Genomic DNA, 226,214 nt, shown 5'->3' with positions numbered 1-226,214 from the left:
GGGAGGGAAAACAGGACCCCAGCACATAGAAGCCTAAATCCTGCAGAATTAGGTAACGAGTTGCTGTCCCTTTCTAAGACTCTGTTAAAGGACTTTAAGAAATAGTTGTATCTACTTGGGAAAGGGAGATGATATTTTCTGAAGGAATTTGGTGGCATGAAATAAGAAGTTACCTCCTGGTGGGTTCCTAGGAATCTCAGGCTCTCTCCTGGTCTATGAGGAGTCCCAGAGGATCAGCTATTCTTCCTGTTGTGTTCTTTATTGGGTGCCTAGTTGAGACATCCAAGCTGTTTACCTCTGCCTCATTTACTTCCCTGTCCTGGGGAGGGGCTACTGATTTTACCCCATCCCATCCATTTTTGCACAGCGCTAGTCTCCTTGCCTTACATATCTCTCTTCTGATGTCTGGATTTGTGCTTTCTCCTGCACCAGTAACCCCCTCTTCCCTGTTTAAAGACCCTCGGGTTCTTTAGCTCCAGTGTTTAGCTACCTCTTTATCCATTATACAGTACAGCTATATAGAAGCTATAGAAGTTCGTGAGGACCAATAACCCAAAGTCTATTGGATTTGAATTTGGCTTCCTCTGGTACTGAGCTGTGTGCTTTTAAAGTTGTTACTCCTGTCCCAAATCTCAGTCTTCTAATTTGAAAATGGGGGATGGTCCTAGGAGACCATTTAGACATGTGAGGATTAAACTTGATAGTAGGCATCAAGCTGTTTAGGATACTTCCCGTAGGAGGCACTAGAAACTGCTCGTCTCAGCTGCTTCTGGAGAGAGGAAGTAGTTGGACTTTGAAACAGATCAAAGTGGGCTTTTCTATTAAGTCACTCCAATTAAATTTTTATTTATGAAAGAGGACTTCAACCACTTACCTCTACTTTAACCTCCAACTGTACCTTCTAATGTCTAAATTCTTCGTTCCAGCTTACTTTTTAACTCAGGCAAAAGACCTTGTGGGCAAAGTATCCCCTGACTCAACTGAAGCTACTCCCTCAAGCACTAAGGACTGCCCTGGTTTAGCAGGACCCACAGGACTGACTCCAAGGCAATGATCCACCTGACCTTTACCTCCCCCTTGCCCAAACCCACCGACCTTTGGCCCACATTTTCCATATTTAAGCCTGGAAATATTTTCCACTTTGGAGATGGCCTTTAAGATGATAGTCTGCTGTCTTCCTGGTGTTGGCCTCACTGAAATAAATTCTTTCACATTCACCACCATTCCTCTCTCTGCCTTTGGAATGTGTCAGCAGTGAGTGGCCAAACACCAGTGGTCTGTTTGAGACCCTTGGGGCCATGAGCTCTTGTACCCCTTAATCTCAGCTACATTTACTTGTTCAAAAAGAAATTAAAAGTTTTTTCTTAAAAAAATGCATTCTCATATAGTAAAACATTCAGCAAATTATAGCAAGACGAGAATGGGAGACTTGGAAAATAGGCTCTGGACTCCACACACCTGGGATTCACTGACCATTCCTATTGAAAGAGGAGTGTGGTTCTGGAATTGTAATTAGGATCCCACAGGTGGAAGGAAGCTCAAGAAAAAGTAATTTATCCTCTTAGAAATAGGGGCTAAAGAACCAACAGACCTGGTTGGTTTAGAAGTTCTGGAGCCAAGTACTACCCTTAGATAAGCCATGGAATATCATCTCCCCTGGAAATAGCTGGTTTTGCCAATTAGTCAACAGACACTTATTGACTGCTGCTTTCAGCTGGACACAAAGGTGACTGAAACAGATCTCTCCCAGTTTAGAGGTGAGATAGCTACTAACACAGAAGACGATTATGTTCATTTTAGATGCTGCTAAGGTTAGGTCACAGGTGAAATCATGTCAAACCTCTTCTCAGTACTCACCAACGAATTCCAGTTTCATGCCCAAGTGTTCACCACATTATCCAAGTTCCTGCATGGTCTTCACACAGGCTCCTGTCCTCTCTGGCTTGATGTTCTGTCCATTTACCGTGCCCTCCCAGACCCACTGGCACACCCTGCCTCAGTATTATTGCACCTGCTGTTTCTCCTCAGACCACTCTCTCCCAGGTATCTATAGATAACCCTCTCTCCTCCTTCAAATCTTTGCCAAAGATTTTTCTCACCTTCTCAGCGAAGCTAACCTTCACCACCTACTTCAAATGGCAATCTGTCTCTGAAGTGGTTCTCCCTCCCCCACCCTTATGCAGTATTACTTTTTCTGGAATACTCATCAATTTTTAACATATTATAAAATTTACTTATTCATTATTTCTTGCCTCTGTCTCCTCCCATTAGAATATAAAATGCACGAGGAAGGAGATCTTTGCCTGTTTTGGAAGTGATTTAGCTCGAGAACTTAGAACTGTTTCTAGCATACAGTAGGTACTCAGGAAGCATTACAGTGAATGAGTAATGGCTACAAAGAAAAACATAGACTGCAGGTGTATGAAAAAAAAACCCACACCCTGAGTGAGTCTGGGCTGCAGAAGAGGAGCCATGTCTAAGCTGGATTTAAGTTTGGACTAAACATTTTAATGCCTGAAAACGAGGCATGAGAAGGAATAAAGAGATAAGGGATCTGTCCAAGGGTATACAGTCCTTTAGGTGAAGAAGAGAGAGAGTGGACATAGTGGTCTGAATATCAGTGGCTTGTAGGAAAAAAACAGAAAGCTATTGTCAACTATAGGCCATGAATCCCAGCCTACTCAGCATCTCCATTATTTCTGCCACCAAATGGTTAAGTAGGGTAAACTGGGATCCCCAAAAAGATCCCTAAAATGGATGGCAGGGAAAGATTTGCAAGTGACTTAAAAGCTGAGCCTTAGTACCATTGAGACCTCAGGCCCACAAGGCAAAGTGGGTGAACAAAGGAAACACTTCCTTACCCTACACACAAAAATAAAATTAATTAAGACCTAAATGTGAAACCTGAAGCCATAAAAATCCTAGAAGAGGAAACAGGTAGTAACCTCTTTGATATCAGCTGTTGCAACTTTTTCTACATATATCACTGAAGGCAAGGGAAACAAAATCAAAAGTAACCTATTGGGATTACATCAAAATAAAAAGCTTCTGGACAGCAAAGGAAAAAATCAACGAAACTAAAAAAGAACCTACTGAATGGGAGAAGATATTTGCGAATGACATGCCAAAAAAGGGTTATTATAAAAAATATATAAAGGACTTTTAAAAATCAATACCTAAAATCAAATAATCCAATTGAAAATAGGCAGAAGACATGAGCAGATGTTTCTCCAAAGAAGACACCTAGTGGCCAACAGACACATGAAAAGATGCTCATCATCACTTACCATCAGGGAAAGACAAATCAAAACTACAATGAGATATCCCTCACACCTGTCAGAATGGCTAAAATCAACAACACAAGAAACAGCAGGTGTTGGCAAGGATGTGGAGAAAAAGGAAGCGGAACCCTCCTGCACTGTTGGTGGGAAAGCAAATTGGTGCAGCCACCACTATGGAAAACAGTATGAAGTTTCCTCAAAAAATTAAAAATAGGGGGCAGCTCCGGTGGTGCAGTGGTTTAGTGCCACCTGCAGCCGGGGCTGTGATCCTGGAGACCCGGGATCGAGTCCCACGTCGGGCTCCCTGCATAGAGCCTCCTTCTCCCCCTGCCTGTGTCTCTGACTCTCTCTCAGTCTCTGAATAAATAAATAAAATCTTTTAAAAGAAATAAAAAATAGGACTACCTTAGGAACAAACAGTTGCACTACTGGGTATTACCTAAAGAATAAAACAACACTAATTCAAAGGGATACATGCACCCCTATGTTTATAGCTTCATTATTTACAATAGCCAAGATGTGGAAGCAGCCCGAGTGTCCACAGCTAGATGAATGGATAAAGAAGATGTGGTGTGTGTGTGTGTGCGTGTATTACTCTTTTATATATACATACATATAAAAAGGATGAATTTTGCCATTTGCAATGACATAGATAGAGCCAGATGAAATGGTAAGTGAAATAAGTCAATCAGAGAAAGACCAATACCACATGATTTCACTTAGATGTGGAATTTAAGAAACAAGCCAAAGAAGTAAAGGAAAAAAGAGAGGGGTGGGAGAGAGAGAAACTGAGAAACACATTCTTTTTTATATGTATATTTTTATTTTTTTAGTTTATTTTTTTGTAATAATAAATTTATTTTTTATTGGTGTTCAATTTGCCAACATACAGAATAACACCCAGTGCTCATCCCGTCACGTGCCCCCCTCAGTGCCTGCCACCCAGTCACCCCCACCTCCCGCCCTCCTCCCCGTCCACCACCCCTAGTTCATTTCCCAGAGTTAGGAGTCTTCCATGTTCTGTCTCCCTTTCTGATGTTTCCTACCCATTTCTTCTCCCTTCCCCTCTATTCCCTTTCACTATTATTTATATTCCCCAAATAAATGAGACCATATAATGTTTGTCCTTCTCCGATTGACTTATTTCACTCAGCATAATACCCTCCGGTTCCATCCACGTCGAAGCAAATGGTGGGTATTTGTCATTTCTAATGGCTGAGTAATATTCCATTGTATACATAAACCACATCTTCCTTATCCATTCATCTTTTGATGGACACCGAGGCTCCCTCCACAGTTTGGCTATTGTGGACATTGCTTCTATAAACATTGGGGTGCTGGTGTCTCAGTTTTTCACTGCATCTGTATCTTTGGGGTAAATCGCCGGCAGGGCAATTGCTGCGTGGTAGGGCACGTCTATCTTTAACTCTTTGAGGAACCTCCACAGAGTTTTCCAGAGTGGCTGTACCTGTTCACATTCCCACCAACAGTGCAAGAAGGTTCCCTTTTCTCCGCATCCTCTCCAACACTTGTGGTTTCCTGCCTTGTAAATTTTCCCCTTTCTCACTGGTGTGAGGTGGTATCTCATTGTGGTTTGGATTTGTATTTCCCTGATGGCAAGTGATGCAGAGCATTTTCTCATGTGCTTGTTGGCCATGTCTATGTCTTCCTCTGTGAGATTTCTGTTCATGTCTTTTGCGCGTTTCATGATTGGATTGTTTGTTTCTTTGCTGTTGAGTTTAATAAGTTCTTTATAGATCTTGGAAACTAGCCCTTTATCTGATACGTCATTTGCAAATATCTTCTCCCATTCTGTAGGTTGTCTTTTAGCTTTGTTGACTGTATCCTTTGCTGTGCAAAAGCTTCTTATCTTGATGAAGTCCCAATAGTTCACTTTTGCTTTTGTTTCTTTCGCCTTCGTGGAAGTATCTTGCAAGTTACTGTGGCCGAGTTCAAAAAGGGTGTTGCCTGTGTTCTCCTCTAGGATTTTGATGGAATCTTGTCTCACATTTAAATTGGAATTCGATTTGCCAACATATAGTATAACACCCAGTGCTTACCCCGTCAAGGGCCCCCCTCCGTGCCCAAAACCCAGGCACCCCATCCCCCCGCCCATCTCCCCTTCCACACTACCCCTTGTTCATTTCCCAGAGTTGGGAGTCTGTCATGTTTTGTCACCCTCTCTGATTTTTCCCACTCATTTTTCTCTCCTTTCCCCTATAATCCCTTTCACTATTTGAAAAACACATTCCTAACTACAGAGAACAAACTGATGGTTGCCAGATGGGAGGTGGGGGTGGGGTGGGGATGAGTGAAGCTGGTGATGGGCATTAAGGAGTGCACTTGTGGTGATGAACACCGGGTGTCAGATGCAAGTGTTGAATCACTATATTGTACACCTAAAATGAATACAACACTAAAAAGGAAAAGGAATGGGGTAAAGAGTGTGAGAAGGAGGAAGAGGTGGGAATCTGAAGAAGATGGGCAGGGGTCTTGGAGAGGGATGGAGACCCAGGGAGGGACTGCTAGGCAAAATGTCCCCAGCTTCAGTCTTTCCATCTGTTAAATGGAGATTCTAATGCTTTCTTTTCAGGATTCGAGTGAAAAATTGATTGGATCCATTTTTCCCCAAAATGAGTTTTGCAAGGTGATTTTCATTGGACAGCATTCTCGTTCATGGTTCTTTTGGTGTGCATTAGGAAAAAAATGAACAGAACTCCAGACTCATCCTCTAATGCATATATATATATTGCTTAGGGTGAAGATGCTTTCTTTTAAAAGTGAGTTGATTTATAGCACAGATAGTATGTGGGAAGTGAGTGAAAGTGCAGAATAACGGAGTCAGAGGATCTAGGCAGAGCATGTAGCACAATGCCGGGTGTGGAATACAGTGTCAATAACGGGAAGGTAGCAGTTCTTGTCACTGCTAAGATTACTGATGACTTCTAGGGCTGGGGCTGCTGGTGGGGAAGTGTGGGGTGGTGGCACCTGGCTCCTGATGGTGCAGCTGGGATTTCTGTCTTTTTCCTTTCCGAGGTGAGCTGGGCTGAAGCAACGGTGGGAGAGCTGGCTGGGGTGAGGGTGTGTCAAATGCATCAGCAGGGTGAAAGGAGGAGTGGGAAGCGGGTAGGAAGAGGCTGTGGGGGGGGGTGAATGGGTGGGCCTTCCATGCCCCCACCCCCACCCTTCATCATCCTTGGCTTATGCCAACTGAAGACTGTACGGAGGCCACTGGGTGGGAAGCTCTTGATTACAGCTGGGAAAGAACAGACTGGGTCAGCCCAGGGGCTTAGAGGAGGAGAGTCTGGGGTCCATCTTCCCTGCATCTGAGTCTGAGTCTGAGAGAAAGCAGCAATGTAACCACAGTGACACAGTGATGTCAGGAGCCACTTCTCCTGGGGTGGCATTTCCATCCAAGCCCCTGGCTTTCAATGTCCTGACATTTTAGGGGGCTCATTAGGAATTCCAGCAGTGTCTGATGCACGACTCCAAACCCCAGCCCAAGAGCACTAATGAACTGGCAAAGTCAGACCTGTTGGGTCTGGGGTGAATCACCAAAGCCCTCTGAATTCCCACCTTTAACATAAAGCAAATTTACCCAGCCTAGGAATGCCAAAAAAACTAAAGACTTAGAGAACAAGTAAATCACTTTGATAAGTTTTTGTTTTTGTTTTCATTTGAAACTTCAAGAGGATCATTTCTTTGCCATAAACCTTCAGTGGCTCCCTTGTACTCTTTGAAGGCTAAAATTCTGAAACCCAGCTGTCCTGACCTGCAAATTGCTTAACCTCCTCATTCTCCCTATAAAATGAGAATGTTATCAGTACTTGTTCAATAAGAGAGTTGAGAATTAAATATTTAGAACTGTACCTGGACATAACTGGTGATGAGTGTGAGCTGTTCTTAGAAACTCCCCCTCAGGGCCTATGCACACACTATATCCTTTGTTCAGAATGTTGGGCCCCAATCTCTTTACTTAGTTTACTTCCACTTTTCTTTCAATTCCAGTTCACCAGGTACTTCCTTATGGAAGGCTGTCCTGGTACCCTGAGCCTCCCACAGTCTTGATCATTCCCCCCCATCTGTTTTCACTAAACTCTTCCTTCATGGCATTTATCATAATTGTGCATTGTCTTACTCTTTGACAAATAACATCAACCGCCCCACTCAACTTTAACTCCACAAGAGTAGTGTCATGGGCTGAATCATGTCCTTCCAAATTCATATGCTGAAGTCCTAATCCCCAGTACTGCAAAATATGGTTGTATTTGGAGATGGGGCCTTTAAAGAGGTGATTAAGTTACAAGGAGTTCATCGGGCTCTCATCCAGTCTGACTGGTGTTTTTATAAGATGAGATCAGGAATCAGGACACAGACACATATAGAAGGAAGACCATGTGAGGACACAGGAGAAGACCACCACCTACAAACCTAGGAGAAAAGCCTCAGAGTTAAACTAACCCCACTGACACCTCAATCTTGGACTTCCAGCCCCCAGAACCGAGGAAATAAATTTCTGTTGGTAAAGCCACCCAGTCTGTGGTACTTTGTCATGGCAGCACAAACAGACTAATACAGGTACTGACTGGGTTGGCTTTTGCTTATCATTGTATTCCCAGAGCTTGGCACTAAGTAGGTGCTCAATAAATACTGATTGGTGGGTGAATGGAGGTCCTGGAGTTGGGTGAGCAGCACTGAAGATGATGGTGAGTTTCCATCTGCTTCATCACCACGTGGCTGGTCTCAGAGGCCCAGAGTCACCTCTTCCTGTTTCTGCTCCTGGGGTGTAACTTCAGGTCCTAGTGTCTTTCGGGCACAACATAATACACTAATTTTTGAGGAATGATGTGTTGGAGGCAGAATGTGGTTTGGGGAGATTGTTTCTTTAAAATAATTTTTTCATTACAGTAGTTATACATGCTCACTGTGGAGGCTTGGAAAATAGAGAAATGTAGAAGAAAGGAGAAAATAAGCTTTTAACATATTGCTTTTAACAACTGTATTTCCTTTCAGGCTTTTCCCCATAGTTTTCCCTTTACCTTTCAAAGTTGTGGTTCTCCACTACACATATATTATTTTAACATATTGCTTTTAACATCTGTATTTCCTTTCAGGCTTTTCCCCATAGTTTTCCCTTTACCTTTCAAAGTTGTGGTTCTCCACTACACATATATTATTTTTATTTTGATTTAAAATGAATTTAGCTCAAGTTTGCCCCAAGACATATATATATTTTTTAAAGATTTTATTTATTTGTTTATGAGAGACACAGAGAGAGGTGGGGGGGGAGGCAGAGACACAGGCAGAGGGAGAAGCAGGCTCCATGCACAGAACCCGACGTGGGACTCAATCCCGGGTCTCCAGGATCACACTCTGGGTTGAAGGCAGCGCTAAACTGCTGAGCCACCCAGGGTGCCCCAAGACATATTTTTAAATGTCACATAATATGTTACTAAGTTAATTTACTACAATTTAGTTAATCACTGTCTTTGGACATTGGTCCCCCCTGCCTTTTTTTACACTTTTAAATAATGCTCCAGTAAATATCCTTGAATTCTTTTTTTTTTTTTTGTAGTGATTGGCAAAGATGGAATTTCTTTTTTTTTTTTAATTTATTTTTTATTGGTGTTCAATTTACTAACATACAGAATAACCCCCAGTGCCCGTCACCCATTCACTCCCACCCCCCGCCCTCCTCCCCTTCTACCACCCCTAGTTCGTTTCCCAGAGTTAGCAGTCTTTACGTTCTGTCTCCCTTTCTGATATTTCCCACACATTTCTTCTCTCTTCCCTTATATTCCCTTTCACTATTATTTATATTCCCCAAATGAATGAGAACATATAATGTTTGTCCTTCTCCGACTGACTTACTTCACTCAGCATAATACCCTCCAGTTCCATCCACGTTAAAGCAAATGGTGGGTATTTGTCATTTCTAATAGCTGAGTAATATTCCATTGTATACATAAACCACATCTTCTTTATCCATTCAAAAGATGGAATTTCTGAGCTAAAACGTAGAACCAATTTTTCATGGCCCTGGATATAATTACCAAATGGCTTTATCAAAAGGGTCAAGAGGTTACACCCCCACTGGCAGTGAATAAGAACACAGTGAATGAAATCATGTACTGACTTTATGGTGACCTGACCTTCAGGATGCCAGCTGGAGTAAGACCAGTGCAGTGGGCAGTTGCTGAAGATGCCTTCAGACAGGGGAGGGGGAAGTCAAGCCATGAAACATATGCTAGACTGGCAAGGACTGTGCACTCTGGGTTAGTGACATTCTTCTGCTCTCTTCCGGGGTCCTCCAATGATTCTGGAGATGTCCATTTGGAACTGAAAGCCTTTTGATGTCTGAAGGGTTGAAAGGATGATGCACCAAACAAGGACTAACCAGTGATCCGACCAGTTCCTCTTAGAAGCTTCAGAGGCTTATGGGGCTTTTTGGGGGGTGCCTCTCATCTCCCCCCACTCTTGTCTTCTCAATATATTCCTTTGGATCTTTCCAGAAGTTGTCTTGGGCAGTTCTGAAACAAAGGCCATCTAGTGACCATAAAACAAAAACATTTTGAAATCTCATTTCCTAGAAACACGTTTAACTTGAAAGTTATTACCCTCTACCACTTTATTGGAAAGCTTCCCAGATTTATAGTTTTCTCTATTTTTTTTTTAAAACTAATTTTTTTTTAATTTTTATTTATTTACTTATGATAGTTACAGAGAGAGAGAGAGGCAGAGACACAGGCAGAGGGAGAAGCAGGCTCCATGCACCGGGAGCCTGATATGGGATTCGATCCCGGGTCTCCAGGATCGCGCCCTGGGCCAAAGGCAGGCGCCAAACCGCTGCGCCACCCAGGGATCCCATTTTATAGTTTTCTCTAAATGGCAATGACCAAAACGGATAGAGCCTGGGGCACATGACCTTGGCCTATGTGATCCAGCACCACCCTGCCCCCCTCCAATCTGGTTTACATCAATTCTTAGAGTAGGAACAAAATGTGGTTTGGGGCAGGGCCAGTGAGGAAACGGAGAAAAGGCTGAAGGAGTAGCTCGGTTATTTGTGCCTTCATCCACCCCCCTCCCCCGGCACCATGTGCTTGGCTCTGAGTGAGAGCCCATGTAGTGTGTGCTCAGGTGATTTCTCAGTTCATCAAGTCCTAGAAGCCCTTCCTGGGGTGCTCACCTTCCTGGGGTATTTGTATGGAGCTGTCTCCCTTTTCACGTGCTCCTGGAGCTCCTGAGTTAGTTTCTTAGGATCTTGAGAGGAGTAAGCTGGAGAAAGGACTATAAATGCCTTTACAACCTACCAAAAGAAAACAAAAAACCCTCAAAACTTCTATAACAATATTTTTCTCCTTAACCTAGCCTTGTGAATAAGTGCTCACATTTGCCAGCCAAGCATGAAAGTCCTACCAGTGCCTTGGGCTCAGCCAGCAAAATGGGCAACACCAGATTTTTTCCTATTGCCTCCATTCCAGGACCAACTATTGGATGCACTGGCTTTTGTGGAATGATCCTAGGATCCTACCTATTTCCCAAACTGTTCCTCTTTCCTGAAATAACAGGGTGAGCAGCCAATGAGCTTCTCTTCTGACGCAAAAACTTTGGAGAAAGGATCCTCATAAATTCCTCAGGGTCCATTACTTCTAGTCTTTCTAGCCAGAAAGATAGCTGGCAGAGGCTTGGATAGGCAGGATTGGGAATAATGCAGACCACTTCCAAGGGGTGGTGAGTCTTTCTGAGTCTGCATTTGCAACCAGCAAACATTTTGCTCACCTCTTCCGTGCCAGATGTCCCAAGGGACATTCTGAACCTTGGTTGTTTCTGCCTTAGCCTTTCTTTGCAGGCTGCCTCCCACCAAGGAGGAGGAGTCTTGAACTCAGGCACAACAGAACATGGTTTCTGACAGGAATGGAAGAGTCCAAAGGCCAATAGGTTGCTTACTCACCCAAGCATATAGCTCTCTCAACAACATCCTGTTAGGTAGGGGTTCACCATCCTTGCATGCTTCCCAAAGGTGGGCATCTCACTACATTTCATGTTCAGACAGATCTGGTTATTATGAAAGGCTCTCTCTGTTAAAGCTACTAAACATTTATTGAGTACTTTCTATGTGCCAGGCTCTATTCTGAGTACTATACGCAGATTAACAGCACACACAGCCATCTGTCACAGCCCTAGCTAATTTGTCATATACAAAACTAGGTATTGTTTTCCAGGTATGATTTCTTTAGCACATACATGGGGCTCCCACCTCTCTTATTCTAAATCATTGGCCTCAAAGTTTAATGGGCATCAGAAACACTTAGACAAGGGCTTCTGGTCAAAATGAAGAAGGCTTGGTCTGCATCCTCAATCACTCTGATTCAGCAAGGCTAACCTGAGGTCTAGAAATATGTATTTTAAACAAGAATCCCAGTGATGCAGCCACCAGTAGTCCAGGGTCCAGACCTTGAGAACCACTCCACTGGCCCTTGTGCTTCTGAGAACACAGCTTGATGCTTTACTAACTTTCATAAGTTAACTACACTATACTGTAGGATTATGTTGGATTTATAGCCAGTGAAAAGCACATAGGTCTCCCTATGAGCTTAATTTTTCTGATTCTATCTATTCCTCTGGGACCCATGGGAAGGAATTTGCATTTCTCATGAGAAAGCTCAGCTTATTAAATTCAGCCCATCTTTCTGATATATCAGGGTCACTTTGGATACTTATCCTGTCATCCCTTAAGTTGGATATTCCTCCCAGTTTAGAACCATCAGCAGCCATGTCTGGTGTGCTTGCTATATATTCATCTGCAAATGGGAAAGGACTCTTTATTGGCCAGGATGGATAACAGAGCCTGCACCCACTGCCAAGATCTTCTGTCCAACAGTCCATCTCTTTTGGACTCAGTTCTGTGTCCACTTGACATGAAAGTGTTGGTATCTCCTCATTGTATTCCTCTCCAGAGTATGTCTCTAAAGACATGAGGGTAATGCTTAACCAAAAGGAATGTGTGCCTCATGGTGGTATTTCAGACTTTGTAGTACCTGGGTGGAGTGAAATATGGGATAATCTGGGTCTTTCAGCTTACTCTGCTTGGTGCTAACAGGTACAGAACCAGGAGGCAATGTTCTGGGCTGGACTAGTTACCTCCCCTCTGATGGGGTCTGGGCTGCTGACCACAGCAGCTTCCAGGACAGCAGGGTGTTCAGCAAGGGCATTTTCCACTTCAACAGGCCCAATCCGGTAGCTGGAAGAGAAAAACAAACTCTTCCAAGTGACCTCCCCTCCCCCAGGAGGCTTCAAAGGGAGAAGGACAGAGTAGACAACTTGACCTTGAAGAATTGATCACATCGTCATTTCTTCCTGTGAACCAAAAGTAGCCATCTTTGTCCTTGTGGGCTTGGTCTCCTGTGATGTAAAAGTCCCCTCGTTCTGTTGCCTTTGTCTTCTCAGGATTGTCCTGGAAGATAAAGTAAGCCCATGAAAGGCCATCCTGGCACATCAACTCAAGAAAGCTATGGTCTTCAAAGGCCCATACAGGAGGCTGGGGACCCCTAATTGGAAGTCCAGGAGTTCTCAAAGACCATCTGGGCCAGACTTTCTCACTGGACAAAGAGCTGTAAAGCTGTGCATTTTCTCTCTTTTAAATGGAAGGAAATGCCAGGGAATGATTAAGGACAGCCACTCACAACCATCCCTTGGAAGGGTCCAAGGAAGCATAGTTAATGTAGGAGAGTGGACAAAGGCCATTGGCTCTGTTTTTTTTTTTAGGATAAAAGAGCACACTGATACTCTGTGTGCTCAGGAATCACTGAAGGTAGAAAGTGAGCAGTTGGCCAAAAGGCAAGGGTAGAAGAAAGGGGAAAAATGAATCAAACTCTGATTCTCGCTTTCCTTCCACGTGATTGTTGAGAACTCTGAAGCAAACAAGTGGTGAATACAATTTGGAGAGGACTTGGGGGAGAATATGTAACGAATTTTCTCAACCTATAATAGCATCTGATTCAGCTGTAGAAATTGACAATGAAAGTGATAATTCTTCTGGCAGCAGCTTATTTAAGACTCAGTGTGTCCCTTACTCACCAAAACAGGGGCAAAGAAACCCTATTAGAAAGTTTGTTCATTCATCTGGAGATGTTGAAGCAAGGGATTCATCTAGTGACTCCTCTTTTGAACCAAGACCACTGACTTTAAAAGCTATTTTTGAAAGATTAAAAAAAAAAAAAAAGAAAGAAAGAAACGTAAAAAGAGGAAATATAAGCCAAAAGGAAGACTAAGGGGAAGACCAAAAGGAAGAAAAACCACTAGATGCTCCCAAATAAATAAGAAACAAGTTAGGGATCCCTGGGTGGTGCAGCGGTTTAGCGCCTGCCTTTGGCCCAGGGCGCGATCCTGGAGTCTCGGGATCGAATCCCACATCGGGCTCCTGGTGCATGGAGCCTGCTTCTCCCTCTGCCTATGTCTCTGCCTCTCTTTCTCTCTGTGTGTGACTATCATACATAAATAAAAATTTAAAAAAAAAAGAAACAAGTTAAAGACAAAGGATCTGGGTTCCCATTTTTAGAATCTGAGAATGTAAAAAAGCCATTACCATGGAGAAAGATTTTAACCTTTGAGCAAGCAGTGGCATGAGGATTTTTCAACTACCTTGAAAAATTGAAGTATTAATACTATCTCAAGGAATCCTTGAAACAAATGAATGTTGGTGAAGATTTAGAAGGGGAAGATTTTGACAGTCGTAGATACAAATACTTGGATGATGATGGATCTCTCTCTCCTATCGAAGAGTCAGAAACAGTGGAAGAGGCTGTAACAACTTTAACATGATGATGGATGTGATATCAAATTGGTGGACAATAATTATTTCATAGTAAGTTCTGAAATACCAAAGAAAATGAATCTGTATTTAGGACAAGAGGAATATCCTGAAGAAGCTGCTTCATCTAAAAAGAGAGCATCAAAATCCAAAAACATGGGACAGAGGATAGAATGGTCCGAAAAGGAAGATAGGAATATGAATATTAAGGCTTTTTCACTTGAAAACAGTGTCTGGACTTAAAGGATGTTTGAGAACCAGGGAGATCATTTATCTAATTAGACCCTAAATGGGGCTCTAAAGAAATTGGACCTCAAAGATTACAGGACAGTGACAGCTATGGATTGAACAAAAGTTTGTTTTAAAAGTGCTATTTTTAAGATCATCACTCTGGCTTTGGTGGAACTATGGTGATTGGCGGCAGACGGAATCACATGTCAAATATCTTAATTTTTTTTTTTTTTTTAATTTTTTTTTTTTTTTTATTTATTTATGATAGTCACAGAGAGAGAGAGAGAGAGAGAGGCAGAGACACAGGCAGAGGGAGAAGCAGGCTCCATGCACCGGGAGCCCGACGTGGGATTCGATCCTGGGTCTCCAGGATCACGCCCTGGGCCAAAGGCAGGCGCTAAACCGCTGCGCCACCCAGGGATCCCCAAATATCTTAAATAAAAATTTATTAACCTTGTCAAAAATCTTAAATAAAAATTTATTAACTTTAAAAAAAATTCTGTTTCTCAAAGCTTTCAAGAAGCTGCTACTCAACAAGAAGCAAATTACTGCACTGTGCAACTATCTCGGTGCATCTCAAAACCATTATGCTGAGTAAATGAAACCAGATGGGGAGTTAAGATGGCGGATAATTCGAGGAACCCTAAGCTTGTCTCATCCCTTCAATACAGCTAGTTATTAAATCATTCTGAACACCTGAGACATCAATATGAGCTCTGAGAGAACAAAAGCTGCAAGTCTACAAGTAGAAAAGTGACTACCTTTTGGAAGGTAGGAGGTGCAGAGACATGAATTTGGAGAGATATAGCTGCGGATAAAGCATTAGGGAGAGAGCCCGGGGGGTGGAGACTACAGCAAAGTATTATAAACAGCAGAGCACAGAATTGGAACTTTTAGAGGTCTGCTACCATAGGTATGTGCCTGGCTTAAAGGTGCTCAGGTGGTGAAACAGGTAAGAACCTAAGTGTGACACCATGGTCTCAGGATCCCCTGGGCCACAAAAGAATGGATGGTACCTAAATGCTGCATTGTTCCCAGGCATAGGAGGGTGGGAGGTAGTTGAGAACAGCCAGTCTAGGTGCTGGCTTTCTGCTCTTTTTTGCCATAAATTGTGAATCATTCCTAGGTCCAGTGACTGCTTTCCTGGGACAGGTCTGGCAAAGAGCAGAAGCTAGGGAGAACCCTCCCAACAACCTATGCCCCCAAACCTGGGAAGAACAGCACATTCTGACCACAAATTTTAGGACTTCCTAAAATTTGGAGTTTTGAAATTCAGTTGTGTGCCTGAGATAAAAATCTCAGACACAGGCAGGGTGAATACAGGGTTGTGATGGAAACTGGGGACAGAAGAATGATTGACTGCTCTTCTGTGAGGGCTTACTGAAGAGTGGGTGGCATGAACTTTCAACTGCGGGAGTTGGGGGGCTGCCATATTCACCTCCTGCCCCACCACCATCAGCACTGAAAGCCTTCAGGGAGCAGAACAGTACCACCTTAGTGGAGGCTGGAGCGGCTTACACCAAGCCCTGCCAACTGAGACCCATTTCCACTAAGCCAATTTCACCAATTCACCTGAGAATTAGTGCAACAGGCCCTTCCCCCAGAAAACCAGTACAAACAACTCACTCACACCGTCTACTGACATAGAGGGCTGCAAAGCTTCAGCTCTAGGGGAAAATAGCATCTAGCCTCCTTGGTACTTTTATTCTTTATTTTTATTTTTGTCATTTATTTTCTTATTTTTCTCAATTCTTTAAAAAAATTTATTAATTAAAAATTTTTTAGATATATTTTAAATTTTTTGGTGTACTTTCACTGTATTTTCTTTTTTAAAGATTTTATTTGTTTATTGATGAGAGACACACAGAGAGAGGCAAAGACACAGGCAGAGGGAGAAGCAGACTCCCTGTGGGGAGCCTGATGTGGGAATGGATCTCAGAACCCCAACATCACAACCTGAGCCAAAGGCAGATGCTCAACCACTGAGCCACCCAGGAGGCTATTTTTATTTTTATTTTTTCTGTTTTTGGGATCTAGATCCTTTTAATAAGCAGATTAAGATGCATCCAGGATCTAGTTTTTGTTTTGTTTTGTTGCTGTTGTTTTGGTTTTTTTCTTTCTTTTCTTTTCTGGACAAAATGATGAGATGGAGAAATTTCCCCCAAAAGAAAGAGTAGGAAGTAGAATTCATGGCCAGGGATTTAATCCATACAGAAATAAGTAAGATGTCTGAACTAGAATTTAAAACAATTAAAAGGGTACTAGCTGGGTATGAAAAAAGCATGCGAGACACTAGAGAATCTCTTACTGCAGAGACAAAAAAATTAAAATCTAGTCAGGCCAAAATTTTGAATGTTATAATTGAGATGCACTTCCAGATGGAGGCCATCAAAATGTGGATGGATGAATCAGAGGAGTGAATCAGTGATACTGAAGATAAAATTATGGAAAATAATGAAGTTAAAAAGAAGAGGGAAAGAAAGGTGATGAACCATGATGATAGAGTTAGAGAACTCAGCAACTTATTAAAACATAGTAACATTCATATCATGGGAGTCCCAGAAGATGAAGAGAGAGAAAAAGCGGCAGAATGTTTATTCAAATAAATTAGAGCTGAAAATTTCCCTAAGCTGGGGAAGGACACAGGCATTAAAATCCAAGAAGCACAGAAAACTCCCATTCAATTCAAAAAGTTGACCATTGCCAAGGCACTTCACAGTCAGATTCACAAAATATAAAGATGAGGAAAGAGTCCTGACAGCAGCAAGGGGAAAGGGATTCTTAACCTACAAGGGAAGACAGATCAGTTCGCAGCAGATCTGACCACCAAAACATGGCAGGCCAAAAGAAGTGGAAGGAAATATTCACTGTGCTGAATGGGAAAAACATGCAGCCAGCAATTCTTTATCCAACAAAGCTGTCATTCATAATAGAAGGTGAGATAGAGTATCCCAGACAAACAAAAACTAAAGGAGTTTGTGACCACTAAGCCAACCCTGCAAGAGATTTTGAGGAGGACTCTGCATAGAGAAAAAAAGACCAAAAGCAACAAAGACTAGAAAAAATCAGAACATCACCAGAAACACAACTCTACAAGTAACACAGTGGAACTAAGTTGATATCTTTTAATAATCACTCTGAATATAAATGGAGTAAATGTTCTAATCAAAAGACATAGGGTATCAGAAAGGCTTTAAAAACAAGATCTAGAGGGATCCCTGGTTGGCTCAGCAGTTTAGCGCTGCCTTCAGCCCAGGGCTGATTCTGGAGTCCCAGGATTGAGTCCGCAATGGGCTCCCTGCATGAAGCCTGCTTCTCCCTCTGCCTGTGTCTCTGCCTCTCTCTCTCTCTGTGTCTCTCATGAATAAATAATAAAATCTTAAAAAACAAAACAAAACAATATCCATCTGTATGCTGCCTATAAGAGATTCATTTTAGACCTAAGGACCTGCAGATTGAAAGTGAAGGAATAGAGAACTATTTATCATGCTAATGTATGCTAAAAGAAAGCCAGAGTAGCCATACTTCTATCAGACAAACTAGATTTTTAAAAAAGATTTTATTTATTTGAGAGAGAGAACACAAGCAAGGAGGAGAGACAGAGAGAGAAGCAGACTCCCCACTGAGCAGAGAGCCCAATGCAGGGCTTGATCCAAGGACCCTGGGATCATGACCTGAGCTGAAGGCAGCTGCTTAACTAAGACATCCAGGCACCCTAGCAAACTAGATTTTAAAGAAAGACTATAATAAGAGATAAATAAGGGCATTATATCATAATTGAGGGGTCTATCCCACAGGATGATTTAACAAATGTGAATATTTGTGTCCCCAACTTGGGAGAACCCAAATATATAAGTCAAATAATATCAAACATAAAAACGCTCATTAATAATAATACAGTAATAGCAGGGGACTTTAAACACCCCAATTACAGCAGTGGACAACAGATCATCAAAGCAGAAAACCAAAAAGGAAACAAAGGCTTTGAATTACACACTGGACCAAATGGACTTAACACATATATTCAGAACATCTCATCCTAAAGCAGCAGAATACACATTTTTTTGAGGGCACATGGGACATTCTCCAGAATAGATCATATACTATGTCACAAATCAGCCGTCAACAAATACAAAAAGACTGAGATAATACTATGCATATTTTCAGAGTATAATGCTTTGAAACTTGAAATCAACCACAAGAAAAAATTTGGAAAGACCACAAGTACATGAAGGTTAAAGAACATCGTACTAAAGAATGAATGCATTAACCAGGAAATTAAAGAAGAACTAAAAAAAGACATGGAAGCAATAAAACGAAAACATGATAATCCAAAATCTTTGGGATGCAGCAAAGGCAATCCAAGAGGGAAGCATATTACAACACAGGCCCACCTCAAGAAGCAAGAAAAGTCTCAAATACACAACCTAAACTTACACCTAAAAGAGCTAGAAAGGGAATAGTAAATAAAGCCTAAAACCAGCAGGAAAAGGGAAATAATAAAGATTAGAGCAGAAATAAGTGATATAGAAACAAACAAAAAACCCCAATAGAATGGATTAATAAAACTAAGCTGGTTTATCAAATAAATTAATAAAATTGATAAGCCCCTACCCAGGCTTATCAAAAAGAAAAGAGAAAGGACCCAAATAGATAAAACCACAAATAAAAGAGAAGAGATCACAACCAACACTACAGAAATACAAACAATTATATGTGAATACTATGAAAAATTATATGCCAACAAACTGGGCAACCCGAAAGAAATGTACAAATTCCTACAAACCTACAAACTATCAAAACTGAAACAGGAAGAAATAGAAAATTTGAATGGATCCATAACCAGCAAAGAAACTGAATCAATAATAAAAAATCTCAACAACCAAAAGTCTAGGGCCAGATGGCTTTCCTGGGAGAATTCTACCAGACACTTAAAGAAGAGTTAGTAAATATTCTCCTCAAACTGTTCCAAAAAAAAAAAAAAAGAGAAAGAAATGGAAAGAAAACGTTTGAATTCATTCTACAAAGCCAGCATTCCAAAACCAGACAAATACCTCACTCAAAAGGAGAATTACAGGCCAGTATCCCTGATGAACACGGATGCAAAAATTATCAATAAAATACTAGCAAATCAAATTCTACAGTACATTAAAATAACTATTCACCATGATCCAGTGGCATTTATTCCTGAGTTGCAGGGTGGTTCAATAATCACAAATCAATCAACATGATACACCACGTTAATAAAACAAAGAATAGAAGCCATATGATAATCTTGGTAGATGCAGAAAAAGCATTTGATCAAATACAGAATCTTTTCGTGATAAAAACCCTTAACAGGGATCCCTGGGTGGCGCAGCGGTTTGGCGCCTGCCTTTGGCCCAGGGCGCGATCCTGGAGACCCGGAATCGAATCCCACGTCGGGCTCCCGGTGCATGGAGCCTGCTTCTCCCTCTGCCTGTGTCTCTGCCTCTCTCTCTCTCTCTGTGACTATCATGAATAAATAAATAAAATCTTTAAAAAAAAAAAAAACCCTTAACAAAGTAGGGATAGATGGAATAGACCTCAGCATCATACAGGCCATAACTGAAATACCCACAAGCTAATATCATCCTCAGTGAAGAAAAATGGACAACCTTTCCCCTATGGTCAAGAACAAGACAAGGATGTCTACTCTCACCATTACTACTTAACATAGTACTGGAAGTCTTAGCCTCAGAAATCAGACAACAAAAAGATATAAAAAGCATCCAAATTAGCAAGGATAAAGTGAAACTTTCACTATTTGCAGATGACATGATACAATAAGTAGAAAACATGAAAGACTCCACCAAAAAAATTACTAGAACTCATACATGAATTCAGCAAAGTTGCAGGATATAAAATCAACGTCCAGAAAATTTGCATTTCTATATACCAATAATGCAGGAGCAGAAAAATAAATCAAGGAATCAACCCCATTTACAATTTTTTAAATTTTATTTATTTATTCATGAGAGAGAGAGAGAGAGAGAAAGGCAGAGACACAGGCAGAGGGAGAAGCAGGCTCCATGCAGGGAGTGGGATGTGGGACTCGATCCTGGATCTCCAGGATCATGCCCTGGGCTGAAGGCGGCGCTAAACTGCTGAGCTACCGGGGCTGCTCCCCATTTACAATTGTACCAAAAATAAGATACCTAGGAATAAACCTAACTAAAGGGGGGGGGGGGAGAAATCTGTACTCTGAAAATTCTAGGACACTTATGAAAGAAATTGAAGAGGACACACAGAAATGGAAACAGCATTCCATGCTCATGGATTAGAAGAACATTGTTAAAATGTCTATTTTATCCAAAGCAATCTACATACTTAATGCATACGCTATCAAAATACCAACAGTATTTGTCACAGAGCTAGAACAAACAATCCTAAAATTTGTATGAACCCACGAAACACTGTACATAGACAAAGTAACCTGAAAAAGAAAAAAAAAAAACTGGAGACATCATGATTCCAGATTAGAAGCTATACTAGAAAGCTGTAGTCATCAAGACAGTATGGTACTGGCACAAAAACAGACACATAGATCAATGGAACAGAATAGAGAGCCCAGAAATGGACCCTCCACCGTATGGTCAACCAATCTTTGACAAAGCAGGAACGAATTTCCAAAATGGATGAAAGACCTCAATGTGACACAGGAAACCATCAAAATCCTAGAAAAGAACATAAGCAGAAACCTCTTTGACTTGGCCATAACAACTTCTTATTAGACATGTCACCAGGAAGGGAAACAAAAGAAAAAATGAACTATTGGGACTTCATCAAGATAAAATGTTTCTGTACAACAAAGGAAACAATCAACAAAACTAAAAGCTAGCCTACAGAATGGGAGAAGGTAATGGCAAATGACATATCTGATAAAGGGTTAGTATCCAAAGTCTATAAAGAACTTACCAAACTCAACATCCCAAAAACAAATAATCCAGTTAAGAAATGGGCAGAAGACATGAACAGACACTTTTCCAAAGAAGCATTCAGTTGGGTAACAGACACATGAAAAGATGTTCAACATCACTTGTCATCAGGGAAATACAAATCAAAATCACAAGGAGATACCACACATCTGTCAGAATGGCCAAAATTAACAACACAGCACAGGTGTTGGTGAGAATGTGGAGAAAGGGGAATCTTCTTGCACTGTTGGTGGGAATGCAAACTGGTACAACCACCCTGGAGAACAATATGGAGATTCCTCAAAAAATTAAAAATAGAACTACCCTATGATCCAGCAATTGCACTACTAAGTATTTACCCAAAGGATCAAAAATACAGATTCAAAGGGTTACAAGTACCCTGTTGTTTATAGCAGCATTATCTACAATAGCCAAACTATGGTAAGAGCCCAAGTGTCTATCAACTGATGGATAGATAAAGAAGAAGTGATATAGATATAGAAAAATAAAAAGAATATTACTCAGACATCAAAAAATGAAATCTTGCCATTGACCATGATGTTGGTGGCACTAGTGTGTATTATGCTAAGTGAAGTAAGTCAGTCAGAGAAAGGCAAATAACATATGATCTCACTTAATTTAAGACAGAAACCAGATGGATATAAGGGAAGGGGGAAGGCAAAGGGAAAAAGGGAGAAAAGAAAAAAAGGAGAAAGGCAAACAAGCCATTTAAGTGACTTTTAAGGATACAGAACAAACTGAGGGTTGATGGAGGGAGGTGGGTGGGAGATGGGCTAGAGGGTGATAGGGATTAAGGAGGGCACTTGTTGCAATGAGCACTTAGTATTGAACAGAAGTGATGAATCACTGTATTCTACTCCAGAAACCAATGTTGCACTGTATGTTAACTAAGTAAAATTTAAGTAAAATAAGTGAATTTTTAAAAATCAGCCCATATAAATGAATACTTTATGATTCCATTTATATAAAGTTCTTTTAAAAAGGCAAAAGTATTCTATTAGTAACAACAAACAATTTAGTAATTGCTAATAGCTTGGGAATTGACTGCTAGCAGGCACAAGGGACTTTTTGGGGTGATAAGAATGCTCTAGATCTTGATTGTGGTAGTGGTCACACAAGTGTACACATGGGTCAAATGTCACTGACCTATATACATGTAACATAGGTATGCTTCTTGTATGTAACTTGTGCCCCAATTTAAAAACTGTATTCTAAGAAAAAAGAAAAAAGCTGTCAATACCTGAAAATAAATCTCACACAAAATATGAGAGAAATATAAAGAGAAAACTTAAATCTCCACAAAATGGTAGATATAAATAAATGGAAGGATAGAAAGGCTTACTGTCATAAATATGTTCATTCTCCCCAAATTGATCTATAGACTTAGGGACACTCATTAAAATACTAATAAACACTTCCCATGGAATTTGACAAGTTGATTCTAAAACGTACATGAGAGAATAGAGAGCTGATAGTAGCTAAAACATTTCTAAAGAAGTTGAGGAAGGAGAGGCTTGCTCTAGTAGATATTAAGACTTAGGAGAATGTTTTCCTGGATGAGGCTCTATGTTATCAGTACAGGGATAAAATAAATGACCAACTAAATAGAAGAAACTGCCGAAACTTAGCTACGTATGAATATATCAAACTTTTATTTCGGACCAAACTGACATGACAGATGGCTTTTATCTCACTGAGGTTTAATGGTTTTTTTTCTTAGTTAAAAATGACCCAAGAAAAAAACTAACAGCTAGTGCTAGAATGAAAAAGTTGAAACAAGTAAAGGTTCTTGTCCAGGAAATAACTCTACAAATTATTGGACTTGCCCATCGGAATGATCACAGACCCAGAAAGGTCCTGTATGTGAGCTCTGTGAGAACCAGGGTTTTGTCTTTTCTGCCCATTGCTGTAGACTTGTGGCATCAAGTAGCAACTCGATAAATAATGAATGAATACATTATTCAGAAAAGTCAAGGATTTGCTATTGCTTGCAAAAATGATTAGAAAGAAATGCATTAAAATTTTAAAATGATCTCTTCTTGGTGTATTACTATGTTGTTTGGTTTTGGTTTTTGTTTTTGGCTTTTTCTGGTAGGTAAGCTTTTGTGACTTTAAATGAAATATCATGAAAGACTGTCTCTCTTATAGTCACAGAGAAGCCACTAAAATACATATCCATCATTCTAAAAACAAATGGACTGATTTTTATCTGTTCCTTCCAGTGTTATAGCTGATTGATGGCATCATATGCACAACAGATGGAGTTCCTAATAAAGCCATGGTTCTCAACCTTGGCTGTACTTTTGAATCACCAGAGGAACTGATCCACATCATTAGGAAGGTTGATCTCATCAGGCAGAACTTTAGTATCCATCATATTTTGAAGCTTCCAAGGTATTTCTAATGTGCAACCAAAACCAGGTCAGTAGAGCTTTATAGAGAAGAGTCTGCCAAAAAGAAAGTCTACAGCAAACACCAGCCAAAGTGGGCCCAAGGGAGAGGTCATTACTGGATAATCACAGAAACTTAAGACTAGAATCCTTTGGACACAAGCCCTCCCAGCAGACCCCTCTCCACACAAGACTCAAGACAAAAAAGAATTCTGAAAACTAGACTCTGATACAAATTGCATTTGACTTTTGTGAAGTCCCTTCTCTTCTCTGAGCTGCATTTTTCCCATCATTAAAACGATGGGCTGACCCCTACATTATAAATTTGCACTCTCAGACATACCCATGCTTAAATCCATGTCCTGCACATACTACTTGCTTGACATTGGATAAGTCAATCTTTCTCACTTCCTTATCGATTATAGCACCTTATCAATAATAGTGCTGGGTCAGCATGACTGTGCAACTTTCTGCGTATCCCATTGGCCACTGGCCCCTATAAAGTTGCTAAGCCTCTTAGTCTCGGGGTCCAAGTCCCTGCTCCGCTGCGTCAGGTACACTTGGACCCAGGCTCGAACTTGTAAATAAACCCTTGTGTGTTTGCATCGGTGTAGGCCCCCTGGCGGTATCTCGGATTTGCGATCTTGGGCACAACAGTGCCAACCTAACTCATGCAGTAATTACAAGGGTTAAACAAAGAAGTATTTATAAATTGCAGAAGGCAAAGCTCATCACACAGAAATCACTGTGAAAATGGCCATTCCTTCCACTTACCAAATAGCAACTGAAGAAACAGAAGGGCTGGGTGGGCTTGACTCGGACAGCAATATTCCCTTGTTCTCCTGGAGGCAGGATGTTGCCCTCATCATCCACGACCTGGCAGGGAGATCATAGAGCCACGTCTGGATATCTACACAGCCAGACCACTCCACAAGTTGAGCCTGCTGTTGCTAACCTAGGACATGCACTTTGTTCTCCTCTTTAAACTGAGCCTCAATAGCAGTTGGGGCAGGCTGCCTACCTGCACATCATAAGGTGGGAATGCTTTCCCCATGGATCCAGCCTTGATTTTCATGCCTTTTAGATTGGCACAGATTAAAACCTGGAGAGAAAGCAGATCCGGTAAGGTGGAGATGTATCCCCATAGCCTCCTTCCTGGTGCCTGTCTTTTCTCTTACTCAGCCTTCTACCTCTCCATCCCTCTCTCCTCTCCTATCCTCTCTTGCTGTCTTCTTCCTTCTTTCCATAGTCAACAAACATTTATTGAATACCCTACTGGACACTGACACATAAAGAACCTAATGTGTTGCTAAGCCAAAAGACTTGGTTGACCACCAAATTTCTGCTGCCCAGATGGCTGTGGGGAATACTGTGTAAGATCTTGTGCTCTGACCAGAGACAGATACAGGCTGTTCTGGTGGAGATAAGCAGCACCCGTGGCCATAAGAGTTGGTTTGCTGGCTATGGTGTCTTAGTGAAATCACTTTATCTTTAAACCAAAAAAGAGAAAAGCTGATGGGTTTTTGTTATCAGTTTTCCCCAGGGGGCAGGGTAGTCCCTGACAGGTGTCACAGCTGGAAAGGCAAGAAGCTCTGTGGAACGGCCATCTCCACCAAGTGGCTGAGGGCTCAGGTGGAGGTGACCTGTGGCAGGGACCCGGGACCCAGTAGCACTCACTGTTTCAGACTGGCCATAGCCTTCATGCAGCTCCAGGCCCACCTGGCTCTTCCACTTCTCTCTCACATCAGGATTCAGTGCCTCTCCTCCTGTCACACAGTGTCTCAGGCTCTGAAATTGGTACCTTTCTCCATTGGAAGACAAGGTCACCTGGTCAGGATCTCTCCATCCCCCACCTCACCCTCCAGCACTGTTGCTCAGGTCTAAACATCTAAAGCCACTGGAGGCTAAAGTCCAGGTTCTATAATCTGTTCCAAGTGCCCTGTCCTCTGGCTTTGCAGGCATATTCCTCATGGGCAGATACATTTTTTAAAAAATCAATCCTATCTGATTTTGAAATAAAATCAGAACATCACAGAGTAGGTTTGGGCATAACGTAGTGAATTCCAGGTAAATTGGCCAAAATAACTTGGTTGAAAACAAACTCCTAATCAATTGGTTAGGACAGCTACCTGTTTAAAAAAGATAAATCGAGGGCAGCCCTGGTGGCTCAGTGGTTTAGCGCTGCCTTCAGTCCAGGGTGTGATCCTGAAGATCGAGTCCCATGTCAGGCTCCCTGCATGGAGCCTGCTTTTCCCTCTGCCTGTGTCTCTGCCTCTCTCCCCCTCTCTCTGTGTCTCTCATGAATAAATAAGCAAAATCTTAAAAAAAAAAAAAGATAAATTGATTACAAATTAAAATGTGAAAAGTAGCCCTCTAGAAATCTGACAATTCTGATGAATAGGCCAAAAATTCCTACAGATATTAAATATGTTGTAAAACTACTCCCCTATGCAACAAATTACTCAAAATGTAAAAAATGGGTGGTTGCAAATACATTTCAACCATTTTTTTCCCTTTGGATAAACTTGGTTTGACTATTAATTAGTGTTACCTAATGCCTTTTAGCCAAATTGTTTTTGAGCAAATTATTCAAAGTCTGCTTGCTGTTAAAATCATGAGTTCATTTTTGTGAGGCATCTGCAAAGGATATAGATGTATATGTGTATGGTTGAATATGTGTGAGGTATACACAACAGATCAATGAATGAGATAAATTCTTACACTAGAGAAGAATTCACCAGGAGAATCATGTAAGAACTCTCTCTTAGGTGCTTCATGGACAGATACATGGAATGAGAGGAGAGAATAGAATAGAATAGACAAAGATAAGAGTCAGGAAGTTACTGAAGGGTCACAGGTCTCCAAACACTCCAGCAACTAGACTTGTCCTGCTAGCAGATGTTGCTTTGGGTTCACCCTGGATGGGAGCCATGCACACACAGTGTCTTGTTGTCTTCTGTGGGATGCCCAATGGCATTCACTCAGCATGGCTGAATGGAGTTAGTCTTCAGATGAAGGATGGCACATCTATTGTGGTAGGCTTGCTAGTCCCACCAGACCTAAGGCTCTGACCACAAATCCCATTACAAAGGTGGCCAACAATTTCTCCAACCTCACAGAAGTAGCCGACACTGCTGAGAGAATGGCCTATGGGTAGACAGTCTACTTCAAGTGCTAAATTTCAGGCTATCTTAAATCTATCCAATTCCATCTGAATGGAAATTCCTGGGCAGGGGGTGGTGGTGCAGTTTATTTTTGTGAGGCATCTGCAAAGGAATAGGTGTATATGTGTATGGTTGAATGTGTGTGTGTGTGTGTGTGCGTGTGTGAGATAGAGAAACACAGATATATCTATATTCCAAATATGTATTCTATACATAAAGAATCACAGACGTGTGTGTATACACAGAGAGAGAGAGAGAGAGAGAGACTGAGACAGAGTTGATATGAGAGGGTGAGTGTCAATGTGTATATATACTGCTGTATATTTACATATTAGGTCCCCAAATCACCAACAGATGGGCTGTACCTGGTCAGATCCTCTTGTACCAGCAGCCGGAAGATGGCAGGAACACAACAGAAGGTGGTAATCGGGAACCTGGAGAGAGTCTAAACAAAAACAAAGGGTAGAAGATCTTCTTAGAGGTACTGGGGTGGGACTTTGTGAAGATGGAGCAGTGAACTGGGTCTTCATATTCTCATTAACAGAGAGTGGGTAAAAACTGTGTGTGGCATCCAGCCTCCAAGATGGCCCTGAATGATGTCATTTCCTGATATTTGCATTCTTGTGGGATCCATTCCCATATTGAACCAAGTTTGGTCTGTGTGACCAATAGCATACCTCAGAGGTGACAGATGCCACTTTCAAGATTATATAAAGTTTATATAAAGGTTATATAAAGACTAGAGCTTCTGTCTTCTGTTTTGTCCCTCTCTCTCCCTATCTTGAGTCACTTGCTCTGGGGAAAAGAGGCCACCATGATGTGAATATACTGGAATGTATATAGCAAAAAACTGAAACCCTTGGCCAATAGTCCGTGAGAAACTAAAGTCTTTTAAAAATCACATGAGTGGGTTTTTAAAATATTCTGTAGTCCCAGTCAAGCCTTAAGATAATTGTGATCCTGACAGGCATCTTTTTTTTTATTATTATGGTAAAACACACACCACATAGGGGTACCTGGGTGGCTCAGTGGTTGAGCATCAACTTTGGCTCAGGTCATGATTTCAGTGTCCTGGGATCAAGTCCTGCATCAGGCTCCCCACAGGAAGCCCACTTCTCCCTCTACCTATGTCTCTGCCTCTCTGTGTCTCTCATGAGTAAATAAATAAAATCCTACAAAAAATACACACCACATAAAATTTACCATTTTAACCATTTAAAAATTTACAGTCTAATGGTATTAAATACATTTACATTGTTGTGATCATTGAATGGTTACCATCACCACTATCCATCTCCAGAACTTTAAAAAAATCTTCCCAAAATGAAACTCTGTGCTCATTACATGCTGACACCCCATTTCCTCTTTCCCTCAGCTCCTGACCATTCTACTGTCTGTCTCTATTATTTTAACCTGTCTAGATACATCATATAAATGAACTATATACTATCTGCCCTTTTGTGGCTGTTTTGGTTCACTTAATGTAATGTCTTCAAGATTCATCCATGATATAGCATGTGCCATTTCTTCTTTTTAAAGGCTGAATAACATTCCATTGTATGTATGTATCATATTTTTTTAAAAAATTTTTATTTATTTATGATAGTCACACAGAGAGAGGGAGAGAGAGGCAGAGACACAGGCAGAGGGAGAAGCAGGCTCCACGCAGGGAGCCCGACGTGGGATTCGATCCTGAGTCTCCAGGATCGTGCCCTGGGCCAAAGGCAGGCGCCAAACCACTGTGCCACCCAGGGATCCCTGTATGTATCATATTTTGTTTATTTGTTTATCGCCCATAAGACTTGCATTGCTTCCACACCTTTGGGCCATTAGGCATAATGCTGCTCTAAACATGGACATACCGGGCTGAAATCTCATGATTCAGAACTAGCTGTTAGGCTTCTCCCAGACTCCTGACCACCAGAAACTGAGATTAAAAATGTTTGTTTTAAGCTGCTAAGTTTTGGGCTAACTCACTACAGTAGATAACTAACACTATGGAAGTAAGGGCTATGGGCAGTAGAGGGACAAGGCACACATTGGCTGGTCAAGCCCATAGTGAATAATGATGATGGTAAGCTTGATCGTGGCAATAATAATCAATATGTGCTGGGCCCTATGCCTAGTTTCATTCTCCATAGAACATAGAATTATCCCTTTCTTCCTACAGATGATGATGAGGAAATTGAGGCTCAGGGAAATTCAGTGACTTCCCCAAGGACACACAGCTAGCAAATGGAAGACGCAGGATCAGAAACCAGGTCTGAGTGATGGTACAGCCTATGCTATTAGCCACCAGGTGACAGCTTACCTCCATGCAAAGGGCACAGGCAGATGGTGCCTCAGATGTTTTAAGGAATGGCGATTAGAATGTGGAGGGCAGAAGAAAGGTGCCCCATGTCTTCACTGGGCTCAATAATTATGAGAAAATCCTGGGAGGTTGGAGTCCAGAGTCACCAGGACTCCAGTGTTGGATAAAACACACTAAGCCCCAGGGATGGTAGCACATGGAATTGAGAAGTAGACTATGATTTTTCTCAAAGTGTTGGAAAATAATTAGGGTTTTAACAGGAGCATAAAGAAGAAGGTGATGGAGGGAGAGCTACCTCATGCAGATAAAATAGAATATGCAAATGTTTAGAGACATGAAATGGTCTTATGACTAGGGATCTAGTTAGAGGATAGGCAATAATTGAAGATAGGCAAATGAGCAGAAATCAGATATGGAAGGAGGCCACCAAAGAAGCCTTACTGTCACTTATTCATGCCTTTTCTCCTGCAAATTCAAAACCTATATTCCACTCATTTACATGCAACTCATAAGTCATGTTTTTGTTCCTTACATTCAGAATAACCTTGACATCAACTCGGGGCAGCTCATGTACAAAAATACAAGATCCATTAGACCAGGCAGAGAAGAGGGTCCAAGCTGCCTTTACCCAGCCAGTGTCAGACGTGTTCCAGAAGATGTCCGATTTGGTCAAATCCACCCACTGCCTGCCAAAAATTAAAGAAAGTCAGAACTCTCAGCAATGATTCTACCTTTAAAAAGGATTATATTATCCATGTAACCTTATGTGGAGCCTTGCCCACAGTGGATACTCACTTATAGTTATCAAATCTGTACAAGAACCATAAAGTCAATCTTTGTCTCAACAAGCTTTTATTGAGTATATTCTATGTATTTATTCCCTAGGTGAAGGATATAGAATTAAAAAGACAGATCCCTGGGTGGCGCAGCGGTTTGGCGCCTGCCTTTGGCCCAGGGCGCGATCCTGGAGACCCGGGATCGAGTCCCACGTCGGGCTCTCGGTGCATGGAGCCTGCTTCTCCCTCTGCCTGTGTCTCTGCCTCTCTCTCTCTCCTCTCTGTGTATTCTCATGAATAAATAAATAAAATCTTAAAAAAAAAAAAGACAGATCCCATGTCTTTAAGAGCTCACTGTCTAGTGGAGTGATATATAAGGGAACACATAATCTCAGTACAATGTGATGAGGGCATTTTCTTTAACACTTACTCAGGACTTGGCATTAGCGTGTAGGAAAGAATGATTAGTCTTGCTTTGAGGGATGATAGGTCCCTCCGGGAGGCCCCTGTAGAGTGAGCTTTCATAGAGTTAAACACAGAGCCTTATGCAATTACAGAGAATGGGCACCCAACCCAGATAAAGGATGGAGATGGAATCTGAGAAATGTTTCCCCAAGAGGTGAGACCTGAGTGAGATGCAAATGATGCATAGGAGCTACACAGGGGAGTCAGAGAAGGAAGCACAACCAAGAAGGGAAAGCAGTGCCTGCGAGCAAAGAAAAGTGATCATGTTCAGCACTTGATTCTGGAATACATGGTCTCCTGGTCCTCAACCTACTCAATGGCTGCTCCTGATTTATTATTTATTTATTTATTTATTTATTTATTTATTTATTTATTTAATTTTAATAATAAATTTATTTTTTATTGGTGTTCAATTTGCCAACATACAGAATAACACCCAGTGCTCATCCCGTCAAGTGCCCCGCTCAGTGCCCACCAACCAGTCACCCCCACCCACTACCCTCCTCCCCTTCCACCACCCCTAGTTCGTTTCCCAGAGTTAGGAGTCTTCCATGTTCTGTCCCCCTTTCTGATATTTCCTACTCATTTCTTCTCCCTTCCCCTCTATTCCCTTTCACTATTATTTATATTCCCCAAATGAATGAGACCATATAATGTTTGTCCTTCTCCGATTGACTTATTTCACTCAGCATAATTCCCTCTAGTTCCAGCCACGTCGAAGCAAATGGTGGGTAGTTGTCATTTCTAATGGCTGAGTAATATTCCATTGTATACATAAACCACATCTTCTTTATCCATTCATCTTTCCATGGACACTGAGGCTCCTTCCACAGTTTGGCTATTGTAGACATTGCTGCTAGAAACACCGGGGTGCAGGTGTCCCGGCGTTTCATTGCATCTGTATCTTTGGGGTAAATCCCCAGCAGTGCAATTGCTGGGTCGTAGGGCAGATCTATTTTTAACTCTTTGAGGAACCTCCACAGAGTTTTCCAGAGTGGCTGCACCATTTCACATTCCCACCAACAGTGTAAGAGGGTTCCCTTTTCTCCGCATCCTCTCCAACATTTGTGGATTTCCTGCCTTGTTAATTTTCCTCATTCTCACTGGTGTGAGGTGGTATCTCATTGTGGTTTTGATTTGTATTTCCCTGATGGCAAGTGATCCTTCTTAGTCTCCTCTGAGTTTTCCTTGCTTATCCCTTCATTGTGGAAAGGCCTCAGACATTTGGTGCTCATTCACTGACAATGAACTGACATTCTCAGTGTTCATTACTCTTTGCTGATCTCATCCAATCTCAAGGCATTAAGTACCACTTTCTTGATAATTCCAGCATGAATCTTTCCTACTAACTCTACACATGTATCCTCAGTGTCTCCATCCTTAACTCAGGATATGGAGATGTCTACTAAGCATCTCAAACTTAGAATGCTGAAAACGGACTGCTCACGTTCTTCCCACCAGACAGCTCATCCTAGTCTTCCCACTATCAGTTAATGCTTCTGGTTGCTAGGCCATAAAACTTGGCATCATCCCTGACTCATCTCTCTCACTTCATGTCAAACCTGTCAAGTAATCTTATTAGGCTTATGCTCAAAATACATTCAGAATCTTAGTTCTTCTCACTCCCTCTGGAAAGCCTCTACTTTTGCCTCTTTATGCACTGGTCTCTGAAGTGGACCTCTGCTTCACCCCTTGTCCCTCTTATGGTTTATTCTCAACCCAAACTCCTGAGAGATCCTTTAAAAAAACAAATCAGATCCACATCACTCTTCTGCTCAGAATACTCCAATGTTCCTCAGAAAATTAAACATAGAATCACTATATCATTCAGCAATTCCACTTCTGGGTATAAACCCCAAGGAATTAAAGGCAGAGTTTTGAATAGATGCTATGTACCCATGTTAAAAGCAGCACTAGTCACAACAGCCAAAAAGTTGGGAAGCAACCTGTGTCCATCCATGGGTGACTGGATAAGCAACATTGGGATGTTATTTATATATATCGGAATATTATTGAGCCTTAATAAGGAAGGAAATTCTGACACATGCTACAACATGGATGAAACTTGAGGATGTTATGCCAAATGCAATGAGTCAGACATGAAAGGAAAAATACTGTATGATTACTTACAGGCAGTTTCCAGAGAAGTCAAATTCATAGAGATAGAAAGTAGAATGGTGGTTGTCAGAGCAGAGGGGAGAGGGAATAGGGAATTATTGTGTAACATGTCTTGTGTAATGTGAATTCAGATTTGCAGAATGGAGAAGTTCCAGAGATAGATGCTGGGATGATTGCACAACAATGTGAATGTCCTTAATGACACTGAAGTCTATACTTTAAAAAATGGTTAAAATGGTAAATTTTATGTTAAGTATCTTTTACCACAATTCAAAAATGAAAACAAAATCCTCTGATGGCTTCTCACTTTGCTCAAAGTTAAAGCAAGCCAAAAGCCTTCAGATTCTACCCAATTTGCCACTGTTAGCTCTCTTGTCACTATGCCTCTTACTCATATTCCTCCAGCTCACTCCCTACTTTCTGTTCCCAGGGCCCAGCAAATGAACTTTCCCTGGTACCTTCCACTGGCCACAAAGCCCAGTCCATAGCTAGCCTGGGAGTGCTCGACCATCTTGGGAGCTCCAGTAGTGCCACTTGTAAAGTAGATAGCCATAGGGTTTTGACTCTTGGTCCTCACACAGTTGTGCTCTGTCGATGCCTCACTGTAAAATATAAAAATCTTAGGTAATATTATAAGTAGTAAAAATTAGTCCTAACAACAGTAATATTTATAACAACAATATTGACCACCATTTTAATAAATGTTACATGAGGGGCACCTGGGTGGCCCAGTTGGTTAAGCATCTGCCTTCTGCTCAGGTCATGATCCTGGAATCCAGGGATGGAGCCCCCTGTCAGGCTCCCTGCTCAGTGGGGAGTATGCTTCTCCTTCTGCCTCTCATCCCGCTCCTGCACTTTCTCATACTCTCTCTCTCAAATAGATAAATAAAACCCTTAAAAATACATACTTTTATACTGTGCTGGAAGCTCCAGCTTGCATACCTGAGTCCTACAATGACCTCCTGGGGTAGGTACTATCATTAGAACCCTTTGTAAATAAGGAAATGGAGGTTCAAAAATGATGCTGTGACTCACTTAAACACAATGCTTATCACAAAACAGATGTTCCTTACACCTTTGGTGTATGAATGAAATGTAGGTAAATGCTTGCCTAGTATACACTAAGCACTCAATGCATGGTAGCTATTATTATATTGCTAATTGATCACCTACTATGTCCTAAATGCATCATATGGGTTATCTTGTTTACTCTGGTGAATAGCTCTGTAACCACTACCACCACTGCAGAAGCAAATGGCACCCAAAAAGGCTAATGACAATTCTAGTACTGCTTAAGCAAGTGACTTTGAAGGATCTTAAGGTGGTCACCAGGATTTGGTCTTAGCCCATGTGGCCTCCACAGTGAGTGCTCCTTTCTGGTTCGCTTTCTTCCTGTATAATCAGCACTGTATTCCGTCTCCTAGTACTTAAAGGAGAAAAGCCTTGGCCTTATCTTTATCCTGTTCTCTAGAGAACCCCAACTTACCGAAGGAGTTCCCTGAAGTTCATCCAGCCTGGCCGACTGCTGTTGGACACCAGTAGCTTGGACTGGAGGGAGGGACAGTCAGCACTAATGGCATCCACCCGCGGAGCCAGAGAGTCACTAGTGATAATGGACTTGGCTCTGGATGCCTGCAGCCGATATTTGAGGTCCTTCTCCGTCAGCTGAGAGACACCCGGTATCATAACAGCCCCTGGTACCACACAGAGAGGGGATATTGATTGGGCAGCTGGGGAAGACCCCTGCGAAGAGGTCCAGACCAGATAGCCCCAAGAGATAGGAAAGGAAGGGACTAGTAAGGGTTGGAATGCTTGAACTGGGAAAGGTAACAATAATGATAATAATGAAATCTAGAATATGTTTATGGAGCACTTACATGTTCTAAGAAATATATATGCATTATTTCATTTAATTCTCACAACCCTGGAGAGTAGGTGCTATTATGCATTTTGCAGATTAAACAACAATAACTAAGACTCAGACCCTTATACCTTAATTAAATGGAATAACTTGCCCAGGATCACGTGGCTAACACATTATAGAGCTGGGATAGTGAATCCAGGAGGTAGTAAACCTAGGAGTCCATGATCTTGAATGTTATATTATACTACCTTAGAGATAACCTAGCTCAATGATTTTCCATGCCTGCAAACAAAAAGCTACAACAAATCCTAGTGTTGAGGGTGGATCTCTTGGGGTGGGTGGTGGGAGGGCAGGTTTAGTAGGTGGGAGCTCCAGGACTCATATAAGACCAAAGCCATTCTGAAGGTAGCTGAGTCTGTCTCTTCCCAAGGGGAAGGGATGAGGAAGCAGAAAGCAGGGACAAATTTTAATCAGACACCTGAAAAGACACCTGAGTATCTCAGAACAGGTTGTAAACACTCCATTGAAGCCAGCACTCTCATTTCACAGATGAGGAGGGGGTGAGAGAGAGCTCCTAAAGGAACTGGTTATCCTGCCATGGCCAGTGAGTATGGACAGTAGACAGAAGAAGTGGTCAATCCCAAATGCTATGGGAGCCACACCAGAGTTCCCGTTACACTTTGCTTTATCTCCTGAACTTTTATTGGATTTAAACCCTAACCTGAACACTTTTGGAGCTGAACAGTGTTTCCTCAGTTCATCTCTCTGTTTTAGCGATTCCCAGAATAAGTCTGTCCCACCTTGAGTTGTGTGTGGTGTGCTTTGGGGGCCCAGTCAGAGAGTGGACAGCTGGGCTATCAGCAAGAGAAATGAGTCCAACACCACAGGCTGGAAGAGAGGTGATCAGTGCACATCAGGAAAACATGGGAATGTGAGAATGTGATATCCACCTTGGATATCCTCTAAGATGTTGGAGAGGATGTTGGGCTTGACATAGTCATGTGTGATGTCGCCTTGAGTTATTTTATTTGGACATCAAAGAAATGGATGAATTTGCATGATTGGAGAAACTGGAGACATTTAGGTAACAGGGAAAATAATTAAAATCATACCCCAAAAGGAAGTTTTGATCTATCAAAGTATGCAACACAGTGCATGGCACATAGTAGGTCCTTAAGAAAAGTCCAAGGGCTCCCTTACCTTGGCCTTCGTTTAAATAAGCCTTATATGTCATGGCTGAATATGGAGAACTCCTCAAACCTGTGTGCCTGTTTCTTTTCCTCTAGCTGTAGACATTAGAATGGTGTTCATTTCTATATACTGTGCAAAAATATGTAAAAATAAAATGAAAGTTCCTGCCTCCTTTTTTTTTTTTTTTTGACAATCCATTCAAAAAATGGTTGACTCAACTTGTTCATATAGCAACCTAATTGTTTGGTGTGAGTTTATATCCCTCTATTTTGCAAACATTATTTGTAAAAGCATCTGTATTTCAGGCAGATTGTTCTATGGACAGGATTGGGAGGGGGTCGGAAACATTCTAAGTGATGGAAAGTTTCCAGAGGATGGAGGAATCAGCTCTCCATTAAAAGTAGTTCTCTTGCTTTTGTAAAATCAGCAAAAAACAAAAACAAAAACAAAAAACCCTCCAGTCCTTTCAATAAGACAGGATCAGCAGAGGCCCTGTGAGTTCTATGGACTGTGTCCTTTTGCCTCCTCTGCTCCTCTGCTGGAGGAATCATCTCAGGAAGATCAATGGTCCACTGCTTTGGCCATTCATTACAGCAGGAGGAGGAACCCTCAGGGGCTTATCTTATTGCTTTGATTATTTTGTCCCCTCTTCTTCCCCTTGGAAGCTGGTAGATGCTGTGGTGGTGAGAGCCATAAAGTCTAAGAGTGAAACTAATGTGGATTGATTATGAAGGTCTCTTATCTGTAATTGCATTACTCTCCACACACTAGCACCTCCCAAGCTACAACCAGCCAAAGATATGTTTGGTTTGTCCCACTCAGAATTTTTTAAAAGTTTATTTAGTTCTCAACATTAAAAGATAAGAAGCTTTTTTTTTTCTTCCTCATAAAAATCCAGAGTTTTCTATTACAAAGTCTAAAGTGCCGGAAACATTGGCCCTCCTTCACACATGGAAACATCTAGTTGGAGGGAGAGAAGCACTTGTCCCTGTGTGATGAGGCATGTGACGTCCAGTTTAGTAAAGCCCCCAGGGCTTCTAATTGCCTCACACTGACCCACTTTCATCAATTACATTACTATCTGACCCCTGGGCTCAGTCAAGTGCGTGATTGTGGAGCAAAGGGGAAGTAAACAAAACCCCACATAGGGTTCACTTTGCTGCATCTCCCAAAACATGTGGATTCTGCAAAGTTCTGGCAGGTGTGTCCACCCCAACTGGTAGCCTCAGCCCTGCTCACTGACCTGTCCGTATACATGCCACACTGACCAGCCACCACTCTGGGAGCCGTGGGAGCACCAGCATTATCCTGTCCCCAGGCTGAAGGCCACACATGCCTTGGAGCACATTAGCTGCCTTCCTGGATTGCTTCCCCAGCTCCTCAAAGCTCCATTTGATCTCTTCTCCCAGGCCATTGACCCACCAGAATGCAGGGATCTGTTGCCGGTGCCCAGCCTAGACAGCAGCATAGGCAGAAAAGAAATAGAAAACATTTGTTTAGGAATTTTGTTTGCTTGATTTTTTAAATTTAATTTTATTTTTTATAGTGTTATAGTCACAGGGTTCAAATTCAAAACAATGAAAAGATGCATTGAGAAGGCTTACTCCCATCTTGTGCCCATCTACCCTGTTCCCCATTTCACCTGCTTCAATGTGTAACAAATATTACTAGTTTCTTGCATATCTGTTCAGTGTTTCTTTAGGGAAATGTTAAGTATATTGTTTTCTGTACCATCTTTTTAATGCAATAGGTAGCATATGATTCACACTGTTCTGTGTCTTCTTCTTTTTTTTAAGATATAATTCTCATACCATAAAATTTACTATTCTGGAGTGCACAATTCAATGGTTTTTGGTATATTCATGAAACGGTGTAATCATTGCCACTATCTAATTCCAGAACATTTTCATTATCCTAAAAAGAAATACGGTACAGATTAGCAGGCACTCCCTAATCCCCCTTTTTCCCCAGCCCTTGGCAACCACTCACTAATCTACATTTTCTCTATGGATTTGGCTATTCTGGATATTTCATATGAATGGAATCATACAATATGTGCCAGCACTACAAGTTGGAAAGACAATTCTCTCCCCCTTGAATTTATTAGCAACTTTGTTTAAAATCAACTGACCATAGATTTATGGGTTTATTTCTGGACTCTCAATTCTATCCTATTCATCCATATCTATCTTTTTACCAGCGCCACACTGTCTTTCTTTTTTTCACACAGTTTATTACTGTCACTTAGTAGTAGGTTTTGAAATAGGGAAGTGTGAATCCTGTTCTGTTTCTTTATCAAGACTGTTGTGGTAGGATGCCTGGGTGGCTCAGTGGTTGAGTATCTGCCTTTGGCTCAGGTTGTGATCCTGGGGTCCTGGGATGGAGTCGGGGAGCCTGCTTCTCTCTCTGCCTATGTCTCTGCCTCTCTCTGTGTCTCTCATGAATTAAAAAAAATCTTAAAAAAAGAGAGACTGTTTTGGTTATTATGGGTCCCTTGCCTTTCTACATAAATTTTTGGACAAGATCATTTATTTCTGCAAAGAAGTCTACTGGGATTTTAATAAAGATTATATTGAGTGTCTAGATCAATTTGGGATGTGTTATCATTGTTTTGCAACTTTATAATTTCTGCTTTGATGGCAATCAAGTTTAAAAAATGTACAGTTCAACTTTATCAAAGGCAGACTTCAGCATACAAAATGTTGAGACTAATATTTTCTGGTGGTCCTTGTTTCTGAAAGTTGAAATTCATCAGATGTGTTTTAAACTTTTCCCAAAATTGTTATGAGGGATATGTTATTTTTGCATAATGAGGCAATATCTCAGGGGCATTCTGAGATTCACCCAAATCTTTAATGAGTGCTTAATAAACACTCCCTGAGCTATTCCAGCCTTTGGTTAGTTTCCAGTTTTAAGAAGTAGATTCTGGCAATTTTTCCAAGTTTTTTTTTTTAATTTTTGTTGTTTTTATAGAGGATAACATTTTAGAAAGCCCTTATTCCACCATTTTTGCAGATGTAACCCTGTTTGTATTTATCATTATGAGAAACTCTCTAAGAACGATCTCAGTGTGGAAAAAGAGCTCAGACTTTGTAGACAGGAATGGGGTGTCTCAGCTCCATCTCCTATATGCTTCTTATTTTATTCTCACAACAACTCTAGGTTGTGAGCAGATGGTATGGCTTCCAATTTATAGATGAGAAAACTGAGATCCAAAGAGCTTAGGGCATTTGTCCAAGGTCACATTTCAAGTGGATGAACCATTTCTTTTTTTTTTTTTTTAAGATTTTATTTATTTATTCATGAGAGACACAGAGAGAGAGAGAGGTACAGACATAGGCAAAGGGAGAAGCTGTCCTCCAGGGGCACCCATATTGCGACAGAATTTCAGTGTTTATGACTGAGATAATATGCCACTGCATGTAAATGCCATATTTTCTCTATCTATTCATCCATCAGTGAATACTCAGGTTGCTCCCCTGACCTTGGCTATTATGAGTAATGGCCCAACAAGCACAGGAGTGCGGACTGCTCTTCAGGATGGTGGTTTTCTTTCCTTTGCATGTATAGCCAGAAGTGGGATAGCGGGATCATACGGTAGTTCTATTTTTATTTTTTTAAGATTTTATTTATTTATTCATGAGAGACACGGAGAGGCAGAGGGAGAAGCAGGCCCCATGCAGGGAGCCCGATGTGGGACTCGATCCCTGTACTCCAGGATCACGCCCTGAGCCAAAGGCAGACGCTCAACCGCTGAGCCACCCAGGTGTCCCAGGGATGCACCATTTCTAGCTGACTGCAAAGCTGCCTTCATACTTCACTATATCCACTAACAGCATACTTCTATTGAGTCTACTATTAGTATTAGTTTCCTCACCATTTTTCCTTACACAAGCTCTTCTTAAAATTAACATAAGTAAATTGCTTTGAGATAAAGTTTATACTCTCCTACTATAAAATAAAAAGCATCTTTAGCATAAATAAAAAGTGACTATAAAATACAGCAAGAGACACAACAGACAGCTAAGGAAGAGAAAATTAAAGAAGGAAGTACATGCTCAGACACACACAAAGAAATCAAGATAATCTTAATTTAATCCTACATATCTGCTGTGATCTGTGAAAAGCTTTGAGCCTCAACCATGCTTTCTCCTTATTTAAAAGGAAGTAAGTTCAGGAAGCATCCAACTCTTTATTTTGGCTCAGGTCGTGATCTCAGTGTCATGAGATCGAGCCCCCTGTGGACTCCACACAGAGTGTGGAGCCTGCGTAAGATTCTCTCTCCCTCTCCCTCTGCTCCTCCACCTCTGCACTCTCTCTCTCAAAAGAGAGAGAGAGAGAGAGAAAGTAGGGGGGAGAACGCAATAGTGAGAGAAATACTAACAACAGAAAAGAATCAAAACCAAACTTTCTCTTTCACTTGATCAGAATGATGGGAAGAGAATCAAAGTGGGCACAACTGTCTCAACTATGTGATTTGTGTTCAAGAATATGAGATGCATCAGGGATTGGGCTAAGTGTCTAAAGCTCATGAAACTTGGTCATAATTCTTTTTCCCTTAAGGCTTAAATGCTAACAGTTTAAGTTTTAGGACTTGCAAAATTACCAGGTCAAATGTCCACCTGTGTTATAGCCTTGAGTCACATTGGGGTAATTGAGAGCAGCCTCTGAGGCCCAAGACAGACACTAGGACACAGCGGGCCTCACCTTTTCCAGCTGACTCCACATGTCCAGCACATCATGGGCAAAGTTGAAGTACTCAGGTACTGGCTGCCTCCCCAGGCTGATGGCTTCCCAGGTGGCCACAAGCTTCTGAGGGTCTGGTAGAGGGGCTTGTTGCCCACGAAGCCCACAGAATCCCCGGGCATTCCTCAGCACCCAGAGTACCCGTCCTCTTAGCCATGGCATCATGTTATTGTGTAGCCTGTCACCAAAGGGAAGAGAAATAACACAATCCTGAATTCTGGGCTTTGTGGAGAAATCTGTGGCAGCCATGATGGTGACTATAGTACACACTGATTTGTAAACACAGTCTTGGGCATTAGTCTTAATTCTATCATGTGATTTTAGTCATTCCATCTCCCTGAGCCTGAGATCCATCACTTCAACCTCTCACTCCCTGTGGATCTCTGTGGGTCTGAGGTCAGTAACTCAAGAGCCAACTTCTCAAGTCTTCCCAATAATATAATGTAAGCCACACCCATAATGTACAATTTTTCTAGTAGCTTCATTCAAAAAAAAAAAGGTGAAATGAATTATAATATTATTTTACTTAACTAGTATGAAAGGTGAAATAAAATGGGGTCATGCATGTCAAGGGGTTTTAAAATGAGCCTGGAGGGGGCGCCTGGGTGGCTCAGTCCGTTAAACACCTGCCTTCAGCTCAAGTCATGATCCCAGGACCCTGAGATCCAGTCTCACGTTGGGTTCCCCACTTATTGGGGAGTCTGTTTCTCTCTCTTCCTCTCCCTCTACCCCTAATCCTGTTCATGCTGTTTCAACCTCTCTCTCTCTCTCAAATAAATAAAATCTAAAAATATAAAATATTAAATTTTAAAATGAACCTGGAGGCCATCCATGAAGGTGGTGGGCCTTATGCACGTCCTCACTGGTAGAACCATGAGCTTTTAAACTGAGCCAAACCACAAATATTCCAAGGATTCAGCCTGAGTACCTGCAACTTTCTACAGTATGATTTCAGCTCAGGTCATGATCTTAGGGTCGTGAGATCGAGCCCTGCCTTGAGCCCTGCCTTTGGCCCCACAGTGGCCCTGCAGTGGCTCTGTGCTGAACATAGAGCCTCGTAAAGATTCTCCCTCTCTTTCTCCCACTGCCCACCTCCCTTCTCTCTTAAAAAAGAAAAACTTACCAAAAAAAACTTGGTTTTTGTTCCCTGGAGTAGGGGTGGTGGTGGTGGGTGGTAGTGGCATTATTTGGATTGCTGCCCAAATCTGTGTTTTCTGAATCACAATTCTGAGACCCCAAATAAATGTTTCCTTTTTATTTCAGCTTTGCCTTTCTTCTCGGTTAGCACTGGCTAACTCCTATAATTTCAACATATTATCAAGGTAAAAAGAAATTACCTAAGAGATATTTTACATTCTTTTTATTTTTTATCTTTTTGGTTCTAAGTCCCCACAATCCAACATGTATTTTACCCTTATAAGCATACCTCAGTTTGGACTAGCCACATTTCAAAGGCTCAACAGGTGGCTGGTGGCTACCATATTGGACAGGGCAGTTTCAATGTCTTGCTATTCAAAGTCAGGTCTATGGTACAGCAAGCAGCATTAGCATCACTTGGGAGCTTGTGTTGACTGCAGAACCTCAAACCCCGCCCTAGACCTGTGGAATTAGACCTTGCACTTCCACAGGAGCCCAAGAGAAGCAGTCTATAGGCTGCACCCATAGATGCAAGTTCTTTCTACCAAATTCCTCTTGGTCATAATAATAACAACAGAATATGGTAATGTAACTGCCAGAGATTAAAGACTTTGAACTTCCCTCGGATTCTTTTTAAATCCTAACCCCCGCTGTGATTATAGCAGGAGGTGGGGGCCTTTGGGAGGTAATCAGATCCTGAGACCTCAGAGAGCTCCCTTGCCCCTTCCGCCTGGTGAGGACAAAGCAAAAAGACGGACATCTGTGAACCAGAAGCGGGTTCTCACCAAACACAGAATCTGCCTGCTGCAATTTGACCTTGGACTTTGCAATCTCTGGAACTGTGAGATATAAATGTTGTTTAAACCACAGCTGCCCAAACGGACTAAGACAATAACCAACAATAAGAATGTGTCACAATAACAAGATAAACAATAATAATTGCCATTCACAGAAGGCTTAATACTGTGTACCAAGCATTTGGAAGGTACCTTGCAGATGTTATTTCCTTTAATCCTTATGACAACTCTATGATATAACTGCTATTGTTTCTGTTTTACAGATACACAAAAAGTCAGGTTTGAAGAGGACAAATGACTTAAGGACTCACCTACCAGAAAGGCCTAGGCCCCAGCCTCTGTCGTAGCTCCCAGCCCTGTGGCCTCAGACTCCCCTTCTCTGACCCTCTCCCTACTCTCCCCTCCCCCCTTCTGCTCTGCCCCAAGCCTTTTCCTCTGCCTCCCTCCCTTGGATTCCTCTACCCCTTGACAGCTGATAATTAGAATCCCCTGGCATCCCTTCCAAACCCAGGCCATTTTAGGCATGCCCCTTCTTGGTTGAAGTAGCAAGGGCCTCAGAGGCAGCTGACACCTGTCCTTGAAAGATTTCTGTCTTACCTTGTTCTTGAACCCAAGAAATGTGAAAGGGCTCCAACGTTGTTTCAACTAAACACAGGGCTTAAACCTTTAGGTACCTCCAGGACACTGGAGAAGGCAATTTGCTGATTCAGCCTCCCACAGGGAGCTTTGACCCAAAATGCAACTAAGAGAGAGCAGAGCCCGAAGCCAGCAGCGGACACAGCGGTTTCAACTGGCCAGCTCATTTTGAGCCAGTGAGAGTGGCCCTCTCACAGCTCCCAGTGGCTCTGGATGTCTTCCCAGAAAATTCAGGTCGCCACCTCATCTAAAAAGAAAACAGGAACTTCATTATGTTTTAGCAGATAGGATACAATAGTAACAATAATATTAGTTAACCATGTTCCTTTTCTGCACCAAACCCTCCAATGCATAGAGATCTAAAGTAGATTAGAAGTTAGTTGCCTGGAGCTGGGTATGTAAACAAGGAATGGCTGCATATGGGCACAACGGATCTCTTTGAGGGGATAGAAATGTTTTAAATCTGGACTGTGATCATGGCTGCACAAATCTGTAAATGCATTACTACTACTACTGTTGCTACTAATAATAATGACATACTCGAATGAATTTGTGGTATGTAAAATTAAAACTAAATACAGCTTTTTTTTGAGAGGCGAGGTAAGCCTGCTATGGCTCCCTGCATGGCTCAGAATCCAAGCCAAAGCTCCAAGAGCAATCTGCAAGGCCCCACATGATTTCCTGGCTCTCTACTCCTACCCCTCGCTAGCTCTGCTCCAGCCACACTGGTCCACCTGCTGTTTGTTCTCTCTGCCACTTGGCAAGCTGAATCCCTGAGAACAATAGCTTTTTAAAAAAGATCCTGTTTCGCAGTATTTGCCAATATCTGCGGTTAAATGTTCCCATGGTGGCATGGCCAATTTCAAGCAACCAGAGTTTTAACACTGATTTGTTATTATTATTGGTTTTCACCTGATTATGAATTGTCCTTGGTGCCCATGTGCGCTGGCCCCAGTCAGTGCCGCTTCAAGCCTTTGTGCTCCTTGGTTTCTCTGCCAAGAAGTTGCTGCAACTTAGGCAGTTCACTGCCTTACATCACCACTCACACACAGGCCCTGCTCACTGCGCCTTGGGCCACAGCGCTAACCCCAACTAGAATCCTCTCTCATCTGACACTTCCCACCCTCCCTTCTCTACTTGATTTTCCTCCTTAGAGTTCATCACTTCCTAACATTCAATGTATTTTGTAAATATATATTTTTATCCAATATTATTGTGGTATGATTGGCAGATAAAATTCAATACATTTGGGGCACCTGGGTGGCTCACTCGGTTAAGCATCTGCCTTTGGCTCAGGTCATGATCTCAGGGTCCTGGGATTGAGCCCCTCATTGGACTCCCTGCCCAGAGGGGAGCCTGCTTCTCCCTCTCCCTCTGCCTGCCGCTCCCCCTGCTTATGCTCTCTCTGTCAAATAAATAAAAATAAAATCTTAAAAAAAAATAAAATCCTATATATTTAAGGTATACAATTTGTATATTACATAAATGGCTACGGCAGTTAATTAATACAACCATCACCTCTCAAACTTGTGGTTCAATATTTTCTATTTATTCACTGTGTCACCTGTCACCTCCCTTACGACACACGTACACTAGAAAATAAACTCCACAAGGATAGAGACTATAGATTTTTCGGTACAGCTGTATAAAACAGTACCCTGCCATGTAGTAAGAGTTCAGTAAATATTTGTTAAGCCAAGGACGAGTAAATGAGAACTAATATTTAGTGAACATTTTCTATCTGCCAGATGTTGCTATGTGTAGCAAGTAAAAATTAACCGCAGGCGTTTTTGGTAAAAGTTTGTTTTTTTTGTTTTTTTCCCAGAATCACATCCAAGCTGGTATAAGTTCCCAGTATCTACGGGAACTCCAGGCTCACTTACTCTTCAGAGCACCTTCCTTACCCACCCCTGGAACTGGATTCTAGGGATGGAGGAAGTGCTCTGGGTGCCTCTGGGAGTAGGTGCTGACATGCCAGCTACCTGGCTTTGCGGTAGCTAGCATCACACAGGGTGTTGATCCTCCACTGTGTTTTATTCTCCTGTGGCTCAGGCTCATTTTCTGACCAGGCCAGGGTGGCCTATTTCCGTGGAGGCAGCTCCTCTCCCTCCCTGCCAAGCGTGGCCAGAGAATCATCTCCTTGGCCTTCAAATACCATTTCCTCAGACCTCTACTGGGTCGCGGGCAATCATTCTCATCTGTAAATCTGCAGCCAAATCCAAAGATACAATCTCTACTCTGAGGGAGGCGGATGGACAGAGGGCCTGCTCTTCAGGCAACCTGATCTCAACATCACTGCTATCCATCAATGATAAGAATCAGGCAGCACAAAACTGGGGGGCTGCAACCTGACAAAAATGATGATGATGCAAATAATGACAATAACTGCCTTTTATTTAGTCATTCAACAAATGTTTTGGAGTACCTGTTACCTGCTATGCAAAGTAAATTATAGGAAATTTAGAAGGTGATTAGTCCTGGGAAGAAAAGAAGGCCTAGAAAGAGTACCTGAGAGTGGGTTGGGGGAAGTTAATGAATGGTTTTAAACAGAGTGATCTGAAAGACCCAGGTTGAGGAGGAGGTGTTTGAGCAAAGACTTGCAGGAGATAAGAGAGAACCTGAATACAGCCGAGTGAAGTGCTGTCAGCAGAAGAAACTACAAATGCCCCTGAGATGAGAATGTGATTGTCATATTGGAGGAATGACAAGAAGGCCAGTGTGGCTAGAACAGGAAGTGGGACAGACGCTAGGAGGTAGGATGAGGACCAGCTTTCTGCCCTCCGGGTACCTTGCAGCTCACTTTGCTCAGGTCAGCTTATCTAACCCTTTAATAGCCCTGCGAGTTCTATGACATTTTACATGTGAGAAAACCGAGCCTCAGAAAGGGTGAGTGACATGCCCAAGGCCACACAGCTATTTAGGGATAGAGCTGGGATTCAAATTCCAATGTTTAGGCACTGAGTTCAGGCCCCCCATGTGCCACTCTTGGCATCCCAGGGTGTGTTTTATTTCTGGTGCTCCCTGTGAACCCCAACCCCGCCCCTGTCCATGGGCATGCTCCTCTCAGCAAGGGCAGGGCAAGGTCTTCTTACCCAACAATGGCCATTCTTCTCCAAGGTCATCCTGGTCCTCCAGAACCCCAGAACTTGGAACACTGCTGCTCAGGCTGGTACAGTCCCAGTGTGTCCAGGAAGGGACTTTATTTCTGCCTCTGGATTTCTTTAGAACACTCAGCAGCCTGCAAGTCATAACCTACTCTGTCACAAAGGGAAGCCAGGAGCCTGTTCTCCAGGCCACAACCTGACTTCCTGCCACAAGTGCCCTGGAGTTTGCTGCCCAGCTTGGCCCCAGCAGGCTGAGCATAACCAGGCTTCCTGCAGGTATGGGCTTGAAACTGGCAATTCTGACCACCGGGCCCTGCCCTGGCCACCTTCCTTCTGCCAAGGCTGTTACAAATTTAAGTGTGCTTCACTGCGTAGATGGCTACACATTAGTGTTATTACCAAAGGGGCCTCAAAAAAAAGATGCCCAGACTCAGACAGATGAATGAAATTAGAATCTAGTGTGTTTGGGTTTCAGCGTCAATTTTTCTGAGGTTCCCCAAGAGATCTTAATGTGCAGTCACAGTTGAGAATCACTGAAATGGATTAGGGGGTTTGTGTGAGAATTAAATTCAGCTGTTTGTTCATTCATTAATTCAAAAACATTCACTGAGCTCTAGATCCGGACCATGTACTGTTCTAGGAGTCGGGGAAACAGCTGTGAACAAAGGCAGGTGCATGAAGAAGTTTAGAAATAGAAACAACGTACACTCAGAAATAATAATACAGGATTTGAAGCAAACAAGAGTGATGGGGCCAAGAGTGCTGGAGGCAGAGGTGGTAGTGGGGAGACAAAGCAGCCTGGGAAGACACTTCCTTGGAGGAGCTGGTGTTTATGCCAGGACCTGAATGACCAAGAAAGGCTGCATATCAGGGTCAGGGTGTTCCAGACAGAAGCAGAGGTCCCAGGCAGGGTGTGCCTGATGAAAGGGAAGGAACCAGCATGGATGACATGCTGTGAATGGGAGGGAGAGCAGAGAGCTAAGGTCAGAAGATGAGGATGAGGGGGTGTGGAGCTGCCAGTGCACTATATGTGATGGCAGGCCCCTGGACTTTCCCACAAGAGAGTGATGTGATCTAAGCTATGTTTCAGAAGGAAATCTCTAAATTATGTGTGAAGAATGAACTGGAGGAAGGAAAAAATAAGCAGAGAGGAGGGGCACCTGGGTGGCTCAGTCAGTTAAGTGTCCACCTTTGGCTCAGGTCCTGGGATCCAACGCCTTTCTCTGCTGTTCCTCCTGCCTGTACTCTGTGGCTCTCTCTGTTAAACAAATAAATGCAACCTTTAAAAATAAATAAATAAAAAAGAATAAGCAGAGAGGAGGCTAATGCTCCTCTGACCAGACCAGAGACAACAGTGGCTGGGACCTGAGGCTCTGGGTTGTGGAAACCCAGGGCATTTAGTGCTCAGAGCAGTGGCAGCTGGTAGCAAGCCCATCTGTATTGGCTGCTCTTATTCTTATTTATTCTTATTCATAGAAGTTTCCTATCATGGCACTCCTACCTATGTGGGGATTGGGAATAGAGAGACTGGAACCAGGCTTGAAATTTGTGTGGAAGGGCTGACAGTTCCCCAGAGGGACACAGAGGGGTCGCTGAGGTTGTGAGGCCAGAGGGGTGGGTGCTGGGAGAAGTGGGATCCCTGGGCAGGGGGCTGAGGGCACAATGTCAGGGATTGAATCAGAAGGGGGTCCAGAGTTTGAGGGGGAGCGCTGTGATGAAATAAGGCTGAGCTGTGGCCAGTGAGGGTCTCAGAGGAGAGAACAAGGATTTGCATGTCAAAAGGGGGAGCTGGAGGGAGAGAGAGGGGGGTGGGCAGAGAGAGAACAACTTGTGCCCTGCTACCCTTTTCCTGGAAATGCATATAGTTCACGTTTTTGCTCCCTCAGTCTGTTAAACAAAATAAATGTTAAAGACCTTATTGGCTTTATTCAATGATTCATGAATCAGGCGACATCCTATCCAGCAGATAGAAAGGAGCTCTGAGATGCTCTACAAGTGAAAGACCTTCATAGGCTGAAGGGAGCAAGAACAAGGCAACAAGGAAATTCTACTACACAAAAAGCTGGTTGGTAATTACAGGGTTGCTTTCCTTTAGCGGGTGGCAGATAATCTATCTAATGCTGATCAGGTTAACTACTGATTGAGTGGCTTAATATTCCATTTCTGGGAGAGCCAAAGACTGTAATTAAGTTACGCCTCCATTTGGTGACACGGGACCTGCCACAAGTGACTCCATTTGGAGCCTGTTGTCTTGTTTTTAACAAGTCAAACAGAAACTTCTGAGTGAAGCTTCTCATGGTTACCCTATTTAAAAATGTCAGTGTGCCTCCCTTCACCTTCTTCCTTTCAAATCTTTCCTGATGGACATTTCTCCTTAGCACTCATCAGCGTCTGACATACAGTCATAGAATCTATTTCTTGATCTCATTCACTGTATCCCTCTCTTGTAGAGGGTAAGCTCCATGAACACAAGGTATGTTGTCTATTTTGTTCGGTTCTCTATCTCCAGTACCTCGAATGGTACTTGGCATATATTTATTAAGACCTCAAGACATATTTGAGCTTGTTATATATATGAATGAATGAATGAATGGATGAATGAATGAATGAGTGAATGAATGGGAGTTATTACCAGGGTCCACAGAAGTCTGACCATGGAGGGATTTGTCCACCAGTTGCTGGGGCTTGGTCTCTATCTTGTGAAGCCTAAGCACTAGAAACCTTTTAGGCTTATACTCAAACCTGCCCCAGGTTAGCAGGAAACCTCCTACCTCCCTCTCTGGGTCTCCCATTGCCCCATCTCCATAAATTGATCAGGAACTTCTGAGAATGCTTTTTGTTTGTTTTTTAAATAAGTATTCCTCAGCTTTGGTATTTATACATTATTTTTATTAAAGTATAATTAACACAGTATTATATTGGTTTCTGGTATACAATATGATTCAACATTTCTATACCTTACTCAGTGCTCATCATGATAAGTGTACTGCTAATCCCTGTTTCACTCATCCTCCCACCAACTTCCCCTCTGGGAACTATCTGTTTGATCTCTGTCTGGTTTTTTGTTTGTTTGTTTGTTTTTTGTCTGTTCTTTTTCTTTGTTTATTCATTTGTTTTTTCTCTTAGATTGCACCTATGAATGAAATCATATGGTATTTGTCTTTGTCTGATTTATTTCACTTAGCATTATATCCTCTAGGTCCATCCATGTTTGTTGCAAATGGCAAGATTTCATTCTTTTTATGGCTAATATTCCATGCAAATATATACCCCACATCGTCTTTATCCATTCCTCTCTGGATGGACACTTGGGCTGCTTCCAGATCTTGGCTATCATAAATAATGTTTCAATAAACATAGGGTTGCATTATCTTTTCAAATTAGTGTTTTCATTTTCTTTGGGTAAACACCCAGTAGTGGAATTACTGGATCATAGAATGATTCTGGTTTTAACTTTTTGAGAAACCTCCATAGTGTTTTCCATAGTGGCTATACCAGTTTGCACTCCCACCAACAGTGCATGAGGGTTCTTTTTGTTCCACATCCTCACCAACATCTGTTTTTTCTTGTCTTTTTTAGCACATTTTCCTATGTCTGTTGGCCATTTGTGTATGGGAATACTCTTGTCAAAGGCGTATGAGGGGAGAATGGGAAGGGGAGCCACAATAGCCCTGACTGGCCTGGCTAGTACTCAGATGCTTTACTGTCCATTCCAGCTGGATGACTTGCCTTGGTTGATTTCATTTGTATGGTTCTCAGCCTACAGACTGCAAGACAGGGTTAATTAACTAAGGTTTTCAATGACAATACATGGATCTCATTTGGATCCTGATTCAAACAAACTTTAAATTCTGAGATAACTAGAGTAATTCTCACACTGTCTGAATATTTGATAAGAAGTTATCTTTCATTTTGTTAAGTAGGACAATAGTATTGTGGTTATGTTTTATTTAAAAAGAAACCTCTATCTTTTAGAAATTCATAATGGATTATTTATGGATGAGCTAATGTAATACATGGGACTGGCTTCACAGGGCAGGGAGTGGTGAGAGTAAGATTGGTGGTGACAAGTACTCAAGTTGAGTGACAGGTACATTGGGGCACACAAGCCATTTTCTCTGTTTTTGCATTCAAAATTTTTCAAATAGAAAGTTAAAAAAATAGAATCATTTGGGGAGCTTTTAAAACATACACATATCTGGACTGCACCCTGAGTGATTCTGAATTCATTGATCTGGGTTGAGTCTAGCATCAGTACTGTTAAAAAACTCCCAATGGAATTTTAATGTGTAACCTGGGATAAGAAATGCTAATGGAGTACAAGTTCTTTATCATATCCTTGAAACTACCCTGGGATGGGCACTATTCACCCATTCTACAGATGAAGACACTAAGCTCTAATAGTGGACTCACAAATTTGAGGAATCCAAGATTTGAGGGGTGAGTGAGGGCTCGTGGGCAGTGTGGTATGGCCATTTAGACCTGAGGTTTGCAAACTTTTCCTGTAGAGGGCCAGATAATAAATATTTTTGTCATTGCTGGCCACATATGGTCTCTGTTGCAACTATTTAACTTGGCCATTATAGTAAAAGTCGCCAGACAATAGCAAAAGAACGGGCGTGACTATGAGCCAGTAACACTGTATTTGTGAGAACAGGCAATGGGCCAGTTTCCTGAACCCCAGTTTAGACCACAGACATTGGGCTTAGGTGTACCTGAGCCCATGTGCTCCTTCATCTACCTGCTAGCTGGTCTTATAGCAGTCTCCACCTTCATGAAGGCGGCATCATAATTGTACCTAGGAAATGTAGGAAATGTTGGGGTTTGGAACCAACAGCCAAGAAAGAATTCTTGAGATGTCTTTGATGCAAAAAGGTGTTTTTATTAAAGCATGGGGACATGACCTGTGGGGCAGAAAGAGCTGCACTGGGGTCAGGAGGGATGGTCAATTATATACTTTTTAAGTTGGGAGAAGGTTAGGGACAATCTATGTCTCTAAGGAATCTTGGAAGCAAGGTCCCCAGGACCTTGAGGGGGCTAGCTACTGTTAGGAAAAGATCATTTATTACTGTCTAGTAAAGCCTCAGTCATGAGACCCTTCAGATGTATATTGGTAACTCATATGCTAGGGAGATGATTGCTAATATATGCTAAGATATATCTTGGTGGGGGTAGAGATAAAAGAAGTTTCCAAAGGAAACAGGAGTGCCTGGTCCCTGCTATCAGTTTCAAAAACCTGTTTTGCAACCCCTAATCAAAAATCTGATTCTGTTCTCTGTTGCAGCCTCACCCGACCCCTCCTGAGGCAGGACTCAATTGGACGATGGAGAGTAGAGGGTATCAGGGTGGAGGGTGGGGAGGAGCTCTGCTAATGTCTCAAAATATTGTTCACAGCATCCATTTTTTAAAAGAATGTTTTATTTATTTATTTTAGAGAGCTCTCACATGAGAGCAGGGGGAGGGGTTGGGGGTAGGGGCAAAGGGAAAGAGAAAGGGACAAGCAGACTCTGCACTGAGTTTGGAGCCCATGTGGGACTCAGTCTCCTGACACATGAGATCATGACCTGAGCTAAAACCAACACTCAGACGCTTAACCGATTTTGCAACCCAGGCGCCCCTGTTCACTGCATCCGTTTTGCAGTGGGCACTAGATAGGCACTACATCATTGTGGTTAGGGGCATGGATTCTGTAACTAGGTTGCTTGTCCCCAAATGTGGGGCGATGATCGGGTGGAAGCTGGTGGCCCAGGCGTTGAAAGGATTCACCCAAGGCAGAACAAAGGAGACACTGAACTCTAGGAAACAAACTGAGGGTTGCTAGAGGGAAGAGAGGTGAGGGATGGGATAACTGGGTGATGGGCATAAAGAGGGCATGTGATGCAATGAGCATTGGGTGTTATATGCAACTGATGAATCACTAAATTCTACCTCCAAAACTATAAAACACTATATGTTAACTAAATTGAGCTCAAATAAAGAGTTTTATAAATAAATAAATAAATAAATAAAGCCTCTATACCTATTAGCTGTGTGACGCTGGGCATATGATTTAACCTCTCAGTGCCTTATTTTATACTCATTAAATGAGGGGTACAATAGTACTATTCCTACCTCATAATTTGTCATAAGAGATGTGATGGTATGAAAAACACTAGACCAGTGCCTGGCACATGAGAAGCACGTTTAGCTATAAGTACTTATAAATTTTAGTGCCAGAATTGGTCACAATTCTCTATATTTTAGGCAAAAAAAATTTACATTAGGTCAATTTTTAGAAACTTCAGGTAGTTTGACAAACATATTTGGCAAATACCAAGTGTTTATTCATTCCTTCATGTATTTATTTGTGTCACTCATTCATTTTCTTACCATAAATGCCAAGTGCTAGGACTACAGCAGTCAACAAAGAAGTTAAGATCCCTATAAATTTAATCTGAAGGTGTGACCTAGAATATACTGCTATTGGTCTTCTTATTTAAGACACTCATATAGTCTATGCCACACAGAGAAACAGCTCTATGCCTCAGGAGTACTTATGAAGATCTGAGGATGTGATTCTATGCTCTAAATTGTTAAAGAAGGCATAATTAGGGAAAGTGGAGCTTACAGAAGGGCAGCTTCTGACCCAGACCATTCTAACAATTAAAAATAGTAAAAAAAAAAAAAAAAAAAAAAGAAAAGAAAAGAAAAAGAAAGAGAGAAAGAAAGAAAGACAAAAAAGAGAGAAAGGAAGGAAGAAAAAAAGGAAAGAATTAGGAAAGGAAATCATGCCATAGATCTAAAATATATTTTTATATTTTTATAGGATATATGTGATATATTTCATATTATTAAGAAAATCAGGGATCCCTGGGTGGCGCAGCGGTTTGGCGCCTGCCTTTGGCCCAGGGCGCGATCCTGGAGACCCAGGATCGAATCCCACATCGGGCTCCCAGTGCATGGAGCCTGCTTCTCCCTCTGCCTGTGTCTCTGCCTCTCTCTCTCTCTCTCTCTCTGTGACTATCATAAATAAATAAAAAAATAAAAAAAAATAAAAAAAATAAAAAATTTGTTAAAAAAAAAGAAAATCAGAACACTGAACAGTATGCATTAGCTGACTCCATTTATGCTTAAAATTGTACGTTTGAATGTGCATATATAGGAATTTTCAATATGTATAAGAATTCATTTCAAACTGTTAATAGTAGCTTCTTCAGAAAGAGGATTATGAGAGATTTTATTTTGTACTTAACATATTTTTATTATATTGTTTGGAATTTTTACAAATGTTACTTATAAGTTTTTTTGTTTTGTTTTTTTTTTTATGATAGTCACAGAGAGAGAGAGGCAGAGACATAGGCAGAGGGAGAAGCAGGCTCCATGCACTGGGAGCCCGATGTGGGATTCGATCCCGGGTCTCCAGGATCGTGCCCTGGGCCAAAGGCAGGCGTCAAATCGCTGCGCCACCCAGGGATCCCTACTTATAAGTTTTAAAAGAAATATTTACTGTTGAGAAAATTTTTTCAAGTATCAAATGGGGATGTGAATGGGAAGTGAGTGTCCCATCATAAGGGGCATTCAAGCAGGAGCTGGAGGACCATGAAGCAGAGGCTGTGATGGAGAAGTGGACCAGTTATCTCTGAGGCCCAAAGGCTCACCCTAGGACTTTGGATTGGGACTCATCTCTGCAAAAGTCTCACCTATTGTCTGGGGGAGCCCGTGGGCTCAAGTGGCTGGCCTGTGAATAGGATTCTTGTTGCTCTGAGTGGGGCCCTGCTTTGAGCTATCCCTGTGCAGTTTACACAGGGGCTGAGGGTAAGCTAACACTTTGCCTCTTCCAGTGCCCTGCCAAGCTGTGGGCACTGCTCAGGCCATGTTCTCTGTACATAAACTGGCTGGGCAGGGAAGGGTGGGGAATGGAGTAATAACATGGTGCCCTGCCACCGGTGTTGATAAGGGCTCCTGTTCTTTGTACCCCTGAAGGACAGCCATGAAGCTGCTATGGATGGCCCTGCTGCTAGTGGCCATTTGCGTCTCCACTGTCCAGGGCTTGCCAGAGGAGGATTTTAGGGAAGCCAGCATCAACATATCCCAGCCCTTGCATATCGTGGAGGAAGGCAACCTGTTAGTGCTAACACCTCCTGGCCTAATCCAGATGCTGAACCAGACTCGTTTCCTCATGGTGCTTTTCCGTGAGTATCCCTGACTCCTGGGTGGCGGCTGATGGGGAGGGGACAATATCTGCCTCCTTGCTCCTGGTAGCCAGAAGAGTTTTATATATTGCTAACCACACAAGAACACATGTTATTAAGATACTTAAAAATAATATGTATATACTATCATTCCCAATTTCCAGATGAGAATCCTGAGGTTCAGGGAGGTTAAACAATTTGCAAGATACTACGTTTCCACTTTAGTCTTGATTTATATGTTGCTCCTCAATCTCACTGAAGGTAAAAAGCCAAGATTTATTCTTTGGTATCTTTACATTCTGAAACTCAACTTTCCTCTTTGTAAAATGGGCATGAGCATCATGACCATACTGGATTGTTGTAAAGGTTAGATGAGATATTATGTCAAGCAGCTGGAACACAACCAGAGAACAATAAATGATGGCAGGTACAGGCAAGCTCTTGGGCAAAGATTTACAGATCACCATGTGTATCTGAAACCTCTCACAAGTGGGAACCACAGACCCTGTGCTATACCTGCTCCCACTTGGAAGGATTGCAAGGGTGCAGAAGGCAGATGAGAACACCAGATTCTAGAATCCTGTGGAGCCTTTTCTGGGAAGTGTCTGGCTATGTCAGTCCCCAAGACCTGCTTCCAGGATGTACCTGACCTGACTAGCAGGCCTGGAGGCCAAGCAAGGCCTGAGCTTCCAGAGCTAGGCAAGGCAGGGCAGGGTGGGTGCGGCCCCTTCTTGGTTTCTGCCCCTTTCCATGCACCCCTCCCCTCGCATTCTCCTCCCTTCTTCTTGGTTGCTGCTCTGGTGGCCTTTTCTCCCCTCTGTCAGTTTTCTCTCCTTGAACCCTGACCCCTCACGGGCTTCCTATTCTCTCCAGTCTGACCAATGCATTTACTGGGATGAAGTTCAGCTTTAGAGGTTCATGGCCCTTGGCTCAAATGCTGGGCTCTGTCACTTATTGGCCATGTGGCCTTGAGCAGGTGACCTTGATCACTCTGAGCTTCTCTTTACTTGGATGTGAAATGGAGAATTTGATAATACGATATAATTCCTGGGGTGCTTAGAACAGTGCCTGGTGCATGATAAGAGCTTAAGAAAGTATTGGCTGTCATTCTCTTTATCATCATCATTAGATTCCCCCCATCTGCACAAAAGCATTAATGATTTTTCCCTTGCAGGTTGTTGTGATGATGAAAATGGGCTCAAATATGCAGTCATTAGTGCCTAGGGAGCATTCATTGGGCTGAAACTGTTATGATTGCATCCTGATTCACCCCACTTTTACTCAGCTCTGCTCAGTGCCAGGCCTTGGACGGACCCTATGGGAGCCCCAGAAAACAGGGGCTTTGGTTTCCGTTCTCAAAGACTTTGTAGTGAAAGCCAGGAATGTCACAAAATATGAGAAACTCTTTACAACAATATTCATGCCATTAGGATAGTCTAAATTGTATACATTGGGGGCCTTATGGAAAGTGATAGCTTGGACTTGTCCTTAGAAATGGTTCTTCTGGCGGCAAACCAGCTGAGAAGCCTCCTCGGGCTTGGATCCTGCATCTTTGTATCCAAGAATGCGCACAGGTCTCCATGCCAATGCAAATGCATCTTGAACCTTGAAGTTTGGCCTGAATTGAGAGAAATCTTTGCTATTTGGCCACCCAGTGACACCCAGTGATGGGCAATCTTTAGCCAGAGCAGTGGAGTAAGCACTCTGGAAATCTATCATTGTTGATATCAATAATTATCAAAGACCACATGCCAAGTGCTGGTAAATCCTAAAGTATTTTTTTAAATTTGAATCACCCACACACTTTTAAAGTCTGTAAATGATGTCAAAGTTTGGGGTAAAGTCCATGGGTTTGGGAGCCAGGCAAGCCTGAGTGTGACACCCAATACTGCTATGACCTAGACTTGTGGCTTTGGGTCTTTGTGTCTCACTTTCATCTCCAGAGTAGGAATAAGATAAGTGGTGGAGTCATAATGGGGATTGACTGAGAGTATCTATGAAGGATCTGGCACTTGGACTGAGTAAATGAGTCCTGATCCTCCTGTGGCCCTGGGGCACAAAACCGATCATAAACTTTCTATCAATTAGGACTGAGTTCAACTTTAAGGAATAAAGAATCTGCTAATCATGACTTAAATCCAAGATTTATCTCCTGTACTCATATGTAGACCAGGGATAGGCAGTCAATGGCTGTCCAAGCAGCTTTATGGTGTCAAGGACACAGGCTCCTTCTGTCTTCTTGCTTCATAACACCTGACATGTTGTAGCTCATGGTCACAAGATGGCTGGGCACCTCTTGCATTGTATTGTACATTTTTCTAGGGAAAAGGAGGGACAGGCAAATAGTAAAAGGACAAAATATGTGTCAGCCAAGTATATATCCCTTGAAAAAAACCAAAACTTTTCCAGAAGCCCCACCAGTGACTTCTGTTCTGTGTTAGAGAACATTCCATGGCTAGAATGAGGCCATGGCTGTTCCCAACGGAGGCATCTGAAATGGTGAATGTTTCAGATCTCTATCTCTATGGTCCAGGGGGCAAAGAGGTTGAGAATGGTTGATTCATAGCATTTGCCACAAGATTCAAGGTTGTAGGCTAACTTAAAGGTGCCAAATATCTTATTGGTTTTTTGCATATTATAGTTCTATTTTTAATGGTAGATGAATGAAGTCCCATAATGAAATAAATTCAAAGATTGATTGTCCACTTTTGCACCCAAATGCTTTCATTGTTCTGATTTTTAAAAAAAATATATGTAGGGCAGCCCCGGTGGCGCAGCGGTTCGGCGCCGCCTGCAGCCTGGGGTGTGATCCTGGAGGCCCCGGGATCGAGTCCCGCGTCGGGCTCCCTGCATGGAGCCTGCTTCTCCCTCTCCCTCTGTCTCTCTCTCTCTCTGTCTATAAATAAATAAAATCTTTAAAATATATATATATATATATATATATAAATTATATATATATATATATATATAGAGAGAGAGAGAGAGAGAGAGAGAGAGAGCATGAGCAAGCAGGAGGAGGGGCAGAAGGAGATAGAAAATCCTAGGCAGATTCCATGCCCAGCATGTAGCTCAAGGTGGGGCTTAGCCTCAGGATTCTGAGATCATGACCTGAACCGAAATCAAGAGTCAGACATTTAACCAACTGAGCCACCTGGGTGCCCTTCATCATTCTGATTTTGATTATATATATTTTTTTATTTTTTTATTACATATTTTAAAGATCACTGTGTTAGGGGAAGTAAGTGCTATACAAACTCCCCAATCTAAGTTTGTAAAGGTTGATTTCTTAAATCTTAGTCTCAGGCAGGTCTGCAGAGGAGCTTTGCTCCTTATAGTCATTCAGGCACCCAGTCTCCTTTCATCAAGTGATTCAAGCATTCCTTAAGGCCTAGAGTACTCCACTGAGTCCTCTGCCTCCAGCCAGCAAATAGATTGAAAGATAGAGGGCATGCTTCTGGGCCAGGCCAGCCCTGGGAATGGTGCAATCACATCAGTGTTACCTGAAGTGTGGTCTGTGGACCAGCAGTGCCAGCATCACTTAAAAGCTCATTGGGATTGCAAAATACCAGGCCTTGCTCTAGACCTACTGGGTAAGAGTCACAGTTGAGTCACATGGACATTATAGGGTGAGAAGCATGTGTGACACCACTTCTGCCCATGTTTCATTGGCCACAGCTCTATAAGAGAGGCTGGGAAATGAAGTACAGCAGTGTAAATGAAGAGGAAAAAGAAACAGGGTTTGGGGAACACATGGCATTATCTGCCTTAATCACACTGTACCTCATAGAAGCCTTGAAACAGCCTTTGATTCTAACACAACCTGAAGCTGAGGTGGCTGAGAGGCAGCCAGGTGGTGTGAGCTCTTCCAGACACTGAGCCAACAGAAATAGGTTTCTTTTCTGGGCAGGAATGTCAACAATTGTTTCCTGCAATGGGTTGACTTTATGGACTATTTGCTAAGGTTAATGTTCCAAGGACACTAGGTTCCCAAATCCAATAGGCACTTGTCAGTCCTCACCTTCCTTGATCTCTCTGCACGCCCAACCTGAGACCCTCTGCCCATTCTCGTCTGGTTTCCTTTGATCTCTCTGGCTCACTTCTCAGTTCTTTATGCTTCCTCTTCTTTCCCATAACACTGAAATCAAGGATGTAATAGGCAGTCCATGGATTGAAGATGGCCAGCAGGTGGGTTATGTTTGGGCCACACAGTGTTTTAAAAATGGAAACATTTCACAGTTAAAGGGGAATTTACATCTGCTTTTGAAGAAACAGAAGATCTAGAGGCACAGGCCCACATTCTTGCAACGTAACAACTGGCTGGAACTGAGTCATGATTTTCCCTTTTGACCTGAAAACATTCTGTCAGTTTGTCACATCCCTGCCCAGCCAACCCCACACAGTCACACTCCTTGCCTCACCACTGCAGCATGAGTCTGTGTCCCCTTGTCTGAAAATCAGGTCTTCAACAATGTGGTTGCCCTGGGTCCCAGAGCCTCCTCAGCTGGCTTGTACAGTCACTTCATACAACATGAAACAAAAACATTCTTTTTGTGCCTTTAACCTTGATAGTTCCCAGAAGGGAAAATCCGATTGGGTCATTTTTGCTTCCATCCAATATAGAGCATGCCTGATACATAAAACTCCATCAAAATAGTTCCAAGCTTCTGATCTCCATCTAGCCCAGTCTGTTAATGGTTTCTTTCATTGTACCAGGGTGCATGCTGGATTTGCCTTCAAGCCTATGAAACAAGACCTTGTGTGTGTGTGTGGGGGGGTGATCTGGTTTGGGACATTCTCTTTACATAAGCCTGTGAGCAGGGCAGGTGTTTCTACTTTGCTGATTGACTCCTCTAGCTGATTCTACATGTCCCTCATCCACGCTAGGACAGGGGCCACCACTTACGAATCTGTTTCATGGTTTCTTCGGGGAAGAGCTGAGAATCCTGCAGCTCTACTCTGCCTGCTATAGAATCTTAAGATAGGACAGCCCAGGTGGCAGTGCGGTTTAGTGCTGCCTGTAGCCCAGGGTGTGATCCTGGAGACTCGCGATCAAGTCCCACATCAGGCTCCCTGCATGGAGCCTGCTTCTCCGCCTGCCTGTGTCTCTGCCTCTCTCTCTCTCTCTCTCTCTCTCTCTCCTTCTCTCTCTCTCTCTCAAGTGTGTGTGTGTCTCTCATGAATAAATAAATAAAATCTTTTAAAAAATTAAAAACAAAAAAAAAGAATAGTAAGCTAATGGTTTGCCCAGGTCAGACATCCAAGAAGGATATCCATCTTCTCTTTTTTGCTGTGGTCCTAATCTCTGATCCTGGACCCTCAATGTTGAAGGAATTAGAGCCACACACTTTGCATGACACAACGCACATTTACCCTTCCAAAAATGATGCAGCAGGTAGACAAGAAGGAAGAACCTATCCTCCCCACATGAGAATGCAAATCTCTGCCCAGTGACTGCTCTGTTTTAATTAGGGCAAAAGGGGGGAAATCCATGGCTCTTTGGGGCTTTAACTGACATCTTATAACTCAGGGATTGACACTGAACCTGGGGCTACAGAGAGATCCAATCAATTTTACATTCTTTTTTTTTTTCAAGATTTTATTTATTTATTTATTTATTTATTTGAGAGAGAGAGGGAGAGAGAGAGACACACACACACACACAGAGACAGAGACACTGGCAGAGAGAGAAGCAGGCTCCATGCAGGGAGCCTGACATGGGACTTGATGCTGGAGCTCCAGGATCAGGCCCTGGGCTGGAGGCGGCGCTAAACCACTGAGCCATCAGGGCTGCCCTCAATTTTACATTCTTTAATGACATTCAATGACAACCAATTTGAATACTTAAAATTTAAAGCATTCCCACTAGCCCGTATTTCAACACTAAGCACCAACAGAGATTTTGTTATCTAAAGGAGACACTCAGGCTCATTACATTTGAATATCTGATTTCTTCTAATACACAACTGAAATCAAAATGAGTTCTCAAAAACTGGCAGGCCTTCTAAAGTGACCTTTGGAAAAACTAATCAGTTGGGGAAAGCGTTATAAACATTTTTCTCCCCCCTCCCCCCAGGAATAAATAGGCTCTTTACAAAAAACTATTTTTCCAATATTGTCCCAAGGACATGCTGCATAGTACCTCTCTCAAATCCTTAGCTGCTGCCCACTTTCTTAGCTCTCTGAGGGCTCCAGGCTCAAGAGTCAATGACCAGTAGGACTTTTCTCTTGCATGTTCCTGACTTGGCATGTCTCAAATGCCACATGTATTTTAAACAGCACTCAGCACTTTTAGTTTGCTCCCTACAACTTGCTTTTTCTCATGCCCTGCCTTAGCTGACAGCACTTCTCTCTACCCAGTGTCAAAATCAGAAATCTCAAGATCATTCTTGACTCTCTGTTCTCCCATCCAACTCATCACCAGGTTCTGTTGACACCACCTCCTTAAGCCCTCTGCAATCCTCAGTTTTCCCACCCCCTTACCACTACCTTTGTTCTGGCCAGTGTTCCCTACCTGAAATACTATAGCACCCCCTAGAGCATCTGCCCACTTCCTCTGATGCTGTCCCTATAGTGCACCCAGAGATATTTTTTTCTAAAATGCCAAGTCTGATCAGGTTACTTCCTGATTAAAAATCCTCAGTGATTCTCTAAGACCCCAAACTCCTTAACATGGCTACAGTGTCCTCCACTGGGTCTAGCTTCAGCCAACTTCCCCACTTTATTTGAGAGCTATGCTTTAGCTCCTGAGTAGTTTGTGGTTGTGATAGGCCACACTGGCTTCAGCCTCAGGGCCTTTGCTCTTAAAATTTCCTCTGCCCATAGTGTCCTTCCTACACTTCCTCACCTGGATTGTGAGGTTTAAACTTATGAAGCCACTTTGTCAGGAGGCTGTGTCCACCCTTACTCCCACTTGCACTAGCTAGCAGGTCCTCCCATGCTAACGCAACCCTCTGTACACTTCCGTTCATCAGTTCATCACACTGTATTGAAACTGCTTTCAAATTTGTGGGCTCCATGGAGGGGGACCAGGGCCAAATCTCATTCATCTCTTGATTACTAATATCTGGCATTGTGCTTAGTAGGCCTGCATGAGATGCTGAAAGAATGAATGACTGAAATGAGCCCATAATGTTGTGCATGAGTGAGGCAAGGAGAAAAGGGTAAGCTACCTTTAATGGGGAGAAGTCAAAGTGAGGTTTATCAAGAGCTGTCTCTAGGGTCATTTAAGAAGTACCTCTAAAGCAGAGAGGCAAGAATTCTGGGAGCAGGTTAGATGACGATTTCAGGGCAAGATTAAGGGTTCTCCACCTATATCATCATAATGGTTAATATTTTGGGGGCACTTCTGTGCCAGAACTTTGCACATCTTAGGACCCACAGATGGCTGTCCTCGCAGGAGCTCTCAGCCTCCCAGAAGAGGACTCCCTGCCCATCCACAGCCCACTGGGCTCCACTCTGCCCAAGCAACAATGTACATCAGAATTGTTCCCATACCCCAATCAAGCTGGCATTTCCAGTTGGCCAGAGCAGGACGTAGGTACCAAGACCTCAGAGGTGTATACATTCATTCCACCTTTACAGACTTGGTTTGCAGAGCCCCAGAGTTAAAACCGATTTGTAAGTTTTAAAAAGAAACCAGAAAGCAGGACTGAAAATCATAAAGAATGGATTTGTCTCTACAGATTCTCCCGATTCTGATGGAAACCACCCAGAGCAGGGGAGATGGAAAACCCACCCCATCTCTCCCCTCCAGGAAAAAAGGAAACTTTTTTAGACCAACTTACCCACATGGTCCATCAGAGCCTGAATCTGGGGGTCAGACAGCCTTGGAATTGAGTCTTAGCCTAACCACATACTAGCTGTAAGACCTCTGGCTTCTGTTTCTTTTTCTTTAAGATTTTATTTATTTATTTGAGAGAGAGATAGCAAGAGAGCATGAGTGGGGGGCGGAGAGAGGGAGAAGCAGATTCCCCACTGAGCAGAGAACCCAACATGGGGCTCAATCCCAGGACCCCGGCATCGTGACCTGAGCCAAAGGCAAATGCTTAACGACTGAGCCACCCAGGTGTCCTGGGCTTCTGTTTCTTGTCTGTAACATTCCTCACCTGGAATGATAGGTAACTCAGAGGTTGTTTCAAGGATTAACCAGGATAATACAGGTAACACTTCACAACATGGTTGGCACAGTAAGTGCTCAATAAGTTGTCATTGTTGTTACCTTGTATCATTACTGTCACCATCACCATCATCACCTTCATCATCATCATCAGCCAACTGGCTGCTTTGGTCAAAATCTCAGTCATCCTTGACTCCTCTCATTCACTCATACTTCACATCTAATCTATCATCTCCTCCCATCTATCCAATCTATCACCTTTCATCTCCTCCAAAATCCCTCAGACTCTGACCACTTCCCACTCCTTCCACTGCCAGTACCCCGGCTGAAGGCAGTACTGTCTATCACCTGGATTATTACAGAGGCCTCCAACTGGTCTCCCTGGATCCACTCTTTTTCCCTTTTACTCTAGTGTTCATATAACATTAAGTACAGTCCAGGTACAAAGTAAGTAGGGTCATATCTAATTCTGCCCCAAACCCTCCAGTATCTTTTCACAACCCTCAGAGAGAGGAGCCAAAATCTATTAGTGGCCAGTAAGGCCCTATATTGTCTGACCCCCAGGTCCCTCATTCTGCTTGAGGCCAAATGGACTTCTTGTCATTCCTCAAACATGCTGCACATACTCCCACCTCAGGGCCTTTACACTTATGGGAACCGTAAGTGCCTGGAAACTCTCTCCCCCCAGATATCCACATAGCCTCTGTCCCTCCATCTCCCTCACCTCCTTCAGTCTTTATTAAAATGTTTCTTCTCCGTGAGGCCTCCTTTGGCCTCCCTACTTAAACTCAATCCTCCTAACACTCCTAACCTCCAGCTCTGCTTCTTTTGTCTCCATAGCACTTAGCATCTTATATAGTATATATTTTACTTATTTATTTTCTGCCTTCTCCAACAATAGCAGGGATGTTGATCTGTTGATTGTTAAATCCCCAGTACCTAGAATAGTGTCTGGCACATGGTAGATTCCAGAAAAGATTTGTTGAATGAATTATGAATGATTGGATGGATGGATGGATGGATGGATGGATGGATGGATAAATCTCAATTCCTGTTATTGTTAGATCCTATCCAGCTAGCTTTAGGATCCCAGCATTCCCGTTATCACAGCCTATTTCTCTCACTTTCATTCTAGCTACTCAGGAGCACTGGATTGTGTGTGGAAGCTCTAAAAGTTCCACCATTTGGACGATTATTCCATGTGTTTTTCTTGCTCTCAGCTGCTTGCCTTAGGGACTCTGCTTTGGACACACTGTCAACCAGCAACCCTGAGCCAGGCAGGACTAAATCCACAAGGAAGCCAAGGGATGAGGCCTGAGGGCTAGAGCAGCTGGCAATAGGCCAGCGCCTGCTGGTGATGATGGATGGGGGGTATCAAAGACAATGATGGTGACAAAGCAGGCAGTGGAGAGGCAAAAGTAGCATTCCCTATGCATTGATTGGGAATTTAATGAAAACAATCATTCACTTTCGTGTTCCATCGCAGGAACAGGTGTGCTGACTGACTGGTGGGGCATGTGCCAGTTGTCCTGGAGCTGGCTCTCTGGGTTTTGCTTTACAAAAGCCCTCTCTGTTGGACTTGGAAGTTGCCCAGGCAGTGGAGGTGATTTGCACTTTCTCCAAGTGTGCTCCAGATGGACAGAGGAGAAGGGTGGGGACTGACACAATGCATTCTGGCTTGAGAGGGAATCAATGACCCCTTGCCCTGGCTCAGTCCACCTGCCGCAGACATCAAGGCAGGGAGGGTCCTGCAATCTCTCAGGGTTATCAGGAGAAAGGAAGGCAAACGTAAGCACCTTTTAGTGCTCTCTCATTTAGGCCAGGAAGGCCTGCTTGGGGCCAGAATTCCATGCCAGCTCCCTAAGGTTTTCCAGAAAGAGGCTCCCTACTCCTAACCCCCACCCTGCAGCCCAGGAATAGGAGGGGCCAAGGAATCCTAATCCAGAGTGTGAGGTCTCTTAGACACCACTTACCCCAAGAGGAAGACTCTGAGAAGGTGGGGGAGCATTGTAACCTCTTCTCACACCTGACTTCCTTATTTGAGACTAAGAGTCCCTGATGTATTACAAGCAACCACAGGGCAATTGGAAGGGCTCAATGTGGCCTGTAACTCCAGGACTTTCCACCAGATGGCACGCATGCTCCCTCATTCTTTTCTCCTCTAACTTCTGACCACAGAAATTGTACAATAATAATAATAACAGCGGCCCTTATCATGTGCCAGGCACTATGCTGAGGGTTTGACACACCCAGTGTTGGTTAGAGAGGCGATTGAGTACTTCCAGATCCTGGCTATATGTCTCACTGCCACATAGCCCTGGGCAAGTAGGACATTTTACTTCCCATCAGTTTTCTCATCTATGGAATTGAGATAATAACCACACCTACCCTATAGGAATGCTGAGAAGATTAGATGGCTCAATGCACGGAAAGCTCTTAGAAATTGATAAGCACTGTATAACTGATTGTTAAGTACGTCTTACTTGGCTGAGAACTCTATGGGGTAGTTGATAAAATTTTTCTCATTTTACCCATGAAGAAAGTGAGACTCGCAGATTTGGAACGAGTTCCCCAAAGTTGTATTACTTCCAGTGTTGCTGAGCCCAGAGTTCCCTGAAGTGCCTCCAAAATGGCCAATTTCATGAAATATGTGCCTTGCATCCTGTCACATTGCTGAAAAATTACCTACTGTAGCAGGGCCTGAGGAAGGCCCAGGAGCTAAGTGGGAGAAACCCAGCCTCCTCCTTGGGAGATGGGGAGTGGGAGAGGCTCTAGCAAGTTCTGATTTATACTGACTCTTTCAGACAACCCATCCTCCAAACAATCCAGGAACCTGGCTAAGGAGTTGGGCAAAGCCGTGGAAGTCATGGGCAAAGGCAAGAATGGGCTCGGCTTTGGCAAAGTGGACATTACAGTCGAGAAGGAACTTCAGAAGGAGTTTGATGTTAAGAAGGCCCCAGAGTTGAAGCTGTTCTTTGAAGGCAACAGGTCGGAACCCATCAGTTGCAAAGGTAATTAATGCTTGTGTGTCAATCAAGGTAGTGCTAGCTATGGAAACACAAACACCAGCATTTCAGTGGCATAATATCAAGGACCCAGGTTCCTTCCAGCTTGCAGCTTTGACTTCCCTTAGGGCTTCTGAGCTCCCTGCCATTTTCTGTATCTAGCCAGTAGCTGGGGCAGGAAGGCAGAGGGTTGCCACTGATGTTCATGACCCAGGCTTGGGAGTGGCAAACCTCACATCTCTTTCCATTGACCAAAATTCTAAGTGGACCCACTCAACTGAATGGCTGAGCAATATGGCCCTGATCTGTGTCCATAAGGAAAAATTTAGTGAATACATAGCTGCCTCCACCACAGCTTGCATCTTAGTTGATGAGCCGTAGAAGCACCATGAGGTGGGAGATAGTGAGATGCATGGTTCGTAAGCTGCCAGAGACCAGAGAGTGAGTTCCTAACCCCACATCCCATCTCCCACCCCAATCTTCTACTTTAGAATGATTTTAGCAGGGTCCTAGGCCAAGAAAGGAGAGAGTAGGAGATGATGAAACAAGACAGATTTGGGACAGGGTGACTACCAAACACTTTAGCTTCTATCATCCACTTCATTCGTTAACTTGTTCATTCATTTATTCAACACTCTTTTATTGAGAAACTACCATGCCTCAAGCCCTACCTTGGTGTCAAGGATGCTTGAAGAATTATGTGACTCAGTGCGGCACATGGTAGTCCTAGTTTTTAAAAATGCTAAATACATAAATGCATAAATGTGTACAAAATTGATGGATGGATAAAATGAAACTGACAAATGCCAATGTGCCCAGCACAGCCTGTACTATGCTAGTAGAAAGTTCCTAATACATGTGTGAATGATTGAATCAGGAAACTGAGATAGTTTTTTGCAGGGTCTGACATTTAGCAAGTCTGAAATAAGCCTGTTGCAGAAACCAAGAGTGCCACCATCTGCAGGTGCCACAGGATGCCTTGCAGTTCCCTGAGCGGACACAAGGGGGCATGAGACACAGGCCAGACTTGCCAGCGAAAAGCGCCAGCCAGCCTCAGGGTGGATTACAAACAAGACCAGGCAGTGCAATGGCTCCCTGGAGGTTTGTGGGACAATGGGGGAGGGGGGTTGACAGTAGTGAAGAGGGGGGCCCCTCCGAGGTGAGGTCGGGCTCCTCTTGAATAAAGGTGACAATGTGGCAACTTCCAGACTGTCTGAGCCCCTTTAGGTAGGAGCTGGTGCCTGGGACCTCCTCTATTCATGCAAGAAGCTGCAACACTGCCTCCCCTAAGAAGTCTCCTTTGACTGCCCAGATCAGGGTGCCTGCCCTCCTCTGGAGTCCCAAAGCACCTGTGCTTCCACCTCAAGGCCCTCATTTCACAGAACCATATCTGTTCTTCAATGTCTAGAAAGAGCACAAGGGCAAGAGTTGATCTCATTTCTTTTCCTGGGTGCTCTAAAGAGGTTGCCACAACTGGCAGACCCCAGCTGGCTTTAAATCCTTGCCGTGTGCCTGAAGAACAGTTCCTCCCTCTTGTCACATTGTATTTTCCTCGTCTGTAAAATGGGGATGGTGGCAGTATCTACCTCCTAGGGTCACAGATTAGGTGAAACAAATTTGTAAGGGACAAGCCCCGACACATATCTGAACCCTTTACTGTGCTCTAGCACTATTCTGGCCCCTTTTACCTATGTCACAACTACTCAGTGTAGCAGGTACTTTTACAGATCGGGAATTGGAGGCATAGAGAAGTAGAACAACTTCCTCCAGGATCCCCAGCTAATAAGCATTGCAGCCCACAAATGTTTTCTGCAAAGGACCAGATAATATTTTAGGCCTTTCAAGCCAGACTATCTCTTTTAGCAGCTACTAAACTCTGCTGATGCAACAGAAAAGCAGTCCTACGTAAACAAATGGGTGTGACTGGGTTCCAATAAAACTTTATTTATAAAGTCAACTACAGGTCAGATTTGGCCCTTGGGCTGTCATTTTTTTTTTTTAAATGTTTATTTATTTATGATAGTCACAGAGAGAGAAAGAGAGAGAGGCAGAGACACAGGCAGAGGGAGAAGCAGGCTCCATGCACCAGAAGCCCGATGTGGGATTCGATCCCGGGTCTCCAGGATCGCGCCCTGGGCCAAAGGCAGGCGCCAAACCGCTGCGCCACCCAGGGATCCCTTTTTTTTTTTTTTTTTTAAATGCCTTGGGCTGTCATTGACCAATCTCTGCTCTACGTTGTGCTGCACTCAAAGTAAATGGCAGATGTGGTTCTTATTGTTATCAAACTGTTAGTTTCCAGACCCTTGTGCAGTGCCTGGAACACTTCCTGAGTAGTTTTTGAGTTTGAGTGGGATAGAATTGCAAGGGCTCACTGCAGGCAGTCTTGGGGTAAGGAGTCAGCCCATATTTCTATCTTGCTCATCCCTCTTTGTCTTCAGTATTATCCCCAACCAGGGAAAGAGGCAGTGGGATGCTGGGAGGGAGCCAGGGCCTGGATTTAGAACAAACACTAGTTATAAGAATTTGAGCCATGGCAGCCCAGGTGGCTCAGCGATTTAGCACCTGCCTTCAGCCCAGGGCCTGATCCTAGAGACCCGGGATCGATTCCCATATCAGGCTCTCTGCATGGAGCCTGCTTCTTCCTCTGCCTGTGTCTCTGCCTCTCTCTCTCTGTGTCTCTCATGAATAAATAAATAAATAATCTTGAAAAAAAGAAAAAAAGAATTTGAGCCAGTCTTCCAATTTCTCATTTCCTAAAGAGTTCTGCCAACTTGACAGGGCTTCCCTGAGCTAAGAGGGGCAACAGAGCTTTACTAGTCTCCTGTACGAGCTTTTCTGAAAATTTTTCCAGGAGACATGTGGGGCTTAGTCCTTGCTGGGTCAAAGCCATAGTTCTGGTTCTCCTCTAGTCTCCCAAGGATTGATGGTGGGAGATTCCCTGGAGGGAGGGGAACTCAGTTTAGCTTCAGGGCCTCAGTTAATGATGCATTCACAGCTTGTGTCTGGAAATATGCAGTGGGGCCACAGCCCCAGTCAATCATTGACATAGTGTTCACACCTCAGTTATTACCATGTCCTCTGGTTCAGAGCCAAGTGCCAGGGAGACACCTGCCCAATAGAGGCAGTGACTGATCTGCAAGTAAACAAACTATTTGCCAGATTCAAACCTACCTTGGTCCCATGGGTTCAGAGGGGCAAACAGAGCTCAGATATCCCAGAGAAGATGGCTCAAGATCAAGTTCCTTCAAGCCAGCTTATGTTATGATTTATTCACCTCATTTATTCATCCTATAATTATTTCCTGAGCACCTAGTACGAGCCAGACATTACAGGAGCTAGTGAGCAAGCTAACCAAAAATCACAATTTCAGAAAAAGACTGACTCGATGAATTAAATGCAACAGGTCATAAACTAGAGAATGATATGATTGATGGGGTTGGGGGTGGTAAGAAACACCCAAACCTCAAACTAAATAAGCCAGAAGAGTTACCCTGACTGCTGAGGAGAAAGCGGCCCAGGCAGAGGGACTGGCAGATGGCAAAGTCTGGTGTGCTGGAGGATAGGGTACGAATGCCGTGTGGACCACAGGAGACAGTGGCACAAAATGAGATAGGAGCGATGGTTCTGATGACCTGAAAATCAAATGCATTTGGAGGGTTTTTGCTCACCTTTTTTCAGTATCCTCACAACTTTGAAACCTGTCCCTTCCAGAGCACTTAAAACATAATTTTTTTCAGACAAATGCTTATAAGGGAAACTTTCCATGATATGTGCCTGTTCCTGAAAGATGGCTTGGAATGTTGAAAATAGAAATTCAGCTTTGGGGCTGAATCCAGGAGAGAGAGGGGCACTGCAGCAGGGTGGAGTGCTGTGGTCTGAGGGTGGCACGGAGTGTCCCCCACAACCCTTCTCTGTCCCTTGAGGCCAGCACATCGTCCTTCTATGAACTTCTATTGGCCTGACTCACTGTGGCTTTTAAAATGGCCTAATCGGTATCTGCTAATGCTGAACACGGCATCCCCTATGACCAGAAGTTCTACTCCTGGGCATGTACTCAACAGAAGTGCATGCAACGTGCCCCCAGAGACATGCACGAAAATTAATTCTTAATAGTCCCAAACTGGAAACAACCCAAATGTGCACCAATAGAGGATGGATAAATAAATTATAGAACATTCACGCAACAGAATGCTACACAGAACATGCAACAATATGGATGAATCTCAGGTAACAAAGCCAGATTCCAAAACAGGCACTGTGTGATTCCATTTGTGTGAAGTTCAAGAGTAGGCAGACTAACTCATGCTATTAGAGTAGCAGTTACCCTCAGGTAGGGGTGGGTTAGGGGCTGGGAGAAGGCACAAGTGGTCTTTGGAGGGCCTGGTAATGGTCTATCTCTTGATCTGAGTGGTATTCAGGTGTGTTCATTTTGTAAAAATTCATCAAACTATACATTATAATTTGTACACCTTTCTGCATGGAAATATATGTCCTTGTAAGTTTTTAAAATGGCCTTATGTTCTCAGGAAATGTAAGCAAAGATGCTGAAAATAGAGTCCTTTCCAGTCGATTTACCAATTCAACATGCATTCATCAAGCCCCATGTTGCAATTTGTCCTGCACAGGCTGCTTGCTCTGCCCAAAAGCTTTTCCCTCTCCTTCCTTGTCCAGTTCTGTTCTTCTTGTTCCTACTTCCTTATTAACTCCTAATGTGTCCTTCAGTTTTCAGTTCATAAGTGATCTCCTCTGGGAAGCCCCCCTTGACTTCACAGTCTAGGACATGTATCCTTGCTACAGGCTCATAGAACTTTGTTTGTGAATACCTACTTAGGCTCTGATTATATACTTGTGTAATTATTTGACAATTGTCCTACTCAACAGAATGAGAGCTGCAAAGCAGTGAATGTGTTTGTTTCTGCTCACCATTATATCCCTGGGACCAAGCACAACACAATAATAGGTACTCAGCACATATTTGTCAAATGAATGAATGAGTGAAGGAATGAATGGTGAGTAAAAGAATAAAGGCCTATAGATAATAGTCCAAAGCTACTCACAGCAAACATTGCATTATCTCAAAAACTCAGTTTAAATGTTCCATTTTATAGCAGTCTTTGATAGAAAATAATACTCTATATTATCTACTATCATGTAGAATTGATGATCCTAAAAAACGCATGTCCACCTGTAGCCTAACGTACTTTCTAGCACAATGTTTCATCTCCCCAGATATGGTATATGTGTCTCAATTTTAGAAGCTAAGATTTTTGTGTGCTTGGCAACCCCCTCTATGATAGCTGAGAAATAGAAGTCAGGCTCTATGACCTTAGGGGACATCTGTGCTTCCGCTAAGGAAGTGGAAGCACAGACAATAATGGAGTTTTCCCAGAGTCATAGAGCTAACTGGTATTTTTATTACATTTCATTCATTTACATTTTTTTTAAAGTAAATTAATTTTCTTGTCACTTTGGAAGGTAGGTAAGAAAAGAAGACTGGGCATGCTTCCTCCTGGGTTTGATTCTCAGGTTCACTAGTAATAGGTAGCCACTGGCATGTCTAACCTCAATTTCCTCATCTTTAAAACGGGGAGAGGAAGAATATCTATCCCATAGGGTAGGGTGGTTGTGGGGATGTAATACATGCAAATTGCTCAGCTCAGTGCCTTGTCCTTAGAAAGTGCTCCATGAAGTTTAACTGCTGCTATAAATGTTCATGCTTTGAGGCTGAGGCTGGAAGGAGTGAAAGGACTGACCTTGGCCTTCAGTGGGTGGGAGCTCAAGACCAGATATTTCTGTTCATTGAACTTGAAGAAAATAGGCCTTGCTCCAGTTCAGGAGGAAAGTGCTATGGGATCCATTTCACGCTCTCTATCTCTCTCTCTCTCTCTCTCTCTCTCTAGGAGTGGTTGAATCTGCTGCCTTGGTCGTTTGGTTGAGAAGACAAATTAGCCAGAAAGCATTTTTGTTCAATAACACCCAGCAAGTGTTAGAGTTTGTGAAATCTAGGCCCTTGGTCATTGTTGGCTTCTTCCAGGTACTGGGGTCAAGGGGTGGGAGGCGGCTTTTCAATTGGTGAGGATTCCTGTGTCTGGGAGGGGATGAGGGTGGGGAGAGGTCTTTCATTTGGATTAATGCCATACCCATTCTTCCTTTTCCAATGAGCTGGTTTTCTGGGTAACTGCAGTGTTAAAATGAAGAAGGAAAGAACAGAGGATGACCAGAAAGGTGGATAGGAATGCAGAGAGAGGGGAGATTAACATTTTTAAAAATGGTTTTGATATCATAACTGATCTTGTGGAGGTCTATTTAGAATATCACTGGATAACGAATAATTTGCAAATTGCTTTTCCTTGTGGAGAATGAGTTTCTTATATGTCTTTACTCATTTCCTGGAACTTGGATTGCTCCTCCCTTCCCCCCAGTGGAAGTCAGAACTTTGGCATTATATTTTTACTTGGGGAGAGTATGTACCTTTCTGTCTCATCTCACTTTTTGACAGTGTTTCTAGCCCTGATTTTCTTGAAGTTCTAGAATGAAGGTTGTGACTACAGCCATATCTTGATTTCAAGTTTATATTTGGTGATCTATGTGGTCAAATCATTTGCCGCCTCTGAAAGCAATTAAAGGAATAAAATGCTTAAAAGTTTCAACCTGTGTGTTAGAACAGCCTCACTCCAAGAACTTGGAAAAAGTTGAACTTCTCCGTTCTTTTCATTAATTTCTGTGGATTTGCCTATTTTGGCCTTAGTCATAGCCATAGAAGTATCCTGAGTATGAAACATTCATGAAAGGGGACTTAGGGAACCCAAGAAAACCCCAGAACTTGGAAAGGTGAGGAGATGAATTGGTCACCATTTCCACCTTGACCTTAAATAAGCCAGATGTTTTGCTTTCTACCAAAGCCTCACCAACCATCCTTTCCCAAACAGGATTTAGAGGAAGAAGTGGCAGAGTTGTTCTTTGATATGATCAAAGACTTCCCAGAACTAACATTTGGAGTAATATCAATTAGCAATGCCATTGGGCGTTTCCATGTCACCCTTGACAGTCTTCTGGTATTCAAAAAGGTAAGACTTGCATTCTTTTGCTAGTTAAGGGTCTCCAGCTCAAAATAGTGGACTATGAATGTATCTATAGGCTTTGAGTACAAATTCTGGTTCTGCCACTTGTGAGCTAAGTGGCATTGGACTAGGCAGCTTTTGTGAGATCACAGTCTCCCAGAGTTTCTCTGGCCTTTCTAGACATCTTCCATTGTAAGTTCCTCCTCCTTTTTTTAACCAGTAAATGTCATTCATGAAGGCTCAGTCCTTTGCCCTGTGTTTTCTTGTAGTCCATGCTCTCCCACCCACCCTCCATCAGCAATTGCCACCCATACACCCATGACTTACAAATCTCCATTTCCAGCCAGACTTCTCTATCTCCAGACTTTCATATCCAACACCAGATTTCTCAACATGACCAAGCCTAACTTCATAATCTCCCCTCCAAATCCTCTTTCAGTGTTTTTTTTTTCCTCTCTCAATGAATTGCATCACCATTTCTCCAATCTCCCATCTGAGCAAAGCTGTAATACCCAGGCATTATTCTAACCCTTCCCTCTTCTCCACTCTTCATAACCAGTCCATCACCCCAAACCGACCAATTTTAAGTTCAAAATATCCCTTGAGCACTGAGGGGGGCACTTGACGGGATGAGCACTGGGTGTTATTCTGTATGTTGGCAAATTGAACACCAATAAAAAATAAACTTTTTATTAAAAAAAATATCCCTTGAGTTTATCTATTTCTCTCTATTGCTACCGTCCTAAGTCAAGTGACCATCATATCCCATAGCCTAATGCAATATCCACCCCACTGGCCTGCCACATTCTCTTTTATCCTCTGAAGAGTAATCTTTCCATAACTCAGTGTGATGGCCACCTGCCTGCTTCCCACCAAAAGCACTTTAAGGCTTCCTATTATTCTTAGGATAAAGACTCAAGTCCCTAATAAGGCCCACAAGGCTTTCCATAGTCTAGCCTCTTTACACATCTTCCTCTTTTCCCTCCCTGATCTGAGATTAGATCATCTGAGCTGTCTGATATGGCAGCTGCTAGTCCCATGTGACTATTTACATTAAAATTAATTAATATTTTAGTTCCTCTATCAAAATAGCTACATGTGGATAGTGGCATCTATTGGACAACATAGATATACAGAGCATTTCTGTCATCACAGAAAGTTTATTGAACTGTGTTACTCTAGACACTGTAGTCTGGTTCCTGGAACATGCCTTACTCCCTCCCCACAGAAAGCCAAATCCTTAAAATAATCATGTTATTTATAGATATGGCTTAGATTGGGTTACTTGCCCAAAGCCACATAGGAGATAGGTAAACTGATCTGCTTAAGACTGTGAGTCACTACATTTTCATTTGGGCTCTTAAAAGTTATTACAAGGTTTTAAGTTGGAGAATAAAATAACTTGATTTGTGTCTTTGAATGAGAAAACAGAATCCAAAAATAGATCCAAATATATATGGAAATCTAGTATATGATAAAGATATTTTAGATCAATAGGGAAAATATATTATTTAATGACTAGAGTTGAGAGAATTGGGTAGCCATTTAGAAAAAAAAATAAAGCTAAATCTATATATCCTCCTTCCACTGAATTAAATTGCAGATTGATTTCTGATTTAAAAATATAACAAAGAAACCATGGAAAGACTAGAAGATGCCATGGCGGGGCGGGGGGTTGCTTTCTAAACTTGGAGTTGGAAAGCCCTTTTATAAAGCATGATAGAAACCCCAGAAACTATGAAAAGAAATACTGATAAGTTTGGACCACATAAAATTTTTAAAATTCCACAGAATAAACCTCAGCACAATATCAAAAGCCAAAGATCAAATTTGAAAAATGCACTTAGGACAGAGTCAGTCTATTTTAATGGATAAAAGCATGAGCTCTAGAGTCAGACTGCTGGTTGGGATCACTAGGTAAGCAACCTTGGGCAAGTCACTTCACTTTTCACCATATGTTCTCAACTGTACAATGGGAGAAATAATGATTCATAGCTCAGTGAGATGTTATGAGGATTAAATGAATTCTTGCATATAATGTATTTAGGATTATGGCTGGGACAATATGAGCTCTCAATAATTCTGATTAGCATTATCAGACTATTGTCATGACCAGAAAAGAGTTTCAGCTTTGTTCAAAAGACAGCAGGGGTGTACCTCATTGTGGTTTTGATGGCAAATGATGAGGAACATGTTCTCATGTGCTTGTTGGCCATGTGTATGTCTTCTTTGGTGAAATTTCTGTTCAGGGGTAATGGAAGGGGAGGTGGGCGGGGGGATGGGGTGACTAGGTGATGGGCACTGAGGGGGGCACTTGATGGGATGAGCACTGGGTGTTATACTATATGTTGGCAAATCAAATTCCAGTAAAAAAAAAAAAAAAAAAGGACAACGGGCTGTGACGTATTTGAAAAAGAGAATGACATGAGTTGTTTTTCTAAGAGCATCACTCTGGCTAAAGGTGAGGGGAGAAAAACAAGGGGAGAAATTGGAAGATTATTAGGTAGCTTTAGTAGGAATTCAGGAAAGAGGTTTGGACTAGAGAGTAGGCTCAGTGAAGGCAAAGAGTTGGGAAGAGACAGAGTTGGGAGAAATCAGCCAGAGAGAGCCAAGTCTTTGTTCTCCATCCCCCAAAGATTTTGATCTCGGGCCACAGAGAATTATTTCTTTCCTTGTGTTAATCCTGGTCCTTCTGAGAAGCAGTCGTCAAGCAGGATTAGGCATGCAAAATATTGGAGAAAATGCCTATGAAGGGAAACGGAGGGAGCTGGAGGAGACACATCAGGCCATGATGTTGGTGTGACCCTTTGGAAAGAAGGAAGGTCCCCTGACTGTAGTGAAGTTCTAAGAAAGCTGGTCAATGTCACCTACCAGAGAAGTCCCGCATCTCCCAGAAATGAGCTTGCCTTAGTATCCCTGACACAGTGTCATTGGTTAGGAGCAGTGGGTAAGAAACTGCTCAGCATTAGCACAGCTATTTGGATGGATTTCAAAATGAAACAACTCACTGACCATTGACTATACTCCCTGCTTTGTAGATTGGAAATTTTAACAACCGCCACAGACCCATATTCCACTCACAGGTTAATAATCTGCCAGGCCGTTCATATTTACCAAATACCTAGATTATGGATTACACTTGTCATTATGGTGTTCTCCTTTTGTCCATGGGAAAAATTATGCTATTTATATTTATTAAGTGTCTACATTATGGAAGCTACTGCCCTCCAATGCTTTCTTCTTTTTGTCCAAGGGAAAAATTGTGAAACGCGAGGAGCTTATTAATGACATTACCAACAAACAAGTCATCAATCAAGTCATAAAACAGCACCTCACAGATTTTGTTATTGAATACAACACTGAGGTTAGTAAGCCAAAGGGTCCCTGGGAGAAGGGTGGGTGGGGCAGCTGTGTGCATGGATGAACTGTTTTCCTGGTAATTTCAGAACAAGGACCTGATTTATGAATTGCATATCCTGAATCACATGCTGCTCTTCGCCTCCAAAAGCTCAGAATCATTTGGTATGATAATGAAGCATTATAAGTTGGCATCAAAGGAATTTACAAACAAGGTTTGTGGAAAGTACTATTGCCCTTGTTGGATGAGTATCCAGGACCCATAGACACTAATGCCCTTTGCCTGCCCTTCTTATTGTAAATTTTAAGAGTGATTTGCATACCATCTGCATACAACTGTCCTTATTTACATATGGATATTACATATTATTTCCTACTTAAACCAGCTTCCTACCTTCTTCCTGCCCAGTATCTCTTCCTTTCTTGCCATACCTATGCTTCTTCTTCCCTCATCTTTATGAAAGTCTACTTGGGAACATGATGGTTTGGCTGCTTTTTCGATGAACCAAGCTCTAGCAAAAGAGAGTGCAGGTGGTCTTTGACCTAGAAGTGAGGGGGAGGAGAGATTACTTCTGCCTGAGGTCAGGGATTAGGAACAGGCTGAAGGTGTGAAGCAGCACAGATTGTCTGATAAGTGACTGCTGAGACTCAAAGCTTTAGCATTGCAGACCTGGGTTCAAATTCTCTTCCTCTTAGAAGCAATTTTGTCATGAGTTTCTTAGCCACTTAGTTTCAGTCACCTTATGTAAAATGGAGAACTGCATGAAAGAATTAGAGGTGCCACAGGTAAAGCAATGAGCAAATGTTCAGTGATGGTGCTATTATTATTATTGCTATCATTGTTAGAAACAAATCTGTTTTTCTCAAGCACTATACCTATATGTACCACCACTTGAACTATGGGGGCCATTTACTTCACTTATCTCTTATTTTTTATAAGAAGTATGGTAATGGGGATCCCTGGGTGGCTCAGCGGTTTGGCGCCTGCCTTTGGCCCAGGGCGTGATCCTGGAGTCCCGGGATCGAGTCCCGCGTCGGGCTCCCTGCATGGAGCCTGCTTCTCCCTCTGCCTGTGTCTCTGCCTCTGCCTCTGCCTCTGTCTCTCTGTGTCTATCAAAAATAAATAAATCTTAAAAAAAAATAAAGTATGGTAATGGCAGATTATTTTCCTTTTGAGGAAAATTACTCTAAAATTCAAATGAAATAATTAAACACACAGTAAAGCCATTAGGGCATGAACATATTTAATGTTCATGCTACATCCTGCCACACTATTCTCCAGGAAGTTTATTCCAATTACAGAAATACTTCTTGTAAATATATTTCCTGGTGTATTCAATTATAAATTTTTGAAGTAATTCAGCTGATCACAATCTGATTGCTTCCCTGTACTTATGTTATACTAGTCAATATGTAGCCATATTTCTTCCAGATTTTTTTTAACTCTTTAATCTAGGTGAAGTTTGTGTTGGCATATATTGTGAGATAAGTTTCTAAATGGCCTTTACACTCCACCTATCTAGCTTCCTGAATGCCCTTTACTGATAGTGATCCATTTTAGAGTCAAAAATAAATGGATGATATTATAAGAGGTCATTCCCCCATATCTTATCTTGTTCACAGCTAGTCAATATTTGTTGAAAGTATGCCAGGATGGTTTTAATCTGTTGCTTTGTTTTCAACTCCTCAGCAGAGAGAAGGGTGTCAGGCACATAATAGGGCTCTTAATACTTTGATGGATGAATGACCTGAGCGTATCAGCATTTGCTGTGGTGTCCCTGCTTCCACTCTTGCTATTTACTTCTCTGCAACCAGAGTCATCTTTTAAAAATTATTAACATGGTACTTTCTGGTTCTCACTATTCTTTAGTAGCCTTCTATCTTATTCAGATAAAAGCCAGTGTCTTTACTGGAGCTCTGATCTCATCTCTGATACATCTCTAACTTTGTCTCCTGTGACTCTCTTCCCTCATAGTGCCAAAGCCACACTGGCTTTTCCTTTCTATTCTAGAACATTCTAAGCTGCTCCCTGACCCCAGGCCTTTCCACTAACAGTGGTTTCCAGTGCCTGATTCAATGTTCCTCTGACTTGTTATCTCATCACCCAGGTTCCAGTTAGAATGTCACCTTCTCAGATACTCCTCCTGACCTTCCTACCTAACACTGAGCTCTGACCTCACTCCACCTGTATGGTCATTCTCTATCATGGTGCTCTGTTTTACTGTCTAACTGGCACTCATTGCTATCTGAATTTGTTAATTTGTTTATTCCTTTGTTGTCTGTCTTTTTCATTAGAACATAAATGCCATAAACACAGATCTTGTCTGCCTTGGGCTGTTTATAACCCTAATGCTTAGCAAAATACCTATTAGGCACTCCGTGAATATTTGTTGAATGATGAGTGCATGAAGTCATGAATTTCCTTGACAGAAGAATAATCTAGAATAATAATGAGTGGACATGTATTGAGCATTTTTACCTCCCAGTTATTGAACCAAGTCTTTATACACATTGTCCTTTTCTTTTTTTATTATTTTCTTTTTTATTTTTTTTAAGTTTTTTTCTGTCACATTTTATTTTATTATTATTATTTTTTAATAATAAATTTATTTTTTATTGGTGTTCAATTTGCCAACATACAGAATAACACCCAGTGCTCATCCCATCAAGTGCCCCCCTCAGTGTCTGCCAACCAGTCACCCCCACCCCCTGCCCTCCTCCCCTTCCACCACCCCTAGTTTGTTTCCCAGAGTTAGGAGTCTTCCATGTTCTGTCTCCCTTTCTGATGTTTCCTACCCATTTCTTCTCCCTTCCCCTCTATTCCCTTTCACTATTATTTATATTCCCCAAATGAATGAGAACATATAATGTTTGTCCTTCTCCGATTGACTTATTTCACTCAGCATAATACCCTCCAGTTCCATCCACATTGAAGCAAGTGGTGGGTATTTGTCATTTCTAATGGCTGAGTAATATTCCATTGTATACATAAACCACATCATCTTTATCTATTCATCTTTCGATGGACATGGAGGCTCCTTCCACAGTTTGGTTATTATACACATTGTCCTATCTAATTCTCTCAACAACCCTATAAGGTGGGTACTCTTTTAATCACCACTTTATAGGTAAGGAAACCAAAGCACAGAGAGGGTTAGTTACTGTATTGCCCAAGGACCTGGATGAAAGCTCAGGACCTCCTGACTTCCTATGATTGTGTGGGTAGTATCCTATATAAGGACTGTGAAACCAGGCTGGTGGCCAGAAGCCTGTCTGAGCCCTGAAGCCCAGAGCTGCCCTTGCCAGTTGGAAGGGAGCTTTGTTCTGTCTTTCAGGTGGAAATAGCCAGAAATCCTACTATTTATACTCTCTTAGTGCTCTCTCAAGGCTTCCCAATTTTCTCTCCCTTAGTAAGGGATTCCTTAGCCAATTTCAATTTTTACCCTTTTCATGACCTCCAATCCCAGAAAGATTCAGGTTTTATTTGATTTGGCAGATCCTTTTCATCCTTGTGGATGCAGATGAACCCAGAAACGGACACATCTTCAAATATTTCAGGATCACAGAGGTTAATATCCCATGTGTCCAAATCTTAAACTTAAGTTCTGATGCGAGGTACAAAATGCCTTCTGAGGAGATAACCTATGAAAATCTCAAGAAATTTGGCCGCAGCTTCCTGAATAGAAGTGCCAAGGTAAGTTTGTTCTTTGACAAGGTTTACTCAAAATTTCATAATTTGCTGGCTTTGGTCATCTGAATAGAGAGAAGCAGGATCTCATGGTTCATTGTTGGGAAATAACTATATCTCTCCATCTTCAATCTTTTCAACTTTGACCTATCTGACCCTATGATTCCACATTAATTCTTTATTTTTGAAAGGCATTTCCTTTGTAGGAACTCCCAACTGAAGTGCAGGGAGCTCCCACGGCCAACATTCTCTGTGAGGTGACCCTTTTCCTCTCAGACTCTTATGGGAAAGATTTAAGGATAGATGGATTTTTTGGATGAGGAGACAGGATGGGGATGTATTAAGCAATTAGGATTTATCCTCAAATGTTAGAAAGGAGTCTGTTTTGCTAAAAGGAAGGAGAGACCGTAAAAGGATCATACACAACACATATCTCTGATGTTTATGTAGCACTTGAAATGTCCCCCAGCCACCCTGCTGAAATAGATGACCATATTTTTTTATTTTTCAAATGGGAACACTATTGAGAGTAATGCAGGAGTTGAGAGGTACAGAATACTTTTAAATATTTCTTTAAAAGTATCCTGGAATAAAAGGAATAAATTGGAACTTTCCAGAAAACCAGAATGTTTGGTCACCTTCCCTCTGAGGGTTCCCATTACCTTTCTGTCAATTCCTGCACAGACACTTCTTCTCAAATGAAAGCCATTTTTTCTCTGACACAAATAATCACAGGCCAAGCGGTGAGGCTCCTCATCTCCTCCATGCCATTTCTCCTCCTTCTACCTTCAAAACCCCAGAGCCCATGCATTTGGACTTTAGATTGCCTGCTTCCACCCTCCACTGCTGTCCCCTGGGCATGTCCCTTTCACTGTCTGAGGACTTAAGCTCCTTATTTCAGACTTCCCTCTCTCCCTTCTCTGCTATCATTTCCAGAGATGCCAGTATCCAAAATCCCGATCTCTCTTTTCTCTCATAATTGGTGTGTCTGTGCCATCCCAGACATCTACTCTGTAGCCACACTCTAGAGATGGCAGCCCTTCCAAAAACCTGATTTCAAGCTTCTCGTCCTATTATACTTCCATTTCTAGTATCCATGTTGCTATAATTCCTTACCTTTCTCATGGTCTCCAATTTCCTGATTCCATTTCATGATCTGTTTACTGCCTTTCCTCATGAATTTGGTTGGATTTGATGGTTCATAGCGATGATTCCCTTAAAGGGATAAAGATCTCTTTATTCTTTTATCCACCTTCTACCTTCTTTACACCCTATAGAATTTATGAGGCAAAAATCACAACCCTGGTTCAACCCACTTAATATCTCTATTTCTTCCAGACCAATGCTGGAGAAAAAAATACCGCCATGAGTCAGGGTGGCCTCATGGAATCACAAACCTCTTATAAGCTCTGGAATGTCCTGACATCTCTATATAAATTTCTCTTAGTGTGTTCACTCTCTGAATCTCTGAGTCTCTTTGTCTCCATATTCCTACTTCCAATATCAGCTGAGTACAAGCCCATATATCATTAAGACAGGGGCCCCTCATTTTCTATCACCATATCTACAAACCTATCTGGAGCTCTACTCACTCTCTCTCTCTTCCCTCCAGTTTACCTTAGTAGGTGTCTGTCTCCTCCTCAAGGGCCAATATATCCTCTCATGCTCTTACAATAGAGATGAGTATCCTTCACATGACTTATGAGATGTCATATGCCTGATCTGGCCCATTTCTAATTTCCATCTTTTTCATCATTTCCCATTTTCCACACCCAGCCTCTACCCCCTTTATGCTCCCTTGGAAGGAATCTTCAATCCTTTCCAGAGACTGATATAGAGATGAGAGAAGTATTGTAGGAATTGGAGAGCCAGGCAAAAGCCAGACAGCTACACATATTAAGGATTTGAGTATTAAGAGAAATGGAAAGCCAAATTTGTATGGTGAAAATAGAACCCTGTTGGTAGAATCAAGAGGTGGAGAAGGCTAGGAGATGCAGAGAGAATTATGTGAGGCCATTACAGTGATGAAGGTAAAAGATGAATGTTATTTGGGCGAGGGTAGCAGCAGTGCTGATGGAGAGAAGTGCATGGATTCAAGAAATTGCAGGAACCAATGGTTGTAGAGAAAAGCATATGTTCTGAGATTTCTATTACATCCTTCAAAAAGAAGCAGAGCTAGGTCCATTCCTTCACAAAATATTTATTGAGGACCTACAACGTACCAGGCTGTGGAAACTCAGTGATAAAGAAAGAAAAATCCCTTGTGACATTCTGTCTAGTGTTGTAGAGACACCATTAATCAAATAACCAGAAAAGTAAGATATAAATGATAAACTTGAATAAGTGATACAAGGAAAAATACCAAACATTATGAAAATTTATGGTAGCACAATCTGACCTAGTCTGGGGAGAGTTAGGGAAGCCTTCCCTTGAGATCACTTTGAAGGATAAATCTGAGTTGATTGGATGAAGAACAGAGAGCAGTAATGAGGAGTAGGGAAGGCCCTGCAGGCAGAGGAATGGCATGAACAAAGGTCTGAGGTGGAAGAAGGATAGCCCTTTGGGTAAATAGAAGACCAATATGGTTGAAGAAAGCAAAGAAAGAATGGTAATGAGCTTGATGAGGCTGGCAGGAGTATAGGTCATGTAAATTATCTTGGTTTTGATTCTGGGAGTAATTGGAAACAGCTGAATTTTGCGGGGAGGGAGGGACAAACTAGTTAAGATGTTGAAGACATGAACCCTATTCACATCTAAGAATCTCAAGAATCATATATTTGGTGCTAGAATTCATCCCAGTTTGAAGACCTGCCTCCTCCCCAGCCCTCTGATCTCACTTTGCCCTGCATAATCTAGTCTAGACATCAGGCATTTCAAATTCTTTCCCAAGGCGGTTGTAAGAACAAGAGAAAACTTTCTGTTGTTTCCCATCAGGGGAGGGAGCCCCAACTACCAACCCCTTTCTGGAGACTGTTAGACCATTTCAAATTTGCTTCCTAGAAACATCAATCCAGTGAAGACATTCCAAAATATTGGGACCAGGGGCCAGTTAAGCAGCTCGTTGGGAAGAACTTCAACGTGGTGGTCTTTGACAAGGAAAGGGATGTATTTGTGATGTTCTGTAAGTATCTCTGCAGAAGCCATAGAAGGCAATGGCCCAGACATTACTTTTCAAGTGTTGCTCCTGAATTCTTGAGCCCCCAAATCCCCAAAATCTATCAAAGCACCATGCCAAGGATGTTCTTCAAACAACCAAAGAGTTTGGATCAAGATGCTATCTCCACTGCAATGCAACTATCCTCGAAAATCTAATTCTTGGAACATGTGGGGTATCTTCCATATAATCCAGTCCTGTGGCTTTTATAGCAATAATAATGCTGATGGCTAACATTGATTTGATGCTATGGCATGCCAGGCCTTTTGCTATATGTTATCTCACTTAATCCTCACAAGGAGCTACTATTATTGCTCCCACTTTGCATAGGACTAAACAGAGTCTTGGGGAGGTGAAGCAAGTGCTGGAACTGGGATTGGAGCCTGGGCATTCTGACCCCAGTGGCTGGTCACTGCTATACAGAATGGCAGTTCTGGAATTATGTAACTTAACAGATGGCCTGTATTTAACCTACCTGAGTTGGTATGACCAAACTGGAGACTCAAATCATGCAGGTAAGGGGCTTAGCAGTGTGTGGCATATTGCAAATCCTTGGTAAAGGACAGCTATTGTTATTCCTATTGTTGTAATTATTTCCTTGCCTACCTAAAGACTATTGCTCTCTCTCTCTCTGCTCTTTCTGATTTGCACATGAGAGCCATAAGCCAGGGATCTCCCTCCCACCCTGAGACACAGAGAAGGATGACACTGAAGTTACATCAGACGTCTCTTGTATTTTACCATTTATTGAGCACCTACAATGAGCCTGGCATGAGTTGGCTATCTACACACCTGCTTTTATTTCCTCCTCAAAACAAGCCTCTTAGAAAGGTCCAGTGGATTTCCTCATGATACAAATGAGGGAACTAAGCCTCAGAAAGATTAATTACCTTACCTCAAATTGCACAGTAAATATATTGCAGGGCAAAAAGTTCAAATCAAACTCTGATGCCATTCTTTCCTGAAGGCTGCATTGCATCATGCAAGCCTTTTAAAATCACACTGAAATGGACTCTCATCCACAGGGCTAGAAGTTTAAGGTCCATGTGGTTGAATAACCATGATCTGTTGCCTTTATGTGAGAGGTGGGCAGCTTTTGTATACTTAACTGACACCAGAGTTAGGAGAATGCCCATTTGGTTCTGGTAAAAGGTAAAAGCAGCCTCATTTTCTTGGAAGCAGGCCTATCAGATTGGCCCCCTGGGACTGCAACCATTATGCTCTCCTCCTCTTCCAATCCAGGTCCATCCGGCTCCAGGGGAGATGCGGGGAGAACAGATGGTCAGGGAGCACTTGGTTTGTAAATGGAGGGATGATCATCCAAATGTAGAGTGTCGGGGCCCTTGAGGCCACCCCTCCCACAGAGCCAGAAACTTTAATGGGATGATGAGCAGAGAAGGTTAGAGCTGGTCTCTGATTCTCTTCAGAGGGCTAGGTGCCCGGGCCAGACTCAGAGCTAAAGGAACTGTCCCTAAGGAAGTCTGCTGTCCCCTTTTCAGGGGTCATTGTCCTTGTCATAACCTCCTGTTCACTTCTTGGATGTATTATCCTCCACGGGACTAAAAGTCACTGTGGTATAATGGTCACAAGTTAAAGCAACCTGACTTCAAATCCCACTTCCTCTGCTTAATTACCTGGGTGACCTTGGGCCGTGACTTAACCTCTGTTGGAAAACTCTTGTGCTTTCTCTTCTCTCTCTCTCACTCTCTCTCTCTCTCACACACACACACACACACACACACACACATACATACACGATTTCTAGCAGAACATGAGTAATCGTCTGGTATAAATATTTTTCTTTTTTTTTTCTTCTTCAACTGGAGTGGAAAGCAATGTTGAACGAAAAACAAAGAATAGGAGAAAATGTCCCAGCATGCTCAAAGTGGTAACATCTGGGTAGAGGGGACTAGATCAACTTTTTTCTAGTTTATTTTGCAGTGACCAAGCACTGTGGTTGAAATGTAAAATAAGGTAATATGCTATTCAAAGACATTTGCATAATAGCAGAACGACTAGTAGAACACGGTGACGTTTCTGGGGCAGTGTTGGATTTCCATCTTTATTATGTGTGAGCTTGCACAACAGCTCTTCTCTTCCAGATGCACCCTGGTCAGAAAAGTGTAAGGCGTTGTTCCCAGTGTTGGAGGAGTTGGGCAGAAAGTATCAAAACCACTCGACAGTCACCATTGCCAAGATTGACATCACGGCAAATGAAATTCAGCTAATGTACCTAGACCGGTACCCCTTTTTCAACCTGTTCCCCACCGACACTCAACAAGTAAGGGGCTCTTGGGACCCACATATGTGATTATCACAGACCTAGTTTCTCCTGATCGCCAGCTCTGCCTTCTACCAAATCAGCTACATTCTCAGCTCCATCTCTCATTATCCTCTCATGTTCAATTTGAAGAGTGTTCTCCATTAGCTTCCCCAGAAGTCCCAAGACTTGCTAAAATTGTATCCACCTTGAGTCAGCTGTTCTGTCTTGACCCAGTCAATGACCCCAATGATGTGGGGTCTTGATTAGCCAGGCCCACTTCCTTCTGGTATTGGGGCAGAGCTCTACTCAGATGATAAGGAACATGGTAGGGGTAATCTCCATGTGAATATTGGGGCTAGGGTACTACAAGAAGAAGGAAGAACACATGATAGAAAAACAGTCAATGTCTTTTACACACCAATATCACAATCACCAAGCATTGTCAGTGTCATGGAACATACCCTCCATGCTGCTTTAGCACATGGGCAAAGGTGCCCATCAAAGCACTGCAAGTGAAGGTTCCTGCCCATTGAGTGTGGGAAAGAGGTCATGATATGGATCTACCTCCACATGCAATTGGAATTAAGGGGACAGATTCTGGAGGGCAGTTATTCCATGCAGACATGGGATTTTAAAGAATGCTGAGGATTTTTTTTTTAAGATTTTATTTGTTTATTTGACAGAGAGAGAAAATATAAGCAGGGAGAGCAGATGGCAGAGGAAGAAGGAGAAGCAATCTCCTCAATGAATAGGGAGCCCAATGTGGGGCTTGACCTCAGGACCCCAAGATCATGACCTGAGCCAAAGGCAGATGCTTTACCAACTGAGCCACCTAGGTGCCCTAAGAATGCTGAGGATTTAAGTCAGATTAGAAGAGGGGTGTGAACTATTGGCAGGAAGTATAATAGGCATGAAGAAGTAGGCAGAAGTGTGGCCACAGTGCTGAAGGAGAAGCCATCTTGGTACAGAACATGCATTTGGGGCAGTTGTGGGAAATGAGGCTGGGTTGAGAGGGTGGAGCTGTCCCAGATCTTCCATTATCCAAAAAAGAGTGTAGATAACCAGTGGGCAGTAAGCAGCTTCATAATCTTCTTAAAGACTGAAAGAGGAAAGGGACGTAGGGGTGGCCGAGCAACAATCATGCATCAGATGCTTTGTAAAATGATAACTAATCTTATTCTCCTTGTTATAATAATAGCAACCATCTACCATGCTCACTATGAGGCAGGTATTGTTATTTTTTAAAGATTTATTTATTTTAGAGAGAGAGAGAGAGCAAGCAGTGGGGAGGAGCAGAGGGAAGGGGAGAGAGAATATCTCAAGCAGACTATACACTGAGCATGGAGCCCAATGTGGGTTTCAATCTCATAACCCTGAGATCATGACCTGAGCCAAAACCAAGAGTCAGCTGCTTAACCAAATAAGCCACCCAGATGCCCCAAGTCAGGTACTGTTTTAAGTGCTTTTCATCTAGTAACTCATTAAATTCTCCTAACAACTTATGTGGTAGATACTGTTATCATCATCACATTACAGAGAGGGAAACTGAGTCATAGTAAGGTTACACAGGGTTTGAGCCCTGAGAGGGTGGCTTCGAGGTCCATGCTCTGAAGCATCACATTATAGCATATGATGGAGGAATTTTTATTACCCCTATCTTAGAGCCATGATAACAGGCTCAGAAAGGCTAAGGGACAAGCTCACTGTACTCAGATTGTTAGGAATTTGGCCTTGGATTTATTTTATGTAGCAATCCCTGACTATTTTGCAGGAAGAGGCTACCATTTTAACCTTGTTCTGTTTTCTTTCTAGGCTATAATGTATACAGGAGAACATACCATGAAGGGCTTTTCTGACTTCCTGGAAAGTCAAATCAAGACCAGGATTGAGGATGAGGATGAGGTAAGGCAAAACGGTAGTACCTGCAATTATTCTGTTCCATACAGAATCATCAAGAACTCAAACAACTAGGAAGGAGTGTGCCAAAAGTCCCATAATCTTGTGCTCTCTAGAGAGTGTTGGCAACGGGAGAACAACTACCTAGACTGGATGACTTTATTTCAAGGGCACTTACTACAAGGAAGCAGAGATGGCAGGCTTTAGAAGCAGAGAGAAAGGTTGTGACGTCTCCTAAGGCTGCTTCCCTGGGTCCACTGTTCCTGAGTTGGTAACCAGATGTCTTGACAGGATCCAGTGCTCTGGCATTATTTTCTTGATGGGTGGAATAACCATCCCCATTCTCTCCAAATCTCAAATTCCATTTACACCTCAATGAGGCCAGCTGCAGGAAAGTGCCCTCTGTACTAGTTAGGACCCTTTCAGTTAGAAATGTCAGAAATACTACTCTTTAGTTGAAGCAACAATGGGAGTTTAATCTATATAACTGGTAGGACATTAGGCATAGGTGGATTCAGGAGTCCAAACTCATTTTCTGTCTCCCCATCTCTGCTTTCCTCTATGTTAGCTTTATTCCCAAGCAGTCATTTCCCCATGGAAGGTCAAAGATTGCCCCACAGCTTTAAGCTAATATCCTCCCAGCTTAGAAAGTAAGCACCTAATTCTTAGTAGTCCTAGCAAAGTCCTGGATAGGAATTTCATGATTGGCCTGGGTCATGTGCCCAGCCCTGGGCAGCCAAGCCTGTGGCCTTTGAGTAGAGGAATGGGATTCCCCAAAGGCCCTATTTCTGGAGGGCAAACCATGTTGGGAATTTCCTCACCTAAGCCAAATGGGCCTTTGTATCTATGAGGATCCTCCAAGAGCCTCTCTCTGGGCATTACCAGCAAAAGAAGGCTTGGTAATTACAATCACAATTATCACATATTTGTTGCCTTTTTATTTCTTTATCCTATTTCTTCCCTCCTTCTTCTCTTTTCTTGATTAGCTGTTGTCTATTGAGGAAAGTGAATTGACAGAAGAGGAGGCATTAGCTGAAGAAAAGAAGTTACCTTTTATCAAGGAAGAGTTAACTGAACAGAAGGTGCTTGAGCTGGAGAATGTGACAAAGCTGGAAGAGCCAGCTGGGCAGAAGGAAACAGCCAAGGAGGAGAAAGAAAAGGTGGCTAAGCCAAAGGGACCTCCAAAACAAGAGAAGAAACCAAAAGTGAAGGAAGAACTGTAGTTTCTCCAAAGCCAAGAGCCATTTCCCAGGTCCTGGCATCATTTTCTAAATGGATATAGTCCAAAAAAATTATATATAATGGTGGGAGTGGAGGCTGGACAATTAAAAAGTGCTGAATATCTTTGGCTCTGTTCTACTTATTGCCTCTTTTTCCTGGTTGTTGCTGTCTTAGAAAAGCTGTTTGGCCCAGAATTCAGACAGCATTGCAAGCCAAGCCATAACTGCAACATTTAATGAGCATTTACAATGCTGCTCAGTCATGCAATTCTCACAATGTCCCTTTCATTATCCCCATTTTACACATGGGGAAACTGAGGCAAAGAGAGGTTAAACAACCAGTCAGGATCACACAGTTAGGAAGCCCTTGAGATATGATCCCAGGCACTCTCACTCCAGGTATTGCATTTAATTACTATGCAGACACTGCTTCCACTAGGTTGGAGTCCCCAGAGTGGGGATTGATTTGCTTATGCTGCATTTTGACAGAAAGAGATTTGGCCCCAAACGTGTCTCCAGTCTTCTATATCTCAGTAAGTGATCCACTTTCTTAAGCAGCAACGTGTTAGAATAATGCTCAACTCCCTTTGTTTACTACCCTAAAAATAATTCCACCAGTCTGTGTGACTCCACCCACTTGCACTGACCCGCACCTACTTCTATCCACTGACACAGGCCTCACTTATCTTTACAGGACTCTACCCACTTCCCTCCATGTGACTCCACCCACTTTGCTCCACTTCCTCCCACCATTCTCAGCCCTGGAAGTGTCCTGAATGGTGTGCTTCTACTGCCATTCTGTACCTCTGTGCTCACTCCCCCATCCATATTCCATAAAATTGCTGAAATGATCTTTTAAAAAGCCATTGTCTTGAAGGCTTACAACACTACCTTGTTCCAACTCAGAATCCTTATCACCTTTAGAATAAGATCCAGTCTGCTTACCACACCTTTAAGGCCTAGAAAGTTCTGGCCTCACAGATCTCTTCTGCTTTTTCCACCCTCCCTCTCATTTTCTAGCCTCCAGCCATGCTTCCAGTCTATTCTTTAGTTCAAGTTCTCTCTCTCCTCATGGCTATTTCTTCTGCCTAAAAGCACACACGATACACTCCCAAGGATCTTCACGCAGATGTGTCTTTTTCATCCTTCAAACCTCAGTTCAGATGTTACCACCTCAAAGAGGCCTTTCTAGATACCAATATTTGACTGCATCTTAATTTGCTGTGCACTAATATATTGCTTGCTTCCCCCACTGCAAATTAGATTCTGTATTAGTTTCCTATTATTGCTCTGACAAATTCCCACAAATTTAGTGGCTTGAAAAAGTACCAACTTACTATCTACAGATTTGAAGGCCAGAAATCAGAAGTCAATTACACTTAACTGAAGTCAGGGTGTCATCAGGGTTTGTCCCCTCTGGAGGAGTACCCTGACTTGTCTTTTTTAGCTTCTGGAGACAGCCTGCATTCCTTAGCTGGTAGGCCTGCCCAGGTAAGGTCACATTAAGATCCTGAACTTCCCTTTTGCCATGTAAGGTACCATTGACAGCTGCTGGGGATTAGGACATAGATGTATTGGGAAGTCATCACTCAGCTGACTACTGATTCATGCTGCTGATTCATGATAATCCTTTTGGCCAAGTGATAACAGAGCTCCTCTTAGAAAAAGGAGGCATATTATCTTACAGACCAAGGTCTTTACAAATCCTCTGGGCCTTTCCACTTCTCACCTGTCATGTAAGAGAAAGGCTGTTTGTACTCTTTCAGGCCTCCTGATCCAGTTCCTAGGCCTACCTCTCCCACCTCTAAATCTGGCCTGTCCACATCCAGATGGAGCAGGGAACAGCCTGAGGCCCTAAAACTCACCTGAGCCAGACTGCCCTGACAGGAGCAGGTGTTAGTATTCAGGACGTGGTGTAAGGTTCACCTGCCTCAGCCCTAAGGCTATATGGCTCCTGGTCATAGGAGGGGTTCATGGAGGCTGCTAGGAGTAAATCATGCAGAACGGAGTCCCCAATTGGCCAGCAGCCAGAGAATGCATGTACTACCTGCAGGTCCACCAAATGCAAATGCATCTGGGGCTTTAGGAAGTGGGGGCTCAGGTTGGGATAAGCAGTTATAGGTAAGTAAGGCTAGTGATGACCCTCTGTTGGGAGGATCTTCTCCCTTGGTTCAGTTTCTACCCCGTATAACACACACTACTCTCACATAAATCCTTTCTATTCTGTTTGATCCGTTTTTCAAATCTCTCCACACCTTAGCTTCATTCTTTCAAAAAAAGACCTGAAACCATTTATCCCTCATGACTGAGCATGGAATATTTTTTTATCTCAAGGAGTGCAATGCATCATATGAGTAATCTGAATAAGATAAGGACTGTAGGGTCAGCTGGGTGGCTTAGTGGTTGAGCATCTGCCTTTGGCTCAGGTTGTGACCCTAGGATTCTGGGATCGAGTCCCACATTGGGCTCCCTGCAGGGAACCTGCTTCTACCCCTGCCCGTGTCTCTGCCCTCCCCCCGTGTCTCTCATGAATAAATAAAGTATTTTCTAAAAAAAAAAAGATACAGGCTGTAGTATGGATTTAACATGGGCTAGTTGCATAATCTCAGGGAAGCAACTCAATATTTCTGAACTACAGTCTTCTTGGTAATGTGTTGCTGCACCTCATTGTATGAGACACTAAATGTGAAAGCATTCAATATAGTCTCTGACCCGAGAGAGAGACTCTCAGTAAGGTGACAGCTGTCAAGAGTATTAAGATCAAATTTCTTACCCATGTTTAAAAGTTCAGAGAAGAGCATTCCAAGAAGATGGGAACTTCTGATAAGCTGAGTAAGGTTTGTTCAGAAATTTTTATTACTTTTCTGGAAGTAAGATAAAGGATAAAAAGGTCAAATTTGGTGATCTTGATGAGCAATGTCAATGAGCTGGCAGTTCAGGAAGTGTATCAGTGTGAATTTGAGTGGAAAGTGTGCAGATAAATCTTTTGTGAAGTTTGGCTATGATAGGATGGAAAGTAGGATGGTGGTTGGAGGGAGTGTGGGGTCAAAGGAAAGTTTCTATAGAAGGGACTAGCAGAAAGAATAAATAAATAAAAATTAAAAAAAAAAAGAAGGAACTAGCAGATGAGAATACTCCAAGAAACTATGAGAAGAGAAAGTCACAGGAGGTAGGGATAAATGAAGGTAAGTCAGAAAGGCTATGAGCCCAGGAAGAAGGATGATGCCCCCATCATGGCAGGAGAGGAGATATGAAAGATGAGTCCAGAGACAGGAAGATGAGAAGATGAGGGAAGCAATGCTTAGTGACTCCAATAGAGAAGATCATGATGTCATTAAATGTGTGGGGATGGGAGACAGTAGGAATTTCGAAGAGTGGAAAAACAACCAACTAGAAAAATACCACAGGACGATCCAGCTGTGTTGAGTGTGGGGGAGGCACAAATGTAGGTTTTATTATTTAGGTAGGTTTTTATTATTATTTTCTCAGATATAGCAAGGCTCACAGATGAGAAGGTGAATGCCATTGAGAACACGGTTGATTATATTCACAGATCCTAAGGAGGGGGTGCACAGGAAGAGGCACCAGGGTCAATCAGGAGGCCAAGGGAGAGGGGAGATATGAGCAACAGCCTTTCTTGTGGTTGCCATGGGAAGGAACAGGAGAGACAGGGTAAGCAGGTTTAGGATTGGATAGTGTGAATAATTTCCACAGGCCCTGGGATGAGGGAACTGTCCCAGGTTGTCTGGTGCCTGGCCCTGGGGTGATTAGGGTAGGGGAATAGTGGCCCAGAGTGTGAGAGTCCCCAGCAAAGGAGGGCTCTGGGTAGTTGGTTTGCATATGAAAGGCAGATCTCAGGTCATCTGTTTGCTATCACTATTTCTAGGAATTAGTTAGACTGGGAGGGGCAGTCCCTATAGAGTCACCAAAGCCCCAAGATGTACAAGCAACAAATATAGAAACTAGAAAAATGAAAAATGTGGTTATTAGACTGATGAATAATCTCCAACACAAATGCCCCACTTTCCTGTCTGTAGCCTTTGCCCAGACAATTCCAGGAGCTACCTGGAGCCTCCATTTAATCTTTTAAGGACACCCTGACTCGGGTTTAGACAGGGCCTCATAGGCACCAACCAGAAATGATATTCACCATCCAAAATGGAGAAAAAGAATATTAAGAACACTTATTTTCTTCTCAAGCAGTAGGGCGGGGAGGAGGAGGAAGGACACATTCCTATAGGAGGGAAAAAAGGACATGGCCAGTTGAGAAAAAAATAACACACAAATGGAGAGATAATGATTTCTCTTTTCATTGAAGAACTGAAAAAGTAAACAATGAGATTTCTCACTTATTTTTTTGAGAAAGGTGAAGGACAAAGATGAAGCAAAAATGCTCAGGCTTGGTACTATGGTGGGATTATAAACTATTTATTTTTTAAAGATTTTATTTATTTATTTGAGAGAGCAAGCTAGCGCACAAGCAGGGGGAGGGGGAAAGGGAGAGGGAGAAGCATTGCTGAGCAGGGGGCCCAATGCAGGGCTCAATCCCAGAACCTCAAGATCACAACCCAAGCCAGTCAGATGCTTAACCAGTTGAGGCAACCAGGTGCCCCTAAACTAGTTTATTTTGAAAAACCTCTCTCTGGAGTGCTGTTTGGGAAGTATCAAAATTCTTAAAATGGCATCATTCTTTGACCCAGAAGTTTCACTCCTACAAAATTATCCTGAGGAGTATATTGCACAGTGCTTGATGGTTACCCTACCACTAAATGAGGCAGGATAAGAAAGATGCTGAAAAAATAAATGCAGTGGGTCATTGTTCTATTTCCTGCTCAGCCCAAGTCTACACACATTCAGTTTTTCTCAGTGGGATTGACTCTTAGACTGGACTGCCATCTGGGAATAGGTCAGGAGCCATGGGATTGAACCCATGCTCTACCATTTCAACTCCTGTGACTGTACATCAGCAAAGCAGCATTGAAGTGACTTCCACAGATAGAGTCATTACTATACCTCTGTCCTCACATCCTCTCCTTTAACCACCATAACAACTCTAAGAGATGGATACTTTCCATTTACAGACAATAAAAATGACCTCAGGAAGATTAAGAAATGAGCCATCTGGCACACAATAAATGGCTGATCTGGAGCCAGGCACACTGACTCAAAAGCCAGTCTACTAGGTCAAGAAAGTTATCCACCTCCCAAAGGGGCCTATCCTCCTTTTTTTACAAACTGGGTCTGGTCCGGTAATGTCTGAATTATTTTCTCACTTTGACCTTCAACTATTTTCACTTCCTCTCCTGCTCATGTTTGGATGGTAGAGGAGTTTGCTGAGCCCATGAGGACAGAGTATGCTTCAGCAGAGTGCCCACCCCAGGACAGGGAACCCAAATGGCCACAGGTGCATGTCTTAATGGTGCTAACAAATACCGCTTTTTCCCCAGCACAGCCTGGCTTCAGATACTGGCCTCTGCCTGGCTCCTTGGGTCTACCTTGTCCTTCTCAGTAACCAAGAAAAAGCCTAGTACCCTGGCACTGCTTTTTCAGTTAATTTCTAACTAAGGAATCTCTTTATGCCAAAAGGTGCAAAACAGAGGCCTTATATTTGCAGGCACAAGTTTGACCCCCCAATGTCAGTCACTTGGGGTGTCCACATATTAGGAAAAAGAACAACAACAATCTGACAGCCTAGGAAAGGAAAACACTGTGCCCAAAGGGGAAAATATTCCACCCTCAAGAAAACAATCTCAAGAAACAAAACCAGAGAATAATTGGAGGAGAGATTGCCAGCCAGGGGTAGATGTATATATAGGAGGCACACACCTGTAAACAGACTAATTCTACTTTTCTGGCTTCAGGTAAGGCTATCAATGGCTCTCTCTTCTCCTAGCCACTTCTCCCCCCACCTAGTTGCCTACTAATTCCCATTCCATTTGGGAGAGGCAGAAAGGAAATGAAGAGATTGGACACTTGGGTCAGACCTAGATTGGGTCATTCTTCTGTTGACTATTGGCTTCATTATCTTTGTTGGTCAATCTCCCTATCTTTGAGGCTATGCTTTTCTAATAATAATGACTACTATTTCTTCACTTATTCGACAAATATTAGTAAAGTGCCTACTATGTACCGGCACTGGGGTACGGCAGTGAACAATAGCATTTGCTATGTGTCAGATCCTGCTTTGCTTATATCATCTTAGTTAATCTCCATGACAACATGGAGTCAGTTATCATCTGCCACAGTGTTTTCAAAGTATAGGTCATGACCCATTAGTAAATCATGAAATCACTTGTGGATTATATCCAAAATTTTCTTTTCTTTCTTTCTTTCTTTCTTTCTTTCTTTCTTTCTTTCTTTCTTTCTTTCTTTCTTTCTTCTTCTTTCTTTCTTTCTTTCTTTCTTTCTTTCTTTCTTTCTTTCTTTCTTTATTTATTTTTATGATAGTCGCACAGAGAGAGAGAGAGGCAGAGACACAGGCAGAGGGAGAAGCAGGCTTCATGCACCGGGAGCCTGACGTGGGATTCGATCGCAGGTCTCCAGGACCGCGCCCTGGGCCAAAGGCAGGCGCTAAACTGCTGTGCCACCCAGGGATCCCCCAAAATTTTCTTTTAATTAAATTTTATAGACTCTGTCAGCAAGCAATGCAAACAGTAATGATAAGGGTTTTTTTTTTTTTTTTTTTTTTTAGAAAACGTATTATATTGTGTGTGTGTGTGTGTGTGTGTGTGTGTGTGTGTGTACCCATGTACATACACAAGCAACAGCACCAGGTTATGGCAAAAAATATTTTCCTTATAGCAGATTGTGGTTACAAAGGCTTGGAAAACACAGCTCCAGAACACAAGTTCTTTGATCACAGGGATTTCAAACTGAGCCTGGCACATCACAGCCACTCACTTTGTAAAAACAATAATCCCTATTCATAGATGAGGAAACTAATTCTTAGCGAATTGAAATACCTTTCCCAGTGTTACATTGTTAGCAATTAGTGAAATACAGATTTGGATCCTGGTTGCAGGCTCCAGGTCCCACACATTTAACCACTATACTACTCTAGTTTGCAGCTATAAAAATTGAGGCAATAGTAATACTCACCTAGGATTATTTCACCAACTGAGTGAAATAATAAGTGACCGCTCTGGAAACACTAAAACCTTTTGTGAAGGTTCATCATCTCTTGAGTTACTTATCTTAAGCAAAGCTACCTCCAAAAAAGATGGTGAGTCCAGAACGTGCTACCCTACCTTGCTGCTTCCTGTTTCAAAAGAGACTCACTTCTTCCAGATGCACTGAGATTGGGGAAGCAGAGGCTAATATGCGGGTGGGAGTAAGAGTTGGGTAACAGATGGGAAAACTACCAAAGCAAGGGTCACAATACTGCACATATTTTGTCATTCATATAAATGGCATCTTCTGGAGTTGTGCAGTGCACAACCAAAGCACTCCTCTCAACTGTGGAGAAGTGAGTTCAATCATGTATTTATCCCACCCATCTCTGTTCCACAGGACTCCAGGCATCACAGACAGGGAGGAAACGCCAAGGGGTCAACCTGTCCTTGCCTTTGGGCAGGTCTTCTCCAGACCAGAAGTAACTGTGAAGAGCAGAAAAAAATGGGGCAGCTTTCCTCTCTGACCTCGGTGTGGATGGTAGTGGTGGTAACCTCTTGGGTCATCATAGCTGCAAACATTGATACTGTGGAAGCAAGTAAGTGGTGTGTGTGTGTGTGTGTGTAGGGAACAATGCTGCTGTTAACAGAGCAGGTCTGGCTCCATCTCCTATAATGCTTAGAATTTGATTTATTCAAAATCCATTTTTTACACTTTAATGTATATAGGACTCAGATGAGAATTTTGCTGAAATGCAGATTCCGATTCAGTAGGCCTTAGGTAGGGTCTGAAATTCTGCATTTCTGACAAGCTCTCAGGTAATTCTGATGCTGTCTATGGTCCTTGGATCATACATTGAGAGGCAAGAGTCTAGAATACCACTAAGATCCCCTGGCACTTTACTGGAAGGTCAGGAACATATTCAACCACACAGGAGATTGGAACACACCTAAGTGGTTTCCAAACACCTTCCCTTGCACTCTTAAGGGGTCATTCCATTGGATTTTGCATTATCCTCATCTAGCTTTCAGCTTCTCCTGGAGAAGGGAGCCGAATATCTCCCCTGAGCTGGAGCACTTTGGGGAACAGTAAATGCCATTTCAGGGTCATAGTTAAGAGGTTAAGAGCGTATACTCTGTGGTCCTGCCGCCTGTGTTTGTGTCTTGGTTCTGCTGCTTACTAACAGAGTAAGTGGCTTAAACCCTCTGAATCTCAGTTTGCTCAGGGTAAATACAAAAGCAATCCCACAGGGCCACTAGGGAGGATTCAATGAGATAATGAGTGAAAAGCCTAGTGTCCGGCATATAGTAAGTGCTTAATAAACGATAGCTCAATATCTTTATTGTTTTCATTGTCGTGGAGGATGTCAAAGTGTGACTTTGACACACAAAGTGTGACTGCCCCTATCAGGGAGAGTTGGGGAAGTCTTCAGAGGAAAGGCAGGGAAGATCTGTTAAATGTTCAAAGGGTGTGTGTGTGTGTGTGTGACATGGACACCTAAATCTTACCAAAGTGTCAAGAACTCTGCATTATTCCTCTGCATGTGGAAACATGGATATTTTAAAAGAAGACACAGTTTGAAAGTAATGCTTAACAGAGAAGAATGCACAGTGGAATCATCAGGGGAGTTCTGTTTAGTTGTTTTGGAGGGAGTCATCCAGGGACCACATCTTAAAAAAAACATGGTACCCTAAGGGATGCGGAGGACTCTGGGTGACCACTGGCCCAGCTGCTCCCACTCTGAGGCTGGGCTCTTTTGTCCACAGGAAGCTGCTCTGAATGTCACAGCAATGCCACCTGCATGGAGGATGGGATGGTCACAACATGTTCCTGCCTGGTGGGTTTCACTGGCAACGGCTTTGAGTGCGTGGACCTGGATGAATGTGCCATTCCTGGTGCCCACAACTGCTCGGAGGGGAGCAGCTGTATGAATACGCTGGGCTCCTACCTCTGCACCTGCCCCGACGGCTTCCGTCTGACACCGGGGCTGGGCTGCATCGACGTGGATGAGTGCTCGGAGCCGGGGCTCAGCCGCTGCCATGCCCTGGCCACCTGCATCAACAACAAGGGCAATTACTCGTGCGTGTGCCCAGCGGGCTACCGAGGGGACGGGCAGCACTGTGAGTGCTCCCCGGGCTCCTGCGGCCCGGGCTTGGACTGCGTGCCCGTGGGCGACGCGCTGGTGTGCGCGGACCCGTGCCAGGAGCATCGCGTCCTGGATGAGTACTGGCGCAGCACCGAGTACGGGGCAGGTTACACCTGCGACGTGGGCCTGAACGGCTGGTACCGCTTCACAGGGCCAGGTGGGGTGCGCCTGGCGGAGACCTGCGTGCCAGTCCTGCACTGCAACACGGCCGCGCCCATGTGGCTCAATGGCACACACCCGACCAGAGACCAGGGCATCGTGAACCGCACAGCCTGTGCGCACTGGAGGGGCCACTGCTGCCTGTGGGATGCGTCCATCCAGGTGAAGGCCTGCGCCGGCGGCTACTATGTCTACAACCTCACGGAGACCCCTGAGTGCTACCTGGCCTACTGCACAGGTGAGCGGGCGCCTCCCCCCCTCCTCCACCCCCTATTCCGGGCCTGGGTGGGCACCACGGGAGACCCCGGAGCATCCCTGTTGACTGTCTGTGTCTGTGATCCTGCAGACCCCACCTCTGTGTTGGGGACATGTGAGGAGTGCAGTGTAGAAGAGGACTGCAAATCCCATGATGGCATGTGGAGCTGCCAGTGCAAACAGGACTTCAATGTCACTGGTGAGGCCAGTGGGAGGAGGGTGATGCGTTGAGAAATGGCAGCAACTGGGGGAGGGATACATGGCTGTGTGTGAGTTGGGGACATGTGGGGATGATGCAGGGATGCATATCATCCCATGTGAATGAAAAGTGGATCCAGTAATATCTGTCAAAACCAGGAGAAGCTTGAGGTGCCTGGATGGCTTGGTGGTTGAGCATCTGCCTTCGGCTCAGGGCATAATCCTGGGGTACTGGGATCAAGTTCCACATCCAGCTCCCTGTGAGGAGCCTGCTTCTCCCACTGCCTATGTCTCTGCCTCTCTCTCTATGTGTGTCTTCATGGATAAATAAAATCTTTTTTAAAAACTCAAAACAAAAAAGAACCCCCCAAACAGGAGAAGCTCTCTGGGCTCCTAGGCTCCCTTTAGTTGACCCCAAAGCTCCGAGAGCTTGGGGGACCCCATTACCCCCAGCCTCCTTTCTGAGGCTCCCACATCACAGCACAGGTGGCTGCCACATGTTGTCCAAAGGCTGCCTAGGCCATATTTCTGCAGCTCAAGAACAGAGGAGTAGTGACCAGCCTGTGGTTTGGAGGGCTGGGTCCTCCACTGACCAGCAGAGGATCCTAAGCAGACCTCCGTGGGCCTCAGTTTCCCCATATGTACAATGATTGAAGCAGGAGAGTATCTCCCAAACTTTAGTCATGATTTTAGTCACATCCAAGTACCAATTTTATAATTTTGTATTATCCAAGTACTACCTAGACTATGATTTTTATTATTAACTTGTTCTTTAAATTGATTGAATCCTTCTTTTATATAAACTTGGGACATTTATGGCCACTGCTACATCTATCTGTGGCAAGTAACACCTTAGAAGGTAACAGTAAAAATAAATACAGTGAAAGAGAATTCTTAAATTCCAGCAGCAATTTAATTGAAGTATTACAGCTGGAATACTTCAAAAAAATCCAGCTGGATGTCATTGTGTGCCCCAAACACTTAGCCTGATGTCTGCACTCTGTTGTTTTAAAAGAGAAATTAGCAAATGTATACTTTAAAAACTTCAGTAGCTAGTGTGGACTACCTCTCTGATATAGAAAGGATGGAAAGATAATTGTAATTAATATGTTAGTTTGTTGTTTTGTTTTACTGAGATTAAGTGTATTTTTTTAAAGATTTTATTTATTTAATCATGAGAGACAGAGAGTGAGGCAGAGACAAAAGGCGTAGGCAGAGGGAGAAGCAGGCTCCCTGCAGGGAGCCCAATGTGGGACTTGATTCTGAGACTCCAGGATCATGACCTGAGTCAAAGGCAGACGCTCAACCACCAAGCTACTCGGGTGCCCCAAGATTCAATGTATTTAGTTCTGGGGGGTGGATTACACAAAAATAATATTGCTTTTTGTATACAATGCACACTTAGGGCAACATGGAGCTGATGGTTGGCCACCTGGATCCATCTAGTGGTGTTCAGAATCCAATCTTGTGTCTCTGTCTCTCTGAGAGGAGACCACAAAAAGAGACAGAAACTAATCTGAATGCTTTCAGCTGGTGGCCAGCTGGGCCCTGAATTGTGGTCACAGGTTTCCAATCCTGCCTTCTCTGCCTATTTCAGATCTCTCCCTCCTGGACCGCAGGCTGGAGTGTAGGCCCAATGATATCAAGGTGTCCCTGAGCAAGTGTCAGCTGAAGAGCCTGGGCTTTGAGAAGGTTTTCATGTACCTGCGTGACAGCCAGTGCTCAGGCTTCAATGAGAGGGGCGACCGGGACTGGGTATCTGTGGTGACCCCAGCCAGGGATGGTCCCTGTGGAACAGTGATGATGGTATGTCCTGGCCATTGTGGGACAGGGTTGGAGCACTGCCTGGTCCAAGTCCCGGCTTTATCATTTCCTAGTTGTATAAGCCTGCCTGTGCCTCAGTTTCCTCAATGTAAAATGGAGTATGGTAATAGTACCTACTTCACAGGGTTGTTAAGAGGATTAAATGAGCTAATATGTAGGAATTGATTGGGACAGTGACTGGCACAGTGTAAGTGCTCAATAAATGCTAGCTTTAAATAAAGAGAATGATCCATGGTGACAGCTCCCCATCTTACAGATGGGAACAGAAAGGCCCAGAGAGGGCAGTGATTCTTCTCAGCCAGAGGTATTAGCACAGGGCTAGGAAGCAGGTCTGTCTGTCTTGGGTGGTGCTGAGAGGGGCAAGGTCTGCATCACTGGTGTTCAGAACCAGGCCTTCACCTCCAGAAACCTCCTCAAAAGTGACCCAGAGGTCAATGTTTGAGTGGAACACAGGCTTCTCCAACTCCATCATCCCCCCAAAAGAAAAGGAAAGAAGTCAAAAGAAAGGAAGAAAAGAATTGTTATTTGCTTAGCACAGTGTTTGAAATTCCAGCATTAATAATGAGTCTGGACATAGTTTTTAGTGTTTTTACTGTTTGAGAGGAAGTGTGGCCTAATTCGAAGAGCCCAGGCTTATTAGATCCCATGTACTGTGAGAGAGTTACTCAAGAGTTACTCCAATTCTATGAACCCCCGTCTCCACATCATGAGGCAGGAGGCTAGTAGCCCTGCCTCTTAGGGTCATTGGAGGGGTTAATGCAGTGGTGCAGCAGGAGGAGTGGTTAGCCCAGGGCCCAGCTCATAAATGGCTGCTGTCATTGTAACTTTGGATCATGACAGCTGGGAGGGTAGCTCACAGGTGGCCAGAGAAACCCGTTTGGTTTTGAATCCTACTCAGATTCTCATGGCCCTTTCCTCTCTCCAACCCCTCAATACAGAGGAATGAAACTCATGCCACATACAGCAACACTCTTTACCTGGCAGATGAGATCATCATCCGTGACCGCAACATCAAAATCAACTTTGAGTGTTCCTACCCCCTGGATATGAAAGTGAGCTTGGAGACCTCCCTGCAGCCGATAGTCAGGTACGGCCAGAAAGGGTCTCCAGTACCCCTGACCATCTCTACACTGCAACCCCTTACTCACCAGGTCCTCAGCTTTCCTGTTAACTATCAGCCATTAAGAGCTGGGTGGGGGGACTGGGAGGCAGTATTTCCAGTGGAGGAGCCCAACTAGGAAGCCTGGAGTCCAGACTCCAGTCTAGGCTCATACTAACCAGACGGCTTTGGAAATTGATATAGCCCCACTCTGGGTGTCAGTATTCTCACCTGTGAAATTGATTTAGTGGTACTTGTACTACCTTTCTTAGAAGCACAACAGTGCTTGGCATATGTGGATTAAATATTAGGGCCTCTGGCTTATAAGAGGGACAGGGTGGTTGGACCAGATGGAAGAAGGGAGGGCTCTTGGTCCAGACCTGCTATGTATGATATATCCATCATATGCCATATTTGGAGCTTAGTTTCCTTCCTTATCTATAAATAGGAATTTGATTAAAGAGATGTTTATAAATTATGCCTCTTAGAGTTGAGGGTCTTTAAGGAAGTATGCTTGGGGATGCCTGCAGGGTGAACCAGAGAAGTTTCACCCATATTAGTGCTACAAGAAGTTTTATTATTACAATAAATAAATAAATAAATAAATAAATAGACAGTGTTGCTAAATAAAATTGAAAATCTCTGAGTGGGATGAATCATAGGCCAATGATGCTGATGTTGGAAAAAAATTACAGTTGTAATTATAACAAGTATTTATGAAGAATTGACTATATGTCAGGCATTGTGTTAAGTGCTCTATAGGAAACATCTTATTGAAATCTTAGAACACTAGGGCACCCGGGTGGCTCAGCAGTCGAGCATCTGCATTTGGCTCAGGTCATGATCCTGGGGTCCCGGAATGGAGTCCTGCATTGGGCTCTCTGCAGAGAGCCTGCTTCTCCCTCTGCTTATGTCTCTGCCCCTCTCTCTGTGTCTCTCATGAATAAATAAATAAATAAAATCTTTAAAAAAAGAAATTTTAGAGCACCTTAAGAGGTGTAGCCATTACTATTATTCTTATTCCCATTATACAGGTGTGGAAAATGAGGCTCAGAGAAGATTGAGTAACTTGTTCAAAGTTAGAGTCTAATAAATGGCAGAGCTAGGATTTAAATCAAGGCCTCCAAGCCCAGAGCCCCGACTCTACCATGACCTTCACTATGAAGCTCATCCATGGTTACACGTTCTTTGGGAAGGGCACTAGGCACTGATGAGTGTGCATGGCTGACTTGAGGGAAGAAGGTTGCTCATTGTCGGCCTTTGGCCAGAGCATCGTCTGGCCAAGTAGTGTCCTGGAGCAATGGGGCCATGTCACAGGCCTGATGGACTTCAGGGAGCAACACATCTGTATGCAGATGTCTTTCTGGTTTGAGCTAGATATCTTGCCCTAGTCCAAACCAATAGCGCAACTCTCACCTGCAAAATGGACTTCCACATTACTGAGTTTTTATCATGTGCCTTATTTCCCAGCATATCAGTCCTATGATGTCCTTTTTTGGCTCATCCTGTGAAGTCTAAACCAGTGTAGCTGTTTTCAATGTGGTTAAAAACAATCTATTTACAAAATCTCTATCTTCTACTGTAGGTGGAACCAGAACTCTGACTTAGGCCTGTAGGACTCATAGCCATCCCTTTTAACTGTTCCAGGTTGAGACCAAAGAAGGAATGTGTGTGTGACTCCCTTGAGAATTTGTTTATTGGACTTCTTAAAGGCAAGGGCCACCAAGTGAGGGGGGCGGACATGTTACAAATATGTGGTCTATGGATCAGCAGCATCAGCATCACATGGGAGCTTGTTGAAAATGCAGAACATGAGCTCCACCTGAACCTACCAAACCAGAACCTGCATTTCAACAAGATCCTGAGGTGACCCATGTCTGTCCATTGCAGTTTGCAACCATTACAGTGGTTGGTGGGTTCCAGTCCTACTGCTAGATAAACAGGCAGAGAACTGCCAGGGACTGCCTAGGACTACAGACAAGAAAGCGTGGCCTATCTGTTGTTCTCAGCTCTGGTTTTCTCACCAACCCCTTTCCCCCTGCAGCTCTCTAAACATCAGCGTGGGCGGGACAGGCATGTTCACCGTGCGGATGGCACTCTTCCAGACTCCTGACTACACACAGCCCTACCAAGGCTCCTCTGTGACCCTGACCACAGAGGCCTTTCTCTATGTGGGCACCATGCTGGATGGGGGTGATTTGTCCCGGTTTGCACTGCTGATGACTAACTGTTATGCCACACCCAGCAGCAACGCCACAGACCCCTTGAAGTACTTCATCATCCAGGACAGGTAAGGCCCATGGAAGGAATTCTGGGGCAGAAGAGGGCAGCCTTTGGATTTGGATTTGGGGGAAAAAGTACATCTTTATATTCATTAACCTCTAGCTGAAATTTAGCATCACCATCCATTATGAACATAGGCAACAAACCACAGAAGTATTAGCAGGACAGGTAAAAACATTTACCTATGTCAGTACTTTTTAGTTACTAGAGTATTAGAGTTTCTACTAGAAATTATTATTAATGCATTATAAAATATATCCTTGTAAATACATGTATTTATATATAATACATAAGTAAATATATAATGCATACATCAAATGCTGTAATATTTTGAGAACTGTACTTCAATTGAGCTGGTTTCCTTTATAAGCTTAGGTACTTTATGCACTTAAAATAGTATTTTGGGGGATCCCTGGGTGGCGCAGCAGTTTAGCGCCTGCCTTTGGCCCAGGGCATGATCCTGGAGACCCGGGATCGAATCCCATGTTGGGCTCCCAGTGCATGGAGCCTGTTTCTCCCTCTGCCTGTGTCTCTGCCTCTCTCTCTCTCTCTCTGTGTGTGACTATCATAAATAAATAAAAATTTAAAAAAGAATAGTATTTTGGAAGAGGGATGCACAGGCTTCACCAGAAAGCTGGAGGTATCCAGGACTCAAGAAAAGGTTAAGAAACCTGACTGAAAGGTGCGCCCATCCAGGGTAGGAGGCAAGCTGACACTTGGGTGGGAGGAGTGAGATGGAGACACAGTTAACCAAGGACCAATTGTAAAAGGGAAGACACAAGCGTGCTGCTTTTGGAGAACACTGGACCACACTGTGAGGAGATAATGCACACTGTCATTCAAAACAGAATAGGTGTTTTTGGAAACTTACTGTGTGCCAGGCTCTGTGGATGGCACAGTGAATAGAGGGGACAAAACTCTCTGCCCCTACATACAGCTGATATTCTAAGAGGGCGAGACCAATAATTAAACAAGATGGAATCAATAGCATGTTAGTGGTGATGGGGCTAAAGGAAAAATCCAAAGCAGGAAAAGGGGAGGGGCATATGCTATTTCATAGCATAGGCAGAAAAAGCATCTGTGAGACACAGTGACCTATTCTGTTTCGGTTCTTAGAATCTGCTTGGTTCCATCAAAGGAAAAGCATCAGTTGGGTGCTCATCTGACGTTTATACCTCTCTGTTATTGCCTAATCCCTTTTGCAACAGAAAGTAGGCAGAAGTCTGTTTTAGAGCTTTTTGCTGTGACAGGAGCTAACTAAAATTTAATGGCAACTGTTTTACTTTATATTTATCTATAAATGATCGTGTTTTGCTTATGACAAGTAATGCTGGTTTGCTGTTTGTGGTCAGGATCTAAAGATTCTCCTAAAAAATAGCTGTATTCCAATAAAAAGATACATATACTTAGGGCAAATAGCCAGTAAATAAAAATAAAACAGGTGTTGGGAAACACAGGAAAACACACATGAAGGTGGTTTCTAGGTAAGGCAAAGATTTGCAAAGAGGCATTGATGGAGATTGGAGATTCATGGAGATTTGGGTTCACATCTTGGCTTTGTTATTTCTTAGTCCAGAGACACAAGTCATCTCATCTCTTTGAGATTCATGTTTTCATATGTGAAATGGGCATAAATAATACCTTCAGTGCAGGGATTTGTAAACTTTTTTTTCCCCAGAGTAAAACGATTGAGCATGTACATCATGGAACACTTAGAAGTTTTGCAAAAGAAGCAGAAAGAAATGCGGGGTGTGCCTGTGTTTTCCTGTCTAGGCATGTGTGGGAGCTGGGTCAGGGAGTGCCAGTTCAGGGGGGCTGCCAAACATCTCAGAACATATAAGGAAGAGCCAGTTGGGGAGAGAGTAGGAGGGGTGGGAGGGGACCCTTGGATGCCCTGTTCAGGTTATGTCCATGGGGCTTTCAGGGGGTGGTCCCATTAACCTCAAGGCATTTATTTGGTCAAGTGGAGTTTGCACTTTTGCAAACAGATCTGAATTGTTTGAACAAAGCATAGTTCCCTTTTTGGTTCTTCCTCTTTGCAGTCAGCATTCAGCCCCTCTCCTAAATCAATTTCAAGCAAGTCATGTAAAATAACTGAGAAAATACCCAATTTGCCTACCCTTGTATCCTGATCCAGCCCAGCACACACATGAGTCTCTGCAGGTGCAGTTTTGAGTTTTGGTGCAATTGTGTATGTCTATGCATGGGAGCATGTGTGCGCGCGCACACATACACAAACACACACACTCTCTCTCATCTGGTCACTGCCCCTCAGGACTTAGAAGCATCCACTGTTATAATTAGAAGCTGGAACATAGGAGATAGCTGACAAATGGTAGCTAATGAACCTGAATGCCATTTCCTGGGGAACCAAAGTACTGACTTTATAGCATAATTTCAACCCTGTGCTGATGACATTTTTATGTCAGCAGATTTTATATATATCAGAAAAGTTAACTCGTTTAATCTTCACAGCTACCTGGGATGCCTAGGTAGTTCAGTGGTTGAGCGCCTGCCTTCGGCCCAGGACATAATCCCGGGGTCCTGGGATCGAGTCCCAGTCGGGCTCCTTGCATGGAGCCTGCTTCTCCCTCTGCCTGTGTCTTTGCCTCTCTGTCTCTGCCTTGTCTCTGTGTCTCTCATGAATAAATAAATATAATCTTTAAAAAGAATCTTCACAGCTATCTTATGATATGGATCACCAATAATAATTGCTGTATACAGATGGGGAAACTGAGGCACAAAGAAATTAAGTTGCTCAAGGACACACAGCTGATAGGTGGTGGAGTGAGATTTGAACCCAGGAAGTTTGGCTCCAGAGCACTTGCTTCACCACCCGCATTATGTGACTTAACCCCCTCAGATGTCCACGCACTACGGACTCAACCATCCAGGTGGTGGAGAATGGGGAGTCCCCTCAGGGCCGATTTTCTGTCCAGATGTTCCGTTTTGCCGGGAACTACGACCTGGTCTACCTGCACTGTGAAGTGTATCTCTGCGACATCATTAATGAAAAATGCAAACCTGTGAGTTGCCTCTTCTCCCTCAGGCTCCTCCCCATCTCCCATAACCAAAGACATTTGGCCACAAGGTCCAGAAGAAAACAAACATTTCTGCTGTTTCCCTTTTAGTCCAGGAAGAGAATGAGCAGTAGGAGGGGTTGGACATAGCCATGTGAGAGACCAAAACTGTTGGGAAATCAGGCAGGATCAGTGCAGTGTGACAGGCTGGTAAATGCTCTGGCTTATCTGCAAGCTTGTGTTCTGATAACAGACACGGATATTTTAAAGCAGCAGGTGCACCTTATCTATGTTAACTTTTTAATGCTTCACAAGTAACTAGAGATGAGGCATGTTATTAGTTCTCTATATGGCAAGAGCAGCTCAGAGAACTTAAGTGACTTTCCTAAGATCATGTGGGGCATAAACCCAAATGTACAGATCTCCTGACAACTCCTGCCTCGACCATCCTCAAGCCCCAGCCTGAGGCAGGAGGATGCCCCTGAGGGAGGGCAGCCCATTCCCCATGGCAGGACCACATCTAGTCTCCCTCATGCAATGATTTCTTTGTTGCCCTCTTCCTGCAGACCTGCTCTGGGACCAGATTCCGCAGTGGAGGCATCATAGACCAAAGCCGCGTCCTGAACTTGGGTCCCATCACACGGAAAAGTAAGAGAACCACTCCCTCCCCCATGTTTCTGGTGGGGAATATTCTCTGGAGATGAGGAAGGATGCCAGAACCTGGCACGTGGATGTTACTGGATTCTGAAGAACTGGAGAAAGTGGATTCTGTGGACTTCAAGCTGCCTTCCTTTTACCGGTTCCTCGTCATTGATTCATTCCATTGCACAAATTTATTCTTGTACCTCTTCTGTGCTAGATCCTGTGCTAGTAGTTGGGGATCTTGTAAGCAGACACAGACCCGGATCACATGGAGCTTAGAGACCAGTGGAGAAGGCATTATTCAGATTGAGGAGGGATTAACCAAGAGAGGTCAGGGAAAGTGGGTGAGGGGAAGGGAATCCCAGGCAGAGGGCACAGCATGGGCAAAGGGCCTGTGGTGGTAGGGGGATGGTGGAGGCAGTGGGTAGCCCAACCTGCTAGAGGAACTGAGTAAAGGGCAGGCTGGTAAGAGGACATTGGTATGGGATGAGCTGATACAGGTGGCTCAGACCATGTGGGGACTTAAAGTTGCTAAGGTTTTGGGTCTTTCTCTCAAAAGTAGTGGGGAACCCCTGAAGGGTCCAAAGCAGGGAAGTGACATGATCAGATCCGGGTTTCAAAAAGACCACTCTAACTGCAAGGAGAAGGGCAAATTGAAGGGATATCTCTCAGGTTTCTTGCCAACTGCATGCCTTCTCTTTGCACTGATCCTTCTCTTTCCCTTTATAGATGTCCAGGCAGTGGTCTCAAGGGCTGCTTCCAGCAGCTTGGGTAAGTTCAGGTCCTCTTTTCAGGGGGACCTCCACTAGAACCTTCCTCTGGGGCTTTTATCTGTGGCCCAGGATGTGCTGGAGTGCCTGGCCTGCTTGGCTTGAGCTCTAAAGAGGGGACTGCATCTGTGGAAATGCCTGGTACTGGGGCTGCACATATACCTGTGCTGTCTCACAGTAGTGCATATGTGCACACAGACACAGGGGTGCATAGACAGGCACACAGAGTGTTCATCACCCAGACATGTTTGTGTGCACACACACACTAGATCATATGCATGTGTTCATATTTACACACACAGATGCAGAGATGGCTAGAGTTGCATGCATGTATATTTACAGGTACAGACATACACATACTTCCACAAATTTATACCCAGTAGACCTGCATACACTAGATCTAGACCTTGGGCACTTCCTGAAGCTTTGTGATTCATCTCTAACACCTTTTGCAGGGTTCACTCAACAGGTGACAAATATATGTGGAGTGCTACTACATGCCAAGGACCATGCTTAGTTCCGGGATGAACACGTTAGATAAACAAGAAACCCTCTTTCTCTGCCTCTCTGACCACAAAGGCCAGGGACAGGTGGCATTTTATGGCCTTTGATTTCAGACACACTGATTTGTCTGAAAATCTGGATGAAAAATGAATTGATGTAACTTGTTGCCCTTCTTGGATTCTGACACCTCAATCTGAAAGAAGTGTTACACCAACCTAGTGTTTTATCTGATCTAGACCAACCCTGCACCAGGAAGCTTGGAGCTGAAGATTCAAGGTGTTCCTAAAAGGCTTGTCCTCTGTGAATATCAGAGGTCACTAAGGATGGTTGAGTAGTTTGGGCACTGCACATGAGTGTCCTTTTGAGGAGCTACCAATCCCAGTGCTAGAGGAAAGGCTGTCTTCTCCAATTTGGTTCATCTGGGAGGGCCCCTTTTTCTATTTTTCCACCCCAACTAGCACCTTTTTCTAACTGGTTTTCAGGGCAGATAAGAGAAAGCTTCCTTTCTCTAACTGACCAGCCCAGAGAGGGTGTTCTTTCCTAATCGATCAGTCTAAAGGGGGCATCTTACATTAGTTTTGCACAAAGGCACGTCAGTGCTTGCAGCAGCCCTGTAATTGCTTTCTTTTCAGGGTTCCTGAAGGTCTGCCTGCCTCTGCTTCTATCGGCCACCCTGACCCTGATGTTTCAGTGATTGGCAGCTGGAAACCCTGTGCTCTGTGGCTTCATTTCCTGCTGGCTGGGGATGATGCCGCTTAGTGCTCCAGCCACAGAAAAGGGAACTCACACTTCAGTCACCTGCTCCTCTTTCCCCACCTTTAATCCTCATTATCACAAAATATCTTAATATCTTTAAATTCTGCCTTCTTTCAAAATGGGACTTGTGACATGTGTGCACATGAGGCCCCATGTCTCCTTAAAGATTGTGGCAAAATAATAATAATTTTAAAAGCTCAGTCGTTGAAGTCATTCATTCATTCAATAAGTATTTATTGAGCACCAACTATCCAAGGTAGGAACTTATCATAGTGCTGAGGATCCTGTGGTGAGAACAACCAGGCAATGTCCCCACATTCATGGAGTTCACATTCTAGTCGGAGAGACTGGGTTCAATTAGTTCTGCTGTGTAACCTTAGATAAAAACCACAATGTCTCCATGTCAGCTGGATGTCGAGCTTCATCCACCCATGCTTTCATTCATCCACTCATCCATTTATTCAAGAAATATTTCCATCTCCTATATGTCAGGCACTGTGTTAGGGAATACAGAAGAAAACAAGCCAAACGCAAAGCCTTCTCTCCTGGAGCTTATAGTATGGCAGGAAAGGGAGAACTTGAATGGTGATGACAAGTGTGGCAGGCATGGCAGAAATGGAAGGTGTAACTGGAGGCCACTGGTGCTGTATAATGGGGATAATAAGGATGCTTTCACAGGATCCATTGAACTTTGCAGAAACATTTATGTGAGCACCTAGTACATGCCAGGTACTGTGATAGGTGCTGGAGAGACACTAGTAAAATAGACAGATGCACTCCCTGTTTTCAGAAGTCTCACAATCTTTAGAGGGGATATACTGACACATCCTAAGGACCTCCTCCCTCCATTGCACCCGTCCCTCTGCATCCAGAAGATGTAGGCCTGTGTACAGAGCCACAGCAGCAGCAGCAGTGGAGAGCAGACCCACTACCCTCTTTGGGCAGGGTTGCTTCAAAGGGTCCTCCAGGAGGCTCACTGAAGGCACAATCAGAAACTAAGATATTCCAGGTTGCCAGACATCTGTGTCAAGGCCAGTGGAAGCCAACACTGATGGGAAATTTCTGCCCTGACACCAGCTGCTTTCCAGGACTCCAGCTGTGGCTTTCCAGGACAGACCAAGGCCCTGTTGCATTATTAGAGCCTTCTGACCTCAGGGAAAACCACACGTGTGTATCAGCAAACAGGGATTATGGGGATGTGTATCTTGAGTTAAGGGACCTCACATGCAGACATATGGACATGCACCAAATCCCTATACCTGCTGCCTTTACATAAGAGCTTTATATAGGAGGACTTTGGGGTAGAGCCCAGGCCTGTCTATGGTCAATCCATGGTCAGTGGAGACTGGCTGAATTGTGTGCAGATTCACTTTGACTCAGGTACAACAGAACATGAAGAAAAAGAAAAGAAAAGAAAAATAAAAACGGGGCCAAAGGCAAGAGCCAGGGAAAAGAAAACACATTAGAATTAATCCCTTTATTCCTCTGTTCTTTTTCCTTTTCTTTAGTTTCTTGGTTTTTTATCAGGTATTAAGCTCAATATTCAATAGATATTTTAAGCATAAATTCAATGCTGAATAGGCACCAGGGAAATAGCAAGTAATCAAAACAGTGTCCTTGCTGGTAAAGAGCTTATGTTTAAAAGGGGGAAAACATTTAAACAATAATTATGTGAAATGTCAGGCACAAGCACTTTGGGGGGAAAAAATAAGGAACAGAGAATAGAGCTATGGGGATGTTATTTTATATAGGACAGTCAGGAAAAGTCTTTCTGATAAAAAGAAACTGAGAGAAGTAAGAGAACAAAGCAGGAGGATATCTGAGGAAGAGCATTACAGTTAAGTGTAAAGGCTCTGAGGCAGGATCTTGTGTCTTCCCCAAAAGGTTTCATTAAGACTTGGACAGCCATAAGTTTTGAAGCATTACTCACAGGAGAGGCTCTGAAGCATGTATGTTATGTTTTTTCCTCCTTTGATTTACCCAACAAGCACTTACTAGGTGCTGGTTAGAACTGCAAAGACAGGATCCCTGTCCATAAAGGTCTTACAGCCTTCAGAGGGAGACAGATAATAGTGGTAATTGAGTGGGATTGGAATCAGCCCATAGAGGCATAGGAGAAGAGAAAAGAAGCACCAGAAAGCCTACAGTGCTCAGGAAAGTCTTCCTGGGAGAGATGGACCTAAATATGTAGGAGGCCAGGCATAGTATGATTTAGGCAGAAGGAATAGCAAACATGTAAAAGTCAGGAGGTGGGGAAGAGTTCAGAGAGCCACAGATTGGCTGGAATATAGAATCTGGTGGGGAGAATCTATAGATGACGTAGGAGCTGTGGCCAGTGGTCAGATCCCAGGAGTGGGGGGTAATGCTGAGAGGTGATGTTATGGCATCTGGCTGCAGGAGAGGTAACAGAATCAAAGGAGGCAAGAATGAAAGCAAGGAGCTCCACTAGGCACCCGTTAAAGCCACCCTCATAAGGTGAAGGTGGCCTGAACTAGGGTTTGGGAAATGGGGCTAAAGAAGGAAAGATAGATTCAAGAAATATTTGAAAAGTGAGTAACAAGTTGTGGTGATTACTGGAAGTGTGAGGGAAGAAGGAGCCACATTTCCAGCTTGGGCGACCAGGTACATACCAGTACCATAGGTTAAGATAGACGATGCTATTTAAAGGGGAGAGATTTAGGGAATGGATGAGTTCAGATTTGGGTCTGCTGCATCTTGGCCCAAGAAGACAGGTCCAGCAGGCAGTTGGGCAGATGGATCTGATATTCAAGGGGGGTGGTCAGGGATAAAGATACAGATTTGAAACTCACCAGCCTGTAAAGGATACTAGAAACCAGGAGATAACTTGACACCTTCCAGTGACAGTATATGGAATGATAAGAAAAATAGGACCTACTAGCATTCTTAAGGACATCTGAAAGAAGAGGATAATGACAGAGCAAGAGTGTCCAAATCAAGGAAACATTGGCACAGCAGAGACAGGGAGATGCAGAGTGCCTGGAGGACGTAGCAAAAAATGTACTAAGGGGCCAGAAAAAAATACCTTAAGATCTGGCCTTAACAGGGCAGCTCTAGTGGCATGGTTCAGATTGGAATGGAGTAGTTGGAAGAGGGATGGAGGAACTGTTTTGTGGGACCAGATGAATTATGGAATCCTGCATTTTCGGTGGTTATAAGTTCCACATTTAGGGGATTTTTCTCCAAATGTACTAGGAGTAGAGAAGGTGGCTTGTAGCACCTTTTCTTTGCCCGGGTTGGGGTTTTGCTGGGAGGTGTGACCAATGCCAAGACCTCTGTGCTCCCTGCCTTCAGTAGCCTCAGCTCCTTAAAGAGTCTCACAGAAACACAGAACAGGCAGTGACCACTTGTTCTGCAAAAGCTTCGACTTCTTTATTGATGTCCAGATACCATGCTACGGAAGCCAGGTCTAAGCCTGACAGTTCTTTTTTATTTATTTATTTATTTATTTTTTTATTGGTGTTCAATTTACTAACATACAGAATAACACCCAGTGCCCGTCACCCATTCACTCCCACCCCCCGCCCTCCTCCCCTTCTACCACCCCTAGTTCGTTTCCCAGAGTTAGCAGGCTTTACGTTCTGTCTCCCTTTCTGATATTTCCCACACATTTCTTCTCCCTTCCCTTATTTTCCCTTTCACTATTATTTATATTCCCCAAATGAATGAGAAAATATAATGTTTGTCCTTCTCCGACTGACTTACTTCACTCAGCATAAGCCTGACAGTTCTAAGTCCAAGATTTATGGCTTCCTCTCTGTTCCATACCTTCCAATCTCTAGGGTAGCCCACATATTAGGAGGGATTGGAGGAGAGGTGATGCTGACTCTTAGTTTGTCTGTCCTCTGGTATAACTCCATGATTCACCAAGCTGGCCCTTCCCAGACTCCTCAACACTGAGTATCTGAAGGTGGGTAGAGTCTATGGGTCAAATATAGGAAACACCATCCCCCGCTTCTTTATTTATTCCCTTGCTCTAACTAGCCGCAAGTGGAGTGGCATCCAGACAGAAGCAGAAGTGTTCTAAGGTGATTAGCTAAGAACACAAGGTACAATTGGAAATCTATTGTGCAAACAAGTGCCTGTTTGATTTCTTTCACTTCCCTTTGGGTATTAAGCTCCCTTTTGATCAGTGTTTGGTTTCTGGTAATAAATATGGCACCAGTTTCATTGGTTTGTGGAAGGAGACATTCTTCTGCTATTTTCTGTAGTAAATCACTTATCTTACCTACGCCCAACAAGACCAATGTATACCTACCTGGAAGATTAATTCCAGTCCTACCTGGGCACCAATCATGGAGAGCCACGTAGGTGGGAAATTGCAATAAAAGTATGGTACACAGCAGGCTTTCCCATGGCTGACCAGAGGAGGACAGCTCTGTGTTTGTACCCCCAGGTAAGTCCTACTTCAAGCCCCAGCAGACTTTCTTCCGATCTTGGGGGGCTCCCCCACCACCCTTGACTCACTGGATGTGCTAGGGTTGTTTGTTTCTGGAAACTTTCAGAAGAGCTTTCAGCCCGGTCAGGTGCTCTAGATGTCGTCTGTGCCCAGCTTAACCATGGTTCCAACTACCTGCTGGCTATTCCAGGTCTAAAGATCCCCCCTCAGCCTGTCCCTCCTCCAGGAACGTAGGCCCCTACTTGGGATCTCATCCCTAGGAATTACCAGTCCTGGGTGCTCTCTAGTAACATATTCATGATATCCGCTCCAGAAACATATAGATCTCTAGCTTCAACCTGAGTCTTCCAGAGGCTTTAAGAAGTCATCAAAGATCTGCTCATTGGAGGAAAGTTTCCCTGAAGAGGGAGTGTTACTAATTAGTGTTGACAGGCTCTTCATAGCTCCTTGTTTCTGTCTACCCCACCTCCCATGTACTTACTCATTTATTGCTCAGACCTTTATTGAGCACCCCATATGTGCCAAACGCCATGCTAGGAGCAAGCAATGTGGACTAGCCTGACATGGTCCTACCCTTACAGGAAATCTGTATGCATTATAGGCATTTCAGGAGTCTCTTAAGGCAGTGCCCAAGACACCGGAACTAAGAAAGCAGCTGTTACTTTTGTCTGTAGATACTCATAGCATTCCATCCAGTCTCCCAGAGCCTCTACCTATGCTTGAGTAGGAGCCAACCTGAGGCCTTCTAGGATGTTCTTCAGTACCAACTTTGCCTTTGGTTTTCTTGCTATCAACCTCATCCCCTTGGCAAGCCTCCTACTGTCGTTATCCCACCTCCTCTCTGCAAGTCACACCTGCTTTAAAACTATATGGCCCTTCATGGAAGAAGTCATGGGTCTGCTTCTGGGAACATGGGCTTGTGGCCTTAAGCAAGCTGTTTCACTTCCAGCATAGTGCCTGCATGTAGGAGGAGCTCAGTAAATATTTCTGGGATTAATATGCTCTGAGTCCAATATCCTTCTTCATCCATAAATGGGAGCAAGAATGGTACCTTCCCTGGTGGGTGGTTCAGAGCCTTAAATGAGCTAACATATGCGAGGGGTTGAGTATAAATCATGGTGCTGAATTGATGTGAATTCCCATCTTAGCCTTATACCCAGAGAAATAACCTCTGTCACCCTGATGGTATTTGAGTCTTTCTCTTCCCCTAGCTGCATGGAGAATCTGCACGCTGCTGAATGACCTGCATGCCTCAACTTATGGAAAAGATGGTGGGCTCTTATGTCTTGTGGCTGGCCTTGGCTTCCTGCATTCTGACCCTGGCATCTCCAGAACAGCAAGGTGTGTGCTCTGCTCACCTGGCATCTCAGATGCTCTGTAATACCTGGGGAGAGGGGGAGCACAGGGAAGGTAGTTCAGGGTCAGTGAAGGGGACAGGGACATGTCTAAAGCAAAGACTCAGCAGCTAGAAGTCAAGAGGAGCAAGATGAGGGAAAATAGAATGCAGCCATAATCTCTTAAAGAACCAAATCAGAAATCTCCCCCCTCAAGGACCATGGAACCAGTTAACATAACTTCCCATGCCCAGATATGTGGAGCTCAGAGAGCCCAGATTCATGGAGACATGAATCACCTAGTCACTCTGTGCCCTTGCTTTGTCAAGCACCTTCTCCTTCCTCTGAATGTTTGCTTATCTATAAAAAGAAAGGACTAGAGGTAGTGATCTCTTGGTGGTCCTTTCAAAGATCTGTGGACAGGGCATCTCAGATGCTTGTAGAAAGGGTCTTCAGGCTCAACACCAGGCTGAAATTTCTGCCTAAGTCACCTGTGGAGGGGGTGGTGGGGCGGGGAAGGATGGTATGTGGGAAGTAATCCAAGAACAGCAGTGACTCCTTTTCTTAAAACAAGCATATAGATAAGCAAGGCTTGAAAATCTCCTTTTCTAAAAAGTCCCTCTGACGTGTATTACAAGAATGTGATCCTGTGTCTATATTTGTCCATAATTCAGGCTCTTACACTGAGAGCCTGAATTCAGTAAATCAAAACTGGAGAAGAGAATCAGCCCGAACTCCTACTAGGCCTCAGATGCTGTGTTTTGCATTTTACACTTATTATCTCATTTAATCCTCTAGCAATGCCTTAGGACTTTATGTCCCCAAAATGTGGGACACCTCCTGAGAGGACTACAGTGGTGTATGACAAGCTCTTAAAGAATTTTTTGATGGCTGTGCATATTTTTTTCATGTATATTAAGAGTATCTAACTAGTACATCGTACCTATGGTATCACAGATATTATTCCATAAGATGAAACAAATTTATAGAGAATCATTGAAAGAAACATATTAAGTAGATAATTGGAGAGGGGGACACAGATATGGCAAACATTGTGACTCAAGGCATAGGAAAGGAGTTTAGAAACCACCAGCCTGCAGGTGTTATGTTGCAGATGAATCTCAGGGGAGTTGAACCACCTGTCAAGGTCATCCAGCCAGCAGGTGTGGAGCTGGATTTAAACTCTGACTGGCCAGCCCACCCCTTGACCTCTCAGCCTCCTCACACAACATAGTTCCTGAATCTGTTAGAAACCATGAGATCAGGACACCTGAATGGCTCAGTTGGTTGCACATCTGCCTTCCCAGGTCCTGGGATCAAGGCCTGAGCTGGGCTCTCTGCTCAGCGGAGAGTCTGCTTCTCCCTCTCCCTCTATCCTCCCCTTAACTCATGCCCTCTCTTTCTCTTTCAAATAAATAAATAAAATCTTAAAAAAGAAAGAAAGAAAGAAAAAAAGCCCATGAGATCAAGGGCTCCTAGGTGGCTTAGTCAGTTAAGGTTGAATTCTTTATTTCAGCTCAGGTCATGATCTCAGAGTGGTGGGACTGAACCCCACATCAGGCTCTGTGCTCAGCAGGGAGTCTGCTTGGGATTCTCTCCTTTTCTCTCTCCCTCTGTCCCTCTCCTCTCTCTGTCTAAAAAATAAATAAATAAACCTAAAAAACAAAAACATGAGATCAGCAAATTAGAAATTGTCCTGTTAGAGCAGTGGTTCTCCATTGGAGGTGATTTGGACAATGTCTGGAGACAACTTCCAGGAGGAAGGAACTACTGGAATCTAGCAAGAAGAGTCCAGGAAAGCTACATCCAACAATGCACAGGACAGTCCCCCATAACACAGAATCATCCAACGCCAAACATCAGTAGTGCTGAGCTTGAGGAATCTTGTGTTAGATCTATATCTATTAATAATGGAAAAATGTCTATGATATAGTAAGTAAAATATGTAAATGGGGAAAAAAGCTGTACAGCTTTAAACCCACTTTAAAAACCCTATATTTTAAACATATGCATAGAAAGTCTGAAGACTGTACAGCAAATTTATGGTTACTTCTGGAAATAGAATGGGCTTATGACAACTTTCATTTCTACTTTATTCATTTTAATGACATTTGAAGTTTTTCCAGTGAGCCCATATTACATTTATAATACATTGGTCAGAGAGGACCACAGTGTACAGTTGCACAGGGGAGCACCGCACAACTCTAGAGCCAGGGAGAGGGCACCAAGCTCAATAAGGATGCCCCTTGGAATTGTGCAGCGTGAAGACCTTGGTGTTCTTAATGCCTATAAAATACCATAAAAAGTCCTCATATTATTCTGACTCTAAGGTGATGAAGGCTGGTGATGGTTAATGAATAGGTTGTTTGCCTCATGTCCTCATTAGGGTCCTTAAGCACATTCAAAATTCAAAACAGAGAGTGTGTGTCGGTGCCTCATTGTCTCAGTCGGTTAAGTGTCTGACTCTTGATTTGGGCTCAGGTCATGATCTCAGGGTCATGAGATTGAGCCCCATGTTGGGCTCCATACTAAGCATAGAGACTGCTTGAGATTCTCTCTCCTGCCTGCTCTCCCTCTCTAAAACAAAACAAAACAAAACAAAACAAAACAAAAACAATAGAGTGTGTGTGTGGAGGGGGGGGGATTGAAATCCCATGGACTTTGAGGATGCTCAGTAAACACTGTTGCTTTCCAGGTAACAGAAACCTCATCAACACTCGTTCCTATGACCCCTGCCAGAATTACACCCTCCTGGATGAACCCTCACGAAGCACAGAGAACACAGAAGGGAGCCAAGTGTGTGACAAGGACAAGCATGGCTGGTACCGCTTTGTGGGAGATGGAGGAGTGAGGATGCCCGAGACCTGCGTCCCAATGTACCGATGCCAGACAGATGCTCCCCTGTGGCTGAACGGGACCCACCCCACCCTTGCGGAGGGCATTGTTAACCGTACTGCTTGTGCCCACTGGAGCGGCAACTGCTGTCTCTGGAAGACTGTGGTGCAGGTGAAGGCCTGCCCGGGCGAGTTCCACGTGTACCGGCTGGAGGGCACCCCCAAGTGTAGTCTGAGGTACTGCACAGGTGAGCTGCAGAGAGCTGGAGGCAGCTGTGGGGTGGGGCTACCTGTAGTTGGGCCCAGACATCAGCAGTGAGTGGAGAGCAGACCAGGAGACTAAGCAGGACAGCCTCGATTCAGCTCCTGCCTGTTAGGGCCCAGTGGGGATGTCACCCAAGGTTGCCAGGCTTTCCAGCATTTCAAGGAAAGCCAGAAACTCAGAGTTGAGGGCCAAATCTCCTGAAAGATAGATCTTCTATGTGTAGCCTAATATGAAGAACTGAGGCTCATTCAGATTTATATTTCATTTGGGCAGCTTAATTTACCTCTCTGAGCTTTTTCTGATCTGTAAAAATGGATGACGGCAAAAGTAACAGCCAAAGCACAGTGTCCTCACTCCCATCCAAAGTGCTTTAGATTATAACTCACTTAATCTTCTCACCAGCCTCATGAGATATAGGTACAAAATAACTACACCTGATGAGAGGTCTAGCGCACCGAGAGGTTAAGCAGCTCTCCCAGTGTCACAGAGCAAGAACATGATAGAGCTGGGATTTGAACCCAGACACTCTAGTTCCACAATCTATATACTTAACCATTATGCTACCCAGTTTCATACTATTACCATGAAAATTGAATGAGCTAATTTGTGAAAGGTACTCATAATAGTGTCTGCCACATTGTAACCATTAGGATGGCAGCCTCTGGGTTCTCATTTCACTGGATTGGGAATCAGAAAATCTGAGTTTGAGGTTTGACCCTTCCATTACATACTTATTGTACATCCTTGGGCAGGACTTCTGTACCCTGGTAGAATGACAGAGTTGGCCTTAGTGGCCTCAGATCACACTGCTCTGCATTCTGATCTTCTTCCTCTGTGCTTTACTCCCCAGACGCCTCCACTGCTACAGACAAGTGTAAGAACCTCTGCCGCCCGGAAGAGGCCTGTAGCTTTCTCAATGGCACCTGGGACTGTTTCTGCAGATCGGACCTCAACAGCTCTGGTGAGTGGCTCAGTGGGACTGGACAGTAGGAACAATGCTGGTCTGAGTGGGCAAGACAGCAGAGAGGGAGTTTCAGAGGGTGAGGACAAGAGGTGGACTAGAGTCATTGGGGATAGAACTGAGGTCAGGGAATAAAGGTTCTCAAAGCCATTTGCAAGGATAGGAGAGCAGGAATGGGAAAAATTTCCAGGTCAGTCTTTGGATCACAGGTTCAGGAAGCAGCTCTGGCACGGATGAGCTTGACCATGAGGGCCAGGTGAGTACTCTGCAAATGTGGGAGCTTCATTCAAATAGCTGCAGAATCTACATGTGATGGACACGGGCAGACTCCTGTGCCAGTTCTGGATTTGTGACATAGTAGCTCTCTGGGGCCTGGGAAGACGCCTATACTCTCTGAGCCTTAATGTCCTCATCTGCAAAATGGGAATAAGATAATAGTAAAAATAACCACCATAAAGAGCAATTACAAAAATTAAATCAGAGTTGTCCAATTGGGTGGGCTGGGAAGATGATGAGGTTCTTGTTCCAGGAGGTAAGCAAGGAGTCAGGAGGCAGATGACTCATGGGTAGAGATGCCATAAACAAGCCCTAAGCCCTGGATGGGGGTTGGATGAGTTTCCCATTAAGATTATTTCATTCCCTCCTAGGAGTCTAATGAGGGCCTTTGACTCTTGTCATTGGCATAAGCATGCACAGCACACTCCCAGTCCCTGTGGAAGAGAAGGTGTCCTAGATAGTGAGCCAAGAACAAGCATATGCTTGGAAAACTGGGCTGTAGTGTCGACCAGGTAGTGCTTGGGTGTGCCTGGCAAGAGTGGAGTGGGGCAAGAAACTATAAGGAAACAACCTTGCTCTCCATGAAGGCTCTCTCTGCTCACTGAGTGAGCAAGCCCCCAGACACTCTGTTGTTTCCAAGATTTTGGGCCATCACAGAATCAGATGTTGGACTTCAAGGATGCCCTCCTTATACCTGGAGACTCCAAGGGTGTCCTTAGCAGGTCCTCTCAGCTGATTGAGTGGGCAGGTGATCTGCCTCAAGTCTTCATTGGTGGCTACTCAGCAAGTCTCCATTGCTTCTGGGCACAACCCCATTGAGATCTGGCTTTTGCTTACTTCTCCATCTCTCACACTCCACCCCCACCCATTCTAAGTTCCTATACACCTGAGCTCTGCATCTCTGTAAACACACATCCTCTCTCCCATCACCATGCTTTTGCCTCTGCTGTTCCCTTAGGCAGGGGTGCCCTCTCTTGCACCTGCAAAACTCCTTCCACTGAACCAAGTTCCAGCCCTCCGTGAATTCTTCCCTGACTTAGCTGACAGACTTAGATATGCCTTCTTGTGTTTCCCTCTGCACCTAGAATATACTTCAGTTAGTACTTTAATCATATAGCATCTTAATAAGCTACTGATATGTTGGTTCCTACACAAGACCAAGGACTCCTCATGGGTTGGGCCCATGTTTTCTTTATTTTTGTGTTGAATGTGCATTGCACATCCAGAAGGTGGTTACTAAAAGTATTTGAATGAAAGCATTCATGAATCCAATCAAATTGATATTTCTCTTAGTTTACTTAATCTCCCCTATGAGAATTTTAGCTCCATAAATAAGGGTAGGGATTGTGTCAGTTTTGACAAACACTGTATTCCCAGTACCTAGAGCAGTGAAAATTGTAAATGCCCAAGAAGTATCTGTTGAATAAATGTTGAATGAATGAATGAATGAATGAATGGAATGAATTAGTGAATGAATGAACAAATGAAATACAATGGCCCTGAACCTGGTCATATGTGCTGACTTCACAAAGCCAGAGAGTCAGAGTAGTATATATCTACCTTTGATTCTAGTCTGGAATACAGGATAGTCCTACTTCTCTAGAGACCCCAATCCCCAAAGACCCTAATCCCGGGTTCCCAAGACCTCCCCACGCCTAAACACAGGATGCTTAGAAATCTTGAACTAGGGGATTTTTTTTGCCAACCTCATCTACCACAAGCCTAAGTGTGAATCTTACATGGGTCCCAGGCCCCAACTAGTCTATCCAACTCCCCAGTGGGTATGATGGCATTTGTAAAGGGCGGAATGTGGGCTCTGCCCACTGCTTCCAAAGCCCTGTCCACTCCACCTATCTCCTTCTCAACTTTCCAGATGTCCACAGTTTGCAGCCTCGGCTGAACTGCGGGGCCAAGGAGATCCAGGTGTCACTGGACAAGTGTCAGCTGGGAGGCCTGGGTTTTGGGGACGAGGTCATCGCCTACCTGCGAGACTGGAACTGCAGCAATATGATGCAAAGAGAGGAGAGAAACTGGATATCTGTGACCAGCCCTACCCAGGCGAGGGCCTGTGGAAACATTCTGGAGGTGAATGGTGTTTATACCATTGTTGCCAAAGGGTGGGAGTTGGGCTATGAAACTCATTTAAGTAGCTGTGAGAACTTAGACAAGTCACTGACCCTCTCTGGGCTTCTAGTAGTATCTGAGATTACACATGCTGGTTCATGTAAAGAGCTTAGAACAGGTTTGCTACTTGAGCTCAATAAATGTAAGCTACCATTATGATTATTTTAATTAGGGGTGATGTGGGAGAGGTCGACATGGGAGCAAGCATGGTGGTTGCTGATTCTCTCCAAAGGCCAAAAATTATTGTTTTAATTTTTGATCTGGGATTCTCACTCCCCTTCCCATAAAGCGTCAGAGCCTGACGGGTGGGGGTGCTTCCTGGAGATCAGAAGGCAGGGTGGCAGCATAATTGAGAGCATTAACCTTGCTGTCAGGCAAGCCTGAGTTCTAGATACATCTACACACACATAAACATATATGTGGTCTTGTTTTCATGCCAAAGAGAAATGGAACCCATGCCATCTACAAAAACACCCTCTCCTTGGCCAATGAATTCATCATCAGAGACACCATCCTCAACATCAATTTCCAGTGTGCCTACCCACTGGACATGAAAGTCAGCCTCCAAACTGCCCTGCATCCCATTGTAAGGTATGGCACTGATCCTTAACCTTTGATCCATAACCTTGGCACTGATCACATTCACTTCAAGCACAACTTAAGATGTCCTCAGAATGCTGCCTACCTCCTTCAGGAACTCGCACTCTTCCCATTATTCATTCTGCAAATATTTGTTGATCATAGATTAATGTTCAGCATGCGCAAGGCAGACATAGAATATTTTGTGGCTATTAAAGATTATTGTTATGAAGCAATGCAGCAACATGAAATAATGTTAATTAAATATGCTAAGGAACAAAAACATACCACGGTTTCATTTATCTTGAGGAAGAAAGGAATTAAGGAACTAATTACAACAATAATTATTTACAAGTGAGGTGAATGCAATGTGGGAGAAGCACTGGGTGCTATGGGATCGGGGAGCAAGGGTCCCTGATCTAATCTTGGTGGTGTGGGGATGGTGGGACAGGAAGGCATCCCTGCACATGGGTGATTGAAGCTGGGATCAGCTTTGACTGGATAAACAGCAGCCCCAATTCACTAGAAATAGAACCAAGTAGCAATTTGGTTGGGAGTCCACTTGGGAAGATGGTTGGTCACTGCTATCTCACTGTGCCTGGAATGAGGCCCCTGTGGAATGGGTTCCTCAGCATTCCTAGACTTGCTGGGGGACATTCTGAGGGTGTCAGAACTCCAGGGTGCCCTTCCCATCCCCTCATTGCCTCCTGGGCTCACAGAGAGGCAGGATTCTTAGGACTAGAAATTTTCTAGTTCAATGGTTTTCAGACTGTATTGTGTTCGGGCCCCAAGTTTCATAATAGATAAAAATTAAAGCCATTCCTCTTTTAAAATGGATATTTCACTGGATGATTCACTGGTGGAGTTCTGCTGCTAAAATGATGAACCCACAAGACTGATCCCATTGTACAGAGGGGAAGACAAAGGCAAGCACTAGGCAGTTATTTTTGAGTGAAGGAGATAGCAGTCCCTGTGAGGCAGGGAGAACTGGTGGAGATCCAGAGACACACTCATCTACTTATCAAGTTTAGTGCCTAAGAGATACTAAATGCTTGATTTAACTGAGTGTTTGAAGACTTCCTTTAGGAATCAAAGATATGCATGCCTTCACTTCATAGCCTCACACAAGTGCAGGGATGGATTTATTTTGTTCTCACTGGTAACACTCTTATGGCTTTCCTGTTCTCAGTTCTCTGAACATCAGTGTGGATGGGGAAGGAGAGTTCACTGTCAGGATGGCCTTGTTCCAAGACCAGAGCTACATATCTCCTTATGAAGGGGCTGCAGCTGTGCTGGCTGTCGAATCCATGCTCTATGTGGGTGCCATCTTGGAGAAAGGGGACACCTCCCGGTTTAACCTATTGTTGAGGAACTGCTATGCCACACCTACTAAAGACAAGACTGACCCTGTGAAATATTTCATCATCAGAAACAGGTAAGGGGCAACCCTGTGTTATCTTTTGGCCTGAATAAGGTTTTGCAGGGGAGAATGTTCCCTTGGCCCTGCCTGGAAGTTATGTAAATTGGCTTACCTCTTTTGGAAAATAATCTGGAATTACATATCATGACTGTACCTTTGACCTAGGAATATCACTCCTGAAATTTTAGCCTAAAGCTTTAAAGTAGGTCAGCAAGATAAAGAAATGCCAATTATTTTTCATTTCAGTATGCTTTAAAACTTTGGCAATAGGTTCATAGTTCAAAAATAGGAATCCATTAAGTAATGATGGGCTATTATATAGATATTAACAGTGACTAATCAATGTGAAAATGGCATGGCAGGTGTTATGGGACAAAATATCATTGAAATGATTAACTGGCAAAAATAAAGGAAACATACATATGTATAGATCATGATTCAAACCATGGTAACAATACTAGCTAATATTTATCATTGAGTTTAGCTATGTGTCAAGCACTGTGTCACTAAATGCTCACATCAACCCCAGGAAGTATGGATTACTGTCTGTATAGACAAGAAAAGTAATGCTCAGGCAGGTTAAGTCATCTGCTCATGATCACTTAGCTAGAAAGTGGGTCTGGCTCGAAGCAGTCAGTTTGAAGCAGTCAGTTTCACCTCAGAGTCTGTGCCCCACAAAACTGAAACCACGTGAGCTGATAAATAAATGTCTTGAATGAAACCCAGAGGAATAAAAGTCTATCTATGTCAGGATGGAGGGAATTGGGGGAACTCTTTAATTCTCTGTGATAATGTTTTTATACTGGATACAGATTAAAGATATAGCCAAGGGCCTCAGGTCCCTTGAGCTGTTCTCAAAGTTAGCCCCTTGCCCCTGTCACCTTCCCAGCTGCCCAAATCAATATGATTCCACCATCCATGTGGAGGAGAATGGGGTGTCCTCAGAAAGCCGGTTCTCAGTTCAGATGTTCATGTTTGCTGGAAATTATGACCTAGTGTTCCTGCATTGTGAGATTCATCTCTGCGATTCCCTTAATGAACAGTGCCAGCCGGTGAGTATCTCTTTGGAGTGAACTATTCAGAGCTTCACTTGGGGCCTGTTACCTGGTAGGCTCTTCATATATATTTACTGGAATTAGAGACAGATGGAAAGAAGGAACGAAGGGGAGGAAGGAGGGAAGGGTGAATGGATGGACACTCAACCTCCGAAAAGCCTGTGTGTATGCAATTGTTGTGTCCCCAGGAAGCAGATCAGATGAAGAAGCCTGCCCACTAGGTTTCCTTGGCATAAGATATATTTTGTATGATTTCATGATAGTTGACTTTTTAAGTGCTATTCCATGTCAGGAATTGCACTAAAACTTTCATATTCTTTATTTAATTAAATTCTCACAACAACCCTTTAAGTAGATTCTTTTATGACCTCATTGTACAGATGAGGAAACTGAACTTCAGAGAGATCTTTTGCCCAGGGCCAGCACAGCTAGAAAGCATCAGAGCTGAAAGGGAACTCCAGTATCCATGTTCTTAACCCCTGTTAGGTACTGCCTGCTAGTACTGGGCATTTGTTGAGTGCTTACTATGTGCCTGGGTATTGCAGACATGCACATTTTAACAGGAAGGTACCGTTTAATAGTAATAGAGAGGTTAAGTCATTAGCTCCAAATTGGACAGCTAGAAGAGGGTGGAGATGAGATTCAAACCCATGTTTGCTTGACATGATAGTGAGAATTCTCTAGATTGAGAAAACCACAGCCTCAGAGTCAAGGCCACACGGTGGGTAGGATCCCATTCTTGGGCCAGATTCTTGTCCCATTGCAGGGACAGCTGGGATAGGAACATCCCAGGGATAGGACTCTAAATTTTGATATAATGAGATTTCTCTGTCTTCACAGTCTTGCTCGAGAAGTCAACAGCGTAGTGAAATAGTGGCTATCAACCCAGCTCGGGTTCTAGATTTGGGACCCATCACTCGGAGAAGTAAGTGGCCAACTTCTGGTGAGAGGACAAGCTGGCCGGTTAAGTGCTGACAATTAACCACAGATGCCTGGGGTCACCATTGTAACAACCTAGAGCCTTTTCTGCCTCCTCACTGCAGCCCCTACAAGTGAATCTATCTTTCCATGAGGTGCTTTGGGTAATAATAATAGCATTTGCCATTTTTGCTGAGCCTCCTATGTGCTGGAGACCAGGCTAAGCTCTAAGTATCCATCAACTCACTTCATTTTGCTGACTGAGTCTGTTTTCCAGGCAAGAAACTAAAGCTCAGAGAGATTAAGTGGCTCACCCCAAAATCACTCAGCTCATGAGCAGCTGGAGTTAGAACTGAACCCAGCTCAGATTGATTCCACAGCATATGTCCTTTCCCTTACTCCTCCTGCCAGGTCTCCTTACCTCAGCCTCTTTTGGGTAAAGGGGTAAAGTCTAGGTCCTAACTCAACTTTGTTTTCTAGCGAATGACTATGTTTTTCAAAATCTAGTTACAATATTCTGGGGCATGATGTAAAGGAAACTTTCTAACTGTCCCACAATTTTTTACCCATCCTACCCATGGGCCAGCATTACTTTCTGGTTTTTGTTCCTGCTGGAATGGAGGAGTCAAAAAACCCAGAGGAATTAAAGCAATTTTTTTTGTCCTAAAGAAACTGGGATGCAGTAATGTTAGTAACAACAACGACAGTAATAGTAATAACACATGTGGCTGGCACGGTACAAAAATTTATATACATCATCACATGGAATGCTCACAACATCCTAGGGAGGTAAGAACTATTTCCCAGGTGAGTAAACTGAGGCTGTCTTGTAAAGAAGGCTCTGCCTTCAGTTGTCCTACCTCTTTACTAAGCCTTCAACTTGGAGCTTCATGTGGTATCACGGGGTAATTGGAAGGTTAGGAACTTTCATTTGGAATCAGACAGATGAGGGTTCAAATCCCAGCTTTGCTATCTACAACAAGGTCAACTTGGCCTTGGTCAATTGAGCCTCAGTCTTCTCATCTGTTAAATGGACACAAATACTTTCCTCACAAATCTGCTGGAAGGACTAAATTTCAAAAGCATGAAATGTGCTTAGAGAGGAAACTGCTAAGTAACAGATGCCTCAACAGTGTGGGTGGCCAGGTCAATGACTGTGGTGGTCTGGGAGAACTTGGAGTAGCTATGACCACAGTGCCAGTCATGAGCACATGACTGAGGAAACCTTCACCTCTGCTCTTGCCCCCAGGTTCTGCATCTGTTGACATCACAGATGGAACCCCCAGCACTGCAGGTATATCATTTTCTCCTATCTCACTGCCCTCCCTCCCAACTCTCTCTTCTTCCTCAAGTCAGTGCACATTGATTTAGCCTGTGCTAGTGACTGTGGACCCTGAAATTAATCAGTCCCAAGTCTAGCTCTTGAGATGCTAATAGTCTAGTGCAGGGGCCAGTCATTTAACAACACTTATTGGGTGCCTACTGTGTGCTAGGCATTGTTTTAGATGCTGAAGATATAATAGTTAACAGGATATGCCAGGTGCCTGCCCTCATGGGGTTTATGTTATAGTGTGGGAAATAGGCAATAAAAAGCTAACAAGAAAATTTAGAAAGAAGAGTGTGATGTGATAGAAAGTTACCAGCATGAGTAATTGTGTCTAAAAACAGATAGTCATTTATTTTACTCACACATAAATGAAGTCCAGAGGCAAGAAATCCAGGTACCACAAGGTTGTCAAGAATCCAAGTTTTTTTAAGCTCTCTCCTCCACCTTCTTCATCTTCATGATCCAAGATGGCAGCCAGAGCTCCATTCTTCATATCTAGTCACCAGGTTGGAAGGAATATGGAAGAAGTTATAGAGTGTTAAGGAACATTCCTAGAAGATGACACCTTATACTTCCACTTACATCTCATTGGTCAGTGCTTAGTTACACCTGGCTACAAAGGAAGCTGGGAAATGTAATCTTTATTCTGGGTGGCCATGTCCTGAACCAATGTTTGATGGTTCTATTAATAAGATAGGAAGAAGGGCAGCCCCGGTGGCTTAGCGGTTTAGAGCTGCCTTTGGCCCAGGGTGTGATCCTGGAGACCTGGGATCGGGTCCCACGTTGGGCTCCCTGCATGGAGCCTGCTTCTCCCTCTGTCTGTGTCTCTGCCTCTGTGTGTGTGTGTGTGTGTGTGTGTGTGTCTTTCATGAATAAATAAATAGAATCTTAAAAAAAATAATATAGGAAGGAAAAATAAATATCAGAATGGGTCAATGGCAAGAAAAGTGTTCAGAGGAGGTGATATTTGAAAACAAAGAGAAAAAGGAGCCTATGTTTCATAATTACAAACTGATTGTCATACACTAATATTTCAGAAAATTATGATATTCTTCACTCCCTTCTAGGACATTAGCAAGTTCCTTTGAAGTTTGTGGGATGGAGAGATGTTATAACTTTGTAGTAGGGTGTGGAGGGGTGTATATACCTCTCCCAAACCCCCCTGGTACAAGGCAACTATCATTCAGAATCCACCCTTTACTATCACTGAGTATATGGTCATTTTCAGAGGAAATATGATTCCAACCCTCCCAGATCTTAGAGTCTAATTTTTCAAAACCAACATTTATATTGTGTTTACCATGTGCCAGGCACTGTTCTAAGTGCTTGATATGAATTTACTCACTTAAGCCTTACAAAAGTCCCATGAGGTAATAGCTACTTATGATATTTTAATTTTGCATACAGATAAACTCAGCCATAGTGAGGCTCAGTAACTTGTCTAGGCCTGCACAACTAGTTGTAGAGCTGGGATTCTTTTCTTCCTTTCTTTAAAATATGTTATTTATTTCAGAGAGACAGCATGAGCAAGGGGGAGGGGCAAAGGGAAAGGGAGAAGCAGACTCCCCACTGAGCAGGGAGCCAAACACTGGGCTCAATCCCAGGATCCCAGGATCATAACCTGAGGTGAAGGCAGACACTTAACCAACTGAGCCACCCAGAGGCCCCTAGAACTGGAATTCTAAACTAAGAAATCAGGACTCAGATTCTTTTTAACCTCTGTGTCGTTCTGCCTCTTTAGTATTAGTCAGCATAAGTAATGTTGGCTGCTGTGACAAACAATCCTCAACTTTCTGTGTTTTTACACAATAGTTTATTTCCCACTAAATCACTGGGGGATACAGTTCTGTGCTTTGCAGTCATTAGGAACTCAGGTTCTTACCTTCTGGTAACTTCTGGCAATTCCACTGTCCCCAGAAAGTCCTCTGCTGGATCCTTGGCATCTGGTCCCTAGATGGTGGATGAAAGATCATGGAAAATCATGTAGGAGGTTTTAAGGACCAGGTCTAGAAATGGTATATGTGATTTTTTACCCACATTCCACTGGCCAGATTCAATCACATGATCTCACCTACCTGCAAAGGATGCTAGGGAAAAAATTGGTTTCCAGTGTGCCCAAAGGAATATGAAAAAGTGTTTGATGGTTAGATAGCTTTGCATCTACCACATGACCCCTTTGTCACTTCCTAGGGGCTGTAACCTAGCACAGATATTAGGGGTATATTACTTTTCTTGTCCTTGTAAGTCAGAGGATAGAGAGGCTAGCTAGCATTGGCTGCTGAGTTCCAAAGCCCAACACTTGACAGGCATCTTTCTTGCATTTCAGGGTTCCTGGTGGCCTGGCCCATGCTTCTCCTGCCTATCCTCCTGGCTGAGCTGTTTTGAGACCTCAGCTGGGCATCTGGCCTTGAAGCTTGCATTCTTCCCTTTGGTGATGGCTTCCAGTCACCCATCGGCAATGCCAGTTCTCTCTCCAAATCATGGAAACCATCTTGGTGTTCATAGACTCCGGGCCAGGCTAGGTTTGGGGAAAGGGAAGAGCTTTGCCTTGTTCAACACACTCTGTGCTTTTATATTCCTCTTTCTTTCATGGTGGGGGGCCCTGTTGGCCTGTCTTGGCCTGACTTCTTCATTTATTACCAGGATCCTGGGGTCAGACTTGTTCCGTGCCTCTGTAGCTCCAGCCTTTACCAGAAATGTAGCATGTGTTATGTCTGTAATTCCAGGGAAGAGCGGCTGTGTCACTGGGTGGGGGAGGAGAAGGGGGATGAGCTTGTAAAAAAGGCACCTCCCATGCTTCCTTCCCAGGTACCCCTTGCTCTTACTCCTGATGAATTGAACAGACTGATCCTTGCTTTTACTTGTGTCCTCTGATGTATTTCCATCATGGTCTCAATAGTCACCATGGGAATAAGTTGTAAAGGGTCCACTTTTGGAAACTCTACTCCAGGGAAGACCGGTTCCCACTGTTCCCCTGTCCCCCTCCATACCATAGACATGCTTTGATATGCCTAGGACTAGGCCAAAACCTGCTGGAGGAACTGCTTGATTTGGATGCAGAGACACTGTCACTCTGGAGCACACCTCTAGCCATGAATAGAGTGGTGTGCTTGCTTGGAGTAAGCAAAAAGTCCCAGCAAAAAATGCTGTGTTGATCCTGCCATGGGGATCTAACAGCAGCACCTGGGGGATAAGTGAAGTCTCTTTCTGGAAACCCCTGATGGGCCCTCACAAAAAAACTCCACAAACATGCCATAAAGAGAGAATGCTTCTCCTTCCCATAGCTATACACAGGCCTCTCCAAGCTGGCCTTGGGGAAAATGATCAGATTAGGGCCAGGCCACAGGGGAGTGGAGCCTGTTTATCTGCCAGAAGGAAACGACTTTCCAAAGTGCTCTCATGTTCAGAGATAGCATGGTTGCAAGAAATAAAAACCCATTCCAATTAAATCAGGCAAAAGGATAATTAATTATAAGGATATAGGAGCAAAAAAAAAAAAAAAAATCCAAGAACAGAAGATACAACCTGGCTGTATGAGGAAAACCACCAGAAACCAAGGTTTGTCTGTTTTTCATATGTTGGTCGTCTTGAAACCACACAGCCTTTATATCTGCTTATTTTGGTGTGTCTTCTTTATTCTGAAACTAGCTCTTCCTCTTCACTCATCATGTCTTAATTAAATATGGATATTGCAGCTTCACCTCACTTTCTAATTCAGGGACCACAGAGACCAACTAGCACTTAGTATCCTACATCCAAATTGTACAAGAGGGAATGTGATTTCCCTGTTTGGGTCAAAGTGCTTCCCTTGCTGCAAATATCTGAGGCCAGGTGAGTGGTCTCATCTAGTGCAAACATAGCCAATGGGCCAACCTGAATTGGCAGGTTTTAAACACATGACAGTGTTTCTTGGACAGATACCCCAAAAGTCTACTATAATAGTGGTGTCTTAAGAAGAGAATTTCTTGGGAGAAATTGCTTCTTTTATCCCAGTAAGTCAGAGGATTCAGAGGTACTACATTTTTAAGGAAGAAGGTACACTGACATTGCACCTGAAAGAGAAGTCAGTGGCCCTAACATTTCCCTTCTTTGAGGCTTATCTTCTCCCTTCTATAGAATAAAGGAACTGGACTAGAACAAGATTTTCTAACATTTACAGTGGAGCCCTTTCTTTAAATATAATTCTATATGAATACCCAATATGTGGACATTAAATGTAAATAGACTCTTGTTGATGTCAGATAGGGGGCTTAGCTCTCCCCTCTGTGACTCCCTCATCCTCTGGCCTTCAAAGAAACCAATGATAACCCATTCGGTTACCAAGAGCAAAGTTCTAGAACTCCCTGGGATATATCACATCTAATATCTCTTCCAGTGTAAAGTACATGGGATTCTACTCAACCAGAGCCAACCCTGCCTATCTATGTATGTAGGTATATACCTACCTACCTACCTATCATCTATCCATCACAAACTCTCCTACTCTACTTACCTGCCGCCTTGTTTTCTCCATCTATCTACCTATATATCTATAATCTACTTAGCTAGTTACAGCTTTTTTGTTTTCCGCAGATGGGCATGCTAAATGAATAACAATCTCTGAATGTCCAGTCCACCTCATTCATTTGGTCAACACTAATCTGGCTGAGCAATTGTTACATCCTATACCTAAGGGCCTAGGTATAATAATGAATGAAACACAGTCTAGTCCCTGCCTTTAGAGGTTCACAATCCTGTGGAACACAAACACACACAGAGGCACTCACAGGCAGGTCACACTCAAACATGCATACCCCCTGACCCTCAGACATAGGATTCATACATACATACTAACCTCATGTATGTACCCAAAGACACATTTCTATACACAGAGATCCTCACCAGGGCTTTCAAGCCCAGTCACTTACATATTTATTGCCATGAATGACTTAGTAACAGCTAACGTTTTTAGCAGGTCCTATGTACCAGGCATTATTTTAAGCACATTATGGACATTGCATCGATCTGCCCTCTCCTTGGATATTGAAGGTAGGAACTATTTTTGTTCCCAGTTTAGAGATGAGTAACCAAGGCGTAAAGAGGGCAATTACTCACTCAAGGACTTATAGCTTTTAAATGCTGAATTAAGGACTTGGGCCTAGATATCCTGAATTTGGAGAATATGCTTTAATAGACACTGTATCCTGCCTCTGTTTATACACAAAGCACCCCCTACACACAAGAGGCGCTCATTTTCATACATGTTTCACCGTACATAAATGCATCCACTTGCATACAGGCACCTGGGAACATATACATATGCAGTGACATGTGTGGACATTCACACATTTGCCAACATAGAAGCCCTCATACAGACATAGTCATAGACATTCATGGATGTACAGATGCCAACATGCACACTAACTTATGTACGGTCATTTAAATGCAGACACATATACCTTAGTACAGAAAAAAACACATCCTATGCTATACACACACACACACACACATACACACTCAGATACATAAACATATGCATAGATACCTACAAGACACAGGACCTGGATCCCACTCCCCCCCAAGGCCAAGACTCTTGTCATGTCTCCTCTCCCATTAGATTTCCTCTCCTCCTTCCCCTAGTCCTGCCCAGCTGGGCCCTGGGACAAGAAGTCCAAACCAGAGGCAGAGTGAAAACAGGCTCTGGACCCAGCATCTGAGAGTTCTGGACTAGAAAGATGATGGAGACAGTGAGAAAGGACCTGACACACATTCAGGGAAACTGGCATCTCTGTTCTTGGGGAGCACCTAGAAGCAGCAGGTGGAGGATGCAAGGAGGGTAGGAAAGCCTTACTCTCCGGAAGCTTAAGGTCTGTTTGGGAAACCAGAGCATACAAATTCTAGGCAGCCAAAGCTAAACAGTGTGAGACCAAGACAGACATTGCTGCAAGATCCAGAAAAGGGTGAACTCCACTCTTCCCTTGGGAGAACAGGGAAAGACCTGTTTCACAGAGTTTAGTCCCTTCAGTTTCCAGATGGAAGCTGAGGTCCAGAAAAGAGAAGTAGTATGTCCATTCTCAATCCTATAAAAGACCCTATAAGATGTTCTGTTACCAGCTGGGCATGAGAAGGCAGGGTGAAAGGAGATTCCTAAAAGCTGGTCATCTAAAGAAAATTTGGAATGAGGACCCTACAGGATAAGTTCTACCCAACCTAATAATCTTTCCTCACCCCTTCTTCTTCTCCAAACTCTTCCTCCTATAAAAGGTTAGACATCACCCTTTTGCTTTCCTTCCTCATTATACTAGATTCTCCCTTCTAAAACTCTACTACATCCATCTATTTTTCTTCAATCCCATTGACCCTGACCATCTCTAAGCTAATGTCCATTATAATAGCTTCCCAGGTGGGCTTTCTCCAGTCTCACCACCCCCAATCCATTCTCTACCCAGAAGCTGCTGAGCATTTACAGCGAGCTTACTTCTCCCTTTACATCACTCCAGCAGCTCTTTACATTCTATCAGATGAGGTTGGCCTGCTAGTGGGCAGACAAAATCTTCCACCCTCTGAGCCCTGACTGTCTCCTCGGCTTCAGATCTTATACTTAATTATCCCTTTCATGCCTCATGTTTCAGGTGCCCTGAATTTCTCACAATGCCCTGACTGGTCCTATTTCACATTGCTCTGCCTTTGCACGTACTCTGCTTACTGTCTGGAAGACCCTAACCCCCAGGAATGACACCCTTAAACAGCTTCTAGGGTCATTTCTCCTGTGAAGCCATCCTGATCCTCCTCCCTGGCCTAGATCTGATCACACTCTTCTTTGTGACCACTTCTCTACAGAACCTTATTATCACAAGCATCATCTGCATCTGAAATGATCTATTTTTACATCTGCCTCCCAGCCCCCATCCTTGACTGTTAGTTCTTTGAGGTCAGGGCTTTGCCATATTCAAATATTACTGACTGAATAAATGAAGACATAAGCTATACCCTTTCTTCTTTATTTCTTTACTTCCAGCATAATCACACTCTCATCTATCAGGAGAGAAAGGAACCACTTAATTTCAGAAACGAAAGAGACTTTCTCACTTGGATAATTATGATGAAAGGATCAAATCAGAACATGAGACAAGATTTCTGAGCTTTCGCCCAGACTCACCCCATCCCATTGTCAGCTGATTTTATAAAGGGTTACTTTCCTTCCCCCCTTTAATTCCCATCTTCCTTGGCTTCAGGGGGTGGCTGACTGAAAGTTTGGGTGCTTTTTCTTATTTTTTTCATTGAGGAGCTGATGGAGTGGTTATTAGTGGGGAATAAATTGAAAGAACTAGAGAGTAATCACTACTTAACAGCAGGGGAAAAAAACAAAAAAGCAAAACAGAACCTGTCAAGAGCTTGGGAGACTGTTGACCTTAAAAGTAAAACAGCTAGTTATTTACCAGCAAAATGGGCTGATTTGGGAATAGCAGAGGAATTGCAATTCGGGACATGCAAGTTATGGCAAACCATAGGCAAGATGGGAAATGAAAGGAGAGGAAATAAGAAAAAGAGGACATTAGGAGAGGCTGCTTTGAAAGGAAGTACATTACAGGAAAGTCAGAATTCAGGGTGGTGATGGTTTCTCATTGGCTGAGCTTATTGCTGGCCAGGGAGACATTCTTCCTTCCTCCTGATGGAGTATTTAAATATAGGCTTCTTCTTATACTCTAGGAATGAAAGATATATCTCTTCCTGTTAGGGTCACAATTGAGGACAATGGTAGCACATTAGAGCTCCCCCTTCTAGTCTGTTGACTCCACTTAAAATGAGGTGTCCTTTACTCAGTTTCACAAGACTAAGTCCAGAACTTAATATATGTCACAGCTGCAGGGAAAGAAACATAATTTTCCCTCTATACTTCTAGGTTCTTAGCTGAGACAATTTTCAATTAAAAAAAAAAGATTAACAGGAGAAAGATAAACAGAATTTTAATAACAAGTCTATTTCCCATATATATGGGAGATACCCAGGAAAACTGAGTAATTATCTTATTTGGCCCATCACTTTTTTTTTTTAGATTTATTTATTTATTTGAGAGAGAGAATGTGTGGGGTGTGAGTAGTGGGGAAGGTTGAGGGAATGGGAGAGAGAGAGAGGCAGATTCTCTGCTGACCAAGCACAGACACCACCACCACCACCACCCCACCCCACCCTCGCCAATGCAGGGCTAGATCTCATGACCTGAGATCACGAATTGAGCTGAAATCAAGTCAGATGCTCAACTGACTAAGCCACTCAGACACCCCCAAACCATCACTTTTTTGTTTTATTTTATTTTATTTTATTTTATTTTATTTTATTTTATTTTATTTTATTTTATTTTTTGCAAACCATCACTTTAAATATCACCTTGAGCTAAAGACAAAATAACATGTTAAGGTAAGGAGTCAGGGAAGTTACCAAGAAAAGTGCAGTAAACAAGAGTAAGATTGTTTTGGGGATTAAACTATTTGCCATTTCTGTTGATAAGAGTTTCTGTAGATTTAGAGTCATTCTCTTTTTGACACAGAGAGAGAGAAACCTATTCAAATGGAGATTTCCCTTATAAGTGTTAATGTCTTACAAAAAGGGTAACTTCTACTCAGTTTTTAGAGCCGCTTCTTTGTCTACATTTTTTATCTTTTTTTTTTTTAATTAGCTTAAAATAATCCTTATGCCAAAGAGGCATATTGTGCGGTGGCAAAATCTGCTCCCCTCATAACCAATCAGCAATCGAATCTTAGAAAGCCACAGAGAAGGACTTTCAAGCATCAAAAGCATTTGTTGTGGATTCCTTCTTACCCTTTCTCTGAGAGAGGAATTCCTTTTGTTCCATGGAATATTTTTATATGGTGATTTGGATTTGCAGGGAAAGGGATGGGTCTGGTCATACACATTTCATTCAGTGCCTAAATCTGGCTCCAAATTCATTGAGAAGAGCTACAGTTTTAAAGACCAGAACCCTTTGGTTCTGGGCCCCAAACTACCCATGAAAACACTCCCACTTCTTATATTTCACGATGGGAGTAGTAGGTTGCTAGAGAAATAAAAGCGATAAAGGATGTGAAGTCACTTTGCAATGCATGAAGTATCATACAGATGATAACTGCAGTATTATTATCATCATTATCATCATCACCTACTGTTTTTCCCATTGTAATGAATTAAGCTGCTTCTCACATCTCTTTATTTGCCCCCCCCCCTTTTTTTTAGAAAGGGAGGAAGGTGAGGGATGGAGGGAGAGATTCTGAAGCAGGGCTCTATCTCAAGACCCTGAGATCATGACCTGGGCTGAAATCAAGTTCAATGTTTAACCAACTAAGCCACCCAGGCAACCCCTCTTTATCTCCCTTCTTAACTCCTAGATGTGACCAAAAGGGGGCTATTTTTTAGAATCTTTGTATTTGCCAGAAACAGGACTCCTGGGAGCACGTAGGAGGGACCATCCCCTTTCTCAGCACATGGAATACTTTATGAACACTTAATATGTACAAACCAGTGCACCAAACACTTTCCATTTATTATCTAATTTAATCCCCACAATAATTCTTCAAGATAGGTGATGTTCCCACTTTACGGAGGAAAAAACTGAGGCATAAAGGGGTTTAAGACACTCTTCAACATCACATAGACAGCAAATGCTTGTCATTTACTCAGTGCATATAGATGAGTCAGCACTTCCAGTTTCACATTTTACAGATGAAGAAGGTGTGATTAAGGAACATTACATAACTTGCTCAAGGTTGCACAGTGAGGAGGTGATAGACTTGGCGACTGGGACTCAGATTTGCTTAAATTTAAAATACGTGCTCTTTTTTCTAAGGGACAAACTTCCCTGCATGATGCCTAATCTCTGACAACTAAAAACCTACCTCAGAATCATCGCAAGACCTATGCATGTGTATTTACATGTGTGTGTGCATGTATGTTGTGTGTGTGTATATGTGTGTGTACCACTAATTAACTATGGCAAGGCTAAAGGACTATAAAAAACACTCTTCCTGTGACATCCTGAGACATCCTCAAGCTCCTTTCACCCTCAATAGGAACTCCAAAGAGTCATAAAACCTAGGAGATCTAGAGAAGATTTACAGATGATCTAATCCTACTCCGTTTTGTGTCCATGAGAAAACTGGCACCCAGAGGGCACTGAACCAGGAATCAAGAAATTCATATTTCAGTCTGACTTCTGCTGATGTATGAGCTTAAGAATGCCACTTAACTTCCCTCAGGCCATCTGTAAATTAAGATAATAACATCCCCTTCACTGTACTTAATGGTCTATGACTCTGTCATTGACCGGCTGTGGCTGTCAAACCTTCTGGCCCCAGCATGGCCCTCTTTAATCCAGCCTGGGGCTGTCTCAAGGCAGATTCCCATTGATAAATTTAGCTGAAAACTCTCAAGTTGTTCAGGACCCAGGAGAGCACCACTCTAGTTCTGAAATGCCAGGCAGAGAGGCAGCCAGGAACTTAAGAGATGACTTGGGGGCAAACTCTCCCTCCCTTGTTCCTTCAAGCATTTTCTGAAGAGCCTTGTGTGCCAGACCATTTTCAGTCTTTTTTCGCTCTTCGGGACCTCAGTGGAACTGGTTACCTTGTTAAGGGTTCTCCTTTGGTTGCAATTTCTCAGGTGGAAGAGTAGCACTTAGGGCCTTGTCCTCAAAATATTCGTGGCTGTGTTGCTCCTGCTGATGGTGACAGTAATGTGATTGTGATGAAAAAGGCAATGTCACTTTGTAGCCACATAGTGCTTTTACTATATTTTATTGGTGCATCATGAACATATCTCATGTACACAACTTAATGAATTTTAACAAAATGAACACATGCAACCAGTGCCCAGTTTGAGAAATAGAGCAGTACTCACTCCCCAAGGAGCCTGCTTCTTGCCCCTCCAGTTACAAAACCTCCCAAAGGCAACCACTATCCCAGCTACGAGCACCATGGAGTAGATTTGTCTTTTTTTTTTTAATTTTACATAAAAGGATTCATATGATATCAATTTTTGAGCCTGTTTCTTATGTTCAATATTATCTTTGTGAACTTGACCCATGTCGTTGTGTTTAATTACAGTTTGATGATTCTAACTGCTGACATTAGTCTATTGGAAGAATATGACCTAATTTATTGATCCTTTCCCTTGCTGACGGGTAGATGGGTTTTTCCAGTATTCAGCTATCGTGAGATATGCTGCTTTCTTGTGTATGCCTTTCAGTGAGTATGCCTTCCATTTCTGTGAAGTATGTATATTCAGCTTTAGCAGGTACTGACAAACGATTGTCCAAGATGGTTGTACTTTTACCAGACATGTTTTTAATATTCCAAGATGCTTTGGCCTCCAGTATCTAGTCTCTATTGACTGAACTTCTTTTGGATCTTTGAATTCTCCTTCAGGGACTTTGCACATGCTTTTTTCTTGCTGTCATAATCTTTGCCCAATTAAAGGATGGGCAAGCACTCATCCTTTGGGCCTCAGTGCAGATGTTGCCTCTTTCAAGCAGGCCCTGTGCCTGTCATACTCACCACTTTACGCACAGCATCTAGCCCATGCCTGGTAAATGATTAGCACCAAACAAATGTTAGCTAAGGTTGTTGTTGCAATAAATAGCCTTCAGGTTTCCAAGGTTCTGTGATTGTAAGAAGTCAGATTTCCTGGCTCTTATCCTGGTGTGCTGATTCCTATATGCCCCCAAATCTTCTAAATCCTCCACAGGGAAAAAAGAGTTAGCAGGCCTGGTTTCCCCAGGCTCTAAATAGTGAGCATCTGTCTTCTCGAGGGTGTACCGTCCCTTCTCTACTGAATGACCAACAGAGGGCACTGTGGGAACATGTCTGCAGAAGGAAGGAGGTATTGGTTAGAATTAGAAAGAGCCGGAAGGGAACTTCATTTTGAGGACCCAAACCTTCATTTTACAGATGAGCAAACAGATGCTTAGATAGAAGACGTGACTTGCCCAAGGTCACCCAGCTACTGCTTGGAAGGCAGAGATGACTCTTAGCCCTTTGGCATTCTCCACTCTGCGGGGGAGTGGCCAAGCACTAAATGAGAGTTGTCTGCGGATGCTGTAGCACTGAGCCTGCCAAGGCCCATTTGCCAAGCTCCTCACTTCCCCAAATTGTCTTCCTCCCTCCTATTCCATGACAAAGGATCTGGATTTTGGAGGTGGGACAAAGCATGCTGCTTCTTTGATTCCACAATGACCTTTGAGGAAGCATTTTACTTTTCTTAATAATAGATGCCAATTATTGGGCACTTCCTAGATGCCAAATATGCTATGTGCATCGTATGCATTACAAGATTTAATCCTCAAGCCAGAATAGTGTGAGGGTTCAATGTTTCCCTCTCTTCTGAGAGTCCTTTCCTCATCACTCCATTGAGAGAGACCTCTTCACCCATTTCCTCTGAATGGTATCACCCAGGATATTTAACAGCTCTTAACAATTATGTTTATAATAACTCTGCTTATATACTCGTCTACATATTATTGTCTGCTTCAACTCTTCCACTCCTCCCAGCAAGACTCTGATCTTAGTGAAAGAAGGATTCTAGAGCTCAACAGTTCTGAGTTCAAGTCCCAATTTGTCCATTTACTTTCATTAGTCACTTAAACTCTGTTTCTCCCTTTGTAAAATAGAGATTCGTGCATGTACTTTACAAGTATATAGAGGACTGTGCCAGCCATCTGTTGATTAGATCTCTTCAACATTGCCACCATGTGGTTATCCATCTTATATTTGATTACCCTCAGTGATATGAAACTCACTACTAAGCAGCTCAGAGAAGACAGCATATCTGAAAACTCCAAGCTTGGTCAGTCATAAATTATATGCCTACAGGAATATCCAAACTTTCATGAGCCTTAATTTCTTATTCTTTAAAGTAGAGATAAGTGATGATAATACCCATCTCACAGGGTTGCTATTGTTAACCATAAAAATAAGTTATTTTACCAGCAAAAATGGTTTATTTGGGAATAGCAGAAAATTGCAATTTGGGGCATAGAAACTATAGCAAAACCATAGACAAGTTCAACAAACAAAGGAGAGAAAGCATTATTTTATGGAGAAGAAGGATGAAGTTGGGAGGGGTTATTTTAAGCAAAGTACCTTGGAGAAAAGCCGGAGTTCAAGGTTATGAGGGTTTCTCATTGGCTAACTTGCAGGGGTAGTCAATTTCTAGTAGGAGACATATTTCTTTTCCTGTTGGGGCTTGCAATTGATTATTCTTTCCTATTGAGAATTGTTCAGTTAGAGTCCATAATTGATAATTCTTCCTGTAATTGACATTGAATGGTATGGCTCCCTCTTCTAGCTTCCCACTCTACTTTAGTGAGGTTTCCCTGTATTAATTTTCACATTATGAAGATGAAGATGAAATTTGAAATTACATATGACTTAAGGGGCTTGTAGATGGTTGGTGCTTACTAAATGTTAGCACCTTGTTCTTTAGAAAGGGAAAATGACTCTAAAAAGCACATTCTTTCACATTTAATGAAACCTGAGGTAGTTACATGTTCTATACTTGATGGCATGTCATAGCTTTCTTTTATTCTTGGTGATACATTAAAAAATGGTGTGTTTTATAACCAAAGTCATCTTAGAGTCAATGAGATGTGACAGTAGGTGCAAGGGACAATATTCAAAATTCAGGTTTGCCTGACTCTCAAAGGCCATTTTTATAGGACTCATTTCTGGGAAGAGGAGTCAGGTCATGGGGAAAACAGTTGAGAAGGGAACAGACAGTAGAAGGCAGGGAGTATGTTCAAAATAAGACTTGTCTAAACACAGCTGCCCTCACTGCTCAGCTGGTAACTGAATTTGGAAATGTTTTACCATGCAGGGATGTCTGCATAAGACTCTCACTGGTAAATTGGCTCCTCCCTGGCCCCATCCTCATCCTTAACCAAACCAAGCAAAAACTTAAAAACTGCTATGGGTCATATTAGTATGCTGTGCTTATGTGCCTGGGGCAAGGAGGAGAATCTGGGATAGAATTAAACAAGGATGTTCATCATCTCCTGTTGTCAATAGATATGTCTGCACATGTGGTCATTTGAAAGGACATAGCATTTATTGAGTTTCTATTGAGTTCAAGGCATTGGGTTAGGAATTTTGACAAAGGCAAACAAATTAGCTCCTCATCACAACCTTATGAGGTAGTTATTATTACTAATAGAGCTCATTTACAGACAAGGGAAATATAGACAAGTTTAAGAAATGTGTCCAATATCACATAGTTAGAAAGAGGTAGAGAGGAATTGGAACCCAGGGTGACCTAGGCCTGGAACTTAAAGGAAATTGGTTGAAATTATTAATTATAAACCTTGAATGGGCTATCATTCCTCCTCTTGGCTCCCAGTGATCTCCAAATTCTGATATTGTTCTCTCATATACCTTGAGACATATACCTTGTATTAAAAAAAAACTTGACACAGGAGTGTGAACCCCAATATACAAGCATTCATTCACTTCATACTTTTCTGAGGATAGGCCACTTTGTTGGGTAGACTTTGTAGCAGAATGTATCAGCTGCACCTGCTTGGCCAAAGTTCTTCACAACTTAGAGCCCCAGTTATCAAATCTAAAGGAGGATGACAACCCTCATTTGTTAGAAAGAAGAGCCTGATAAAATGTTCTGAGGTCCAGGACTGATGGTCAAAGGAGAACACATTGGCATGCCCCAGTTGTGGAGATATGATTTTGGGCACATAGTTTTCTAGACCCAAATGCAACATAAACACAGAGGAAATTGGAAGATTTGAGCCCAGGAGGTCAGGTTCAAGAGTCCACACTCAACCACTGTTGTATGCCTTTCTGACCTTCATCGCTTCTATCTGCTCAAGTTTCTCTGATCCACTAACTATGCATCAGTCACTGAACTCAGGCTTCAACTACTTTATTCTAGGATTTCTCAAACTCAGCATTAATTTACCACGTTCAAGTTAAATCAACTGGGCTCAGAGAGGTTAAATTATCTACACACAGCTGAGCAGTTGAAACAAGTCTGACTCCTAAACCCACGCTTGTTCCACTACCATATACTTTCTACCTACTGGAGCAACAGGTAGGCAGAGTGACAGTCTTGAGAATGAGTGACAAGGCACAAGGAACAGGAAGTAAGTCATTAGGGCAACCATTCCAAGAAGATGTGGTTTATTTATTTATTTTTTAAGATTTCATTTATTTATTCATGAGAGAAGAAAGAGAGAGAAAGAGAGAGAGAGACACAGGCAGAGGGAGAAGCAGGTTCCATGCAGGGAGCCTGATGTGGGACTCAATCCTGGGTCTCCAGGATCATGCCCTGGGCCAAAGGCAGACACTAAACCGCTGAGCCACCCAGAAGATGTGGTTTAATGGAAGAAAGATAGAGATTTCTAGCTGACCCAATACAACATCTGATACCAGCACATTCCATGGTTACCCCTGGGATGCATTTCTTAGGTCCTATTCCCCTGGAAGCCAGGAAGCACATGGGTCTCACCCTGAAAGTCTGTCTACAGACCTGAAAGAAAGAACTAAGGGCAGATCTTAGATCTTATTAACAAATATGTACAGTGTCTATTATGCTGCAGGCATTAATCTAAGCATTGTATACAGTAATATTAAGTCCTTTAACCTTCACAAGGGAGGTATAATCATATTCTCCTGTAAGATGGGAAACTAAGTCACACAGGCATTCAATAACTTGCCAGTTCACATGGCTAGCATACAGTAGAGGCAGGATTAGAATCCAGGAAGCTGGGTTGCAGAAGCTGCATCCTTGACCATCATGCTATACTGTGCTGCCTGAACCCATCTGGCTTTGATCCCATACTTTCTCTGCTCCCAGATCCTTGGCATCCTAGTTTGAAGGACTTGTTTAATGCCTAAAGCAGAGATAGCCAGTCCTGCTCTGACAGCTGCTGGAGTCTAGCCAATAAATTACCAATGGGCTGTCAACACGGAGACTTCAAACTTATGCAGAAAGATCCTATAGGATAAATTCATAGGAAAGCTCAATCTGTTCTGGAGGTGTCCACTCCTAGCATCCCCTAGGATTTTTGTCTATTCCCAAGCTAAATTCCAAGGCTGTCAACTTCCCTTATCTTGCTGTTGCCCTCAAATATGTTTATTTCACTGTGGCTCAGAAAAGTCCTCACCCTTGCCAACCAGAGTTGTGAATCACACTGTGGCTTTTCACCTTCCATTGGCACTAGGCAAACAGATCACCACTGGTAAGAGTCTCTTCCCACACCTCTTGGAACTCACTGCTATAATGGCCTGTGCTGAACTGTGATGATTTGTTTATGTGTCTCTACCTTTCTAACTTGTGAACTCCTAGAGAGAATAAACCATATTATTCACCCAACACATTTAGCAAGAACCTGGCACTTAAAGACACTTTATAAGTGTTTCTTGAATGAGTAGGTGGGTGGGTGGGTAGATGGGTGAATGTATGAATAGGATGGATGGATGGATGGACAAGTGGATTGATACATGGATGGATGAGTAGGTGGCTGGGTGAATATACCAGATAACTCTCAATAAGACTACTTTTCCTCACCATCCCCATCCAAGCCCTGTTCAATTCCTATTCAGATAGATGCAATAGCCTTCTAAAGGGTTCTTCACTTCCAATCTACCCTCCAAATCTTTTATTCATACAGCATCCATAGGTTCCATAAAGATGTAAATTTGATTATACCAGCCTTGTCCCACCTCTGCTTAAAACACACTAATGACTTCCCACTGTCCTTAGAATAAAATCCAAATTCCTTCCCAGAGCCTACAGGAGCTACGCCTGTGGTATCTACTGACCATTCCATCCTCATTCCACATCAGCTTCCTCCTCATTGATGACATTTGGACACCCTGGCTATCTTTCATTTCCTAGAATAAGCCCAGCTCTTCTGCCTTAGGGCCTACGTCTGAACTTGCTGTTCTCTGTGTCTGGAATGTACTTCCTTTGACTTTTTGCATAACTCACTCCTTCTCCTTCCAGTCTCAGCTTCAAAATAAAGTCTTGGGAGATTTTCTCTGTTTCCTCCATCTAAATTTTACCCCCGCATCTTCTTTATAGCACTCATGTAGCAATCCACTTTCATAGAGCACTTTATTGAACACTTGCAGCATTATTTGTTAATATCTGTCTTCTAGCCAAACTGTAAGCTCTAAGAGGGCAAGAAGAGCAGGAAAAACATATCTGTCCTATTCATAGCTGTATCCTTCATACTTCGCAGATAACAGGTACTCAAAAATATTTGTAATAAGTGTCTAGGTGAATGAGTGGACAGGCTAAGATAGTTTCTGACATTTCATAAAAGTGAGGATACCTGGGGTACCATCTGAAAGTAATATCCAGGCCTCTTTCACTTTCCTTGAATGTCACTGATAAATAAGTTTAGGTATAGAGTCATAAAATCTGACAACCTTGGAGATGAGTGGGATCTCTTTGATCATTAAGTCCAACTTCATTTTATATTTGGAGAGATGGGAGCCCAAGGGTGGAAGTCACTTGCCCAGGATAACTGTGTTAGGGACTGCTAGTTATCTGCACAATAGACATTTTCTTACTCATCCTTACAAGCAGAACCCAGATTTAGTTGGTGATGATGATGAACAGTTTTAAAAAGTCAAAAACAAAACTTTATTTTCCCAGCTTCCCCTCCCTTTTAGGGAGGCAAGGTCATGTGACTGTGTTCTGACTAATAAAATGTAAGTGGAAGTTGTTAGGTACGGCTTCTAAAAAGTCTTCTTAAAAGAGGATTTGACTTAGGCATACTCTTTGCCTTTTACCCTTTTCTTCTTCTGGAACACAAGCATGAAAGCTAGGGCTCTGGTGGATATTTTGTGTTCATGAGGCAAACTCACAAATTAAAGAGAATAGAGCAGAAAGTTAGGAGTCTGGAATATTGATGGCATCAAGGACCCACCACATTAGCCCTCGGTTACCTACCTCTGCATTTCATGTCATATGAGACCAAAATAAGCCCTTATTTTGTCTAAGTCATTGTTATTTGGGTTTTTCATTATAAGCAGCTAACTCAGTCCATAGCAAATGTGGTCACTAATGGAGCTAGTGGAACATCCAGGTTTTGAACCCAGGGACTTGACTCTATACTGACTGCCTCTTTCATTAAGAGAACAAGTAAGGCAGTGCATCTAACCATAATGGGCATGGCTAAGGAAATGCTGTCCTGGAGTTGTTACTATAATATAGCCATTCTCAAACTGTGGTTCCCAGACCAGCAACATCAGCATCATGGGAAGTTGTTAGAAATACAAATTCTCAGGCCCTCCCCAAACCTACTAACTCAGAAACTCTGGGATGAGGCCTAGCAATCTGTATTTTCACAAGCCTTCTAGAAGATTCTATTAATAATCTCTTATAATGCTTAAGTTGACAGATATAATGCTTAAGTTGAGAACCATACTGAAGTAATACTATAGTGTCACTTAAGGGAAGAACAAATAAAACCGGTCATTTCTGAAGCATGGGGAGGCCTCTACAGGGTGTAGAGGTATGGAAGTCACTCAAAGGGCATAAAGAAGAGAGCTCTCTCAAAGTTCAAACACACATGGGCTCCCACAGATAGAATTGTATTTTTTTTCACTTGCTACTCAAATCAGCAGAGTAACTGCTGGGAGCTACTGGGAATTTGTTGGAAGTGCAGAATCTCCAGGCCCATCCCAGACCTACTGAATCAGAATCTGCATTTTAATAAGATCCTTTCTGTGATGGTTCATACATATGTTCAATCTTGAGTGCACATCTCAGGGAAGACTAGGGCTAGGGACAACAGCCTAGGTCCTGACCCCCAGAAGCACAGGCAGGAGATATTTGTAGAAGATGGCATCCATGCCTAGGGCCACAGGAGTTGGGATCACAAAGCTGACAACAGAGTAGCTGCCCAAATGGCATCTATTACCCACCCACCCACCATCCTTCCCATCTTGCTATCTCCAATTTATTCCTTAACACCCTCTTCTCCATCCTCAGCATAGTGGTTAAGAGGGTCCTGGAGTCAGATCTGCCTTAATTCAACCTTATGGCTTTTTTTTTTTTTTTGACAAGTTATTTAACCTCTCTGAGCCTTGGTACCAACTTCTAGAGTTGTCATGGAAATTAGATGATTTAATATTTCAAAACACATAGACTAAAGCTTTGCCATCCAAGATTCATATTTGCATCACCAAAGGAGCTGATGGTGGGGCCACCCCAGACCAATTAAATAAGAATCTCTGGGGATAGGGTCCAGCATTCTTATTGAAACAGATCAAACACAAAGCTCCATAGGTTTTTTTTTTTTTTTTTTTTTTTTAACATTCCTCCAGGAGAGTGAACCACTGACCTCAAGCGATGCCAGGCACAGAGTAAATATTCCATAAATGCTGCTACTGCTATTCACGCTGTGCACTCTTAAACACACACACACACACACACACACACACACACACACACACTAGTCTGCCTCACGCCTTCGCTCCAGATGAATCCTTTGCCTTAGATAACCTGCCCCTCCTGGATTGCCTGGCCAAGAGCCATCCCTCCAAGATTGTGCAAGAGCCTCACCACCTTCATGTAGCCTTTCCTGATTTCTCCAGAGTGCTGACCACTTCCTCCTCTCGGTTCTAATGTAACTGAGCTGCTAATAAAAATACCGATTTTGGGGGCACCTGGGTGGCTCAGTGGTTGAGCATCTGCCTTTGGGTCAGGTCATGGTCCTGGGTCCGAGTACCGCATCAGGTTCCCCACAAGGAGCCTGCTTCTCCCTCTGCCTGTCTCTGTCTCTCTCTGTGTGTCTCTCATGAATAAATAAAAGAAAATCTAAAAAAGAAAATATTGACTTTGCCCTTTAATGGAGGATTTAGTCTATTTTGTGGATTGTCCTGGGTCATGTGTATATTTTCTTTTTAGGTCTTCACGACACCTCTGTAAGGTAGGTTCCATTCAAAACCTAATTGTATAGATGAGGAGATAAGGATCCAGAAAGGTATAGTGATATACCTAAGACTATTCAGCTGGTACCCTGGGCAGGTGATATTTGTACTCAGACTTAGTGGCTCCAGAGCCTGGGTTCAAACCCCTATACCACACTGCCAGTATCTGCCTGACTGTCTCCTGCTACAGCCTTTTAAGCCTTTCAAGGACAAAGATTGTGTGTAATTTATCATTGTACTTCTAACACCCAGGACATGTTAGGCACATAACAAATGATTTAATTAATTAACTGTCAGAATAGTGTGTGATAAATATCCACCACCTACTGTGTGCCAGGCAATCTGCTTGCCACTTTCCTAATATGGGGAGAGAGAAAGGATAGAGTTCGAACCCAAGAACCTTGGTTTCATTCTCACTGGGACCAAAGACTGCCCACAGAACTCCAGGGCTGGTGGCCTCTGGTGAGTTACATGGTCTTTCTAAGCTTTAGCTCTTCATTTGTAACTGGGGACAGCAAATGTGGCTATTTCACAGGATTGAGTGACACACATATGGTGCCTAGCACAGTGCCTAGTACATAGCCAGGGCTCAGTAAATATGGGCTGCTATTGGCCTCTCATTTTATCCTCATGACAACCCACTGTTGTTACCATACTGTTATTTTCTTCTTTAGCTGAGGAAAATGAATCTCTCAGCAGTTGCAAAGCTAGTAAGTAGCAGAGCAGGGCCTAGAACCCAGGATGGTCCTATAGTAAGTCTAAGCTCTTTTCTCTCTGGGTCCTCTCAGGCAGACATAGTGTTTTAGTGACCTTGCCTGCTCCCCTTGAGAAGGCTGCCTACTGGGGAGCAGTGGGGAGGACTGCCTGCGGGAAACAAGAGGCTGCCTTGAGCATCCAGGCTCAGAGGGAGATTCTATCTTTTCCCATTCCCTGAATCTATGTGTGCCCAGGAGAGAGGTGGCTCTAAAGCCTGCAGAAGTGATGGCAGGCAAGCAGAGCACAGGGAGACAAGAGGTGTGTGTGGGGGGCACAAGGAAGAGTGGCAGAGTGGCGGTGGAGGATGATGGAGGGGAGAGGGGTGGTGGATGGACAGGATGATTGTCCAGAGAAGACAGAAAGGTGACTAGGACTATTTGGGGCAGGTTGCTAGGGGGCTGAGGAGAGGGAAGGGTGGTCTGGGAAGGGGAGGGGGCTGAGAAGGTCTCCTCATGGTAGTGAGCCATCTCTCCCTGAGTGGAAGAGCTGTTGCCATGACAACACCCAGAGCCAGATCGATGCTTGGCATTGGATGGAGTTCTCAGTCACTGCCATTTCCCTCCCCCTGTCTCTCTCCCCTGAAGTGGGAAGCATGTGAGGGAGTGTGGGGGGAGGGTGGGGGATCATCCCAGTCTCCCCGAATCATGACACAGGTCCCCAGAGCCCCCAACCTAGTACCTGAGAACGGGCCTGGTGGGGGACAGGAGGGAGTCCTCCTGCTTCCCTCCCAGCTCCTTTGAAGATGGGGTGAGGAGGGAGGGCAGGGTTCCCCTGAGAGCTGGAGGACTTCCTGGCTGCTTTCACTGGGGCACAAGGGTACAGAAGCCAAGTGTCATCTTTTTACTTCAAGTCATACAGAGAGACCTGCAGAGGGGATCACAAGGCATGGGTCCAAATTCCTTTCAAGGCCTCTACTTCATCATGTAGAAAGAGCCAGCAAGGAATGGATTTTCTCTGAGGTTCCTTCCAGCTCTAAAAGCAACTTTTATTTTTCCAGTTAGCTTTATAAGGCCAGGCTACCCTTAGGACTGGCCCCCCATGATAGGACTGTAGGACTGTAGAACCCCCTATGGAATGCCTTTCTGCCTCAGTGTTGGTCTTCTCACTAGCCAGTTAAGAAGATCTGAAAGGACCAGGGACTACTTTTTTGAGCTTCTTGTAAAGAAGCAAATACCACAGGGCAGGATAGCGTGTTGGCATATTATCAGGGGACAGGCCAGATGCTCTGGAGCCCTGACACCTTGACTGGAATGCTGAACCCGACACTGACTGGCTTATTGATGCTGGCAAGTTATACAACTTCTCTGAGACTTAGTTTCCTCCTCTGAAATGTAGGCTTTCGAGGAATATTAACACGGGGCAGGTACTGCTACAGCAGGCATTAAATGAGATGAAAGAAATGAAAGCACATTTAAAAGTAGCAATCATTATGTAGATATTTTAAATTATCAACAGTCATACTTGAGTGACTGTCCATCAGCCCTGATAGAAAAGATGGCTTAATGAGCATGGTAACTGTGAGAACAAACCCTGAACACCTATTAGATGCCAGGCACTTTAGTATCCCATTTGATCTCAACAACTCCGGGAGGCCTATTATTCCCATCTGTCAGTTGAAGAAACAGTCTCAGAGAGGTTAAGTGTATTTCCAAGGTCACAGCAAAGGTCAGGGACCAGTCTAGGATGTGAACTCAGGTCTCTCTGACTCCAAACTCCTCAGTGGAAAGATAGTTCTTGAGCTGAATCTCCTGTCCAAGGGGAGGGGGGAAGCAGCTTGGGGACTGTTTTGGCATAAAGATGAAAGCTTTGGCAAGAAAGGCAGTGGGGAGCAGGTTGGTGAGAGAGTGAAGTTCAATTTATCCAGATCTCCTGCAGGAGGATTTCTGAGTGAGTCCTAGTTCACGGGGATCTATCAAGGATGAGCAGTTTATCACTGATTTCATCTCAGGGAGGAAGAAAGGGAGGAAGGAGAAAGGGAGGGAAAAAGAAAGAGGAAGGAGAGGTAAAAGGAGAAGGAGAAAGAGAAGAAGGAATGGTGAACAAGAAATCCTAGTTGCAAAACAATGAACCTCTCCTTTTTCTAGTCTAAAGGCCACAGGATTTTGCCAAGGTCCCACCCAGAGGATCTGGAGAAGCCTGACCACATCACCCCCACTTTCCCTCAAAGTGGCTTCACGGTAGTGCATGAATAAGGTGGGGGGAAGCATTTCAGAGCAAAGCAAGAAGTTGACAGAGTTGGGCTTTCCTGGAGGGCAGCATGAACCACACAAGTGGCCCTTGAAGCCAAGAGATTTCAAGAAATTCCAAGCCAGCGAAAGCCCAGCAGTGGCTCCCCAGCATCCAGACTGGAGCTGTTAGTGTCCAGGAGGCTGTGGGTGTGAGCTGGCCCGAAGGATGGGGAAGGGACTGGGGAGAGGGCTGGCACTGAGAAGGCAGCAAGTTCTGCTCACTAACATCGCTGTGGATGCCAGCCTCCTGCTGTCTGCTTTGGTTTGGAAAATGAATACTTTTTTTCCCAAAGGAGTGAGTTTTGCTCTTACTTTGAAAATGAGCAGATTTGCTGGCACACAGTGGTCATTTTGCCTGTTAAGAGCATAATTTCTGCAGCGAGATGATCCTGGATTCTGTTCTTGGTCCAGCCTCTTGTTAGCAGTACAACCCCCGAGTATCAGTGTCTCCCTCTGAAAATGGGGTAGGGGTTATCTACCTTGGAGTGCCGGTATAGGGATTAAAGGAGATGATGTGTGAATGTTAGCTTAAAACAGCTGTCTTCTAACTTCGGATACGTATAGTGGCTGAGGGAAATTTCTTCTAGAATCTCTAGGTCCAGCGGGGAGGGAGGTGCCGGAATGGTCCCTGAGGGGCCATAGGAAGACACATCACTGGAGCTGTGAGGAGGCCAGTGTGTGAGATAACAGGGATGGACATGGGGCCATGTAGTAACAGAGTATTTCCTTTCTGTGGGGTGAGATACCATCAGCCCCATTTTACAGATGAGGAGCTGAGGCGCAAGGAAGAGTTGATATTTAATTGAGTTCACCTAGTCACCAAGTCCCACCAAGTAATGGAACCAGAATGCAAGTCCAGGTGTTTCTGCTTTCAAAGCTGAGGGCTTTTCCATACGCTCCTCAGAGCAGCACTTGAAGGCAGGTAGTATTGGCACCCACTCAGGCAGGGGACTTTGCCTCTTTAAGCCTCAGTTGCCAATCTATAAAGTAAGGGTTAGATATGCTAATGAATATAAAAGAATCTAGCAATGGGAAAGTATATGAGGACGTTGTTTTTCTAAGATCCAAGAATTCTGGGCTCTCGTCTTACCTCTGCCTCATTGTGCTGTGTGACCTTGGGCAAATCACAACCTCTCTGGGCTTTAGAGCATTAGAATTTCCAAGGCAACTTTAAATGCATGAGTGACTCAGCCTCCCCTCTAGAGATTCTGATTCAGTTGAGTCTGGGAGGAAGTCTACATATCTGGGGTCTTTTAAGTCCCCCAGGTGTTTTAGATGAGCAAACAGGGTCCAGATGACAACACAGGTCCTCAGATGTACTCCCTGGACCAGCAACATGAGCATCACCTGGGAACTTATTAGGAATGCAAAATCTCAGGCCTCACAGGGACCTACTGAATCAGAAACTTGAGTGATTTGTTTTTACAAGCCCCCTCCAACCTCCCTTGGCGATTCTAATGTATGTTCAAGTTTGAGAGCCTCTGGGCTACAGGATTCAAGCCAACGAGCTGTGCATCAGAGGAACAAGGTGAAAAAACTGGATAAGAGCAGGAGAAAGTATGCGCAAAATTGGGGGAAAAAAAGAGGGATGGGAGAAAAGACCCAAAGAATCCAGAGGCAACTTTGACTTTGTCCCTAGGTGAGTTGGCATCACAGCTATGAAATGTGCTAAAAAATTTAAAAGGTCTCCAAAGACATGCTTCTCAAAACAGGGCATGCAGTGGGGGTGGTTGGAGACACAGAATGAAGATGGTGTGTCTTCCTGGAAAGTCAATTTACCAGAACATGTTTTAGGGGAAAAAGTTAAATTATTTCATCAATGAGTAATTGAAAACATGACTGTTAGATTAAAGCAAATAGATCTATGGTGCCACAGAATACCACCTGCTTGTATACTTCTTAGATAAAAGGAAAGCCTCAAAGACATTTTATACTTGCATTCAAGAGCTTTAGACAACAGCCTCAGACCCCTGGGGGCCAGTTCTCTTTTCCTTGCCCTTTGGTGAAAAATATAGTCATTAATGAATGAATTAACGGATTGACTGATTAGGTAAATGATTGAGTCCTACCTTGTGCCAAACACTCCGCTGGACACCGGGAATGTACCAGTAACAAAAATAAGCAGAGTCTCTACTCTAGAAAAGCTGTAGTGTAATAGGGGGGTGGTGAGCAGGCTCAGGCAGTAATCCAATTAGCATACAAATAAATACATAATTACAGGGGGAATTACAGGGGCGCCTGGGTGGCTCAGTCTGATAAGCATCTACCTTCGGCTGAGGTCATGATCTCAGGGTCCTGGGATAGAGCCCTGCATCAGGCTCCCTGCTCAGGGGGCAGTCTGCTTCTCCCTCTCCCTCTCCCTTGCCCCTGCCGTCCACTCATGTTCTCCCTCTTTTAAATAAATAAATAAATAAATAAATAAATAAATAAATAAATAAATAAATAAATAAATAAATAAATATTTTTTTAAAAAGCTTTTAAAAAATATATAATTACAGACTGTGATAGGTATTCTGAGCAAAAAAAAAAAAAAAAAAAGGCAAAGAGAGATAGATCCAAGAGGATAAAATAGGGGGCCAGATAGATCTAGAGTGAGGTCAAGAGAGGCTTCTCTGAAGAAGGGACACTGAAACCCAGAGGGAAAGACTGGTGTGGGAAGCTTGTTCCTGGGAGGTCTGGAGAGAGCATGCCATGTCTCTGGCTTCCCAACCTGAAGCTTTTCCCTTCTGCTCTTTCATCCCTAGATCACACACAGCCCCCTCCAGGAAATGCTTCCTGACCCACTTTGGCCACTCTGACCATCCTCTGAATTTCCACATCTCATTCTTCCAGCACCTCTGGAATCACGACTCACTCTTATGTTCTTTCTGGTGCCACCTTCATGACGTTTTCTATACCCAAGGAATACCAACGCTAGAGTTGACTTCATCTTTTACCCAATACTATTATAAGAAAACCATGAATAAATAATGCCATAAATATGCCAGAGAAAAAGATATAAAGGGATAAGGTATAAAGGTATAATTCTCCCTTTGTTATGAAGGGAGATTCGAAAATGTTAGGAGGGTGTTCAAGGCAAATCGGCACTAACTGGGATATTCTCCTTGAGACCTTAGAAAGACCAAAGAAGATATGAGAAGGGAAATGCAGGCATTTTGTGCTCTGATCGTTGTCTGTGTAGTTCCCAAAATAACTTCATGAGTTCCACTTCATGACTACACAGCATTGCTTATTTTTTTCTTGCATGTTTCATGTTTTGTTTTCAGGAGGATGTTAGGGCTCTGTAACAAAATTGTGAAATCTGGAGGGATAAAGGCTCTTTACATATTCCATAGCACCTATGGTAAGTGTTCAAATGTTTCTTGATCCAGAGGGTGTTTTCTGATGAGCCATGACCCACACAAGAGCTGAGGTATGTTACATCCTTAATCTCTTCCTTGAACTGTGCTAAACCTTTTGCATGTTTCACCTTTTTCTTTTCTTACAATATCTCTAGGACAGAGGTAGTATTGTCATCTCAACTCTACAGAGAAGAAACTGAGGCTCAAGAGATGGAAGGAAATGACTTGGTTGTGCTCATCCAGGAAGTAAGAGGCTGGACCAGGTCCGACACTGAAGTGCTCAGGGTCATTGAAGCCAGTGGCTCACACCACTTGGACACAGCAGGGCTGGTCCAGGTCTGAGTCACAGACACATATTCTGATTAATGGTGCTTACTTTTGTAGAGGGGTTCCAGCAGATAAGATTCTTATGGAAGCATAAGATACATAGATATGAAACTGGGTGGAATGAACATAGATATGAAAGGGGTAGAATGAAAGAAATGAAGCCAAGTATTGCACACAACTGATTAACTCAGTAAAACCCATTATGAAACTGTCCTCAGCCATTGAACATCTGCCTTCGGCTCAGGGGGTGATCCTGGGGTCCTGGGATAGAGTTCTGCATTGGGCTTCTGGCAGGGGAGCCTGCTTCTCCCTCTGCCTGTGTCTCTGCCTCTCTAAAGTCTCTCATGAATAAATAAAATCTTAAAAAAAAAAAAGAAAAGAAACTGTCTTCACCTATTCAGCCCTTCTGTAACTCCTCACTGCCTCCATATGGGTCTCAGATACCTGACTTGCATATTTTGCCATAATGATCTTCACTATACATATGACCTGGGTGCGTTAATATTAAGCAAATAAGCTTTATTTTGAATGCACTTATATGGTTCAAAATGCAAAACTTATAAAAGGGTACATAGCAAAAACTCTCCCACCTTCCCCTTTCACGCAGATCCTCTTCCCAGAGACAACCACCATTGCTATGGTATGAATGTATGTGTTCCCCTCCCCCCAATTTCACATGTTGGAATCCTAGCCCCCAAGTGATGGTGTTAGAAGGTGGGGTCTTTGGGAGGCAGTTAGGTCCTGACGGTAGAACCTCCATGAATGGGATTGGTGTCCTGATAAAAGAGGCTCCAGCGACATCCCTGACATCCCTAGCCCCTCCCACCATGTGAGGACACACCACAGCGAGAAGACACAAGCTGCAAACCAGGAAGAGGGCCTTCACCAGAACCCACAATGGCTACTACTACAACCCAGTCTCCAGAACTGTGAGAAATAAATTTCTGTTCCTTATAAGCCATGCTGCCTATGGTATTTTGTTACAGCAGACTGAGCAAACAAAGACAACTGGTATCAGTTTCTTGTCTGTCTTTCCAGAGGAAAAGACTACTAATGTCTACTAATATATAAGTAAATAGATGCACACATACAAACACACATGCACACACACATAAACCCTTTTTATTTTTTACAAAGATTTTACTTATTTATTTATTTATTTGAGAGAGAGAGAGACAATGCAGGGATAAGCAGGGGGAGTGGCAGAGGAAGAGGGAGAAGTAGACTCCCTACTGAGCAGGGAGCCCAAAATGGGGCTCGATTATAGGACCTCGGGATTATATCCTGAGCCAAAGGCAGACGTTTAACTGACTGAGCCACCCAGGTGCCCCATATACACCCTTTATAAACAAAAATGAAGCATATAGGACATAATGTTCTTTCAGTTGCTTTTATGACTTAACAATGCACCTCAGAGCTTGTTTTATTATCAGAATATAAAAAGCTTCCTTATTTTTTAGGGCTGCTTTGTGTTCACTTGCCCCATTCTTCAACCAGTCTTCAACTGATGAGCAATTAGGTGGCTTCTGATCTTTTGATACAGCAAACAATACAGCATGAATAATCTTTCAATTATACTATTCATGACATAGCATCCTCCTTTCAATCAACTGTTTCCAAAAACTTCTCTCCTGTCCTAAGCAATATCTATGAAGGCATAGATTTGATGAGCTCATGATATATTTTTCTAATTCATATTAACATGAATAGATAAGAAATTCACAACCATTTAAATCAAGGTGCTTGCCTGTATATCACCTGTAACCATTTTGCTTAGCACATGTGCCATGCATCCATTATTAAAGGAAACACTGGCCACCCGGACATTCCCAACTACTTGAGGATCTGCCCTCTGCCTCCCTCTCCAAATTCATTTCCCCGGTCTCCTACACTCCAACTTTGTGGAATCATAGGCCGTTTTAAGTTCATGCCAAATTGGATCGTGCCCCAGAAACTTTGCACATGTCCTCCCCTGCCTGGAGCAGCATCTGCACCTTGTCCCCTGGAAAGGGAAAGCTCCTATTCTTTCCTCAAGTCACAGTCTAAGGTCTCCCCCTCCAGGAAGCCCTCTCTGCCTTCTCCATCCAAACCTGCACCTACCTACCCCCCTGGTTCCTGCTTGCTTCTATTTTAACCTTCAGCACACAGAGTCAGTACAGCACAGTGGTTACAAGAGTAAGGTCTGAGTTAGGCTGCCTGGGTTCAAACCCAACTCCACCACTTACTAGAAGCTTGACCTTGGGCAAATTGTTTACTCTCCTGGGGGTGTCATTTTTCCCATTTGTAGAATGGTGATGATTATAACATCTACCTCATAGTGAGGATCAAAAAGATGTGTTTAGTAGAGTAAATTCTCTACAACTGTGCATTATAGCGATTATCTTTACAGCTCTGTTTCCCGTGCTACATTATTAGCTCATTTTAGCCTCCAAGCTCTCCAGTTTCTAATCCTGTCAGGCCTACCTTCCAAATAGATCTCATTTCTGAGCACATCTCACCCCGACCACACTGCCAGCTGAACATGAGCCACTGTCCTCTCCCGTCAGAGCATCAGCCTCCTAACGGCCTCTGTGTCCCATGTCCAATTTCTTCAGTCTATGCCTTACAGCAGTCAGAGGATCAGAGTCCCCTTTAAGATAGAAGTCAGATGAGGTCATATTCTGCTCTGAACCATCCAGAAGTTTCTATTCTTTTTTTTTTTTTTTCTTAAAGGCTTTCTTATTTTTAAAATAAAACCCAAATTCCTTACTATGGCAAAAGAGGCCCACACCATCTGGCCCCTGCCTCCCTCTATGGGTGCTCCCTCTTCTCCAGGCACACTGGCCTCCCTGCCATTTTTTGCCCATCAGGCACACAGAGGGAGTCCCCACCTCACTCCTCAGCCTGTTCTTCCACACACTCCCGCCCAACACTTGCTCCATTCAGGCTCTGAGTCCTATCCAGAATGACCATTGACTATCCCTCTCCAGTCCTTCTCTGTTCAAAACACTCATGGCTTCCCAAAATGATGTTTATATGTGTCTATGTGTCCCACTGGAATGCTCCATAAAGACAGGGACTTTGTTTTATTTACTACTGTCTCCTCAATCCTCAACGGTGCCTGGCACAAAGTATATGCTCAATAAATATTTGCTGAGTGACTGGACGCATGAGTGATGGCAGTGCCCAGCACAGGGACAATAACATTTCTGAGGTTTAGCAAATGTCTGGAGAGGAATGGAGAGCTAGGGAAACAGAAGAATCAAGCACAGAGGAAGGAAGGAGAGAAGGAAGCCCAGAGGATTTTGGGTTTTAGCTGTCATGTCTCTTTATTGAGATATAATTTACATATCATGGGGGCACCTGGGTGTCTCGATCAGTTAAGCAGCTGCCTTCAGCTCAGGTCATGATCTCAGGGTCCTGGGATAGAGCCCTACAGCGGGCTGCTCAGCGTGGAGTCCGCTTCTTCTTCTCCCTCTGCCTCTCCTTCTGCTCATCTGTTCTCTCTCACTCAAATAAATAAAATCTTTTAAAAAATTTACATATCATGAAAAGTACCCATTGCAAATGGGTACAAATTTTGTACAAATTTTGTACAAAAATTGTACAAATCAGTACATTTCAGTAAATTTCCATAGTGAGGAAACCATCACCACCACCCAGTTGTAGAAAGATCCCTTATTCTTCTGGCCTTTGCTCTTATCCTGCTCACAGCTCCCGTCCCAAACCACCACCAATCAGTTCTGTACTCTCTAATTTTGCCTTTTCTAGAAACTTCATATAAATGGAATCATACATTATGTAGTCTTTTCTGTCTGGCTTTTTCTGCAACGTTTCATAATTATTTTTAGGTTCACCCATGTCAGGCATGCACCAGTAGCTTGTTCTTTCTTATTCCTGAGTAGCATTCCATCGTATAGATACACCACATTTTGTTTATCCATTTTCCAGTTGATGGATATTTGTGGGGTTTCTTGTCTTTAGACTATTATGAAGAATGTTGTCATGATTTTTTAGGTACATGTGTTTCCAAATGTCTGGCCTGGGGTAGATACGTAGCAGTGAAATTGCTGGGCCATATGATAAGTATATGTATGAGTCCAGAAGATTTTGATGCCCTAAGACTTTTGGAAGCTCCACTGAGGCTTATACAAAAATACTCCAAATGTTGTAGAGGAAAACACACGTAAAACTCAGTATGAGCTGCAAGCTCAGCTCCAAGTCCTAAGTACGTGGCCAATTCATTATGCCTGTGTTTGAAGCCCATTTGCAGTTGTATTTGATGTATTGTCTGTGGGGAGACGGTGAAATTTGCCAGCCTTCAGACTAACAACTGAGCCTAATTTTTCACCCAGTGATTCTAAAGAAGTTTCTTCTTGGCAGAGGTTTGGGCAAGGAACAGTTGAAATTGATTGTGGCAAATGGTGTGGGAAGAAGTGATACAGTCTTTACCACCAAAAAACACAAGTGAAAGGTGAAGTGAACATAATCATGTGGAAGAGTCCCTGGCCCCTTGTGAGATTTTGGTCCCTGCCAAGCATTCTGGACCCCCCATCATCATTCCCAACTGCAGAGGCCTTGAAACCTAAGCCTTCCAGCATGCACAATCTCAGATCCTGCCAGGTGCATCTCAACAAAGCCTTGCTTCAGGTTTTAAACATTGTTATTATGATTTGGGGAATCATGATGAGCCAAAGCTTACTTGGGCTGTGATGGCATTTACAGAAAGCTTCCAGGCTTTCATCTCCTGCTTTGCCACCCCCCCCATCCCCCGCTCTGCTCTGCTTTGCTTTAGCTTCAAAGACTTCACCCAGTGAGGGAATTGACCTTCCAGTGAAAGCTTCAAGGGCTGAACCCTCTTGGCCTCCATCCCTATCCTACTGCATGAGAAAATGAAATACTCATCACAGCTCTCCTTAGAGATCTTCTGTAGCATAAAATCAGAATTGGTCCTAAGATTTAATTTTGGCTTCAAAAGTCAATCCGACATTCCCAACTGAACAATGCCCACTTGAAAAAGGTAAATAAATAAGATTTTCTTAAAGCAGCATTCTCAGAGCTTTGGGTAAATATTCTCTCTGATGGGTTCCAGCCTCCCTGTAAAGAGAGAGGACGCTGGGAAAATGATTGGTCAAGTGAGCAGATTTCATAGGAGTTCTTATTGCTGTTGTTTGTTTGATGTAATGGGGGTTCCATCTGAGAAGAAGGGGTTTCAGGCCATCTTTCAGGATCACCTGGAGGTGATCCATGTGGAAGAGTTGATTGACATGGGTGGAGATGGGAGAAAGAAGTGAGGTCACCATTGGTCTCAAGGCTAGGGTCTGAACCCTGGGGTGAAATGCTGAAGGAGCATCTGTGCATCTCAGGGAGCCCCTGTCAATACTTTGAGGGCCAGTGGACAAAGTGGGGTACGTGCAGAGCCAGGCAGATTTGACTCACTCCAGCACAAGCACACAGTGTGGCTTCTGCTCTGGAAAGAAGTTGAGAATGCAGGACCCACACATGGGGCAGGTTGCAGGCAATGGGCTGGAGGATCTGGGTTCAAAACCTTACTTTGCTTCTTCCTAACTGACTTTGGACAAGTCCCCTCACCTGTCCGTGCCTCAGTTTTCTTGTCTGTAAGCCAGATATATTAATAATGACCACCTCCTAAGTTTGCTATGAGGAATAAGTGAGTTAATACACAGAGAGGGCTTATCTGGGTATATAGGAAGTGTTTGCTAAATGTGTTGCATTCTTGCTGCTGTTATAGGTTTCCAGCTTTGAGGAGCCACTGGGTGACACCATCTATCATATACATTAATGTCAAAGTTATTCCAGCAAGAGCCACTGAAAAGCAACCTAGAGCAAACATACCCTGAAAGAGTCATTTGAGAGCTGATATGAAACCTCCTTGGGACTCCCAGCAGAACCTGGGTGACACTTTGGTGGAATGGGGTGGGAGGGAGCAAAAAGGCCTTTATTATACAGATAAGGGTGCCTGTCAGTGGAGTAGATATGACCACTGTTAATCATGACCTTGTTAGACTCAGCTTTGGGAGCCTGGGAATATCTGAGTTACCCAAACAAGAGACTGGCAGAAACATAGACGACACAGCTGCTGAACGGTTTAGCACATTCATACTCCCCAGGTTCAAATCCCAGATCTGCCACTTCCTAGCCATGTGTTTTGAGTGAATTAATGAAATCTCCCTGTGCCACAGTTTGACTCAATTGTAAAAATAAAAATAATAGTCCATACTTCATAAAGTGAATGTTGGGTTTGCAAAAGATCATTAAAGAATATCCTTAACATGAGTGCACAATAAACATCAAAGAGCCAAACTAGCAGATTAGGAACAAGAGGTTCTCATGTGCAAAGGCTTAGAGGTGGAGAGAGAGCAGAGGCGCAGGGATCAGTGAGGCAAGGTGTGAGGTTGTAGCTGCTCTGGGACCCACAGGCCTGTCCTGGGCTCATGGGACTTCTTTTACACAAATAGAGTGATGATGAGCAGGAAAGGGATGTCTGGGATCCTGATAAATGACCGTGATTGTATCTATGTCACATGAGCTAAATTGTAAGCCTTTTGAGAGCTGGAACCTTGTTTTTCCTACACATAGCACCTGCCGCTATCCCCAGCACAGAACAAGTGCTCAGTTGGTGGTTATGAGATGTTAAAAGCACTGAACAAAGCTCCAGATTGGGAATTTGGTCCAGCCTTGGCCTTTACTGATTCTCTCTAGGACCATGACCAAGTCATGCCATTGATGCCCAGCTTTTGTTGGACCAACAGAAATTATGGAAGGGACTTCAGAGACGAAGAAACAGAGGTCCAGAGGATAGGAAGAACACAGTTAATGTTAAACATTAAGTTAGAAATAGAGTAAGGGCTAGAAACCATTCCCTCTGCTAAGCCCAGTTCCCATTCCCACCTGATTTCTCACAGGGAAGATGAATGATTTTTGCTGTAGAGTTCAAGATCATATTCTCTGTCAAGCTTGCATATTTATTTTCAATGAGTTGGTAAATTCATCTCAAGACTGCATTCTTCCAGGGGCGCCTGGGTAGGTCAGTGGTTGAGCATCTGCCTTGGGCTCAGGTCGTGATCCTGGGGTCCTGGGATCAAGTCCCACCTCAGGCTCCGCACAGGGAGGCTGCTTCTCCCTCTGCCTATGTCTCTGCCTCTCTCTCTCTCTCTCTCTCTCTCTCTCTCCCTCTCTCTGAGTCTCTCATGAATAAATAAAATATTTTTTTAAATTAAAAAAAGACTGTATTCTTCCAAACCAACTTGGAGAATAATAATAAGCAGTGATATGAAGAAGATAGCAATCCTATATTACAAATGAGGAAACCCAGCCTCAAAAAAGCTGAATTCACTTGCCCAAGTTCACACACCTGGTAGGGAAGCTGCAGAGTAGGAATCCAAACTCAGAACTTCCTGAATCCAAAAGCCGTGTGCTTTTCTCTCTACTGAAAGTGGATTCTGAGTGGTAGTTAGGGCACTTTGCCTGGAGCACAGGCTTCTGTTGGAGGTCTGGAATCCTGCCCTCACAGAAAGACCACTAAGACAGAAGACTATAGTCTGGGCTGATAGCTCCACCATTCTGAAGGTTTGAGGCCATCTTAGTGAGCATGGCTACTTGGGAAAACCCATGAAAATCTGAAATTCTTCCTTCATGCTCTCCCCCTCTCCTTCTCTGAAGGGCAGTGGGCCTGTAAGAACAACCTTAGCTCTCACCACACCCCTCACTGATTTGGATAAACAGAAGTTAAACAGAAACGCAGCTTCATGGATTCATAACTTAGAAAACTGAGGGAAACTAGGGCAAGCTCTGGGCTGTGACAGCAGATGCAGCACAGGGGTTGCTGATCACCCTCAAGTTAAACGGCCTCCAGAGACTCTCCACAATTCTTTCCTCCCAGCCCCAATCCTTTTCAAGAAAATCAATGCTTTCATTTTGCTGGAACTGAAATTCACATTTAAATCCCCATTACATCATAAAATATGTCTCGTGCATCCGCACACATTTACCAAATGTATTACTGTCTTTTGCATTTTTTTCCATAAAGATCTATCTTAATCCAATATTGCTCCATCTCCATTAAGGCAACTCCTTTAAAGGCTATTCCTGTATGAATACTCCTGAAGTGCCTGCAATTTTGCTCCCTGTCAGCTAGAGAACTCTAGAAATAAATGGTAGCTACAATTTAGTGAGCGCCTACTATGTGATATGTATCTTATAAATGGTAAATTATGTTATTTAGGCTGTAAGTTTGGTTACTAAAATAGACAGACCCACATTACAGCAGTCAAATGATACTGAATTTTATTTCTCTCTTATTTAGCTGACTAGGAGTAAGCTGTCTAAGGTGAGTGAGGGCTCCAAGCTGTCAGAAATCCCAGGTTCCTTCTATCTTGTTGCTCTGCCATCTTTGGGTATTGCCATCATTCACCTTTTCCAAGATGGTGTGTTGCTACCTTTCAGCCAGCTAGTAAGAGGAACGTAGGAAAGAAATTCCCCCTTTCCTTTAAAGTCATGAACTTATTGGTGGCATAGCTGCACATTTCTCATTAGCCAGGACTTAGTCAAAGAGTATGACCAGCTGCAAAGGAGGCTGGAAATTATAGTCTTTAATTCAGATGTCATGCACCCAGTTGGAAGTGAGAGGCTCTATTAGTATAGAAGAAGAAGATAATAGATATTAGGATAACACAAGCAATATGTGCCACATAAGGTGATCCTAAATGAGACTAGACCGCAAGATTTTTGAACCTGTGATAAGTACAGGCTAAAAATTAGATGTTGTAATAGAGGAACAGCCTCATCTAGACTGGGATGCCCATGCCCCATTTCCAACATTACTTACTATGAAATAACCTAAAATATGGGATGTAGGATTGTTCTATCTGTGTGGTAGGACCAAATTACAACACTGTGAGTGGGGATGGAGTTTCCTCTGAAAAGAAGGAATGTTCCCATAGTCAAACCTCTTTAAGAGTGGTCAATCCTGAAGAAAGAAATGAGGATTCTGAAAATAGGTTTTAAGTGAGAGGAATGGACTTCTCTCCAAACCGGGGGTCAGTTCGGCCTGGACTCCACAGTATAGAGATGCCTAGAATATTTCTGGTGAAGGAAGGAGGGAACTCAGGACCAGGCATGGAAACACAGGCTGAAAGAGAGAACAAAGCCAGGCAGTTAAGGGAAGCTGAGGACAGCTGGACCTGTTCAGTTATTGTAAATAATTTCCTGTTTTGCTTCTTTTCAACTAGTCCCAAATTGTCAGTAAAAGCTTGTTAATAGCTACATCTTGGTGTCTGTTCTAATGTGGAGAATAAAGGCAAAGTATCTGCCCCACACTTAGGATGAAGTAGACCTACCACTCTGGCCTTTCTTCAACTCCTCAAAAATGCCACATTTATTCCCACCTCAGGGCCTTTGCACACACCTATCTGCTTGGAATGCCTGCCCCCAGCACCCTTGCCTATACGCTCCTGCTCACCCTGAGCTATCATCTAGGATGTCACTTCAAGAAAGCCCTGCCACGCTCTCCTAATCCTTACTTACCCCTGCTCCCCTGCCCCAAGACTCAGTAAGTTTTCCCTGATACTCTCTATTTATCATATTTTTATTTGTAATAATGTATTTACTCATGGCATTGTTTCATCAGTGTCCTTATTCTCTACTATATTATAAATATCACAGGGATCAGGAACTACGTCCAGTTTTTCTTACTTCTGAATGTCTAGCACCTAGGACACTACCTGGCACATGGTAGGTACTCAATTAACATGTGTTGAATGAATGAATGAGAACAGTGCCCCACTCCTGAGGCCATAGTAACTCTGGGTTCATCAGCAGAGGACAGCTTTGGCCACCAGAGTGTTGACCCTCATAGGGCTTTGACAAGGAGGCAGCACTATGCTGGCATGCGGAAGAGACTGGGATGGAATCATTGGTGGTTCAGAAGGGCCCTTAAAAAACCTCTCAGAAATACTTGAGGAGACACACTGGGGCATATGTGGCTGAAGCCAGTGGTTCTCATGTTCTCATCATTTGGATTACACACATGGAAGTAATATCATCTAATTCTCTATCCATACTATGAGAGGGATTTTATTTTTATCTCCAATTAGCAGATATGAAAACTGAGGTTCAGAAATGTTTGGAAACATTTGTTTAGAAATATCTGGAAACCCAAGGTCACACAGTGAGTAAATGGAGTCTGGGTTCAAACCCAGGTCTGCCCATCTCCAAAGACTATCATCATTCCCCATGCTACCCAGAGGGGGAAAAAGGATATGGGAAAAGCCTCACAAAAGTCAATTCACAGTAATGACTCCACTGATAAATTTTTCCAGCTGATGGCTTCTCCATGATGACTTTTCTTCTGCATGAACGTCTCCTTGGCTGACTGCTCCCAGACCACTCTCTGAGAGCCTCCACCATTTAAACTTAACACTGATTACTTTTCATGAAGTTTGGTTTCTGCTAGGCTCTTTGCCTTCTGCAATCAGAGTCTCAGGTTTCCAAATCTGAAGGCTGTTATTGGGGTTCCCCTGAACTGCCTCTCTCTCAGCCTAAATGGGATTTTTTTCTCTCATAACAAGTGTGCTTTTGGGTTCTGTCCTCTGAAACATAGCACTTTATCCATGCCCCTCAAGGGTTAGCATCCCAAAAGGAACATGCTAAAATGGACCCAGTTTTTCCAAAGGGCAGTTTGTGTCTCTAAAGCTTCTAAAATGTGCGTCTATTTTACCCAATTACGAGAGTTTATCTCAAGAACAAATCAGACAGATGTGCAAAGATGCCAGATTATGGACTTTTTATCAGCAGAAAAGTTTGCAATAGTAAAAATATGGAAACAACGAAATATCCAATAATAGGAGATTGGTAAAATAAATGGAGATACAATCATATGCAATGCAGCCATTAAAAAGGACAATGTAGGGATCCCTGGGTGGTGCAGCGGTTTAGCGCCTGCCTTTGGCCCAGGGCGCGATCCTGGAGACCCGGGATCGAATCCCACGTCGGGCTCCCGGTGCATGGACCCTGCTTCTCCCTCTGCCTGTGTCTCTGCCTCTCTCTCTCTCTCTCTCTGTGACTATCATAAATAAATAAAAATTTTAAAAAAAAGGACAACGTAGACTTTTACTAATGGTGAACAATATTCACAGAGAAAAAGTAGGTTCAGAAGCTAATTGTAGAATATGATTTCATTTCTGTTAAGATACAGATTTATTTGTTCATACAATAAAAATATATCGAGCAGTTGCTGTTTAACAGGTGCTATGCTAAGAGCTATGGGTATAGGCAATGAACAAAATAAAAGGTGTCTATCAGGAGATTAACAATCCACTGAGCATTCTCTTCTGGTGATCACTAACGACAGTGGCTCAAAAAAAAAAAAAAAAAAAAAAAGGACAGTGGCTCAAACTCTCTGAGCCTCAGTCTCCACATTAATCAAAAAAGGATAATAACATTTACCTACAGCAATGTAGGAAGGTCAAATATGTATGAATATAAGGGTTCAATAAATGTAAGGTATACACTATTTATCATGCCAAAATCAACTACTTCCTACTATTCCCACTCTACTAGGGGTTACTGTGATTTTTATGTAAAGACCCTAAGACTACATCTCAAATTCTAGTCTCAACGTAATCATCAAATATCTCTGTAACCCAGGGTAAATGATTGCATTCAGTCACTTCAGTCAGTCAATAATTCAACAAACCCTTATGAGCACCTACTATTGTCTTAGCATATAGGATTCTGTGCTCTCTGGCCCCCTCTGCCCTCTGCTCCTATCATTGGCCTCTCAACATTGACCTCCCTGAAGTTCCTTCAACCTGTCATTTGCTCTCATTTCAGTGCTTTTGCTCTTGTTGTTTTCCTCTGCCTGAAATATTCTTCCTTCTGGATGTCATGACTGGATCTTTCTATCTTTCCAGTCTCAGCTTAAATATCTCCTCTCAGAAAAGTCCTGAGCATCCTAGGGCATCCTAGGGCATCCTAGCCCTCCTGCTCATGACTCTATTGTCTTCATAGTGTTTACCACTATCTGATAGGATAAAATTAATTTTCTTATTATCTGTCTTCTCCGCTACAATGGAAGCTCTAGGAGAGCAGACAAACATCTAGTATTTCTACTCCATTTGCTGTACCCCAGACCATAAAACTGTACCTGTCACATAGCAAATGTTTAATAAATTTTCTCAGGTGAATGAATGAATGAATGAATGAACATCCCTGGCCTCAAGCTAAGGCAAAGGATATAATAGTGAGCAACACACATATATAATCTTTTATAATCATCACCTTGCAATGCCTGATTTCTCATTCCTCTGAAAGGGAATTATTCTTGTCCCTGTCTTACCTAAGGATTCTTTATAGTTATGAAACCAGTATTCATTTAAATATGCACAACCTCCTATCAGATCCTTTCTCCAGGACTCTCCTCTGCCAGAGTGCTGAGTAATTATCCTTTAGAATCTACAATGGCTCCAAATTTTGATTAAATGCTTTTTTGGCTTTCAAAATCCTAGGCCAGACTATTAGGCTGTGCTCTGCTATGGCATTACCCAGCACAGTGATTGACTGAGACAGACTTTGTCTCCCTCTTACTTTGCAGCTATTTCCTTGAGTATTTTGATCCGGGTGAGAAGTATGACATTATTGATTTGCTCTGCTCCACTCACCAACTGCCTCATCTGCAAGAGCAGGAATCTTTATGGCTTCAATAATTTCCCAGAGTGCAAAGAACTCTTTTATATTTTTTGCTTGGCGCTTTGCAATTCTGTAAATTTTTTATGGACTCTGAGGTTAAGTTTCATCCTTTGCTCGCAGGCTCATTGTGACGTCTGCTTGTGCTCCAAGAAAAAAACCTGACCCTTTTGTATCCAGTCACGTCCCACCCTATCCTTATCTTTAGAGAGGGAGGGAAAAAAGAAGAGAAAAAACAAACAGGATTTTAGAGTTAGATCCTATAGGGTTTTTTTTTTTTAAGATTTTATTTTTTAAGTAATCTCTACACCCAGTGTGGGACTCAAACTTACAACCCCAAGATCAAGAGTTGCATGCTCTACCAACTAAGCCAGTCAGGCACCCCGATCCTGTACTTTTTTTTAACTGAAAAGAAAAAAAAAAAAAAGGAAGCTCAGAAAGGTTTAGTGACTTGCCTAAAATAACACAGCCAATAAGTGGAAAAATACTCTTCTGCTTCTGGTATGAACATTGGTTGTCACAAATATTTTGGTTCTTTTCCTCCTGAGCACAAATGAAAGGAGTCCTCCTCTCTACCCCATAAGGACATATGACTTGCAGTGGCCAATGAAATATGAGTGGAAGTGAGCTGTGCCAATTCCAGGCGGATGCCTATAAGAGCTGTTATATAATTCATCATGTCTTTCCCACCTCCAGATGGTAAAGGTTCTGTCTACCCACATCCCAAAATGAAGTCAGTGACCCAAGAACTCATACAGTATAAGCAATTAGTAAATCTTTATCATTTTAAATACTACTATTTGGAGCTGTTTGCTACTACACATAACCTACCTAGCTCATTCAATTTCAGAGCCTCCCAGATAAGATCATTTGCAAGTCTTTAGGAAATAATTTTGGCTGAATTATCTGGAATATTTGGACAAGAAGAAAACCTAGAAAATGCAGTTGTTTTAACATCGTGGATTTCCCTTCTATAGTTTTGTTCAGCTCAAGGGTTGGCAAAGCTATGAAACAAGGAAAAGTCAAATTCATAGGAAAATATTTATATCCCTTCATAACTTGACCCTATGCCTACTTTCCAAATCTCCCCTCTAGATAACCATCTAGCTATTCATTCAAATATCTATTGGGTTTTCAGTATGTTCAAAACATGTTACAGACTTTGGTGTATCAAAGCATCACATATACTTCTCGTTCTTTGAATGTCCTTGCCACAGATCTCCAGGCTTTCTTTTTAATACAGTGAACTTTATTCATGCTTCAAGATCACATCAAAATCCTCTCTACTAGGAAGACTTGTCTGACACCATTTTTCCTAAAGTCTTTTTCTGTGTCTACGATATTTTGTATATATCCTCCTGGGCATGTGGTATTATAATTGCCAGTTCACATATTTATCTCCATCACTGGACTGTGAACTCTTTGAAGGTAGGGATCATCGTTGAAGCTCTAATGCCTGGCTTATTGTCTATGCTCAATAAATATTTAGTGAATGAATGGAAAAACAGTGTGACTCAATTTTGCTTTTCTTTCTGATTTAGCTTCCAACATCCCAGCATCTTGGCTTTCTATAAGGTAAAATGGCATCCAGAGTCCCAGACACTGGGCTGCGCTGGAAGTTTGGGTGGGTGCTTAATTTATTTTATTTTTTTAAAGACTTTATCTATTTATTTGAGAGAGAGAGGGAGACAGAGAGCATGAGGATGGGGGGAGGGGCAGAAGGAGAGGGAGAGAAGCAGACTTCCCACCAAGCAAGATGCTGGGCACAGGGTTCATCCCAGGACCCCGGGATCCTGACCTGAGGTGAAGGCAGATAGTTAACTGAAGGAGCCGCCCAGGAGTCCCAAGGGTGCTTAAGTTATAAACATACCTGGGTGGGCTGGTGAGAATGGGAAGCTATTTAGCATCTTTATGCCTGCCTGCCCTGGAGAAAGCAGACTCCATGGATGTGTTAATATGTCTGTATGATAGACAGCTACCAAGACTGGCTTGCTTAGGAAACCAAATGTCACTAAATGAACAGGAATCACCCTTTTAGAGGCCCCAGAACATAATTATGCCAGTGGGGATGTCCTCCTTCTTTGCTTGCATTTCAAACATAATAAATCCTGTGCTACCCTCATGAGCCCAATGCTTGGATCTCAATGATGGAGCTTAATAAGACTGTGTAGCAAGACTTGCCATTTCTGCAACATCATCAACACCATTGATCTGTGGAAGTAACCCCAAATCAACTGAACCTTCAGATGGCCATCTCCCCTCCTTGGTTACCCTCCTCCCCGTGCCTGTGTCCGCACAGAGCCTGGGCTTTCTGTGTTAGTTTCCTCAACCACATCTGCATATTCCTCAACCACATCTGACATAATCCATATTTTCCACTTTAAATATTTATAGCCAACTTGGAGGGAAAATATTCTCTTTTCAACAGGCCTCTAATTTCATTTAACAGTGAAGGTCAGAGCAATGAATTGCTCTGCAAAGGAATTTCTCTCCTGATTTTCAGCCCATAGCAACTAGAATTGAGGGCAGGAAACCTAGAATCCTTTTACCCAGTTTCATCCTCCATGCTCTTTACTATCTGTCACCTGAATGCCCCTATTCAGGGGAAAAACAGCTGAGAAATTACTTCTTAATAGATTTATAGTATTTTTCTGATTATGAAAATGCACATCCCTTACAATAAATTCAGGATACATATAAAAGTAAGTAGAAGAAAATAAGGTCACCTTTACTCCACCACCCAGGAAAAAATGATTATTAACAATTTATGTCTAATCTTAGATCTTTCTTCCAAAAAAGGATTATATTATTTCTTACTAAAATGGATTGTATTATGCATACCATTTTGCAACATCCTTTTTTTCTAATTATAATTATAGTGTGGAGATCTTTCTTGTGTGGGAATATATATGTTTGCCTAACATAATTTTTAATGCTGCGTAATATCACAGGACATTTAGGCTGTTTCCACTTGTTATTACTTAAAACATAATTTCAAGATATTATGACTATCCCTCTACAGACAGAAGAGTGCTCTTCTTTTACTATTTTTTTCATATCAATTTCCTGATGTGGAATTACTGTTCCAAAGGATACAAGTCTTTTAAAGTCCTTTTTTTGAAAAAAATTTCAGAATATTTTCATGTATCTATTCTTCCAGATGAATTTTAGTATTTTGTCAAGGAATAAAGAAAATTCTGCTAATATTTTAATTAATATTGTATAATATTTATATACTTTGGGATAAATTGACATGTATCTGAAAACATAGGTTTCACTTATTTACCTCTTACAGCCTTTGATAAAGATTTGTAATACTGTACAATACAACATCTATACATTTCTCATCAAGTTTATATCCAGATATGTTACATTTCTACTGTGATAAATTTTATTCTGTATTTATTTTATTATTGATTTTTACTGACCTGTAGGAAAGCTATTGGGGATTTTCGGTGTAAATTTTTTACCTGCAATTGTTTTTAAAGCTGATTATTTGGTGGCTAAAGCCATTTCATTGTACTTCATGGTTTCGGTTGTATTACAAACAGGCATAAATCATGCAAACTCATTTGGAAACCCCATGAGTATAAGAGTGGCTGTGTCATAACTATCACCAAGGATAGTTATATTAATCATGTTCTTTATTTTCTGATGCTTTGAAATCTTGAGGCCTTGCTAACCTGGGAAAGACTGCCCCCCAGGGCTAGCTAATTCCTAGAGAGAGCAAACTACTACTTTACTGGCAAGCACAGCTTTCATATGCAAACCAACTAATCCAAAACCCATGCCCCCACCAACAACTTTCTTTACTATAAAGCCCCACTGACTCCCTCATCTTAATCTCCCCAAGCCCTGGTATAAAACAATTTAGGACAATCCCCAAATCGCAGAGCCCAATGTAATTATTCAAACTATCTAATCCTAAATCTGCTTACCATGCTTCACCTGTTTCCTCCCATGGAAACCATAATAAAGACCATGACCATACTTTCCTCCTGCTCCTCTGCCACCTGACCAAGCCTAGTGCTTCCCCAATGTGGCCCTGCATGATTTGGTGCAACTCCTCCTCTTGGGAACTGAGTGACAAACTATCTTTTCAATGGCAGCTTGTGCCATGAATGACCTATTGGTCTCACCATCGTTGACTAATAATAAAATCTACATTTTAAAACAATAGTCTTAATAAACTGTCAGAAAGTCTGATATAGGAACAACAGACTGAGCTTTAGAGTCAGACCATCACGGGGTTGAATTAAACTGCTTGGCTTATTGCTGTGTGACCTTAGACAAGTATCTCACTCCTTTGATACTCCATTTCTCTCTGCAGGGTGGAGTTCTGAGACACAGAATGACTCACTGAAGTTCACCCAGGCAATGGGTGGTTGAACTACGATTCAAATCCACATGAGTCTGAATCCAGACCTGTGCCCTTGTCACTAAATCACATTGTACTTGTTATCTCACTGTGATGTGCAAGGGTCCTGCAGGGCTGCAGCCACAATTTTGAGACCCTGATATCATCATCCGGGTCTGCAACCAGAATCTAAGATAGAGAAGAGAAGGAAAGACAGGGGCTTCTTTCCACTGTCTGGAAGCTACCATTTGCATTAAGTGAGCATCTTGATAAGTTGGACTCCTGTTGGTTGGTGGGGCTACTCTGAAGCCACGAAATGCTTTCCATACTCAGTGCATCATTGGACACAACAGTAGCCTCTTGAAGAAGCAGGGGAGCAACAGCAAGAGTGCTACCTGGATTAAAATGCACCTTTTGTGATTCACAAGCAACTCCAAGGGCCCACGGCCTCCCCTCAGCCCTTGTGAGATGTGCACAAAGGAAAGAACTATGCAGGCCCTTCTTTATATATATGCACTTCCCACTTACTGAGAGCTTACTTTCTGCAAAGACTACACTGAAGAATTCATACTCACAAATTCATGTAAACCTCACAACAGTCCTATGAGAAAAAACAATGATCTCCATGTTACAGATTAGGAAACTAGGATTGTGAGAATAGTCTAACTCAAGGCCATATATCTAAGAAGGGGCAGAGTCAGGATTTAAACCTAAGCTTAGCTGATTTTTTAATCACTTTGCTCTACTGTCTCCCTTTTGGTATTCTTGGGGCTCATTCACATCATGACATTGATGTTGTTCTGATCGGCTGTTGGTGGGTGATTTTATTGGTCCAATAACAAGTCACTAATGAACATCTCTAACAGTGCAGGTGGCATGATCAGTAGTACTGCAGAAACTTCATGTTGCCCATGTGTTTTATTACTATTACTGTCAGTTGTTCTCCTGCTTGTTCAAGGACACACTGCTAGTGTGTCTCATGATGCACTGGGTATACAAAGTACAAAGCACAAAGCACATCTTGGCCTCATGACAGCGCCACCCCAATATGTAAGAGTTGATGTTGCTTTTAAGAAGACTTCTAACAATGCCCAACACAATGGGTTGTGCAGATGAAGCGTTCCCACATGCACATATTCCCTATAAATTAACAGAGAGGACACCCATTGGATGTTGGCCAGTGGAATAAAAACATACTTGTGCAGAAACATGTTGGTATACAACCCATAGTTGGGTGTTTCTCAATCAATGGTATTTAGGCAGTAGATGTTCCTTGGGACTGAACTGAGCCCTTTCACAGGAGAAGCTAGCTCAGTGCTGCCCCCATCTGCACACTGGTACCCATTGTCTCTAGGAGGCTCTGGGGTCAAAAGAGCTGTTGAAGGTCATTATTTCCAAATGCCAGCCCCAGGGATCTCCAAGGCTCTGAGTTGGCTGCCCCTATATGTCTAGAGCACAACATCCTCCCCGGGAGGTTGCAGGAGCAGCAGTGGAGTGAGCAGGAACAGAAAATCCCTCATCTGAAATGTTATGCATTAATGTGAGAACAACATCTGGCCCAGAAGCCAAGGACCCCAAAGCATTTGATTTGTGACCTCAGCGAGCCCAAGGCTGCCTAGGGAGGGGTGAGCCTTACTCATCACAGACACTGCCACAGAATCACATCCCAAAGGACATTGGTCTATGCTAAGGACACCAGGTCGCAGAGCCCATGGAGCATATGGTGAAGCCGATTAAGAGGGCAAGAGAGATTTCCTGTGCCAAGGCATCAGTCTCATTTACATGGATTACCACCTATGGCTGAAGTCACTTCCTCTCAGTCAAAGGCTGAGGAGCTTGGAGACCAAAGTAAGGACCAGAGCAAGATGTCAGGAGAAGGGTGAGTCATGTCTTATGACTTCTCTGGTTTGGAGCTTTCTGATGAGCAAAAACCCATTTGTTCTGAGAGTCCCAGAGAGAAAGGGATGTCAGTCTGTGAGTGTGGCATCTGGTAGCCACCATTTAGCTGTGGTTTGGACTTGACCATAGGGATTATTCTGGCAAAGCCTCAAAAGCACTGATTTCTTCATTACTAGTAACAGCACAGAGCAGGCATCTCTATGCCTCATCTCAGATCCTGACCCCATCCGTGAGTTCCCCACCGTGCACCCTCACCATGCTAAGGGGCTTTGGTGTACTGGTCTCACTCAATCCTGAAAACCACCTATGAGGGGCAGCCTAGAGTAACCAACACAGCACAGTGGGTAAGGGTATAGACTCAGCCAGGTCATCCTGCCACCTACTTCTTGTGTCATCCATAAAATGGGATGCAGTGGGCTGAGTGGTGACTCCTAAAGATGTCAGGTCCTCTTCTTTGGAACTTTGACTATTGCCTCATATGGTAGAGCTTTTGCAGATGTGATTAAATCAAGGATCTTGAGATAAGGAAATATCTTGGATTATCTGGATGGGCCCTGAAGGCCATCAAAGATGTCCTTGTAAATGAGGGGCAGCGATATTTGACACACAAAAGAGGAGAAGGCAATGTGACCACAGGAGCAGAGACTGGAGTGACATGACCACAAGTCACAGGATGCCAGTAGCCAGCAAAGTTAGAAGAGAAAAGGAAGAGATTCCCACCTGGAGCCTCTGGCAGGAGCACAGACCTAACGACACCTTGATTTCAGACTCTGGTCTCTAGAACCACAAGAAAATACGTTTCTGTTGTTTTAAGCCATAAAACTTGTGGTCATTTGTCATAGCAGCCTCAGAAACTAATACATGAGGATTATATTTGCTATCTCTTAGGGTGTTTTAAGAATTAAGTGATTTAGTAGGTCTATACTATTTGTAATAGTGCCTGGTACACGTTAAGTGCTATAAACAGCATTTACCAAGTAGGTATCAGCACCGTAATTATTTTTTTTCAATTTTCTACTTAATAAATTCATACCCCCTTCACCTATTTTTCCCATCTCCATCCCTCTGCCGCTGATAACCATCAATCTGTTCTCTGTATCTATGTTCATTGAAGCTTTATTTGCAATAGCCAAAATATGGAAACAACCTCAGTGTCCACTGATGGATGAATGGCTAAAGAAATTATATATACATATATAATGGAATATTATTTAGACATAATGAAGAATGAAATCTTGCCCTTTGCTACATGTGGATGGACCTCAAGGGCATTATGCTAAGTGAAATAAATCAGACAGAGAAAGGCAAATACTATCTGACCGCTCTTATATGTGGAGTCTTTAAAAAAAATCAGCATAATCATTTGTAAATGGAAGGAGAAACTGAGTCTTAGGGAGGCCAATGGGACACAAATGCCTCTGTGCTAAACCACAACATCACTACATTGTTTCTCTAGATTAAGCTCAAGTTGTAGAGCACTAAACCCCAGTAGGAGGCTGAGAAGATTTCAAAAGCCAAGGGTCAAATTAAAATCACATGGTGAGACTCAACTCAAAGCCAGGCTGGAAGTCTGGGGCATGGAGCCTAGCCCCAACCCCCTGCTCCTGTGTCATTGGTCCACGCATGTGAGCCAGACCAATGACAGGGACTTTTCTCTCCTTTAGATTGCCTACATCCTGCCATTTGCTCTGGTTATATCCAAGCTGTGCCCCACTGAGGCCATAATACGAATACAAATAACAACTATCATCATTTATTTTTACGTACAGTGTGTCAGGCTTTGATCTAAATGAAGTATCTTAGATATTTTATAATGCTTAATCCTTAATTACTGTACCCACCTCACAGATAAGAAATATGAATTTCAGATGCATCAAATGTCATCCCCAAGGTCAAATGAAATTCAAATCCAGGTCCATCTGTCCCCCGAATTTTGGTTCTAGCAATCTTCCTCATCATGATAACAGCTTAATATGTGGCAGACATTTTGCTAGGGCTTCCATGTACACTTTCCCTGAGTCCTGTTAGGATCCTTTTTTCACAGGTAGAGAAACAGATGTGCTATCAGGGCAAGCTGCCCAAGGTCACCCAGAGAGCAAGCAGCTGAATGAGGACTTGAACTTCAATCTCTTGACTCTAGAGCCCCAGCTCAGCCTCTGCCTGCCTTCTTCCTCCTCCATATGGCTTAGACTCACATGCAGACACCAGCAACTCAAAATTACAGAAGACATTAAATGCCCTCTCTACCTACCTTCTTCTATGAAACTGGAGAGGAGGCCAGCTAGTAGGAAGCCATAAACCTGGGTGTGCACAGAGTATTTCTAACATATATGGACATTTACTAAGTCCTTGAAATGCACAGGGTTATGCCATCTGCTGGAAAACCAGGACAGGCTTTACAGTAACCAGCAATGATGGGTTTTCCCAGTGCTGGGTGGTACAACGAGATGAGGATTTCCTTTTGTTGCAATCACAGTGGCAGTTAGTGATGATTGTCTCTATAGGAAACAGTCCCCACAGTTCCCTTCCAACACCTCTAAGCCCAACTGCTATAGGGTGCCCTCCACAGGAAGATTGTCTCCCCTGGGCTTAAGATATGTGGCTTCTCTTCTCTGCAGCCCTGAATTTCTGCTTCTGATAGAAGCTTCTCTCTTTTTTTGTATATTTTTTTTTATTGGAGTTCGATTTGCCAACATATACTATAACACCCAGTGCTCATCCCATCAAGTGCCCCCTCAGTGCCTGTCATCCAGTCACTGCATCCCCCCACCAACCTCCCCTTCCACTACCCCTTGTTAGTTTTCCAGAGTTAGGAGTCTTTCATGTTTGGTCACCCTCTCTGATTTTTCCCACTCATTATCTCTCCTTCCCCTATAATCCTTTTCACTATTTTTTATATTCCCTGTATGAGTGAAACCATGTGATGATTGTCCTTCTCTGACTGACTTACTTCATTCAGCATTATACCCTCCAGTTCCATCCATGTCAAAGCAAATGGTGGGTATTTGTCATTTCTAATGGCTGAGCAATACTCCATTGAATACATAGACCACATCTTCTTTATCCATTCATCTTTCGATGGACACCGAGGCTCCTTCCACAGTTTGGCTATTGTGGACATTGCTGCTATGAACATTGGGGTTCAGGAGAACATTGGGGTGCATGTGTCCCAGCATTTCACTGCATCTGTATCTTTGGGGTAAATCCCCAGCAGTGCAATTGCTGGGTCGTAGGGCAGATCTATTTTTACCTCTTTGAGGAACCTCCACACAGTTTTCCAGAGTGGCTGCACCAGTTCACATTTCCACCAACGGTGCAAGAGGGTTCCCCTTTCTCCACATCCTCACCAACATTTGTTGTTTCCTGTCTTGTTAATTTTCCCCATTCTCACTGGTGTGAGGTGGTATCTGGTATCTCATTGTGGTTTGATGGCAAGTGATGCAGAGCATTTTCTCATGTGCTTGTTGGCCATGTCTAGGTCTTCTCTGGTGAAATTTGTTCATGTCATTTGCCTGTTTGATTGAAGCTTCTCTTAATCTCTCCCACACTTCTGTCTTCCCTAAGACTTGAACAGTCTAAGGGCATGCCCTGGGTCCCTCCCCTCTTCTTTTAATAGCAGGAAGGGGCTTATAGAAGTAACTAGGAGAGGAGAGCTGATAAGAGCTTGCGGAGTCACCTGCAGGGTCACTGAGTAATCACTATATACTAAGCACAGCCTAAGGTATTCTGCATACATTTTCTCTCTTTACTCTCAAAAAACCCCTGTGAAGTAGGTCTTATATCTATTTTACAACTTCAGACCTTTTCAATGTTGCTGAAGATGATGATGATACTAAAAATAATGCCATTTGGGACCAGCCCCTGACTCTAAGGCAGAGCTCTTCATGATTTAACTAATTTATCTTCACAACAACTTTGTAAGGTATTACAACTATGACAATTATTACCAGGTATCATTCCCATTTTACGGATGAGGAAACTGAGGCACAGGGGTTAAATTATATCACACAACTCATAACTGGAAAAGGCTAGAGTCAGATTCAGGAATTTATTGCAGAGATTGACTAATTATTGCATGGCTGGCTGGTTGCCTGTTTTTGTAAATAAAGTTTATTGGAACACATGCCCATTTTTATTTACTTATTGTCTACTGCTACTTTCCTGTTACAATTGCAGAACTGAATAGCTGGAACAGAGATCATATGGCCTGCAAAACTTAAAATATTTACTATCTGGATTTTTTACAGAAAAAGTTTATCAAACCCTGGTCTAGCACCTGAAGGAGGTGGCATGTGGCATGCTGTGAGAAAGCCAAATGTCACCCCCTCAGCATGTCTTCCCAAGCACAAAGTGGTGGAGTACTGGAGAATACCAAAGCTTCAAAATCAGATACTGAAATCTCACATTGATATAGTGTCTCTTTACAGCACCTTGAGTTCTGCATCTATAAATTTAAGGATAAGTGTTTCTTTCCTGGGAGGCTTTGTTTGAGGAACATTGTAAAACATACCATATGTAAAGTGGCAAGCAAACAGAAAGTATGCAACAGGTGCTCAGAAATCTTCAAAGGCACAGGTGAAGTGGGAGACTCCCTTCACCTCCCCTGCATCCCAATGGAAGAGAAGTCAGTTCCATCCTCCACCATCCATGGAGAAATAACACCTGTTATCCTACTGAAGTGCAAAACACTCCCCATCTATTTCACATTCACAGGCCAACATCAATATGCTGCTTCAGCTTGGCAGATGCAAAGAGAATCGCCAATCTCCAGCACAGCCAGTTGCCTCCCTGGTGGGCAAGGAGGAAGGGGAGGAGGGAAGAAGGAAGAAGGAAGAGACAGGATCAGGACAGGGACAAAAAGGAGTAAGAGGAGGGAAAGGGGAGGGAGAAGAGGAGGAGGAGAGGTGAGAACGGGAGTGGGGCCAAGGCCCAGTACCTTCCCAGACAATGGGAGGGGCCTCCACCACTTCACTGGCCCTCCTCAGTGTCCAAGAGACCCCCACCTTCAAGTTGGACAAAGGGCCTTTTAGAACCTGAAAGTGGAATTCTCAGAATCCCAGGAGCTGCTTGCTTCTACAGAATGCTTTAATAATGGAAGCTTTGTATAGGACAAAAAGACCTGGAATCTGTCTGCAGGAGCCAACACCCACCCATCTCATCCCTGGAGCTGCTGGAGTGAGAAACAACTGGAGGTGCTTTATCAGACTGGCTTCCCTGAATAGCTTCCAGCCACCACCAATAATAAGAGCCACATCCATTGCGCCCCTACCATTTAACACTCACAATAACCCAGTGAAGAAAATACTATAATCTCTATTTTACAAGTGAGCATACTGAGGCAGAGAAAGGAAGATCCAGGACCATGAGAGAATAAATTTGTGTTAAAGTCACTTAGTTTGTGTCAATTTGTTACAGCAGTCATAGGAAACTAATACAAGGGCTTTGCACATGTATTGGCACGTGGTAGTCAAGGAGATCATTAGATCTCACACTCAACTAACACAGATCAAGCAGTAATGCCTGGCCTCCTTGAGAAAGACAAGAGTGATTGATGAGTGATGTCTGCCATGGCTAAGGAAACCGGTGTAGACACAAATACTATTTGTATTTCCTATAACAATGTTCAATAAAAAGCTATGAAAGTAATCAACGAATGAAACTTCCACAAAGAGTGTCCTCTTGAGATAGAGTATCTGCGATTGTCTAAGTGGCTAGAAGTCTCTAAACCAGCTCTGTCTCCAACTGTTCCAAGAACCTGGAAAGCTCCCACAGAGTTAGGAGCTCAGTGCCCTCCTTCCCCACAGCTTCTTGTGGGGAAAGGGAAAGAGACCAGCATATTTCTCAAATCTAGGTCTTTCTTTCCTCACTGTCCCTACAGTCACCATCTCAGCCCCTGTCCTCCTCACCTCATACTCACATTATGTCATCAGCCCTGCCCACACCTCCTTCTCCCAGCTGTCCCCACCAGCATCTCCCTTGCAAAGCTGCAGCTCATCTATGTGAAATACCACTTCCCTGCTCTTACTCTGCTCATAATCTCTTTAGGGCTGTTCCTTGCCTCCAGTACAAAATCTAAACTTTTCTGCTTGACAATAAATATCGTCTTTTTCCCTTTTCCCCAGTTCATCTCCACTTCAGACAAGCTGAGCTGACAAAATGAATGTCTTGGGTAAAAGAATCCAGATCTTTGGCCAAGGAAAGCCCTGGGGTGCCCAGTAGTTTTTCTTTGTGTATATTTGGGAAAATGCCAATTATGATGATCTCAGCTGCAAGTAGCAGAATTCAGGACTCTAACTGGCTTCAGTGGCTGGGAAACTCTCCTTTCACCTACAGTTATCCCAAAGACAGTGGGCTTCAGGAGTGGTTGATTCAGCCACTCAGCAGTTATCAAGGACCCAGGTTCTTTTCAGTTCTCCTCTCAGTTATCCTAGGGTCTAGTGTTCTCAGGTTGGGGCTACTTTATTTTCAGATGATAAATATCTAAAACAAAAAAGAGAGGCCACTTCCTCCCATTTCTCTCCTTTAGGAGCCATAAGCTTTTCCTAGAAGTCCCTAGCAAATTTAGTGCCATTTCCTATTGGCTGCTTTGGGGACATATGTTCATTCTGAACCATTCTCTGATTAGAGATATCAAATTACCCTTGAACTAAATTCACTCCTTGTGCTGAGGCTGGGTTCAGCTTCCCCTGACACTCATTCCTGGGTCAGGGAGGGGAAGCTAATAAAAAACAGGGATCTGTTTGAAAGAGATAAATAGATGCTGATAGGGATGGGAGGTGGAGGTGGGCGGCAGCCAATGTCACCCATTACATAAGAGTTAAAGACACGACCTTAGAGAAATTATCAGAGCCTTACAGGCTAAGATGTCCCATCTCAGCCACTGCCACCCTAATTCAAGGCACCATAATTTCTTGAAATGGCTACTACAAGAGCTTTGTCTGTTTCCCCCACATCTTCTCTTGACCTCCCCCCCACGCCATTCTTCACTGACATATAGAGTCACTTTTTAAAAATGTGCATCTGATCTTGCCTAAAAGCCCTCCATGGCTTCCCCTTGCTCTTAAGAGAGAACAAACAAACAAATAAACAAACAAAACTCTTAATATTGACTTAGATGGCCCTGCAGGATCTGAACACTGTCAACCCCCAAACATCACCTTGGGTCACTTTCTTCCCTCCATCACTTGCCATAACTTTAGCTTTGAATTTTGCTCTCTCAACTTCTTTGAACCTTGAATGAGCTCCTTCCCTTCTTAGGGACGTTATATAGGCTGTTTCTTCTTCCAGTTTGCTGTCTTTGCTTGACAGACTCACTGAATGCAATTTTTTTATGTCCAGAGTTAGTTAGTTTCCTCCTGTATTTGTTCTTAGAGTATTCTTTCCTGTATTTTACTGAGTAAATTTAAAATTACAAAGCTTTTTGTGTAATTAATTAATTACAAGCATATCCCCTTGCTAAAATTTAACCACCATGAAGGCAGGGACAAGGTTTATTTTCTCTTTTAGTGTATCCCTCAGAACCTGGTATGTAGTAGATGCTTAATAAATAATGGAATTCTTAAGGATTTTTACAGTGACAAACCACAGAAACCCACTCTATTATTTAGAATATAATTTCAGCTGCTGTCCCAGAGACTGAGTACTAGAGGCTCAAAAAATTAAGGCCATGTATTAGTTTAGGTATAAGCATTCCTGGGCTGACATAGCAGATCCATCAAGTTAGGGATCCAGGCTCCCTCAGTCTTGTTGCTCTACCATCCCTTGGGTGCGGCCCTCATCATTATGATGCAAGGGAACTTATGGCCACATCAACATTCCTGTCAGCAGGGAGGGGGAGAAATAAAATAGGCAGGGGAAAATCCACCCTTTTTGTTCAAGGATACTACCCAGGAATTACACACAAGCTTTCTGTTAGCACCCATTGGCCAGAGCCCAGTCATAGCATCACTCAGTTGTAAGGGGACAGGTGGGAAATATGGTCTTTATTTTGAGTAGCCATGTGTACAGCCAGAAATCAGAGGTCTTAAATAAGAAAGGAAGAATGGACATTAGGAGAAAATCATCACCACCTTGAACAAGATTAGGCCATTTATTGCTTCATATAATCCCTAAAATGTGGTTAACAATCAAACCTCATGAAGGGCAGGGACAGTCTGGGCCTCAGAACAAGGAGAACTAGGACAGACTCTCCTTCCATCTTCATCTCTGCTCTCTTTGCCTGTCATCTCTTTTGCATTGTGACAGCTCCTGAATTATACATCTTACAATGCCCACAGTTGGAGACAGACTGACTCTCTTTATCAGTTCCTGGGGAAGTCCAATGCCCATTTTGAATGAACTGAGGGACACAGGATAGAATGTTCTTATAGAACATTATAGGGCTAAGTGGATAAACACAAATGCCTCCTACATGACATAAAGATAGAGTGAATGAATAAGTGAATTTGTACATCCTTACCTGTCATCTTGTATTTCTGGCTAATATTCACGTGCCAACACCTTGAAAGCCAAAACCTCCATGGAACCCCATTCATGTCTCCCCAGATGCTGGGATCATTTGCTGAATGTTTGTTGAGACAGTCAAAGAATCAATATTTGACATTAATGTCAGACAGTGCCATAAAGATGATCAGTGGACTAAATACATATTGAGTCTGAGAGAGGGAAAACTTAGCAACTGTGCAATGAAGAGGTAAGAGTGGACTTGGAAAAGCCCCAAGGCTGCGGTCTGCTGAGTCTGCTTTTTGTGTTTAGCTGATGGGAGGTCCTCGGGGTGCAATAAGGGCAGCACGTGCTAATTGAGGCCAGAAATCGTCTTCATTACCAGAGTGTTTCTGCTATCCTTTACATCTAAATGAGACCCAGTGGGGTAAGTCTGGAACATGATTATCAGAGATTTTGCAAGGTGGCTCATTAACATAATTCCCCTCATTAGAAACCAAAGAAGCTCTTGTTGAAAATTTTCCACTAAATATTACAGGGCCATAATTCCTGCATCATTAGGTGCCTAGCCCTGAATTCTAATTGCAAACCTTCTCCTCTGATCTGTGATAAGGCTCAGCTCTTAGAGGGCTTTCTTTCATTCAGTAAACAGTTATTGAGCTCCTATGTGGTGAGTACTGGATTATGTGTTGAAGATAGAAATAAGAGATCGTCCCTGACCCCAAGAAGCTCACAGTCTAATAGGTGGGGTAGGGAAATAGACATAATTGCAATGCAAAGGAGATATATGTGTGTAATGTGCATGAAAGAGAGGCAGAGAGAATATGAGCAAGATGTTTGGAAAAACCTAACAGCTTCTCAGCTTGGTAGAGAGAGTTGAGATGAGGAGGAAAAGTCAGGGAAAGCTTTCTGAACTAGGCAATCCATTAGCTATTTTGAAGATCATTGTGTGAAAATTCAAAGGAAGGTATTTCTGGCCAGGGAACAGTATGTGCAAAGGCCTAGAGGCATGATGGACAACATCAGGTCCTGGGACCTGCAGAGAGATAGTTCAGCATGTCCAGAACTTAAGAGAGCAAATTGAGAAATAGAGATAGGCATGTATTGGTAGGTGGGAGTCAGATCACAGCACATCTTGGAAATCATGATAGAGAATAAGAGGGAGAGTGAGAGGTGAAGGAGGAGACAGATTAAAACAACAACACTTTATATATGATGCCTGGAGGATCATTCTAGCAAAAGCCCCTTCCTCTACCCTAGAAACTTTTCCACCCTCCCTCCAATCACCACCATTTTAACATGGCAGCAGTCAGAGATACCAGCTTACAATTTGACCCGACGGTTGATTGGTTTGGAGATCACCTCATTCATTGGTTGAACCAATCAGGCTTCACCAGTGTTCTGAAGTTGGGTATAAAATGTTGAATACATTTTAGGCTAATGAACAAACTCTTACCTTTTCTCAGCTTATCAGAAGATTATTCCAACCTGTCATTTACTAAGGCCCCCAAAATTTGAGAGCTGGTGACTTTCCTAGGACCCAAACCCACCTTCCTCCTGCTTGCTTGAGCAAAAAAGAGAATGGTTGTTGTTGGCTTTTTTTTTAAGCATAAACTACTCTCATGTCTTCTGCTTCAAATTCTTCTGCTAGTCTTTTCATTATTTCAGACCCACGCCCACCCCACTTCTTTTTGTCTGACATGATACAGTATCTATCTTGTGAGAAATGGTGAAATGTACTATAATAAATATATTGCTTAAGTGAAGAAAGTTGACAGGAATATAAATATGGGGCATGATATATAAAGCCCCACACATCCCAACAGCCTCATTTATTAAAATCTTGCCATGCTAAATTTACAAAGAGTATTTGTTTCTCTATGGGTTCTCATAAAATACGGCTTACACTATTGCTCACATATAAAGCCCTCCCCAATTTCACTATTAGCTGACCTTTCTCTCTATAAACCTCAAGGACTGGCTAATGTCCACCTGGCACTCAGCATTTAGGTGGGTTCAGAGTAGGATTTAGATTTAGATGAAGGTAAAGATATGAAGCTCTGGTCAAGGTTAAAATGAGAATGAAAATGAAATTTCTGAAGGAATCCTGTTCTCTGGGTCATTTCCATTACTAGCCACCCATCTAATCCTAAGCCAGATTCCAAATAAACAAAGTTCATTTATCTAATTAATATTTGTTGAATACCTACTATATTCTAAGTATTGGCAAGACAGAAATTGAGTATCCATAGCTCTTGCTTTTTAAGTATTCACAGGGGTGCCTGGGTGGATTATTCAGTTAAGGGTCCATCTCTTGATTTCAGCTCAGGCCATCATCTCAGGATCATAAGATGGAGTCCCACATCAGGCTCTCTGCTGGGTGTGGAGCCTGTTTAAGATTTTCTCTGTCCCTCCCCTACCTCCATTGGACATGCACACTATCTTTTAAAAAAATAAAATAAAAATATCCACAGGAATGAGGGAAATAAATGTACAGATACATTGTTTGGACACATCATGGCAAGTGATGTGATTGGAAAGGTAAACATCCATAACTGCTGAGTCTGTGGCTGGCTAGGCACTGTCCTGTCATTATGTCACTATCTTGTATTTACACATGAATCTCCACTTTACAATTGCAGGAAACGAAGCTCAAAGCGGGGGGATGGGACTTGCCTGAATCAAAAAGTAAAGGATTTGAACTCAGGTCTCCCTAAATCCAAAGACTGTACTTTATTCTGTGGCTTCTTTTGACTCTGGCCTTTACAATGGGCAATAGGGTACCCATGCAGGTTTAGCACTGGATAAACTATTGTACTTCAAGTTTCTCTGCTTACCTGCTTTAACCTGCTACTTCTTGCTCCTACTTTCTCACTCCCTAAATGTACGCATGAAGGATTTGTTTGTTCTGCCCTTGGTCCATGCTAATATATATCTATTGCTTATTGCCTGCTCACCACTCACTCCCTTTTCTTCTTTTAATAGAATGCTGGTATCCCTTATCTTTTCTCCATCCACATGCTTAGATGGAGATGATCCCACACATACAACCTAGGCCTAGGCAAGCAGTCACAGTGATGCGTCCTAGCCAACTGGAATAAATCTGGGGGCTTTTGCTGGAATTATTGAGAAAGGGGGTGCTGTCTGTTGGCTGGAGCTGCTAAGGAGAGATAGCATAAGCCTGGAGCTATCCACAGCCATGCCTTTCTCCCTTTGGGGAGAACTTGCTATAGAATGAAGTCAACAGAGAAAGCAATGCTAAGCAATGGGGAGAGACTGATCCTTGATTACCCCCAGTTTATTTTCAGCATTGAGTACAGCCAAGCTTGAAGTCTGCACTACCATAGACCATCAAGGTACATGTGTCAGTACTAATGCCCTTTTTACCTAAACTAACTTGAATTCAGCTACTGTCATTTCTATCAAGAGTCTTAATTAATACAACCACCCACCAGTCTTATTTCCTAGAACTTCTAAAGGCTTGAGCTCAGACTTGGGTAAAGTCCATTATGTCATCTAGCTCCTAAAATCCCCACCAACTAGCTAGCTCTCCACCCAGGTAGCAGAGCAAACAATTCAGTTAATCTTAGACCCAGAATCCTTTTTGTCAATTTACTCCATCATCTTTCTCAGTGACACTGGAAAGAAATTTGAGAAATGTCCTCTTGCATGGCTTTAGGATAAGACTGTCTCACCATGTTGGGTATTTTTGAAGACATATTTCAATATGAGCTCTTAGGAGAAAGGTGTGTGGTACAAAGCCAGACCTTACAAGAAACAAAATTTCCTCTCATAAAAGTATAAGTAAAAAAAAAGTGGACATGAAATTATATACAAAGGATGATTTGAAATTTAAACCCTGAGAAGATACATAGGAATAAACTGAGTTGGAACTTTAAAACGTAATTAACTACAAGAAAGGGAAAAAAAAAACTGATGGAGATTTATCACACAACACCATTTAAGTGTATTAAAATCATATGCTTATGCTGAGTGAAATAAGTCAATCGGAGAAGGACAAACATTATATGGTCTCATTCATTTGGGGAATATAAATAATACTGAAAGGGAATAGAAGGGAAGGGAGAAGATATGGGATGGAAATATCAGAAAGGGAGACAGAACATGAAGACTCCTAACTCTGGGAAACGAACTAGGGGTGGTGGAAGGGGAGGAGGGCAGGGGGTAGAGGTGACTGGGGGGCAGGCACTGAGGGGGCACTTGACGGGATGAGCACTGGGTGTTATTCTGTATGTTGGCAAATTGAACACCAATAAAAAATAAATTTATTATTAAAAAATGAAATAAAATAATATGCACATAGAAAACAACCCTGCATATTTTATATGTAAACTAGCTTTACGGTTATATATCAAAAATATTAGAGTGGGTGCCCATGAGGGAGGGGTTTGGGAATAAGGACTGGGGATGAACAGGGTGGGGGATGATAAGTAAAATGAGAGGAGCATTGCCTAAACCAATGATGATTATGTGCTATGAGCTGGGAAGTATGAATAACTCAGCTCTCTGCATCTGAGGTTATAGACAAGAGTGGAAGGAAGGAACTAGAAGGAGATACTCCAAAATGTACAGCTAAAGTACAGCTAAAGTTGTACTTTAGTCAGGGAGCCTTTGATTACCAGGAAGAGAAACTCACTCAAGGAAGCTTAAATTAAAAGAGGGTTGGTAGACAGTTCAGGCTGGCCTCATAGAGCTGTACTCTTGGGTGCTCTTTCACCTCACTCTATCAGAACCACTTGCTCTCTCAAAGTGGCCTCATCCTTTCTTCTTCCTTCACCCTCTGCAGCCCTACTGCTTGCTCATTCATTGCCTTCCTCAAGATCCATCATGGAGGCCCTGGTGGCCGCCCCACAATGGGATCCTTCACATTGGGTCCACATGCCTTTGTACTTTAGCAACCCTGCCCCTTTCCCCAGTTAACAGTCTTTGTGACCTCTACGCTAAATTTGGGAGAGACAGATGGAACTGGCCCAGCATGAGTCAGCTATCTGCCCCTGATGTAACTAGCACTTGTTATAGTGAAAAGGAGTTGGGCAGATGAAAGAGAGATGGAAATGATCTGGAGGCTAAGAAGACAGCAGGAGGAAAAGATTAGTATATCTTGTACAGACTGTCCCTCAGTGTTGAGATTATGGATGATTACTTTCTTTATAATTGTTAACATGATCCAATTTTCCTAAAATGACATGAGTTAGGGATAGAATGACTAGCGCTTATAGATGTCAGCTCTGGAGTCAGATAAAACTGTGTTCACATTCTTGTTCTTCCACTTCCTGTATGCACGGCTGTGGAACAAGCATCTCTGCCTCTCTGAGCCTCTCTCTCCTCATCTGGAGCACAAAGTGTTCACTTTCTCATAAGCTAAAAAACAAACAAACAAAAAACTTTCTCTTAAGTTCTTATAAGCACTAAGTGAAAACCAGAAGCAAAGCATTGAGCACAGTGTCTTGTTCATAGTGATCATTCAAAAAATGCTATTATACATTATTAGTAGTACATATAGTTTTTATAATTTAAAATTATTAACCAAAACAAATAAACAAAAAAACCTTTGCAAACCCATGTCATCATTGTGCTCTGTTGCTATTTTTTTTTTTTCCCTATCCCATTCCTCCTTGGAATATAGAATTTATCTGTGCTGGAAATGGCTGTTGGAAATTACCACTGTGTACCAAGTGCCCCCCCCCCCGCCACATAATCAATAAACTAAAACAGTTCCCTCTTTCTAGTAGCCCTCATCACTCATCCTAATTGATCATTATGAGGCATGCTCAGAGGGTCCCTGGACTCATATGTTAATTGACTGCACACCCACTTAATAGGGAGCTCCCCAATTCCCCAAGCGTGAGCACACTCTATGCTCTCTCCTGCACCCACAGTGCATTCTGGGAGCCTTTGGAGGAGAGAAGGTTGGCAGGTGGTGCATCTGATAATTAATTAGGAGCATGCTGAGAGGTTTGACTCCAAGCCCAGCTAATCGCATCATTAAATCTCCACCCATCCTCCATCCCAGCTCCCAAACTAAAAGGCTCTCCCCAGCCTGCCATTCCTGTTCATTGATAGGCAGTCAGAGGAAGATGTGATCTTTGCTCAGGTCTGTCCAGGACAGGGATGGTCCCTCCTCCTCCTTCTGCTCCTCATTTCTGAGGAAAATGTTCTTTGAGAGCACCTGGGAATGAAAGTGAACTAACGTCCTCAAAAGGTTGTGTATGGATTAAAGGAAATAATAGAGAATGGAAGGAAGTTTTTCAAGGGGAAAAACCTCAACCTGTATTAGATAAGCAGAGCCTGTTGATTTTTTCCTCTGAGGACGTTGTGCCAGACACAGTTCTCCCTCTCCTGCCCACATCCAATCTCTTCTTTACCACAGAAACCCTGCTTTTGTTCATGGCATCCACATGTGCAACTAAAATGAAATGTTTTCCCCAGGATCCCTTGAGAGAAGAGTGGCCCCATGACATGCTGCTTTTTGGGGAGAAGTAGTAGTTGACCTCAGAAAGGATAACACTCACAAATAACACATGGGGGCACTTTTGCCTCCACCTCTTGACCTTCTCCTTCTTCCTATCTGTAAGACTGATGCTGGGAGTGGAGCAACCATTTTACCACCATGAAGAAAAAAGCCAACCTCCAAAGATGACTAAGCTGAAAAATGGAAGGAGTGTGGGACTTTAAGAGCACTGCAGACAGCCATGACAGCCTGGGCTGCCTCTCTGGATTTGCTGCTACGGCAAAAAATAAAGCCCTATTTGATGAAACCACCATGGGCAGATATCAGCCCCATCTGAACATACTCCTGATACAGATACTGACATCAGCCTGACACATGGATGTGTCAATGTATCAAGTATAGTAACAATAACATATTATGATCATATGCTATAGAATAAGATTATCGGGATGTCTGCATGAGCGAAAGTAGTTAAAACTCTTAGTATAGTGACAGGTACATGGCAAATATTCATGAATCTTGGCTTTTTTAGGACTCAAGTTTGAGAAAAAAATTTTTTTTAAGTTTGAGAAAATTTATAAGACTTATCAAGAAGTCTTTGATAAGACTTATCAAGAAGTTGGAAGGGAAACCAACACCAAGATTTGAGGAGCCACAACACCCATCCTAGACTCAGAAAACTTCCCCCTTAGCAAAAATCCTGGACTTGCTTCTTATAAACTGTGAGATCTCAGTTTCCTCTTCTGTAAAATGAGGTAATTATGAAATTTAATGTCCAATGTAAGGGCTTAATACATGTAGTTAGCCTTTGTGGTTAACTCCACTAGAAATGGGCAGGAGTCTTAAAGGAGAGAATCTCCCATGGCATCAAGATAGGTTGCCAGCCAGTATCCCAGTCTTTTGGCAAAGGTGTTTTTCAGCAGGCCTCATGAAAAGCAAGAGGAGGCACTCAGCATATTTCTCACTTTGATAAAAATCTCTCAGAGAGGCAGTAAATTACTGAATCCTTGTTTCAGCTAAATCAAACATAGTGCAGATTCCATTGGCATCTAATACTGATATTATAGCCCCCAGGAATAACAAGTGAAAGTAATTAAGTTTAATGATTCCAACGAACCCAATATGCTTGATTGCAGTGTGTATGCCTAATTATCTTCCCTTTTTTGTTGTTGTGTGTGTGGTATAAATAAGGCCTATTTGTTTAAAAAAAAAAAGGCACTAATTTTAAGACGCATTAGAGAAAGCTGCATCCACAGCACCTTTCTGAAGGGCTCGCTCGAAACCCTAAGTGGGGGAGAAAGTCGCTTGGCTTGTCAAAATGGCAAAGGAGGGATGATGTAATGCTTAGGTCTCTAAACTGTGTGACAAAACCAGCCTTCCCAAGAACAGAGGAGGAATATAAGGAGGCCCAAACCTCTAGGCTCTCCCATCCTCTCTCCTCCTGTAAAGGAAATACAGAGGTGAAGCAAAGGCTAGAAGTATATCCTGAGGAGGAAATGGTGAAGTCTGACTACTACTTTTGGGCATAACTTGCTCTGCTCACCTGGAGAGATGCCCCTGTGGTAGACTGAATCATTGGTCCAGATGCCCCAACAGCTCCCTTTGCCAAATGGCTTTTACTTCCCTTCACTAAAAGGACAGAATATATTTCCCCAACTCTTGACTTTGGGTCCAAATATGTGACTTACTTTGGCTAATAGGATGAGGTGGAAGTGATAGGCTGCCAGTTGAAACCTAAGGCTTAAGAGACCTTGATTGTTTCCATTTACCATCTAGGGTTTCTATCATTGCTGCATGATCATGGCTGGGTTAGCCTGCTGGTCCTGAGTGGTGGAGGAGAGAAAAACATGGAGCAGAGCCATTGAGTCAAGCTCAGCCTAGATCACCTGGACTCCAGCCAAGCCACAAATATGGCAACTAATATATGCTTGTTGTTGATTTATTTATTAAATGCCAGTGGGTTTTTTTTAATGCAACGTAAAGGCTTTATATAACAATAAAAACTTCGAAATACTCTGAGAATTTTGTGACAATAAGCAGTTTTCTGGGGAATGGTATCCCAGCTTTCAAGGGATTCTGAAAACTGTATCTGACCCAAGGAAAATGAGAAACACCCTGTAAGAGTTAACCACACCTACCTGTACTCAGCCACAAGCTGACAACTCCTGAGGCATTCTTGGCTCTTATCCTTAACCCTCCACTCTCTCTTTCCAAATCCACATTCAGTGGCATCATGTTAATAACTTCAAAGCAGCCATGATGGTAGGATTTATACCATATAAGCCAGCAAAGACTACAAACCAGGGCATTTTTCCTCCAAAGAGCTACCAGCATTACTAGTACCTCCTACTATTGATTAGATTATATTGTTGTTTTTGACATCAGCAGTGTCTCTTGGAAGTGGAGTCACTTCCTCAGCCTTGCCTTTTCTTCATCCTCATCTTCACTATCCTCATCCAGAAGGATCCTACTATAGATACAGAGCATACTTTGGAGTCAAATGGTCTATGTTTGAATCCCAGCTCTGCTACTTAGCAGTTACATGATCTTAGTGAGTTCTTTAAACTTTCTTAGCCTCATTCTTCATATCTGTAAAATGTAAATTAGTTTCTAACTCTAGACTTATTAGGATCCAATGAAATAATTTGAGCAAAGCACAGAGCACTGTTTCTGACACCCCTTAAACCTATAGTAAGAAATAGCTATCATCACTTAGTCTGTGTTTATATCATCTTCTGTCTTGGTTGTTGGCAACACCTTTCAACTGACCTTCCTCTTGTTGCTCTTCCCTCTTTACACTCCATCCTCCCGACAGCAGAAGAACCAAAATTGCAAAAACACAAATATTATTGTGTCACTCACTGCCTTTTGCCTTCAGGAGACAGACCCAATTTACAAATGGGAAATTTGAAGCTTGAAGAGGCTAATAAATGTGTCCAAGGTCATGCAAGTCATGAATGACAGTACTGGAACCCAGGCTCTCCATCTCTATATTCTGTCCCTTTGACCATATACTATACTGAAGGTAAAAAGATAGGAAGGTAGATGGGATGGATGAATGAACAGATGGAACAACAAAAAGACAGAAAAGTGGAAGGATGGATTGAAGTCTAGAAAGGATGGCAGACTCTGGAATGCATGAAGAGATGGAAAGATAGAAGGATAGAAGCATAGGAAGATAGAAAGATGAATGGATTGAATGATAGAAAGATACAGAGAGTCTCTGAAGCTATATTCTCTTCTGCCCTCTTCTCACGAGAGAAGCCCTTCCTAGGAAACCTACTTCAGACATCTGCTGAGAATGCAGCAAGCCTTATGAACCATTCCACATCCTAACTCCTAGCTCCCTTTTCCTCCGGTTAGCTCAATCCCAAATTGTCACCAAGCAAGTTTCCCTTGGTGACCAGCTTCAATGAACTGATCAGTTCTGTCTTCTTCCAGAAGCTCAGGTTTTCCCATGACCAGAGACCAAATGTTATATCTAATAGCTAATATACCGTAGGCACTTACTATTTGCTAATTATATAACTGTCTCATTTAATCTTCATGATATCCTTATGCAGTAGGTACCATTATTTCCTCCATTCTGAAGGTGAAAAACAGAATCACAGAGAACTTAAGTAATTTGCCCAAAGTTGCATAACTACAAAGTAGTGGATCCAGGATTAAAACTCAAGCATTCAGGACATGCACTCATAATTGCTACACTATATTGCTGTGTCTCTTAGCTACCCCAGCTGCTAGCTGTATTCTCTACATTTGGATGGATAAGCTATTACCAGTCCATGAAGAGTCACACTGTCTCTTCTGACCTTACCTAAGGCATTTCTCAAATGCCAATTTATACTAGTTGAAATTATGAGCAGCTACTAAATACAGGTTATAGAATATATTGCCATTACCAAACCAGAGCAATGTATGCCAAAGACACCTCCCACATAGGATTCAAGAACTTTTGACATCTTGCCTGGGAAAAACACTTCTATAGAGGTACAACCTAGTTGAGGGAAATAAAAAGACCCATGGTGGTTTCAGAATCTGGCAAACTTGGATTCAATTAAACTGTGAGACCTTTGACAAATTACTCAACATCTCTGAACCTCAGTTTTCTTATCTGTAAAATGAGTGGAAAATAGCAGCTAGTATGAATAGTTTTGAAAATTAAATGAGATAATATGTACAGATGGCCTGGTACAATCAGAAAAACATGTGCTATAATATGTTATAGCTATTGTGCTATAACATGACTTTCGCAGCCTCCTTCTGGGTAGATTATCTGCCTGAAAATTTTCTTAACAATTCTAGATTGTAGGAAAATACCTCCCTACTATTGAGACACATGATACAGTATAAAAACGCTTGGGAAGAAAGACTACATTTCCTCAATGTGCATGTAAGTGGTGTGTGTGTGTGTGTGTGTGTGTGTGTGTGTGTGTGTTTTAACAAAGTGAAAAACTCATTTGATTTTGACCAAAGGCCCAAGGCCCTCACCCCCACTGCTCCTTGTCTCATCCCCAAAGGCCCCTGCCTCCTGCTAGAGAATCAGTTAGGTGAGTCCTTCTATGGTTTGGTTAGCTGCCGCTTGTTAACTGACAAGATTCAATAAAATTTAATTTCATTGGGAGGAAGTGGTTCAGAAATCAAGGTCATTTAATTTCTGAAGGGCAAGTGAAGGGTTGCCTTCCCCCAAATGATCTTTCTGCCATCTATTCCCCCTAAACTGAAAAGTACTGTGTTTAATACAATGGCTTCAAGGTCATGTTAGATCACCTTTCCAAATAAGAGAAGAATTCTTTCCATGGGATTTTAATTAGGTCGAGTACAACTAATTCTTCCTTTGCTACTTATTCCATTTCCTTTCCTTTCTGTAATTACTGCCAGTGTAACGCTCCTCACACACACAAATGGAGCTGAAGAAAGCTATGCGATTATCCTTTATTTCTCCTTCATGCAAGAAAGGTGGGAGTTATCCACTGCATTCAGGCTTTGTAAAGCTGAGGACTATAGTCCCAATAGCTTTACACATGTGTCAGTATCATTATACAGAATGAGGGGGTTCCTAATGTGATCGTAAAACTGTGACACACAGCACTCCCTTCCACTGGGTCTACAGAAAATGATTAGGTTTCAGGACAAAGAAAATCAACTTGTGTGCATGTTGTCAGTCGACAGACATGCATCGAGTACCTACCAAGGACTCAGTAGGGTGTTCAGTGCATGGGAGTGGGGGTTGCAAAAAAGACTAAAGACCTTAGTTGGGTTTGTTGAGACAAAATTAGCAGGTAAAATAAATAAACAATATGCCACCTGGTCCTAGAATAGCAACAGTACTGTGTGTGTTAGTGGTGATGGGTGGTGGGGGAAGACAACTAGAATGCTGTATATGAGAGGTGAGACTTGAATTGATCTTGGGAGCACAAGTAGATCATTCACCCACTTTAAGATTTCCTGAATGCCTAATATGTGACAGACATCATATACATGCTTTGCATGTGATATTTCATTATTTCTCACTTCAGTCCTGAGGGGCAGATGCTATCCCTACACCCACTTTATAGATAAAGAAACTAAGGCTCAGATATTAAGCAAACTGCTCAAGGACACATAATATTGGCAGAGCTGGGATTTGAACACAAGTTTTTTTTGATTCCAGACCCGAAGACAAAAAGGGAGAAGACTGTGTGATCTAGGAACTGCATTACTAGATGTTTACTGAGGAATATAAAAACCACAAATTCAAAAGGATACATGTATCCCCCCTAGTTTATAGCAGCATTATTTACAATAGTCAAATTATGGAAGCAGCCCAAGTGTCCACTGATAGATGAATGGATAAAGAAAATGTGGTACACACACACACACACACACATACACACACACACAGTGGAATATTATTCAGCCATAAAAAGAATGAAATCTTGCCATTTGCAACAATGTGAATGGAGCTAGAGAGTATAATGCTAAGTGAAATAAGTCAAAGAAAAACAAATACGATATATTTGACTCATCTGTGAAAGAAAGCAAATGAACAAAGAAAAAACAAAGAGACAAGCAAAGCAACAGACTCTTTACTACAGAGAATAAACTAGTGGTTACCAGAGGGGAGGTTGGTGGGAGGTGGGTGAAATAGATGATGGAGATTAAAGAACACACTTAACCATGAGGAGCACTGAGTAATGCATAGAATTATTGAATCAATATTTTGTTCACTTGAAACTAATGTAACTGTATGTTAACTATACTGGAATTAAAATAAAAATGGGGGATCCCGGGGTGGATCAGCAGTTTAGCGCCTGTCTTTGGCCCAGGGCACAATCCTGGAGTCCCAGGATCGAGTCCCACGTCAGGCTCCCAGCATGGAGCCTGCTTCTCCCTCCTCCTGTGTCTCTGTCTCTCTCTCTCTGTCTATCATAAATAAATAAATAAATAAATAAATAAATCTTAAAAAATTAACAAAAATGAAAAGTAAATAAGAGGATATGTGCTTTTTTAAAAAAGAGAGAGAAGAATGGAACCCATTGAGAAGGGAAAGATCAGATAGGTTGTCTAGATATGGAATAAAACTGGAACCGAACCTTTATTTTAAGTGCCCACAAGCCAAGCTCTGTTGGAAGTGTGTCTCCTCAGATACTTATTTTTTTAAAGAAGCAATTTTTTTCTTTTTTTCTTTAGTTATTTGAGAGAGAAAGAATGTGGGAGAGAGCATGAGCAAGGTAGGGGGAAGGGTAGAGGGTGAAGGAAAACCAGAATCTTCACTGAGTAGGAAGCCCGACCCGGCTTGATCCCAGGACCCTGAGATTATGACCTGGGCCAAAGGCAGATGGTTAACCAACTGAGCCATCCAGGCACTCCTCCTCAGGTACTTCTAACACCACTTTATTTTCATCATAGCACTTGTCAGTACCTGCTATTTTCTTGCTTTGATTATTTGTTTTATCAGTCTCCTCCTCCCTCCAGAATGTGAACTCCAAAAGAGGAAGACCATATCTGGTTTGATTACCTCAGATTACTCAGCATCTAGTTCTCTGACTGGCACATAATAGGTGATCAATAAGTGCATATGGAATGACAGACTGAATCTCATTTCCCAAGAGCCAAGGGAAGGAGGATGCTACATTGTAAACCCCAACAAGGAAGTCTCAGTGGCTGTCTTGTGCCCCACAGTGTTACCAGCATGGAGGACAGCGCCCACAGCAGGTGGCAGCTACCTGAAGACCATAGGAAGAGTGAAGAAAGGAAGAGGGGGACAGGAGGAAGAGAAAGGGAAGGAGGGAGGGGGAGAGGGAAGGAGGAAGGAATGAAGGAAGAAGAGGAAAAGAGAGAAAGAAGGAACGAAGAAAGGGAAGGAGGGAGGGAGGGAGGGAGGGAAAAATCAGCTGGGGCAGAAAGGCATTCATCAGTTTAGCAGAAAGTAGATTCAAGTTCAGCGAAATTAATATTCCTACTCACTGATGGACTGAGCCACCTTGCTAGAGGACGAGCCAGAGAAAATTTACTGCCCTGAATCCATTCTCAAAAAGACTAAATGCCTGGCTGTTCACATCCCTGAGGGTTCTTCCCTGTGCATATCACCCTGACCTGATCAGAAAGAGAAAGTGTCCTCTGGACCCTGAAGATAACACCACAAACTTGAGTTGTCTTTTCATTAATTTGCATTTTCCTAGGGAATATTTATTCATGTAGTTTCTGTTTGGGCAATTATTGAAATTATGTCTAATTATATGATGATGGTAAATAATAATAACCTAGCTGCAACATGCTCTGTTTCTATTATGGGTAAGGATTTTGTGCAATTTACTAAGAAATATTCAAAGGTAGTAGTCTTGATTAGGAAGAACAGAGGGTGTCATTTTAAATATTTGGTTGAGTGATCACTATTCCTGCCCAACTGCTATGCAGGAAAGGTCCTATATCTATTTTTCTTTTTAAATCTAGCCCTAGGGCTCTACTCTTTGAATACTATGACCATGATTACTATTAATAATAGCTCCTCTTAATTCAGCATTTACACTGTGCCAGAGCCATTTTAAATCCAAATTAAAATTCAATGCAAACTTGAGTACCTTCGGAGACCAAGAAAGTATGTATGGTAACTGACTGAAGCAGGCTGGGCTGGAGAGACAATAGAGAGCAGTGCGGTCTGAGGTGAACTGTGGCTTTCAGGCTGGGTCTAAAGAAGACAATACCACTCACCTACAGCTGATTATTGCCATTTGGAGTTGTAGGAATGGTGCTGCCAATTCTTCTGACTTTTCAGGAGAAGCCAGAAATATGGATTTGCATGTGAAATTCCCAGATTTTTTTTAACTACTCTGTGTGCCAACAGTCTGTGCACCGCCTGTTTATAACCCTTTAATCTCTGGCATCCTTCCTCAGAAGCTTCTGGAAAAGGCTGGTCTTCAAACAGGGGCCGTGTAGACTTCATTGATTGTGGTGTGGGGGAAGGAAAAGAAACATTGCAACTAATGTGGAGCCAATATGGAGGCTGTAAGAGGCCATTTCTCATTTTTATTTAGATCTCATGGAGGTAATTTCAGAGAACAATGAAACATCATCATAAGTCTAGTCAGAGAGGAGAGGTGGGTGGAGGCAGCAGACAGAATTACTAGCAGTACTGATAAAGGAGAGCCAGAAACAGATAAACCAGAGTCATGAAGAGAACTGTCCTCCTCCTATGGTCTCCACTTTGGAGGCAAGGGGTTGCCACATGCCCCTGGAACTGGCTAAGATCTCTGGATCTGCAGAGAAGGGCTGCCAGGCTGCCCAATCAGAGCCCCCAGGATCAGGAACAAAAAGGCTGATCCTGATTTTTATGTAACGGGGAAGAATCCCCATGCTTCTCCCATCTCAATTTAAGTGTCATGACTCAGGGAAGTCTTCTGGCCAAGTTCCAAACTCTTGATATTTCCTCCCTATAGTACTCCATACTCCTCCTTGGTCACATTCATTATACATGATTATCTGCTTATGTCAGATCTACTTTGTCTCATGGATATGAGAACAGGGGTTTTATCTGACTTGTTTACCATGCTATCCCTAGCACCTAGAATGCTTGACTCATAGTAGGAGCTCAATAAATGACTTATAAATGAACCAGTGAATGAATACTCTTGACTTTAGGCAGATATTACTTAATTGCACAATACCTCACCTGTGAACAGGGTTAATAATAGTACCTCTTAGGGCAGCCCTGGTGGCTCAGTGGTTTAGTGCCGCCTTCAGCCCAGGGCATGATCCTGGAGACCCGGGATCAAGTCCCATGTCAGGCTCCCTGCATGGAGCCTGCTTCTCCCTCTGTCTCTGCCTCTCTCTCTCTCTCTCTGTCTCTCATGAATAAATTTTTAAAAATCTTTAGAAAAAATAATAATACCTTTTAAAATTGCTGTCTTGTCTGTACCAGAATCCAAAGAAAATTTCTACACTGTGTGTTTTTCATCTTTATCCAAACAGGTATGTGAAGTTGGCAGGATGTTGGGTTTTTTTGTTTTGTTTTGCTTTTTAATTTTTTTATCCCAACATTGTACTGAGGAAATCCAGACTTACAGAGGTTAAATGGCTCGCCTAAAGTCACCCTGCTAGGAAGTAACACAATGGAAATTCTAAGTCTGTTTGAGTATTTATCACTTTTTCCACAGAAATTTAAAGAGTAAGAATGCCATTTAATCAAACTGTTTGGAACCAAAGCAAGCTTCACAAAGGAGGTGCATTTATCCTGGGTCTTGAAGAGTTTAAGAGAATCTGAAAGGCAAAGAAAGCAGACACAGTATTCAAGGTAGAAGATTCCTTCTCAGTCAAAAGCAAAGAAATATCAGGTCAATTCAAGGACTGGTGAGTGGGTCATTTGAGATAAAGGGGAGTCCTGAGTAAGGCTGAAACCATATTGGGAAAATTTTGAAATGATTCATCTCTCAACAATTATTTATTGAGTGCCTGCCCTGTGTGAGGAATTGTGTCTGGTGATGGGGAGAGGGAACAAAGCGCCTTGGCTTCCTGTCCCCATGAAGCCGACAGTCTAGGGACCTGCTACACTGATTCCATAGCATTGTGGCAAGGACCAAATGAAGAAGTAGGCAAGAAATTACTTTGAAAAGCTAAACTGTGTTATTTAAATTCTCTCCTCTGTTCTGCTATGTCATAGATGGTTATGGTGATTAAGTGAAAACCCTAGTTCAAACTGGCTTTCACAGAGAATTCATTGACTCAGGTAAAAGAAAAAATAGAGAGTAATCTGGCCCCTGTCCCAGGGGCTTTACCAAGTAAACAGAACAAAGTTGGCCAGGACTCTACTCAGCTTCCCTGTGTGTGTAGGCTTCATTCTCAGACAGCCTGGCCAATCTCAACAGCCCCAGACCTCACACCTTCTCACCTTCCCATCACACTGAGATGAAACTCCTCTTTCCCATGAGCTGAACCTGAGTTCAACTCTCATTGGCCAGGAAGTGACCATGTGCTTGCCTTAAATCAATCACTATACCCATAGGGATAGAATATGTTAATTTTCTTAGGTAGTCAGAACCTCATTTTTACCCAACCAAGCAAAACAAACAAAGAAAAGCATAAGCTGGGATCCCTGGGTGGCGCAGCGGTTTGGCACCTGCCTTTGGCCCAGGGCGTGATCCTGGAGACCCGGGATCGAATCCCACATCAGGCTCCCGGTGCATGGAGCCTGCTTCTCCCTCTGCCTGTGTCTCTGCCTCTCTCTCTCTCTCTCTCTGTGTGACTATCATAAATAAACAAAAATTAAAAAAAAAAAGAAAGAAAAGCATAAGCTAAGGGTTAAAGAAGAACGGTTTTTCAAAGAAAATTCTGTTGAAGAGCCACATGCAAAAGAATGGAACTGAACCACTATCTTGCACCATACACAAAAATTAATTCAACATAAGTCTTGGAGATGATTTTCTGAATCTGTCATCAAAAGCAAAAATAAATTGGTGGGACTACATCAAACTGAATAGCTTTTGTACCGCAAAGGAAGCCATCAAAAAAATGAGAAGGCAACCTGCTGAATGGAAGAAATTATTTGTAAATCATATATCTGGTAAGGAGATAATATCCTAATATATAAAGAACTAATACAACTCAATAGCCAAGAAACCCACAAACAATCCAACAAGCAGAAAATATGAGTAGACACTTTTCAAAAAAAGACATATAAAACATACAAATGGCCAGCCAGTATATGAAAGGATAGTCTACAACATTAATCACTGGGGAAATGCAAGTCAAAACCACAGTGAGATATCACCTTACACCTGTTAGAATAGCTATTATCAAAAAGAGTAGAAATAAAAAGTGTTGATGAGGAATCGGAGGAAAAAGAATGCTTGTGCACTATTGGCAGAAATGTAAATTGGTGTAGCCACTATGAAAGACAGTACAAAGGTTCCTCAAAATATGTAAAATAGAACATGATCTAGCAATTTAATGATCCAACAATTCTACTTCTGGGTATTTATCCACACAAAACAAAAACCCTAACTCAAAACGATATCTCCACTCTCATGTTTACTGCAGCTTTACTCATAATAGCCAAGATATGGAAACAACCTGTCTATTAAATGGATGATTGGATAAATAAATTGTGATACACACACAATGGAATATTATTTAGCCATGAAGAGTAATGAAATCTTGCCATTTGCAATAACATGGTGGATCTCAAAGGCATTATGCTGAGTAAAATAAGTATACAGAAATACAAATACTGTATGATCTCTTTCATATGTAAAATCTAAAAAAATTTTTTAATAAATTAAGAAACCAAGCTTGTAGATACAGAGAACAGATTGGTGGTTGCCAGAGGCAGAGGGTGGGAGAAATAGAGGAACTGTTTATGTTTTCTTCTAGTTTAAATAAATTTAATTTATAAAGAGAAAAGAAAACTATTGGGATAATTTTACCAGAGGAATGGTAAATTCTGGAAATCAAAGCATAGCAGTCCACTATTATTAGGAGGAGGTTTGTGATCTTAAAAAATTTCACATTATCAAAAATCACTTTATAAATACAATGTCAGAGTTGCAAAGCCAAAGTTTTAAGTGTGGGGGTGGGATTTGGCAGAAATATTGCTCACAAGGTTTTCTTTTTTATGGTAGATATATTTACTTTGTCACTGCAAGCTATAAAACTGACACAGTGCTGAGCAAATCCTCAGCAGTACTTGAGATCAAACCCAAATCAATGAGCCTCGAGAGTGGTGGTTCTCAACACTTGCTGAACAATAAATCACCAGGAGAGCTCTTAAAAATGCATATGCCCAAGCCTCACCCACATGATTCTGATTTAATTTATTCAGGGTGTGGTCTGCTTGTGTGTATTTTAATTAAAACAATGGTTCTCAACTTTGGCTGCAATTAGAGTCACTTGGAGAGTTTTTATCCTTTTTTAAGAATAAGGATATTTATTTGTTTGTTTGTTTGTTTGTTTGTTTATTTGAGAGAGAACACACAAGTGGGTGTGGAAGGCAGGCAAGGGGAGAAGCAGACTCCCTACTGAGCAGGGAGCCCAACGCGAGGGCCATCCCGGGACCCTGGGATCATGACCTGAGCCAAAGGCAGATGCTTAACTGATTGAGCCACCCAGGTGCCCCACTTGGAGAGTTTTTAAAAATTTCAAAGTTGGGATGCCTGAGTGGCTCAGTGGTTGAGCATCTACCTTTGGCTCAGGTCATGATCCTGGGGTCCTGGGATCGAGTCCTGCATCCGGCTTTCCACAGGGAGCCTGCTTCTCTGTCTGCCTATGTCTCTGCCTCTCTGTGTCTCTCGTGAATAAATAAAATCTTTTAAAAAAATCCTAAAGTCTAGGGTACAACCCAGACCAATTCCATCAGAATTCATGAAGGTGGAGTTCTGGCATCAGTATATTTTGAAACTCCCATGAGCATCACAGTTTGTAGCAACCAAAAGGAACTTAAAGACCACGTCCTCAACAGGCAGACAAATGGCTCCATGAAGCAGATGGGTGTTCCTTTGCAATGTATGAGATGATTTTTCTTTTTGATATCCATGCTCAGGTTCCCAATTTTGTTCCCTTTATATGCAACAGAGGTATAAGTGAGGCAAGCCATGTCCATCAATTCAATTGATGGTATCTGATCCATTTCTCATTATACAAACTTGTGTGGAAGAAGAGCTCATTTTCATGCCTCGCACATGAGGTACCACAAGCCACCAGCACTGTCAATGAGCTGAGTTAAGGATTTGCATTAAGAGCTAATAGTAAACAAGGGTTTGACTTTCTTCCAGACCCTGTTCTGAGCAGTTGACATAGACATGACTTATTTAATCTTCAGAAAACCCTGTGTTATCATTATCCCAATGTTATGCACGAAGAAACCAACACACAGAGAGGTTCAGTGACTGGCCCAAGATACCATGGCTCCCAAGGGGTTGAGCCAGGATTTGACTCTCCAAAGTCTGTACACTTAACTTCTACATTGTAGGAAGCCTGGCTGGAAGCTAAAAGGAATGTTCAACACATCTGACTGTTTTTGCCCCTAGATGATCGCATTCACAGCTTGAAGGAACTTTCGCCTGTGTTAGAGTTAGCGCTAGTGGCCTCTGGACTGGTGGCCTTTCAGATTAAGTCCATAGGGTTCCTCTCTCATCCACTGGCTCAAATGATTTGTTGAAGGTTAAAATATACTCCAAGGGGAGGGGGAATAAGACAGAGGGAATGGATATTCACCACTCTCATGCCTCAGTGTCGTTGCTCAAAACAAATGTTCTCTGGTCACCTCTTTCTCTAGTTAACTGCAACTTCACCTCTGTGACTCAGCTCAGGATTAGCAACCCCTCTAAGAATGTTCCCCTCCTCAAACCCTTCCTACTCCCAGGTTTTCCTTCTCTCTTCAGTGAAAGGTAGAGTAAACAATTCTCAAATTAAGAATTGAGATTTGGGCAGAGGACTGCAATTGTTTAGTAAAACCACACTGATGAATAATTTTGGTTGTGGAGAGATGGTCCTCTGAGTCTGGAAGGATTAGGACATCCATGAAAAAATGAATGACTCTATATAATAATACAAGAGGAATTTGGAAACTGCTGGGCAAGATGAGCAGTAAGGATGCCAGGAAGTGAAAGTAATAGCATGGCTGCAGGACAGAACTTGAAGGATGATGTGAGGGAAAGATAAGTCCCTTCATATTCTGGTAGGCCTGGCAGAGCGACCTTACAATAAGATGTCCTCTTAAACCACTGGCTGTGCTATAATCGAACCCCTTTTATTACCTCTCCCTCTCTCCCCTCTCTGACAAAAATGTTAAGTGAATATCGACTTTATGCAGTTCTTTTAGTTGACTGGCATTTTGGAGAGGCAGGGAAAAAGTAGCTTTGTTGCGTATTTGGGCTGATGCAAAAAAATAAAAAATAAAAAGAGAAAGATAAAGAGAGAGAGAAGAGCATAGCCACAGAAAGAAAAAGATAAATGCACCCAAAAGTAATGGAAATTAGAGCTGGAGATATGAACAGAAGCCATAAAATTTAGGAAAATCTTGGGGAAGACTAATCCAATAGCATGAGATGCAGTTAGGGACATGAGCCAATGTTATTTAATTCTCAAAAGACAAGGCAATCTCAGCTATTATTTTAGTGACACAAGGTTTCTTTTAATGATGGGTTTGCAAAGGCACTAATCTCTCCTTTGCAAGTTGCCAACATTGTACAAGAAGCTTGAACAAGCAACTTTTTTAATAATCCTGATTCTGACCATACTGCACCATTTTAAGCACTGCAAACACTTTACATTTTTATTCCCCTACAGATTTTTATACATTTTTCCATCTGCCTGAAACATACATGCCCAACATCTTTGCCTATTTTAATTTCTCCTATTCTTTCAAATCTCAACCTCAGTTGTCACTTCCTCTGATGTTTACTAAGGATGCTTTAGACTGCCAGGAAAAAAAACAAAATTCACCTCAAAGTGGCTTAAACAACAGAGTATTTACTATTGAATTCAATACCTCACATGTGCCACTCTGATCCTCTCAGTGCACTGGGTTCCTCATGCCTGTGGGTCAGGAGCCAAAGAAACAAGTGACAGTGCCAGTGAGGTTAATTGATTCTGAGTAGAAGCACTAGGTGTGCAAATACAGAATAGGGGTAGGGAGAATTTCCAGAAGCATCTTTTGGTGCTCCCATGCCCCAAGTTAATAGAAAATTGGCAATTTTAGGAACCAGGGCCCAATAAGGGCAAGGGCTCAGAGAAATCTAGCATGGTAGTAGAGGGTGAAGATGAAGAACATGAATTATGAGCTCACAACCAACTGCAATAGCCGAGATCATAGTTTTACAAATTCTCTTATCTTACCAGAGAATTTAGCTGGGTACCAGCTTGAAGGGGACTCTGTGACTAATTAGACTTGCACATTTTCTCTCTGGGAAGAAGTAAGGACATCTTGTTTCAAAAGCAGAGGTCAAGAGGGGGATCTTATTGATGCAAGGGGTGGACTACATGAGACACCATTTTACCTGACTCCTATCCAACACTGAGATTTAATGAGAATTAGGTGCAATTTGACTGTACTTCAACTCATTCCTGCACCTGGGTCACACATTTCTCATCTTCCCAAGATTTCCTGACTAATGCCAAGCTTTTGGACACTGTGGGACATGAGCTGGTACCCTGGCAGGCAAAACTCAGAAGTTTGAAGCAATCAATACACCATAGGCAAAACTTTAATCAATGGAAGATGAGAGCTGGTGGAGAAAGTATACCCACACCCCATCCCTCTAGAAGCACTGGCCTGAGATGCAGTTTACATGGCTTCTTAGGAGACAGTCACACTTAGTGGCAGCCAACTTGATAATGCTTTCTTATATTGGCTCTTCCTCCTTACTTACTTCCTTCTCCCTGCCCCCCACATGTGTTCTCTGATATTGCACCACCCAACAAGGGGCATATTAGCCCTTTGCATTATGATCTGATTTTTTTGGGCAAACAAGATATCACACATATCAAAAAGTATAAAGGTGGGAAATTCCAGAGTTCAGATGGATATGTGCCCTTTTTATCTTTCTAATCTTCCATTTTTGATGTGTTGGGTTTTGTCTTCACACTTAATCTTTTCATGGTTTAATAGGACTTCAGTAACTCCAAGAATCAAAACATCAAATAAAAATGTTTAAATTCTGAAAGAAGGCATTTCCTTCCTTCCTAAGACAGGGGTTAAGTGTTCTAGGAGATCCTCGGAGTTCTGGGAGATAACTTCTCACACCTCATTTGCCAGAACTCCATTCCATTACCATTACTAACACCACGAGGAACTGAATTTCTTAGTACAATCATCACCTGGGACTGGAGAGGACCCATCCTCCCCCCAAATCACATTCCCGAAGAAATCAAGAAAGGAATTAATAGCTACTGGCATAGCTGGTAACTATGTCAGACACTTAATTACCTAACCCAAGAGTCATTTTCAACACTCCACCTTTGTCCATCTCCCATTGTAAAAGCTAAACAAGCAAGATACTCACTTTCCAGTTTCCCTGACAGCTAGGGAGCCATGTGATCTATTTCCTGACATTTGTATGTAAATGGAAGCCTTCTAAGGGGTTTCTTCTAGGTCTTCCTTGATAAAAGTATAATGACATGAAAAGAGCTCTCTCTCTCTCCCCTTTCATGATTATCTCTCTGATTCATGTGTTTAGACTTGATCATGTGAGAACATGATTCCCAAAGCTTTGGCAGTCATCTTGCAACCATGAGGCAATAAACCTAAGTGTGAAAAACTAATAAGCTAATAAGGGTGGAGTAGAATGATGAAAAGAACCCGGCTTCTTAATTACATCCTTGAACCACTGAAGTAGTTCTGTGATTGTTATTCTCTGAAATTTTTAGTGATATCAGTTAATTATCTTTCTTACTTAGTCATTATTGTTTAAGTATTGTATTGTATTCAGCTAAAAGTTATTCTAACTGATAGAGCAACCAACAGTGTCAGCCATTTCTAGGAAGAATTCCTGGACCCTACAGACCATATTAGCTACCACTTTCCCCTGACACCCAAGGCTTACTGCTAGCATGGGTATTATTGCACTATGCTCTCATTGTTCAGTTGAATAGAGAGTCTTTTTTTTTTTTTTTTTTTTTTTTTTAAATTTTTTTTTTAAATTTATTTATGATAGTCATACAGAGAGAGAGGGAGAGAGAGGCAGAGACATAGGCAGAGGGAGAAGCAGGCTCCATGCACCGGGAGCCTGACGTGGGATTCGATCCTGGGTCTCCAGGATCGCGCCCTGGGCCAAAGGCAGGCGCCAAACCGCTGTGCCACCCAGGGATCCCGAATAGAGAGTCTTTTTGAAGTACCTAAGGTGTACAAGCAAAAGCTAAGTCACAGCCATGGAGATTGTGGTATACGATTCCCGCTTATGGCAGTGGGCTGGACTAAGTGACCCACAGAGTCTCTTACAACTTGAAAATCTACTACCCCAATTCCTTTAATGTAAATGTCCTTTTTGCACGTATAATATTTTTTAGTTACATTATCTCATAACAAATTGCCAGTTTGTGTTTGAAAATGGGGAAAATACAACAATGAAAGTTGTATAAATGTGCCTATTCTGTTTGTAATGTGGGGAATTTCCAAGTTAAATTTCCACTTTGCAGATGATTGGGGATTATTTGTTATTCTGAACAGGCCTGTCCCCATTCTCCTTCAGCACTATGGAGAATGGATATGAAAAAAAAATGTGTACAAACATTCCTTTCATTTTGAAATAACATTAATAAAGTAGTTCCTGGGGTTATGGCTAATAAGTCACTTGTTTCCTAAATTTTCTGTATGCAGTAGGGGCACATGGAAAAATCCTAATCAATATGCTTTTCATGGAAGCTGAGAACCCCAAACCTCTTCACATTGTGTGGTATTTGTAGAGTTCATTATAGTCTATAATTAACAGAGGAATTATCTTTGCAGAAGAACAGAAAATGGAAGATTAAAAAATTGACTAAATTATCGGCAAACAGAAACCTTTTATAAGTAGCAATGACACTTAAAATTTATAATATACCTTTTGTTCAGAAACGTTCCCAATATTTTGTCTCTCTTCAGTGAATGATTTCTTAGTGGTCAACCAGAGAAGAGAATGAAATCAGTTCTCCAATTTTGTCCCATATACTTTATAGGTATTATCTAATTAAATAATTTATTTTCATTTAAAAAGTACTTTTTTACATAAGTAATACACATTTGTAAAAATTTTCAACTCAGAGCATCAAAATTAAAAAACGAAAGCTCGGGCAGCCCAGGTGGCTCAGCGGTTTAGTGATGCCTTCGGCCCAGGGCATGATCCTGAAGTCCCAGGATCAAGTCCCACGTCGGGCTCCCTGCATGGAACGTGCTTCTCCCTCTGCCTGTGCCTCTGCCTCTCTCTCTCTCTCTCTCTCTCTGTGTCTCTCATGAATAAATAAATAAAATCTTCTAAAAATAAAAAACCTGAAAGCTCCTTCTCACCCCTTTGCCTCTCACTCACATCCATGGAGATAATCTCTATCCATCTAGACTTTTTCTGTGCATTTTCATAAATACACATATTATTACATGAATAAATTTTAAAAATAATATTTTATCTATTCTAGGATGCAGGAGTTTTTGTTTTTTCAAATTAAGAATCTCTAAAATAAGGATGCATCTAACAATTAAAGGCCTTATATTGTGGCCAATTTCTTTCCTTCCTAGTGGCACATAAAATAATGGTGCATCTTGAAATAAGTGGCATTTTAGAGTAACAAAATACAGTAGATATAGCACTTACAGAGTTATATAGATGTATGGTTGTTTGGATTGCTATGGACAGCTTTCAGTACACATGGGTCTGTGTGATGTTTGTATAGGTGTACTGTCTTTAGCCATTTCCTTTATAGATGGATTTTTCTTATTATTTCTACATCTTCCTGGTGGGAAACAATGCTTCAATGACTATACTTGTCCCTAGTCTTTGGGCCCAGTGTAAATATTTGTGAAACAGAGATTCCTATCTCATAAGTTCTTATAGTTACACTGCATGGTAGGGACAACTTATTTGTTCAGAATTCAACTAGACTCATTTACAAATCCTGCCTCTGAGGCTGCCATATTGAACAACTCAAGGGTATTCAAACTGTCATCTGGGAGAGGGATCAGCGAACTATTTCTGTAAAGAGCCAGATTGCCAACATTTTAGACTTTGTGAGCCATACTGTGTTGCAGCTACTCAATCCTGCTAATATAACATGAAAGCAGTCATATATAATATATAATAAATGAACATGACATTCTATGCTTCAATAAAGCTTTATTTACAAAAACAGATATCAGGCTAGATTTATCCCAAGGGTCACAGTTTGCTGATCCCTGGTCTAAGTGAATGGTCCTTCCTGGAGTTGTGCAGTGCCCAACTTGAGCAGCCCTCCATAGCAGCCCTGCCTGACCACTTCCCCTCAAGGGATCAGACTCAGGCTAAATGTTATGTAGCCTTTCCCACCTTGCGTTTTTAACCTTTAATTATGAAACGTAATCATAAAATATTTTAAAAGTATGTGTTCTTGAATGAAAGTGAATACCTGAATATGTGTATATTCTGTATGTGTATATTCTGTTTCTTCATAAAGAAAATAAATCTATGTCAGAGTGATTGTGAAAATAGATGGAATGCTACATGTGCAACATTTACAAGTGCTTAATGAATAGTATAGCTATTTTAAAACTTTTTTCTTTTACTAATCATCAAGTTCATAGTTATTAATTCATAGAGGCAGGACACAAATCAGGTGAGTTTGACTCCAAAACCTTTGTTTCTCCTACAGCATCTACAAGGTCAAAAGGAAGGATCTGCTGCATAGAGAACCTGAACCCAGAGAGCCTAAAAGGCTTTTATAAATTCCCACCATGTCAGCATTGGACACAGTGGGCTCTGGATCTCAGAATATCCAGCAAATACACACACAACCCACCAGAGGAGGAAGCTTCTGTAAGACCCAGCCTTTTGGGGTTGCAGACATCCCCAACCAGCGGATTTTCCTGTTATTTATGCCGATTCAATTTGATTGCAGTTCTATTACCTGGATGGAAATGCAGCCACAAAACTGTTGATAAAGCTGTCACAGCAAGATGGAGATAGTAAGTCTCATTAATATTAAGAAAAGAACAAACCCATAAATAAGAGATTATCAAGTGAAATAAGATAGTCTCTCCTCCAACTTCTAACAAATCTCATGTGCAAAACCATGTAATTTCCCCAGGCATACTCCCTGCCAGCCAGATGTATAGAAAATGATTTGTGCAGGAGGGAAATTGATATGCAGAACAAGGAGCTGGCAAAATAATTAGAGCCGTGAGGCTCCCTCAGTCTTGCTATTTATTTGAGAAGTCACCAAGTAGAATCACAGGGTCTAGACCACACTGATTATGTAACACACTGGTCCTTGAAAAGAGCCTGGAGATGATAGAGAGGTGAGGGGACTGTCCCTTTGAAGGTGAAGACAGAGCCAAGCCTGACCCACTGAATAGCTCAGAGCCACCTTCCCAGGTTGCTAAGAGCAAGTGCTGTCCCATTGGTGGCACTACCCTGCCTCTCATAGCCACATGCCACCTGCCCACTCTACCCACTGAGGGACCAGCTTCCTGCCTCTCTTTCACTTTGTGAAAAGTGATGACTCAGTCATCCAGCTGAGGTGGTCTCTTGCATTCCCTTGCAGGTGACCACACTCAAAGCCATGTGCAGGTTCAGGTCACATACTAAATGAAAGTTTCTGAAACCTGATTAAGAGCCATCTGCAGATAGTGACTGGTTGGGTCTGTATCTTCAGGGGGCCCCCAGATGAATGGTTACTGTGTGTGTGTGTGTGTGTGTGTGTGTGTGTGTGTGTGTGTGTGTGTGTGTGTAGGGGGTCTAAAGATGCTTATTGCTTGAAATTGAGTAAACCCACCAACGGAACAATTCCTAATGGACTGGAGAGAAGAAGGAGAGAGGAAAGGTGCAGGAGTGAGGGGAAGGAGGAGCAGAGACAGAGAAAAGAAGAGACCAGAAGTGGGCAGAGACAAGAGGACAGAGGGGAAGTAGAGGTAAGTGGGATGTGAGCTGAGTAGATAGGGCAGAGCAGAGGAGGCAGAGACAAAGAAAAGAGGCAGGTGGGGGGCAGAAGGCAGGCAGCAAGGTGGGCAAAGAAAGACACACAGTATTGGTGCCCTGAAAGAGATATGGACACAGAGGTGGTCAGACCACCCCCCACAGTGGAACAGGGACCCAGAGACAGAAAGAATATAGCCGAGGCCTGAGAAGAAACTGCAGGAGGAGGGTTTGGAGGGGCAGAAGAGATTCCCTGGTCTCCCAAGGGAATCCACATTCTTCTCAATTTGGTGTTCTTTCAAATGAACTAATTCCCTGATAGAGAAATGACATAAGAAAAAAATGTCTTTCCAGAAGAAATGCATCCCAAAATTCTAGGAGCCTATTACTCAGGTGGTGGGAAATGTTCTTCATCTCCAGGCTTTCTGCCAATTCTCCCATGGATCTGGAGACCTAGGCTTGCATCTCAGGCCCAGAGAGCATGGCTAGGGGCTGACCTTTTTGGGCTTCAGGCTCCTCATGGTGGTTAGTTGTGACCAGGAGTGCATTCCATCTACCCACCCCCACCAGAGTTTTTAAAAAAAGATCAGCTCAAATAATATCATGAAAGCCCTCCAAGAGGTACACCACCTTCTAAGAGCATCCAGTGATGAAGCTGAGAACTTGGTTTGATTTGGAGTGACTCCTATTTTGATTCTCATCCCCCCCTCTCTTTCTCCCCCTCTCCTACCTCCTTCTCCCTTCTCCCCCCATAAATCTTCCCTTCTCTATCCCACCCCCACCACATATTCACATCTGATTTCTATTCCAAAGAGACCTTGACTTCAGCCCTCAGGTCATGAAATATTCAATTCACTTGGGCACTTTTTAATTAATCTGGGGTTTGATTCAGACCATTGCGCCTTGACTCCTGCCTCTATAACCCTTTCCTGGATCCAATTAGCCAGCTTTGAGCACTGCCCTGGAGACCGAGACTAGACAAGAATCCCTACTCTCTGGGAACAGGTTTGCTGAGGCATCTGCAAACATTCTCTCTGCCATCCCTCCACGCATGTGTGGGAGAGGTAGCAAGCACGATAAGATCTGTCCTATAGGAAAGTCAAAGGTGACTCCTAAAGGATGAGAAAAGAAAAATGCAAACCAAAAGTAACTGATGGCTCAGGCAGCAAATACCCAGATGATTAACAGGCTGGCTGGATCAGGGATACAGATGTTCCAATGTTCCATCAGAATTCCATGGTTGTCCTCACCTGACCCTTTTCAGCAACCCCACCTCCTATATGGACTTAATTCTCACAGGATTCATTTGCAATTGTTGACATTTTGCTCTGTTAAAAAAAAAGTGGGCTTTTCATTGCTATTATTATATTGTGCTAGTAGGTTTTGTCTCACAGGTTGAATCCTAAATAAAATGAAACACATTGATGCACATAAGACTTTTAGCATAGTGCCAGGCACATGTTAAGAGGTCGACAAAGAATGGGTATTTTGATTGATTATTGTCATAATCATTATCACCACATTTTTGTTGGGGACAGACCTGGTTTTCTGTTCTGCTTGTAATGGGTCACATAATATTCAGCACTCAGGTCATTCCTAATAAGGTTTGCCAAGAAGCTATGGACTGTTTTTGACTTTGAGGATAAGATTCTCAAATAGTCTGTGTATACCACAGGAGTCTTCTCTTTTCCCTAAACTTCAATTCAGTCATCCAACAAATATTTACTAGGCACCTACTAAATGCCAAGCATTCCTGGAAGGGAAGATAGAAAGTGTTCTTGCCTTCAAAAAGGTTAAGCCAACGAGTGGGAGATATCAGAAAGGGAGACAGAACATGAGAGACTCCTAACTCTGGGAAATGAACTAGGGGTGGTAGAAAGGGAGGTGGGCGGGGGGTGGGAGTGACTGGGTAACGGGCACTGAGGGGGGCACTTGATGGGATGAGCACCGGGTGTTATTCTATATGTTGGAAAATTGAACACCAATAAAAAATAAACTTATTTTAAAAAATTAAAAAAAACAAAAAGGTTAAGCCATAGCACTTACCACTCACGACAATGACAACGGCAGATCTTCATATAACATATAGTATAGCCAGATACTATTCTCAGATTCCTACTGCATTCACACACTTAATCCTTACAACTGGTCTGTGGGGAAGGGACTACTATAATTCCCATTTTATCTTTTATTTATATATAGACCAGAGAAGTAGATTAGTCTGCCCAAAGCCCCACAGCAATGAGCAGTAAAGCTAGGTTTTAAACACAGGAAGTTTGGCTCCAGAGTCCACACAAGCAACTACCAAGCAATACCGTGTCATCTGGTATATGTTGCTTCTTTCTTTTATTATTTTTTTCCATTTCCTTTTTTTTTTAATTATTTATTTCGAGAGAGAGACAGAGAGAGAGAGAGAGAGAAAGAGAGAGTGAGCACGAGCAATGGGGAGGGGTAGAGGGAGAGAGAGAATCCCAAGCAAATGTCCATTGAGTATTGGAGGGGCATGTGAGATCATGACCTGAGCCAAAACCAAGAGTCAGATGCTCAACTGATTGAGCCACCCAAGCACCCTTCATCTGTTTCTATAAGTAGATTAGGATATCTTTAAAATCCATAGATAGAGGAAGTAATTAGTAGTGGTCAAAGGCTAGGGGAGAGGGGAAGTGAGGAGTGACCACTAATGGGTATGGAGTTCCCATTTGGCATGATACAAAAGTTCTGGAATTAGATAGTGATGGTGGTCACAGAACACTGCAACTTAGCACCATTGAGTTATACGCTTTAAAATGGTAGATTTTATGTTTTTGGGGCGTTCAACCCTCCCCCCAGTTCAAAATTGTAATCCTTAAGTGGGAGGTTGTCCTACATCCTTTATATCCCTATATTGAGCTTGGATTCAGAAGTTCTCATCATACATTTCTGCATTGGTTGACCAATTGCCAAAGGTCTTAGAAATAGGACTTGCTTTGTTTTTATCATCATCACTCTTTTGGTTACTAAAAACAGAGCCCTGTTAGGAGCACAGAAGGTTCCCACCCACCTGTGAACAACTGAACCTGATGGTGCTGGTTCTGAGGGTGAGGGGCTAGGGATTTGGCACCAGGGGCTGGAAGCCCAGGTGGGGAGCTTCCCCAGAAGTGGTGACACAAAGGGGAAAATGGTAGTAGATGGAGTTGAGAAGGCAGAGTTTGGAGCTGGAGGAACAGCTCAAGCTTGAGGTCTGAGGGGCAAATCAAGGCTGAAAACAGAAAACAACCTCAGCATCAGGATTTGGAAGAATCTGAAGCCTTCTGAGGAAGAATACAACAATAATATAAAAATGACATTCACAGTGAATCAATCCCTTAGTGTTCTCTATACGCCACCCACTATTCAAGGGTGTTCACATGTCAACTCATTTATTCTTTATTACTATTGTTAGTACCCCCATTTCACAGATGTAGAAACTAAGGTCATAGAGAAATTAAGTGATGTGCCCAAGATCATACAGCTAGCAAGTATCAGAATCTGGATCCCAAGCCAAGTAGTCATGAGCCAGAGACTGATTCTCAACCATAGGAGTTAAGGAGTTAATCTAGAGTAAAGACACAGGTCCTGCTGAGGGCTAACTGCCAGCCTGTTGAGATGAGGGGCCTGCAGGACATTGAGGATACAGTTTATACTAGACCTCATGGCCCTGGGCTCACAAAGGGATAAATCATCCACCAATACCCAGAGGTAGACAAGGACAGTGGTAGACAGTGGCCTGGAAGCCTGGCCTTGCACATCAGCTCTGCTGCTTAGCGGCCATGAGACTTTGGGAAATAACTTCACACCTCTCTGCCTCAGTTTCTTCATCTAATGTGGGGCTATAATAGTTCGTACCTCATAGAGTTGCTGTGAGGATCACATGACTTTTATTTATTTATTTATTTTTTGTAAAGCACTGAGAACAGCACCTGGCATACAGTTAACAGAAGGTGAACACTAAGTAAAATAAATGCAGTAGAGAAAATAGTCACAATGTCATCAATCTTGAGGGTGGGGTGGGTGGGGAATTGGGAAAGCAATGACTAGACTAGGGGAGCTTCCTATACATTTTGCCTTTAACAAAGGAAACCCAACCCTTGGCTAAAGAGGAACTGGTGGCTGGTGTCAAACTGAAACTTACTCTTATGCCTTGGCCACTCCACCACAAGCATACCCACAGTTCTTGTGTTCTTCCTCCATGCTCCCCATCTGCATCAAGGAGGGAGGGGCTGCAGGCTGGCCTGCCTCAAGCTGCCCACGTGGTGATATTTAATTAATCTGTTTGTTTGATCCTTGTGTTTGCTCAGTGGCTCCCTTTTTGTGGTGCTCCCTGTGGTTTGAATATAATAAAATTCAGCCCTAATTAATATTGTTGAAACACCAGCAGTCTCTGTTAATAAAACATCAGAATGAGACTGGATTTCTTTTTTTTAACAGAAAAACTCTGAGAGGGTGGGCAGAGTGAGCCCAGGTGGGAAAGAAGAAAGTTAAGAAACTTTCTGTTGCCAAGGGTGTGAGGGTAGGATTTTTAATTCTCCCTTTCCTGGTCTGGGGCTGGCAGCCAATCCTTCATGGCAAAAAGAGTCCTAGTGTGTGTCCAGAAATCTCCTGTCACAAACTTCCTGTGTGAGGCCTTAGCTAATCAAATTTCCTCTTAGGGTCTTAGTTTCTCCATCTGCAGAATGGGGATACCAGACTAGCTAGTTCACTAGTCTGAGAACATCAAGCTGTCAAGTCCTTGAATTTGGCCAAATTGATGATATTTTTGAGCCTGTGAGGACAGAGCTGAAAGAGCATCTACCTCCCCAGACACTTCTCTCCTGTCACCATCCTGAGAAAATGGTCATAGACAGTTCCTTTCACTCAAGACACTGGGCTTTGGGTCATATAAGGTGCACCAGAGATCAGGTCCCAGTTCCAACTAAGGTTATAATAAGGCATCTTGGCTCAGGATTCTCTATATTAGGTGTAACCAGATCCTCTCTCCTAGAAGAGTTTTATCTGTTCCTCTCCCCAGGCCAGGGAAGGAGAAGCATGGGCAGCTCAGCCACGGCTGCATGCATTAACACTGGCCAGACACACGTAAAATCCTACTGGTACCTCCCAGTCATGTACCAGCTACATGACTTTGGACAGACATGTTAGGTAGTCTTTCTCTGCCTAAGTTTCCTTAGATGAAATGGGGATAAGTCCCTTCTCCACAAGGTTGTTATAAGGATTAATAAGATAACTGATGTCAATTATGTAGCACAGGGTCTGACATATATTAGCCCCCAGTCATGGGTAACTGTGGTTATGGTGCAGTAGATGAAGAAACAGGAGAGAGGGCAGAGGGAGGGAGAGAGAGAGACAGAAACAGAGGCAAAAGCTTAAGAGACACAGAGAAGGCAAATAGTAAGAATGGTCCTATAGGTGAAGACCCTGCCTTGCATGCTTTTTGCCTATGTGCTCTGGTGGGACTCCACCCCTTTTCCAGCCATAAAGCATGTGATAGGCCCAAGCTAATAAGAGCTTCACATTCTCCCTGCCATTACCATTGGTTCAGAATTGAGTACAAGACCAAAGCCAGCCCACCCAGGCTCACTCTAGAATACCCAAGATGCAGAGTTCAGTCTCTTCTCCAGTTTATTTGCAAAATCAAATCCCACTGACCCTTTTGTGATTTTTGAGAGCTCTCGGAAATTTACTGGCTGGGTCATAGGAAAGGATCACATCACAAAGCAAGTGGCTTTTACTAGATCACCATCTTCACCTTGCCTGAAACTTACTGCCTTCCCCTCTTATGATTTCTCTCCTTCCCAGAGTGACCCTGGAAGTCCACCTAGGTGCTTCCAAGAATGAACTTCAGCGCTTAACATGAGTCCGTGTGTTTCCCCAACAAAGTTTTCTCTTCTAAAGAGCAATTCTGGTTGAATCAAATGCCCTTTGTCTTCCTTTGTGGGTTAAGTGCCAGGTAAGCCCTCCATTAGCACAGGACATTATCATAGCAATTCCTGGGTAGCAGATAAGATGGATATAGCGTTGCCAGACCCCCCTCGTTTTCCTGGGACATTGCTCCTACCCCTGGAATCAACATCTCAGGTAGAGAAAAGCAAAAAGGCTTTCTACCCTGGTTCTTGGAACAGAGAGACTGCGATGCTCTCATTCAACTTAGGGTTTTAGGGTTTTCAGGCCTCACTGCTGTCAGAATCACCAAGGTTAAACATTCCAAATGAGGACTGAAATTAATAACAACAATGGACTTACACCGACCATAGGTTCCCCCTGCTACTTAATAGAATGATTCATTTGAACCGCCTCCCCCTTCACTGATGGCAAGGGGCCTGCCTCTCCCCCTGCCAGTCCTTTCCTTTCTAGGAAAAGACCAGAGAAGCTTATTGAATTCTAATATATCATCCTGGCAGCCGGCGTCAATAGAGAGAGACAGATGTGAGAACAGAACACAGAGCCCCATGTCCATCCTTTGTGGTCCCCCCACCCCTTCTTCCTCTTCTCAGCAAATCAACTCAGCTCCCCCCACCCCCGAGCCCCCACCCTCCTGCTAGGGAAGCTGAGAGTTCATTATGAGCAGCAGCCAAGAGTCAATGAATACATGGCTGAGATTTCAGTGCACCTACTGTGGCTGTCCTCACCACCAACAATGTAATTACATGGCCCCAGACTGGTTTGTGGAGTAGGGGTGAGTGGCAGGGAGCTCAAAAATTTTTGCAACCAGGAAGATCTTTTCATAAAGCAAACCTGATCATGTCAAACATCTCCACGTCACCTAAAATACTTCAATAGCTCCACATTATTTCTAGGATAAAGAACAAAACATTTAAAATGGGGACACCTGGGTGGCTAAGTCGATTGAACATTGGACTCAGGTCATGATCTCAGGGTAGTAAGACTGAGCCCCATGCTGGGCTCTGAACTGGGTGTGGAATCAGCTTAAAATTCTCTCTTCCTCTTCTTGTGCCCCTCCCCGTCATGTGCTCTCTCTCTCTCTCTCTCTCTCTCTCTCTCTCTCTTTCTCTAAACAGAACAAAACAAAACATTTAATATGGCTTACAAGATTCTATAGGGTCTGGCCCCTGCTGACCTATCTAACCTCATATCCAAACATGCCCCCTCCCCAATCTCAACCACTCTAGCCATACCTGATAGCCTTTTATTCCTTCAGTGGCTTAGGGGGGCTCCAGAGCTCAGATCAAATATCACCTACTCACTTTGGTACAAATCATACTTTAATATAGTCATATAGCCCTGTACTTGCCCTTCACTGCACTTGTCACAGCCTGCAATTTTATGCTTTCTTATCTAATGATGGGGTTGATGCTTTCTGTACCTGCTGCTATGCAAGCTCCATGTTTTATTCACCAGGTATCTCCAGCTATCTAGCGCAATGCCTGGCACAGAACAGAAACTCAGAAGGTATGTTCTGAATGTATATCTGAGTGAATGAGTTATAAAGTAGGGCATGTTCTGAGAGTTGGAAGCTGGAACTGGAGCTAAAACTGTGTGGAGCTGGGTGAGAGAAGAAGGAAGAGAGGTGCATGGAGCAGATCACTGAGCAGTCATTATTCAGCACCTACTGTATGTATGCCAGGCACTGTTTGAGGCACTGGGGATACACACAAGTGAATAAAGCAGACAGCATGCTCCATCTTTCTGGAGCTTACATTTGAGGTCATTCCCATGTCATGTTGCAGGATACCTACAGAGCAATATTCACCCTGGACTATCTCCATTTGCAGTGCTATTCTAGATTGTGGCAGGAATAAAATGCACACATAACCAGGTGTAAAGCTTTGGCCTCCCCTGGGTAATCTCCACAGCTGGGATCTCATCCATGGGCAGGTCAAGTTAAATACTTCAACGCATCCCCAAAATAAGTTCACTCCACAACCTGTTGATAAGAAGTGGGTGGCTTCCTCCAGATCCAGTAGAGGCACAGGAAGGAGGTTTAAACTGCCTAACATAGAACTAAAATATCATCAATGTCTACCCTTTAATACCCCAAGTCCCTCACCCCTATCAGCCACTCCATCTCTCTTCTCTCCCTCCTACACTGTTTCTCAAAATTCCTTGTGTCCTGAGCAATTCAGCATTCATCTTCAGCTTGCAAATTTGCCTAATAGCCATCATCTACTGTTCATCAGACACGCCTCTTGGTATATGCTTCCATATAAACACTGATCAAATATGGTGGACTTCCTACCAACAGTTTGAATTTGCCAGTGCTCCACAGCCCCCTGGATGAGAGTCACTGCACACAGGAACTTGTTCCTCAAACTAAGAATTTTGGCCTTTGCCCAAAAGGCCATGTGGAACACAGAGCTTTTCAGTAGGGGTGTGACCCTGGACAGATTCCCCCACTGCACCTGAGACTTCGCCTCAGCTGCCAGGAAGAATCTAAATGCAGCTGTGGGTGTCCTTCTAGCATTAATTAAAGCTTTGCCTAAGGCCCAGCTGCAGAGAAGCCCATGGGGTGCAGTGCAGAGGGGGAGCAGCTGCAGCTTCAAAGAACCTGCAAGCAGCTCTAAGCATGTCAGACCTCCCACTGCCCAGGCATCTTTCTGCTGGAAGCAGAGCTGGGGTCGCCATGGGGAAGGGGCATCTCTGAACTAAAACTAAAATGTTTTTGCTTCCCATAGATGAGGGAAATAGTTATTTCCTCGGGAAAAGTCTATAAAGTAGAATCTTCCCTAGGATCCCTTCTCTAATCTACTTCTGGGCTGATGCCTGCAGTTCAAGGCTCTTCTATAGAGGACTCCTTTCACATTTATGGCAGGGAATTGTGCAGCGTGTCAGCCCTGCCTGCCCCCTCTTGGAGCCACCTCCTGTGGTTTCAGCGGGCTCAGAGAGTTGTCTAGTAAAAATATCATAATTATAAAAATAATTGCAGCTACCATTTATGGAGAATTTACCAAGGCAATCTGCTTAACATTTCCCATCTCCATTAAGCCTCACTATAATCTGGTGAGATGGAGATTATTATCACCATTTGGAAGATAAGGGAACTAAGGCTTACTGTCAAGTCCTGGACTCCCTTTTAAAAGCTATGTGATGTTGAGCAAGTTACTTACTTTACCTTTCTGCTTCAGTGACTTTCATTGAATCAAGATACATACAAAAAGTCTTTCTCTGAATGCAGCTCTCCTATCCCCATGCCTCCTATCTAGTCTCAGAGTGATTCATAGACCATTCTCTGGGAAAGGGCAGCAGCTGTGGTCTGAGTCTTCAGGAATCTTGGGAGAATGAGAGGAAATATCCCACTCTGGAAATAATGAAGGTTTGAAGCCTTGCAAAAACACAGAGTCCTATAGCATCTTCTTTGTCCATGCCTGGCTGCTGAGAATTCATCTCTGCATTCAATAAACACTTACACCATCCTACAGATAAATATCCTAGAAGGCAAATCAGACTCATCTTTCATCCGGTTAAAAATATCACCACTGGCTCCCTTTCTATTATAGAACTCATTGGTAGCCAGAAATAAAAATGAAATCCAGCGAACTTTAGAGGGGGAAAGGTGAGAGCACAGAGAATTTATGATGGCTCATGGGAGTTAGGAGGAACTAACTCCTGGTAGCATGGGGAGAGAAACAAAGAAATTGAATTTCAGTGAGCTTAGTCTTGAAAGGGCAATTTAGCAGATGACATAAGGAAACAGTAGAAAATGTGGAGGACAATCTAGCTTCAGGTACCACTAGAACCAGGAGCTCAAGTGCTGCCAGGCCTCCTCAATAGCTCTCATTTCTGTTTCTCTCTGAAAGCTGCCTTTATTTTTCCCATTCACATGGGCCTTTACCCAGAGGGAACATGACTGTAACAATCCTAGCTTACTGCTTTCTTTGAGTGACCATAAAAGGAAAGGTGGGCTCTTACTTCAGGCTGAGTTGAAGAATTTATGGGAAGAGACAGTGGCCAGACTGTCTCTGCAGTATTCAGAGTGGCTACAGATTTCATTGATACACCAGAATCCTAATATAACAGTGGCTTAAACAAATTAGCTATTTTTCTCCCATATAGTAGTCCAGATATAAGCAGGCCAGGGCCTTACAATGACTCCATTTTGTCCAGGACCCATGTTCTCTCCATCTTTTTGCTCTGCCATGCCTAGGTATTGTTCTTACCTGCATGGTCCAAGAATGCCCACCACCACCACATCTGCTATCCAGAAGGAAAATACTTGGCTTTTAGGGCACAACTCAGAAATTATACACATCAATTTCACTCACATCCTATTGGCCAGAATATAGTCCCATGACCACACTTAGCTGAAGGGAAGCTGGGAAATGTAATCTTTAGGCAGCTGTGTACTGCACTAAAAATTAGGGTTTACTATTACTATAGAAGGGAGGATTGTATATCCAGGATGAAATCCATCTCTGCCACCACAGCCATCTAAGGGCAAGAAGGCTCTGGGAACTAAAACCAAATATGACCTGGAACTAAGAAAGTATTCCCATCACTCCTCTCTGTTTCTCTAGGATGTCAGCTTCATTAACCTCTCCCTTCTCAATTCTGAGCCCCTTCAAGTCCAGAGCGGGTAGCTTATGGCCACCTCATTGTTTCTAGGCTTATACACAGAGTGAAGTAAAATAAGACCAGCCAGACTCCAACATAGATGGAACTTGAAACAAGCATTTACGACCAAATGGATTTATGATTTAACTTTGAGCAAGAAAGGGGGTAATAATAGCATAATGGGTATTAGCTTACAAGAAATAGATGTAAAGTTATGTTAATAAGAGGAGTATTAAATTATCATGCAGATCAGAAGGATGTGTAAATACCAGGGGTATAGTTCAGAAGTAAAGTAATTCTTGGGGTGATGAGATCAGTGTCATTCTAAATACTCTAGGGGATAACCAACCTTAGAAACCTAGAGTAGAAGGAGATGCTCCAATCTATCTACAGAAAAAAAGCAGTCTCCACAGCCCAGACAGCTGGCCCTGAGTTGTAACAGCCCTCTACAGACATTAGTAACCAAGGTAGAAGGGAAAAGCCATAGACTGTCGTGGTCTGAGGCTGGTAAATCTGCCAGATACCAGAAAAGACTGGTGGGTATGGAACTTGATTTTGGTGGAATGTGTTGGAGGGTGGGTATATGGATCCAACAGTGGGAGGGAAAGCAGGATGGTGGGGGGTACTCCAGGAGAGAAAGAATAAAGGGACATGGCTTAAGAAGGGTGGGAGAGAAAGGAGAGCATTAGGATGGGGGACCATCTGCACGAGACATACTTCAAAGTCCTGAGTAGCACCGGTGGTCAAGACGGTCAGAATAAGGCCCTGCTGCCCCAGATATTGTATAATTTGATACTTAACACCTGAACCCAGAATCCTTAAGCAAAGAACTGCTCAAACTTCCATCAGTCCAGTGTACATGCATTCAATTTGGAACAGCAGGAATGTTGTTTCCAGAAGGAGGAGAGAAGCAGTCACCTCCTCTACCACCAGGTATCAGAATATTACCATGTGGATAGTGAGGTGGTAGGGAGGGGCCATCTTTGGGGCCCCACTGAACAGAAGAGGGATCTGCCTGCAGACCACAGCCAGATGCCCAAATCTGTTAGTTAAGCTAGAGACTCACTGTTTGCTAGGGCTTCCATAACTAAGTACCACAGACTAGGTGGCTTAAACACAGACATGTATTTTCCCTACATTTTGGAGGCTAGAAGACTCTAAGATCAAGGTGTCAATAGTGTTGGTTTCTTTTGAGAACTCTTCCCCTGGCGTGTTTTTGGCCATCTTCTCCGTGGGTCTTCACATGGTCTGCCCTGTGTGTGTGACTGTGTCCTAATCTCCTCTTCTTATAAGGACACTAGTCATATTGGAGTAGGGCTCAGCCCAATGACCTCATTTAATCTTAATTACCTCTTTAAAAACTCAATGTCCAAAGACAGTCACATTTTAAGGTTAGCACTGGGGTTAAGGACTTCAACATATGAATTTGGGGGGAGACACAATTCAGTCCATCACATCTATACTAATGAACCAAAAAAGCTTACCTAGGGATTTTCCATGCCATAGATTAGCCACTCTAGAGATGGACAACTCTTTCTCAGCTCTAATTACAAATCTTGGGAGAGAGGATTCAGAGTTGGTCCACATGTCCATCCCTGGTCCCATCAGCTACGCCCAAGGAAGTGGGATTATCAAGAACAAACATGGTTGTCAAGATTCTGCCTATGGATGGTGCCAGCAGGCTATTGGTCCATGGCTCTGACAAATACTCCATATCACCTATCGGAATTGACTCAAGCTCTATAGGACATACAAAATGCTTCATTCCCTATCCTCGTAATCTAAGCTAAACCCTGCCATCCCTGCACAAATTCCAACCTTCATCCATGCTATAGGTGTGATTCCCTGCATTTACCTCACTGTTTCATGCCTCCAGGCCTTTACTCAAGCTGTTCTCTCCATTTACCAAGTCTTCCCTTTCTGCCTGCTTTGTCTCTCTGACAAGCTCCCACTTATATTGCAAAGCCCAACTGGAGCATTTCCTTTGGAAAATCTTTCCTGATTTCCTATAGTCAGTTTCCCTCTCTTGTTTCATTCCATGCCTTGTATGTACTTTTCATAACACTTAGAACACTGAGTCACAACTTTTGTTAGATTGTTTTTCTCTAGAAGTAGACTCTGGGTTCCAGGATAATAGAGAAAATTTAGCTTCCCTACCCCAAAATCTAGCACAGTGCTTGCTTTGTACTCAAAACAATATTTGTGGAATAAATGAATGTTACCAACTGGGCACAATGGTGTACACAGTTTACAAGTAAAACACAAACCCCTGCCCTTTAGGAACCTCTGAGTGACTGAGGGAGACATTAATATGAATAACGATTATAAAAATAAAGATATTAACCAAGGGCTAAGGAAATGCAAAGGAAGCTGCCATTTAAACTGGGAGGAATAAAAAATAAAATAAAATAAAATAAATAAATAAATAAATAAATAAATAAATAAATAAACTGGGAGGATTATGGAAGGCTTCTTGGAGGAGGTGACAGTATATACTAAGAATGAGTAGAAGTTTGCCCAGTGGTGTTAAATGGGTTAGAAGAATTGGAGAAAGAGAAGGCCATATTGAGGAAGGAATGAACGAGATACGGGAAAAGGATCTTGTCAGGCTTGTAGATGCATCATGGTAAAGTTATAGGGACAATAGGGCCATGGATGCATGAAATAAGGATAGCATCACCTTGGTGTTCTGAGAAAAGGGGTTCCCAGTCATACCTGGGCCTTTTGGCCATTCTCAATAACTAGCTGGGAAGAGAGAATTTGTGATTGTTACTCATGGAGCCACCATCTCCTTAGGGCATCCATCCAGAGTGTGTCCTTCCATGGATTTTCTCAGGAGAAAGCAAAGGCCACTTGGGGTTGCCAAGAGTCTTGGAGTCAGAGAAGCCAAACCTTCAGAATTTGGAGACTGCATCGACCCTCCCACTTCCTTCCCAAATGACAGAGAGAAGATGTGGCCCAGCTGAGCCTGAAATGAGACATTCACCTTCTGCCACCTCCACTCTAACAGAACTTTTTTTTAAGCCACTGATTTCATTGCACTATGATAGTCATGGACAAGTCACTTTACCTCCCCAAGCTTCAGTTGTTCCCCTGAGAGAAGGTGATAATGGCCCCAAAGAGTTACTGTGCAGATGGAAGTTAACTCAGGTCAAACACCTAACACATGCCTGACATCTAATAGCCACTCAGTTAACAGCGGCCACTGCAATTAATTTTTTTAAAGATTTTATTTATTTATTCATTAGAGACACAGAGAGAGAGAGAGGCAGAGACACAGGCAGAGGGAGAAGCAGGCTCCATGCAGGGAGCCTGACGTGGGACTCAATCCCAGGTCTCCAGGATCAGGCCCTGGGCTGAAGGTGGCACTAAACCGCTGAGCCACACGGACTGCCCTGCAATTAATTTTTTAAAGAAAAATGTGCCTTACCTCCTTTGTTCTAGAGGATTCAGATCCCATGCGTTCCAGCATATATTTATGCCCAATAATGTATGTTAAATCAATAACTGCCTAGAATCCTAGACTTTTCAGATTGGGTGATATCTAAGAAATCAGCTATTCCAATCCCTATTTTGACAAACAGAAGAAATAGAAACTCCTGACTCCACCACATGTAATCTTGGCAATTGCTTGCCCAGTTTCCTTACCAGCAAAAGTGGAATAGTTATTTTAAGGGATTATCATGGGGATTAAATGAGTAAATACATATGAAGCATTAAGACCAGTGTCTGGCATGAAATAATCATCAGTAAATGTTAGTGCTATTATAAGATGATTGAGACTGGCCCAAAGCCACACACAGTGATTTAGCAGTGAGCCTGAAGCTGAAGCCATGTTCACCTGTCTTCCAGTCTATCACTTTCCCCATGATACCTCACTGTTTTTGATGGGACCAGATGCGCTAGTTCCTGAATTCACATGTGGTATGGAATTCACATGCTATTCCCATGTCCTGATGGAGTGCAGGCTGACCCCTAATTCCTGGGGAAGACTTCCCAGCCAATCTGATCATCAGTCAAACCAATGCCTTGGCCAGCTCCATGTCCCACCATCATTGAGAACTTTCTCTACTTACAAAATCCTAAACATGCTGAACTACCTTCTCTTCAATTATATAGATCAATTTGTCTCAATCAGGGTAGATTTTGCCCCATAAAGGACATTACACAATATCTGGAGACACTGTTAGTTGTCAAACTTAGGAAAGAGGGTATTACTAGTATCTAGTGGGTAGAAGCCAGGGATGCTGCTAAACCAACCCTATAGTGCACAGGACAGGCTCCATAACAAAGAGTTATTCAGTCCAGAATGTCTCTGAGCTGCTGCTGCAAGAGCCCAATGTAGATGAATATGCATTGAGATGCAAATGTGTCTGTTTCACATCTGTTTTATTGCTTCATAAGCAGCCTGTTGTGGAAAAAACAGTAGGTTTAACATGAGAGACCAGGGTTCAAATTCCAGGTATGCTACTTTCTAGTTGTATGATCTTGACATGATGCTTAATTCTCTGAGCTAGTTTCCTCATCTATGAACTGGAGATAATTATGCTATAGTGAAACTTTTTGATGAAACACAGAAAGCTCCTAGTAGGTGCCTAAGATATAATAGGCAGGTAGTAGGTGGTATCTGTTATTATTCACCCCCTCATTTTTGTAAGGTATATAAATGTGGATACTTGAAAATGTTGATTGGGGATGAGCCAGAACTTAGCTGGCAGAGGACAGATTAATGGATGCTGATGGATGGCTTAGGGCCAAGGAAGGCTCTAAGGCAAAAGATGAGACCTTGGCCAAGGTGAATAGGAGGGAGTTGAGGAAGAGATGGTGGAAGAAAGAATCCATACAGTTATAGGAAATTATTATTCATTCACTTGTTTTAAAATGCTACAGGGACACCTGGGTGGCTCAGTGGTTGAGTGTCTGCCTTTGGCTCAGGTAGTGATCCTGGGGTCCTGGGATCAAGTCCCACATCAAGCTTCCCACAGAGAGCCTGCTTCTCCCTTTGCCTCTCTTTGTGTGTCTCTTCTGAATAAATAAATAAAATCTTTTTAAAAAATGTTATAGACCAGCTCTATGCTAGGCATTTTATAGACATCATTCACTAATTCACTCAATAAAAATTTAGTGAGACCCTACTATGCACTAAGCACTATGTACTAAGCACTATGTTCGTATCTTTATTTATTCTGTAGTTATTCATTGAGTATCTATTCTGTACCAGCATTGTGTTTCCATTCCATATACATTACTCTCCTTCATTCACCCATGCACTCGCTCACTAATTTGTTATTGAATTAATTCTTTCAACAATTGTTTGTTTATAAGAACCTATGCTATAACAGACACTATCTAATCAGCACTGTTTAAAGATTAAAAGCTCTAGAAAGGGAAGAGATGGGTCACTGATGGCCCTTCATCTAGAATTGGAAACCATAAGGGAAGCAAAGTTGCTGGGCTTTATAGAATGATGGTGCGATCTGCTTAGTGGTCAAAACTGAATGGGGAGAAGACTCTGTAGAGTAGAACTTCATTTTCCCAAGACTCCTAGGTTGTCAATGATATAAGTATAGAATGGTAAAGTCTGAGGTCTGAATTAGAATGGGTAGGTGATTTTCTAGAGTTTGGTTACAGAAAATAGAATCCACTTCAGCTATTAAAGCACAGATCTCTTGGGCTTCGGATCCTGTGCATTGCTTGTGCAGAGATGGATTTTAGAATGCTTGGGACAACTGAAGAAACAGCCTCTAGAATGAGCTTCTAGAAGTGACTCCCAAAACAACACAGCAGAACTAAGCCCCCAAAGGATCCTCTGCTCCCACCATACTGAGGAAGCTGCCTGCCAAGCTAGGAATCTATAAGCTATAGGTCCAAAGTGCCTCTGCTATGCTCTGCACCAGCAAAAAGAATGCCTCTTACCTTGATCCCCACTTAACTCAGTTCTGAATCTGACCTTCAGGCAAATGTGTTTAATTTTTAGAAATCCTCTCTGGGAGATGTAGTTTCTTTCTAGGAAGAAAAGCATCTTTAGGGCAGCCCGGGTGGCTCAGCAGTTTAGCACTGCCTTCAGCCCAGGATCTGATCCTGGAGACCCAGGATCAACAGGTCCCAGGTCGGGATCCCTGTATGGAGCCTGCTTCTCCCTCTGCCTGTGTCTCTGCCTCTGTGTGTGTGTGTGTGTGTGTGTGTGTGTGCGTGTGTGTGTGTGTGTGTGTCTCATGAATAAATAAATAAAATCTTGAAAAAAAAAAAAGAAAAGCATCTTTAAAGGAAGTTGGAATGAAAGTGGATTGAGTCAACCAACAGTTTTCCTCACAGGAGATTAATTTAGTTGTAAATCTGTGATAAACTGGATTCTATAACAAGTCTAACACTGTAAATTACCACCAGAATACACTTCTAAGACTGGTTTAAGCTTTTCCTTCAAAAGGCTGGCTGAGTACCAGTATGCTAATGACCCATTCATTTTGGAGTCCAAATGACTTAGAATTTCTGTAAATAGGGACCAGGAATCTGTATTTTATTTAAAAATAAAAAATAAAAACCTCTTTTGGTAAGCTCTCTGATCAGCACAACCTGAGTCCACTGAGAAAAGCTAATTCATACCAAATGGCTTGATTAGCTGTCTTGAGAATATGTGCATCTCAACAGAAGACAAATACCTTTAACTCAATGGTCTAATGTCTAATGGTCTAATGGTCTAATTAGATGGTCTAATGTCAGGACACTGTTAGCAGAAAAGAGCTTTCTAGTTTCATCAAACTAAACCAGGTGGGCACCACTCATTTCCAAATGTAGTCAAATCTTCCTTAAGAAGTTTTGGAACTTTCCCCAGCATTTAGATAAGGAGTACCAACAATGGTAACTAAGAGATAGCTACAGAGTTGGATCTCGAGAAGAAATCAGAGACACATTGAATAAAAGAAATAGTCTTTGCCCTCATAAATGCTAACCATCTAACAGAATAAACTAACAGGTAACCAGAAAACCATTTATCATTTAGAGATGACAAGTGCCCTGATTATGGGGCAGGGGTTGTATATACAAGGCATTACGGAAATATCAATGTGGATCCCTACTCAGCCTGCAGGCAATGGCAAGTCTTCTTGAGGGAAGTGGTGTCTTAGCTGAGATCTGAAGGATGAATTACTCAGGCATCCATGTGTGCAAAGGCCTGGAGTCCTGGGAGAACCTGGCATGTTTGGAGAACCAGAATGTGTTCAGCATGGCTGGGAAATATAAAATAAAATCACTGATTCTGAAAGCAGTCCTGTACCAAGGGAAAACAAGAGAGACAACAACAGCAGACATCGCAGAAAAGCAGAGAGAGCTGGGACGGACTGTCCCAAGGATGGAGCATGGACCATGCAATACCCAGAACAAAGTAAGCAGCCTACACATCTGCTAACTGGCTGCAACTGAACTGAACAAGGCAGGAGTAAGAAGCAAGTCCAAGAAGGCTGGAATGAAATTGCTGTCCCAGGTTCATGCTAGAGGAACATCTAAAGAAGCAAAAGCTTTCAGTGGGCTTGCAAGAGGAGCCTGAGCATAATTCTAATTACCACAGGAGTCTCCTTTTAGAAGCACACAGCACAAATTGTGTCCTTAAACCAAGCACATTGGGAACACAGTTAATCATGCAGTCCATCAACACTGCATGGTTCCTTTCAGTGTCCATTCCCATTCTTGTATCTGATCTAGGCAATGGGGACACTGAAGATGCAGATACAGGGGTACACACACACACACACACACACGCATATGCACATACAGAAGCTCATTGAGGAATACCTTGGTCTTACCCATTCCCCCGTGCATTCAGCCATCCCGGCCTGTGACCTCCAGGCTGGTTCTTCTGTTTTTAGCTCACCTGACCTTCCATGCTCAGTACCACCTCCTCTGTGCCTTGATCACCCTCGACCAAAATTTAAATTTCCCTTCAAACTAGGCTATCTTAAAAGATGCTTTGGTAACATTTATCCTGATGAACACTTAGAAATGTGTAGAATTGCTGAATCATTATATTGTATACCTGAAACT

At 42.8% G+C, this 226,214-nt stretch overlaps 4 protein-coding genes and 1 long non-coding RNA gene across 15 annotated transcripts; 3 read left to right on the top strand and 2 right to left on the bottom strand.

The window, feature by feature from the left end:
• Positions 1-8,509: 8,509 nt before the first annotated feature.
• Positions 8,510-46,115, bottom strand: ACSM5 (acyl-CoA synthetase medium chain family member 5). Of its 7 annotated transcripts, XM_072835988.1 has the most exons (16): positions 45,966-46,114; positions 42,835-43,120; positions 41,427-41,601; positions 40,265-40,481; positions 36,801-37,011; positions 33,989-34,196; positions 32,961-33,104; positions 29,676-29,829; positions 27,198-27,277; positions 25,346-25,469; positions 24,690-24,770; positions 24,443-24,544; positions 12,608-12,735; positions 12,423-12,522; positions 10,468-10,587; positions 8,510-9,827 (listed from the first exon to the last, which is right to left on the bottom strand). In XM_072835988.1, exons 4-16 carry the CDS (start codon positions 40,466-40,468, stop codon positions 9,717-9,719), a joined length of 1,767 nt encoding a protein of 588 aa, XP_072692089.1. In that variant the 5' UTR covers positions 40,469-40,481; positions 41,427-41,601; positions 42,835-43,120; positions 45,966-46,114; the 3' UTR covers positions 8,510-9,716. The 7 variants fall into 7 exon arrangements, 6 of the variants coding, with proteins under 6 accessions (XP_072692089.1, XP_072692092.1, XP_072692086.1 ...); XM_072835991.1 differs by lacking the exon at positions 41,427-41,601 and having other exon boundaries at positions 8,510-9,811; positions 45,966-46,115; XM_072835985.1 differs by lacking the exon at positions 41,427-41,601.
• On the top strand, positions 45,347-88,030 carry PDILT (protein disulfide isomerase like, testis expressed). Of its 5 annotated transcripts, XM_072835993.1 has the most exons (13): positions 47,792-48,042; positions 48,428-48,450; positions 53,940-54,148; positions 65,069-65,275; positions 71,170-71,303; positions 72,199-72,336; positions 75,584-75,694; positions 75,777-75,902; positions 79,184-79,381; positions 82,376-82,496; positions 84,632-84,810; positions 86,605-86,694; positions 87,675-88,030. In XM_072835993.1, exons 2-13 carry the CDS (start codon positions 48,440-48,442, stop codon positions 87,909-87,911), a joined length of 1,761 nt encoding a protein of 586 aa, XP_072692094.1. In that variant the 5' UTR covers positions 47,792-48,042; positions 48,428-48,439; the 3' UTR covers positions 87,912-88,030. The 5 variants fall into 5 exon arrangements, with proteins under 5 accessions (XP_072692096.1, XP_072692095.1, XP_072692094.1 ...); XM_072835995.1 differs by lacking the exons at positions 47,792-48,042; positions 48,428-48,450 and adding an exon at positions 45,347-45,626; XM_072835994.1 differs by lacking the exons at positions 47,792-48,042; positions 48,428-48,450 and adding an exon at positions 46,015-46,253.
• Positions 88,031-93,549: 5,519 nt separating this feature from the next.
• On the top strand, positions 93,550-108,874 carry UMOD (uromodulin). Its single transcript, XM_072835984.1, has 11 exons — positions 93,550-93,769; positions 95,418-95,616; positions 96,785-97,561; positions 97,670-97,777; positions 99,374-99,582; positions 100,539-100,687; positions 102,744-102,989; positions 105,846-106,008; positions 106,569-106,650; positions 107,374-107,415; positions 108,551-108,874. Exons 2-11 carry the CDS (start codon positions 95,523-95,525, stop codon positions 108,610-108,612), a joined length of 1,932 nt encoding a protein of 643 aa, XP_072692085.1. The 5' UTR covers positions 93,550-93,769; positions 95,418-95,522; the 3' UTR covers positions 108,613-108,874.
• Positions 108,875-112,927: 4,053 nt separating this feature from the next.
• GP2 (glycoprotein 2) lies at positions 112,928-129,044 on the top strand. Its single transcript, XM_072835998.1, has 11 exons — positions 112,928-113,088; positions 114,303-114,432; positions 117,121-117,507; positions 118,375-118,485; positions 120,635-120,846; positions 121,328-121,476; positions 122,654-122,899; positions 123,774-123,936; positions 124,780-124,864; positions 126,107-126,151; positions 128,511-129,044. Exons 2-11 carry the CDS (start codon positions 114,330-114,332, stop codon positions 128,567-128,569), a joined length of 1,560 nt encoding a protein of 519 aa, XP_072692099.1. The 5' UTR covers positions 112,928-113,088; positions 114,303-114,329; the 3' UTR covers positions 128,570-129,044.
• Positions 129,045-161,029: 31,985 nt separating this feature from the next.
• Positions 161,030-165,668, bottom strand: LOC140637637 (uncharacterized). The gene is made up of 3 exons (XR_012034704.1): positions 165,415-165,668; positions 161,704-161,885; positions 161,030-161,386 (listed from the first exon to the last, which is right to left on the bottom strand). It is a non-coding gene; the product is annotated as an uncharacterized lncRNA (long non-coding RNA).
• Between the last annotated feature and the right edge of the window lie 60,546 nt (positions 165,669-226,214).

Source organism: Canis lupus, chromosome 8, assembly GCF_048164855.1.
Source record: "Canis lupus baileyi chromosome 8, mCanLup2.hap1, whole genome shotgun sequence".
NCBI classification, from domain to species: domain Eukaryota; kingdom Metazoa; phylum Chordata; class Mammalia; order Carnivora; family Canidae; genus Canis; species Canis lupus.
Note: the sequence above shows the minus strand (reverse complement) of the source record. Positions and strands in the feature narration are given on the sequence as shown.

Excerpts from the sequence above, each read along its gene's own strand:
- GP2 (XM_072835998.1), top strand. The coding sequence starts at position 114,330 with ATGACCTGCATGCCTCAACTTATGGAAAAGATGGTGGGCTCTTATGTC. Across the intron at positions 118,486-120,634 it reads ATCGGACCTCAACAGCTCTG|ATGTCCACAGTTTGCAGCCT; the intron begins GTGAGTGGCTCA and ends TCAACTTTCCAG. Across the intron at positions 126,152-128,510 it reads TGGAACCCCCAGCACTGCAG|GGTTCCTGGTGGCCTGGCCC; the intron begins GTATATCATTTT and ends CTTGCATTTCAG.
- ACSM5 (XM_072835988.1), bottom strand. The coding sequence starts at position 40,468 with ATGATGCCATGGCTAAGAGGACGGGTACTCTGGGTGCTGAGGAATGCC. Across the intron at positions 24,545-24,689 it reads TCCCACCTTATGATGTGCAG|GTCGTGGATGATGAGGGCAA; the intron begins GTAGGCAGCCTG and ends TCTCCCTGCCAG. Across the intron at positions 10,588-12,422 it reads CAGACCCCATCAGAGGGGAG|GTTGTAAAGGCATTTATAGT; the intron begins GTAACTAGTCCA and ends TTCTTTTGGTAG.
- UMOD (XM_072835984.1), top strand. The coding sequence starts at position 95,523 with ATGGGGCAGCTTTCCTCTCTGACCTCGGTGTGGATGGTAGTGGTGGTA. Across the intron at positions 100,688-102,743 it reads TCCCTGCAGCCGATAGTCAG|CTCTCTAAACATCAGCGTGG; the intron begins GTACGGCCAGAA and ends TTCCCCCTGCAG. Across the intron at positions 107,416-108,550 it reads GGCTGCTTCCAGCAGCTTGG|GGTTCCTGAAGGTCTGCCTG; the intron begins GTAAGTTCAGGT and ends CTTTCTTTTCAG.
- PDILT (XM_072835993.1), top strand. Across the intron at positions 54,149-65,068 it reads TTTCCTCATGGTGCTTTTCC|ACAACCCATCCTCCAAACAA; the intron begins GTGAGTATCCCT and ends TGACTCTTTCAG. Across the intron at positions 75,903-79,183 it reads CAAAGGAATTTACAAACAAG|ATCCTTTTCATCCTTGTGGA; the intron begins GTTTGTGGAAAG and ends TTGATTTGGCAG.